Here is a 219,355-nt window from a genome sequence, read left to right as displayed (position 1 = left end):
TAATTTAGAGAAAGAACGACGATGAATGTACGAGAAGAGTTGATAGGATGGCCACGAATGGAAAAAGGGGGGAAAAGAAGTGCGCGGAATTACCTCTATGCGACGACCATCTCTGAGATACAGGCGACATCTGACCCTGCAGAAATTTTTATAGCTGGCAAGAAAAAGAGCAAAAAGGAACCAACCTCGTATCTTCGGTTTAGTGCCGCCATCGCTACCGATCTTTTAAAAATAAACAAGCTGATACACGTCGCCTCGTATCTCATGGTCCGAATTGCGCTTTTACCTCGATTAACACTTGTGTTCGCTTAATTAAAAATCGAAGGTCGTTATGTTTAGGCCGTCATCGGATTAAATTTTCTTTTAGCAAATAGCTCGATCGGATCATTGGTAAAGATTTTTATAAATCGTGCTTCGTCACAAATGTATGTCTAACGATAAGGTGTCACAAGTGAAGAATAGGAGAAACCGCAAATCTCGTCTTCTGACGTAAGATCACGAAGGAGAAAAAATTGTGATCGTGGGCGTCGATATAGGTATACAAATTAACTGTAGAAAACATACCAAGAGTCTAAGTGTACTCTCGTCTTTCATGCAATGATTTTGTGTTAACGGTATCGATTATGTTTCGACTAATTTTGTTAATTTTGTACGTTGCTTCAATTCCTTCGACCCGTGAATCTTCTGTTTGTCTGTTGCCTTGCGTCGTCTATACTCTGCACGAGTTCTAGTTATTTCCACGTGCTTTTCGCTATTAATAGTTCATTTTGTTATACTTAAGTTCTGTTGAATTTCTTTAGTAACGTTAACATTATAAAATGTATAAATACACGCTCAATGTTGTCTCGATACAGTTCGGTATATTTCCACATAGGGGAAAGACCGAATTAAACTGACACAGCGATTATGTTACGAAAATAACCAGCTGTGGAAGCCAAACTCATAAACGTCGACCATCTATGAAAATTTTAGATTATTACTCAACGACCTGTTGTTTAATACCGAATCGATGCATTCGATATTTAAGCGAGCTTTTAGGGGTTCGCTCGTAAGCCAAGTATGTATTTCGTGTGAGCGTGCAAAATGAAAGAAATGTTGTATCGACGCACGAGATGGACGTTAAGGATATATATTTGTATACATATACATGTATATGTATGTGGGGAAACCGAAGAGGAACTCGATCGAAGTATACCGCATCCGTTCGGCTTTCTCGAAATTGAAGCAAATAAAAAGAAGCAAGCGACCCTCTATTTATCAGTTTGCAATACGATACGAACGTACAAAAGTATTTCTGGAAATAGTGACAACAAGGATGTACATATATAGTCTAATAAAATAAACGCAATATGCGCGATAAGACCCTGATTTTATATTTTCTTTTTGTACGATTAAATATTCGTATATAGGAGCAACAAATTGTTATGAAAATCTCTCACTGTTACTCATCAAAAAATAATTATAATCATTACGTATATGACTTCGTAAAGAATGCTTGTTTTTCAAATAAGTGATTGATAAACACTCTGTACATATTACCCAGTATAATACTTTACAAGCTTGAAAGAGTCGTACCTTTAATTGCAAATAAAGAAATTTAAAAAGAATATAAATTAGGAAACATTAACGTTCATCTTCACATTTAATTATTCGTACCATGAATTCCCGTACGTGTTAGGTAAAACCAGTCAGTTCCAATTCAACGTTTATTACAATCAAGTAGCTTAAATATATCTGTCGTTAATTCATTTGTCGTATAACTTCTTTAAGTGTAATATTATAATCGCATTCGTAATGATTATGTGAAGGCAATTAATAGTCTTACCGACCAATTCTTCTTGATTTTTTCGGAAGTGAATAAATCAAACTTTACTACAGGCTCGCTGTATGGGCGGCGCATTAGGAAACACAGCGGAACTCTCAAGCGACCTATCATCCTTTCATTTCTGCAATCAACCAAAACTAATGACATTACGTCTAATAAATACGATAAGAAACTGGTAATAGATTGCTTTAAGTATCGTTAATAACCTGCTTTGAAAGTTTCAATAAAAGGGGAGATCGTGACAGTTTTGACGTTATGCGAATGTGTGTCGTTAAGGCTTGTTTGTTTTTTATTTGTTATCGTACCTTTTGAACGATTTTCTGTTGTGATCTTGTTCGGAACATGAATTATTGCTGTATAGGACAAACCAATCAATATGTTTGTTAAGCAAGCATTTTGCATTTTGAAAAGCATGATTAAACATTTGCGAAGGTTCGATCTTTCGATGAGAAAACATAATAATAATAAAAAAAAGCTATTCCAGTAGGTATAAAAACTAAAGAAAAAAAAAGAACGGGAGGATCGAAGGAGATGAACATTGAATATTTAATATCAGAGCGTACGTGATCTTTAGAACCGTAATTCAAGTCTCAAGAAACGAAGGAAGTCAGAGGCAAACTGGAAAAATAATATAGCGTTAAATGTTTTCTTCTCTTAATCCTGCTTAACGTTTTATGCGAAGTAATATTCGCAGTAGTGTTCTTAACGATGTTATTTCACTGAAATTGTTCTATATTTCTAATAATAGCACTTATGTGAGAAACAGTGGCAGAAAGAGTGCGATGAAGTTCGATATTCTTATATAATAATACAAATAAATGAAGTGATATTTAAATTTCTACGAATAAATAACTGTTTTTGAAAGTTATCATTGAGAATCACTGACGTTGAAGAATCCGCGAGTTGTGCATTGCATGTCAGTCGCTATTAAAAGTGAAGAAAGGAGAACGCTACCTGAAGGCGAAGCAGATTAATGAAGAAAGAAAAATTAACGAAAAGATCAAGGCAAACTATGTTTGTTTAATTATGTTTACCATTACTTTCTGTTAAGGTAAAACGAGCACTGACTTGTCGAAAAAAAGGCAACAAAGAGAGAAGATCCATTATCTTCCCCGTGTTTATGATATATAGTGTATATGACTTCACGTGTCGTTTTTCCGTGTCAATGAGTGTCTACTTCTGACAACTGCCAATAGATAGGATTGTCACGCTAGTTGCGAATTAGTTATAGGTGACTGAGAATATTTGGCACCCGTATTTACTAAAAACAGATCGAAACTTGTGCTGACGATTTCGCAAAATTAATGTCGTGGGGCTTGTCGAGAGAAGGGGGAGGGAGAGGCCGTGTTTGGGGAGTAGGTGAAAGTGAGAACCATCCACGGACATAACCTAAGAATAAGCTGCATCCGCGGTTGTCGCAGATTTTCTGGTATATAGGACGATGCGGTACCGTTTTTGAAAAATTCTTTGATATGATCTTTTCAAAGTACTGTCTTCTTGATGAATGACATCAGAAACGGAGGTAAGAACGGAGAAAATATGGAGACTTGCAACGAAGGGGGCGACCGGATTCTAACTGACATTGCTGTAACGCAAAGAAGTTGGTCGGAATTGAGAAGTGTCGTCAGTGATTTACGTAGGAAATTGTCCGGTGTATCGGTAGGCTCTGTGCCTGGATCTATAACGTTTCGCTCTTTACCAGATGGGCGGTAAGAGATGCTTCTAAAATAGTAACATAACCCTTACATTATTACAGTTCTTTATTTTTGTAGTGTATGTTTTCTAAATTGTGTGCATCTTCTTTTTAGAACAAGGATATATTTTCTTAGTAGTCCAAGCAATGGATGGGAAACTACGTTACTATTTGTGGACATTGCACATTCAGATCATGCAAATGGTTATCGCCTTCATTGGCAACCTATTATAGAAGCAAATTTTCAAACGTAATGCAATCTCTTTTACTAAAACGAAACAAGGTATTTCTTTTCTAAATCTAATTATATGACTATATGAAAATTTATTTGCAGTGTTTCAAGTACCAAAAGGCTATCGAGAGAAGAACAGTTACTATGGGAAAGGAAAAGATTAGCTACATGGGGTATTACTAGTTATGAGATTCATCTAGACAGTGGAAAATTAGTTTTTCCAGCAGCAAGTAGCCTTTATCAATGTATAGACACAGGATTCATGGTATTTTTCTCTAGCGCTTTCCATTTTTATGTATAATTAGGATAATAAGACAGTAAACGTATTTATACATTAGGCCGGACCTCTTTTTCCATCTGAAATTCGTATGTCAACATCAGGTGCAAAACTATGTCCACAAATTTGTCCATGGAATAATGCGTTAATTGCTCATACGTGCTCAGGCGACCTGTACCTGTCCCATAGTATCACAGGTTCTTCTGTAAGATTAACTCATGCAAGAAAAGGTAGCAGAAGTTTAGCAAATGATCCTCTCACTGCAGGAACTCCTTCTTATGTAATGCAAGAGGAATTTACTAGGTTGGTGGCATAATACAGGTTATGGTATAATGTTTGCTTTATGCAGATATTTTTTATAATGTGATACTTTTATTTAGATATATCGGCTATTGGTGGCAGCCAAAATCCAACGATGGTACCTATAGAATAGTATATGAAGAAATCGATGAAAGCGATGTAAAAATATTTTGTTTTCCATCAACATCAAATTCCGAAGATATAGATGAATTCAGGTTTCCCAGGGCTGGTACACCTAATGCCAGGAGTAATCTTAAAATGGTGCAATTTCGATTAACAGAAACATTACAAATTGTTGATATTGAAATATTAGAACTCCAGTATCCATTGCATATTATGTTTCCATGGATGGAATACATGGTAAGAGTAGGATGGACTCCTGATGCACAATAGTAAGTCGGAAACGTTCTGAATTTGTATTTCATTATTCGCTTCTATGAATATAACTTCTTAAATATTGTACAAATATAGTGTTTGGGTGCAGCTGTTGGATAGAAAGCAGCAAAGGCTGGAATTAGTTTTGTTATCGATAGATAATTTTTGCGAACCACCACCTAATGTGTACAATTCGGAAAACCATTTTACACCATCATCGGCGAGTGTTCAAGTAATATATTCCGAGCAAAGTTCAATTTGGATTAATGTTAATGATCTCCTTTATTTTCTACCATCCGACGACCCAACGGAAGTAAAACTTATTTGGGGCAGCGAAGAATCTGACTTTAGACACCTATATCTCATTACATCTAGCATAGCAGGTAAAGTAGCAAATGGTCTTAGTGACGGTTAATTACCTACTAAGATTGAAATAATACATTTTTCTCTTCTTATAGGTTTAAATAACGAAGTGGAAGAACCATTGGATAAGATGGATAGTATTTTTCTGCAACCTCGAGTTACTTCCAAAGTCGCTTTGACCCAAGGAGATTGGGAGGTTCTGGGTAAAAAATTGTGGGTAGACGAAATCAATTCTATCGTTTACTTTTGCGGTTTACGCGAGGGTCCACTAGAACAGCACGTTTATGCTGTATCTCTCCGTCGTCCGCTGGAAGTGAGACTGCTTACCAGGCCGGGCTATAGTCATAATAGTATATATTTTAATAAGGAGTGCACAATGCTAGTGACTGTCTACAGTTCCATCAAGACGTTACCAACTTGTCAAGTACGATTCTTTTGTGACAGTAGATATTAAGCGAATCTTTGTGACAATCAATGTTTTTTAGGTATTTAAAATATCACAATCAGATTGGACAGTAGAAAGTATTTCTCTAACACCTGTGGGTTATTTATTAGAACCATCCACCTTGGAATCCGAATTATTTTCCCCGGAAATTTATACCTATAAAATATCATCTAATGACACTATTTATTCAATGATCTTTAAACCACACAATTTTCAAATTGGTGTAAAATATCCCACGATACTGAACGTGTATGGTGGTCCTGAAGTACAACTGGTATCGAATACATTCAAAGTAAGCATTTTAAAAATATAAGTATAAAGTGATAAATTAAATTTTATTCGTTTAATAATTTCGCACATTTCAGGGAATGAGGCACTTAAGAATGCATATGTTGGCTGCTCAAGGCTATTGTGTAGTATTAATCGACTCACGTGGTTCACATCACAGAGGTTTAGTATTTGAAAGCCATTTGCAGCACAGAATGGGATCCGTTGAATTAAACGATCAAGTCGAGGTATTAAAATGGTTAGCGGAAACTACTGGTTATATTGATTTAAATCGCGTAGCAATTCATGGTTGGTCTTATGGAGGATATTTAAGTCTTATGGGCCTAATACAATATCCAGAAATATTTAAGGTATCTTCTTTGATTAAAAAATTTTGAATATACACATACACATACGCATACATATACACATAGTTGTACATACATATATATTCAGAGAAGCAAATTCGACAATCGAAACGTACAATTTTCAGTTAGCTATCGCCGGTGCACCAGTTACTTCTTGGAATTTTTATGATACTGGATATACTGAACGTTACATGGATTTACCACAAGATAATCCTCATGGATACACGTCTGGTTCTGTTTTAACGTATGTGGATAAGTTCCCTGATGAAGAAAATAGATTATTGATCATTCATGGACTTATAGACGAAAATGTACACTTTTTCCATACAAGTCAATTGATCAATGCTCTTATAAAATCTGGGAAACCATATCAACTGCAAGTTTACCCCAATGAAAGACATAGCCTCAGAAGTTTGGATGCTAGTAAACATTATGAAACTACATTGCTATCATTCTTACAGAATCATTTATAAATTTATTACTCTTATTCAAGTATATAGCTACAGCGATAAATGCTGGTTAAAATATTTCAACAATTTAAGTAACTGCCATTACGTTTATGTACATAGATCAGACAAATTAAAAATTACTTTTCGCATCATTGTGTTCGCGATGGTTTTGCCTAATACAAATCTTACGTTTTGTATGAAGTCTCCGAAACCACTACTTAAACAGTATTATAATTTTAATACAAAAAAGGTTATAATAAAAAACAATTAAAAGTTTTATCCATATAAGAAGAATAATGTTTCTTTTTCCGTTCATAAAAACAAAAAAAAGAACGTATATAAATATTGATATCGATAACACATTCGGGCATACAGCCATCGCGAAACTTATATTAAATACTATATGCAACCTTTTTAATGAATGATCATCGATTTTTGGAATTGTAAGACTTATTGTTACTTTTTTAAGAAAATGGACAATACTCGCAGTTTCTCTGTACATATATAAATAAGAGTTATGAGATCTGTATTAATTTTTTTTAGAATTTTCTTCTAACTGTACTTACAAGTGTCGATAGTTATCGTCAGAAATACGTCTGTTTCGTGGCTGTCACCATTTTATGCTTAATTTTGTATATATAAACGAGTAATCTCTCCCTATTTCACCCACATTTCTAAAATACCTTAGATGTATATGATAGCAAAGAATTTAAGCGGAAGAGTGTTTACATTATTCCGTAATTAAAAATAAATCATATATCCGACTAACTATTGTTTGTCAATAAATAAATACGTTGTTTTATATTTTGTTACAACGTGTACCATTATTATATCCGAGGATTTTAATGTTATGAAAATAAAAAATGTAGAATGTATTAGTCTTGCTGCAGTATATAATTATATTTTCTGACTTTGATATACATTACTGTGGTGAGCTGTAAGTTTTAGTCTTTCTGTTTAAATATCTGAATAAATATTTTAGTCTTTTTTTTAATTCTTTCCATTTAGTTGGTCTTGCTATTGGAAATACACCATGCTTCAACATTTTCTGTTTTCTCAGTAGTACCTGATATTCATTTCCACTTACGCCTCTTAGCCAAGATGGTACATTATATAAGATTCTAGTAGGATGAATTTTGTCTGAACCCAAAATATCTATATAATCATTTTGACCAAACAATGCTCTCTTTTCAGCCCAAGCATCCTTTGGTCTATATATTGGCATGGGTAATTTCTTATCACTATTGCGAGGTAGTAGTCCTCTCATATCTATAGGATCTTCGTAGCCATAACGCCTCACAAGTGGACCTCTAGCTATCTTGTCTGCATGATAGCGAAATCTAACAGGCATTACTTGTGGTACCCAAATGTTGATAGTTGTACGTATTGTATTCGTAAACCACGACATGCTAGCGAATAATTGATTTAGTTAATACTATAATTATATCTCTCCCTTTCTTAAAGCATTTGTAATATTAGATTTTTGCATTGAACATATATCGTTCAAAGTTATAAAAATAATTGTAGTTGAATTTTTGCGATAGATATTTTTTTTCGAACAGAATTAATCATTTAAATGAATTACATGTAATGCTAAGTAACTGACATAACCTTACTTTCTATATAATACATGTAGTGTTCTAAAGGTTAATAGTATTCCTTATGAAGCAAAATTTACCTTTTAAGAATATATCAATGAGCACATTTAATATTATTTATTTAAGTTCTTTACTTAGAACTGTTATCGTACAATAAACTGCAAATTATACTTTGTTTTCCATAACCTCAATGATATTTATATATCACATACAGCACACCTCAGGCGTTTGATGCTAGTACTACTCTAAATGTGAATGCATATCAGAGTGTCAAGTTCGTAGTATATCTTAATTTGAAATTGATATAAAATAGATCTAGCATTCTACATTATATAAATTATCATTTTTAAAAGCTATCTACTAATACTATGTTTGCCAAAATTCAAAACAAAGAATTAGACAATATATTAATGTTAACGTTATTTGACTAATCAACTAGTAGGTAAGTATAACTATGTATTTTGATATGAAAATATATTATATGAGTTTGGTTTTGATAAAAATGAAAATTCAAAAATAGAAATCAGTGTAGTTTCATAATCGAAATAGAATGTATTAGTAATATTATTACTATTTTGGTATTTGATAAAATGGTAGAAGGAGAATTAAAATATATATTAATAGTGCGTTGAAATAACCAAATTTGCAAATACAAATATGCTCGTATGTCGGAAGATAAATGGAGAGATAATATATCGAATTATAAATTATGTCGCATGAACCGCAAACAGATTTGAATTGTACGTCGTATTATTATGACACATAAGTATAGCTGATCGTATTTGCCACGATCGATCGCGTGAATGCGTTATAAATCCTAACGTGCGTACGAACTATACGAACTACGAACTATACTATATCTAACACTTTACTCTCATGTTTTGAAGTCTCACAAATAACTGCTAATATTTGTAAGGAAGAACATATAATTAAATAATGTATTAATTTGGAGAATCACAGTTGGAAATAATAATATGATTTGTTTAGAAAGATGACGTCTATTTGTTAAATCAGTCAATATATAAAAGGTAAAAGCACCACAAAAATTCCAATAGAAGTGAGCGTAGCACCTGAAAAAAAGAGATTCGTCAGAAAGATGGATTCACCAAATTATATTGCGGCATGCAATTAATTTTGGTTAACCTCTGCTGCATGTTTCTTCTCCATTTTTGCAAACACATTGACCGTCCCTGCATTCAAGGACATTTTTGTTATCGAAGTCTACACATTCGTAATCTTCTGTACATAAATTGTATAAAACTGAAAAAAACGCGTATTAATTCATTAACCTGTCTTTAGTTACAAATCATTTCTACCTAAGTTATGTAATCAAATGAAGCACAATATCGATTCTTACATCGTGTCTGAATACATTTCCCCGTTGCATTGACGAAATGATAAGACGTGATACACTGGCAGCGTCCATTGATGCACATGGCACGATCAAACGTGTCCTGACACTCATCGGTCCTTTGACAAAGATCACCCACTACTAATGGCCCTGAAACGTGCGATCCATTTACATATAGATTGGTCCATGCGGATCACGAAGATGCTCGTAGAAATTTTGCTAATCGTATCTGTTACTTACTAACGATACAATTTGAAGAATTATTTATATCTAAGATATACGAATCTTTGCATGCGCATATTCCTTGCCTACACGCAGCGTTCGTCATCGATGCACATACCGAATCATCCGTGCATGTCAATCCGGCACCTATTATTTACCCCAAATCGACGAATAAATCTTTGAACATATACAGAATTGTCAGTACACGAGATTTTACAAAGCAATACTCACTAGCGATGCACATCGATTTATCAGGAGTAGGCGAGTAATATTGATCGCACTGACAAGTCATGTGTGTAAGACAAAATGCATGTTGAATGCAATTGCGATCTCTTTCGCATCTCTCGCCGACTTTTGCGTTTCCATATTCCTGTGTGCCCACTAAATAACGTGACGATAGAAATACAGTGAAAAGAACAAGTAGACGCACAATTATGTTTCTTATCGAGCGACATTTACTAGCGATACTCACATTGAGAACACGACAGCGATTGGAAAGTCGCGAAGAATAGAATTAACTTGAAAAGTTGGACGTTCATTTTGATATTCATGGCAACTAAGTAAGAAACGGTATGGTCTCGTTAGAAAGGTAAGCAACCCACGCCCTTCTGTGATAATCGTTATCTTTCCGCTTATCTACGATATATCGGACTGAGTGAATCAGTGAATCAGTGAACAATGAATGTACCGCTTCCTCGAATGTTTGACCGTCTTCATCGTAAAATGGAAGATGGTAAAAGATCGCTACAAATGATTAGCGACTCAGCCGGTAAAACTAGAGAATACACACGAACACAAAACGGTGTCCGAGCCGGTAGCTGAGAAGACAATCAGGATGGTGGGAGAATATGGTTAATTGTAGTTGTACACGGCCTCGCGTTCGTCAGTCGTGTGCTATCGATGCTCGCTCGATCGCGAACCGATACTTGTCAGTTTGCAGCTAAGCCTGTACCATTTCATACTAAGATTCGAACGTCAAGAATGCTTGCTTCCGCATGCAAGAAATATTTGTTCACCCTGCTGATCGCCGTTATGATACACAGTGCAATTACCGAGAATATTGGTAAGCTTTGAAATTTCCTTAGATTAACCGATGTCGAGTTTCAGTTAAATTAAATTAATAAGTTAAGTAAGTTAATTTGCATGAAATTGATAAGCGTATGTTAATTCATATCTCAATCTAGTTTATAATTTAGATATTGCATCGATCGAATAATTATTTCGACAAATTGCTATTGATAGCAACCCTCGTAGTTAATTTGAAATTAATTCGCTGCAATAATGGTATTATTAGCACTGTTCATTGCAATTAGAGCGCGTTATATACGTTTCTAATCACTTATATCTTATGCATGTCGTAATGCTCCCTTTTACCATAATTAGACCTTAGAATCTCCGGCGAGTACGATATAAACTTGTGTCAAAGAAATTAAAGTGAATGATTTATGAAAAAATATTACGAACGAGGAATCGAGTCTTCATTCATATATTTTATAAAAATCATTAAAATTTTTAAAAACATACTGTGGTTAATCTATAATATTTCTATGAAAAATTACGAATTGCATCATTCTAATCACTCCGCTGGTTTTAGTCTTAAGTTAATCACGGGATGTATACTCGAAACGCGATGCTCTTGAGAAGTAATTAAACAAGATTCAACTGGATGAAAGCTGCTAAACGCGATTCGTACCATGATATTTCAACATGACTCGTATTTGCGTTTTATTTAGATTTTTGTCCTTTGAAAGAATTTTATTTCGATCGATATAATACTTTTCGGGAAAATAAAAGCCTGGTAATGTTCAGTAACTGATTTAACGTTGGTTCGTTTGGAACAACCGACGTGTCGACACAATGCTATTGGTTCAGAACAAATACGTGTATTATCTCCGTTCTCGTTACTTGTATACAAACATTGGCAGGTTCTGTTTCAAAATAAAAACGACCTCTTCATGGTACTGAGAAGTTGTACAAGTGAATAACACTTCACCATCGATGATTTCAGTTCTTTGACATTTAATTCGTCTAGAAGAGTATTTTTGATTCATTCTTCGAGAATAGAAAATTAAGGAGGACAAGAGGAAAGATAATTAAACGTTGTTCAAATAAAATATCATTTGAATTCCTACAAACATCTATAATTCTCTAATCTGGTTGTCCTACCTCTTACATACACATACAGCGTATTTTAAAACGAATGCCTCAATTTTGCTCATCTAATCGATATAAGAAGCATAGGTGAAACATTTTTTCCAGCGGATTACAAAAATTGTCAAAAATGCAGAACTGACTTTTTACAGATCCGCCCATCCCTTGTGTAAGTGTTCAAACTTGCGTCGACGATTTGAACGTGACGAAAGGCGTAACGTGTACAGATGGATATTGCGTGTGCGAGAACGATGGGCAAATGAAGAACTGTTCCAGTAGTAATATACAGCATAACAAAACTGCAGGTAGAGTAATATTTTTTGTTGTTTCTCCTTCTTCTGTGTAATAATTTGATCAGTAAATGAAAGACATTGCGTTCTCTTTAGGATTCACAATATTCCAGACTTGCAAGATCGATCAGAATTGTGGGGTTAATAACACTATTTGCAACACAACGAAGAGTCAATGCGAATGTCGGAAGGGCTACGTTTTATCAAGCAGCAAAAGAGAATGCCTTAAAAGTAAGAACGATTGGTATACTGGCATGCGAGTTAAACTCGTTCGACATCAATTCAGCGATTAATTTGTTTTTGTTTCAATAATTTAGAAGCTGATGCATTGGATTTTCCGTGCACGGACAACATACAATGCCTGGCATACTTACCGAATACGACGTGCCAAAATAACCAATGTGCCTGCATCCCCGGATATCATTTTGTGACAAACGCTTGTTACAAAACGATCGGTAAGACAAAAATTTCCTTCCTTCTTCTGATAATTCAAGGAAGCGTCGCTGCAAAAATCACGCAAGATGTACCTACAATCGCTTAATATTCACAGATGTGGGAAAATCATGTACAAGATCGGAGGAATGCGCTCACGTGAGCGGTGCTATATGTACGGATAGAAATGTTTGCGATTGTGCAGAAGCGACTATGATCAACATGGATCGAAAAAAATGTTTGCGAGTCGCGGAAGACATCTTGGAAGAATGCGAGGAAGACGTACAGTGCACTAAAAGCTTCCCAAATACGTTATGCGTTAATCGAAAGTGTCAGTGTCAAAGCGGATATCACTTCGAACACACAGAGAAGCAATGTTACAATAACAAGAGTAGGTTTTTCTCAAGAGTATGGTTACGTTTCTTAAAGTCTTCCTTTCCTTGTACTAATAGAGCAATTGCGACGTTTTACAGAACTTGGCGAGCCTTGTGGAAATACGTACGATTGTTACCAGGAGGAAAATGGAAGTGTGATGGAAAAGGCAGTGATATGTGAGAAGAACGTGTGCGTGTGTGCGGAGAATTACGAGAGAAAAGACGATAGATGTGTGAGCAAAGGTAAGAAAAAAGAGAAGATGAAACAGACCTTTACATAGATCGCGTTCGTTTAATTCGATATATAACATAAAAACAAATAGCATAAAACTCGAGAAATCGAGAAAAGTGCTCTTGACATGTTTTCTCGTGTACGCTTCATTTGTTACTAATCTTTATTTTTATTACAACTATTTTCTAGGCTCGCATCTTCTACCTGTTCTACCCATTTTCCTCGTGACAATTATTTGTTACATCTCCTTCATACTTGACTAAACATTTTCGAGCGATCTAGAAATCGTTGCCAGGAAATGTACATGTTCATCAGGTAACGACGTACACGGGAGCAGTTTTGGTATGCAGGCTTCTCGATGACACAGCTGAAACACGACGCGAAATTCAGCACGGAAAGTGAGAAAAAGGTAGCAGAACACAGCATGGCATTGGATGTCTCCGCGACTGCACAGAGTTACGCGTCGAGTGCATCGAGAGAATAGGCTGGGTGCACCGAGCCGTTTAAAGACTTCCTGCGGCATGCATGCAATTAACGCACTCAAAGTGCGCTACTGCGACTCGTTTTCGTAGCCTCGTCTACCTTATAGGTCATTTCAATACCAAAGAAGTGGATACGTTTGCCAACAAGTGGAAATTAAATAATCGTCTAACCCAACATCTTGTTTCGTTCAAATTTTACCTCGGCGATTATGGCAATATTTATGAGAAACTGATATTCGATCATGCGACATGAAGCATATTATGACTTGTTTAGACGTCAATCGTTCACCTTTGCAATCCCGAAACAATTATAAACCAGGGGCATAGTAGTGTTTTACTCTTTTTATAACAGCCTTACAGTATTTATAGATTTATAAGTGATTAATTAAGCTCTTAATTTTATCTAAATTAGAATGAACGAACGTTTTAAGAACTCCTTATGAGTTTTTCCAAAAGTTGTTTCTCCTTTTTAGTCTCAGTCTTTTAGCTATTTTAATCTAGGGAAACAACACATCATTTTTTTACATCTAAGTGAATATGTAAGTAGACGTCGATAAGTTTCCCTCTAATTTCATATCTATCGTTTTCGATATCGTTATACTCAGAATAAGATATTATTTTTTTCAAGTTGTTATACTACCCTTTTTAATTTATATACATCTATAAAGAATTACCTCTTCTATCTTGTATCTTGTATCTTGTATTTGTATTTTTCATTACATCATCTCAGTAACGTTCACATCCCGATAACCTTCACAATGAAGAATTGTGTATTCTTAAGCTAGTACACCTTCTTGATGCCCCAATTACTATTACAAATATGAATTTCGACATTTCGCTTATCTAATATATTCCCAAAGATAACGGCGGTTGAATCGCGCCATCGTTCGTATCAACTGCGTATTTGAAATATCGATGACGATCACGTGGATCGGCGTTTTCATTCCTCACCTATTTGATCATAAAATTTCTGATGACACGCGCTTGATGTAACACATCGTGTTGCGATTTCAATGGCGATGCACGATTAAACAGACGAATGATTCCTTTTCGTTCGTTGCATTTACCACAAACTTATCAGCGCGCACAGATTAGATAAAGCCAATCGGAATTTAAGAGCGATCTTTGTTAGACTGGGAGAAAGAACGATATCGGGAGAATCGTCTTTGCGAGCTTCGTGACTGCAGATTGGAAACGAACGAAAAGAAAAGGAAGAGGAACGTGCGAAAAAGCGGCGAGCTCGTGCTGAACGAGGAAGATGGCGGGCTTGGTAAATCGTCTCACAATGGGAGGTCTTGCGCTGTCGATCGGCCTCTGTTTCGTCGTACCGAGTGCAGTCGTCGCCGCGCACGGACAGCATGAACATCTACTTCTCAGACGTGAGTGTGCTTCGTTGCATCGTTCAAAGTCGTGATACGTATTCTTTAAATTCTATTATTTTATGCGTAAAATATGTGACCGATTCGCGTTTCCGACACGTGTCCTTAATTTCTACGCTGTTCCCAAGAATCTCAAGTTTTTCATAAAAATTTTGTACACCGCGCATGGCAATTTGAAAGGGAACCTTTAATTTGAATTTGAATTTAAATACAAGTTTGAATTTGAATTCGAGTTAAATTTGCAAGTGACGGTTATCGCATATAAAGTATAAAAAAAAGAAAAAAAAAAGAAAAGAGTGCGATATACTATTTATCTACCCCATTAACGCGTACGTTTCAAACCGAAGCAAAACGAACATTTGAAATATTGTATGTCGATTTATGTCACTACAGTTTTCAGCTATAATTCGATTCTACGTATCTTGAATTTTAATCGAATTAAATTGGCGTCGATGAGTTCTTTAAAGCGCGCTGTATCGCAGCTAATGAACTCGTCGAATGTAACGAAAGCCGAAAGAAAAATCCGCTAGTGTACGGTCTCGACGAGGTTTCTTTAGCGATAAGATCTCGAGATCTTGGGGCGAGTGAATTTATAAGGAAAGTCTCGCGTGGTTTCGTTCCTTCATGACCGAGTGATCCTTTCTTCGGTTTCGTGGGGAAACACGAAGAGGCCGGATCTACGCTGCTGGTTCTCACAGTTAGGCGAATGTCGGCTTGGAACCGCACATAATTAAAGAACAAGGGAGGTCGTTCCCTCTTGTCGTCTGATATTTCGGTATAACGCACTGTTCTTTGAGTTGGACTGCGGCGTACGACTTAAACAAAGCTTGCTATTGCGTGAAACCCTATTACGAAGTCACACGTGACTTGGGAACAATGGCAGTATTTAACCCTCCAAAACGTATGACAAAATCTCAAATCCGTCTCCACGCGATACTCAGCTATTTCTATATAGGGATGACTAATGCATCGTGACTGGTTTTGCTATATTACGATAGAAATCTCATTTCATACATCTGCCTATAATATCAACGTTTAAGCTCGAATTATTATTCTATGTTATCTTCTAATACAAAGTAATCGAAAGTTATATTTACAACTATTAAATACAGCTACAGGTCTGATACTGACGCAATACCGATAAAAATAGTAGCGAACAAATCTACTAATGCACATACAAGTTGCGCAATGACTCAATCGTCAGGTTCTGGTAAATCATTACCGTAAGAATCGAATAAAGTTTCTGAGAATCATTGCACGAATGCTACGTGACAACGATGAAAGGAACGAGGTTCGATATACCTAATAGTGGCTTCTGTGTTTAAACGTACGACTATCGTTGTGTAATAGGCCGAAACTATGGAAGCGGAGCACGTTAAACTCGACCATCGATCGGCAACCTTCTAGTCGAAAGCGAATAAAAGACTTCGCGGTAGTTATTACGAAATATTCGCCACAGGTTCAGCATCGCGTGTTCAGATTGTAAAAGAGAATCAGCAAAAATTTCTGATAACGGTTCAACATTATCGAACTAAAGAGAACGATAGATGTACGATCTTTATAATATTCTTATTTCCGCGCTGTTGCGCAAACATTGTCTAAAGTTAACCGTGATCACATACTTTCGCAGTTGAATCATCGATTTAACGCATACTTATTATCGTTGGCATAGTGCAACCTGTTACGTGGTTACGGCGAAATACCGTATAATGGAGAGAGAGCCTCTCGGATTAGATCGATTGTCCAGCGACCGTGGACGAGTGCACCGATGCGACGCGACGCGCGGTCATCGGCGGCCGAATTGAAAACAAACTTAACGTCTTGTTAACTCGTTACGATCGATTAATCGAGTTTAAAGTATGATCGATACCAACCGACCGCGTTTAACCTAATTTCACTCGCGATCGGTAAAACGCGCCTCGCTTGCTTCCTGTAACAATGGCAACAAATCGTTTTCGCGAATCAAATCCATGCCGCGTATCGATTTACCAACTTGAGTTAATCGCCTTTCCGAAACAGTCTAGAGAAGAGGTCATCAAATACCAAATGTGAATCCCTCTAAATTCATATCTAAAAACAGGGACCATAACTGTTGTAACTCCGGTTAAAAAAAGTTATGGTATAAGAATATATATCTTAGTTTAAACGAATTTGGTTACCGTTAACCATCGTGGAATCAATTTCAACCATCTTCGATTCTTATTAATAGCGATTGATATCCGGTGTGAATAATAAAATTGTAAATTTAAATTATCTTCAGTCATGATGGTTACCGGTAATTAAAAAAAGATCGAACAACGCTCGTAAATTAAATTAAACGAAATAACATTATTGGACGCTGTTCGAAAACTTTGACTGCCCAGAAGATCGTCACGGTCGACAAATACACTGCGAAGAACGATCGTCCTCGATTAGTCCGGGTTTGGCGATAATCACGGTACACGAAACGAGTCGATGAACAAGTATATACAACTGAAGCGATGCCGTCATCGAATTTAACGTGAAGCAAAATAGAGCGGAGCTTCGTGGCTGAGTTGCGTAACGCGAATACGGTGAGAACGCACACAGAAGACCGTGAAGAGACGAGCCTAGCGGGCTGGCTAGAACGAGTCCGAGGAAGAAACGGGAGATCCTTCGCGGGACCATCGGGAATGACGATCATTCAGTTTGGGCTGATGAAACGACGCCGAGAGGAAGACGTTCCAACGGTGGTACGAGAATGACACCGATCGGGACGGTGGTCGGGATCTCGAGGCTCCTCGTCCTCGTGCCTGTCACCGTCTGTGCAACCATTTCTTACGTCAACCAACAACTGCCGCGATGCAGCGACCGAACACCACCTCCCCGTATGTATATGCGATTCTAGTCCCTTTGCGCTCGATCCCTGACCCTTATTTCGTCAGAAATTCGAAGAATCCTTACGAACAGCTAGAAAATTGGCCCGTGTAAGCTGAACGAAGTGTATGAAACGAAAGTGCGTTGTACGCGACAATTATGAATGTGAAAATGTTGAAAATTAGAGATTAAATTTGGCTGTTTGAAGGAGGACGTGTAACGCTCATATGAATTTTTCAGAAACGTTGGCAAAGTGTCGATACGACGAAGACTGTATGAAGAATGCTTATTGTTGGAACCAGGAAGCCTGTCTGTGCAAAGACGGTTTTATCGCCCATAAAAATCGCACGCACCTGGAATGTCTCAAAGGTATACTTTTCAAGTATTTCTCATTACGTTATAATAAAACATATCTTACTAAATTCTAAAAGTCGAGGTATTCAATTTATATATGAAAAAGGAAATTCTCCATATTAAAGCGATGTATAGAACGACTTATAAAAACGTAAAAATACTTGTTGAAAAACAGAAGTCACGAAAATTGATACGACGAAAATAATATCAATATCTATAACGTTAATTTTATTACATAATTAGAATTTATTGCGCTCTTTCACTTCTAACATTATGTAACGTGTTCCTCCATGTCTTTGAAATTTTTTAATTAATTCCCTAATCATCGATCAAATCGGATAAAAATAACCTCGGTAAATTTCCGCGTCAATTTCAACTAATCGAGTCGAGCACAGATAGTTAAATATTTTTTTTTGGAACGAACAACAGGAACCGATCAACCTGAATAAAAATTCTGATTAATCATCGTCCTCGTCGCTAAGTCGGAATCGGTGTCGCCGACCCCGGAAAACGTGATTCCACGGACATCTTTCTTCGCTCGTATTCTAAGCCGTTCCGTTCTCACGGTCTCATCGTCTTCTAGAGCGTGTCGTTCATCGTGCTCGTCGGTCCGACAAAACTGAGCTATATTTTCCTCGACTTCCCACGCGAAGGATAGCTTCTAACGAAATCACGGAATCCATCAACGTCGAAATTGATTCGAGGAGAATTTGTTCACAGAGGCGAATGCTATCGGGGACCCCTGTGAAGTGGACATTCAATGTCAAGTGACCTTCGCCCCTTACTCGGAGTGCCGACAAAGGATCTGCCAGTGCTCCGACGGTTCTCACTACGTGGAAGGAAGGTGTTACAAGTCTGTAGGTGAGTGTACTCCACTTCCTGCGAAACGCTTCAGCTTCCTCTATCATTATCCATAAGCAGGTGCTATAATTATTTTTTCACCTTCGCACGCTCGATTCGAAGGTTAATTAAAATATTTCTGCGACGTAATTTACACTGGCTACAAATTATATCGACGTATGCCACTGTTTTTCAATGAAGCCTCTTTTTTTCATCGGGCTTCACACTTCGTTTTAGTAGTATCAGCTTTTTGATCAATCGTACGAAAGCACTACTAAATCATACGAATTTTGTATTATCAAATTACTGTTACATTAAATTATTATTACCAAATTAAATTCGTGGACATAATTTTCTTCTTCTCTTTCGTTGTCTCGGAAGAAGAACGCCGGTTATATCTACTTTGTTTATCAGACTGTTAAAGATTCCCTCAATACCAGCGATATTTCTCCTCCTCGTAAAGATGCTTTAATGTCTTTGAAAAAATTCAAAGCTGTAGTATAGAAATGCTGATCGACACCGATTCTTATTCAGGATTAGGACTTCCTTGTCAATCGCATCGGAATTGCTACATCAAAGACAGTTTCTGCGTGACAGGATTCTGTGCGTGTACTTTGAACTATCATGCGAATCCACGCAACGACGTTTGCATTCCAAATATTGGTAAGCGTGCCACTTGTTACATTGTATGCATGTATTTACGTAATAATTGTACTTGAACGGAGAAGAAAATCAAAGTGATCTGTGCGTGGCTTGACAGAATTAGGTGGCAAATGCTCCAAAGATTACGATTGCATCGCGGAGAACTCGAGGTGCCTCGACTTCTGTACGTGTAAAGTGGATCATGTGCTATCGAGCGACGGCAAACGGTGTTTGAAAGTTAGCGAATCCATCGGAGAACCGTGTCAAGAGAATTCTCAATGCCAGTTATTTCAGAGGGAGTCCGAGTGCGGACCTAATGGCAGATGCAAGTGTATCGAGTACTTCCATCAACGCGGTTCTATTTGTCTCGAAGATACGTGTGAGTACCGTTAGCGTCGCTTCACGGCGAATCAAAACTAATTCGACCGATGAATCGTCATTTTAGTGTTGAATAACAGATGCCAAAGTCATAGAGAGTGTATTACCGAAACGTACAGGGACTCTAACTCCACCGAGGTGATGAACGTTGATTGTATAGATGGTAAGAATTCATTTTAACGTTCGTCGACGAAGCAAAAGTTCGTAGGTATACCGCTTCTCAAAGTACCGATCTATTTTCCAGGCTTTTGCAAATGCGCCAAGGATTACATTATGGCAGAGGAATTGCACGATTGCATCCGATATAGCGACAATGGTAACAGTTCTCTCGTTCTTCATTGCAATTTGTGAAACGAAGATTTTCATTTTTCGTTTTGGATCGCACAACAAATGCATTTCATTCGTTTTCAGGCGCTGCGACAATTACAGAGTCCTGGCAACAACTTCCTCTAGTTCTAAATTTTGTATTTTTTGCGAGTTTTTCATTGACTTTGTGAATAAGAGCGACACAGTCGCTTATAGCAACGATGGAAAGATATCATAGTCTTTCGCAGTTTTATCGAGTTATAATGACGTTATTATTGTACAACTATATTTATTCAAATGTTTTCTTTCATTGTAAATACGCTGCATTTGTGTAGATAGAGATGAACATATCGCTACCAAAGACAAACCCATTTTCTCCAACCGGTTCGTATTTATTTATATCACAGTCGGTTAATCGCTGTTCAACGTGTATCGACACTCGTCCTGCGGAGACTGTATCATTCTATCGAGCGTCGAATATTTTATTTTATGGCGATAAACCATCTATGTGACGACTAAAGTTACTTAAAAAATGAATTCGTTCATATACGTAGTTTGATAGAATAACAATACGTAAATTCCGAATTAAGCCAACTTCGTCGTCCAAGGGTTAACACAAATAATCGCGCAAAGATCAGGCAGTTGCTTCTGTAGCAGCACTATACTCGGACGAATAGCAACGAAAGCAAATTTATACGAAAACACATGCGTTGATGTACGATCTTTAGCTTCTAATTTGTTCCCTACATTTTCCAATATTTAATTAAACGACATTCTGCGTGCGGAATTCGACATTTCCCAGTCTTCTTTTATCATATCCGCAGCCTTTTCAGCGATCATATAAGCAGGCGCATTCGTATGACCTGCTATTATAGTAGGTATCACACTGGCATCCACAACTCTGAGACCATTGATCCCGTGCACTCGTAACCTATGATCCACCACACCCGAGTTCCTCCTTGGGCCCATCTTGCACGTTCCTACGAAATGACCTAGGGTCGTACTCACGTGCCTCGAGACGCAAGCCCAGTACAGATCAGAACCAAACGAGACGTGTTTGCATCCTGGGAACGCGACTGGTAATAGCGTCGCGTTGAAACGTTTGAAGGCTTCAGTCGATGCAACATTTATAGCCTGAAACAGCAATGAAAAGTTAACTTTAGATCCTATTACCATATTAATAGCGGTAGCGATAGCAGAAAAAAAGGAAGATGGGAAGAAACAGTAGGAGCAACCGCGACAGAGATGTACAATAAAAATGAATAGCTGCAAGGAAACTCTATGGTGGATGCGTTGAAAAAGCGGTGATTGTGAAACGCAAGATAAATAACCGTGGCGATATCAAGATAAACATTACATTGAAAGTAACAACCTTTTTAATGCCTCGAACCATAGTTCTGAGATCATCTTCGTGATCGTAGTAATTTATGTCGAAAATAGGTCGGTCATGTGGATCACACGATTTCAAGGTAATTCTTCCCCTACTTTTTGGCTGTAAGAGTACCGGGACAACGGAGAAGGCGTCAAAACCTTCGTAACCGGCGAACACTTCTTTATAAAATTCGTCCGTTAAACCGAGAAGTCCCCTGAAACTGCCCGATATATCACCGGTTAGAGCGCTTATACCTAAAACCAGTTCAATGTCGGGAACATCTGTCCCTTTGTTTTCCCGCGAAGTCGGGCGTGGATAATCTTTCAAGTAATCCGAATTTACATTGATGGAAGTTATATTCGGAGGTAAAGAGACTGAAAAACGAAAGTAGTAACGTTAACGTTGTGCGATATCGTTTAAATTGTTAATCGCCATTTAACGTGCATAGCTCGAGGAATTTCTTTACCGTTACCTCTCTTGTCGTTGTATCTCTTCGAGCGCGTTTTACTGTGAAAATTGCTAGTATTAATTTGCAACTTCTTGACTAGATTCTTTGGATAATCCTGTTTCGTATCGATAAAGGCGAGACACTCGGCTCCTCCGGGCAACGTCAATGGCCCGGTCCCTTTAACAAAATAGTCAACGGTGTTGGCTAGATTCGAAGCTAGCCGAGGTTCGACTATAGTCACGCTCTCGTTTACGAGAAAAGTCAGTGCCGACATGCTGACGTGATCTTGAAGATTATATCCAACCGGTAGATCCTCGATTACATGGATACCTAAAGACTCGAGATGACTTTTCGGCCCTATTCCCGAGAGCATCAACAACTGTGGCGAGTTCAGGGTACCTAAATAATAGATACACGAGTAAGAGACGTTAACAAAGAGTTTTCGCAACAGTTTGGCGACCATAAGGAATATTAAGAAATATTAGCAGCTCTTCCAAGATACCTGCTGAAAGTATTATTTCCTTCTTGGCAGAGACAAACAGTGCTTTGCCATTCTTAACGAATTCTACACCCATGGCTGTTTTCGTCTTTGGATCGACGATGATCTTTGTTACTTTTGATAATTTGGAAAGATGCAAATTCTTCCTGAGTCGAATAGGTCTTAAGAACGCTTTGTTAGCACTGACCCTGTGTCCGTTTCGTAGATGAACCTGAACCGTAGAGAAGCCAATAAGGCTGTCGCTGTTGTAATCAATTACATCATATCCTAGTTCTTCGCCAGCTTGGAGAAAACATTCTCTTAGAGGAGACACGTACGACGGAGACGTCACGTCAAGATATCCTCCGTGGCCATGGTATCTGACGAGATAAACCGTGTCAGAAGAAGAATTTAATCGGTAAACAAGGAATTTAATTTAAGTAACATTATCACGCTGTTTCTCAAGTTCTCTTAAAACGTTTGTTAAGCAAACATTGAACTAGCATATATTCCATAGTCACTTTCTAGTATTCGCGAGTTCATTTGCATGTATCTTCAATTAGTACATTTTACCGTGGATATGCTTATTATTAACACTTTACCGACCGCTAGCAATTCAACAACATACGCACGTCCGACCGGCATCTCAGGCGCAGATTCTCCCTGGCGCTGGCTCTGTTTCGGTTTAGGCTCTCCAATAGCATTCTCTTCGTTCATCGCGAACGGTAAGTTTTTCAAATTGGTATAAAACTGTGGGAGCTTACAGAGTAACGCAACTGACGCAACTGATACCTTAGTACTTAGTAACGAATTACTGCTCAAATAATGAGAAAGATTTTCGGCGACAAAAAGCCGATTAATAGGTTATCGGTCGGTAAAGTGTTAACTAATATATTGCTGTCGTTTTATTCGTAGATTCGACTGTTGCGTTATTAGTACGAAAATGTAGATGAAAGATTTTCAAGACAGTTCGCGAAGACTCTTTTTATATTTTCCTATTCATAGCGTAGCACGAGAGACTCGAAGTCAAATATAATAAGCTATAAATTTTACATTTTAACTCTAATATGTTTTTTGAATCATTTTCGAGCCAATCATATTTTTCTACGATCTGTCAACAAATTTATTTAGCTTAAGCTTCATGGAAAATGAAAGAATTTGCAAGAAATTTATAAGAAATCTTGGGGCCAGGGACGTAATTATTTTGCAAATCGTTCATTATGAATTCTTCGTTCTTTCATTTTATTATACGGTCAAAGAGTAAACTTGATACGGTACCTAATATCTTGATCCAGAAGCTTGCAGTTCTCCGATTTGATAAAATACGGTAGCACATCCTGATAACTCCATCCTGGATTACCTTGTGCAGCCCAAGCGTCATAATCCGCGGGCGATCCTCTCGAATATATCATAAAATTCACCACCGAGCTACCACCAACAGCTCTTCCTCCTGGCAAATTGCAACGACCCTCGTTCATCGATAAACAGTAACCGCCAGATCCATCGGCGTTTCGGGGTCTTGGTTCGCTTTTATGCAATCGGACATAGTCCGTGATATGCAAAACTGAGGCTAGCAATGGTATATCTGTAACAAAGATTTCGTCCTTGCCCTCCTCTAGCAACAGTACATTCCAATTAGAATTTTCTGTCAGACGATTTGTCACTACTGATCCGGCAGAACCAGCTCCAATTACGATGAAATCGTATTCCTTGGACATAGATATTTCATCGGTGACAAAGTCATTGTCCACGGTTGGGATTTCGGTGAAAAATTGGTATACAGTCTCTAGTATGGCGGGAGGAAGAATACATTGCACGAAGGACAGGAACAAAACAGATGTCAACAACCTTAACATCGTTTATCAGGGATTCAGTGAATTCGAGCGATGACGAAACCGACTTCTTTGTGTACCCAGTGCGCGTATGGTTGAGAAAATACAAAACTTGTAGAAACAATCACTTATATCACTTTGACACTTGTCGCAGAAAATTTGAAACGCGCGAATTGAAACTTTAATCGCGACTTAAAAACTCGTGTGCTTCTAATGTAAATATAGCAAAATTGTGAGGGAACACCTCGTAGCTTCCCATCGTCATCGACTCGCGCGATCTTTGTGCCTCGTTACCTCGAAACGAATTTGCTCGACACGATCGACGTCTGGCACGAGAGACACCTGGAATTCTTGATAGCGTTTGTATAGTCAAGGTATAATGACGCGAGTAAGAGTACGAGATGAATATCAAACGCCCACCTCCAAAGAGATCGATCATCCAAATTAAAGGAACGATTCGTTACGAGAAACGCCGCACCTGTCGTCGCTAATTTATTAATAGGCTTAATATTTATGAAGAAACATATTTCATTGGAATATTCAGATTTAGTTTCATAACGAGCGTTTCTTTATAGAAATATTAAATACCGTTTGAGAATACAAATTATACGAAGTTGATATCACAAAAAACCATGTAAAAGTAGGACATCTTGAAGATGACGTCAGTCATTCATCGAGTTTTTCCTAAAGTGCATTTATCATATTTGAATAAATCAATCAAGTAAAAAGTAAAGACAACTCAATTAAAAACAATGAAAGATAGCGTAAAGATAATTGTGAAGAATAAGGACTGTACTAGTCCGCAAGATTTATAACATGCGTACAGGAAATCTTTCCGAAGATGTGCAACATTTGCAATTTAACTTGTAAGAAGACAGATGGTTTTGCGCAGAATATAATTCTTTCCTTCATATAGTCGTATCGATTATAAAAGTATTTTCTTTCTTATACTCAAATGTTATTTATACAAATTTTGATATTCGGTTTTGGTTCAGTGCTTACATATGACATTTTATACTGTAAACTTTTAGTTTCTAAGTTTGATGACTGTTTGTCATCTTATTTGCAAGTAAGATAAGAAAAGGAATCCGCAGGAGGATAGTTTCTTCATTTTCGTATTATGATATAGTAGAAATCCTTTGATTCGACGTTAGTCAATGATGATCGATGTAACCACCGACGGTCACGTCTATCCTGTTTCTTAATTAATTAATTATTTAATTATTAATCATTGATTTAATTTTAATTCTAATCGCTAATGTCGTAATTTTATCTTATACTGTATCGATAACATTGCATGTGACGCGAAAATGATAAGAGTGTCACATGAAATTTATTCTTACGTTTCATTCGCGTTTTTAAAAATCTATGTCAAGTTTGATGATCGAATTAAATATAATTTCTAAACTTACAGCTCCTAAACTTTCTAATATATACATCTAATACTATAGCGAAAGCGCGCCAAATCTCTAGTAGCTCTACCTAGCGTGTTTAAAAGAAAGTGCAGTTGAATGTATCTTAAAAGCGCGGTAAGAAACGAAATATTGCGTGGTATTTATATACGAAATTAAATATCTACTAACATTACTCTTATACCTAAGAATAAAGTTCCAAATTATTTCAGTGTTTCGTGTTTAATCGTATGTGCTCACGAATATGGAGTTTTTGCGTGAAGTTGCGAATAATTAATGATTTCATTAATAATATGATCATCATAACCTCGTTAGTCAGACATGGACGCTGTTATCACAACCGTGTGTTTGTGCCGAAAGGATATTTCGCGTTAATTTTAAATACCGAGTATCGACATAAGTAATTTTAAATGCTGAGTATCAATTTAGACGAAATAAAAGAGTATGACGCACGATAGACAGGCATGCTTCGTATCGTGTTTCGAGCTTCGAGAAATTGGCGAAGAAAATTGGGCCAATGAAGAAGTAAGTAATTTGGTTGTTGGATCGTTAGTTTCGGAGTTTCAAGTTTCGAGCTATGTTGTTTGAATTCGGCTCACCAGACGTTTGGCAATTTTCAAAGTGTTCCAGAAAGCAAAGTCTTTTCCCGAAGGATGACCGAGTCAGCGAAGAAGAATCGGGAGTGAAGTAAAGTGGAAAGCCTTTTAACAGGGAATGCTGGCATGTGGGGTCACGGGGTAGATACGATCGAGCTTCCTTCCAATGGCTGGCTGGTGGGGTGTTTTTCACGGGGCGTGGAAATAAGGGACGAGAATCGGTTCCTACGGTAGCGATGACTTCGAGACGCCGCAGAACATTTTCGAACTCTCGTTACATACTCTCTATGCAACTTGGTTAATCTACTTTAGGTAATCTAGATAATGTAGGTGCTTTAGATAATCAAATTTAGTCGCACTTATTACGTTATCATCGAATAACAAAGGTTCGCGAAGGGAAACTAAACTTTGTATATCGTATTAATGAGGCTGGCGGCTATGCGAGGTTAAATACAAGGGAAATTGGCGAGACTCGCGGGTTCTCGTAGGAGCAACTTGCTCGAAAACTTGCGACGGGGAGAATATCGAAGGGCCATCGCTAGTCGGTGGTGGGAGAAGTAGAGCACATCGGCACCAGGGTAAGGGACAGCGGGTTCAGGAAAACGCGCAGCCGCAAAAGAGCAGGGTGGGAAGGCTGACAGTTTGGAGGTCTTTCAGGGGTGGTCTGTCAGTTTACCGGATGACCGCGTGAGCGCGCTGCCGCGCAAGACCAACCCTCTATTCGCGCTACATCCGGCGAACGTGACTGATCCTGTTCGATTCGCTACCGTTGGAAAACAGTCGGGTTTTGTCGCTCGGCCAATGGTACGCGATCTCCGTACGTATTCTTTACCTCGTCGCGTTTTTCTTATCACGGATCTTTTTCGATCACTCGTTCCTATACTTATCCGTTAACGTGCTACAATCGACGGCTTGGAAAGTCACCATCTATCGACCGCCGTCACTGACCGGTCCGTCTTTTCGCTCTTTTCTTCGTTCTTCACGCCGTACCGACCGTATTCCTATCGTTGCACTTTGGATCCTCTTCCCTCTCGATCCGATCGAGCCGTTCTCATCTTGCGCGACCCTGTGACTCTGCGCAGTTTTCGTGACCGTAAACCCCTCGCAGCAAGAAGAGCATCATGCTACATCGTTCTCCTGAGGCCACCGAATAACAAATTAATTCGAAAAAAGGAGACATAGAAGAGGGTCAAAGAAGAAAAATAAAAGCGAGTAAGAGGAACGGAGCGGGGAGAAAGAGGGGGAGGGAGGGGGAAAGATTCCTTTCCTCGAATAGTGTGTAGTGTATTCTTGGTGGATGGTATCGCAAGGATCGGTAGCTAGTTCGTGATGGGGGTGGCAACCAGTTTATCAGACATAGTCAGTACAAGAAATCCACCAGGAAGATAATGCAGATAAATGCCTTCGGAGGGAAGAGCGGACAAGTAACAGAGGATTATATGTTGTCAGGTACGTGTATATATTCTTTTTTTCCTGTTTTTTTTTCCTTTTGCGTTGTCACTGCGCGCATACGAGCATGTCTCTGTATGCGAAAGTGTATTTGTTCGAATATCTACGCTCGTGTACGTTTTTACATGCATCGTTTGAACAAGTAATAAATGTGTACGGACGTATACGTACACACGCGACATACGTACCCGCGTGTATGTGCATTGGCACACCTATATATACGTACAGTTTGAGGCAGGACATGAAACTTTTACGAAATCTATCTGAAATCTTTATTGTATATCGAGGCAACTTGCAGCACGCCAACCTGCTGAAACATCTATTGTATTTTTACGTGCAAACTTGAATTTGGATTGTCTGATACTTGTACAATATAATATAGACATCGTCGCGTGCTTGACTTTCTTTGACTATCGTTCGTCTGCGAGAGCAGCATAGTTTCGTTTATTTTCTATTAGGTTTACCCCGCGTAGATTCGTAGGACACGAGCTAGCAGAGCGTGGTGTTTATTATCGCCGTAGTTCACCTTATCTTTGTTGTACCGTGAAACGGACGCTCGGTTCGTTTCGTGACGAAATCGAACGCGACAAAGAACGATAGACGGTAACGTGACCGATGACATTAGCTTCGGCAACTAAGTAACTGAAAAATCGCAAACATACGTTGCAGCGGGAGTATCATTAATCGACCGATCTCGACCTCGACTGTAACCTCGATTCAAGGTTTTACATACATTCAGGAGTGCTCGGTGTTGTATTTACCTTCGCAATGCCTCTTCACAAAGGAAAAGTACGTAATATTGCTTCTATAGTACGGTGTAAAGCACGAATTGTATTATTCACAACGCGGGACGTGGATGCGGTTGTTAACTATAGGTATCTACCTTCGCATCGCGGAATAGTTTTTATCGAAGCGCTCCGTAAATGAATCGAATCGGCCTCAATAACGAATTAACATAGCAACGAGAGCCAAGTTGTTTCGGAATGTTTGTTCAACGATACGAAACCTTTCTCGGTATGTATGTATATATGTACGCTGGAAAGCGGAGGATCTTCCAGTCAAGGAAACGATCGATTAGATATTGTATTAACCTTTTCGTCATCGAACAGATGGTCCCTTCTATTTACGATTAGCTTTTTTCCAAGATTTCATTCGGCAACGTTCGCGCTATATTAAAAGGTCTCGATGCGCGTACCTATTTACGTACGTTGTATATTTTTGTAAACGTATTCGCGACTATCCTCGATGTAAAATATTTGCGCATTGAAATTTTTATTTAGTTCGATTTGGCTGTCAAATCATGCTCGGATATCAAATGCGATGTGTCAATCAAAAGCGTCGTGTACATTGTACACTGAAGGTTACGTAGCGAACGCGCGCGCGGGCTTAATACAAAAGATAGCGGAAGGATGAAATTACAAAGCACAGCTTGCAGACTGAAGGTGTGGTATGTGCGGATATGTGGAACATGAGATTCCGAGATCCCAGGATTCTGAATTCCTTGCGGCATATGTAAGATATCCTACGTGGAAGAATTAATACCGGATGTCTCGTAGCTGAAAATTCAAACGTATATACAGCCGGCGTTTCCATTCTACGAACTGTATTTTATATTTCTTCTCGATTCCCTTTTTAATGAGAACCTTTCTGAATATACTGTCTTCCCTCTTCGTTATTATTTCTGATGTATTCGGAAGATAAAAGAGTTTTTTTTTATGAGAAATTCTGCTGAAACAGAATTAACATTACGCTGTTTCAGGTTTGATGTAATTGATATAGGAAGTTTAAAGAATAAATTTATTATAGATAAAGAAATTCGTTCTTCAGTTTCTTTCAATCAACGATAATTAGCATAAATTGCGAATCAATCATCTTGTTCCCGTGTTCTCTACCGCGAGGTTTTTATCGAAACCGTTCGTTCTAGCAGAAAATAGAAAAAGTTGGATCGTTTCTAAATAATAGACGGTGCTCGCAGTTCCGTTCGGCTCGGAACTTCGCCTAACTTTACATAGCATCCTGACTGACGGGGAGAAAGAATCGGAAAAGAAATCAGATCAATGGGGAAAAAAAACTTTGGTTAATTCGTGATATGTTCTCGCGTTGGATGGCGTTCGCGCGTCGGCGTTTTACCGAGAGAGAATCGAGACCATGGGCCAGCCACCAGAAGAAAAAAACAGAGTATTCGAAAATGGAGGAAAGCCCGGTGTAGAACAACGTAATAGAAAATTTATTCAGAGCTTAATCACATCGCGACAAAGACAGCATTGTTCGGGCGTGAACAATAGGGCGGTTCTGTGGGTTCACGTAGCGGCGACTGCGAGCATTCGCTTCTCTGATTTGCAACGACTCTTTGCTTTTTTGATTTCCCTTTTCTCCTGGGAATTCAGGTCGCCATATCGACGCCACTTGGCCTTTTCTCTTCTCTTCTCTTTCTCTCTTCTTTCTTTTTCTTCTCGCTTCGTCATTTCGCGCCCTTGTTCCTCCGAGTTCAGAAATTTACGCAAACACGTGTAACAATTCGCCTCGAAACGTGCCACAAAGATTTTATACGCGGTCCGTCTCGTCGACGCTCATTACAAAAGAGAACAGATTCTTTCTCGCGCGAGAAAATTCACGCGCTCGAAAATCTCATTCGTTTAAATTAGCTTCGACTCGATTCGATTCGATCCGATTTGATTGGATTCTATTCGGCAATCTTTTAGAAAAGGAAAGATTCGCTATATGTGAGACGAGATCCGAAATGTAACGTCATCTGTCATAATAGCCGAATAGAAACCGCGGACAAACAGTTTGCCCAGAGGTTTTTATTTGTAAATCATCGCCTCGATGTCAAGTTGACAGCGCGTACCGTTCAATTTTATACCTCGGATGCCGTCGCCTACGCGTTTCTCGCATTTCACGAATCACCCATCCCTGTCACGATCTTGTAAATTTGGCTAGCTATGACACGCGTTACCCGCGCTCGTATTTTTAAGCGAAACGTCGTTTCGACTATCATCGGACATGTTTTCGTAACTGATTCGAGTCTGTTCGTTCTGTTAATGATTTCGATTTGTCCATCGTATAGCTATCGAGTGTATCTTTCATTCGTTCATTTCGCCATCTAAATAAATTATCTATCTTCATTTCGCTCAGATTGTTTTCAGTTTTGCACGGTACGTGTACACCTATCGATTTCCTCGTTTCCGGCTAAAAATTATTTCCACCAGTTACTCATTCCGTTAACGAAGCCGAATATAATCCACAGCTGTACACCGTTTAGAACCCGTCCGAAAATTTTCAAAATAATAAATAACTCGTTGTTTTAACGAGTCGTCTAAACAAAAGATAGAAATCGAAACAGTCGATCGAGCATGAGTTTCGTAATGGAAATACGGAGCGACGGAAATAAAATTTCCCGCGATCTCGTCACGAAACACGAAATAGATTCCGCTGACAAAATATTACTCGAATCGTTCGTCTCGCTGGACGTGCATATTTTTTCGGTCAAATAAAAAGTAACCGATGCAATTACTATCTATAGGACTGTTCTAGCATCGGGTCATTGGAATTTCTATAAATTCTATCGGGCCTTTTTACTCTCTGTGAGAACGAGGAAGGAGGACACGGGGTGAATGGCATAGTGATCCTGACAAAGGGCGTTAATGGCGAAGTTGGTGTTGGGGCTTTCGACCGTTTTCTCCTCGCAGCATTTTCTTCTCGTAGGTAGAAACGCGTGACCGCGTGTCGATACCATCGTTGTCCAATGCAATACAAGGGTCACCTATCGTTTATTCTCGCCTCTTTAAACGTCCTCGTTGTTTAAAGCCGATTTCCTCCCAAAACACGTTTCCTCCGCCGTCTTTCTTTTCAATTCTTTCCATTTGCACATACCCTATCGTAAATCCTTCTATTCGTAAACGGAACATTTAACGATTAACGAATTTTTCTCTTCCTCTTGTTTCTGCTGTAATATTTACGTGAATAAAATTCGCACTTACATTACATCGTTTTGAATGGATGCTGTCAGCTCTCTTTCAAGCATCGACTGATCGAAATTCATTTTATTTACGGCGAGTTTTCGTGATCGATTTCACAAACGTTTGCCGGTCCGCGACGCAATATTTACATATTCCACCACAATTTCTATCTAGTTAACTTATTCGCGTGAAGTCACCACAGAGAGAATGAAGCTTATTAGTATGGATAACTGCGCCCAGTAATCCGTACGATCGTTTGAAATTTTAGTTGCGCGAAGTAATCGTCCGTTCCAAATGGATTACTCTACGTGGAAGAACCTATTTACACGGACGGACGATGCGAAGGGTCGCATCGTCGACGATCAGAATCTACGGATAGTCACGATCGAGTAACGTAATCGCACCGTAATAGGAAAAATAAGCAGAATATCGTGCGGCTTACGTGAAATCACGTACGAACCTCAGCTAACGGATGTTCGTACCTGCGTCAAAATCATACGCCGTGAGATTCGTACCGTACCGTGTACATCCAATTGTAATCGATTTAGGAGGAAATAAATAAAAATAATGCGCCAAACGCTGGTGATTCGATTTTTCAATACCAGGAAGCGTTGCAGCGACGCATTCCTTTACGCCGGTGGAAATGAAATATTTTTGAAATTCGTCGCGTGAAATATATGTATAATCGTAGCTGTGACGGAATTTTCGGAATTTAACCAATTTTTGAGCGGTCCGTTATCGAGTGCCACATCGAAAAGGCTGGTGTTCGAGAGTTACGGATAGGTGGTGCGCGCGTGGCTGGCCCTGTAGAACGCTGTTAGCGAGAACCGCAAGAAGGGTTAGTATTTGACCTGGCAACTTTTATTATGTCGATACAGAATGAGTGATAGCTCCGCTGTAAAATCAGTGTTCGTCGCTAAATCAACGAATCGCTGATTCATCGTAGGCAACGAATAGGCATTTTCCGAATAAAACTGCCGCTCCTGGTTGCCAGCGACGGTTCAACGCAGGGCCGAAGCCCGTGGCGAAAAATTTGGCGGAGCGTGCTGAATTAAAGCTCGATACGAGAACGAAAATGAATTTGCTTGAACTCGCAACTTTTACCTTTTGCCTCTTTTTTGGTCTTTCGAGGACTCCGTGGTTGACGCCTTGAATCGTTTCGCCATTGATTAACCCGACTTCTAAACGTACGTCTCGTGCTAACGCCGCAGTTTATTAATTCAGTTTATATAAGTGTGAGTTAATTAAGCCTCGGTTCGGCCATTCGTAGGAAAATTTGTAGCCAGGAGCGTGGTTTGTCGGTGATTAAGCGGTAGTTAAGCAGAGAATAGATGCCAAAGAGGGACGTATCACGATATTAGCATATGGCATTGTAACGCGGTTGGAGGTTAGGTAGGCGTTCATCGAATTGTGGACGCGCGAAGTCCAGCGTAATGTGTTACTTGGCAAAGTGGATAGAGCGGTTTGCACGGGCTGTTGCTCTCCTTCCCTGTAATTTTCTTTCACGCTCGCCACGGTTTATTTTCTCCATGTTTTACGTTTTCAAAGCTCCCGTGTCATGTGAAATTTTCCGCACGTAAAATATATTACTCCGGACATATTACCTACGACTGTTTGCTTATAGTTAGATGAATGTTTATCTTGACTTGCACTTCTGTGACTGCTATAAATCAAAATGAAATATCGCTTCTGCAATGAGTGTGTTTACCATGTAAAGATGCTTCTTCGTCGTAGCTGCTTGTTAGACGGCAACCTGAGAGTAGTTTCGAACCTTTGGAATATTCGATTTGGAAGATTCATCGTGGCGAGGTTTCGACAGCGCGTGCGCCAGTTCAAAGGGGGATCGAAGAATAAGGAAAATCAGTGTAGGTATTTTCGATTAGGCGAGAATTCACGATGCAAAAGTGCAGTCGTGTATATCGCATTCGCATGTTTGTCATTCCGAGTGTGTCGAACACGTCGATCAACTTGCATCAGTCTGTGTCGCGTGTTATCCTATTTTGCGCGTACGTAGCAACATCGATCACGAACATGAAGTATCCGACAAAGGCAGGACTTTTCTTTGCTTCGAACGCTTGAATTCGTGTATTGCCAATGACAAAGGAAAGATCGCGACAAATCTCGAAGCGGTCGAACTAGGGTTAAACTTGTAACGCGTATACTTTCCTTGTCGCTAAGCTATCGAGGAAAAGAAAGAAAAGGAAAGGAAAGGAAAAATATTTCATAGTAGTCTTTTCTCGAATTTGAGAACGACATATCTTCGAGAAGGAATACCGACCAACGGAAAAATCCTCCTCGTCTGTCCAGTTTCAAACAAAACATCGAAACTTGTTACAGTGTATCGAGGAAGCGTGTATCGTTTTTTACCTACAGTTCGCCTACTACAGAACACTAGAATTACGTTTGAAGATCGAGAGAGTCGCCTGTAGTCCAGCGCAAGCGTTTAATTCGAAGTTCAATTATGGCAGGAAACTCTATAACAGAGTAAAGTTATACTCATCACCGCAAAACAGGGGTGCATCGTAACTCGAGCACTTCGATACGAAAGTGGGTTTTCGAAAAAGCAAAGGTAACTTATGAGGGTTTCGCTAAAGGAGCTTTAGAAACGCGAAGGAAGCGGAAAGCCACTTCAAAAGCAGCACAAGTAGCGAAAACACTTAAGCGAAAAGAACTTGAGCGTTCCTGGCCAACAAAATAGAATGCGTACGAAATAGTGGAAACTGTGCAAAGGAGTATAATGCGAATGCATAACAAACAGGGCTTGCGCTTCGCCTGTCTTCCATCGAGTAGTTTATTACAAATTCTCATGAACGCGAATCTCTGAAAATCCCTGAAAAATTGTTCCAACCCATTTTATCATCCCGATCTCCTATTCTTTTCGTCTTTTTATTTTAATCGATATACGAAACATTATTCTACGCCACGAACTTTCGTTTCGTAATATATGTACATGTATAATCTTGTTTCAAATGTAATCAAATTCAATTAGCGTTCTCTCATTGTGGACCACGAACATGTTCGTGTACGAGTTGCCTGGCTATCTGTTAGACTCTCGAGAAAAGTCCGGGACACATAGCTAACTTTACACACGAGTTAACTGGATACTCACTCTCTCTCTCTCCCCCCCCTCTCTCTCTCTTTCTCATTCTCTCGCTTGTAGAGTTTCATTTTTACGATAAATTCGTTGGTAGAGTACTCGAAAGAATCGCGGTATTAGCAAAGAAAAACAAGAATCATATTGCCGTTGGTCGATGGAAACAAGAATTTATTAAGCCATTTGAAATCGTAATACACAAAACGAAGAACTGTTTGAACTATTTGCCAGTGCTTCGAGTTTCGTCCGATCCTTCCGGTTTGTATGAACATTCAGATTCATAAAACATAGCAATTGAATTTGAGTGCCTATTGTTGTAGCTAGACCGAAACTGGAAAATACAAACTGCTCGCTGACCAGTGACCGCATATATGCTGAAATCCCTATCAACCCCAGCTGCGTTTGACGTCTCTCTGGAATTTCTTCGTTCCTCAATGATCGGTTTAATGAATTGTCCGCACAAAATCCATATCACGTAGCTGCCGCTAGATTATTTCGTTGCTTACCGTATACCTCTGGGTAATCCCATTGTACACACGTACGTTTATTTGCATTTGAGAAATTTCTTTGTTCGTCGCATAAACTCTGCTATTTAATGAAACAACGGAATGGATAATCTTTTTTGCAAGCAAAATCATTTTATATTCATACTTTCATTAGCATAGTTGAAAATATGGAATCTCAGCAGATGTCTGACTCTCTTACCAACAATAAATACTATTATAACAGAAATTATATAACAGATACGGTCTTGGATATTTCGAACATTATGTGCGTCATATGCACCTTTGCACCCTTCAACTTCCCATAAATGCATGATGAAAATTCGCAGTCATGTAATTTATTTTAGTCACATCGTAAAAAAGGGAAAAAGGGAAAAAATAAAATTAAGTCGAAACATTATCCACGGAACTAGTCACACATTACTCTTAATAAATACTGATACGTAACTAAGAGAAAGGGCGATCTATCGATCATTTATCACGATTTTTACCACGATTTATGCATAGGATAAAATTATCCGAAAAACATACGGCATCGCGACCTCAAATAAACGCGAGTATCTTTTCATTGGCGAAATACACGGTACGATATTTTCGATGTGCTTTGGAAAAAAACTTTCGGCTGAAATATTAGGCCGGTAGGTACGTGCCAGTTTTCGACAACGCGCGGCTCTCCTGGTTGAACGAGTGATGAAAGAGGCGAAGCTTCTTTGCACGATTTCTATTGAACCAACTCGGCCCACACACGAGGTGTTTATAGGGACAAGTATTACGAGTTGACTCGAAAACAGGATTTTCTTCTATGCTCGTTTCGATCTCTGTCATTTTTCTAGTTGCAGAGGAGTAGGATTTCGTGTAGAGCTTAACTTTCATTGTTCCCTTGTTCGACCTCCTATTTGACAATATTATATCGAGACTTAAATCCACCGACGTCTATATATAAATCTGCTTTTAACCCAGAACTCGATTATACGTTTCCTCGTCTCAGCCTCTAGTCGTTCGTCATAGTTCCAGCAAACCCTAGATAATCGAATCTCCGCTTCCGTCTTTGAGATTGCAAAGCCCTTCGGACAGTACGGTACTTTCTTGAAATCTCGCTCAATTCTGTCATTCCTTCTTACTTCGTCGATAATTAAATTTAGCACACGTATGGATCGATTGGTAGAAATTAACCGTGCCATTGTGGTAATATATGCAAGGACTACAGAGGGGGAATAATTATGGAATGATTAAGGAGGAAAAATATACGAAGGTACAATTTTATTCATGCTTACGCAAACATAAATCTAACGAGATGAGAATTTTTTTTATCACACGTATCTATCTCATTGAATCATTTAATGCGTCATATTAACATCAAATTGTTTCGTGTAATATGCTGTAACAATATGATATAATAATTATTTATTCATCTTTCGAAATGGAACTCGCAAATTTTGATATCGCGTGACAAAATATTAATAAGAAGTAAAATATGAAGCATCGCGTCGAACAACAGCTTACTTTAAATTCGACGAGGGGATGATCTAAAATTTAAAAATTCTTCTTTGTACGATATTTTTTGAAACATGGATAATACGACTCTCGATTAGTAAGAAATACTCTCATACGGATACATTTCACGATACGACTACCGATATTAAAATTTAACTAATGGATAAATTTATAGCGACTGCGCATTGGCATTTTCGAATTATACGCTGTAATGTTGTACGTTCCGCGATTTGAAAAAATGGTGCCAACAATTGGCAAAAAATACGCGTTTAGCTTAGTAGACATAGAGTACGAATAACTGTCAGTTTACTGTACGAATAACTCTGAAGTTTATTTTTCGTTCTACATCGCTCTCGAATGCAATGTATGACCTGTCATGTGCCCGGCCATATTGCAAAAAAAAAGTTGAGAAGAGATACAAGTAAAAGTAGCGCTGCGACTATAGCTCGAGCGAAGAGACCTTCCGTTCTTGTAATTATCTTATAGAAGTTTTAAGACTTCTGCTAACTTTGGAACGACATAACATTTTTAAAAGGATACCACTCGCATAAACTTCGTCGCTTTAAATTCAATAAAATTTCTCGTGGTTCAGTTGATAGTTGCATTAGGACGATTGAATGCATTTTATTACGTTTGTTATACACACATATGTATGTATGTGCATCATGTTTGCTCGATGTTCTTGGCATCGCCGCGAATCAACTTACTTTTACTCTATAAAATTTCCTGTTGACAAACGACCGATCTTTTGTTTGCTGCGAACGGTATTTACTCAATGCTCGTAGAGGACAGTTTTGTTTGCCAGCGAAAAGGATTAGTGGAGTAAATGAAAGAGCGATCTAACTAACGGTTTTCGAACCATCTGCACATTTCTGAGCTATGAAAGCTTGGATACTATACATATACATGAAACACGAGCTATGATAGATTACGTACGAAGATTTGTGAAACGTTAGCAGATGTCGCGATAAACCATTCGTTTGAGGAAATTTCGTGTAGCATTCGCGTTCTCATCTAGATCGACTAATTTTAATTGCTCGCGATACGCTTTACGGAACATCATTTATATTGAAGATTACGCTGTTTTCTTTATGAAACCGCACGATGGTGTTATCATTATTCCTGTCCGGCTTGTCTCGAAATTACTTTCCATTACAATTTTCTTTATATATTTTTCAGCCAAATGCCCGTGAACACTCGAGATCGCCGAAGAAACAGCCAAGGCCCGATAAATACGGAAATGGAGCCTGCACGAGGCACGTCTGCTCGATAGGTTCGTACATCGAGTAATCTTATTCTCAATTTTTAACTCGAAATGAACTTTCAATACGTACAAGCATCAATTACGTGAAGCGTATGTTCGGGCAAAATATAAATTGTGAATTATCGGCGCTTCCTCTTCCACAGTCTGTTCGCCAATTGCGAGAAGTGCAACATCAAATATTTGCATCTCAAAACTTGACACGAGGTATTTAACTTCCTTTGTAAAAATGATTGAAACAAATGAATAATTTAACGACCGTGAAATTTTAGTTAATTTGTTTCGCAGAAAAAGGGAAGGAGAGAGAGAGAGAGAGAGAGAGAGATAGGAAAGAAAATGTAAAATTTGACAAAACAAATTAAAAATTGGACAGCCGCAGCTCTCGCGTACTAATATTTTCGAGGTCCGCACGAACACATTACATTACTCTATGTCATCCTTGAATTAAATTAGAATGAAATGAAAGCCGGATTTAATTAAGTCCATGGAGTTTCACTCGACGAGTTAATTAATTCACGTCCAATGAAATTCAGATCGACCCTCCAGTACTGTTTACGCGATATCGCTATCAAAAAATTTCAACAGTGATGGGATGCCCATTGAAATAATCACTGATATGATCGTTTGTATATCGGAAAAGCTGTTGGATTTTATCTTGTAGAACTACGTTTACGTGCGTTTGATTTTTACTCGCAATTTCAGCTTCTCTAAACATTTACGAATCTATAACATGTATCTATATATCCTATTTATAACTATTCGTAATTAAGGTAATACGAGGAAAACAAGTAGTCAAACAAATATATAATTATGTTTTTGCTTTTATCAAAGGCATATTTTTAGTGTACATGTAAATTAAGAAATCCAAAACCCGTCATTTTGTTGGCGTTTGGTAGTTCTAACGTTGAGAAGACTAATTATTATAATGGGGAGTACTGACATTTTTGGACATTAGCATCAACTATTTAATGGGGCGCGCTTGATTGGATTTCTTCTACCCTATTAAATTGGGATCATTTGGTGGTTACCCGATGTCTTTTATTATTTGTATCGTGTTATATGTTATTACTTTCATGATATACGGGACGCGATCAGCTCGTTTTTCCCACGTGGCTTACTCAAATAAGCCAACCTCCCGTGCTGCAAGATTCAATGCTTTTGCGGATTTCCAATACGTTCGATGCTCGTCCGACAAGCTCGTCCTTTCGGATTTTTCAATCTGCCGTTTCAAATTTTGAAACAACATAGAGACAGTTGTAATTTCCTTTGTTAAATTATCAAACTACGATCGAGTAATTTCGCAAAGAGGGATAGGTTATCGATTATAATAGATTGCGCAGAGGTAAATTGGAGGTAAACTATAAAGTTTGCTTCCACTTAGATGCAATTAACAAATGGTCGAACAGAGAAGCAGAAGTGATTACAGATACAATAGCAATGGTTGACCCCATAGTAATTTAGTGTAATTTAAAGTTATCATTTTGCACCACTCTAATGAAAGAGAGGAAAGAGGAAGGAAGGGACGAAGTTATCTCGACTGGGTCTGGTCTTAGTAGACTCGTTGCTAAAGCTTTCATAGTTGGCCAGTGCTTTGAACCAAATCATCGGTATAGCGGAGGTTAGGCCATAGAACTTATTTCTATGAAAGAGATGATTGAGACGAAGACTTTTCAAACTCATGTTTGATGTACCATTTCTTTGGCAAGTTCAGGAAGGTCAGCAGAATTGATGAAACTTAGCAATTTTACATTTTATATCTCAACCTAACCTCGCGTTAGACAGCGTTTTATATCAAAATATTCTTGTCATTATGTGAAAGTAAAAGGAAAGATTATATCGCTAATAACATAAAAAGGATCGTGTATGCCAGTCTCAGTTATTAGAATAAAAGCATACAAATGTATCGTAATTAGGTGTGACTAAAAACTAGTTTCCTCCATCATAGTTGCTTTCTGTTTTTCCACTTGAATCGGTAAACACTTTGTTTTCTGCTAAACGTGACCTTCTCGGTAAATATCGTCGCAGACGATATGCATTATGTATATTCGTCTAGAACGTATTCGTGCACTTGATTATCGATCATCCACTTTTCGCGTGTGTCTGCACAATACGTTACCACGCTCTGTCAACATTTACGTAGCAGGACGTTCGAATTTAGCACGCGAACAACGGCTACCGACTAACTGCCACTGCTTTCAGCTACTTTAATTTTGCCTGTTAATCGACTCGTCAGGCAAACCTCCATTTCTCGAAGTGAAAAATCACAATTCTGGATATATTTGATCCGTAAATCGGCGGTAAAATCCAAATTTATTGTCAACCAACGGTAAACAATCGCTTTCGAAGCAAACTAATTCCGTTCGGAATGTCGGCGTGTATTCATGATTTCGAAGATTCGATCGTTTCGAATCTCCCGTTACGTATCGGACTGTACTCGATTGGAAATTACATTTAAATAATTTGTTTCGTGTTGCTTCGCGTTGTTGCTTCAAAGCGTAATGATACTCATGACCGTAAAAGGAAAAAGTACATCCGTAAACAGCTTTTCAACGTTGTTTAAACAGAACTAGTTCGATTATGTTAATCAAATTCGGAGGTATACAGAATTCGAGAAAGTGCTTTTCCCATTTTCCTTCTTTCTCGTCGATTCGATCGCTCCTCAATCACGAAATTGATTTCAGTTTGAGTATTAAAAAATGAATCATTTATTTGCACTCGACCGTCTATAAATAAAGATATCAAATAGCCATTGTTTGATATTGGACTATAGTATAGTCCACCACAGCACGTTGAGCTCGTGAAAGACTTCTTTAACCTCTTAATGACTAAAATATTAATGAACGGGCAATCTCCCTTGTTCCCTGAAGATATAACCTGAAAAGAAAGCTAGCGAGCTTACTGAACAGTTATACTTACACCGTACTATAATTCGAGAAACACAAATATTAAATAACAAAAAACTTTCCTAAATGGCACGGAGCTAGGCATAAAAAATTCTTGCCTACCGTCGTGCGAAACATACGATGATCGATCCAATGATCGATGCGTTTTACTGGAAATGGAGGCACGATTAAATTTCTGCGTTATAAACGCACAACTATCGAGTTTGCACTGCCTATAGTGATCAAGAAAGTTTTTCAACGATGATGGAAACTAAAAGTTGGTTGTTGGTATCAAAAGATTGTATCTACGAATTATTCTAGTGAGATGAGAGTGGTCGAGTTGGCTTGGCAATACTCGATAAAACTTTGAATGTAATGTGCCATCATAATGTTCTCGAGTTATTCGAATCGTAAAAATGCGAGATAAGCCAAGGAACGTTAATTTCTGTCACACTTAACGGCACGTTGTAATACGCTCTGAATGTGGTTTTCTAATTCTCTAAATCATTTCTATGATTTTCTTTTCAACGTTATAATCGTTCATAATCGATGAACATAAATGACAAACACTGGAAAAGACGTTGCTAAATCACACATGTGGTGTGAAACAAAAGTGCGAGATATAAAACGAAGAAAAAAAAAATGTGGAAGCTCTCTATTAAAAAGTGCTTTCTATACTCCATTACGACTGCTCTACTACGCGCCACATATCTTGCCCGAAAAAACGAAAAGGGGAAAGAGAAAAAAAATGGGAAGCCGTGCGAACGGAAAACACGAACTTTCCATTAAAGAATGCTTTTTAAATACGTGGTTCGTGTGGCGCTAATGCGACTAAATCTGTACATCTGTTCGCATCTCAGCCGTTAAAATCGACGAATCACTGACTACACGTAACTTTGCGGTTCTCGCGAAACCATCGTTTAAGATAAAGAAACAAGAACGAGAAGAAAATGAGGAAAGATTGTTGGGGAACGTAGGGGAAAGGTTAGCTGTGGAAAGGTTGGTGAGGAAAAGCTAAGTAAGCATGCTAATTAAGCTGACTGGTGGAGCAGGAATTTCCTGAAAAGCGAAAACCGGTTTTCTAGCAGCTTGAATCGCGTTAACGGTAAACGTTTAAATGTTTTCGATGTTTCGCTTGAATGTCGCAATTCAGCTTCTCCGCAGGGCAGAGACAATGCGAGCGAGTGGTCGCATTTTTAACGGAGAACAACTGCTTTCCCCCGGTTCTTGCATCGTCGTTGCCGCACTCGAAAAGTAGAACGCCCTAACCCCCGAGAGCAGGCTGATCTAGTTTCTCACGGCTCATCCGTACCGTCGATCAACCCAAACCGACGCGACGCGATGCGACGTACGTTTTCACCTAAGAGATTACCAAAGACCGTGCAAAACACGAACAGTTCGCTTACCGTAAACCATCGTCGGCTACCGGCAGAAAAATTTGAATAATTATACCTGGCAGCTACTATTACTTCCTCGGCTGAATCAGATTGGCGATATCTCAATTTCCAGTGGTTCGTCGAAATACGTCGAAAACCAAGATTTATATATTTTCAATCTATGACTATGGGACTATTTTAATAGAATTTTGGAGATTGTTCAATAAGAATGATAACAAGCACGATCATATTCGAATAAATTCGGTAAAAATAATTTACAACGCTACGATTAGCAGCTTGAATCTTTCTCTGTATTTTACTCATTTCATTCCGCTACATTTAAGAAACGAATGAACCGAAGAGAGATATAGCGGTCGGAGGATTTCTAGAATGGTATCTCCCTCGATAATAGAGACACGTAGCGGATTCGAACGTGCGTCTACTAAACAATAAGCGAGAGATATTACTTGGAATCATCGATAATCGAACGATTCGATCAGCGTAGCTGCCTCTGTTATTGTCAGGCGATCGATATTAACCGTTGGAATTAATTACCGGTAATTTTTCATTAGCGTGCGTCGAGATAGGTGGACGATTTGGTCGCGTTGGCGTCGAAGGCGATGGGAACTGCATTTTCGGCACGCGAGCCTTTCGACTGCAGTCTAGCACTTTCGATGTTTCTTCGTGTTCCGCGGCAGTTTGAGCAGTAAGGTGAAAGCGAACGACCTTCTTGGCTCGAAAGTAAAGTCCATCGATCAAGCGATGAACCGAAGGAAACACGCTACCGTACTCACTATCAACCGAGGCCCACGTCACCGACGCGATAGTACCTACCGAGGACGACGACGACGACTACGACTACGGCGTCAGAACCACCGATTATTCCAGTCCAGACTCACGGTCATCGCTGGCTAGCGTGTTACTAGCTAGTAGCGCGGTACAAGCGTTGAGAATTATGTCACTATGCCAAGGCTCAACCTTGCCGCGACATGGTCACCGATGAATACTGTATGAGACTTTATTACCGTCGACTGTTAGACTATCGGCAAGGTTTAGCTTGCTTCGTTTTCCCGAAACCACCTTCGATGTCGATCGAGTTGATTATCGTCTGTGTTATTTTCGCTCGAGGTTTGCCTGGTTCGTCGAAAGTAAGAGTACCGAGGTTCGACTTTGTTCTTTTTTCTTTTCTTTTCCTCTAGCGTGACTCCTTACTGCTGTTTATAACTCGAGATATTAACTACGATAATTTACGCTCATTGAGACTCATGCAGGCGATTCGAGTATTTCTCGTGTTTGCCTAATATCCTTTTTCTTCTTTATCTCGAGTATAAACGAGTAATGTCGTGTTATTTCATAGCAAAATTATTTGTTAAGTCGAGGTAACGAGATAGGAAATATCGTACCGTTCTAGTAATATTTACACGAGATCCCAACAGAAAGGAGTTACATTAAAATTCGTATTATGCGTAATCCAATTTTCCAGTCTATCGGCTATCCGCTCGTAAATTTTCGATAGATTGGATTACCCGTTCGGTCAACGGATTGCCTGCTATCCGTATAAATATTCGAGATTACAGGTAAATTAGCGGTTACTCGATTACGATACAGGCACTGATAGCAACGCCTATTTCGCTCTTTTCTTTACCTTGCATTCATATTATTTATTTTAGTCCTGATTTATATTTCCTCCGTTGAACACGACCTGTAAAACGTAATTGCCTTTTATTCGAAAAAGTTTATTAATCAAAGCGTCGCTAGAAGCTACGAGCTTTCAAGAGCAGATCTTACCGATATTACGAAACCATCGTGCTTTTGGATTTCATAAAATTTTTATTCCTTTATTTCCAAGCCTGTTATTGCCAGAAGAAAATGTCGAGTACTATTTTCGTTAATAGTATTATTTTCAAGAATAATATTAGTGTAATATTTCAATTTAGCCGGAAACTAACGGAGATCGTTACCGATCATATCGAGATAGCGTTGTATCCAGCGCTATTGCAAACGAAAGATACAGGGAACGTAAAAGAAACATATATCGACATTCAGTTTTACGTAAACTATGCTGCTGGCTAACGATATACTTCGTGATAAAATCGACGTAGAAAATCGGAAATCTCCGTCCAAAGGCAGATTTATAGAAGTCGTTCGTTTTGAAAGAACACAACCGTTCTCAAATTAAAATAATTTCTACAGCTTCTGTTCGATGCATATATTGATACGCTCGGAAGCCGCATCGATCCAAATCCAATAATGACGTTAAAATATTAATAGTTTAAATTTACTCCGGAACTTACTATTATTTATAACACCTTATAAAATATCTCTTTTATGGAAGTAAGATGTTTATTGATAATTAAGTTACACGAAGCAAAGTTAAAAAGCTCGGCTTCCGTGAAATTCGCAAGAATATTCGACATTCTCTTAAATCGTAGTAGACAAAGTGGAAACCAGTTGGAGATATAAATTAGGGAATTACTGGCTAGCTAATTGGGGAATAAATTAGGCGTTACAATTAGGTACGATAAAAACCAGGGAAATTTTCACGATGACCAACCTAGCGCAGTCAGTTAATGTACGATCGAGAAGCGCTTGCGTTAGATCGCCACTTAACGCGTCGATTGCTCAGCGAGTCTGCTAACATCCTCGAAAATTACAGCTGGTTAACCCGGTGAACTCGCTAGCGTTGAACGCTAACAAACGCTGTTTCTAAAATTGACAGACTGATACGGTCCGTCAAGCCGATTCTTGAAGCGTTAGATATAAACCGGTGGTCTTCCTGGAGCCAGTCGACCGACGCCGGATTATTGATCGGGAGTCGTGACCGGCTACTCGCCAATCGACCGTTGCCCCCTTCACAGCCTACCGATTTTCATCCTCGAATTCTGATCAGCGATCATCCCTCTTCGTGCCAAACGAGCAAACCTTCACGTCAATCAGTGGCATCGCGTAAAACCGCGCCGCCTATTGGCCTAACCGACAATTTCTACGCGAATTTTCCGCACGCCAACACATTATAAGATGCTTCTCGATAAACTCGACGAAACTACGTCCGACAGACAAATACACAACCCTTACCTTACCTCTAGGTACTTCCTGCTGATTCGTGGAATTTGCCTTTACGTATCAGACGATCAAAATGATAATTTCATAGAAACTTTGCATCAGTCAGGATGAATTTCTCAAACGAATTTCTCGACGATCCCGAAACTTTGTTCAGAAAGCGTTCAATCCTGATGAATTGATTAGGAAGCAAGAAGTAGCATGAAGATTTCGAACCAACTGGGAACGAATATCCGCCTAGAAAGGAGACTTTCAAAGAAAGAAATTCGCATGTTGTAATTCTGGGATGTAGAATTAAACGGCAAAGGGTTGTAGAACGTGAAATGTGATTCGGGATAAAAGAAATAGCAACAAATTTCGAACTAGGAATCAATTTGGAAGGAAGATGGATAATGAAGATGAACTTTAGGGGTTCTATATGTTTGAATAATGATTTTATTTAACCAGAATTATTACAGTGACCACAATGATCGATTCTTAATTTTTCATAGAATGTTTTTCAGATACTTCAGATACCACCATTTTTTTAACACTTTATTCATAAAAAGATAATAAAATCATATTGAATATTGTAGGATCTTTACTACAATTTGTTTATTTACAACAAATGGATTAAACAGATATTGGTTAAACAGGAAACGATGGTTGTTTAACGTGAACTAAATACAATAACGTACTGTAATTAAGACAACTAAATAGTTTATTTCTAACTCTCGTCATCACGGTTCCAAAGCTCTCTCTTTCTCTCTCTCACGTGGATCACACTCTCTCGACAGCGCAATTCGCACTCTCTGACTTCTCGATTCACACTCTCTGACTTCTCAACTAACACTGACTATTAATTCGTCTTCCTCCCTTAGCATCCCTTTGTCTTTTGTCTTAGACCCACGACGCACGTGTTCCGTAACCGCTCGTGGTCAGGGTCACGCAGGCCTTTTCCGCGAAACTATTCGATTGAAGGACCGACGATACATTGTTGGGCCTGTCGGCACTTAGGCTTTCTCTTAGGCTTTTATTCCACGATACTACAATATTTATATTAAAACCAAATACCTAAAAATATCTGTAAGATCCATTTCGGGTAAGGCTCACCATCCGGGTAACACGCTTCATCGAAGAGAGATCTGCAAAGTTAAAGAAGTTAATTATAAGAAATCCTCGGAGGAAAGAACTCACCGAGGAATTAAGGAATTTCGTAGCTAAACTATAATACTAAGCTATAGCTACATACAAAGTTGGATCGATTAAAGTATCGCCGACGAGGTGACGAAGAATAAATTATTTATTCTACAACTTGCTGTATTTCTTTAAATCGCGACTTCGCCTCGTTTCATGCAAATCCTCTGGTTAAGACAATCCGATTCACGGTATGCTCAGAAGATGGCGAAACCCGAAAGAGCGTTCATGCGTCATAAATGTGAAAGGAGAAACAAACAAAGAAATAAAGAAAAAAGACGAAAGCAATTCTTGAGCGGTGAAAAACGATGAAAAGATGGAGGTTGAACTCAACCCGAACGGTCAATTCTGCGAGAAAGACAAGAGACTCGAGTGTACCAGTGCGAGTGTTACGCTACCGAGGAATCAAGGGGAAGCTTTTAAAGAAAGTAATAGAGGGATATAAGGCTGTAAGACGAGCTACGATGGTACGAGATGAGAAAAAGCCACGAAGAAGCCAACCAAATAATTAAAGAAACTATTAAAAAAATATGGTTGCCGAGCATCGAAGAATGCAGAATGTTAACGGAGCGAGAAGGAAGAAGCGGTTAATTGGAAAATGAGAAATGAGAAACAGATTTGGTATTGGATAATGGTGAAATAGGATTTTCTTTCCCGTACTTTCGCTTCGTCTTTTCTCATCTCAACCCTATTCCTTTTTTTCTCTTTCTTTTTTGCTTTTCTTTGCTTCCTCTCTCCTTCGTTTGCATCTCTTTGCCTCTTTACTCTCTTCTTTTTCCAACCCTGATCGTATAATGATTGACTGTCAGATTCGCAATGTGTTTGTCGAGAAAGATTCTACTTAAAAAGATTTCCCATGTGCACTATCGCTCGTAAGTATCTGGACAGTTCTAAGTTACTGCAAATACGAGTTATCGCATCGAGTGTCCAAATGCTTATAGATGGCAATGTACGTATGTGATAAATCACGACCTCAAGAGGGTTGAAAAAGTTGAGCTCAGTCGACATCATAATTACGTGCAAGCAATTAATGTAACATATATATGTAGAATAATAGCAAGGCCGCGTTTAACGTCGTGATCCCGGAGCAAGTGTCTCTTGAAACAGATGATGTCGTCCGATGTAAAAGAACGTTATCGACAGCTGCTGCTATTGTAATTGGGTGCTTAAGGTTTAGAGGTTCCGGACACTTAACTTTACGATCATCCGAAGTTCATCGACTCGAGTGTTCCGGTCAAGTAGGAGCTCCGAGCAACCTGATATCAAACTTCCATCCATTCTCATTCTTCTTTCTGTTTAGCTCGTGAATTCTTCTTACGTAGTCCAAAGAATATATAGGTTTCCTCCACTAACCTTAATAACCTCGCGAGACAATTAATCGATCGCCTGAAATTTTATTTCTTTTCTTTTAGACGTAGAAATTAGGTGATTCAGAAAGTTGGTAGCGTTTTGATACTAAAAAGACTCGTACAAACTATCTTAATTTGTTGTTAAGAAAGATAAGTTTTTAAAAAGAAAGTGTTCCTTTTGCTAGAAACTTTCCAAATAATCCAATACCAATACATCGTATACGTGTATACTCCCGGTGTAATTATTTCCCACGGAAATTGGAAAATTCCTCGGGAAGAAAAAGTAAAATTGAACGAGTTTGCGTTAAACAACGATAGACAGTGAACAGGGCATATCCTGCTATCTCATCGTGGTAAGTAGTATTACTCTATAACTGGCCAGGCGCTGGAGTTCACCGCACCAAATATCACTTAGCTTTAATGAAAGAAGTTCATTAGAGAATACATTTTTTAATATCGTCGATGCGCAATGTGTCCGGAAACCTATAGAAATTACGGTGCAACGTGACGTGGCAAATGTTGATATTATTCTTTACGTTGTCGACTTTGCTATCTCAGTACTTTCTTTTTATCTCTGGTCCACCTAACAGAAATTCGCGGCGTTAGTAGCGCGTGGTTCATTTAACCGTCCTCTGCTTTACAACAGCAAGATAAAACACGTCCCGCATAGAGTGCAGCAATTAAGTAAATCCGCTATGTAATTTTGACTCACAATATTAAGGTAACAACTTCTATGAGACCTTTGTAAAGGAGGGAAATATTTTTGTTCGCGTGACTGGCGTGAAGTCAAACGTGAAATCGATAGCACTCCAAAATTATCGAATGGTAGCATGATTTTCCTTTTGTAATTTTTGCTTTTAAAATAAATCTCTTACTAATGGTGGTTCTGCTAGTGATATTTGCTATTTTATCTTGCAATTTGTTTTGAAGGTCTCAGTATTGCAAACGGTACCTGTCACGCATGTTACGAATTCCAAATTATTTCAAATTATTCGAATAGAAAAAAGAAATTAAGAAAATCTGATTCGAATACTTTTGAAAATCACAAGATCATTTTCCTTTTTTTCTAAATATACTTGTCTGATCTTTCAATTGCAAACAGAAATGTAGTATAAAACAACAAACGAGAGGCAGAATGGTCTTTATTTAGCTTGTATAAACAGCTATCTACGACAAATTTATATCTGAATGACAGCCGTAAGTTGTTTAGTTTGCAGTCTCAATGTTAACTCTGCTACTGTTCCGTTTGGCACGATTGCCGCCTTAGAACCAATTGCTTCATATCAGAATTAGTATGGCAACTTCCAACAAGTAGAAGCATTCTCTCAGGAGACGAAGTACGAGTAGATCTAGAAATACAGGGAACACGTTAAACGTACAACCAGATAGACATGTTTTGTTCGCACAATATCTATCTTTAATTAGTGATTAACGATCCCTGTACACTTATTAACGAACAATCATCGAACCGCTACTGGTATCGTGAGCAAATAAGGAACTTTAGGTTATCTATCTTCGTTATCCGACTAAATGCAACGTTGCAGTTCGTATATTAGAATTTATGAATCGCTCTAATTTGAGAAATATAAATTTTTGTTACAGATTCGACGCGGATGCGATGGCTGGCCCAATTATGGAAACAAGTAACGTGCGACGACGGTGTAAAACTAAACAATCGAAAACATGAAATTCGTAGATCGCAAAAGTAATTAAAAAATGAAATAGCGCCACGTTCGTTACACGCTCTCTGAAAAATTTCGAGTCGAGGCAGCTTTATGCTGTTGTGCAATTTCGATACGTGTCTCTTGCGTACAAGAAAATATCCTAACCGAGCGAAATTTTTGCTATTTGCAACGCGTACTGTTTGTCCGCGCTCTCTTCCTTCGGAAGATTGTCCGTTTTACGAGATTAAGTCTGTAGGCGATTCGTGTAGACACCTTTTTTTTTGCCTCGGTAACGCGAAAAGATTTCGTAGGCAAAAAGATGGAAGGTAATCTGGAAGCGTGTAAGCAACGGCGACGGCAGCAGCAACAGCGGCACCAGCAGCGATGGCGGCACCATCAACGGCAACTCCAGCAACAACAGCTAACCAAGAAACGGAAACATGTGGAACATTTGAACGTTAAAAGAACATCCCTCGGTGAATGGTAACCGCGGCGGCGGCGGTCCAGTCCAGTCGACAGTATCGGTAAAAACAGTAGCGAGTGAAACGCGTCGAACGAGTACAAGTATCATCGATCGCATATCAGGTGATCGCGAGAATGAAATCGCACGTTTACGCGTTGCCCGCGCGAGCACGATCGACACCGAAGTCAACCATAATAGACGCAACGTTAACAAAGATCGAGAGCAACGACGCGTTCCAGAGGGAATAACAGGGAGAGAGAGAGAGAGGGGGGGAGAGAAAGAGTGAGAGAAAGAGAGAAAAGTAAAATGAAAGAGTGGCCGTTTGATACAGTCAATTAAGTTGCCTCGTCGCCATTAAATTTAAGCAGCGGTAAAAGCGATCGCTTCCAATGCACACGCGCACAATGAGATAGTACGAACCGGTGGCAAGATTACTGCTTGAGTAATCGGAAGCCGGCTAATAAAGCCAATTAAAAGTGTCAATCGGTAATCGATAGATCGTGTCTCGCTTTTCTAACAGACACTCGGAAAGTATTCGAGCGAAGTAGAAGAGAAGGATGGCTACGGTTTCAAGACGAACCAGTTCTAGCCGATGCTGGCCTGGTCTCTTAACGGCCGCTTACCTTTGCGCCTTCGTCCTGTGGATCGACGGAATGCTCGGCTGCGCCGGGCAGAGGCCGAAGAATATAGGCACGAAAAAACGAGACGTTTACATCGCCGGATTCTTTCCGTACGGTAGTCACGTGCCCGAGAGTCACATCGGTCGTGGTGTCATGCCTTCGGTCAAGCTCGCTGTTGATCATATCAACGAGAATCGCCGTGTCCTTAAAAACTACCGACTGCACATGTGGTGGAACGACACAGAGGTAAGCGCCCGTCATTTCATTTATTCTACGTTTACGTGTGTAATTTTGCATCCATGCTGCTGCTCGTGAGCAGTTTGCGAACAATCTGCAAACTATGTTCACCAGCAGCGTGAACTTTTACGTGCAGCGAGTGAAGTCGTTAGCGAACACTGTTCGTCCGGAAGACGCATCAAAGGTACATTAAAGGGCTTCTTCGCGACAGTCCTGCATACTGCACGAACAGTTTTGGCCAGGGTGAATCCAACATAAACGTGAAATTTCCTATAAACGCCGTGACAATACGCGGCTACGACAGTTGAAAATTGCTTTTCGAATTGCATGTTTCTCTAATCTAATTTTTATCTCACACTAGTAGGAAATCTCTACGTCTAATTTTGATGTGTTGGAAACATGTTCATTTGTTGACAGGATATATTAATCTCGCGGCAGCTTGATACATGAATTTTTATACGAAGAAAAATCGTCAAGTCACACTCGATTCTCGTCGAGCTATTTCGAATTAATAATTTCAAGCTGCTCGTTCGATTCAGCGCTGCTGGAATTAACCTCGGGACACAATCTTACTCGTTTAATTTATTTATCCTATGCATATTCATTAGATTCGTACGGTGCGCCGAACTTTACCGAAAAATCTATTACGCATATATATATTCCGTAAAATCAATTTATTCGTTATCGTGCACGGCGCAACTGGTTTACGTGTTGCATGCAAAAATATCAACTCGAATAACCGGGACTAATTTATCCTTGCACTTGTATTCTCAACGTTCTCATAAACTATGATATCGTCATTTTCAGCTGCGAATACTGACAATGAAACGTGTCTGGGGCGTTTCACGAGGGAAAGAGAGGATGTTAAAATTACATTGCCGTTCAAATCGCGTCATCCTCGCGTTTAAGCACACCTCGGCTTGGAGATCGATTCGCTATAAAACAAAGAAATGGCGCATACGCGTTTTAAGAACTTTCAAATATCTGACATTCCTATTCCACACGGGATTCGATTGCGAAAATATCGGAAATATTTCCGACGCGGTTTAATAGAAGAGCCATTCGGGATATCATCGATGTTGAGATATTTGCAGAAATTGACTCTAAAAGTGAACTGTTTCTCAGAACCCAAGGACTGTTGCCTAAGTCGCAGAAAAATAGCTCGAATCCTTTCATCCATAAATGGTCGTGTTATTAATCGCTGTCCTGAAAACTTCGCTTCTTTCAGTTGTGTCACTTTTCTAATAAACTGACGATGCACAGCTACACACTTTAACTTCGCTTCATATTTATCGCAGATGCTACTCGGAACTTTCGAGTCGCTCTATCCTAACTCGATTCGTACTTTCAAAGCGCAAACCGATAGGTGACAACGTAATGAATACACGCGCAGTTCTATATGGCGAAAAATAATATACGACTGTTGGAATGTTCTTCTTTACTTTTATTATTACTATCATTATTAAAAATACTTTATTATATACTGATAGAAAAAAGTGACATTTCACGATTTTTAATACGATTTGCCCTTTCGTCGACAATCGATATTCGCTCGGGAGAAACGTGTCGACATGTGAGTTATTTTTGAGGGTAAAGAAATATATAGGGGACGTTTGATACGTCGATCGATCGAGAGGTCGGTTCCGGTCTCGATACTGTGCAGATATCCGGTCCTGATCTCTTACCAATCAACTTTATAAATCTCGCCGTGCTCGTCCAATACATGGAAAATTTTCATACGTGTTAAACGTCACACTTGCCTTTTTAAGGATATGGGTCAGTAGGTTCCCAAGAATTTTGTGCTTCATAAAATAGTAGCGAAAACGAAGCTTTTTCGACGTTTTTATTCCATTGCTCGCCAGCGGCTAGATTCACTTAAGTGCCTCCGTAGGCAGACATATTTCTTAAGCCAAATCAATTCGTTTATGTCCGAACGTAACTTCTTATTGTTGTACAGTTTTGAAAAATCTAAGAATACTATTTGTTAGATATTTCCATCTCTACCATTTCAGGATAATTGTATCTATATAATTAAAAAATAAAACTGCGAAGAGTTATGTTCTAATTTAACAATTCGTGTCTTCCGTTGTATTAAATTTTGGATGTCGAAAATGTAGCTGTCTGAATTTTATAGTCGTGAATGTAAAGAGGTTTACATTATTAATAACTCTGATGGGTGTTTACGTTTCAATCTTCTGGCTAGGTAGCTTAGTAATTTGTTGCCAAGGCATTTATACGAGCTGCAATTCCGGCCTCGTGCACGAGAACAAATATCGTTTGTAAAAAGTAGAAATGCATTAAGCACGTTGCTTTGAGCGCCAAATAAGATGCCGGCGTGTTTGAGTATAAGAAACAGTTTGTTTCAAGTGTCTCTCTGGCTCTGAATCTTTCAAGTGTAAACGGCTTCACGTTAACGAAACTTCCTTGACTCTCGTCGCGAAGCCTTTTAATTGTAATCTCCTGAATATCGAAATCTCCGGTATTCTTTGTTACGACGGAACTACAAACGGGAACCGATTACGAAGCTAATAAATATAAGACGCTTGGAACGACGAAGAGCAGGAAATCAGCGATCGGAATAGATCGTGTTCGGCAAAGTTTTTTCGAAATGTCGCGTCAGGTCAGCCGTGAAAAGTACCAGTGGACGATCACCGTTTTCCGTCTTTGTTGAAAATAACCGACGCTTACCACTAACGATGTTAATCGATATAAAAAGAGAGCACTTAGCGCTCTTAGCGTTCGCTCGTCGTTGAAAGTTTACCGTGTCGCTTAAGGCTGTCGACACCGTTTCCCGGCGAGACGACAATAATTCATTAATTGCATGACTCTCAAAATGTTTCCGCTCGAAAAAGACTCGCGCTTATCGCAGTTCGATGCTCGTCCATTTATATCTTTCATGTGGAAACGTTCGCAGCGAGCAAATCCGGATTTTAATTTACATTCCATTCGTATCTGCATCGTGTTATATCGTCTGGCAATAAGCAAGCAATAAGTAACTTAGAGTAATTGGAGGAAACGAACGATTTTTCAACCCAGAGAAACGATGAATCTTTTCCGATGACCATATTTCATAGAAACGTAATAAATCTGGTTGGCGATAGTTTACAAATCGCCGAGTGAAAAGCGTAGAACAGAGAGCGATCTATTTCGAAAATTCCACCAGCCCCATTCCGCTTTCCCATGATTTTTCTCCTTGCTGCTGGACGAAGAAAAAGTCGGATTGCTGACGTCATAGTTTCGCCCGTAGTTTCATTTACTTCTCATTCTCTTCATACCTGTTCCTCGATTTCCGGCTAACTAGTTGACAGCAGAGAAATCGCGATCGCTCCGAAAAGGGAGCTCCGAATTGAAGTTTTATAAAATTGTAGCACGCTACGTCACGTCGGAAAGATTTCTCGAACGATCGATTCTTTCTTCTCGTAAATGGAAAGATAGAAAAACAGAAGGGGAAAACTGGATTCGAGATGAGTGTTTATTGAATTCCTTCGACGTGACCCCAAGAACGATCAGACACACGTAATATTTCGTATTATTTCGATCGTTTGTCCACACGCAGGCACCCATATCCGGTAATACGTGTTTGACAGCCGCGTAATCACATAACGGTCAAATTCTCTTGATTACCTGCTCTGACGTAGTAATGGCCGCCGAAAAGATATCTATTCGTGGAATCTCTGTCATCGATTTCGAAAATTTGTTTAAATTTCTTCGTTGTTTGTGACCCTAGTCATATTCAACTTTTATTTCAACGTAATTAGTTTATATTTAATAGATTAAATTAAAAGGTTGTTCGTAATTTGATTATACCAATATTCGTGACTTTTATGCATTTATGAGAAATAGTGATTCGAATTCAAGTTGCTTTGATAGGAACTGTCGCGATATAAATTATTGAAACGCACCATCTACCTTATCTGGTAATACACGTTAGATGCACATGGGTTACTAACGTTCTAGGAACGGTTCAGAAAAAGTGGTATGCAAGCTATAAATAACTGGTCTCTCGTATCTGAAATCAATGACTTTATTCGATGAATGTTCATCTAGTTTATTATCACTGGAATCGCATTTGTTACTAGCAATAATTTGGTAAATATTATATAAAGGCCAACTATTTTAATAAATGTAAATACCATTATCAAAATAAGAATAGAATATATATTTACCGGATTGAATATCGGAATAAATCGATGTTCGTCATGTGCATTCGCTATCCATTATTCGAATAAAATCATCTACCTATCTTCGTTCTAAAGGAACGTTTGCGGATTGAATCGTTGAACGAGATAAATTATTACGCGAGGTGAATCAGCGGATTTTGAAAAAATCGCGTTTCCTGTCAGATCGTAGATAAGAAACTAGAAGAACGATGAAATCGCATAAAGGCGAGCAACGGCTCTTTCGCAAGATGCAAGATAAGAAAGAAAAATCCTACTTTCTATTCGCCGATCTCTCTGGAAATTGCTCAAAAGGTGGAAAGGAAATTTCGACAAGCAATCAATTTTCAAAGTTTTCGCAAATTACGTGGATCGCAAATATCGTGGACTCGAATCATAAATACGTAATGCAGCAGGAGGATCGTTTGCGAGCAATGAACAAATTTATTACCTATCTCCATTCGATATTTCGATACACGCTTCAGAACATTAAATCTAATATTTTAAAGTGGTATCGATGGCTCGAAACGACGCGACGTTTGAGTGACAAGTGGAATTTTCGTTGTTGCAATAACAACGCAATCGAGCTCTTAAAAAATGCATTTCCATTATCAAGCACGAATTGCGATTGTTTTAGGGAAACGTTTAAATATCTATCTCGGTGATCTGCCTTAAAATCGCTTCGACCAAATTTCGATAAATATCAAAAATTCCAGTTCTATCTATATTGAATCAATACTAATTTTGAAACTAATTTTAAAACTATTTCTAAATTTTAATCACTATTAATTTTGATATTAATGTTACAGATATCGATACCAATTTCCTTTACTGTTTGATAACTTTTTCATTTATGATATTGATTTTCTATAAATATAAATTTATTACTTTTTTCATGACAATAGAAATCTAAATTAATTTCATTGTTTAAATTCTCCGATACTATAAAACACGTAACAATACTGAATTTTCGGTCATACTTCTTTCCATCACGTGTAGGGGCACGACTAAATGAAATCTCAGCCATTATTCTACTAGGGAACTTACCAAGTAGAATAGGTAAACGAATTGCGTCTCGTTCAATAGGCTTGGGCATGTTCGCGGTGTATCGTAAATAACAGTGAACGATTGTTTCCAATTCTTTCAGTCCATCCTTCCACCAGGCAAAATTGAATCTTTCTCGCATAATATTTCAGTTTTTCGATTCCTCCGTGCCTTGGTTAGATCGAAACAACGAGCAGAATTTTGTTTAATATCGCAAGGCAATTTATTCAAGCAAAAGAAAGGCAAACACCGTGGCAGCGTGAACTTCGAAATCGATTTACCCCGAGCGTAATACTATTTTAATGCACGTGACACATTGAAAAATACTTTCCCGTATTTGGCTATTTCAAATTCTATTACGTTTGCGCTTCATTGTATCGAAAAAGTTCAAAAGGTAGAGATTTATCAACGCAAAATAAAAGCTGAAATTGTTTCGTGTATTTGATCCGTGGTACGTCATTTGCAGAAAGAAGAAGAATTCGAAGAAAAGGCATTGCAAACCTGTAAAGCGGACGTTTAAAAATTCAGTTTTACCGCTGAAAAGGACGAACTCGAGTGACGTGGCGGGGCGCGACTAAGCAAAAATGACGCGACCAAGTTTCACAACCAGGTAAATGTTAATCAGCCGGAGGTAGGCATGGAGGATTTAACGCTTAAACTTTGGTTTATTCATCGGTAAGCTCGTTTAGCAAGTTTTCGGTCGAGTACCGTGATAAATTTTAGGTTGATCCGTCGCCAAGTTAATCTGCATTTATCTCGCAAAGATATGTAAATCATAATTACTGTTGCCACATTACCATCAGGTTATTCGAAACGTTGCTCCATATTTCCCAAAGATTTGCAATGAACATTTCCAAAAAGTCTCTGCAGTTCGTGAAATTCGAGTTTCATAGATTTCATTTTCAAACGTATCGTTTGTAATCGTCATTTTGTATTCGATGTATTTCTATATTTCGATTTATGGAATTGACCAGCGTGACATCCGAACAATTCGATTATAAGGGATAAAATCGTTGCAATTTTATTTATTCAGAATTCTGCCACTGAAACACATCTCGCCAAAAATAACCAATCTGCAAAAGCAATATAGATACTTCGATTTCGCCACGCAGAAGCGTAGCTGATTCCCTTTCGCCAACATAACTACCAATGGCTAGACCCGTGTAAGTAAGTTGGTCGTCGTGTCGGGAAGTTGGAAGACGTATCGCTAGGGAGGGGCTCCAGAAATCGTGTCACATCGCATCGGGTACACGAAGAGAAGGATAAAAGCAGCGGTGGCTGTGGCGGCGTGGTTGTCGTCGTCGTGCTGGAGAAGGCAGCGTATGCGCGATCCGAAAATGTTGGGAGGCTCGAACGCAATGCCTAGGGAGATACACGATGTGGAAGAAAAGGGGATTTGGTAGGTGCGCGAGGTGTGATCGATCCGCAGATAATCGCGACCTACAGTTTCACTGATCAATAATAACGGTCCAGCTATTGCAGAGCCACGAACATTCTCGCCGATAAATTATACTCTGTGACCATCCGGAACCCGCCATTTACCATTCCCCATTTTCTACTCGCCATTTCAACTTCCGTTTGCTCTTTTCCACGGGTCAATGATTCCTTCGTCCATTCGTTTTCTTATCAGTTGCTTAGCGTGATTCGCAGTTAACGAAATAAAAAGCGAGATAGGAGCGTTAGAAGAGGTTAATAAAAACGGGGGAGAAAGAAGAAGAACGACAGGTCGTACGCGGTCAGAGGGGGTAGAAACGCAAAGGATAAAAGGAGCGTTCGAACGGGGGAAATAGAAAGAGACAGAGAGAGAGAGAGAGAAGGAGAGTGGAGAAAGCTCACCTTGACTCAGTGACTGTGCAGTATCGATCCACTGGGTAAACTCGCTAATATAATTGTCTCTCCGCCGCAAAAACTAACAGGCAGCTATGTTGCTGGCTCGGTAACGCAGCTGCTGCTAATTCGCGAGCATTGATATTTTTTAGCCAAGTTTTCGCGCCCACGGCTACGCGACGCGAATAAATTGGCTGACTTTTAACCGCTCCGCGAATAATTCGTTGAGTTCGTTTCGCGGAAGGAAATCCGAGCTCGTTGCGTGCTCGAGCAAATTGAATGTTCACGCGACTTTCCTTGTCGTCGGGCGCGAATGATTTTTCCATCGGTTGGTCATGAATGTTTAAAGAGTAACGAAGAAGGTGGAAAGAGCAGGGAGCAAAGCAGAAAAAGAAACGTTTCAGCACGTAACTTCATGTATATACACGACGCGGACAAAAGAAAATTCTAGTTAGCGTGTCATAGACGAAAGCTTATGAAGCGACTGGATTAAGTGAGAATGAAAGAAACGTAAACTGGTTGCACCCGATGCGACGTGACACGGTGCGTGCAAAACACCGCGATGTAGCCCTGAGTGATAAAGGCGAGCACGTGCATCGGCCTCGTCGTACTAGGTCGATTCGGACGAAAAAGCCAGAATAAATTGCGATGCTTTATCAACGAAGGAAAAACGACGTCCTCGTGCCGCAATTCTGTATCGTTCGGTGTTGTAAAATTAAATAGTTGATACATACGCGAGCTGTTTAATTCACCGGAAATGGAAAACGTGGAAATAACAATGACGATAATACATTTGAAACTGGGTGTAAAACTTAATCCGGACGAGCTTCATATGCATACATATTTATCGTGCGTTAAAAGCTTGAGAACGAATGCTTTTACTGTTCCTATTTGCTTAATTTCCGCAAGAACATAAATTTAAATCTATCCACGAATTAATTGTTCTGACTTTTATAATATATCTGTTTCTTAATTACCTCGTATTTTTAATTATCTCTCTCTTTGATGTCTTTCGTCCCTTTCTCGTCGGCAAAAAAGATACGTTATCATATTAAACGAACGAACGCGAGGAAACTTGGAATTCTACGTGGACGAAAGTCAATTTGCAGCCGCTACGAAGTTAACCGATATCGAGACGTCTCGTGACGGAGCTGATATCTCGAGTAGACATTCAGACAATAAGTTTTCGCAGGAAAGTCATACACGGTCCCGAAAGCCAAGACAGTTTGATCGAACGATCGAAACGGGTTTTCTTGTCCCGGAAGGGCAACGCGGAAGTCATTCTTTTCACTCCAGATACAGCGTACGGGACAAGACAACGATCGCGAGTCACCTTTCTTGTAGGGGAGCTCGGAGCCGCGCCCTCTTGGCTAAATTAGGCCTTGCAGAATTAGCAGCAGACGTTGCAAGAATAGACTCGCAATATAAGTACCTTGCAGCGACAGTTAGGTGTATATGATTCTGGTTTTTAAGCGGAATTATCTGGATTAATCAAAATATCTGATCTTCGTAAAAACCAAATTCTACTGTTTCCAACATTTTTCGCAATTTCATTTTAAATCTTGCAGCCACTCTGAACACCATATATACTAACGCAGTTTGTTATTTAACTATTTTAGTTACTACATTATGCTATATCTAGGAGCTATGAACGAACTGCACAACGCGTCTGACCCATAAGAGGATGATTCTACTCGGGAAAGTGAGTAGGGTAATTAGAGTGATTAAGGGCTTGGCGATGTTTATTTGTACAATATCTGATCATTTTTTCACGGTCAAAGAATTGTAAAATATTGTGTATCAAAAATTACGAGTTCTTTGCTGATCGACGATAATGACGATAGATTTTCATTGGGACTTTTGATGTTGTATATTGAAAACGTCATATTTTCAAAGAATAAAATATTCTGATGGAAATCCTGTTCCCCTCTATGCTCGAATATCTATGAAAATTTGGTCGTAATATGATTCTCATTAGCGATTGCAGTTCGAATACAATTAATTGTGGATTATTCAATTATTCTTTGACCGAACGTACTCGAGTATTTATTCGCACGAATTCACGTAGCTCATATGTATCGGGTCCTTCAATAATGATTATTTGCTATTTTCAGCTAAACAAATATGCACCATTTGTTGTAATTTCGTTGCCCCGTCAATTGATTTATCACCATTAATTAATTAGTGCCAGCGGTTTTTCTATCATCTCCCAAAGTTGATATATAGTTTGTATTCGACCAAAAATTCGCACGATTGATTGTCAATTCTATCATTTCAACATTTCTCGACACATTTCCATGTTTTATAGCTTCCGTTCGCACTTTATTTCCCTCAATTTTTCCAATAATTTTTCTTTAACCCCGTTTACCAGGAGGTTCGTTTCTTTTCTTTGTTCCCTCCATTTAATCTGAACGCAATGGAAAGTCGACGCGATGGTAGAAAAATCGATCTATGGTAATCTCGGTCGACTGAATTTCCTTCGTTTATTTCTTCCCGCGAATTTAAACCGTCGATCGGTCTCTTTGACAAATTTCTGATCGACGGCTACTACGGAAGTCTTATTAACTGTATCAATCACGTTTCGCAAAGTAAAACGTACGATAGATAACTGTATCTTCGAAATGCCTCGAAACGCTGAAAAGTCTGTTTGAAAAATTTTGCGCTTGATTCACTCCTGGTTAATAAAAAACTCGATATATCCGATAAGTTTCGATCCGAGTACGCATCGACACTTTTCCTTGACTGATATCGCGGATTTTATCATCCTAAACGTTTTATCAATCTCGATCGTATTGAATTTTAAAATAGTTCTCCCGTAGAACATGAAAAATGTGATTTCTTTCTCCTGTGATCTTGAATTATATCCTCGATTAGAATCGAGTCTCTCGAGTCGAACGTAATAAATCTAAGATAATGTATTCTACGGATGATTGCTTTCCTTTGTAATTGTCACGCCATTGTAATCGCTACACAACAAATGACATTCTTTCGGGAGAAAAAGGATGATCGAAATTGCGTTACATTCAATCATATCATTTAGTTGTTACGTTATCGGATCGCGTTGAATACCAAAAAACTTGGTTCCCGTGAGGTTGAAAGGGTAAAGGTAAAGACAGAGAAGGAAGAGGGGAAAAAGAGGGAAAAACGATTTGCCGAAAACGAAAGCTAAAGACTTCTTGGAAGTGGTTAAAAGATAAAAATCTTCGTTTCAAAGAAATTACGCTAGCTCGACGTAATGAGCACGATCTCGAGCAATCGAATGGTTTCCTCTCTCTTTCTATAGTCTGCGGCAAGTGTTGTCTCGAAGTACGATAAATTGTTTTGGCGTCCCAATACATTTCCATCAATTCTAGACTTAATTAATAGTAAACAACATCGGATAGCAGATAACACCGGAACGAAACGGCAGCAACGAAACAGCATTGAGAGACTCATACGATCGAATCGAGAGGTTGATCAGCGGTGGAGAAGCACTGAAGTCCCTCAAATAGACTATCCTTGCTAAAGTTGGTAGAATTAGTCATTCAATTTATACAGTTAAAATATCCAATCCAATTGGAATTGCTTTTCGCAGGCAATCCTCGTCAATAAAAGTGTCTGGTTGAAATCGATTCAATAGACGATTACACGTAATAAACATCTCTTTCCTATTCAATTATTTCAGAATCTCGTAGTCATTAACGATCGCTTCAACATCGTTTATGCTCGATCTTTTGGCTAAAAATCTGGAATTTCTAAATCTCTGTTAGTCGTCGTCACGACTCCAGCAAATAACACTGGCGGACAAGGGAAAAGAATAGAGAAAGAGGAGGGAGAATTCGATTCGTCCTAGTAGGAGTAGCTAGCGATGGCCTGAAGACAATTCGGCACGCTTCGAATGTTATTCGTTACTCGGGAGTCCTTAGACGCTCGTACAATCTCGACTCGAAGTGTTTCAAAAATCTTGAAAGTTTCGAGAGTACTCCGGGGAAAAAATTTTTCGAGTAGCTACACAGCGAATCCCTAAGGTCTAAGGGAGGAGTTAGAGGTTAGAAGAGCGCGAATGCCACCGTCAGAAACGGAAAAATCTCGAACAATTTGACAACGTCCATCCTTATCGCACGTTAAGAAACACGCGTTACAGATCAACGTGTGTGTGTGTGCCTTTAAAACGTCGAAACTGACAGACTTAATACTTGGAGTTACAACGAAACGAGCGTTGCCCCAAGAAAATTGTTTGGAAAGTTTCAAAACGAAGTGGCGAATGCCCATCGCTAACCCGAACTGTGTCTCCTATTCGAGTATATAACGATCGTCCCAGGCCATTCCCGCGGCTGGTCCCGTTCACCGGGAGTGAGATGTTTGCGATGGAATTTCAAAGTTCAACCCCGTCGAGAGGTTCGGTCCTTTTGGAGCTCTCATCCACTTCACCCTTCGCTGTTATGTGCCGCTTTACCTCCACTCGTCCGTCTAGTCTTCTGGCCCTCTCCCCGCCAACCGGTGGCTGGATTTAAAGGGACACTCGAAAGAAATCCGCTCTTTCGTTTCTCTGTTATTCACTCCCCCTCCTTCGCTTCGCTCTTTGCGGCAGATCACCATATTGCGGTCGCGTCGTCGCTTCGCGCCACATTCCGCTCGTCGAGATAACTAAACTCGTTTCGAACGACTAACTCTTTCGTTTTAAAGAGAACGTAGAGGTGCATTTGCGATACGAGAAAGTTTCGTTCGTATCTCACCACGATATCGGTTAGTAGAACGATAACGATGGGACAAGATAGCGTCGATCTGGACAAGAAATCACAGGGCAGAGCCTTATTTCAGTAGACTTTCGCGCAATTGAAGATATTACCGAAATAAGGAGATAACTTCATTTTCCGGTAATTTAAGTAAACCAATTAAATATCGACAAAAATCAGATCACTTTTTAAAACGTACTATAAATTTATACTGCCGTAAAATGTATATAGGACTAATATTGGTAGTAATAAACTTTTGCTCTTTTGAATCTGAATTCTGTAGCTTTTTCCTTCTTCCAGTAAACACAATTTAAACATAGAGCTGTCCCTTATAAAATTCAAGCAACTTAAAACTCTGTTAGTTAATGAATCCGTTACATATTTACAGACTCAGCTCGAAACACCCTTTTCAAGTTTCTACGTTCGTTCTCATTAACCAAGTCGCTTGATTGCGAGTCATTTGAATACAAATACCTCGAGTAATCTGAGTCTTAAGGAATCTTCGCGGAGGATGTTAGTTCTTGCGAAATTACAGCATACTGTATCGATGATCATCGATTTGAAGTATAAGGTATCACGATGCTCAACTATTATCGTTCTCCTAATTCGCGGTTTATTCGGTTCTATCGTTGAACAGTGTCGTAACTGTAGCTAACGTAATCGAATTTCCTCGTTAATTAAAATGTCCACAATTACGTAGTATGGTTTGAAGCCCGGTTCCCGACGAGAACCCCAGATTTGTATTATCTAACGAGCTACGGAATAATTAGAACGCCATAAATCCAGTTGCGTTTAATACCGTGGATACCGCGAAAATGGGTCGAAAAGTAGGTCACGTTTTGTATTTTCGCAGAACCAAAATTTCGAGAGGATAGGACAAGAGAAAGCGCGCAACCGAGTGTAGAAGATCGGTAAAACTTTCTATGGATACGCGCTGCTTCTCGCGAATCACATCCGTACAATCGAGATATGTAAGTTCGATCGAAGTATCACGATAATTAAAATTTTAATCGAATTTAAGGTGGACAAAATTTATGGCGCAAAAAAAATTATGAAAGTTCAGATTTCTTCGATATTTCGGAATGGTAGATAGGGCGTTTTAAACGAGAAGGACAGAGCTGCATTTTATAGACTTTTGTTCTGCGATTTTAGAATTTTTCACCAGGATAATGAAAATTGAATTTTTTTTTATCGGAGAATGTAACAACGTGTAAAATTTCCTCGCGGAAATCTCACTTTTTCCACACGATTAATAGAGATAGAAGTTTCGTTTGCGATTACTCGCGTAATCGATGCGCGTTATATTCACGGACGAACACCTGGTAGAGAAGTGCAGCTGCTGGCTAGACGCGAAATCCATTTCGAGAGAGTAGCAAATATTATCTCACCGTATCGCACAGCGACATACAGCTCGTTTATCGTCATTTTCAACCTATCGCTTCCTTGTCTCGATCTAGTCACAATCTACTTCGCGTTGCTTTTTTCACGCTGCCATTTTTGTTTCCTTTGAACCGTCCGTGTGTGAATTGTCGCTTCTGACAAATTTCGACGTATGTGTTACATATATACTCCGATTGCCCTATTTGACACATAGTATTCCGGATTCTGGTAATGCTACGTATTCGAAAAGAGATAGAGTAACGTTCATACGGACGTCAATTGGTCATAAGTTAGGAAGATGGAACGTTAATCCTCATCATGCAAATTATCGGACAGAGAGGGTGGAAGCAAACTTCAACTCGAATGTAACGTAAACGGTTGCTAGTTAGATTTTCGTTTGGTAGGTCGGAAAGGTAGGAAAATAGAGAGAAAGGGAGGAGAGCGTGACGGAAGAGGAAAAAGTACCGCGACTCGGTAGACGGAGTTGGCAAGTTTTGGAAGCCGGATACGCGGTTGGCTTAGTAGTTGTAATTACAGAGCCTCCCTCCGGTACAAAGATAGGATTTACGTTGACAATGAAGGCCGTTTCGAGATGATACGCTACATTCAAAATGGGCCAAAACGTAGCACTACTGATTGTAGCTTGGCACTTTACTATCTTCTTTAACGAGTTGTCTCAGAGTTATATCATTTGTTTAACGTTCAATGGGTCAATATCATGCTCAAGATCATGACATAAATTATACTTGAACGCATTTTAGCACCTTCTACATGGGAAAAGCATATGCTTGCCAAAACATAAAGATTTAGAAGAAGCTCGAAGAAGGAACTATAAAACAAATTCTTTTCACGGATTTGTCAGGATAATTATTTTCACTACTTATCGTCACGACCTAGATTTAACCTGAGCAATTTAGATCATAGTTTAAAAATTGTCTAATATTACTAAAAATAAACGAGATTCATGCCTAGATGTTCTGTTCTGTGATACCTGTGTATATCATTTCGAAATAAGCGCTGTGTGCAAGACACAAAAATTCGTCCAGTGGTAAATGTATTACATCGTGAAACTTTGCGAACTACAAGATATCCTTTGCAGAAACTGGCGATCCTCTTTCCAGGAAATATATACGTACACATAGTATCGAATAAATAGCGATTCTCCCTAGTTTAGAGAAAATTCTTGAAAAACTTTCTACAGAAGAATCGTCTCTAACAATGGACTTTTTGCTTTTCGATTGATCGACCTACCGCGCTCCACTCATAACTGCGATTCACCACCCACTCGATATTTCCTCGTTTTCGAGCGTGTTTCGCTCCTTCCTCGACTTTTCATCCTTCAAATTTGCATCGCGCCATGTAATTTCCCGATTACTAAACCAAACAACTTGTTTTCGCGTGAAAAGCGTAAACACTAGAAGGAAACTATAATACACATACGTAGAACTCGTTGAAAATCATAAAATAGTTGTTTCCGGAATCGATACGAGCACAGAACCGAACCGCGAATCGAAAATTCCCGATGGTATTTGTGTAATAGACGACAGCTTGAAAGTTTCTAGCTTGTTTTGTTGGCAAGCCTCACCTCTCAAAACTTATACACGGACACGTATTTCTTGCATCTTCCTGTTTTTCCTTCCGATCGATAAAGTTATATAGCTTTCAGGCTAATTTTTGCCTGGCTGTTTGCGACTTTAAGTGGATACTCGACGCGGCTTCGAAACTCTCGATCTTGCGATTTCGCGTGCTTTCTAAACGAACCTCGTCCGGTTTAAACTCGATCAAAGTGTTTGCGCTGGTCAATCTCCAAGAATCTCCTAGAAGGAAGAACACCCGTTCCTGGACAAAATCCAGGAGTCGAGCGAACAACTGATACCGAATGAAGGAATGTAAAGTTTCGCGTGTCGATGAGCCAAACTAGCCTACGTCTGTTGCAAACAATTGTAGAGAATATTTACGCGATTATTTTTACTAACGCATTCGCGTTTTTAATAGCATTTTCGAAAAAATAATTTTCGATATAATTCGTTTTTATAACTTTTAATTTCTGCCCTTCGTAATCAAATTGATATACATGACGTAAAAGTACTGGAATCCGTATCATACCCAATGAATATGTTAACGAACTGAGGCTAAACTACATCTGCCGTAGAAAATTTATCCGATTAACATGTTCATTGTGAATCCAATCTCCATTTCGAACAATGATATATGCTCGCGAATAATTTCCATACAATAGGTACGTGTACGCCATAAAACTTGGGTATGTATTTGGCACGAATTGTTCTGAATTTTTTTTTGGCTATTTTATAGCTTTTATTTCTCGTCACCCACAATCAAGTCGCTACCATAGGAGATATAAAACATAAAAATACGTATTCACTCATAAACGCATCGTATTCGGTAAATGTTGAAAATATTAAGCAACCGCGTGGCGGGATATCAAAGCATATTGTAAATCACGGACTTAACGATCTTTTAATTAAAATATCTTGTCAAAAGATAATTTCAATATTAGGTATTAAAAAGTTTGGTTGACGTTCTTTGTTGGACGATCTCGGATGAGGCTTTTCTCGATCGGAATGATTTTAGGCGAAAACCGGTATCGATAGGTTTGGCATTTACGTATCAGGGGGAATAAAACACCGACAAAGGGTAAAGTGCATTCGATGAATACGAAAGTAACGATCTAGCTAGTGGATCTTCCTTTGTCCTCGAATAATTCTCTCTCAAAGGGGCGAACTAATGGCGAGCTTTGTCCATGCAAGGGAAGCATTTAACGGATGCCGACGTTCACTGTGACACACCTACAACAGTGTTTCTATCTTTGCGTACCTTTGTTTCTCCAATTAGGAATGCGAAAGAAAGAAAGAGAGGGAGAGAGAGAGAGAGAGGACGTGATCTTCGATTATTCTCGTTGGTTACATTGGAAGCGAAACGGAACCAACGAACTCAGTGGAAAGTAAGGAAACTTGGAAAGATGAAACGCAATCTTACGAGCGGATGAATCTATCGAACAATCGTGTTTATTCTTCAGTCATTGTAAACTGTAATTTATTTGTGAAATTTGTCAACGCGCTTTGTGTGCAAGTTTAGCAAAGACTGTTGGCCTAGCGTTGTTGGAGTGAGCGTCAAAGGCTTCCTTGTTTCGCGCGTTCACAAGAAGCGACGAATTTCGAAACTGTTGCAAGACAAACGGAATTATGTATCGTGTCCTTCATAAGTTCGTTGCAGACTTTGAGAGACTTACATTGTAAGAGAGACTTGCATCGTATCTTGGAAAGTAGAATTATTTCTAATCGGTACAATTACTTTTCCGTTCGTTCTTCAATCAATGTCTTCGGTTCTTGACCTTTAAGGTTGAAATCATGAGCTAAATATCTAGAAAACCACTCGCGAACAACCCCTTCACGTATAGCACTTTTTCGTTAGCGGTAGATACTTTGTTTTGTGCTGTTTGCATTGCATTTTTGTCTTTCTAATCTAAATAAAAGTGAAACATGGAATGACACGAATGCATAAAATGTTTTTATACGCAGAGATACTAGTAAGTATAATTAAAGTATCACGATTCAGAGAATGTGCAATAGTTAGCTTAACTTTCACACCATAAACAAGCACAAAAATTCCTATGAAAGAATTACCTATGAAAATCGACACGAACTTATCGATTGATCCGATAGCCTAATTTCTATTTTAAAACCAGCTTATCAAAATCAGCTAACAATTCATCGATACACTGAAAGCTATGCTTCTGTCGATGTTCCTTTTACTTTTCGGCTCGTACGTTTCCGATGCGATCGAACAGTAGGTAAATGTACACGTGGACTACATCGAGCCAAGTATCGGTGCAGCTAGGAGGCAACTGGATCGAACGCGTATTTCCTGATATTCCACATTTTTCCTACTGCTTTTCGACAAGCCATGGAATTCGTAATACGACGCTTCCGCATTCTGATCCATTCCGCAAACAACGGTTTTCCTATCTAGTAGACGCGTTCGACGAATCTTGCTGGCCGACATTGAAAGAAAGGAAGCTGGTTGCCGCCACTGCCTTTTGCAAGGAAAATTCGATAACGCGAACCTCGTCCATCGCTGCATATTTCTCGTGCATCAGACAACGGCCAGCTATTGTTCAAGTATTGCTTCTCACTCGATAACCTCTTAAATTCAGATTCCAGCTTATTATTTAAATACCGCTCGTTTTTGTTTCCAACTGCATCGCATATACCTTGCATACGGTATTCGAGAAGGTAAAAAGAAATAAAAGAAAATAGGAAGGAGACGCGTGTTATACACATTTTTTTCAGAACGATATTCTTTTTACGATATCGTTGGAAGGAATATCGCAATTCTCGGGCGTCGCTCGTGTCTCGTCTTCCCATAGTTTTTGCGATATGTAAACGTTATTCGAGTGATTCCAAACGGGCCAGGAATAGAGAGAAAATGAGAAGGTAGACGCATTCGATTAATGTGCGAGTAGGTTGCAGCGTAACATCTCCGTTTTCTTGCCCCCATGTCTCCACTGGGAAATATAACAGTCTATGGACGCACATTAACACCATGGTTACAACGCGTTGTTGCTTCATGTTTCATTCGAGAAATCGCTACTGTGCGCTATTATCGCCTTTCTTTCCTACGATGTAAAAATAACCTCGGTTAACGTTGGTTAAGTTACAATCCAGTTACGCGCACGCTCATCTACGACGTTCTTTCTACAACGTTATGTGATCTCGCACTTGATTAATAAGGGATATATTTCTCATGCTTTCGTTTGAAATAACAGTGACGCAGTTATCAATATTTTCTTTATATAGGTATTTTCTATATTTTCTCACCTGTGGAAATTTATTTTACTCGATCTTGGGAGCGCGGGAAATAGCGGACGACTATGAAATATAAAATAAATTGGCAGTGAAAACAATGTAGGAAGAAAATTCCTTTATGCATGTACAAAATATACGTTTCCATAGGAATACTGGAATTTTTTGGATAAACACGTAGAATGCCATCGATTGAAAACGGCGAAATTTTATTAAATAATATGGTCACGTGTTCGTGACACGTTGCCTCTGCTGATAATACGCAATGTATCACGATGTATCGATCATGATTACATGTAAACATATAGGCACGTTACACGTGTACAAACGTGCAACCGATGAGCTGCATATATTACTCCGGAACGTTAACCGATAATTCGGCGAAATATACCAAACATTTGCCTAGCGTTCGCAGAGTTCAACGCCTTATCCGAGAATGTTTCTTCGAGAATTCGTAATCGATCACGAACGAAATACTCGCACGATAGAGAAACGATGATATTAATCCTTTTTCCATATTTCGTTACAATCGAAATACAATTCGTTACATTCCACGAATCACTTTCGTCCTGAATTTTATAAAATTCAGATCCTTTTCATTACATATTACTCATTAAGGTTGTCATCGCAAAGGAGAATGTTAAAAACCAACGAAGAACAACCCATTAATCGATTATTAGCACCCATTGTTCAAAGATTATATTGATGTTATGACTCGAATTTAAATGTATGTACTTACATTTTCATTTACATATTTACATTACATGTTCATTGTGTCATTACAAAGAATATTCTGTAAAATTTTCAATAAATTTAAAAAATTTATTTCAAACAAGTTACACGATGCACGAAATAAAAGAACGCTGACGCTCTGTTTCATGTGAACTATCCTATAGACAAATGATACACGTAGGTAGTTTTCGATAAAATCCGCGCATGTAAAGAATCTAAAGCGTTCAAACAGACTTTTCATACTTTATGTACATCATAACGTGTAGTTCTTTCGGCGTCCACGCGAAACATCGTTGGCATTTCGTCGGAAAATATTCGCTTATTGCCATAAAACTGTTCGTCAAGGTTCGTGGTCAAAGGACGGAGAAATGTCGGAAAAATTAGAAAATTTATGTTCCTCGTTCCGAATAATGTTTTACTCACGGTTACACTTGCCGCCGCTACGAAAGTCGAAGAATCAAAGAGAGATACGAGTACGAAAGCAGAAACAAAGAAACGCGAAAAATAAAACAGCTGTCGCAAGCTAATGGGACGAGTTACGAGTAAACTAATGGTGCATTTGCGATGCAAATTCTTCTTTGCGGAATGCCTATTCGCGTCCGATTCTACAACACGCCAGACCTTTTACAAGCATTCTCCGTGTGAATCTATTGTTCTCAACATCCGTTGTATTTCGTGCTTTGCGTCTTTCTAACGAATTCCGCCCCGTAATCGCTGAATTCTTTCCATCGTTTCTTTAATCTCCGACGTTGGTCTACCCTTACACCAGCACTGTAAATCGCAGGCTAAGATTTCAATCGATATACCAAATCATGGGTGAAATATATTGTGGCAATCACGAGATCGTAAAATGAAATCATAGGGGATATCTAACGTCAGGATTTATATGTTTGCCGTTTGCCGAATCAGGATTAATTTAGAGTTAATTTGGAGCTGTGAAATATTAATGAATATATAACTAACGAGCTTGGTTATCCCCTTGACGCGGGTTAACCCCTTGACTTTGAGGTAGAAATTACTCTGAGATAACAATTTTCACGAGCAGTAAAATGAACATTTTTTTCTCGATTAAACGAATCAATTTTAAATCGCAACCAAATGAATTAGGTATGTCTTTCGCGTATGTTAGGTATATCTTTTGTAACGAACGCATCGTAACCGAATATTTCTCCAAGAAAGAATATTGGTCGCAAATTCTTAATATGTGCAACTTATTGCGCGATCTAGGAGACCTATAACTCTCCCAAAGAGGTTTGTTAGTACTTGGAAGACGCGGAGGCGGCAAGTGTCTTGGTCGTGCTTAAAGTTGATGTCCACTTAACCTCGATTCTTTGTCAGTCTTCAGCCAACGTATCTTCTCTTTCCCTTTAGAGTTTATTCTTCTCCCATGACAATTAAACAAGATCTTCCTCGGTGTGAATATTTATTCTGTAACGATGAACCGAGAGAAAAGTTGACAGTTCGAAAGGTAACGAACATGGCGAAAAGCATCATGATCGTTCGAATTCCCTTTAGGCAAAACGTTTGACTCTCTTCGCTTTGTTTCCGGTGAAATATTTGTTCGATCCGGTAATAAGCGATGCACAGCCGTGTTAGAAACTTTTTCGACGCTGCGCGTTTGCTCTTCGCTTTTGTATTCGGCTCTTTGTGTTTGTCCTCTAAATAGATATTAATTCGAGCCAGGGGAAAAGAAGAAAAAAGATTATTTGACACTTTCGTCAGCAGCGTTTCAGCCGGGCTTACACAGGCTGATCTTTGCGTGTACGAAGGCACATCGTGGCAAAATGTGTGCATGCACACTTTGCATATTTCATCGCTTTTCTTACAGTCTCTTAAGGAATAAATGATCAATCGAACGAAAGTCGAGTTCACACTCGAGTAGCCAAGTAAAATTGATGGTGACTCTTCTTTTCGCTGGAGCCGATCCGATCGATCTTTTTTCACTTGCGCGATACGTCGGTGGTACAAGTAGTATGGGCAAACTATAAATAGTGTAGGAATGTTAGGTTGCAAATAGATTTCCACTCGGTAAATATAAAATGGAATAACAGGGCGATATTTGACGATAACAGGTAGAAATAGTAGGATAACAATTGCTTTCATTCGACACGACTTAATTCTCTCAAATTTCTCCGCCTCTCTGACTCCCACTCGACTCTCTCAGCTCTTCAACGATTTTTATAGCGCTCTCAAAAATTCCACGCGCACAATACACATTCTTCCACGGGCAACCAAATTTTCATGTGGCGCTATGCCGCGCAACTCTCGTCGTGCATTCTCTTCAATCCCTAATCCGCTACCGATACTCGAGCATGAACATTCGCTCGATTCTCTATCACCCGTCATTCACACGAATTCTCACCCCCATACAGCATAAAGCAAAGCTTGCAGAGACACTCTGTCACTCGCGTCGCCCTCCCCGTTAAACCAATTAATCCTGTTAATGCTATTAATCGCGCTAATTCCGCATGTGTCGACAAAGACGGGCCAGGGCAGGTTCGACGCGGTTTCAACGCTCGATAACTTTTCCTAGATACTAAATAGGTTAGCCAAGTTGTCTGGAGCGCGCCGGCTCGAATAGGGCCGGGCTAGCCCAATTATAATACTCCCTTTAAACGGCGACACGGCGCGGTGTCGTGGCGTCGTAACGTCGGGGCGAGTCGATGTCGAGGAATGGAACGACGCGGCTCCCGCATCTATCTTCCAGCCATGACCTTGTTTTTTCCTGGACACGGAAACTGGGCTGCGTTTTTCGCAGGTCCGTGCGCGCAAACGGAGCAGAAGCGCATCGGGGAAACGAGGGAAACAATCTCGTTAGACGGGGCGTGGATGTTGTTGCATTCCCGACGAGGTCACGTTCTCCCGTTATGGCCGTACACTACTCTCTCTCTCTCTCTCTTTCTCTCTCTCTCTCTCTGTCTCTTCAACTTTGCCAATGACTTTCGATCGACCGCGTTCAGCCGGTTATCGCTATCGAGGACTCTCTCGAAGCAAAACCCTGAGCCATCCAAACCCAGAGGTCGATCTCGCGAGTAATTTTCACGCGTTTCAAATCGAATCCATTTCACGCGGAGTGTTTCGGTAGCGTATCGAATTAGAAGAGACGAACCATTCGCGGCGAGTAGCTCGAAATTCTCCCACATCGTGCATCCGTGGAAAAGGTCTTTCTGCGAGTACAAGTTTGGTATCGAGGGGTTATGAGGCCGCTGCATACGATGCCGTGTTACGAGATACATTATTGAGTAAACGTAAACGTCACGTGCAGGCAACGTAAGTGAGATACGAGATTCGATTTGAGTTCATTTTCGTTAATTTTCATCTCGCGATAAAGTGCTATGAACGCAGTGAAATCAGCGGAAAATCGCGTTAATTTCTTAAATATTAACCAATTGTCGCGTAATCTTTATAATGGATTGCCGTTGTCAAAAATATTGATTTGCGGATGCTAAAATCATACGAAATCTATATTCTTGTAAAGAAAAATAGAATTACGACTTTGTCGATGGATTTTTAAATTTCTGGATACTAAATCCCATCGTACAGTATAAGTAAGAGTAAAAGATAAAATAATTGTACATAAAAAGCATAAAATGAATCTTTACGTACAGATCAATCTTTGTTTCATAAACGCGGATAAGCGACGGTTCTCATCTGGTCGTGCTTAGGGGGTTAACTATGTTAATTACGTGACGCGTTACACGAACGTCGAGGAGGCGAAACGTCAATCAGAATTTTTTACTACCTCTCATCCTCTTCGTTAACTTTAATCGAAACGTCTGATTATCCGTTCATGTTATTATAGCGTCCGTGTCTGTCTCTGCAGAATCCCTCGCATCTTGGCTCCGTGTTAAAGCGAGAAATTGTTAAAAGCTTTCCGTGGCGGAAGGAAAAGTTGGGAAAAATGGTTGAACTTGTATGGGTACTTTTAAATTGCTGCACCTCCGCTCTGTAGCTTCTGCTGCAGTCCAAGGTGATTCCTTGGAAATACTTCACTCTACCGATTATAATTGCGAAACGCGTGCCACGAACAAACTTGGCTACCGTGACTATCGTGCTTGTCTGAAGTTTCAACTACCCAACAATTCCGACGCGATATCATAGCATTACGTTACTTAGAGCTACAATATGACGTACGAGTCTCCTAGAAGCCAGTTACCGATCAACTATGCTTTTCATTAATTTTTTTACTTCATTGCGTAAGTACACGGTTAATGTAACGTATAATGTCGTACTTCAGCTGGGATTACTTAGTGCGTCGTTAAGCAACCAATTAAGAACGTAATACGCTTTTTCGAAGGAAGTCGAATCTACAAGAAAAAGCAGCAGAGAGGAAGAAGAAGGAAAGATAACGTATACGAGGTAAACGTTTAGGAGCCATGGGGAACGTAATCGATATGCAATTACATTATCGTGTAACCGGCAGGAAGCGGTTGCTCTCAGGATATAAGACGATTAAACGTTGAATTAATGAAGGACACGCGTAACGAAGCTCCGGCTTGAAATTAGACTGTCCAAAGAAGCACGAAATCAATTGGGTATTAAGAAGAACGACACGCTAGTCGCTTGGTATCTGATATGGTCGAATGGGAAATCGACGTCGACCTGGACTGCTGGAAGATTGTTCGCGAAACACCTTCCGAACATGATTTTCTAGCCGATTATGGAACGAACGACGGAGGAACGTGAATGGTGGTCGACTGGTCGACCAGCTGGCTGGCAGCTGGCGGGACCTCTATAGAAAAGCAATAACTCCTGCCCGTAGGAAATGAACGATAGGCAATCGACTATTGGATATCGAACTGAGAATTCGATACGTAACTGCGCTCCTTGTCTCCTAGTAGGTCGCTAGCTATGGTCGGCCACTTGTCCGGTTCTGCCTCTGCTCCTACCTCTGCTGGTAGTAACTTGCTAGATGTAGGTTGATTGCCTGCCCGATAGCGACGCACCCTTCTTTTTCCCCTTCTACTATGCTTTTTCACGATCAAGGGAAACTTGATTTTCGCCAATCAGAAATAATTCACCCCTTAGTTTTTGTCCAGTTTCTTCTAACAGCCGACCAAATTGTGTCGTTTCATCGGAACCTGAACTATCGGACGTTCGCGGGGAGACGCTATCTCGGAGAAGCGTGCCAACGGGAGTCGTAAATTCCCGTTACGATTTGACTAATCGACGCCACGAATCGTTCGACCTCTTATTTCTTGTGGGATAATAAGGGTAGTTGATTGAATATAACGCTGCTTTTAACAGGTTACTATATATTTTGAATGATCCAAAAACTTCAGTGTGATATAAGATTGAGGATTTGAAATGACATCTACGAACGAGTACGACCTGAGATTCCTTTCGTGTTGACGACGATGATGATATATCTTATGTCGATTGACTGTTTTCGACTTGTAGATTCTTGCTGTTCATTGCACTGTTCTCTGACTCGAGTTGATGTAGATTGACTGATGAACTTTAACTGTTACTTGAATGTTACTGTGCAACAAGTCTAAAGTAGAAGTTGAGTTGACCCTCCTGATGTCGTAGAAGAAGTGAAGTTCGTTCTTATGTGATTACGGAGGAAAGCTCGGTGAGGGTGTGCCCTTTGAACGAAGAACGTAGATGCGTTGTTCACACTTTTCGTCAGGAAAGTGAGAGTAACGATCCGCGATGCCGATTGGTTATGACCAACGTTAGGAATGAAGATAGGAGGAAGAATCCTCCTACCAACATGGCTCATGGCAACATGGGCGACATTGTTTATGGGAAAAACCAGCTTTTCCATTAGACAACTATTCATTTTTCCCATTAGGTAACTACCTGTTTTCTCCGTAATTTGTGTAGTATCGTGGAAAAAAGGCCTGTGGTGGCACTCGATAGCAAGTACTACCACTCGACACTAACTAGTGTCGGACGACGGCAGCGCAGTGGTTCAGAACCCGGGTTCGAATCCCGGCGATCGGAGTTCCACGGCATTTCTTTCACCATACAAAAAATGAGAAGAAAAGCGGCCGTACCCAGCAGCGACATCTACAGCGCTAAGCACTTAAAATACTATATTTGTAAAAACGTACAATAGACCTTAAGGACTGCTTTAAGTACCACCTATAAACCGAAAATACTTGCAGGATTTTAAAGGTTCCTGGAAACTAATAAGATTCGGTTTATGGTGGGGCCTTAGGTTTATTGAGGGTCTGTCTAATGGTGCTTGGGCCTTGACGGTCAGACAATGAAGGACGTCGCGCGGACCATTTCACACGACGTAACAGAACCACGGTCTATTTCAATCTAGTTCAAAATACTTTTTGGAAGCTCCGTTTTTTAATGTAGATCTTATCTTTGGAAGAATGGAAAGGTACAAAGCACTTTCGATAGCAGGATAGAACTACGATTAGATTTATTACAAGAATAAGGGTGCAATGCAATCCAATTCGATTCTTGTCAGCTTTTTCTGCTACTAGGATATTTTCAATCAGAATTTCCGAGCAGCGTAACAATGAAAGACAAATCTCCAATTTCTGGTTTCGTCAGATTTCTTATCTATGAATTAAGAGGGATTTCCAATGCCTCAAGCCATGGTAAACGCGGCCGGGCAACGCTGCCCAAAGAAGGTTACCGTTTTAAAGGAATATGATAGAAAACCGGATGCTTTAGAGACGCGAGCAACAGTCAGCGACAGAGTAAAATGAGCAAGTTGAATTGAGGCGTATGGCGAGATTCCAGCTGGAGGCGGTAGCTCGCAAACAGTCCGCTGAAAGTTCCGACTTTTTAAACCTCCACCTGAGACGGCATCTGGAATTAATCGTACGTCATTCTTGATGGGACAGCCATATCGGCCAAACGATTTACCCCAAATTTCATTTGCACGCTATTCTCGTTCCTACTCGTCTTCAAAGCATATTAAAGTGTTCTCTTTCCCCTGTTCGTAGTTAGGGAATCAGGGAAGAGTCACGTTGATCAACTTCATAAATTAAAGAGGAATATAGAAAAGTGATGATTACATTGCGAATGTAAATTCATACCTTTACGAATACGATTAAAGCGGTGAAATTAAACCAGAGATATGTTCATCGTCCACTAAATTTGATCAAAATGATCAAATTATAAGAAAAGTCTGTAATCTATAACTTGCCACTTGTCGAATCGTTAATAATATTAGTTGGAAAATTATTATGCAAGAAGCGAATATTAGTCCTGTAGCTGTACAGTGAAATCAAAAAATTTACAAAAAGCGGTGTTGTTCAATTTGGTTTCTGAGAAAATCGAACAACGTCCATTATTTTATCATTGTTAATATTAATCGACATGTACGATATCATACTCGTAACGTTAACACTAAGCAAACAAAATGCTACGCAGGACGAATTAAGTGGTCCAGATAAACTATTTAACGAACGACGGAGGAGAAAAGGGCAGTGCAAAGGATGTCTAGCAAAGGGATATATTTGGCGGTGACAGCAACTTGGTAAACGATCACTATACACATATATCGTCTACTTTACCCGTCAACCTTAGATACGTGTCCCAGTTGAGAAACAACAAATAAATGCGTTGCACGCGGGAACGCTGCACAAACTTCCTACCGTACGCGTCACATACTTCCGTTCGAAACTATTTCAACGAATTGTGTCGCGATTCGAGGAAAGGGCAGAACGATCACTGAAACAACGGATAATCCTGTCCATAAAATTGAAATCCGTAATTCCTGAAAAGTCGCCATAAAATCGATGTTATAATCCGGTCAAGACGCGTTACGAGCAATTATACTTTATAGATATGTACAACTTCGGTACAATTGTTATTCATGAAAAATATAAATTTACACAAACACCCGTCTAATGCTACATTTTTTCGAGATTTTGAACTCCGAGAAATAAAAGTGCGTAATTCGTTATCCGTTAATGAATCACTGACTTTCCATTCATCATCGAAATCTGTGCTTGCTATCCTCCTTCGTGCAAAAGTGGCGAAAACATAATTGCCAAATCGATTTCGCTAATCAGAGTAAAAAAATTAGATGGTTGGTTGCGGGTCGCTTTATCTTCGCGAAGAAGGAGTACGCTCAATTGCTTCTTTTCAAAGGAGATTTCTTCTTCCACAAACACGTGGCTAGTTCCCCCTATCTTGACTCTCGCTATTGTTCACGTCGCGCCGTCCTCTTTCACGGAATTCCTCTTTTCATCCGCGAAAGAAAGTTGCCAGTCGGTGGAGAGTTGCGGTCGCATGGAACGTTGTTCAATGAAATAACCCGAGAACTCGGAATGTCGTTATTTCGACCGTTTATCAACTTGACCATTTGTTCCAGCAATCCTGAGTAAAGTAATTAAATGGTAGCGGCATTCAATGGATATCAGAATTCGAGAATCGAGAACTCGACTTACAAAGTTACATTGTTCACTTCCAATTCAATTAATCCTGAAATTTTACTGATATTCGATGAGATTTTGACTGCTCTGATTACTTTCACATTATGTAGATCAAATTGACGTCAAAATGACTAAAGTCTGCATTGCATAAATTTTCAACTGCTAATGACGTCCATAATTCTGTTCGCTACTAAATGGACTACGGTTTTTTTTTGTATTTATTGAAAATCTTTAGATACAAAATATATGTATAAAATATACAAATCAATGTATTCTTCGTAATATTTAGAGAGTGAAACAAATCTCTGCTTACAAATCTACATAAAAACCCGTACTAATAAGGTAACGCAAATTATAAATTACTACTTATAGTTTTATAATGTTATATCTTTCTTGCCAAGGAAAAGACAATTTTTTAATTTTTGATGTAAATATATCGGGAAGGATAAATCTAAACTGCGAAAGGATTAAGTCGACATCGATGTAGTTATCCGTGGAACGACGACGAGTCAATTTGAAACGCGGCGCTTGTTTCTTGACAAATCCTCGTGGAGAAATTTCGCACGTGAGCCACGAAATCGGTAGCAAACCGCTCGTAAATATTCATAACACGAAGCAGTGTGTCAAACGTAGCAACTCCTTGATTCATGCACAATCTTATGTGTAAATCGTTGCCCGAGCTGTATACCGTACAACACTGGCCACGATTGACCATTCGCCCATTTCCAGCTTTGCTAATGCCACCATCTCGGAACTTCCATTCTCGACACGTTCTAGCGCGACTCGTTCGCGGAAATGAAATTTCTTGAACGCAGCTCCCTTACAGCTGTTATAGGAAAACTTCGTCTATTTTACACTTTATGTACTTAATTCACTCGTGCAAATATTCTTTCAATTCTCTTCGGATATCTCTAGCGTAAATCTGTAAAATTGGACGAGCTAAAATTCATACGTTTTAAATACCAAGAAATATAATTGGAGACATTGTTAAAAAGGTAAATACCTCGAATCCCCTTTCGAATTATATGATACCGAGGAATTAAATTGCCTGTTCAAAACGCGTATAATCTTAGGTGCAACTACATCAATTGATGTCTCCTCTTAAAGCTTTAATTTACGACCACATTACGTCGTTTCACCTAGTACAAGTATTTCTTAGAATTTCGGTACACTTCAGGCAGGAATATTCGCACCACAACTAGGTAAACTTTCTGCCTACACATTCAATGTTTCGACGTGTACAAATGCAATGTGTATACATGGTGTTGGCCCAATAATACGCGAAAGGTAAACTAATAAAATACGTATGGTTGGTTCCATGGAACGAAGTCGTTAACGAGCTTTCAAGCTTGTAGGTTCGAATGGACTGGAAGCAACTCGTCGCGTTGCCTGGTCGGGAAGGTAGTTGCGGCGGATTTGATCAGCTACGAAAGTCCGTCCAACTCCTTTCCGTCTCGGAGGCGCGGTTTTCTCCACTGTCGTCCCGAACTTGTCGGACATAGTAACTTCCAACGTACAACTATGCACGATTTCTATTGTCAGGAAGAACATTGCACGCTTCTATTGTAAATTCCAGGGCTCTGAACAGTCTCAAACGGTACAAGGATGCAGGGATTAACGATCGGAGAACGATATTACGTGAACCGAAACTTGGCTTGATTCGTTGCAGAATTCAAATTATCAGTTCCACTAGTTGCTATTAACACGTTCACTGCTATCGAAATTTCTTCGTCGTCGTAGAAACGATGCGCTTTCTTCGTCAAAAGTATCTTCACGCTAAACTCAGTTAGTTCACGACTGCGTATGGGACACGAGCATTCTTGCGTTTGAAAACGCACTAGCAGTCGCGATTCGCGGGATTAATGGCGCGAGAGGCAATTTAGAACGGTGGGATTGACTGGCGACAAAAACCACGGTTGTCTGTCGGTGCATTCGATAAAAGTGTCATTAAGAAGATGAAAAGAGGGCAAAAGGTAGGGAAGGGCAGGGTAGGTGAAGAGGATGTCAGAGAGGGTGGGTACGAGGAGGAGTTAATTTAGGAAGAGTCGAATAGACAACGTCACGAACATTATCTCGTGGGAACACTCGCGAAACGTACACGAACATTCAACATCGATGCAGATAGTGGCTGGCAAATATTAATTAGTCGCGGACAGATTCTATCTCCGTTTCGACTGTAGTTCGTGTAATAAACTTAACTTCGTGTACTTAGTTTCGATCGAACTGTCACGCTTCAATGGCGCGCAGCCTCTTCTCGTAATGGTGATTCTTCGAATTAAAAATTTCACGCCTTCGTTGTTACTGGCTGCAACCGTCTCGCCGATTGTAGCTATTACATTTTTATTTACAGTAACAGGGCAATGGAACGAATAGTCGCCCGTTGCACACACGAATGTAAATAAGTTAGAACATGGCGAATAATTTACATTCTTGGGAATTTGTCTACGTCTCGCGAAACAAAAGGCGGAACAGAGCTTGCTCGACGAAAAGTGCCGCGAGGTACGACTGGGAAAAGCGCAAGCGGCAGACGAAAGTCGAATTCGAATGCAGACGTGGCACAAAAGGGAAATTTCGCGGAATTAAGATTTAAATCGCATTACCTAAACAAGAGATCGGGAAGTTGTTAAGTCGGAGGCGGTGAAAGAGGGCGCGGTCGAGGGCGCGCCACAGCCAGTAACAGCGCGCTACTCTTCCGGAAATATTTACATTCCGGAAATGAACGCAGTGTTCTGAGTTACTTAATTCGACTGAGATGCACGCTTATTTCAATGAAACCGTATAAATACCCAAGAAGCGTATTTAACCAGATGGAACGTTGGTTACCATCGTCAGGGTCTCCCTTTTTCCTCTCGAGGCTAATCGAGGAACTCGAATTCTTTACGTTTGTACGCGATCGATCGGATAGACGATCGTGCAGTCGTTGCTGCCACTAGAAAGCTTAATTTCATTGTGAAACCACGTTAGAGGCCAAAGTAATTATTTCCTTGCATTTTGTGTTTTTACTATAACTTTTCCGGGCGTTAAATAACGTACATTTTTATAATATCTCTAGCTTCGTATATACCCGTTGAATACTCTGATAAAATTTGGCTGCTAAACCATAGGATTCGCAGTCTCCGTTATTCTTCGCGCGCAAGAATATTAAAGCAAAAGTAGCAAAGTACATGAAGAGCGTATTATGCAATTTTCACGACTGGTACAAAGCGATAGAAAAGAACATCGTTGAATGCCGACCAGTACTTTTCATAATTCCTCCTCTTGGTTGGATTACTCACGCAAGAAGAAATTCTCTGTGAACTGATGTCCACGCAGTGCGGACACTCTTCCAGGGAGAACAGAATGTGGCTACCATTTCCACCGCAAGAATGAACGCATCACTTTAATAAACTTAGGTAAAGACATTTTCTCCGCGTTTCTGGACCAAAGAGGATCGTTTTCTGCATCCCGATCTCCTAGAAACCATCCAAGTGCAACGACTAGCTAACTGACCGTGAAACACGAACGACTCGAAATTATCACTAAACGAAGTGGAAACTTGTCTCGCAACGAACTGGCCGCTTTACCAATTTACCAACCTCGGTTCATAGCGATCCCAGACTTTGCGCTGCGTCGCTAAGTAACCAAATGAATGACCTCCTTTTTCCTTCTCGTTCTCGAACTCCGTTTCAGATCTCATCTCATCGAAGTATAAACGATTTAAATTTAGAATTTACGTACGTTATATGAAATATTCTATACATAAGATATATTGTACTTAGGACCTGTTGCGCAAATAACATAATCTTTTCTTGAATAATAATTGGAGATAACGAAAAATGGGCGATGACACTATCTGTTTAAGCAATAACGTTCGCTCTCTTTCGAATTACCGCACGAGCGATCGGTAATTGGCGCTCAGCGAGTGGTGATAATCGCAACGCGTTGCTTTGGATCGCGTAATTGCTTGAATGAGCTGTCGATTATCGCCACTCGCGATCGATAGATGCGATGTTGAACATGTACTCGGTTGGCTCGAAGGGATACGTGCTTTGCATTCTCCCAACCATTGAACGTCTTCGACAGTCCATCGACAATCAACCAAACTTCCTTTTTCAACCAACTTTCGGATCTTGCGAATCCGAATAGCACATGAAAATCAGCATATTTATGTTTGACAAGGAAACATTTCTATATTAACATAGACGTCTTTTCCACGGATCTATGACGATTACTTGAAACATCCACTTTGGATACTATACGAAGCGTTTTTTTATCAGGATCAATATTTCATCTTCGTGCACTTGATATCAAAGGGTTTATAATAATGATAACAATTATTAATGATTATTATTTGAAGCGCAATTTAAAAATAGCCATTGTTTCGAGATAATCGAGAAGTAATCATAAATCTTCTCGCGATATAATAGTGGCACCTGATTCTACGTTTCGACTTGTTGCAACTAACGTTGGCATGTAACAATGAAACCTAATCTCCAACGAATATATCGTACGTGATTAAAGTAAAGTAGCGTAAAACAGAAGTAATCTTTCCACAGTAAACAACTCGTAAACTTAAGATAAATTTGGTCCGGTTGATTGATTATAAAAGAAGAATTAGCAATTGTCATCCTGCGGAACGATCGAATGTGGCGGGTTAAAAATTTCACGGGTTACAGAGTGGCTTTCGCAAGATCACGCGACAAATTTACAGATCTTAGGAATTACACATCTCGGTTGAAAGCTGTTCTATAGAATGACCTCGTATCAACGTTTCGTGACCCGTAAAAGGCGCTCGAACGTTATCGTAGGTCGACGCAGTTCACAAAGGAGACGCGACGATCTCGAAGAAAGGAGCGAGAAATCGTTTTAAGCGAATATGCACGGCCGAGAATCTGGCAAACAGGTGAACGTGTTGCGATTGAACGTGGAACATCGGCGAGTAAATATTTGCGCGATTTTTTCCGCGCAAAAAGGGAGACGAAGAGCTACAGAGGAAACTCGATCAACTTCGTGACGTTAAACTTAATTTCAAAGAGAGTGCAAAGAGCGGCGCGAAATAGCAGAGGAAAAAAGGTGCTATCTGCATAATGGTCCTTTCACCTGGAGCTGTATTTTAAAGTATGGACATTGAAGTCGCTCGACGAGCAATCGTTTGAGCAGTTTTTAAGTTCTTACTGAACAAATCGTAACCTCGAATAGAACGGAATTGTTTTATCGAGGCGCCTCTAAAAACGATTACGCTGGAAAAAATGAGAAACCTTGCCGGTCGATCGGAAGAGTCTCATCAAGATTAAAAAAGGAAGTACGGTTGGTGGAACGAACGAGTCGAACATACGTATAGTTCCGACGAACGCGTTCACTTCGAAACGACTCGCGAACAAAACACGCTTTAATGAAATTGAAACAGAATCGAAACGGGACATCGGGATCGGAATTCGCGCAGGCAATTTGTCCTGGGATTTTCGTCGACCGTTCAAATTACCGCCGAGATATTGGGTTTTTACAAAAGCCGCGGCCGCTTTCCGCGAGATCCGATTTCTTTGTTTCTTTTCTCTAACTAGATTTTCACTATTTTTTATACGAAATATCGTAGAAAGAGAAATCAAAGTGATCTGACGGACGGGTTGATTTCCACGACTGCTCTCTATCGAAGGTCTATATCCTCTTTTGAATTTCTATCGATCGTACGCAATTAGAATGGCGTTGCAGAGTAAGATTCAAATGGCAGCGAAGGCCCTGGCGTTCGTGGAAACGCGTTCGAGAGAAGACGAAGATCAGAGAAGTTGGCAGTGCGACGAAGTAGACTCTTGTCGAACAATGACAGGTTACGAGGATGTATAATCACGACACCGTTCCAGCGACAGACGATAGGACGGAAACAGAAGTTGGAAAGCGACTGATGTTCGAGTGCTGATCAGACAAGTACCAGAGGGAATACCGAACTGGAGAGGTGACGAGATGGAGGAAAGGGATTACAAGAAAAGTGGAAAAAAACCAGAAGACGAGAAGAGAGGAATGTTACTTTTATGCATTGTGTGGTTTTGCTAGCGAGAATCTCTGGCTTTGTGTATATGTAAATCAGGGATTGTAACGCCAATTCCTTTGACGTGAGAACGAACAATTATTGGTCGAAGGACATTGCCATAATTTTTAATAGATTTATTAGGAATCTTTTTTTATAGATAATTGCGAATTCAGAATACATCTTGTTTTTTATTTCCCAATATATTAAAAGAAAAGTATTACGAGATGAAATACGGAATTAGAATCTAAAGCATAGTAAAAATTTGCATAATTGTAACTGTTTGAAGAAAAGAATCAACTTTAGACATTATCAAACAAGAAATTCGACGTTTTTTAAATTTCCAGGATGGTGTACCCAGCTAATTGACGTAAAGTAAGAAGCAGAAAAATATAAACGTGACACGAGCAGTTCGACGTAAAAAGGTATCGGTTTATCTGGTTCGTTAGAGGCCCAACAATCGAAGCAGCGTTCTCGCTAATACGATAATCTTCGATCCGATGCGGAAATTACGGTACTCGACTGGAGAAAACAGACCCGCTAATGTATTTTTCCTGGCATTGTCTCAAACACTGGCAATGCTGCTTAACAGTTCCCCTCGACGCGAAAGAAGCCTTTGGGGCTCGTAATCAACGTTCATCGCTTCCGGATAATTCGATGGCTCGCTAACTTCAACCAATCATCGCGACACAAAATCAAAATTGGACTTGTTCCAAGGGATGAACACTTTTAGCATAAAAACACCGCGTTAGCAGAAGCAATTTCATAATTTGTTACATTTCGCGTAATACAAACACGCTATGCAACAACCGGAAATTTGAAGGATACCTTCGGATATTTTTTATTAGATCACGAGCTTGAAGCGGAAGGTTTAAAAATTGAAGGATCTGCATCGATGAGGAGACAGCTCCAATATTTAAATTGTATTTGATCAATTTACCTTCGAAGAGACTCGTTTATTAGAGCAGAAGAAAAGATGTACATTCCACATTCAAAAATTCTAGAAATGTATTACGAGGAGTACATATAATTTGGTTATGAGTTCACAGCACGTTTGAACAAATTATTTGGTGGAAAATCGAGCTGCTTTCTTAATTAAAGAGCTCTTGTAATTGTCGGGTCTATTAACTACTGTTTAACGCATAATGCAATTTTAAAAAGTGTAGATTAGCCGTAAGGAGCTACCTGAGAAAAAATAGGTCGGCTTCTTTAGAAGGAGCGTTGTAGAAAATTAATGGTCAGACGTATAGTCTCCTCATAATTTATCGCGCCCAATCCTTCAGGTAAACCTTTCGGCAATAATGAAATTCTTGGCAACGCGTTTATTCAACGAAAACGTCACAGTCTTAAATAGTCGCATCGTTCGATAAACTGTAATTCTCCGTGTTCCTCTTCTGGCTTTATGCGTCGCACTCGAAAGCGCTTCTGAACATGTTTCCATTTAACATCCGTTCTTTCCAGCAACCACGAACGACCAATTATCAGACAAGCTTACCTGATATCAACTGTCACGAGCACCGAGCGGTACGATGTTAACGAAGGAAATGAAAAGCAATACCCAAGCAACCGAGATTGGACAATAATCGGTGCATGATCTCGATAAAAGCTCGCCCCTTGATCCTAACTTCCCTAACGTATCTCGAGAAGGGAACTTTCTATTGGCTGAGAAAGCTATTTAACTTGTCCTGTGATCTCAATGAAAGACCAGAGAAATATCATCGAGCGCAAAAAAGGTTTTCCATCTTGGATTCGATTGAAAGGAGAGCGTGGAAATTTGTACGTCGGAGTGTATTGTGCGGGAGACTCGTTCGATCAGGAAGGGACAAAGCGATAACGTCGCGATTCCATTGTCGTAAAGGGTAGAAAAAAATGACAAAAAGAATAAGAAGAGAGTCAGCTCTCGTATCGATCCCGGTAAAACGTGCAATAAGCTCGTGGCAAAGTGGATGATAATACCCACAGGTGTATTCTACCGATTGTAGTTACATCTGGGAATGTTCTATCGGAGTGGCATTACATGTAGATAAAAAATTCAAAGAAAATTAAGAGAAGAGGGCGTCGAAATTAATCGATTACGGCTCTAATCGCTGTCCCATCGCCATAGGATAGAAACAAATAATCGTTAGTTTTAAAAGTACTAAACGACTGAGATGCAGTTTTTGCCTTTACGGTGTGATCAGAAGCCGCACTCAATCTACGTCGTATAGCTTCATAGTAGCGATTTAAACGAGAATTAAGGTATATTGTTTCGAGCGTGATAATACTCCGTGACGCGTCCTCGTTAGTCTGTAACGCGGGTTAGAAGAAAGAGGCTAAGAAAAGGAGAAAAAGAAGAAAAATATGGGGGGAAACTGCTATGGTCCAGTAACCAGCGCTCAAGGAGCGAAGACAGAGCGTGAAAAGAACGAAGAAAATAATAACCAGGTAGTTTAATCGCTTTGCTCGTGTACAGAGAATGTTCGCGAGATGGAAAGTTTGGTTGTATCGATTCCTCACGACAATGAGAAATCTCAAGCGAAATCTCAAGTGAATGCCAGTGAAATGGTGTAACGGCACGAGCGGGCCGCTTTCAACCCCTTTTTCAACCACCGCGCAGTTATACGCTCGCTTTGCTTCCAAAACTCGTTTTTTCTCTTTGCGTCGATTTGAATAACTTTTAAAATACACTAACCGTAATGTAGTTTTCGGCGACTGAGGCTTTGAGCACGCACGCGCTGTGGTTTACCTCTTTTACCATTGCTGATCGGACGCGCCGCAGACCAAAATCCATATACGTTCTCTTTTTTTCCTGGCGATCTCGAAAACAGTATTTTTCCTACCGAAGAGAGGGAAAGTTGACGTTATTGTGGGCGGTGGGGATTCGCATGGATGATGACTAATAGAGAATCGAGCGAATGTTTATGCTCAAACATCAGTATTGTGAGAGAAAAACGCACGAGTAAACTTGGTTGTATGGTACCACGTGAAATTCTCGCTGCGCGTGGCAAAAGTGTGTTATCTCTAACTGTGAGATCTGTAAGAGTGCGGTATGTTTGTAAAAGCTTTCCCTGACAAAATAAATTCACTCGGTAAATACCATCTAGTACCTATAGAAAACACAAATCAGCATGAATGTAGAACTCAATCCGAAATGCTACAAAATAAACAGAAGGGAAGTACTCCCAAAAAAGGCAACGCTGTTTTATAAGAATCGTTTAAGATTCAGAGAGACATGCTTGGAGAAGATCGAGTCATCTGTTAAGTGGGAATTATTATTGTTGTGTCATTCTGTTTTTTATTGCTAAATAAATATTTAACGTTCTTGTCGCTTTATTTTATATTTAATATAAGTTTGTAGAAACGTGTATTGGACCATTCCGTCCAACACTCACCGCTGGAAATCCGTCGGGCATCGTTTCTATCTTATATATCCGCATCTTTTCGGTGGTGTCTCGTAGGATCTCTTCATCTGGAAGGTTCGCTTAACATACTTATCACGTAAGACCTACTTTCCCTACGTTTTCCACGTACTACCTTCCCATATATTCTTACATTAATGAATAAAAACCTATCTTACGGTGACTTGCGAAAGTACCTATGCGGACACTTGTAGATATCTTCTATGAATATATTACGTTATACACAGCATATTAAAATTCTATTAGCACTACTATGAGACTCGACAATCGCAATTACGATCGTAAAGTTTATTTAGTTAAGTTTAAAATTGCAAGATATTTATTTAATACAGATAGATATGTACTTATATACGTAGGATATATATGTACACACACACATATATATATTCGCAGAATAATATTTAAGCAGTCCAATTATCCCTTATATTCATAAACCTCGATATTTGGTGAAACAACATTTAACAATTACTGTATATTTAAGATGGATACTCATACTAATTTTCTGTTAAATATATGTTTGAAATAAATATTTTGTAACTTTTACATACATTTTCAGATTGATTCCAAAGACCAATATAATGATGTTGCGTCTCGTTACAATTCTAATGGAATTTTAAAATGTTTTATATAATACATACGATATAGACATAAAAGTTTTCTATAGTAAGGGTTCAAGTATTTTCGTGAGCCGGTGTACGAGCAAACATCTCTACGCTGTTTTTCCAGAACGTTAACATGATCCAAAAGAACGAAGGATCGTCGTGACACATCGTATCTTGCAACTTCTTCCTGACCGGTTACGATCGGTTTACGGACAAATCGCTTTAGGAAATAAATGGTGGAACGAGCCGTAGTCAGCCGGGGGGCATCTTGTTTGTAACAGCGGAGAACATTCGCGATCGATTAGGTTATCGGTGTGTGTTAGGAGTATCAAGCCATTGAGAGAACATCGACGACCGAGTACAAAGCTGACTACGCTCGTTCGACCATGTCGTATCGCTTTGAAAGGGAGCGAGAAATTTTCAAATTGCTTCATTACCAAAGGAAGTAGGTATAACCGATGCATCGAGCGAAAGCTTTTCGACACGCCTCCTTGACAAAAGCGAAATGGTCGCGATGCATTCACCGTCTCTACGACAGACGGACCCGAGCACAACGACAATCCTTAAATAATGCATTCGCGCGTTCAACGCAAAGCGCGTTCGCTGAATTGTTCAAGACACAACTTGATAGTCTACTGTCTGTGAACTTTCCGACCGAGAAAGTAAAAAACGCCTTGAAAATTGTCACTCCTTCCCTTTTTACCTTCCTCTCGCTTGCGTCTTGCTTCTTTTGTCACGATTCAGCGATTTAATCGCAATTGTGACCGAAACCTGAGGAAGGTAATAGAAAACATTAGACTGTAGCAAATTTATTCAGCAGTAGAAGAATGGATACATAGATGAATAGTGTAATGAATATCCGGCATTGTTCACGTTGTATAGTTCTAGAACGTTTACGCGGAATATTGCGATAGCGTGCGAAATTTAAGCCAATGTATAGACGTATTCTACGTTGCGCTCACGATTGTCTCGTTTCTCTTCGGGTATTATCGTGGTTACGTTATTTGGAAAGTTGACGCACAGGGTTCGTTAATTACGACACCAATCATTACCTTTGCGCTTACACGTATGTAATTACACGACCCTGCAAATAGTTGCAAACATACAAATTGTGAATCTAGCTAACGAATATCGAAACTGATCAGCAAATTTGTCGACGATTTGCCATCGTTTGAAAATCGCGAATCAATTTATTAGAGAATGTTAAAGAAAGCTGTGAAATATTAAATGTGAATGTTAAAGAAAGCAGTGATAGACTACTCGACTTTTGGCCTGTTTCAAAGAAAGTCTAAATATAAAGATATCCGAGTCTGAAATATTCCGATGAAACATCGAAAATCTATGCAATAATAAACCATTTAAATGCAAATGCAAAGTGTATGAACGAGTTTGGAATAAATTGCTCGGCGGGTCGTTTTCCGATTACCGTTGGTAATTTACCGGAGCAACGATTTCCCCTTTGACGACAAGCACATTCTCATCTCACCAGGAAGCGGTGTGTGGTGCAACAAACAGTTAAAAATAAAACTCGGCCCGCGGTATGTATTTTTCGCATTTCCAGATCTAGCTCGACGAGAACGCGAACATTTTAAATTTAAAATTGCCTCAACTCTGTTTTTTAATCAGCTGTTTGGAGCGAAGTAGAAATTCCTTGGCGGTTCTGATCTGCCTCGTGAAATTGAACGCGTCACGCCTTTTTCTCTCTTTTTTTTTCTCCATCCCTCGAGGATCGAGATACAGTAGACCATCCTATATCCAAACTACATAATAGACCCAAAGTGCAATTTCCAGATAATAGAACAATCACTTTTCTGATATTAAATTTCATTTATTCAAATAGAGATCAAGAAAATTGTTAGTTTATTTCGATAATTGAGGATCCTCTATCTTCTTAGCTGTTGAATTATATAAATTTGTCAACATAAGTAATTATGTAGGATTACTTTCTTTTTGTGAGTCAAGATATCGAAGTCCTTTTTCAAATGCCTCGATTGCTTTGGAATAAGAAAATACTTTCTCGATGTTCATTCATTTACTGTTTCAGTTCGCGTGAAATTTATTCATATAGTCTATGTCACTCATAAACGAAGCGTTCGTCTATCACGGAATTAAATGTGGCCTTTCATTTTCTCCCTGTCTGCCTCTATTTTTCAGCAAAATCTTATATCACGTAGTTTAACAACTTCCTTTTTGCAAATATAAAAAACACGCCATGCATATAACGAAGGCATCTATCAAGAGTGGGCATTCTATTTGTATAACAACACGTACCAGCGTGTTTGAAAACGTAAAAATCCTCCACCCAAAACCTTCTCGCGCGCTTAACGAACCGCAAACAAATTCTAATTTAGCTCCCCTCTCGGTGGCATGACATATCTTTTCTCGCCTCGTAACGATTCGGGACAGAAGATAATTTGGAAATTTCATTCGGTTATTAGTAGCTCGCAGCGAGAAATACGCACGCTTCTCTCATTTGATTAATAGCAAAGTTTGAACAGTATCGCGGACGAATGCGTCGACCTACACGTGCACGCGTTTGGTTATTTACCTAAACATTGACTGTTGCCGTAATAATAATTATTTTACGATAGCGTTATTATGCATAAATCATTATTAACACCGTTGGCATAACCGCGGCTGTGGCTACGGCGAGCATGTTGCCTCATGCAGACAAATCCAAACAGCAATTCAAATCGATCATTTGTCGGATCATTGAATAATTGATACGCGGCAGATTTTGTTGAAACGCGCGCTTGCACGAATCGATCCTACACAGAGCAGAGAGGAGAAAATTAAAAGAGATTTTTCTTTAGAAATTGCCGCGATTTACGTGAAATGATCTTTAACGATAGAGCTGCGGTTTCTCGGTCGAAACCATCTCGGCGAGTTGAATAACCAAACGACCGATGCTAACGAATTGCATTACGCTCGCACCGTAATTGTGTTAAAAATGTATTCGACGGGCAACGCGACGTGCCTTCGCTCTTTGCCGCGCCGATAATTAATTTCTTCCAGATACACGATAACGATTTCAAACGGGGAATTCGCATGCATGAAACGTAATACGAGCGGCGACACGAAAGCGCGTGCTTCTGCATCGACGTTTAAACATGATACACGGATAAACGGATTGATAGGTAAATGGATAGATATATAGAAGAGATAGATGAATTTGCAGATAGATCTGGCGAGTGGATGGACAGATGGATAGATAAGTGTGCGAATAGATTTGAAACAAGGTACCACGAAACGAGAACACTGACTCAGAAAAGTATTATCATAAAAAATGTTTATGTAAAAATATATATGTCATGTGTGTTATATTGTAGAACATCTTAAAACTTTATTAATACTATGTAATAAGGCTCGTCCAGCATTCTCTACCATATACCACTACTTCATTCCTTATGTTTCTTATTTCATTTCAAATCTTACGTTGTTTACCCTATATACGTATAATATATACGCCATTTACATTCTCAAAAGGTTTCTAGCAAATATTCAAACACTTTCTACCCAATAACCATCAACTTTTTCATCGTGAATCACACCATATAATAATTATTCGTCTCGCGTACTTAGAAACTTCGTCGCGCAGGCGTTTCCTTACTTACCATTCCTTGCTTTACATCGGGAAAGATTTCAAAGATTTAACTTGTACGGCAAAGTTCGTGGAATGTAATCAAACCGAAATTCCTTGTCAAATAGCTTCGTGTACTCTCCAATCCCGATGCTCAAAGACTTTCTATAGAAACCAATGATTTTAAAGCATGTTGCACAAGGTGGATCAGTGGAATATATGGTGACTCGCAGCGAAAAAAATTGCACGCGGTCGACGAATCGTCAAGAGCTAGAGATTTCTATCGGCTGACGTAACAATGACGGTCGAACATTCGTGTCCAATGGATATGCATTCGATATGCATGCAGTAGTAAACTCTACTTGTCGGTATTCTGCGATGCACTTCATTGTCGATATAGCTGTTCTACAGAGCTTGTTATCCGCAGTGAAAATCCACCCGAATTTTCACACCGAAATTATTTACGAGAGAAGATCGAGCATTGCAATTATTTCGTGCATTGCAAGAAACTGGATGATGTATTCAGTACGATATAGTATAAGCGGTATAGATCGAAGATTATCGTATATTGGAGATGCAGTCACGAGAAGTACTTTCTCAAAAGTCTTTGAGTCGAACCTCATTTAATGACATCGAGGTTACGTAAGATGGGCGTAGAATTTCCAGATCGAAACTCGTTAAACTGTACCGCACGCGTAAAGACTCTTCTCATCGATCGAATCGTATCAGGACAAGGAGGAGCGAGGATCTTTTAAAATCGAAAGATTGCTAAGGAAACGATTCGAAAGTAATTATATGGTCGACTAGCTTTCTTGCCTCGATCACAGTGCGCGTTGTCCCAAGGGAGGAATCGACGTACGAAATTCATTTAATAATCGGCCTGATAACGCGAAAAGCACCATGAGCAATTTCCTCGATTTACTTTCCAATCGATAGTAGGTATCGCTGTTCACTTCGAGATTAAAGGTACGTACACTACCATTCATAACTGCTAGCCATTTGTGGAAAGCGGCGCGACTAGGAAATTATTGAAACTTCTAAGAATTATTATATTTCCTTGCTTTTAAAACTTTGCACAAAAGTAGATAAAAATTGTAGAACTTTAAGATGAATGCAAAATATACAGGGTGGTTGATAACTGGTGGTACAAGCGGAAAGGGGGTGATTCTACGCGAAAAAAGAAGTCGAAAATATAGAATAAAACTTTTTCGTTTGAGGCTTTGTTTTCGCGAAAATCGACTTTGAATTTTCGCTCGGTACGCGTGCACTTTATCACGTCTCGTTATAACGGATCTCACTGTAGATTTTTAAAAAAATTTAAAAAAAATTTAAAAAAATAAAAAAAATTTTTATTCGATATTTTCGACTTCTTTTTTCACGTAGAATCACCCCCTTTCCGCTTGTACCACCAGTTACCAACCACCCTGTATATAGTAATTCTACACTCATTATGTTCTTCTTACAAGCACATTTTTTACATATTTTCTTCTTTTTGTTGAGAATTACTTTGCACAAATGCAAAGACGTGATCGATTAATCTTCGCTAATTTAAATTGATTACGGCAAAGTCTTAGTTATTCAGGTCCCGTTTAATCGAAGTTCCATCTTTTCCGAGGTACTTTGAACTTTACCATAACTTCATTTTTTCCGAAGGTTTAACTTAAAAAGTACGAAAGTGTAAATAGTCAGGTACTGGTAAGACGGTTAATCAGTCAATTAGTTAATTAAACTTAGATACATCAACATTGTTAAATTATAAAAATGTTTTCTAATATTTTATTGCACTAGGTAACAGCCATCATTCTTTCCGTATTATTTGAATTTTCAATTATCTGAGATAAGCGGTCCACATCACGTCGGGTAATCGCAACTCTACTGCGTCGCTTCTTACATAAAGCCAGGAAATGTTCGAATACCTCCTTTATGACAGAGGGAGTACATGCATATGTATACCTCCATACGCAGAGCCGATATAAGAGCAAGTTTGATAGTATCTCCATAAATAAACGCGTCCTGTATAGTCCAGCCGGGCGGAGTTGAGCTTTTATTGGAAAATTGAAACCTTTCGCTGCGCAGAAATTTATTGGCTGGAATATCGTCGCGTTCTAACGCTGTTAATTTGTTCCGTGCACCATATGGAACCGTATAGAACAACGTACATCTACATACATGATATCGTATCGAGAGTGTAGCCAAAGTTATACTAAATGAAGTTTTTGCTCGGTGGTCGCGCAATGTGCAATTGTGTAACCGTCGAAGAATATTTAACATCGAAGGACGCATCCAACGTCGAACCGCAATTTTCCAAACCTAACTATGACGTTTTGAATACATTCGTATTGACTGCACGTTCTGTTCCAACTGTGTGCGGTCAGGCCTATTAAGTACTAGAACGCAAATCGGACGAATGTAATTGTAACGAACGGAATTCGTTGGCGCGCTATTAGCGCCCGTTGCATAATTGAGATTCTCCAATCTTGACAAAGTGGTCCTTGGTCGGAACTCGACCGGAATATATCTACTTACTTGTGCCATTGATTCAGCGTAATCGCTGAAACTACATCGGACGGTAATCAAATCTGTTCGGAGTAAAGTAATTTCGAAGCGATTTCATTCATCGCGCGTTAGGATCTATGGAGCGGTCGCGCGCAGCTCGTCACAAAACTATCGATTAGCGATGTATCGATTGATTTGGGAAGACCAGTAAAGCGGAAGGAAGGACGACAAAACGGAAAACTCTCGTCTCCAAGTGGTCTCGACTCGATCGAAAGACGAATGCGAAGCAGAGTTTAGAACGATGGGTGTTCGACTAACTTTGGTCGAGTACGCGAAACAAAAGTTGAAGGGTTAAAGTTTGCCATGCATTCAGGGCGATAGCATCCTAGACAGGCAAGCCATTTCTACGACCACGACAGCGAACAACTTCGCTACCACGAAAAGCCGGCGAAAGGTAAATTTGTTGGGCCGGAGAGCAATCAACGATCGAGTTTATCCAAATGAATCGATGGACATTCAGAGGGTCAGGGAAAGTATCACTATGCAGCATCGATAAATGAATGAACGTTTAAACAACGAGAAAGGAATGGAGGAGAGATAAAAGAATGAAAGGAATGAAGGAATGAAGGAATGAAGGAAGGAAGGAAGGAAGAATAGCAAGTAAAGAATCCAAAGCGGTTAATGCGATTCGAGCGGATTTTCTTTGAAGTCTTTCCAAGTAGATCCAACGCAAAGGAGATTACTCGGGTGGAATGACATTACGTGCAAACGCGTTAAAATTCTCCATTGCTCTGTGTAAACGTCTTGGCTTGATTTTTTCGATCGTTCGACCCTGCCAAGAATGTATATCGATTTCATCTAGCTCGCAAAGAAAATAGAAGCGATGGAATTTCGAATGCAACCAAAATTAAAATTAATTATTTATATCGCGGATATTTGTTTTTCCAGCATGCACGAAAACTTCACAACGATAGACACTCGTTCACTCGCTCAGGTTGCCTGTTCTCGTCGCTGCAATTGTACTCGCGCGCCTACTAATTACATTAGAATTATGATAGTCGAACACGCTTCACAGGTAATGGAGAGTGCTCGACTACCGTGAAACGCGAATTCAACGTTGATTAACCGGAAAGCAGCATTGTTTCAACAATCATATCATAGGGTTGGTAAAGGATGCTGCGGCAATCCTGGCTGTCGCTTCATCAATCGGTGGGATATGTTATTTACCGCGTCGATTTAAAGCTTCGCCATATGGTAAATATCGTCGTACCGATATGTCGCAAGAACGTGTCGCAGTAAAATATCCTTTGCCTGTCAAATGGATAAAAAACAGCGAGAAAGAAGCGAGAAAGACAGGAGACAAGCTTCGTATCTGTCTTAAAATTGTACCGCGACGGAAAGGAGCGAAACAATTTATAATGGATCGATAGCGATTCGCTTCCTTTCTTGTAGCCACCATCGAAGATTATCTTATCCGTTTGAAGTCCACGATATCATCAATCTTCTCCGTCGCGCGAGGAAGACGACGGATACCCTCCCTTCCTGCGCTTTAGCATGGATTTTCTTGGATAGCATTGGTTCCGCGGTGCACTCGGTAAAAGTAAAAATAAAGGAAGACCAGATTTCCTTCCGTTGCTCCAGTAATTCGTCGTCCTATCGTTCGAACGCGTTCTGCCGTTAGTCGACGAAATAGAAACGTCCGTCAATGTCGAGACGTTTAAATTACATTTGAATTTATCATCCTCGTTCAGAACGCGTGTTGGATGAAAGCGAACCAGCTCCCGACCGCTAAGAGAGAATCGATGATAAACGCCAAGCGTTACGATTCTCTCTTTCGATTCTTTCTTTCGAGGTGGAAAAAGACTGTTTATACAAACGGAGGTCGAAATAATAACGAAGATAATCGAATAACTCGGTAATCACGAGTGAAAGGACATTGAACTTCGGCCCAGAATTTCGAATTGCGCTCACCATTGGTAAACTTCCGAAAGCCTGCCGGTATGGCGCGTTTCAGACGACAGAGTGCATTTGACATAATTCCCGAAGTTTGACGGGCAGCAAGAAGCAAGAGGCGAGAATTTATGCGTCGCTTGCTAAATTTAATCCGGTTTCGGCCGCCTCGATCTACGCGGCAACTTATTTCAATAACAATGTACCGTGGTTAAACCAAAATCCATAATGCCGCGACGCCGTCAGGATCATCGTAGAATAATCGGGAACGTGATCGTTCAATCGCAATTTGCCAAGAAAAATTTTAAAGAATTTCAAAGTAGGATAATTTGACGAATCGTCGAACGCGCGTACGTTTCGCTTCGAAAATATTAAACGATTCGCCGACAGCCGGCTAAGCTTCGCGAAACTTGAAACAACGAGAACGTGATTTTGTTGAGCGAATAGGTTGAGCGTAAGAAATTGGTTTAAACGTACCATTGTGCGACGCATTCTGCGTGAATGCACGCAGTTGAATGCTAGACCCTGAAATTCCATTTGCCTCGTGTCGACGATTTCTTTTCGCGATATATTTTTTCAGTTATGTGTAGTGAACTCGGAAAAAGACAATATATTCTATTCATTTACCAAATGTATAGTAGTCATATATCTCGAGGAACTTCCGATTGTTATTGCATTATCTTTTTTTCGAGCACCGTGTAATTGGGTTTTATTCGTGCAAAATAGATTTTTACGTAAGGCACAATGGCTCGTTGAGATGATGAAACCGATTTCTCCATACACGCCAAGTAGGAGGCGGGCAAGCTATAAAATATGAATCGCGATCCGATATCCGTTAGATATAAAATCACGGACGAAGTTTTCCCGACGTTTGAACATTGACAATTTTTCATAAGAAAGTTCCAATTTGAACATCCACGTTAATTGACGCGAGAGATACGTCCTCGGAGTACGGAGCAACGATAGAGCAAGATAAAACGCAGAAAAGCTGGTAGACATAGAAAACGTGCTTCTATACGAGCCGCAAAGCTGGAATCCTCTTTTCTTTCGTACGCCTTTCTTCTTTGGAAAACTCGAGCCAGCTACGATGCAGGCTCGATTTTTCATCGGATCGGAGGTTGAACGGCAAAGGTCTGCTGACGGATTTTAGAAGCAAACGAGCTGCATAAAAGAGAAGACATTCGCACCTGCCGTTAACCTTAAAAAATCCATTTCATCGTGCTCGTTATGTCGATCTAGGTCGTTCATTTTCTACAGGGCACATCTCCAGTTTCCTAATCGTGATAGGCGACGCTTGCCGTTAACTTCCCCACCTTCCGTTACAAGGGTTCCGTTTCAACGAAAAATTTTAACGAACGAGTCCGAAGTTCGTGGAGATGGGTTTAATCGAATTCGAAACATCTCTTTGCTTACGTCTCGATTCGTATCGAACCCTGTGATATCGAATGGAAATTCTGCCAGGGAAAAATAATCAAATTCCATCCGAATCGATCTGAAAAACATCTTATTTATCGCTTGGCTGATAATGTATCACAGGCTTGATTAACAAGAACGGAGAAAACATGAACATCAAAGCGAGAAAACGATAAATATCGGCGTGAAATACGCTCAAGAAACGTAATCGTGATCGAAGAATTATGGGTGTGAACGAATATAACGAAAATCCAGTGGGATTTGTAAACGTACGGTATTAGGAGGAATAGAGCACTGAGCTGAACCGAAGTTGAAAAAAATGAAAGTCGAGACCTATTCAGAATTTATACGAAGAACAGAGAAGGGCTTTACGCTGGAAATAGCTCTTGGCTATTTAGCCGACTAAACTCGTATATACCTCAGGCTGATTCCCTCGCCTCTCTCATCGTTCCAGCATCGTCTATGTTTCTCTTTCTTCCGTTCTTCTTTCCGTCTCATTCGTTCTTTCTCGCCTGTTCACTTTGCACGTTTCGCGATTCGCGACGTTCCACCGTCGCGAGTTGACGTTTCGTTAAGGATCGCCCGGCACTTTGCGTTTCTTTCGCCTTCCTTTCTGCCTCGTTAATAAAAAGAAAGGAAAAAGGAAGGGAGCGAAAATGATGAACAAGAAAGGAGGATTCAGGAATTCGCATTGTCTCCTCCGGTGATAAACGATATTTCTTTTGAAGATGATCTAGATGAAACAAACTTTTTCCTCCGCTTTGTTTTTTTTTCCGTGAACATTCGCAGAAAGTTGATAAAAAACATCGGAGCGTGGGCGATACGTTTTTAATTGGAATCGTCGCATTATTATTTCAGGCGTTGCCGAAATATTGGACAGCTTTTGTCCTGCAACTGTGTTCTAGCCTCGAAAATCGCGCCAAGGAAACGAGCCTTCCACCCGATGACAATGGCGTGTCCTTCGATATTTTTACGAGCTTAATTTGAGAAACCTGGAGGTCGCGTAATTTCTTGTCCCCGAGATTTTTATACGCCGTTTAACTTTCGCGAGTCAACGAGCGTAACATATGTCCGCTGTCATGTCACTGTTACTTTAGAATATTCCATGTGAATTATTACGCGAAGCAACGAACCAATTATACATATCGAGCCTCGGATTAATTATTTATCGCATGCTGGACGAAACGTAATGAAAAACTAATTTTACGCGACACTCGACTGGCTTTTATTTTTTCGTGATAGTTGATTCGTTCCAATTGAATCTGTGTTCTACGCCTCTGTCGATTTCATATCGAACGAGGAAGATACTCGAAAAGTGGAGCGAACGATCTTTCGCGCGGTTAAACTCGTAATGTTCTTCCGATTCAGGGGAGAAATCCTTCCAATTCTTCTAATTTTCATCTCATTGTTTACCAAAGATAATAATTGGTGTTCGTGCTTTGACGAGTGAACGCACGAAAGTGGAGCAATCGCAACGATTTTATTATAGAGAATACCGAATCCTGTGTCTTTAATTATTACTTGATCGTTCGGTGTTTCGAAAATATGCTCGATCGGGCACGATCGCGTTGCGGAACTCGATAAATTACAAGCAAATTCGTTGCTCACCTGGCTGACCTTTGACTTATCGTTAGATATAAGCAGAATAACCTCGAACACCTACGTAAATACATTAATAATTCACAATTCTATTTGAAGTTTCGGTCAACGAATAACGACCACTTTGATAAAATCGGTCACTCCATGTTTCGTGAAAACATGTTTAACCGCTCGTGCGTTGAAAACTCGTGGTCATATTCTCCAATGTAATCTGTACGTATCTATGTTCGTATGCAAGAGTTTCCACATAAAATTTGGCACTGTTACAAATTCTACGCACTGGTGGAAATTGTATACAATATTTTTGTGGTACAGAAAGGTAAAGAAGTAATACCAATGCGACTATACGTTATCTTAAGTTAATGTAATACAATATGTACTGTATCGTACGGCGACACCGATATCCGGCAATGCAATCTGACAGTACAATCTGGTCATGCAATCTGGCCACGCTGCTTGACCAGTAACTCGACAGTATCAGTCGTAGATATATCGTTCGTCGAAGATAATCTATGAACGATAACGGCTGAAATCTCACTTCCGTCTTTGAATTAGAAATTGATTTCGATTTTGATTTTAATTTGCGTAACAGCCGATATTGGACAGAATTTTTTGTTTGTCATCCCTATCTGTAATCTTTTATCGTGTTTAAGGAGACATCGACAAGTAAAGCATGTTCTAACGCTGTTGGAACAAACAAACGCATATCAAGAATTACTTAGCATAAATAACGAGAGCGCTGCTTTCTCATTTTTTTCTGAATATTTAACCCATTTGAAGTTTTTCCCTCAGATAAAATAATTTTGAACATTCGTCTGTATTCTAGTTGCCAGTCATCAGAAATCTCAAGAGAAGCAAGGATAATTAATTTCGGTATCGAGGTATTAAAGCTCTCGGTTAGTTGGCAAACTCGGCTTTTTAAATTTAATTAAAAATCCATGATTATTTCTTATTATTGGTTATTTAATTTTAATTTCGTATTTATATTTCAAAAAGATCATAAAGGTAGGAGAAATCTCCCGTTTTCCATTTTCTATCGTTCTTTGAATCGTGTAAAGTAAATAGCAAAACTTTTACTGCTTCCCCATTCCTTTGTCGACTATAAGCAAATAATATCGCGCGACTGTTACGATGAAACTCGAATCAACGTAACTCAACTTCCTCTCAAAATGAAGAAAATACTTCAACGAACAGAAACTAGATCCAGACAGAAACGAACGAACAGGAGCTATTTTCATAAAAATTTTGCATCGAGGCATTGTCACGATTTTTATGTTCATAGGAAAAAGTAATTTCCAAGTACCGTCGATGTATGCAACACAAAAGAATATGAAGAAATATCTGCCGTCAGAATTGAAAACGAGATCTGCGAATATTCTCAGGTTTTCTCGCGTGACACTCAAACTGAACATTTCGTTGAAGTTGGTGACACGCATACGAGCACACGCTTCCTCAAAGTAGCGAAAAAAAGAAGGGAATGCGTTGGAAATGCCTACACCTGGGGCTTCGAATTTCATTGGGACTTTCAACTTTCCATCCCACTAATTGGCTTTCTCAGTGAATACACGTGAAATTCTCCCGTTTCCCGAGCTACCCGAGCTCTTCCCCTCGCCCACCGTACAGAAGGCACAAAGTTTTCGTTCGCTCTTATTTAGTGCGATCGGCTCTCTGGCTTTTTATCCTCCGCTCTGTCTACCCTTTTGCTCTCTGCCCTGTGCATCCTCGCTACCCAAAATACATCATAAACGCGCAACTTTTTACAGATTCCGGAAATCCGCATAATCACTTTGCAGCGACTAAATTTCTCTTTGTTTCTATTTCCAGTGGATTGCCGAACTTTTTGATTCTAAAAGCGTTACGAAACGACGAATGTTCGTTATGGATAAAACAAAGAATACGTCACCGCATTTTTACGAGCTCGCTATTTGCCATTTAGTAAGAAAATACACACGCGATTTCCATTTTACGGTGTATGCGACAACTCGATTGAGTTATAAATATATAACACCCAGATGAACGAGAGTTTGTTTGAGTTTTAAAAATACGACGGTTTACACGCATTTAATGCAAACAGAGAATAGTTGGTTCGATCAGTTGCGAGATTTTCGATAAAATGGCGAGTTCCGTGAATAACACAGCTGCGTTCATTTCCAGAGCAGCAAACTTATAATGAAATTTTGGCTTTGATAGCTTGTACAATAGATTGGCCTGCTTCGTAAACTAGTCGGTGGATTTCCATGCGATTCGAATCAATATGATATCAAAGATGTCTCTCTCTTTCCGTGGTATACCGTTCTAGATAAAGAAATCGTTTATTCTAAAAACCGAGAGGCTCTCAATTACGCTTTCGTTTTGCCTATTCATTCGATGAATCTCACTTCAGATTTCAACGACGTTAATAACCGGTCTATCGGCTACGTCAAAAGGAACCCAAAACTATCCCAATATTTATGAATGGAAAAACATTAGTGTATCTTATTCTGATTCTAGCAAATATGAGATTCGAGATAATAGAATCGATCGATTTTCTCTCCCTTTGAGCAAATTGGAATTTTTCTGCTACAAAAAGTACCAATGCCGTTCAAATAATTCGTTTCTATCTGCACGAAACGCCGCGCTTCTCTTCGTTCGATAGGAAAGAATAGAAGGAAGATGAAAATGTTTTACAATCTCTATCCTATCGACTGAAGCTGAAGATAACAATTTTGCAGGTTCGTAAGAGTTTACGGATCGATAAATCTGGTGTACTTTTCCACGTGCGTCGAGAACGCAAAGATCGCTATGCGCTTTTGTTTCTTTTTTCTCTCTCGACCACGAGAAAGCAGGCTCCCATTGTTCGTTGTCGTTCCCTGGTGATCCCGTTTTTTCGGTAATGCTGAGCTCGCGACTCGCGACGCAGCCTCAGCATGGCCTACAGCCAACGCATGAACAGCCAAGGCGTTGTGTTTCACACAGTTAAGATCGATCACCATTTGGATCCCTTTGTTCAACGACAATATACATAATGAATTCTGCTCGTTAATCTTTATCGATATTTTTCGATAGATAATAATAATAAATTTGGTGAATTTGACGAATCTTCGATTTATGTTATCATTGTGAATCGTTGATTCCGCTCTCGAAACACACACGAGATTAGGATTTCATTTTTTAATGAAACATGTCACGTTTTCCTTCGTGGATACGTATACCTGCTTCATTTGCAACGAATAAAGGATCGATCAGCGCGACGCTATCAATTAAATACACGTCCTTGCATAGAAACGAAGTTTAAGTTTCGTAGGTTTAATTAATTCGAGCAGCTCGAACGCCTTGAAACGAGTTCACTGGGCCACCAGTTAATGTATGCCGATCCACAAGGAATCGGTAATTCCCTACGTAGACCGACGCGACGGCTCCGGTATGCTGTTTGTGGTACCCAAATGCAATATACCAGAGCGTATCTGTCGCATACACGTGCTGTATCTCTCGCTTCCGTGTACCCATCAGCCGGCTACCTTGGTAAATGCGGTTAGGAAGAGATCGAAACTGCTGTCGTTCGAAACGTAATTGCCAGCAACCTGGCGTTCACGCGTCAATTATTACCCGATGCGTTCAATTTCACTGTGTGCATACGTATATCCATATCCTTTTGTCGCTAGACTATGCTTCTCTGTTCTCCTTTCTAATATCTGCCGGCTACATACCATGTTTGTTCTCGTTCGCGCTCGTCCTCGTCCTCGCTCTCAACCTCACGCGAGTAGCTTGTCTTCGAGTATCCTCGACGGAGAAACGGGAAGCTTCACTTTGACACACGGGATTTGTTACACCGAGCTGTTCCTGACGTTACTCGGGCATCGTCGTAAAATATACGCGAGCACGTTCATACTATGCAAATGAGATTGCTATATGCTATCCCGAAAATAAAAATAGAGGGCAGTGAGAGACACGAGCCGAATAGGGCTAGGTGTATAGACCAAGGTAAAAGAACACCGGGGTGGTAGTAATTCAAACCTATCTGTGTATCATATACATACGAGTTATGTATATTCCTCTCTCTGTACATAAAGGCTAGCCGAATCGCGATCAAAAGCTGTTTAACCAGCAAAAACAGAACGCTTGATGTTTGGTCGAATTTTATTCAATTTTATTCCAGTGCAACGCCGCCGTTGGCGTAAAAGCGTTCTTCGATATGATGCACAGCGGACCGCACAAGGTGATGCTATTCGGAGCAGCTTGCACGCACGTCACAGATCCCATCGCTAAAGCATCGAAGCATTGGCGTCTCACACAGGTAAGTTAAAAACTTTGATGAGCTCTAATTTTCTAGCATTACGTGACATTTGCTGAATCTTATAGCGAATTTTTGGCGAATCTGTTGATCGATCTTTCGATGAATCTTCTGATGAATGGTCAACTTGTTGGTCAATCTACTTTCTGAATGTTTGTTCGGAATTAAACAAGTTTAACTATAGTTTCGTTAGCTGTTGAAGTGAATACTTGTATTTCCTATTGAATATCTTTGAATATCGAATATCTTTTGTAAACAGCCATGTTGATATCTTCGCAAAGATGTATTTGTGGTAGTGAGGGTGAACGTGCGAGAATAGAAAGTTTAGATTACTAAGGAGTTCCCACTACCAAGGTCTGGGATGTCCAGTGTGCAATTCAAGTTACCAGACTTCACAAGGGTGTAACTTATAACACTCAACCTCGAGAATTCTGATCTTTGTTCGAGAGAAGAGTGTCTGCATCGCATCGATCGTTGTCTCTGACACCCTTTGTCAGAACTTTAACGAACCGAATTCCTGACGAGTTATTGCGAATTCCTACGCTCCTGTCTCACCTTAATTATCCTTGTTGAATCTTCTTTGTTGCAGCTTAGCTACGCAGACACGCACCCGATGTTTACGAGCAATAGCTTTCCAAATTTCTTTAGGGTGGTGCCTTCCGAGAACGCGTTCAACGCTCCCCGCGTGGCGCTTTTAATGCATTTCAATTGGACCCGGGTCGGTACCATTTATCAAAACGAACCGAGATACGCTCTGGTGAGTATTTAAAATTTTACGAAAATATAATAGAACGTAATACACGCGCTACCGGACACGGTCAACATTTCGTCAAACCCGCGCCACCGCGAAACCTCACCAACGAATCCTTCAAACTTCCGCGCTTCTTTCGTATCTCTCGTACCTTCGCATCTTCCCGATTGTTGCATCCACTGTGAACAATTACTATTTACCTATGCTTACAATTTCACCTGAATCGTTAACAATCATAACGATTGATATTCGTAACCAAAAAAAAAAAAGGTTGAGCTATCATTTTATTTGCTGAAAACGCAACAAGCCTCGCTCATCTCTTCCAACTTGAGCATCTCGATATTACGACGATATAAAATATAAAATTATAGTGTGATATTGGATATACGGTATCGTATACCAGCGAGAAACTTTTTATTTGTATTTACAGGCACACAATCGGCTGCTCACAGATCTGGATGGCTACAGTATGGAAGTAGTGGAGTCGCAAAGCTTCGCCACCGAGGTGACCACGGCGCTCGAGAAGCTGAAAGAGAAAGATGTTAGAATAATTTTAGGAAATTTTAACGAAGCGTGGGCTAGACGAATATTCTGCGAAGCGTATAGGTACGCGAACCTATATAATTACAAAATTATTTATTGAATATCACGAGTAGACTATGGATAGTTATGCAAATTAATATCTTTGTGAATACAATTCAATAAATGGAACTTTCTTGGCAAAAAAGCGTATTCGCACATCACGATATTAAATTTCGTGTCGCTTCATATGTCTACGCAAATTTGATGCTATTACAATGAAATGCAGAACCTTATAAAAAAATTTCATTGTGTACCAATACTTCTTGTAGTCACTAAAAACGAAGACTTTACATTAGATATTTTATTCAATTTTGCGTGTAATGTAAATATGCATTTTTGCACCTTAAAGTTTCATAAACTGTCTCAGATTGATCCCTGAATTCACCGAAGCATATTGCGTTTGCAGATTTGGCATGTTTGGGAGAAAATATCAATGGGTGATCATGGGAACGTATGCTAATGACTGGTGGATGCATTCTGGAGGCGGATGCAATTATACTAATCTTGTGGAAGCTCTGCAGGGTGCTATATTAACTGACCTGCTGCCGATCAAAACGGAGGAGCAAGAGACCGTAGCTGGAATCGTAAGTACCAGTAATACCAGTAGAAATTCAATCGCGTGCTGTCAACGTTCTTCTTGATTTTCTTTAGACAACCGAGCAGTATCAGTTCGAGTATGACTCGAGACGAGGCGGGGAGTATTCCAGATTCCACGGATATACGTACGATGGTATATGGGCGGTTGCTCTAGCTATAGAACGCGTGGCAGGCAAGATAACACATCACCGTCGCAATCAGACCATGTCGGATTTCAGATACAGGGACGAATTTTGGGAAGAACTTTTTCTCGAAGCTCTGAAAAACACCAGCTTCGAAGGTGTCACGGTCAGTATGAAGCCACGATTATTCAAATTAGGTCCTCTGTAAGTCTATCTAATCTCTATTTAAAGTATCGTGTGTGCATAATTTTCCAGGGACTCGTGCGTTTCTATGATAACGAAAGGAGAGCGTATATTCTGTTGAAACAGTTTCAAAGTGAGTATGAGACGCGACGATGTCGCTAACTTGAGAGATTCGTGTGCGTTTTCTTCTATCACAGGAGACAGAGAGGTAAAGGTCGGCGAATTCAATGGCATGACAGGGGTTCTGAATCTGTCCAAGGGCGAACCCTTGGTCTGGGGAGGAAAATCACCACCAAAAGATCGAACGCTTCACATCATCGAGCAATCGACCGTAAATATTACGATCTACGCCCTGCTCGCTTCCGCGGCTAGCGTGGGTATCACCATGGCGGCCATTTTTCTCGCCATCAATATCAAATATAGAAATCAAAGGTGATTATGCGATAAAGGGATAGTTCCTTCGTTTCTCTTCTTTCTCGCGAACTTCATCGTGGGCTCGTTCTGCTCGTCTTTTTGACATGAATCGAATCGAAGAGCACGGAATTAAGATGCACGGGTAAAAGGACGATCGTGTTCTTTCAAACGAGAAAAATCGTACCGTTGGTTGTTTTTTTTTTAACTCTTCTTTTTACCCGTACAGTCGCGATATTCTGTTTCCCTTCTCATGTCCGACGTTCGATCATCTTCGACGTTTCAGATACATAAAAATGTCATCGCCGCATTTAAACAACCTCATTATCGTCGGATGCATGCTGACCTACAGCAGTGTAATTTTCCTTGGGTTAGATTCGCAGCTGTCCAGCGTAACGGCATTTCCCTACATTTGCACCGCCAGAGCATGGCTATTGATGGCTGGCTTTTCCTTGGCCTTTGGTTCCATGTTCTCGAAAACATGGCGAGTACACTCGATATTCACCGACGTTAAATTGAATAAGAAGGTGAGTCGATCGGTTCGTAGTCTGCGTTTTTCATCTTCACGCTACGCGTGTGATCGCAATGTCCCTTACGTTTTTCCTTTAGGTGATAAAGGATTACCAGCTGTTCATGGTGGTTGGTGTATTATTGGTTATCGATTTGGGGATTATGACGACCTGGCAGGTTGCAGATCCATTTTACCGAGAAACGAAACAAATGGAGCCTTATGTAAGCGCAACAATATCTATCCAATATACAGAGGTGAAAATATGGTGCATAAAAAAGTACGAATAGCGTGAATTACTTCTTCCGTTTCAGCCTCATCCTTCAAGCGAAGACATCATCATAATACCAGAAAATGAATACTGTCAAAGTAATCGAATGACCATTTACTTAGGATGTATCTATGCATACAAAGGTGTCTTGATGGTAGGTAAATGCTTACCGAACGATCCATTCGAGAGACAGCGCCGGCATGATTACAAATTTTTCTCAAGTAATAGAAAGAAAAATTAATAGCGAAACGAAGGATGTTACACAACACAATTTTTTATCTTGTAGATATTTGGCGCTTTTTTGGCATGGGAAACCAGGCATGTTAGTATTCCGGCGTTAAACGACAGCAAATATGTCGGAATGAGTGTATACAATGTTGTGATCATGTGTGTTACCGGAGCAGCTATAAGCTTCGTGTTGGCTGACAAACAAGACGCCATGTTCATTATGTTGGCGATATTCATAATATTCTGCAGCACCGCTACTCTATGCTTGGTTTTCGTACCAAAGGTATTTTTTAAAACGCAAATTCTTATGTATTTATATCTTTTACTTCATACTATTATGTTATTATTATTTTGTCGCTTTGTTGGTAAAAACAAAGCTAACGATTCGTTTTCCACGTTAGCTGATAGAATTGCGAAGGAATCCTCAAGGTGCGATAGATAAACGAATCAGAGCCACGCTCAGACCAATGTCAAAGACGCGAAGGGATTCGAGCATCAGCGAATTGGAAGAACGTCTGAAAGAAGCCACGCTGGCGAATCAAAAGTTTCGTAAGCAACTGCTGGAAAAGGATTCAGAACTTCAGGTAAACGAGTGAGACAATTCAAGCAAAATAGCCATTGAATGAACAATTGTATTGATTGCAGATGTTTCTAAGGAGGATCGATGATCAAACTGCATCGAATACGCAAGAAGCGATGGACAGACTGACGGTTCCGAGACAAGAAGGCACAACGGTGAAAAAAGAGGGTAAGCAGGGCACGATTGTATTGCTTCTTTTCGATATTCTAGCACGTTATACCCTATCCTATTGATGCCCTTTTATCTTATCCTAGGTCTATCTGTTACGACAGAGACAACGGACATTTCGATGTCGATGTGTAGCCTAAACTCGACTACCACATCTCAACCGGAAGGCGGCGACTACACGAATTCAACCGCGACCGAGCATCAAATTGGCAAGTGCGTATACGATCTACTCGTCTAATATCGCTATATTAATATATTGCGATTAAAACAATGCTACCAATAAATTTATATTCACGTTTTTTCTTTCCCAGGAAAAAGACGTCTTTCTCGAAGGTACCGGCAATTGCGATCGATAGCGAACGAGTTCCTTTGGTTCCCGAAATGCAAGAGATCAAAAAGGGGACCGTAGATAGCTCGACCTCGGCTCCACCCTCGGCATTGAAACATGTGGACGACTTCGGCCGTAGAAGAAGTCGTTCGTCCGGACCTGGGAAAGAGAGCGAGCCTCTTCTTACCGAAAGGAGTCCGGACTCACGACCTGATGCTGGTAAAACGAATGTCGAATTCGTCCCGGAAATTGTCGAAGAAGGAGACGCTATTATCCTCGAAGAGACTGAGATACCCAGACATGGAAAGTCGATCAGATCTAAAGACGATCGTAGGTCCAGACTCCCTACACCGCCGCCGACGAAAAATGTCTCGTTTGGTGAACTTCATGAGCAGAACTACCTCGAGCAGGCGATTCTGCCTCCACCGTTGCAATTCGTGCCCAAACATCGACATTCTGGTGAGAGGTCGACTTCTATATATTGCGCAAAACTGGAAAGAAGTCCCTTGAGTCTTCTCGACCAATCTTCTGATTACTCCCTTCACTCGTATCGTTTGATACAATGTTACATGATCTTATTTGTAAATGTGAAACTTTCAACCAATATGTGCGTCTGATTTTATAATCGTATTGGATTTATTGGAGATAACCAATCAGCACTTCCTTCCAGCTCTCCTCAGTACTTATTGATCCTACGATTCTCGCGATGAGTTCGTGCAAGTTCTCACTTCCAATCACTTTCGTTTCATTCTAGTTGCGGCGACAAACGCATCCGCTCATCATTCTCTGAAAAGGAGATCGTCCGTAAAAAGTAACGGAATGGCTCATTCCCATCACGAATTGTTCCAAACCCGGAGGACTAGCGTACCGGCCAACTGCATCAGCTATATTTCGACTGAAAACGTATCCAAATCCGAAGCAACGGAAATCTCGTTGAATTCTGGCCTCGATAAATCTTACGTTATCGGCGAGTGCGGTCATCGTCGGGCGTTACTTTCTGGTACTGGGTACCGCTGCGAGAAACACGGTGGTCGAAGACACTCTCGGACGATGTTGAACGGCTCGGCAGAAACTCCGCCTCCACCGCGAAGGCAGAAAAAGCACTACGATTCTCAAAACGCAAGTTCTCCGAGTGTGCCCGCTATGGTCAACGCGAGTTACTCCGATACAGGTGAGTAACGCCACTCTTTTTGCTACTCTGTCATATTGTCATATTTCGATTTTGATAAAATCCTATACTACTTTTTAATAATGGTAAATTGTAATAATTGTAAAACTATTTCATAATGATTAAAAATGGAAGAAAACCGTAACTCAGCATTTTAATGGATGTGGAATAAACATTTCCGTGCTCCATGTACTTGCAGAGAAATATGAAGGATCCATGTCAACGATCATCCAGCGGTCAGTGTCCGAGAGATCGCGAGAAAAGTGTCCTAGGCTGCGAGGCGAGGGTCACGCGATGATCGAGTGCCCGCATCGCGCCACCCGCCGAATACGAGAGTGCAGACACACCGAGTCGAAGCTACGGCAGCAGGCTCGCCTGGAATACGTGCAAAGTACGCCAAACGTCGCTACCATTCACAATAACAAATTCGCAAGCGCGAATCCGCGTGGAGGTGGCAGTGGCGGTGGTGGAGGCAGTGGTGTGGCTGGAAGTGCGAACGGACCGGGAACGGCCAGCTCCGTGACCGGTAGCAGTTCAGACGTTGTTGGTGGTTCCGCTGCGAACGTTTCGAAAATGTATAGTGCCGTGTCGGACGGCGAATTGCTCGATCTGGCGATCTTACCGATTTTTCAGAAGCTGCTCACCGAGAGGCACAAAAGTTCCTCGAGGGCCGGCTACGGCGCTAGTGTAGCCAGCTGTCCGAATATATCTATCAAATGCGACATCGTTGAATACCTTTAACGATCTTCCAACGATTAGTTTCGAATTTCATCTGGTGATCTCGTTCTCTATCTCTTTCCCTTTCTTCGAGCCCTCTTTCTCTCTTCACGGCCTTAAGACGCGTCATAAACTCGCGAAACGCGTTCCTTGACGGCCGAGACTATGACATCTTTTTTCGCGAGCAATCATCGTTCCTTTCTCGAGCCTGCCTACCTTTGCGATACTCTCGCGGACGTTTGAGCGAGCAGCAGCGCTGCTATTTCGAATATACGTAAATGTACGCAAATAAGACGCTATGTTATTCATAAGTCATCGGATGCTTCGTATGTTTCTTACATAGAGATATATATGAACGTTGTAATTGCAAAAAGAAGTTGACATTTATTAATCGTTTTTATGATAAGAAAATTATACTATGTTTTAAAGATTTTATTATAAAATATTTTAATAAACGTTATGTTTCAAATTGACGAGGGACTGATGACTTATGGATAGGAGTCCTATCATAGGACTTAAGTAAGTATAAGCGAACGTTACATTCCTATGTGGACGGAACGGAAACGATATCGAAGGACTAACGAGAGGATGCCGGCCTCTGTTCGACGCTCGAGAATCTTTTAGCCTTTCGGTTAATGAAACGAATCGAACGAATCGCTCGCGATATTCTACGGACAAGTTTTACGGAAATCTACAGCGTCTGCACTGTAACGGTTACTCTTCTGAACTTTTGCCATTTTCGTTTCCTCATCTCGATTCTCGTTCCGACGACGAAACGTTGTACAAAACGATACAGACACATGACGCCTTTGCGTCCACGAGAAAACGGATGTCACAGCGACCTATCGTTCCAAAATGCGGAGCCCCGTTTTTTATAACAAATTACATGAAAGCAGTTTGTCATACGAAAATAAAAAAATAACGTTGCATCGATTCGGTCGATAAGAAAGAATAGCCAGTATTGAAATGAACGTAGAAAAAAAGGGTGTTAGCGTATGCGTCTAATCTAACTCTATCATTGTAAGCGTGCGTAATCGTTTTAAATAATTTTATAGCGTACGAAATTCGTACAATCGCTGTTTAGCAAATTCGAAGAATAGACGTACGAGTCGAAAAATTTCGAACCGTTTTATAGGATTTTTCCCTCGCGTTTCGAGGGAGATAACTTTTTTTTACGTTATACCAAGAGTCTCTTCTCAAAAAAGAAACAGAAAAAAATGAAAAAGTAAAAAAAAAGGAACAAAAGGATTAAAGGGAAAAGAAAATGAAAAAAATATATCACGTATGTTGATTTTTGTCGCAAATACGCGTTCGCGTCATATTAAATCATATTTAATGAACTTCTTATTACTGTACTGACGCAAATTAATTCTAAACTGATTGTTATCAACTCCTGAGACAGCTCAAAACACACTAACACATTGACATGAAAAATAAATAAACAAGTGAAGCATGCAATAAGCGTTCACAATAAGAGGCTTTTAAAAATATTACCCTTGTCATGATCTAAAACTGTATTCGCTTTTTCACGATAAACGGCCGGCGTCTTTTTGTTGACGAAATATATCACAATGTAAACAATTTGCGGGCAAGTTCTAAATGTGATCTAAATGCCTAGTAAAAGGAATCGATGAAATACTGTATTATCTTTTCGTTCCGCGTATTTTATCCTGATCCATTTTCCTCTTCTTCTCTACCCCGCGCTTTCTCTGTTTCTCTTTCACCTTCCTTCCTCGTTCCATATTATTTCATTCGTATCTTTTCTCCTTCTGTTCTTCTATACGTATTTTTTTTTGACTAAAATCTGAAACAGCCTACGATAAACGAAAAGTCGAAAAAGCGTCCGGATATTTGGAAAAGCGTATTCTCTGAGAGCCTAATGCTCGTCACAGAACTTTCATTGTGTGGTTACGCGAGTCTTGTATATAACTATCGAAATAAATGTCATGTTTACAGGTAAAAATAGGCATTTGTTATGTAATACGAATTATACCCGCTTCATACTTTTTAAGACAGTTTACAAGCAGGCGTAATTCCCCTTTTTAATTATAAATACACTTGTTATCTTTGTATGTTGTGCCACATTAATTTTCAGTCGTTTGCGAAACTCGCGATGCACGAAACATCGAAATTTGAAAACTTTGGAAAAACTTCGATAATTTAAAGTAATTAAGTGCGAGTCGATACTAACAGGTCAATTATATTAAATTTTATCAATAAAGTTGATTCATTTGTTTTCCACTATCTTACGTTCCTTAAATGTAAATCTGCTCATTACGATCGATATCTATAATTCTATACTAAACAAGAAACAGTCAATGAAGTTGTACACACGTACCTCTTCTTATTTACGAAATTTTCTTAGAAATATGAAATGGGCTGCTTTCCTTTGATATTATAAAGAAATGTGGATTCTACAAATAATCCCAAAGCTAATTGGCATTGTCTAGGATAGATTTAACGTATTTTATAATAGAGCAATCTACTAATATAAAGAAAATACAATTTAATAAAACGGTGATTTGATACTGAATTGATCGATCAACGAGACGATCCAATTACATACTTACATTCGCTTTGTTTCTGGACACAGCGATATACATATATAGATAGTATCGCACAAAAGAATCGTTATTCGAAAGCTAAAAAGCTACACAATATAAATTAGATTAAACATAATTGATAAAGTGTTTAATTCTAATAGAATGATAAGATTATGTCGAATGGAATCTAATCAAATAATAAATAACAATAATTGGAAGGAATCTAAACAACAATTGGTATTCTTAGCACATAATAGGTATGATTGGATTAATAACATATACAGACATATATGCGTGTATGTGTGCTTTATCACATATTTAACCTCTTATATACCAGATCATTGCGTACACGTCTTGTGAAAAATATTTATTTATAAACTCGATGAAACGATAACGACATATATAATGTGTAACGATAATTTGCTTTGAACAACATACAAATACACTATATACACATTATTTCTTATGATACAAGAAACCAACGCGCATGTGCACTTTTCTCTTACAGCTACGCAACGCAACTAACCTCGGCACTGTGCCGACAGCAACAAAGAGCAGTAGTGTTCCAACTAACGTACGTGTTGGACCAGTTGCGATAGTTAGAAAAGTAATCATGTTGCGGTTGCTAAAAAACGTTCAATTACCACGATACTTATCCACTGCTGCTAGACCGGCACCAGAGAGGAATCCTGCGATTCTTTATACAGGAGTAAGTATTGTTTCTTATTGTACGTGTGTGTATATTGAGTCTCTTCTATTTACAGAATTTTTATACCTAACATCTACAGAAATGTATCTTACGATTTCTTGAAAAATCTTTCTCCTCGTGTGGATCTTCGTTAAAGTAACAGATTTTCCTAAAAGCAGAAGATTTATATTTTTTCTACATATAACAATCAAAGATTTTTGTCTATTAATTCGTTGTACGTAATAGATATAGCAAAATAAATGCTTCTCACTTTTACTTCATACTTATATATAATATTCTATAGTTCAAATGTTATTATAGTTCAAATGTCTATTGTTACGTATTGTTACGGAAATCAAAGACAAAAGATTTATTTTAAAATTTGTTTTAGAAGCGAATAAAAGTAGATTAGATAAAGGCTTAATAGCAATTGAAGATTAATAAAGAAAAACATGACGGGTCACATTTTTCATTTTATCAATACTATTCTTTATTAATTTTTCGAATTAAATATTTTTGCGACCAAGAAGCAAGAAAAGCCAACATGTCATGTTTGTTTCATGTTCGATGATTTATCTATAATTGTTGCATTTAAATAAATACCATAGCTTTAACGAAGTTTTTAAGACATTGCGAAATTTATTCAGATAAATATAATCGATAATCAAGAAGCTTATGTTGCAAACGTATTTTCATAATTCGCAATTTTCGCTTTCTAGTATTTATCTTTTCAACGCGGTTTTTTCTATGGTCTTTTTCATACGCCTAAATATCCTTGATTACCTACAATTCGTATATTTAAGATAAAAATAAGTGATATTGTTAAATAACAGTAACGATAATTATAAACAAAACATGTCTCATCTATGAAAATTCATATTAGTCTGAATATTCATTCATAGATTTATTTGGCCTTTTAATGGGGAAATTTATTTTACCTTAGATATTTATTGATAACGAATGGCACCGGTCAAAGTCTAACAAAACATTTCCCGCAATAAATCCTGCAACTGGTGAAATTATCGCGGAGATACAGGAAGGTGATGCTGCTGATATCGATGTAGCTGTAAATGCAGCCAGTAAAGCGTTTAAATTGGGTTCGCCATGGAGAACTATGGACGCTTCGGAACGCGGCGTATTATTGAACAATTTGGCGGATTTAATGCAACGTAATCACGCTTATCTCGCGGTAAAAATACTTCTGCACTGCATGAAGTACTGTTTGAGGGAGCAATTACTGATAAAATTAAAATCTCTATATGCATCAGTCTTTAGAAACGCTAGATAACGGGAAACCATACTCGACAGCATATGAGTTCGACATTCCTGGAGCTATAGCGACATTGCGATATTACGCAGGATGGGCTGATAAAAATCATGGCAAAACAATTCCCGTCGATGGAAAATATTTAGCTTATACTCGTCATGAACCGGTTGGTGTTTGCGGTCAGATTATTCCATGGAATTTCCCCATCCTTATGATGGCCTGGAAGCTAGGACCTGCTTTGGCTACTGGTATATAATTGAATAATACCTCTTCATATAATATAATATTTCTTCTTCATACAATAATTCCTTGATAATAGATATGAGTTGACTGATCAAAAACGTTTAAGTTGTGTTCACACGTAAAAGTACTGTTACAGTATTGTGCGTATTATATAATAATGATGGACCTCTGCAATTGCAAGTAATTACATTTTTTGGTTTGTAGGAAATGTTGTCGTATTGAAACCAGCTGAGCAAACGTCTCTAACGGCTCTGTTTATAGCTCAATTAACCAAAGATGCTGGATTCCCTAACGGAGTAGTCAACGTCGTTCCTGGTTACGGTAAAGCCGGTGCTGCGCTAGTTGCTCATAAATTAGTTGATAAAATAGCATTCACTGGTTCCACTGAAGTTGGAAAACTGGTACAGCAGGGTGCTGCGATGAGCAATTTGAAGAGAACCACATTAGAACTTGGTGGAAAATCGCCAAATATAGTCTTGAGAGATGCCGATCTTGACCATGCTGTAGAAACATCTCACTTTGCACTATTTTATAACATGGTAGTGCTATAATTTTTTAATTTTAGAATAAAATCTATTTCTATAAATTTACTACTGGGTTATATTTTTCCAATAGGGTCAGTGTTGTTGCGCTGGCTCGAGAACTTTTGTAGAAGATGATATTTACGACGAGTTCGTGGAACGAAGTGCAGCACGCGCTAAATCTAGGGTTGTTGGCGATCCGTTTGACGAAAACGTGGAACAGGGTCCACAGGTACCTAATCAACTTCAAGACGAAGTCAAAATGAAGACATTAATTTCATTGCGTTCATAAATTAAATTCAATTTTTTCTATATTTTACCTCTTGTTTTATCAACAGATCGACGAGGAACAAGTAAATAAAATCATGTCCATGATTGAATCAGGTAAACAGCAGGGAGCAAAGCTGGTTTCCGGTGGTACGAGGGTTGGTGATAAAGGCTACTTTGTCGCACCTACAGTATTTGCCAACGTTGTGGATCACATGACCATTGCTAAAGAGGAGGTGCATATGAATTAATAGAGAAATTTCTTACATACTTCTAAATCGTAACAAGCGTAGTATCTACAAATAACGTAATGGTATTTGCTTCAGATCTTCGGGCCAGTTCAACAAATTCTCAGATTCAGCAGTTTGAACGAAGCTATTACACGCGCTAATGCTTCCGAATACGGACTAGCAGCAGCAGTATTTACAAAAGACATCGATAAAGCAAATTATATCGTTCAAGGACTCCGTGCTGGCACTGTATGGTATGTTAGACAATATTTTAAACAACTTTTTTTCTATTTCTTTGTTTTTTATATTATTCACTATATGCTCCAGGGTTAACACATACAACGTTCTAAAACCCCAAGTACCATTTGGCGGTTTCAAAATGTCGGGGCATGGAAGAGAACTCGGAGAATACGGTCTCCATGCGTATACCGAAGTAAAGAGTGTCATAATGAAAGTTAATCAGAAAAATAGTTAAAACAGTTCATTTTAAGTTTGTTTTCACTTATTTTTTGTCAAAATTATGGCATTTTATAATTTTTGTACCATTATACTATTTTTTAACAAACATTATTAAATAGTTGAAATATAAAATGAGAACTTCACATATTTACCTGCTAAAAAACAGAAATGTTCAAGAATAAAACTGCTGGAAGCAAGAACTAAGTATTTCAAATATGAATGTATTTTTGTACAATTTGTATCATTGAAAAAATGTAATGTTATCTTAGAGATAAAAAAACAGAACATACAAGTCTCGCGGGCGTGTGTTTCAAACACCATTGTACAATTTACAAAAATATAATTAATAAATAATTTAATCTTTTTATATACATTTGGTATTTCGTAGAGTTCCTATGCTTTTAATCCTGACGGAAAATGTGGAACACTGTAGTCGTTATTGTCACGATATTTTTAAGTATATTCGCATATGTGACCGCAACCAGTAGGGCATTGTCGATTGCAACTGAACCATTCGTTCATATGAACAACATGACCACCATGTGTACAGCCCTGGCACCATGCGTAAATTCCTCGAACAACCTATATATATGCGAATACAGTTATAATGATATAAGAGCGATCGTAATTCAATAGCTTACCTGATGACAAACCGAGCAGAGTGCGTGATGAGACGTATGACATCGATCGCAAAACCATGCTGCACGTTGTAATGGCTTTGAACAAGCTAAGCAACACGTGTGTATTACGGTTGATTGTTGATTTAATTGCGACACGGATGGAATCCAGACCGACTGAATAATCTACCGATGCATACCAACTTAATTGTGATTTCCATATGAATATTATTAAGATGTTTTAATAAGAATTTGTCGCTAACCTGTGTAGCCACGTTCCAAAGTTTAAATCTTGCAAGCATATCTAAGTATTCTAATATCCAATGTTCTTGAACAGCAGTTTCGATGTTCAAGTTTTTTCGTTTTTCTCCTAACGCGATAAGAATCGACGCAGAAGTTTGTATGTCTCTAAGAGCGGCATGGTGCTTCAAAGCTTCTTCGATCAAGTTTGTAGGATCCCAAAATTGTGGTTTAGGTATATTCGAGACTATTAACTGACTTGGTTGATCTTCGATCATTAACGAAGCACAGTCTTCGTTAATATCTGGTGGATGATTTGGAAATTGTTCCGGTGGTGGAGATCTGTCCTTTATTTCGTGTCGCAAAGGAAACGCCTCTTTGGACAGCGTCCAATCGTTATCGTTATTTATCATATTATGCATGTAACTGGAAGTATATTCCATAGTCGTAGGTTCGAATTCGCTTTCTCCAAATAAGAAATCTCCTTTGGATGGACCTTTATGATCAATAAAAGCTCGTCTGTAGCTAGATATCACATAAAAGAACAATGTCAATATACCAGCTACAGTAAACATCGCATGTAATATTTTCCATTAATATAGTTAATATTACCTAGGTAACATAGACCCTATAGAATGTTGGTTTTCTGGCGTTTCGTCCGTCTCTGTCTCATCGTCACCTCCGCTAGTTGCACCTGTTACTTCTCCTTGTAATGACTTTACATCATTTTCATGTACTTGAAAAAAATATTGTAAACATCGTTAAAAGTCTGTGAAACTTTAATTACTAGTGAAAATTATAGTTAAAGACCGATTGTATTACTTAAGCATACTGATATCTTTACCTGTATTTGATTGATCTATACCAGATCCGATTGTAATTTGAGCTAAATTTAGTGTATTCACTATATCTTCTTTGGAAGCAGTTGGAGGTGTTTTTAAAATAGCTCCCAGAGGATTCGCGTATAAAGTTTTTATAATATTCCACACCGTACTAATCTAATTGAAGTTGATTTTGTGCATTAATAATATAATACGAGCGTGAGGTACAATGATTTTAAGTTGAACGACTGCATACATCATTTCTACCGGCATTTCTGGCAACGATGGCATTATGATCGCAAATGTCATTTAATCTCCCAGAAAGCAAATAACCTTCTGCACAAGCTCTAAACCATTTTGGTTCCCGTGGCATATTTATAGCAAATCTATGCATAACGCTAGATGCCATACAAAACGTATCATTTGTAGCTGGTGTCTTCCTATAAATAATTGTAGAATTATATTCATTGACTTATTTTTCAAGATTATTTTTAAATAGTAACTTTATTAACCTCATTATATTAGTTAATTGTTTCATTGTAGTTGTAACATGAACATTTACTTTACAAGCATATACAATGTCTCCTTTCGGATTCAACGCAATCCCTTGCGGATTCGCCTTACTCGCAGGTCTGGTTGCATCTTTGAACACATGATGATATAGTGTGCAGTCCTACAGAAGAATATTCTGCTAATACTTTTCAATAATGCAGGCAATACTTTACTATAAATATTATAATGTTATTACCCTGCTTGTTGACAAGAAAGACTGTGGATTGCCTCTCCATGCAACACCAGTTGGAACGTCTTTATGTTCATTGAAACTTGCGAAAGGTATATAAGGCCTACGAATATCCCATACATTTATACTACAGTCTACTACAAGAGCACAACTGGATATATGATATTTTCTTTGAGGTCTCCATTTTATACGACCTACTGATGCAATTGTGTGTATAATATAATCACAACTAGGTTTACCTAATAAGTCCCAAACCTGCAATTTTCCATGCATTAGTTTTGATTCAGATGAGAAATAACATATAGTTACAAACTACCTTAATGGTCTTATCTCTAGAAGCAGTTGCAAGCCAAGCAGTTTCAGGATGCCAATCACAGGCAAATATGGGACCACTATGGGCAGTGAAATGTTGAAAGTAACGGTCTGGTTTGCGTAAGTCCCATTGTTGCACGTGGCCATTTTCAGAAACAGCGGCAAAAGTATGAGGTGAATGAGGGCAAAACTGTACATCTCTTACTGATTCTGTATTACTGAAATTAACAATATTATCTAATACTTTTCAATATGCATATGTTGAAATATTTCTTAATTTACCTATAAAAAGTTCTAGTAGCTTCTTTTATTCTCAAATCAAAACATTTCATAGTACCATCTTGAGAACCTGATATCAACCACATAGGTTCGGTCATATGGAAACTGACTTTATTTACAGTCCTTTTATGGTCGATAAAAACATGTTCCTGCTTGGATCTGGATGACTTATTTAAGTTCCATACTACCACTGCACCATTTGTAGCTGCAGTAGCTAATATATGATCTGAGAAAAGAAATCGCCCATTATCTCTTGACATTTTAGACAAAATAAAGGAGAAAGATTAAAATTTACCATCGATAAGATTCCAAGCAACATCATTGCAAGAAAAATTTAAATTTAAATTTTTCCCAACACGTAGATTACAAGCTTCTTCAAATCTATCTTCTAATAAAGTAAATATTTTGAAAACTGTAATTGAAAATAATTAATCAGTTATCATTTCTTCAGTAATTAACACTTTGACTGCCATGTTGGTCATATATGACCGGCCACAGTTTTTCCTGTGACGCCACGGTGGTCATTGATGCAGGAGCACTTGAACTTCTTACAATTGTAAAAATTGAATGAAAATTGACAGTTAGGACATTTTGAATATAACCGATAAATAGAAGATACTTTGAAATAAAAAGTGCCCCATTCAACAATTAAACATTTTTATTAGAACATCAATAAAAAAAAATGAGAACAAATCTTGCATCTAATGGTGCACTGTGTTAAAACACTGTGGCGTCCTGCGCGAAACATGTGATTTCAGTGTGGCAGTCAAAGTATTAAATAACTTAGTATTTTATGATTGAATAATTTACCATTGCGACCTGCTATAACAACTTGACTGTTATCTTTATTAAGAGCTAATGCATTTGCTGGGCCTTCTTGAGTGATACATACAGTTTTGGAAATCATGATGAAATTCTTTTAAATATATCTTTTTAGTTTGTCAACCACAATGTGCCATATACATAAATAAATATATTTAATTTGCACAAATTTTAAAAATATTCGTGTACAAATTATCTCACTATTCCATACTTTAGTAAATAAAACAAATACGCATAGATGAATTTATTAGTGATAACAACATCGATACAATATTAAGTCACCTTTTTTAATTCTTACATTTTATTAAATTCCAATTATGTCATACATATTCTTTTCACAACAACCTCTTATATATATTTGAAATATACACAATGTATAAAAAGTTTTTGTATATACTGCATACTAGGCATGAGTAGTAAGGAATAGGAAGATCGCCGATGGAACGTGAAAAAATCAGTAAAAACTAAGAATAAGGGTCTCTAGTGATCAATGGCTGAACTATACGCACGTTTCTTCTACGCTACTCTTGATGAAAAGAACGAGTGTACACGACGTGGCCGTATTAATATAGTGTTATTTCCAAAAATCGGCCAGATTGTGCCACCTCCTATGTTGTCATATTCTCCTGAAGCAAAATAGCAAAATCGACTGAAAACATTCTTGGGCAGTCGAAGATTTTGGTTTCTATAAATTCTCGGTATATGACATCATTTCTAAGAATCGACAAAATTGTGCTATATCTTATGTTATCATATTCTCCTAACAATCGCTATTTAGCCTGTTAAATTTCTCGTTTGAACGGCAAATTTTTTGCTCTCTGATTTTGCCAAAAAATGATGTCATTTTTTTAACTTATTCCCAAGATCAATGGAAATTGGAAAGGATTTAAGGATTATAGATTGAAATGATTTTAAATGCGTTGTACATTTGTAAAATAAGATTGTTTTATCCAATGGAATTTGAAAATTTACAATAATTGTACAATTTTACAATTTGTTCGTAGTATGAATGATCATTAAGCGTCTGATTTTGGACAACTTAATAATAAGGAAATAAGAGTGCTCATGCTTATGGTTCCGGTTGTTCACGTACTAGGACTGCTCTCCAACGGCGAAGGGTTGATGTTCTACGTTAGTATATACAAGGACTTCTTTAGTCTCACCACAAACAAAATATATTCGCTATGATTTCACGTTACAAGAGCATATTTTATTGGAAGATTCTACGGGAAAGTTCATACTTTTTTATCCTTCTAAAAATCGTGTATCACAAAAATTAGTCATGATGTTAAATCTCGTCTGTAGTAATTTGTACTTCTGTTTTTATCATTTTTGTAAACCTGTAAAATCATTTTGAATATGCATGCAAAATAGATACATCACGTCGGAAATATTATTCACAGTATTATTCACAATATTAAATTTAGACTTTATTATAACAAAAATATTATTGTGAGGAATGTAAATTCCAAACAAGGAACCAAATGGAACCAAACAAGACAAATCTCTAACTTTATAGGTTCTTGCATATGCTAGCGTAGAACAGCTTCAGCACTGTGCCGCATGGTGCAGCACCTGTGGAACAGCTAGAAAATGGGCGCGAGCACTCCCATTTCTTTTCTGATGGTACACACCGTGGTGTAGACTTTACCGCCTTTGTATTGTATGCGTATTGTGCCGCTACAAAAACGCATGACTAAAGTATAAGCAACTGTAATGATATTTAAAATTTATAAATCTAGTAACTACGAAAGAAGTATAGTAACGTAATAATATACAGTGTTATACAAGAATTGTAATTATATTCACTGACTGGGTGTATAGTAAATTACATTTTATATATTATAGATGATATATTTCAATGTATATTCATATCTCTAACGCCCATATCTCATTAAACAACGCTCATATCAATATTTGAACTTCTTTGTAATAAAACAATTTATTAAGGTAACTTTAATTAATTCTCACTTTCTTATAAAATGTATGTAACAAACACAAATTAATAGATTTTATGAGCATAACCTATTTGTCATAATTATTTATTTATAATTTGTATTATATTTTTTCTACAGATGGATGGTAAGGATCCAACAAGTGTCATTAAAATGATAAAGGATCTTAAGGCAGGTTCTGAAGCATATCGTAAAAGTAATAACAGTGTGTCTTTAAGATTATCTGGTACTGCATATACACCACTGACATTTGGTGAATCTGATGAATGTGTTATATCACCTAAAAGGCCAAGATTAAGTGATTCTAATGATTCTAGTTTAAATATGAGTGAGGCTGAGACTGTTCCAAGTAGTCCATGGGAATGGCGAAGATTAAAAGGGCAGGTAATGTACTCAATTAACATTATATAAATATCCATAAATCAAGCATATCAAAGAACTGTACTTATTTCACTAGGTTGTGTCCTTGAAGACAAGATTGTCTCATCAGGAAGCTGCTGTACAGCAGCTTCACAAAATACGCAGACAAATGGAAGAAGTTTTCGAAAAGGAGAAAGGTATTTTAGAGATGCAAGTGGAACAAGATAAACAGACAATTAAACAACTGGAAGTGCGCCTTGATATTTCACGTAGAACAATTCAGGATGCATCTGAAGCACGAGCTTCTGTAGAGAAAGAGCTATTTCAGGTATAGTGCTTTTATTTAACCCTTTTGCGATTGGTACCGATTATATCAGTCATCCACTAAGCGCTTTGTATTGGTTAGCCACAGCTAGCAGCTACATATGTTCCTTGTCCACAACGATGATATATATATATATATATAAAACATTATTTTATATACATTACTAAATTATATCTATCATTGTTACATAATTTCCAATAAGTAACTTAAAGTGAAGATTTATTATTGGATTTATTTTTAAAATATAGAACAAGGACTCAACAACGTTTTCTTTTCCAATATATCCTTAAGTCCTCTGCTGTTGCAACGAAATCCTCTAAGATTTTATATGGGCACATTGGTAGCTCAAAAGATGGCTAGTATCTGCCGTTGCAAAAGGGTTAATTAAATAATTTGAATATTGTTTCAGTTTGATGTTTAATATAAATATATATTGTTTATAGGTAAAAACGAATTTGGAACAGAAAATTATGTCGCTAATGAACGAAAATGCAAAGCTGTTAGAAGATCATAAACATGCACCTGTACAAGAGGGTAAAATAGTAACAAAGGATTCTACTGATGTATCTGAAACACAACTAAAACTGGATGCAGCTCAAAGAAGAATAACACAGCTGGAAGGGAAATTGAAGGAATATCAGACTAAGCAACAGGAGTTGGAATTGCAAAATGTGGAACTCCAAAGTATGAAAATAAAGGTTGAAAGGTTGGAGTCGGAAAGAGCGCTATGGGAGGAAGGAAAGACGTTTGTTGCAAGAGCCGCGAGAGCGAATGAACTTGAGAAAGAGCTTAGCACTGCAAAAGAAACCATTGTTTCATTAAGAGAGTCAGTGCGGGGAAAATTACTTTTAGAAGAACAAATGGCCAATGTAATGAAAAGGTACACTTTCTTTCAACAAGCCCTTTTTTAATAAACTTCTATCATTGTTATACTTATAATCATTTATAAGTGTGGTTTTAATTTTATAGATTAGATCATATGGAAAAAGTAGAGCAGCAGGTTGCTACACTTGAGGCCAAAAAGACGGAACTTTCATTGCGCTTGGCCGAATATGAATCTACTGGAATTACTGGTGGACCAACTGCTTTAAAACGCGAATTGAATCGACTGCAACAAGCTGAATTAGTCTTAAAATCAGAGGAAGGGCAGCTGAGATCTAGACTTGATGCTGCATTGAGGGAGTCGTATACTTTGTCGAAGAATTACGAAGATGCCAAAAAAGTGGCTATGGATGTTACAGCCTCCAAGGAACAGTTGAACAAATTAGTGAACAGATTACAGAAGAAGATGATCCTTATTACGAGAGAGAGGGACAGTTATCGACAGCAATTAGACTTATACGAAAAAGAGATAACGATAGACACTAATAACGCGATAACCGAAAGGATTCCTGTGCTGGAACGTACGATAGATGTTTATAGGTAATTTAAAATTCTATTTCAATTTTTCCATTTTGGATAATAATACGATAACTGAGTTACGGTCATTGATTTATAATTGTAGAGAATTAGTCGCCAAATTAGAAAGTGATCTTCAAGCGGCTGAGAGTCATAACCAAGCGGATGAGTGCAATAAGTTGAGGGAGGAAGTCGAACGATTGAAAGGTGAATTGGAACATAGAGCATTGAAGGGCGATTTTAATTGCAACGCAAGGATACTGCACTTCACTATGAATCCTGCTGCCATTGCAGAACAACAAGCGGAGGAGAAGCAGAAGGCTTTGCTACATGAAGTGGAAGAGTTGAGGGCGAAAGTCGCGCAAGGTGGAGTCAACATGACGACATCCTCCCTTCAAACACAAGGTAATTTTTCAAAAACATTAATATGATTTTTGTTAAGAGAAAAAAGGCAATCAATCAATTAAAAGTACTTTTATATAATGAAATAGATACTAATATTAAGTACTGGTTATATTAAAGGTGTTATAATTAATATTTACTATATTATACTATAGTTCATACTTTTATACTATATTATACTATGATACTATACTATATTATAATATGGTTTATAAGCTTGAATGATAATAAGTGGCAGTAAGATATAGAAAGTAATATATGACATGAAAGATAATTGATGATTATAGTGAAACATAATTGTAGCTAATGATATATTCTGAAAATAATGTGAATCGCATTTAAGATAACAGGAATAGTATGGATAAATTTTTATAAAATAGTACTATGCTAAATAGTAGAGGACGAGTGCTTCAAGAAACTTCTAAGATAAACGATATTTATATAATACTGTTGACTTGTGTACTGATAAACTTCTTTAGCCTTTTAATTGAATTTATATGTACACTGATTTTCATATTTTATCTCATCTATAATGTTTTAATACTAATTTATACTTTCAGAGAAGAAAAACTACCATAAAATTATTTTATCATATCTTTTCTGTTATCGTATAAATATTCAGCGTCAACAACGAAATAAATCTTCACTCTTTCTGAATTCACAACTACAATTCGACTATTTTGCATCACATTTGGTACATTTTCGTTTTATATTTACCAGCATTTTCATGTTATATCTAGAAATAGCGGAACTCAAACAGACACACGAGATTAAAATAGCTCGCCTCAAGGAAGCCTTCAAAGCATCATCGCAAGAATACCGACAAGCTTGTTACCAATTGTTTGGTTGGAGAGTGGATAGAACGAAGGAGGCTCGATACAAGTTATCTAGTCAATACGCCGAATCGCCGGATGATTTCTTATTCTTTAAAATTGGAGAGGAGGGAGTGGACCTTTTGGAAACTGCGTTCTCTGCGACACTCGGCACGTTAGTGGAGCGACACCTGCAACAACAACACAGCGTGCCTATGTTTCTGAATGCAGTGCAAACAGATTTATTTAATCAGCAAACAATGACGAACGTTATGAGTTGATTTTCTTAATTGTTATTGAATCTACGAGAAATCTTTGCATACTGAGAGCTGTAAAAAGAAGACGGAGATCATGAAAATATTTTATTATTGACAAATTATACAACCGAGAACTTGCATTCTTCGTGTCAATTCTTATTTATTTGTATCGTTTACTTATGTACCTGTTTTGAAACGTTTCTTTTCAATAACTTTTTGGGCACACTTGTTTCTCGATGATTTACTTTATTTCTGAATGTATGCTGGTTTTCTTTCTTAATCATCATTTTTTAATATTTCTATAAATTACAAAATTAACAATGTTTAAATGTTTTGGATTTTGTTAGGAAGATTTGATTTATTATATTGCTTATACTAAACTCTTCGTCATTGTATACGTTTTTATTGCTAAGTAGGACAAATGTTATTCAAAGACGAAGACAATTATTGCATCTCGTAAATGTAATAGTTGTTCGTCTTTGAATTATGATTGTTCTACCTGCATCTATGATCTACATCTATGGGATGTAATGATCGTTCGTTCTTGAATAATGCTTGTTCCACGAGAACAAAAAGAGCTTATATGTATATGCAAGAGATGTAATGACTGTTCATATAATCCTCGTTCGTTATATAACCATATTTTTAAGCAAGTAGTATATAGAAGTGGAAGTAATCAATGAATTGTTGTATAGTATTTTATTCTAGCCATATTGTTCTTCCATTTAACTTTGTATCTTGGATAATCTTGTACAATACGTGCACCCCCTCGAACTATATTTCACATAGTTACTCATGCATCATTGAATAGTTAGGTATTTCGTTTGCTAGATATTGGTGTTTGAAACAGAGCACCAATTATGCTCATTGATGCCAGACCAATTCAGCAACTACACTATCATTATACGCTTTACTTGTCGCAAAAGACAGTTGATTCGCGGAACGATAATTGACCGAATCATTTGTAACAGCATTACACTAAGCTAATAATATAGCATTCTAAAATAACAACTTTATCATCTCATTTGCAATGTAAAGTGATTAACATTCCCTTTAGTAAATAAGCTCTTTTTATTCCAAATTAATTTCCGTTGCGTATTTAGAAAATAATTTTTAGTTCTTGTCTTAGTGTAAGGTTTATCTCTATATAGAACGCCCTGGAAAATTTCGTTTTTCTAATCCTGAATATTTATCCTTTATACGATATTCAGTTATAAAATGTAAGACGTGTACCTTTGGTTTCGAAGTACTTACGTTTTAATCAAATATTTAAAAAAAGAAAATAATCATGAATATGAAAAAAATGAAATAAATATTAAAATAAAAAAACGGAACGTGTTAATGATCAAAAGTTATACTTTTTCGCATCAGTATACTAACGAAATTTTTCCAAATGTATTATAAAATATTTATTAGGATCAATTACTATTAGACATTTTTCTTTATTCTTTTAATTTTCGATCGTTTTAATCTTGGTCTTTCATATAAAACGTCACCGGTTACTGTTCTACTATTAAATCGAAATTAGTTTGACCATTGCGGCGATGTAGCTCTTGACGTGAGAATCACAGTGGTGTTCCTCTCTATAACTTAGGGATTTCTTGGTGAAACTTCAGTTTCTGTTTGCGTTCGAATAAGTTGACTCAAGGTGGACAATGTTAATCTCTCGTCCAATTTCGTTTGTACACGGAATCAGAAACTTCATCGAAAGAAACGCTTCGTTAACATACACGGAGTCGATCGTACGTCTGCTTGCTTTTACTCCTGTTCCTTGTAAATTTCGTTCATTAATCAACAACGAACCATCCTACGAACGAACCAAGTCTTCGTCACAAGGCTTTCCTCCTCTCAATTCGATGAAATCAGGTATTTTTAAATCTCAACGAAAGATTAAATTTTATTCTTTAAATTTTATTCTTTAGATTCGTCTAGAATTTTATTGGATATTAGTTTGCATTTTCTCCAAGGATCTTTTTGACGTGTAAATGTTCTGTAAGTGTTGGAAAGATATAATTTCAACTTGACAGTGTGTTATACTTTAATGAAAGTAGGTAACACGAAGAAAAGCGTAATTTTGATCAAAATGATGTTCATTCTTCTTTCCGAGCATTTAATAACACTATTCGTGAAAAATAGGGAAGAATACCATACATTCTAAAAGAGCAGGGAACACTTTCAATATTCCCTTCGAACTTGTTCGTTCCTTTCGAAACGAAAAACCGCAGTTCGTAGAAGAAGATAAATGGTAAAAGAAGAATACGAATAGAAAAGAAATTATTCCGACAATTTCTTCGAAGGTTCTATCCAAGATATTATATTTTAACGATGAGTTCCTAAAATTCCTACAATTATCTTGAAACTCCCGAAAGAACTATAGTTAAAAAAAGAATAGAATTCCAAAAAGAGAAGCAATTATTCCAGTAATTTCCTTGAAACTCTTATCCAAGAAACCATAGCTCACACCTCCATAATCCATATTTAACTGTACCAGGAGATGAACATACTCAAATACTTATACGACGTTAGCGCATGAAAATCTACACAAAAAAGGATACGAGAGGAATTCCTTCTCGAGGGACGTGTAAATCGTTCATCTCAATTATGTCGCGGTTTTACCAGCTTCAGGAGGCAACTTTTCAAATTCTCCATGAGTATGGAGCGTCATGGCTACGGATTGCATGGGCCATTCCCTAAGGATCCGTTAAGAGACTACTTTCGTGTCCCTATATGTTCGGGAAAGGGATGCGAATGGGGTGGTCCCGGAGGGACGATTCCAATTGCATTGTCCGCGAAGAAAGAAATGTCCGAGGGTGATGATCTTTATTAGCGAACCAAGTTACATCCGTGTAACTTACGAGAGACGGAATTGAATGTGTAGATACACGTGTTTCTTCGTATTTATTATTGTACAGGATAAATAATCGGGAGTGATAGGAGACGACGTGACGCGCAAAAGAGAATAGTATCGGGTAAAGTCTCTTGGTGTTTGCAAAAGGATCGTTATTTGCTGCGACGTTTCTTTGGATTAAAATTAACTCGCGAAACTTCGTCTCTTTAGTAAGATTTACGAGTATACTTTATTATTGCTTTAATTAAATTTTATTGTTACGAATATTTTTATTTCATTTCTTATTGTGTTCTAATTTATACGTTGTAAATAATTACAGATCTAATTGCTCGAACATAATGGGCGTATGAGATGGGTGAGTGATATTGAATGAATTTTACTATTTTTATTATTAAAAGTTTTTTTCAAATAAAACATTTACTCTGTTGCGAGCAAGAAAATGTTCAATTTAACTTAAACAAGCAATTTGAATACCTGGTTTAAAATGGGTTAAAGAATCCATGATTTTTGAGGATTAAGATTTATGTCAATGGTCCGTTCATTGTAATCGTTAATGTATTATTAACGCTATTATTCGCAAGCTGTGTACGTCAGAGGTCAAGATCCCAAGGTCCCAAACGAGCTTTTTTCCATTAGTTTCTCAATTCCGTTTTTGATTGCGTGGGAAATTACAGAGATATTTACGAATATTCTCGTTTATTAAATGCGTTTCGTATACTTATATTTGCTATTACTTTATCATTGGCGGTTGTTAATTAGCGCGTTTATCGCAATACTTGATCGTTAGTTATCATATCCCAAAGGGACCAAATATCGAGTTAATTAGTTCAGATGCAGAGTCTGTATCTTCTTAGTTTCGAGAGAGTTTGCTTTATATTCTAGGGATATATATAAATAACAATATAATAATATAGTTAGTAATTCTGAATTTAATAGTTTATTAAGGTTTAAAGTAATAGAAGTTTAAAAAAACTCTTTTCTTCTACTATCCGCGATAATATAGTTATTAATATTAATTTCTTTTATTATCAGTATTTTATTCTTACTTATTTTTCCTTCATTATTATTATACAATAAATTATTTTAATATGAAGGCTACAGGAGGAGAACATGTCACATTCGTCATGTCTTTTGTACGTAGAGAAACAATTTTAAATTTCAATAACATGTATATTAGCAATCAACTTTTCAATTATTTCTTATCGAAATATTCCTTTTAGTCACCGAGTGACAAGGTCAGAAAATCGATAAACATTACTTTTATCATTATGGTACAGTTACTACAATGTAAATTATAATTAACATCGTAACTAATAATGGATCCACAAGGAACAGTTTTCATATGAAATGTTTAAATTTTCGTACAATTCAGCTTACCTTCGTTAAGATAATTAGAAGAATATTTTTACTAAAAATTACACCGTCTGTGTCTAAAATTGAGCATATAATTTAGTTTGCTTTTTTCCTCTACGCCTTGTTTATTATCGACAAGGTTGCATTTTAACTACAACATTAAGCTAAAATGAACTAGAATAATTTTAGTTTGTATACTGATTGTAGGTATCTGTGATAGAACATTGTGTTGTGGTTGGTTTTTGAAAAGTGATATATAATAACAAAGTAGTGATCGCAATCGCCAAACATATAGATCCTTACTTGACAAATTTTTTATCTCTAGACTCTTCTATCTCTGTATCAGTAGTCAGATTAATAAAGAGTTTTTTTTTAAACTGATAGAAAGATTTCGTTTGTTAATACAAGCAGTGACATTTCAATACTAAATACATGTATGTATATGTATGTAATAGATAGTAATATTATAAATAGTAATAAGTATTTATTAGGTACTTTAAATTCATATACTGGTGACTCATAGTAAACGTAATAAGTGCTTTTCTCAATAATAAATTTACCATTACTTTCTGCTCTTCGGCAAACACATACCGTTCATATACCGTTAATACAGATCGATTAATGTGTCCGAATTTCGGGTAATTATATGCGCTAGTTAAATACTTTCGTGATCCACTATTGTACATTTTCAGGTCGATCTCAAATTTTATCAACACAATTGCAATTATCATGCTTCATTATAGTACTAATCAAATTGCATTTTGATTGAAGCACGTACATAAAAATTTTCGATGGTAAGCGTTTAGATACTTTTGCGGATCATCCTACGTTCAATTTTCTCAGCTTAATAAAAGATCACGTTCTGTGAAAATAAAATCAATATTCGGTTATTTCTCTATTCCTTCGGCATCCCATCGCTGAAACAAGTCGTTTGGAAATATCCAAATACCCCTTTGCACCCTCTGGACGAGCAGGAAGCTCGTCGCTTCCCGGTCGAATTCGAACACGAAAAACACGTAGGTGCACGTGGCGCGTTGAGAATAGCGCTGGGAAGGGAGCACGTTTTGTACGTGCACGTATACACGGAGGAACTACTAGATGACCAAAAGCATTTCGACCGTGTACACTCGCTGTCGACAGGAACTCGATATAACGGCGCCAGCTGCGAGGGGACCCGGTAACTCCCGCTCGCCGAAACTCCATTATCCTTAATTATAATCGCGTTTAATCGCAAACTCATCCAGCTCCCTTCCATATGTGCGCAAGCTACGCGTCGGGTTACCTTAAACTCCTCCGTCGAACTCGCCCTTGCTTATCAATACGGAATCAATTCTGTGCGCACCCTTTTCGTCGCCGAGCCAAGCGGATAACCTGTCGGGAAAAGTTTCTTCGTACTTACCGAAACGATTGTTGTCACGTTACGCTAATGTAGATGTTGAGGGCGAGGCTTGACAGGTGGTGATTTTAGAAGGGGTGTCGTGGTATTTATGAGTCAGAAGGGAGGTTTTTGTTTTATGGAGATCGGTCTGATTGGAATTTTTTATTTTCTGAGGCGATTGGATGAGGGCAGACTCCTGTAAAGTGGAATAATTTTTAGTTTTATATTAATATCAGATCGGAATTCATTTTAGGGACTGTTTCGAATTTATTTTATTCTTCAATCTTTCGCTATCTTTCTACCTTTGTTTAATGGGTAGTTCTTCTTGATTTTTTATCAATTCTCACATGTCATCGTACTTAATCACTGGTAATTTGGAAAGTACGGTTTCAAATATGCCACCATTTCCTTTTTAGTTCATGCTATAAATTCTTTGATTTATTGCTTTAATCCGAACTATTCTTAAATTTAATTTTTTACTAGAAGTTAATAACGACGCTAATTTGATATAGATATAATTTAAGATAGGAAAATGTAGAGTGTATGTCAGAAAACTGACGCCGAAACTAATTTTCAAAATGGTCTTCCATTTATATGTATAAGTCGAATAGCTCTTTGAAACAATCTTTGTTCAAATTAGGTTGTACATCATGCGATACAGTTCTTTCCCTTCAATTTCGGTGCAATCTTTCCAAAGATCAATTGAATAATTCAACAATTCTTAACCTTTTTGCGATTCTCGAATTTTTATCTCTTGATTTCCTATTTGAACAAGCAAGAAGACTTTTTAAAATATTTACAAAATATTAGAAATTCTAACATAAGATTGAGAAGTATTCTCTTCGAAGTTAAGAAATTTCTTGAATTGAATAAAACTCGATTGTGTTGAAAATAACCCAAAGACTATACTAGGGTAAAATTTCAAAAAATTCTAATCACATTAGTAAGAAAATATAATCAATTATTAGATCACCAAAAATATCACGAAAATCTGTAATTTTACGCGATATTTTCTATTTTTTCTAGCTTTTCCTTTTCATTTCAAGTATGTAAGATCACTACATAATCCAGATATCTTTGTAGAAAATTTTCCCGTATCTTAATGCGGAATAATTTATTCCTCCATCGTCAGATATCGATCAGGATCCACTCGAACGCCGAATACGCGGGCGTAACTACCGCCTAGTGGTTCGGTAAAAGTTCACCACTAGTAACCGCGTTTCGAACCTGCATAATTAATGTATAACAATTTCCCTGAGCTACCTGCTAGCACGAATTAAATACCATCGCAAATTTCTTGTTTTATCAGCGAGGGACTGCAACTTGGGGAATTAGCCGTACGTACGCTTTATTGTATCTTTTTCTACGATATTAGAACTCTGCGTCACTTAGTAAAGACAGTGATTATACCAACAAGATTCTATAATATTTAACTTTCTTTTTATTTCCTTCGTAGAATTATTTTATTATCGTTCATGGTTAAATTATAACTGAAGTGATTTTACGAAACATAATATTTATTTTAGAACGAGATTCTAGAATATTAAACTTTTTTTACCTCTTTTGTAGGATCATATTCTACTATAGTTCGTGATTAAGTTATCGATGGTGTGATCTTGAATGAAATGATTTAAATTTTACAACAGGATTTTAGAATATTTAAGCTCCTTTTTACTTTGTTTGTGAGACTTTATTCCATTATCGTTCAGGATCAAATTATATATGGACCGATTTTTGAAGAAAATAATTTTAATGTCAGGCTAGAAAAAATGACGAAAACTAACTCCCGATTTTCAATCTCGATTGTTCCAATATTACTAAAATAATCTTCATATTTATTATAATTATAGTACAGATGTTTGTGCATTTGTGAAGGATTTAAATATGCAGAGATATGAAGAATAAAATATTCAAGAATATGTACAAAGAACATCAAAAGCAGAATATTTAAAGGATAATACAAATTTATATATTTAATTTTCATTCTTTTATTTGCATTCATAAAAATATGAACTCTAACATAGACATTCATAATTTAACTATAAAGATACCATCAACAATGAAATTATTGGATTAAAAAAAAATACCATTTTTGTAACTAGAAAGTTCAAAGAAAGGAGAATTTCTCAAGCACATTGATATAATTTTTAACTATTTCTTATATTTCAGCTAGAAACTTGAAAAAGTCGATCGCAGTGAGGTCGATAAGAGAAAATTACAGGGCGTGGAAAAGGTCAGGGGCGAGGGAATACGCGAGACTGCGCGAACTATCCGAAAGGAATGAAACTTAAGTCATTGTCACGGAGCAAGTGGAATTCAAAGAAACTTGAGTAGGAAGGGAAGAGAAGATTGAGAGCGGGTAAAAGCAAATGAAGCTACCCTATTTCGAAAGTTCGATCCGACTCAGTTTATTCGCCGCGAAAGACTCGCAGAGATAAGCTTAAGGAACCTTTATCGTTTCGATCGTAAACTTTTTTTTAATCGTACCTCGTACACGAGAATCGAAGGGCTCATCACAGAAACAACACTTGTCCATGTTCGAAAAGATCCTCTTTTGAATCTTTTTCTTTCAATGCCAGAGATTTGTTCAATACTTTCCCCCTTTCCGTTTCCTCGTACTTCCACCTAGGTTTTATAATTTTACGAAGTTTGATAAAATTAAATTATTCATAGTATTATCATTATGATAAGCTATTATTTTTAAAATGAAATTGTGTTTCTTATTTTGTAATGAGCTTCCGTAAAGTATCTGTTATTTGAATAATTTTGTTGTGCCTTGACAAAGTAGTAAGTTATTTTATTTGTAGCATGTTTCTCAAACGCAATGAGTTATTTCACTGCTTAGTCCTTAATTGTGTTAATAAATAAATAGAAGCTACGCTTCTTACTTTCCACAAAAAACAATGAAAACTATTTTTATGATTTAAAGGAAAAATAGTGTATCATATTTCTTCAAATATTCTACGTTCCTAAAACTGTATAAAATTCTGAGATATAGGTAGAAGGGTAAAAATTGATAAAAAATATTTAGCGAATTCTTTTTTCATTGATTTGATTAATTACGAATGAAATATCGTATTAACGCAATCTTGTTCTTAGTATCTTAATCAAAAGCTTCCAAACTCCAAATGTTCCTAGAAGCACAATTTTGGTACAAAAACTCATTGTTTCCTTACAGTGGCATCTCAAATAAAATCCCAGACAACGACATTGTCCATTGGGTCAACATCCAACCTTCCCGTTTCCTTAATATTCGTTTCTGTCTTCCTGCCTTTCCTTACCACGGTTGGAGACTTCCGAGGCTAATACCCTGCGGGATTAATCCATGATTTCCAGACGGGCGTAAACGATACCCCAGTGAGATGAAAAGCACCTAGAACACGTTGAAAGGAGGATGATCTTCGTCTTAATTATATCAGACTGTAACGTCACGTCTATCAACTGACCCACGTTTTCTGCTGTATGAGATTGATTTCCATAGAGGAACATTTATTTCCACGACTTTTAACAAGCAAATTGGTGGAATCGAGGTGCTCGCAACACAAAAGATTCTCGTCAAATATTTCGATTTGTTATGTAACAACGCATTATAGTAGTCAGAAGCGAGCCCACAGTGTAATGAAATTGATATAAAAAATGGTCTGTATGTTGCTTTATTGTCGAATGAAAATTAATTGACACTATAAAATTATTACGAGATACACAATTACTTAATTACTTAATTAGAGTTCTTCCGTGATATAATATACGGGCTAAGAAATATGACATTATCATACTAATTTATGAAACTCTATAAGTAAATCATAAGCTACAAGTTAGCGAACGATTCTATTCGTCTTAAAATCATTGAATTATAAAAAAGAACTCTACAATGTATAATATGTCAATTCATTAATATTATTAGTTGATAAAGTGGAACACGTACGTTCCAAGCTTCAGAAACCTTACAGAATCCACGGAACCATCTATAGTAGGATAACAATATACATATCCAGGTTGCCGTGGCGCATTTTAAAAAGTTGAACTTCGATGTAATTTGCACGCGTGGTAGAACGATGTCAAGTTGCCGCGTAAACGATGCTTTCGTGACGCCAAAAATTCCGATAATGAGGAGCCTCTAAACGCGTGCTCGTAGCACGCGAACAAGAAGCCTTTTTCTGGAGACCTTCGGTTCGTTAAATTTATTCGATAAGTTGGAAACGTTTTTTTCCCTTTACACCCCACCGGTCTATCGTTGGTACCCGCTTGCTTTTCCTTGCGTAGAGAGCTACACGGTCCTCGACCCCTGTTTTACGGGGCTAACGAGTACGATTTTTCAAACGCGCCACGCTTTTAATCACGAGCGACGCCGGGAACGGTGGCTTGGCAAGTTTGGCCAGACGACGTTGTTCGTCCCCATAATTTTCTCCAAGTTTCCTATTAACTCTGTTTTCATGTTAATCCGTTTGCCGTCGCGAAAAGTTACAACCGGTGTTGCTTCGCACAGGCGCAGAATTTGCGCGAGCGAACGAGCGTTAATCGCATTTCCACGATGCCCGCTTTTTAATTGAATTTTCTTCCATCAACGAAACAATGCCGGGGGTACTTTGCTTCGAACGAAAGTCGAATGGATCTGGAGGATGAATTCTTTTTGATTCGAGGAAAGCATTGGAGGGAGGGGGAGGGGAGTAGCCAGCTATCTATACAAGGTATATCATCTATTTGTAATATATACAATGGTTGTTTTACATTTTGTTGTTGAAGATTGGAATCAACTTCGAGAAGTAAGACAGAGTTGGCGTTCATTATAACAGAGATTATTATTATATTATATGCTTACATATAATATTGTTAATAGTTGAACTACAGATCAAATGTTCCGAATGTTTTGTATGAGGATACAAATGCTTTCTGATGGTGTTGATTTGATTTCCAATCGGTGATAATTTATTTTTGTAACAAAGTATTGATAGTGATAATTCCTTAGATTTTTATTGAAAGTTAAAATAAAAGTTGGATTTAAAGGCTTAGATATCTTCTGTCGAGTTATGGAGATTTAAGAATTTTGTAAAGAAACAAAAGCCGTTCTATTTGCCTAATGAAATATCGATGTCAGCCTGAAACTAGAATAATTGCTCAGTTCGATCTTTTTCTTTTTTATTGTAGTTTCTATTTCTAGCGTATCGCTCTTCCATGTTGTAGCCTTTTTGTCACGAACAAAGTGCTTGACGTATCATTGCGCAATCGATTAAACTTTGCTTAGAACTTTGTGTTCCGTTTTTAATCTATTCTAATCTGCTTTTAATAGCTTAGATTTTTCAATATAAAGGTTGCGAAAAAAACATTTATAACGATTTTATAAAAGCACAAGCAATTATGGAATCAATCTCTAGTAGAAAAACGACTGTTGATTAGTATCAAGCAGTCTCAATACTCAAGTAAGTGTATTACGTTAAGTATACAAGCTATTAAGTTATGCTGAATTAAATTAATTTACATAATATTTCAAAGAGAATGTATAAAGCGTGAATGAATACGTCTCTATATAATCAGACAATCATCACTTTCAAATAAATCCTCCAAAATTATAAATCAAACGACTAAACACGACTTAATATCAGTCGTAGTTTAACTATTGTAATACAATATCAACCATTACACCGAAAACGTTGACGGCTATCGACTAATTTACATCAAAGAATGGACAACATGAACGTAAACATCGCGTCGAGTCCTGTAAGATTAACAGAAGCCTCCTCAATGATTATCACCGCTAAAGGCGTGGTCCGAGCAGAGCCTTCGTTTGCTTGAAATACGAGGACCCGTCTCCATTTACGTGTATCTTGGATGCAGAACTGTGAGCGTTGAAACATTGATCCTTTCTTTACGATTACTGCCATCTGCCTTTATTATTCGCTGTGTACAGTCTGCGTTACTTTTAAAACGGATATCTTAACTTTGTTCGAAGGAGGAACTTGTCTCTGAATATATGAGTATCAGCCAAAATATTACATTTTTACATTACGCTTAAAGCAAATGAATGCTTCTTTTTGTAATTACGTGATAAAATTAAATTTTAGGTTTGAAGTTTAATTTAATCTAATTATAGCTTAGTTAAAGATTGAAAAATTACTGATCCATGTTCGATCGTTCAAAGAATTTTCTTTTACAGTTAAGAATTATTAAAGAATTAAATGTTTGATATAATTACAGTTTAATGGAGAATTGAACAATTGTTGATGCACATTTGACAATTTAAAAAGTTCTCTATAGTAGACTATATAAAACCTTTGTGAATTTATCGTTTCTTTCAAGAAAGGATAATAGTTAAATTATTATAAAAATACGGTTAAATGACAGCAAAATTCTGGTTTCATAAAGATGTAGATCATGTTTCGTCATAATCAGTTTTCCGAATACAAGCGTAATTTAAACGTAACTGATTATAAATGAGATATGAAATTTAATTACACGGTTCTATATTAAATTCTATTCAATCTCCTGGATTAAGCCTGTCACTGTGACAAATTAGTATTATAAGCGACTATTATAATCCAGGAGGCTCCGATTTGTGAGATTGTATATTTGATATAATAGGAGAAGTTATGCGAAGCACTGACAATCGAGTGACACTCAGTTTTCGACTTCCATTTAGAAGCAACCGTAGCTTCTCAGACTGTCTCTTCTTTGCTACCTTCGAATTCATTTTTAAAGTTCTGCGAGTGAGTACCATTATCCTATACTTCATAAAAAATGACAAATTTTAAATTAGAAGTTAGAGAAATTTGTTTTTAAATTAATAAAAATAAACAGCATTAGAACTACGAAGAAAGATATTATTGTACCGCTCAGAAAAGTTGTGCATTTTCGAATAGTTAGCTCGAAGACAGTTGTACGTACAGGTTAATTTTTTTATTTTCCACATTAATTTTCAAGCTCTTCAACCAATACCCACCAGTGGGAATCCTCTTTGAAGATGATTGTTCGCGGATGTAAAAAAGACGCTGGTGATGGTTTTACGGCGGCGGTAGCGTCTCGGAAGATAATCAATCGAGGGAATGGGGATGACGGAGTTGTGGCGGAGGGTAAACGGATATCTTATCAAAGTTGGCCCATCTTCGGTGAAACTTGGTCTCAACGTTGGTGTACGGACTCGTGTTCTTCGCATTGCATGGAATCAAGGGTGAAGGGAGCGTGGTTAGAATCGAGGCGACACAGACGAGGAGACGGGTCGCAGGGCTGGGTTCCCCTAACTTTCGCGTCTGTGTGTGCTCGCGGCGCTGCCACGAGGAAGTTGCTCGATCAGAGTTACGAAGGAGGCCGGTTATATCGACGTTGCCTGTCTCCGGATACCTCTGGAGGAATCTTACTCTTTCACTGGCCTTTTCTTCTTCTTGCAACATCCCTTGAACCAGTTTCTACCGCGTCGCGATGCGAAAAGGAGAGGAAAAAACTGCGTGGACGAAGAAAGTCCGATACTACGGGCTATCAGAGTCCCCTTGCCTCTAGTGGGATCATCCCCGATGACTTTAGAGCACTTCTGATGCCGCCTGACAATTTTTCAGCCGGAAAGATAAACCAACCAAGGGGAAGTGACGATGAAAGAAAATGGGTTTCTGCGTTCGTTCGAGCTGAAGGGATCTTGGTGTTCCTGGATTTAATCGGTGGGGAGGATGGCTGTAAAACGAGGATGATGGTTGTTTTTGAAAATTGGTTGCGGGATTGTTTTCTGGTAATTGGGATTGGTTGAGTTTGTTCGATAAAGTTTATGTTATATGACAAATAATAATTTTTAAGTTCTTTAGTTGCTTATTGTTCTGCAGATTCTATGATAAGACATGTAGCAAAAGTAGGTTTATAAAGTCAAAGAATATAGCAACAACTATCTGCTAGTCAATAATCTAATTGATGTCGAAACGCTTCCCAATTCTCTAGGAAACATGAGATACAGATTTATCGATTTTGTGGTTTTATCGCTTAGGTCGGTCAGTATTTGAATTTATGTGGTATCATTTTCAGTAGGCACGGTTTATGCAGTATGTAGTAAATAACAACAGATATGTTATTGTAGTATGTTGCAAATAATAATAGACAGACTATTGCAGTATGCTGTAAATAACAACATTTAGATTATTGCAATATACTGCAAATAGTAATAGATTTAATAGAATATTACACATACTACAAATGAAAATTGTTACCAATAACTGACAGATGCTATTTAATTTCTTAAAAGGATTAAGCTAAATTTATGGAATTGAAATTGCGATTAAAAAATCGTACTGAATTGTTGATTATAATTACGTGTTGTTTTTGTACGAAGTTCCTTGTTGATAATCAGTTGCTGAATCGATCAAATTGTGTTTGTGGACACTAGCTATGTAATTTAAAAGAGCAGTTGATATGTAGAGCGTGTTACATCCCCCTAGGGGATGAGAAAGTAGAGAGGAAAGGAAGAAGGGAGAATCAGGGGGCTTCGTTTCATCCGGGGCTACTAGTGGATTACCTAGCAGGCTACTGGCTAGATCCGTGCTTTAAACGCGGGGACATTGGTTTTAGGACAAAAGATCTATATGAATATGCGATCTATATGCGAGAATAGGGATTTCTGGGAAACTCTCTGCTGGCTGGGACACCGGATGCAGATTTATATTTTCCAGAATTTCCGAAAACGTTCATCAATTTGCGGCATGAGATTCTACTTTTTTTTAAAAAAAGATCATCTTATCTTTCAAATTAAGTTACAAATTTGGACTTATATAAGGACCTTCTCTCTTTATTAGGTTGTTCGAAAAGTGTCTTTTTTTTACAGACGCGTTTTTTACAACGATGCATCTTTATACAAACATGAAACCTAATCTGTCGAACGTTGTGATTCTTATTTTGATAGAACAAAATGGATCATACGTAATTCGATAAAATAATATAAAACGGAAAATATTGTGCATCCATTATTTCCTTATAAAAGGAAAGAAACTTTTCGGACGACTTAATATATGACCGATATGGTACACAAAAAAATATACGAGCTGCAAACATTTCTATTCCATAATAAAACACGAGAGATGCAAATATTTTTACAAAGCAGAATATTTGCAAGTAAGATATAAAATACTAAAACATCATGGGTAAAATTTACCCAGAATATCAACGTTATAATAAAATAATAAAACTGAAAGAAAAATTAATTTAACAAAGTACTCTATATAATTTCATGTAAGTAATGACAAAAATCCACGAATATTATAAATTTTTTATAAAAAGAAAATATTTTTTCTTTTCTACTCTCGTACATTTTAATCCAGAAAATTATCATAATGTATACAACAAGAAATCTGGCGTTTCACAACGATATTCGTGGCAGGTTTGTTTTCCCAAACACTTTCCCGTATTATCCTTTCCTTCTGTAAACTCTCTGCCGGAATTCACGTCAGTTTCACCAGAGGATCTCATTGATTTTCAATCGCGCCGCACGATAAACTTCCGTCAAACTTTTCGTGGATTTGAACACGCGCGCGCGCTGCCAATAGAACAAACCAGTGCCAAGTCAGCCGCGAGCCACGAAAGGGGAGCGATCAGCGATTCGGGATGAAATGCGATAGACGTTATGTAAAACCGGAAACGCGGTGTTGATTATTGTTGTTTCGTCAATGCTCTTAATTAATAAGCATTCATTATGTACATTTTATTCCACGTGAACGCAACATTGCATCGCGATTTCATTTGCTTTGTTGCATTGACAATGGAATATCTATTTACTTGTTATAATAATACTCGCAAGATCGATGTGGTTTACCGTATCATATACAACAAATATTTTTGTTTTATTATTTTAAATTAGTTTCTTGACGCGTGAGTAAATTTGAAGAAGGGTTTTGTAGCGTCAGTAAAGGTGTATGTACATTAGAAGTTGTGATATAGTCCTCTTGTGTCGTTGGAGTAGAAAGTTTTTAAAGGTAAAGACATAAGTATACAGCGGCTATTAAAAGGTTAGATTAATTCTTCTTGTAAACAATTTAACATACAGGGTATTCTAATAATGATGCGTATAATCGAGGAGGGGACGATTCTACAAAAAAAAGTGAGTCGAAAAGATAGAATATATCTCTTTCATTTGAGGCTTTATTACACTGTAGAATATTAACAACAAACGAAGATCAAAATTAATTACAGCAAACTCTATATCTTCCAAAAATTTATATGTTGATTTTTCTATGCTATCGATATAACGAATTATCTGCAGTGATTGAACAAAATGAGAACAGCAAAATCCTAACAATTCCAAAGAATCGTCACAAAGAACCCAATGAGCAAACTTTTGTCAGAAACGATCCTCTGAACCGTAGCTGAGGCGCGATTTTTCGATAAAGCGACACTTCCAATCCTTTTAGAAAGCTGGATTCCACTGGAGGACAGCCTGAACACGTTTAGGTAAGTAATCGGTCAGTCATTTCACGATTTCTCCAGTGTTGCGCACTTTCGAGTGGAAACTTTCGTTGAATCACGTGGAAAGTGGAATCTCGTGGAAGCCGCAGGCTTTGCGCTGGAGAGAAAAAAGAAAAGGGTGGAAGGGCGGAGGAGAAAAAGAGAATGAACAGGGAAAAGTCGACGGATGTGCAAAAGAAACTGGTAGGAGTTAATTATCCGCTCGTCTCGATTCAGTTACCCGCTGAGAGTAACGACTTCGACTAGTCACGTCGCGCACGAGACACCACATTTAATCAGGAAGTTTATTAATTTTCCAGAATCCGCGAATTCCGATGCTAGCAAGCATAAACTTTGCCTGGAGCAGATGTTTATTCGACCGCGAGTAGCGTGAAACTGTTTAAACAACAAACGTGTTTACCTGTTAATTTAGGCTGGAATCTTTGATGATATGGCTTGATATATTTCTCGGCCTGTTTCGACGTTTCGTTGAATCGTGTTATGCTAATTGTTTGTACTGTTAATGTAAAATTTGGAATCACTTTATACTTATGTACTTATATTATCATGTTGGAATTTATTATATACGTATATTATCATATTTGATTATTAATTCAACATTAATGATGTAAATATCAATAATAATATTCCTTGCTTCGATAACACTTTTTTACCGTAGAATTTTTTACGAATTTTAAGCTGGTCGTTGGTTCTAAGTTTGTGCGTTCTACGCAATGTAATTATTCGACACTGTCTGATTTTTGGCTATTAGACATAACGATTTCAAGTCCCAAATTGCTTAACTTTTAGAAAGTTAGAATTTTCATTTTATATAAATTATAGTACATAAAAATGCATATTTTTGTTAAAGAAAAATAGAAATCAAAATCTTGAAATCCTTGAAATTTTTTACTTCCAAACTAGATACAGGTACCACGTAATGCACCATTTGAAATCATTTCATTTTGCCTAATGAAAATTTTTCTGCCTCTTCTACCAACCCCTTTCAAAGGTCTATGTCTTGGCTCAGCTGCGTGAAACACCCTGTATATTTATAATTTAATTTTTTAGGTAATTTTACTATTACACGAGGGAAGAAATTTTATTTAAAGTTTAATTCCTAAATTTTATAATTTAGAATAATTACCATCAAAGAAATAAGCATGAATAGATGTAGAAAAATGAGGATTTCAGTATGCAGTAGCACACTTCTGTATATAGTCAGACAAATGCTTCATCTATTTTGTAACTGTTTTGTGAAAATTATAACGAGCATAGAAATAATAAAACATCCGCGCTTTTGTTATTTTATCATAAAGAAAGACACTTGCAAAGGAAACACAATTATTCTGTGTCAAATATTAATAACATATTCGTTAATTATAATTTTGTGACTGCGATTGCATTTGAACTGGTAAATTTTTAAACATTGTTCTGGTAACATCTCAGAATTTTTCTTGTTATAATAATGAACTGAAAGGGTACAAAAGGGATTGAGGGGCAAGTTTAAACGAAGGTGCTGGTAAAAGGTATTAAGGTAAACTGTTTTTATTAATTAGGACGCCTCACGGTGAGGTTTTGCCTCTTTCGTCTCTTTTCTGCCAGTTTATTTATATTTGTAACAGTCTCATTGTAATTACATTCCTAAAAATAAACAGTCAAAATAAGATATATTCAAATTGGTCGATTTTTTCCCTACTTAGTAAGTAGCCTGCCTTGGAAACAGCTCGAATTAAATATTTTTTCCAAAGATTATTATAAATAATTAAATATTTTATTATGGGACTTGTCTTTACGAATATTTAATCAAAAGCTTTTTTAACGTTAACCCACGTTAAGCAAAATGTTCGTGTACCCAAAGTCCATCAAAGAGATAGTATAATGAGTGTTGTTAAAAAAAATCTGGAGAATTATTCTATGAAATAAAAGTCAAATTACGGTTTTTAATAAAATTAATAATGTTTTTAGTTCCTCCAATTATTTTTATATTGTGTTTGAGATTTTTAATAAACTTAATATTCTAATAGGAACCAAAAATGAATGTTTTTAATAAGACCAATAATTTTCTAAATTCATCTATTTCTTTGTAGAATCAATCAAGTTCTTAATAAAATTAATAATTTAATCGAAAGGAATATCAATAAAGAGAAGTTTCTGTATATTTTTATACATGGGAAATGCAACAGGCTAACAAATAAGTTGTTTAAAACTTGCGTCTTCCTCGTTATTTTCGTAATCATTCTGGAGGTCGATGTTCCCAATAATGGAGAAGATCCTTCAGTGTCGGGCTTATAAGCCGCCATGACGTTCATCGAGGTCTGAGAGGGTAGTTTCTCGAGGCCATCGCGGCATAATTACCTGTTTCTTGGCTTCATCAACTCAGGATGCGAGCTTTTCTGGGCGAGACCAGGACAGAGATCCTGAATCCGATACAATATCGAAATTAAGCCGGTAGACGACGTCAATCAGGCAACACTCGGAAACGAAACAATGCAAGTCTTTCATCGCTTTTCACTGTTTTTAATCATCTCTCTTTTAGTTGCTCTTCTGGTCCAAATGTATCGTGGGGTGATTTATAGTAGAGGATAAGGAATTTGAATATTTGGTCAAAGATCAATTAATATTTTGGATTAATTTAACTAAATTATACTCGCAATTTTATTTTTGTTATATGACAATGATCACTCATATCGTGATAATAATGCGAGAAAGATAAATCATCAAATATACTGCTGTAAATTTTACATTTTAAGCATCGTCATATGCACTGCAATTATTATTCATTTTCTGTAAAGAGTTTAAAGTATGTATTTTTCACGTTTGATGCTAAATCCCATGTAATCTTCACGTCTATGAAATAATTTAAAAAAAAAAAAGAAACAAGTACGCGGACAGTACTCTAAACAACCTCCGCTGCCTCCCAAAATCTTTAACAAATTCAACTTCCAAATGAGTAAAGAGGTTCATGAATCTTGTCCTCTCAAAATCGACCGATAAATGAGCGCTAAGAAACAACCTCCTCTTGCGAAAAAGCAAGTGAAAAGGTAGTTAGCATGGCCAGTTTTTCGCTTTCGTTTGTTTTCGTTCGTCTTTTCATTGTCTTCGGTTTTCATTCGCAATTCTTCTAACATCTAATTACTTTTCTCTAGCTGTCCATCCATTTTATCCCCTACTTCCCTTTCCCTCTTCTTTTCTTCGTTGAGTCTTCATGCTCCTTTCTTTCTTCTTCAGCACTCACACATTCATGGCTGTCTTCTCTATCATTCCACCGTTCCTCTCTTCTTTCTTTTACGCATTATTGCTTGAATCATTCCGCGCCGGTGATTATCTCCCAAGGCTACACTCTCTCAGATTTTATTAAACCGTCGACGCAATTGCATTTGCATATTTCTTACCATCGCCCCCCTTTTGCTTGCACTCGCATAATACCCGCCGTTTTCAGCTTCCTCCGCCCCCATCCTCTCCGGTGTTATTTACTTCTCGTTACTTCGTCGTTCGTGCAACTTCCCCCCGTGAAACTTTTCTTTCCGGAAGATTTTCTGAATTCGACCGGATCCCAATGGTTCTCCGCTGTTTCTATTTGATATTGTGGAAACGATTTACGGTTTTCCGAAGATTGCTCGCGGTTTATCGGACGTTTCTCCAGTTGCACGCTCGGTAATATATTTCCTTTTGTGATGCGTCGTTTTGTTTCTTCTTTGCCGGCTCTGATGTATGTGGTTCATCTGTTTTAGTTGATTTCGTTGAGTGAATCTTCAGATGTTTGTAGTTATAATATGGTTGATTGGCACTTTGCCTGGCATGAAGTGACCGATAGAAGAAAGCTTAAAATTGATAAATTATAAATTTTCGTTTTAATTTTATATCAATTAAAATTTTATGTTTAAAAAGTAACATAAATTTGGCCGTTAGAAACATTTACTGTTTTCTTGCTTAATAGTAAATCTTCTCACGACTGTGTTATATATTTCTATTGTTTCATTTACAAATCACAAGATATTCAAATCGCTAAATTCACATCACAGAGACCATTAAAAAGCTTTCAGAATAATGAAAAGATCTATTATTCAGTCTTTAATAATTTGTCTGCTAATCCTCCATTGATAGAATGAAAAATCACAATTATGATATCAAATACCAAAATTTTACAAATTGAATATCAATTCCATCTCTTACTCTAATTTATAACACTTTTTCAATCATCTTGACAAATCCATAATTCAAATTTTCCACCGTTTCTTCTCCTAAATCCACGTAAGAACGGATTTCAGCGAGAAACTGTGAAAAAAGCGCGACTTGGTTCCCGGCGGATATATTCCCTAACCAGTTTACGCGGCATTGATAACGCGGTTTGCATAAAAGAACCGTTCTATCGGCGCCGCGGCGATCCTCATCGGATATCGGCTGCTCCTTTCTCTTCCGTCGCTCGCATATTTGTAATGTGCCCAATAAAAATGAAGCAATAGCTGTTCGTGGCGGTGATCGTCGTGAAATATGGGCCAATAATGCGATCGTCTATCATGCGTCTGCCAGCGTTGCATTGATACGACGTATCTGCCACGATAGAGCGGCGTACAACCAACCGAATTTCCCGGTAATCGTCCGACAAATTTTCCCGCTTAACACCCAGAACACGCTGTAATTTATTTGAATTTCAACACTTCCCCAAACCATTTTGCCACGATTCTGTCGTGAAAATCGTCGTTCGACGCTTCGTCGCATTTTCTGCCAAACGTGACGCGTTTTGGATGGAAATTGCGAATTAATGCCTGGTGAAGGTTGGCACGAAAGTGTCGGAAGGAGTAGGTTGACATTTGGATGGGGCGCACTTGTGAGGAAATTTTTGGGGCGAGGGTGGGATCGTGTTAGGGATGGGTTTTGTTTTCTTTTTATGAAGTTAAGGGGAATAGGGGTGTTTCTGTTTCAATATTCTTTTTTATTCGGTTACAGCCGATTGGATTAATATTTAGATAAAGGAATGGCCTTTGAAATGAAATGTTTTCTATATTGTGGGAAATATGAATTTTTTAATATAATGTAAGATTATTTTGTCTTACACTTAAAATAATACAACGACCAACATATTGATTCTTTTAACGGTGATAATGAATTAAATTCATAATAACAATCGGTAGAAGAATTGTTCTTATGTTTCCTACTACCAATGCAATTTCACCATTCCAAATTTAACCTACGACACGTTTTTTAAGAAATTTGATACTCGAAAATTCAAAGAATCGGGTAAAGACCAACATATGTTGGCAGACCAGATCTGTTCACGAATTAAAATTCCAGTTAGGAACATAAATAAAAATTTCCAAAGGACCAAACATCGTAGCATAACAAATAATAATTATAGTATCAAATCTATTAACCTCGAATCCATTTACCAATGTCACAATGTTCGCGAACGAGTCTCGCGATTCTCCTCGAAATTCAAGGCCATGAGTTGGTTCGAAGTTGAATGCGACATGAGAATGTCCAACTTAGCACGAAATCGCGGAAATTCCACATTTATCGAGAGTGTCGAGAGTGACGAACAAAAGAACCAAGAAACAAACCATCGAAAGTTCATTTTTACGTTTTAATTGAAACCGATTTTGACCGGTCGCTCTAATTGCTACGATATTTTAGACTCTAAAATTTCGAGAGTTCTACGGAAGTAGCGTGGCATAGAGAATGCTTTTCGCCACCTCGTGTAAATTAAAATTTTATAGAAACAACTTGTGCAATTGTTCGACTTTTGTTTTTGTTTTGTCGTTTCTTTTTTTACTCTTTCAATATTTCCAATTTTTCGAGGATTTTTTCGTTTGCTTCGATATCAATTTCGAGAGTTGTAAATAGCAGAGGATGGAGAAAGATTGGTCGAATAGGTTGAGAGCTTTTTAACGTCGATACGGGCTTTTAGCAAATTGTGGAACCACCTTCGGGCGACGATTGCACCAAATATTCCACGAATAATGTTTCCGAGGTTAACGTTTTAAAATTTACAATTTCCGCGTTACTCGAGAGGAAACTGATCATGTTTGAAATTTCTTCCTTTCTCATTGCTTGATTTTTATGTTATTTTATTGAAGTGGAGAATTCTATTATGGCATAATTGAAAAGAGAAATAATTTGTTACATTCAAAAGTTCAATTTGAATTTTTCTAAGTAGCTTTGAAGGCAGAAAAGATTAATTGATTTATTTATTCAAAAATCACAACAATTTAATAAACATGCAAATTTTCTGAAAAAACACACTTCATAATCCTATAATAAATAACTCATGAAAACGAAAGACTGAAGTCAAAAGCAAACAAGATTTATTTCATCCGTCATTGTATTACAGTGACCCAATAACGAAAATTATCACGAAAACGTCATCGAATTCTAAACTATCAAATAAATTATGCAAAATATCCGGCTGCTACGTTGGTCGCGAATAAATAGAGTTTGGTGAAATGTTTGGAAATACAAATGGCAGCGCACTGATAGGTTCATCAATCTTCCCAAATGGAACTGACATAAATGTTTTGTACTCACTGCTGCACCAGTTTAAGGAGACACGGAATTGTTAAAAAGATTTTTATTTTATTAATTTCTCTCAAAGTATATACAACATTTATATTTCAAAATATATCACAAATACAAATACGATTATGAATAATGAAAAAAGGAACATTTTGGGTTGAAAATATCATTTGCCATTAAATATTCAGCTGAAGTCAGGCGATTTGAATCTAAATTACTCTAAACCTCTAATCTCGATTCTGATCTAAACGGGGCTTTTTTTATTTCAACGAATAAAAATCCTTTTTGGTTTAGAATTCGACTAATTCTCAACACAATGAGATTCCTCCTCAATTGTATACCCAGCACGGTTGTAAATTGAACGTCTCAATTTTTCATAATATACATTCTGTGCTTGGTCGTCAGCTTTTAATGAAACTCTGAGTGCGCAATATTCGAGCTCCGAAAAGCTGTTAATTCCTTTTTCATCAGTTTTTTGTTTTCTGCTTCGCAAAAGGCGAAACTTCTTTTTTCCTTCTTTTTTCATTTAAACGTGCCAGCACGCGCTTACTGGCTTTTTCGCATCTCCCTATCAACGCGCTTCGCCGAATCGTTCTTAACGTCCTGTTTTCTGTTTGAACAAAAAAGAAAAAGAGTAATGAAAGGAGCGACAAAAGTAAGGATCAATGTTGAACGCGATAAAGGAGCTCGAGGAATTAATCTGCTGATGACGTTTCGTCGGATCAACGAGGATTTCGAGGATCAACATTTCTCATTTGCAGAGACACGACAGCCTGGCAAACTCGTTATCTTATTTATATGAGAGCAACCTAGCAGGTTCCAATTATGAGGGTATATAAATCACTAATAATTAATTGGAATTAATTTTCTTTAAGGACGTGGAAGAGATTTAATCAATGCAGTTGAGTTGTTAAATAAAGTAGATTGGGTTCGAAATTGGGTTAGATCTTGTTTAAGATAGATTAGGCTAGATTTGAATTTGGGAAGAATATGGTTTTAAATATTAAGGTAATAACTAAAACAAACATATTAAGGGTCCTATTAATTATGATTGAAATTAGAATTTAAGTATGTAAAATTTATATACAATTATCTATTGTACAATTATATTTGAATTTAGTTGTTAGGTTTTAGTCGAATTGGATTAAGATTTTGAATCGATAGATCTTTAAATATTAAGATAATAATTAAAATAATGCCATGTTATTGTTTATATTGATTGCGATTAAAGTGAGAATTTAAATTAATCGAAATTATAGATATATTATAGAATTGAGTTTGGTTAAATTTCGATTAAAGTAGGTTCTATGCTTGGTTAAGTTTGACTTAAAATCTGAAGAAAATATATGTTGGAGTATTAAAGTAATTGTTCAAATAAAACTGCAAAAATATAATAGTCATAAAGTTCCTTTTTTTAAAATGATACATCGCATCATGTCATTCCTTGATCAGAACCTTGCATCATCATACCCTCGCAAATCAAGCAGGAATTCAACCACATTTTAATCATTTTTATTTATTTTGCAACGAAATGTTTATATGTAGCCCTACGTTACTTCTTTTTATAAATTAATTCCCTGTAATCGATATTCTACTCGTTTATGACAAAGGCAGTGATAATTAATCGTTTGATCTGAAATCTCATTTGACTTCGCTTGAAATGTACAAACCAATAATTGTCACAAATAAATTGCTTAATATCAATTTAACGCAATAGAATGTAATAATAATGTTACAGCAGAGTATATAACGTAATAATAATAAAATGCAACAGTACAACGACAAATAAATGTAATAAAATTTATGAAACGTAGCTATATGAACGTATATAATAATAATCTCTAAATCACATGGTTTTATAGAAGATTGACGTAAATCAAGTAAATTGGTAAACGAGAAAAAAGCAGAGAGTAAGGTATGTTTATTCTTGCATTGGGTTTACTGGAACGAGAGATATTCATTGGAATCAATGATTGCATTGCTGAGATTTTGCTTTGCGAATGCACAGAGAGCAATTGGTCTATTTGTAATTGTTCAATCACTGTTGTATCATGTTTAACGCTCACACAGCGATTCATTTGCAGCGGACGATGAAAGGCAACTTTTTATAACGAAATAAGCTAAAAACATGCAACTTTTTTCACTCGAATTGGTGCAGGAGCTTCATTCATGTTTCATATGTGCGTGCTTTTCATATATTGAATAATTAAAAATTGCGTTTCATGCAGCATTCGATTGCGACGTCCGAATATTTATATATTTCGGTATCGTGAAAAAATTTGTGATATTTCTTGTTTTAATATAAGAAATATATTTTACTTTCCTGTTTTGCAATATGAAAAACAATTTTTATTCTGTATTCGCGTATTCTGCTTTTCATGTTCTTCGAATTATGTATCGTTTAGGTCTTTTTTGTTTCAACTGATTATACATATATATTAGGTCGCCCTAAAAGTTTCTTTCGATTTATAAGGAAGTAAAGGATGCACAACATTTTCCGTTTTATATTATTTTACCGAATTACATATGTACGCGTGTGTATTACGTGTTCTATCAAAATAAAGATCACAACGTTCGACAGATTAGGTTTCATGTTTGTATAAAGATGCATCGTTGTAAAAGACGGGTCTGTAAAAGGAAGACACTTTCCGGACAACCTAATATATATATATTTTCAATAATAACTGTGTTATAATGAAACATATTAATATTAATTTTAATATTAATTTTAATTTTAATTTTTGGAATTCTTTATGTTTAGGATATAAGATTATCCCAAGTTTACGATATGCACAGCACATTTGCTATTTTTGAGAAGTGACAATTTTTTCACATTGCACATTATAAAGTTCACAACTCAGACCACATCGATAACTTAATTAACATTTTAAGCGCTTGACGGGCCCACTCAATAGCAAACGATGTATCATAAACTTTGACACCAGTTGAAAATTCAACAATAGACCACAGGACGATGTCACTAACGGAACGATACGCTACGCACTCTTGATCAGGTACGCACATCATGTGGAACTTGCGAGACGTCAATGGCATTTCGATATTTATATGATTGGACAGACATAGATTTCCACCTCACAGAAAACGTAGACAAAAACACACTCTTTAGACTAACACCTAGAATATAAGCACCAGTCTTTCCGAGAATAACACACTTCAAAAGATACTTCAGAAGACACTTCAAAAGCGACTTCAAAATCACAATCATACTAGAGCACTTCAAAATAAACATTCAACAAAATCACAATCATGTTAGAACTCTTAATCGAGCCTCCACTTTGAACGTTAATATCGTCCAAGGTTCGTGACCCCATCGAACAGTTATAATTTAAATGCTAACAAGTGGAGAGGTTGCAATACTTTAATCTTATAACATTTTTTCACGAAGTTTCTGGACACAATTTCTGGATCTATTTTCAATGTAACAAAAATAGATGCAATGTAATAAATGAGTTGAATATCAGAGATTTTTATTTTAACTAAATGAATAGATAGTTTATAATAATTCAGAATACAAGATATTTATTTCGTTGATTCGTCTGATGTTCGATGTAATAACTATTTTTGAATATAAAAATATGAAATAAATATAAAATAGATTGTATCTATGGATTTCAATCAAAGGTGATCTTAAAGAATGAGATTTCTTGGAATTGTACGATTGGTCGGTTAGAAAATTTAATTATTTATACATATTAGAATTTGGTATTGAAAAGAAAATTGGAATGTACCTGTATCTCTGTACCCTCACTAGTATGGTATAGAGAAGGTATAGGATTAATTTGGATTAATTTGGATTGGTTTGTGGATTAATTTAGATGGCGCATATGTAATAAAGCAATAAATCCTGTAGATCTGCAAAGGGAATTAATGCAATTTAGATATCGTTTAAAGTTATTTGTAAATGCTGTTACATATGCTGTTGGCCTTATTATCACAGAATTTTACCCACAAAATTTTTCTAAATTAACTTCATTAACCATTTTTCGTATTAAATACATTATGTCTTACTTATATATAACAATTTTCATCATATATATGTCGGGTTGACGTCAAGAATAGGGTTAGGGGCGTTTAACGAACTTTCGCTAGCATTAGCCATGGTTGTCATACAATAGCGGTAATGTTTATTATCACAATCGTAAGTATTACAATGTTATCGAGTAATCGCGGTGATTAGACACGAATCACGGTGGCCTCGGGTTCGATAACGAATCCACGGCCAACGGGACAACGAATGCGATGTGATACACGATCCTGATGTCACTGAAAGTGCAAGTAGTACTGCTCGGAATAGACTCTATCTATGTCCAAGTGGAACTGCCCTTATATAGTCCTCTCCCCACCTCTCGGGTCAATCTTTGTTTTTAGGGAAAGCTATATAATTATTCCATACCTCTGTTAGGTACACGTCCCTTCCGTGATCGTGGCTGCGTTCAGTGACCTGTTATGTCACTTCGAGCACAAGCCAATCGTCATAAACCTTGAGCACAACTATTTCTTAGTTTTATTACTTAAGTGTAACTATAATAAAAGTCTGGATTAGGGTATTGGGGTTTTCCCCAATATTCCAAAAGGGAGACCCCGATATCCTTTCATCTCCGATATATATAACAATTTTTTTATAACATAATATATAATATTTCTCTTTCATTGCAAGTACTTTTAGATTAATGTTGTTCCACTTGAAAACAGTAGAAACAGATAGATTGATAATACTTGATTAGATAGTATTATAGATACAAATTATAAATATAGTGATCAGATTTTATATTGCAGAATACATGAACAGTTCAAATACCATTTTTATCAATTCGGTAAAAAGTTAAGATGCTGATATATAAGAAAAAATATTCTGAGATTGTATAGTATACAAAAGATATGTTACATCAAACTCAATTCATTTTTAACAAATCATCCCATTCAAATCAAATTACTCTGGGCTTAACACAAAATTGTTCTCCGTTCTAATCCAAAACAATTAACCCTCCGCCTGCAAGCTTATTTTTACTGACATCATTTGCATACTGGGTCGTCCTTTAAGTTCATGCAGGTCATTTCCAGGCTTTTGCGCTTTAAAAAATCTTAAAAAATTCTTGAATATTGTTTTACGTTTCTAAAATATCTATATGTTACTTTGATCTCCTGAAGCGAAGGAAAATTTATAGAAAAATGTGGGAAAAATGAAAAATTACTTAAAATTAACTTTCGAGAATTATTAATTTGAACCACGTTGCAGCTTCTGAAGCGTAGGATGATTGCCATAGAACAACTCGAAATGATTTTGTTGATGGTGAGTTCGCTGTTTTTAACCGTGCGGTCGATATCGGAGACGGAAAAACGACTGGTTGGATGCGCGAGGCGAGTCGAGTGCCGATTCTTTCGGGGTAAAGGGAGCCAAGGGGATAATTATCTGTTTCTCGGCTGCATTACACCTGAAAGACCAACGTGGGCCGGTGAGAAAAGCGACGCGGTGGACGAACGTGACGGGAAATAAGAGCGGGTCGAGTGGCAGCCGGAAATTACAGTCTACAAGTAGCGAGTGCCGAGGCTGAAACTGACAATATGTACCTCGCGGGACAGCGTGGTTTACCCTTTCTAACTCACCGACCTTACACAATACCATCTCGACTGTACCGAATGTTGTGTAAATTTTGGTGAAAACTGGTTCGGCCAGGGACACTTGAAGATACGTTTAGGTGGATTTTGTAATGCATATGTTGGAGGAAGTTTGGTACATGAATTTGGTGTTGTAGGCTATAATAATGGTAACGAGTATCAATAATAATATAATTACAAAAGTGAGGTTCGTATGATATAAACTTACCTATGCTTTTGATCATTAATTTGTGTTCTCTTACATGCTTTATACCTTTTCAATTAATCTTCAATTTGTCCAACCACCATAGTGAAGTCTGAGAAATACTTAAAGACTAGAAAGAAGAAATACTTATTTTTGTTTCAGTGATATTTATCGTGGATCGTGCAATTTAGAGATTTAAAAAGAATCAATTACTCAGGCAGTGAAACGTACATTATTTACACGTCACATTTAGGTGTTGAATTGACGTTCAATCTGACGAACAGAACATTGATATTCAATATCAATCACGGGGAACGTATTCAAGCGTATCGTACAATAACGTAGATATTAACGAAAAAGAGGTACTTAATCGGACGTCGATCAAAATATAGTTGGTTATCATGAAACACGGGTTATGGAAATGATGCAAGATGTGAATACTTTGGACATTTAACAGATGTCACGTACGATACAATCATCCATCATCAATAGTACAAAGGATATTGTTAGAGCACATACGTGCTCGAGATGAACAGGGCTCTGCATTGCGATTGGTGCTTAAGTATGTCTTCTAACTATCGTAAAGACGGAACATGATCGATGACAAAAATTGTGATAAAATGTTTAATCGTATGAAAATTGCAATAAATTCTTATATTATATAATCCATTCTTCATGATGGATTATTTCGTGATTTAGAAGTCTTTTCCTAAGACAAGAATCTTTTGTGAGATTATGTATTTGAATTATCAAACTCAAATTGTCATCAAATCAAATTTAGTAATAACATTGCTATTTTATTATGAAAGTTAACGATGTATTTAGATAGTAATAGTACAATTTCATTATACAAATTTTCATAAACTCCAAGATTTTTCTAACTCTGTCTTTGTCCAACTATCTTAATAAATTATGCTAAATCGCAATAAAGATACCATAATAAATTTCCTAAACGAAACTCCTAATCTTATAGCACACCTTCTTTCCATAACTTTCGTGAACCATGTTCCACGAAACCGATTTTCAGTATGTTTGCATATAATGGAACGCACAGCGCATGCAAAATATACATATCTTTGCATATATATTCAAAAAGCTACAGAAATATGGGATTATCATTTTGTACCAGACTCTATTATCTCTATTCAATTGCAGCTGGCACATCCCCATTACTAAGAGCGATTCGCGTCAGCGAACTGGCTTCTCGAGTATCCACGTCGTATAGCCACCAACAAGAGACTTCTCTCTTCTGTAATCACTTCCAAGTGTTTCCAAGCGGCACGAAGGATTTGCTTTTCTCGGCATTCTGGCCTGGTTGTAGGGCATCGTTCACATTCTCCTACCGCGGTACCACACCCGTGGGAGTTTATGTATGCTGGACATAGTTCTGCGTCGATTCATCAAATGGTCCTTTTCTTCTTATCGTTCAACTCGCCATTTAAGAAAACAGTCCTGGTAACCCTGGCGGGAAGAAGAAAAAGAGAAAAAGATACGGCGTGCGGTGAGAAAAAGAGGGCGTGGCAGCTACGGTAGCAGCGACAGTGGTGTGTTTTTCGAGAGAACAGCCGGAGATTGGGGTCTGTCACTAAGCCAAATATCAGCTCGCGTCTCACGTGTTTCGTGTCTTTGCAGTCCAATCCTCTCATACAATACTGGTCAAAAATATCGAATTGGTTTTACTATTTTTACTATTTTTATTTGCTATTTATTTTACTATTTTATTTACTATTATTCATAAGTGTGCTGTTGATTCTGACGGATTTCTATGAAATTCAAAGATACAAAGCTATCGTTCACTTTATCATTCGTTTCGTTTCCGTAATTTTTTTTTCTTAAATAGATTTTCAACTAAAAAGCATTCAAGCAAATTAAGTGAATTTCAAACTAATATCGTTTCGAATTCTTGCACTCTAACCCCGTTATTTAGTCGAAGTTAATGTTACAAACATCGATAATAATTTTCTACGTACCTAAAGTAAGATTTTAAAGTAACTTCTAAACTAACGTCTTTCGAAATTCGGAAATCTTACAAAACATATACACGTATGTATGCAGTGATTCGAAACTTTAGTCGATAGTATATACGGTTATATAGAAAATTGTCGGCGAGACGCGTTCGAAATATGACGGAAAGAGAGCTGGAGATAGAAAAAAGAACTTATTGGCTAACGGACAATCGATTGCGGTCTTCTTAGTTTGGAAGACCGGTTGTGTCTATGTTGCGATCGAGTTTCAAGAATTTCTGGAAGATTCTTGGGGGAAAGTGGAGGAGGGAGGAGGTTTAGGATAAGTCTGAAGGGCAAAATGGAAGCGTATGATAGGGGCTATTAAGTGGTGATCATTGATACGAGGTTTGAGAGTGCAATGTGTCGAGTTTATTACTGAATTTGCGGAAAGAGATATTCTTCTGGTAGTTTGGATGAAAGAAAAAAGAAGATGTGAGTTTGTTTTATGGTGAAAAATTGATCTCGGGGGAAATGTATCGAGGTGGTCAAGAGAAAGAATAAATATTTGTGGAAATACTTTTATATCAGACGTGGATATAATATAAATAAAATATATGCAAATTTTTATAATACATCAAGCAATATATTATTTCATTTAGCTAGATGTTGTCTTGAAATAATTATGCGTTAGTTTAATTTAATTATATTTTTTTTTATATTATTATCTAGCTATTAAATGAAATAATTTCGTACTTTATATTTGAATAATTGAAATTAAGACAATTTTGTTATAACTTGTGTATGATGAATATTAGTAATCGCTTTTTCTTTTCACTTTACTGTATATTATACCTGTCCATTGCTCTTCTCAATTATTATATCATTTCGTATCAACTATTTCTCAAATATTCTTTTGTTCATTATTGAATTTGCAAATCTTTCTGGTGGCAAACATTTATTTCGAGAAACAAAAGGAACGTAAGTAAATAAGATTGTGGAAAGCGTTCCTGCGGTCGACAGTAATCTTTATCTTGGTCGAAAAGAAGATTAGTCGTTGGTGATGAGATTTTATGGCGAACAGGGTGAGTGAACCATTGTTTCTCTTTTGAAATAGCAGCTTGAATGTATTGGGCATATCAAATAGAGAGTTAACTGTCGAGATAATGTACCTCGAAGGATGTGGCGATTGTTGATCAGCTGATTCTGTCTGAAATTATTACAGCTCGGAGAAAAAAAGGGACTGTGATTGTTGGAAGTTGAAACTATAATATATAATATATATGTTATATATGTTTGTTTAAAAATTGAAAAATATAAAAACTATAAAATTATACTATATCATGGAACAGAGATTTTTTTAAATACCATATTTGTGATTTCATAAACTGAATTTTATAAGGAAAATTGCTTAATTCACTCAGGTCCAATGTTGTGTTGATATATTATTTTCTTACGAAAGAGCAAGTGTTTTAACTTTTTTTTATAGCACTTTTACTTTTCCTATTATCCACTAACATATTTAAATCTCCGATCAAAAAGTCTTCAAGGATATTGAAGGATTAAAAATATTTTCGCATTAAAAATACTGGTTCATTGATTTGGAAGAATCTATAGAAGTCTCCAAAAATTCAAAGATTAAAAATGTTTTTGCACTTCAAATGCTAATTCATTGTTCGAAAAAAATCCATTTTCATCTCGTTTATTCTTTTTTATTTCATAATTCTACAAATTTCGCAAGCCGTATAGTCTGCAACCCCTGTAATAAAATTCCCCTGAGAGGCCCTTGAAAGTATATTTTCTTTTATATAGCCGTAAAGGATAGCAAAAGGGTAGAAATGTTCGTTCTACACACAATATACGTCCGTCGAGGCAAATCCATCGATTTATTCGCGGGCGGTTTATCGTTCGAACAAAGAGCTTAAACGATGTTCGAGACCGAGCGCACAACGAAACAAGCCAGGGGATTCGTTGTTCTCGCCCGTGGGCTACAAAACCTACGACTTGCAACAGGATGCCGTTTCCCACGATTGTAAATGGAAGTTGCAAAAATATATCGTGGACAGGTCACTCGTGCACATTCGTCAGCTGTCATATCGAAAGGCGAGTTCTCGCCTCAATTTTCTTCTCGCTCGCTGCAGTATGCAGCAATTTTGCAATGGCGTTCATTACTCGAACCTTGTGCGAGGTCACGCTACAAATCTTACTTGTTTTTTTACATCGTAAAAAGTTGAAATAATACGATACCTTTTACAAGAAAATATCGTTCAATGTTCAATCGATTACGCTCTTATACTACTTGTTGATCTACATGTCGGCCTCGAAATGTTAATTAAAATTTCCCTTAATTAAAATGTGTGAATTTTTCGTTTATGTTGGAGAGATTGGACGAGCGTGAATTGTTATTAGAAAGTATTAACTTTTGTTGGACTAAACAAGAAAGATATATAAACTATTTTTTTAAATATGTACTGTCCGTTTTATTAAAGTATACACAATCTTCTTTCTGTTATATTTGTACAAGTATGAATTATAATTATTAAAGAATATTAATTTTTTATTTTCTATTTTCTTGTTTGCATAATTTTAACCTGCATGATCTACATATGGATCTATAATAATTTTTATGCTGTTCGTTTTATTAAAATATCATTTACATCATATTATTTATATCAATATTTTATTACTTTGTTTGAACATTTAATTTGCATATTGCACATATTGCTTTAATTTTGATCTACATATTGCATTATAGTATTTTTCTGAATTTCTTACCAATTGTATTATGAAATTATTAAAAAATATCATTTTTAAAAAATATAAGAATAATACAAAAATACAAAATATAAGAATATGTAAGAACATAATAAAATTCCTGAACTTAGTTCTATTGTTTATGGGATCAAACACTTTCCTATACTACTTGTTACTCGGTATAGGCTATGTTGTGTATTATATATACGTTTTTTATTTTTTATTTCTGAAAGTAGCGTATTTGATCTTTTGTTGCTTATATTACATCGTTTACCTCAGCATGCTTCACATTTATTATACTTAATGCATTACACGCTTTTATTAGTTTTAATTTTTCGCGCCTCTGCTCTACCCTTGCGTCATTTAACTACTCTGGTTATATACTTACCTATTCTACTTATTGTGCCGTATAATATTTTGCTTATCTTAGAAATTTTATAACGCAGCTATTTTTATCTTTTAATTCCTCGTGCCTCTAAACGTATTCTAATAAATATTCTTCAATTTTCTGTTAGTCAACAAAAAGTAAAAATAATATTATTTAGTTTATATGGAATCTTTTAAGTATAAAAATGTTCTTCTTCTAAGAAACGGAAAACAGTTGAATGCATCGAAGTTTCGAGAAATTCTACTATCCAATAAGTGATTTAACTTTACGAAGGGTTTCAAAGAGCCTCGATAATTTGATAAGATCCCGTTCACGTTATCACTTTTCTATGTATTACCGGAATATAGCCTTTTATCGACGAAGACAGATAACGGAAATCCATTTACGTGATTGAAAAGACGTAATGCGAGTCGACATGAAACACCTTCACGTTTCCGTGATACTCGCATGATCGGTGCCTTTAAAGACGTTCCTGAAAGGGAGACAATCGCGTGACAAGCTACCCTTACGCTTCCAATTCATCCTTCGACTCCAACCAGTCTTTCTTTCGGGGTGTTTGCCGCGGCCTTTTCGTCGAGACGGCAATTTTGCGACGATTGCTCACGCTTACGTTGATAGACCTTTTTACTGACACCCTCTGGTAAGAATTTTGACTATAAATCTAAATCTGTACTATAAGTCCTGTGTTTTCCACATTATTATATTACTTCTTTACATTTCCATATAATTCTTGTCGATTATATATAGAAAAAGAAGCTAATTATAGAAATATATATATATTTTATTTTTATAAATAAACACGATAACTTTGATCTTATTAAAGCAGAGACACAATTTATCTAAAAAGCACGATATTCTACTTTTTCAAAAATAAACAAAATAGTTTCCTCACCTTCTTACGAGGTAAAATAGTTTGTTATTCCTTAATTATTTTATTTAATTTAAAAAAGAATGTAGCGACACTCAGCAACAAACCTTCCAACGGTTTCTGTCCCGTGGCTTGCTACACAAAGCAGACTCTATCCCTCGGACAAGATGATTGCCAAATGTATAAACATCTTCATGGCATACCTTTAACTAGCTTAAGGACCTTCAGTTAAGGTCCTTCAAACCGAGCAAATATCTTTTAGTTCGAACATTCCATAATTTATTATCTACTCCGCAAAAATACGGGAAATCTGGTTTTTCTCACATATGATGCTTCCCGCTAGCAACTTTCTCTCGAGGGTGGTTAGCATCCTCCCTTACCCACCAACCTAGTAGATTAACCAGTTAACAGCGACGTCCATTTCCCTTACTTTCCTAACGAAAACGTTCTTTAACGAATCCAATTATCTCATACCCTTAGACACACCCATCACAGTTTTCCTCTGCAGCATCATCATGGCGGAAAGACAGTTCATCGACGTACCTTGAGCAGTCATCATCTTAACTTATACCGCGAATTCTGCTCAATCGCTATCTTAATTCATCGTCTATCAGTCGAGTTGTAATCGTTAAGTGCGAATCGTCAATTGTAATCGCGAGTTCTATGTAAAGTGTCAATAGCGAGAATTGCTAATAAATATATTGTTTAAACATCTCCGAGTGTTTCTTTGGCAACTAGCGCGTCCTACACACCTCAAGGATAAAATAAGAATTATGTTACCATATCTTGTATAACTTCTATTATATCTTGTCCAATAAAATCGTCATTCTTCGATATGAAATCGTATAATTACGAGATACCTTTGTCTCTGTGTCTGAAGTTAGGAAAATTACTAGCGAACGATTGTAAACGAGCTTCAAGTCGGCTATAGATAGGTCGATATTTGTGTCGAGCGAATGCAATACATTGATAGGAGATCTTAATGAAAATGTCGAAACGACGACGGGGAAAGAGCAATTATTAAGCTGGAACAAAAGTTCAGTTCCTTTGTTCGACGGAGCATAACAGAGACAAGGTTGCATAAACGGAAAGCAATTAATCGCTGATGTAATTCGAGCTTCTTCAACCTTTCTCACTAGTTTTTCAATTTCGCGTTTATAAGGATCCGACGAGCTACGGTTAAAAAGATGTGAAATTAAATAGTACTCGTTCTCTGCCGATAGAAGAACGATTGTAATTATTCCTCTCTTTTCTGTTTTTATAAAAATGGTAATTACTATTAATTGCTAGAATTGCTATATATATAAATGGCATAAAGACGTAAAGGTGTAAAAATAAATGACGTGAAGTATATAATATATAGACACATTACCATTAATTGCTATACAAATTTTATTGAAATAAAAAATATTGATATTGATACTTGTAACATTATATTTAAGTTAATATCAAATTTGGTAGGTAATTAGACATAGATACTAATTGGAAAACTAATTTCAAACTTCTGGCCGGCACTACATATTAAAATTTCGAACTATGGAGTGTAGCGGAACTTATAGGGTCGAACGAAGGGGAGAAACAGCCTGTGTCAAATTAGAGAGAAGCTTTAAATTGCATTGAAATTGATTGGAAACAATTCTCGGCGATATCGCGTGTTAACCGTGATGCATCGCTCTAAACTGGAGAATGGATGTATAGCCATTTGAAGACGGTCTTTAAGATAGCCACAGATATATCTGTTTTGTTGCAAACATTAAACCAAAAATAGCAGAAATTAATTCTGTCTAATCCACTAATAATTATATTTGATTCGAAATTATAGACAAAAATTATATCATCATTACCGAAACATTATTGTCACAGTTATCGAATACTTTATTCTGTAGCGATGAATCGAAAGACCGTTTGAGAATAATTTTACCTCTACGTAACAATTAAATTTTCTAAAAGGATAAGATCTTTTATAGAATATAATTTAACAGAATGATACATGTAAATATATTTTAATAAATACGTGTAAATGTATTAAGAAGTGAAAACAAGAAATATTTGCATAAGTAAAAATTGACTCAGCCTACACCGCTTGAGGATTATGATGAGAAACTGGAGGATTTTTACCTGAAATTTTAGCTAATTAATGTCTGCCTATCTAGGACCGAAGAGAGTTCGAATATTCGATTAACTATTCCTCTGTGTAAGCAGATGCAGCACACTGTATTCGTAAGTTTTCAATAAACTCTTCATCGACCAGGAAACTCTCTATTCTACTCCTAATGTTCCAAGTTTGGCTAGCCTTTATATGTTCCCCCTGCTCGGGATTATCTAAAGTCAACTCCGCTGATCTCAGGGTTAACCATATCGATTTTCCATATAATGAATGAAGCTCTACAATGTGAATGTATAATAGAAATTTTCATAACAACTTCCTATTAAATTATCAAACTGTTTGGCCGACAATTTCGGTTTAAAATGGTTTTGTTCATTGTAAAGGTTTGGGATGGGCAGAGAATATAATTGTAGAAGATGATATTATGTGTATCTGGTATGTAATAGATGATAGAAAATATTTAAAAGTAAACATTTGTTGCGTATTGATTTAAAATTATATTGATATATTTTGGAGCATTAATTTCAAATTAATAATAAATTTGCCAGGTGATTCGATGTCAATACAATTTGTGATACAAAAGTGATGTCAAATTTTTGGTCGGTACAGTACTGAAATGAATTGCTTACATTCAGGCGTTTTTACAGCGAACTCAAATTACTTGTAGCTTGAGAAGTAAGATACTTCCGAGTCTTGTGTTCATAATCTTACTTCATCTTCCTGGTATCCATTGAAAACGTTCCACATATTTATAAACACCCTGCATATATCATTGGAACAAAGATTGCGAGACAATTGATTGTTAATGAACGTGTTGCGATGATTCAATTATCTAAATAACATTAATAACAGAAGTATTGCATCTTTATTATGTACATTATGTTAAAAAGGCTTACGAAAATAAACAAATCAGTCAATAATGTATTAAAATAAATATTATTATTTAATCTACGGACACTTTTGATAAAAACGATATGCAGCCCCTAAAGAGAAATATGTGGTTATATTTGATCAATGAATTCATTAATTTCCATTATACGCGTCGGAACACTCGCGGTTGTAAGCGGGTTGACGGAGGAAATGAGTTGCAAGCCAGACAGTTGTTCACAAAGTGGATTGTATAATTTTATTGGATGCGTGACTATCAAGGGACTGTCCTTTCTAGATATGATACAAAATATCGACTTTTATGTCGTGTCCGACGGTCATACCACGACTCTTCAGCTTTGTAAGACGGAGATGAACCGTTCTCTACGACTATGTGCAACTCTGTTGTGTCCAGCGGTTGAACCACGACCCTTGAACTTCGCGAAACGGAAGACTATCGTGCTCGACGAATAACTGTTCGTATGTGACTTCATCGTGCCCAGCAGTTGGACCACGGCCCCTGAACTTCGTGAGACGGAGACGAACCGTGCTCGACGAATGACTATGTGTAACTGACTGTTGTGTCCGGTGGTTGGACCACGACCATTGATCTTCGTAAGAAGGAGGAGAACCGTACTCTACGACTGATTGTTGGTATCTGCTTGGATGAATCTGCCTCGTCGTGTCAGGTGGTTATAGCATCACCTGGAGGTATCGTAAGGCAGAAGAACAACCCTATTCTTGCTGACTATTCCTTGACATCTCTACCCTTCGTATGTGGCGGCCAGGCCACGACCTTTGGTTTACATCAGATGGAAAACAACAGCTCTTGAGAATTGATTCTTCGCATCTGCCTGTCGTATTCAGCGGCCAGACCCTAACCCTTGGTTTTCATAAGACGGAAAACAACATTTACTGACGACTAAATCTTCGCATCTACCCCGCAGTTGTGCGCTCAAGATGGGAGTGAAGGTTAAAAGTAAAAAGTTTGCTTCTCTTACCGAATGGTTTATGACACTGTTGGCCCTTCAAGAGTTTTTCGAGTTTAGACCTGCCTGAGGGCCCACTCAGCAGTGTCATAAATCCTTACCCGTTTCAATGATCTCGAACATCCATGTTTAACAAAAAAGAAAAACTATTTAAAATATGAAACATCCATAAATAAATGAGCAGAGAGAACATGGAATTTGTCAAAATATATGGGGATTAAAACTGTCTAAAAGGATGCAACTGTGAAGAAACTAAATAAACTGTAACGAACGGATTAATTTTTTGCAAAAAAGCGTATTAAAAGAATTAAGCATCTATAAATCAACAAACAGGTAGAACCTGGAGTTTGCCATAATATATGGAGAATCTAACTGTCCTAAGGGACGAAACTGTAATTCATATTCACGATGTCGGTAAACGGGGGTTTCGCATGTCCCGACGCCATAAGGTGCTAATAGTCGTAGCCATAACTTTCCTCTCCGCTTTTGATTAGTTGAATGGTCCCCGTTTATCTGTCGATGTTACCCAACCCGTACGATCGATGGTCCTGTTATTCGAACACTTTGTTTCGAACGGGAGAAATAAGGTACAGCCGGGGCAATGATAACAGAGCTGGATCATGGAAGAGATAGGCGAATGGGTCACAAGAAATTATGGTTTTTCGTAAAACCTGCCCGGAGAAAGCACTTAAGGCGTTACTTTAAACGATTTCCTCGGAGATTCGCCTGAAATCCTTGCATTAAGTGGCTTTTGCTGTTATTGCTCTGTACGCCCGTGCTGATTTTCGGTCGAGTTCGTTTCGTGACAAACGTCTCACTGTTGCTGCCCTCGTGATTTGTTTTTTTGTTGAGGGCAAAAGCTACGAATTTTTCAAAGATTGTGCCAATTTTAAGTTTCAAAGGAAATTAGCTATTTTTTCCAATTTAGAATAATCATTCTGTTACGATATTATAGATACAGAAATTGAATCTTAAAGTTCTTTTGGGCCTGGAGAAGGTCTAAATATTATTTAATTTGAAATCATTCGTAGTACACGATGTTTACATAACTTTTTAAATAATGTTCCTTTAGTATTGATCTCAAATCGATCAATTCTTTTTATAAATCAATGGCAAACCCCACGTTCCTGCTGCATTTTATTATTTTAATGTACCTTGAAAATGTGCTTTGCAATTCCCACACCTTTATATACCGGGGAACAATTGTCTCTAAACATTTTGACACGCGTATGAAACAGTGAGGAAGAAAATCTCGATTTCTCCACTCCCTTTCCTTTTACTGGTTCTCCCTGAGTTTGTTCCGGAAGTGTGGTCTTTCACTAGGGAAGGGAAAAGTCGGTGTCGCGTGACGCTTAATAGAACCGATAATATTTCCAGGTTGAAAGAGTCCACGTTGAATAGAATGAAATAGGACTATTGGATCGATAGTCGTGGTATAGCAGTTTCAAGATTAATATACGGGTGAACATGTACAAGCGTCGAGTTCTGGACGAAACGATAGTTCGATACAGTTAACGGGACAATTTGTTACGCTCTATTAAATCGACCTTGATTCCTCCGTCAAACGTGACGCTCCGATATAAAGACTTCCATCAGCTTTTTGCTTTCCTAGACTTTTTTATTTCGCAGAGGGAAGGAGGAAAAAGTTGAATGTTATCGTTTCAAACGATTGAAACGTCACTTTGCTGGTCGCCTCGGGTAAGATCCACGTTCCAGGCGAATTTTTCGCGAAATTCCGAACCTGCGACTTCTTCATGTCACAGTTCCTCGTTTCTTTAGACTTTGAGATTTTTCTTTTTGGCGATGTTATGCCACTTTTTGGGGAAATATTTGGTTATTAGATTTTTAATAGGTTAATGTGACGATGTTGTTTGCTTTTATGGTTCAATCGATATACATATTGTTGTTAATAGAAGAATAGTATAAATGCACTTTTTCTAAAAATGAGGTAAATATGGGGGACGATCTATTCATTCATTGTGATATTCATTTATGTATTCATCTAGAGAATTTTATTATGAATTTCTAAGCCTTTGTGAGTAATAAGATTAATTCTCTTTCTGTTATATTTGTTAAAATAACACATGGGAAAATATTGCACCCGTTCTTACGATAATATATCAATTATGATAATTAATCAACGTATACGAGTATATTAATGTAATATTAATATTTTCAGAATTTCGTATTAAATTGTAGATAATTATATGTAAAACTGTATAGTGACGATGAAACATCTGTTCGTAAATTATTTTAATTTTACAATCTTTGTATGTTATTGTTTATTTTCGTTATTGTACGAATTTGAAACTACGCAGTTGGGAAAATTCATATTCAATCCTTATAACTAGAATGTTAATGTGAGAGAAACAACTGTAATTAATGCCAGGTTTTTTAATTTAATATGGATATGGATTATAAAAACCGTAAAATTAGGAAAATCGGAAAGTTGTAGTTTAAAAAATATATTAACACCGTTTAATTAGAATTTTCTTCCCCGTATGGGAGGAAAATTGTAATTGTATTGTTATCTGGAGTTTAAAAATGAATAATAATTACGAAGAAGTCCTTTGTCGTGGATGTAAATGATTTTCTAACAGGATAAAATAGCATAGTAGTAGGATAATGAAAAATTATGTACAATTACAGTGGAGGATAAAACAAAGTTTAAAATTATGAATTTCCGTAACTATGAACTATAAATTTTAGTAACTTTTATATTAAAAATTCTTTATCATATTGACAACAGTCTTTTATTCTATAGTTTGCTATAATTGCTGAGTTTTATGCATTTACAAGGAGTTTGAAAGCGCAATTTTGCACAAGATACGTATAATATAAAAACATATATAATATAATCAAAGCATAGTGGTTTTTATATTACTTGGTAGGTAGAACAATTCTCCACCGAGTTATTAGGTATTTTAATTAAATTGCCGAAAATATGAATTTACATAAAAAATTGCAGTCTAATTATATTTATTCATTGCTATATTTAAATGGAAATCCAGTTTGTTAAATTATTCTGTCTTTTTGTACATCCTATTTTATAAACTTCCTTTTGTTCGCTACTGTATATAAATTATCAGTGAACGATGTACGACCCAATATTAATTCTGTACTTTGAGGAAGCCATAATAACTAACGTCGGAATATAATTCGTAGCCGGGTCATTTCAGAAAGTTTCGATGTAAGTAATTCTAAGTACGATGTTGAAGTGATTTGCGCCCTGGCTGAGTGATTCTTGGTCCAACGCCGTAAGTTTGGAGAGAGCTCGACTAATTCGCGTAACTTTGCCGAAGCTCGACTATCCAATGCCGAGACTGTTTCCAACACTGATCTTATTGTTAACTGTACATCCTAATTTACTTGCTTCGAAACCCTTTAAACGATATCGTACATAGTATGCTCGCAACAGGATAAATCTTGATAGAATTTGGTTTCTCCGAATGATGGTTCATCGCTCGAGACCTGCTTAGCAATCGCGTTGGGAAGGTTAACTGGTTGTTGCGATGGAAGCTTGAGAGATGAATAGAAGAGTTGACAGGACATTGAGTAATTGACGTTGACTCGCTAAGCGTCGTCTGATTTATGCTCGTAGATTTTACCCTCTTGTGTATTCCAACGAATTTCAAACGAGTTTCCAACGCGCTTGTGCGAAATACGTTTGGGAATTCTAATACTCTTGTATTTCATTCTGTAATTGTACGAAGCATCAATGTCCAGGCATTGACATATGAGACAGAAACTCAGATTTATTAAATTTTACGTTTAATCAATTATCGACCGGTTAAATGGAACCGATGAACAACAAACTTTATGAAAGTCTTAACGCTAGAACTGTCAATGTCTAAACATTTGAAGACTCATAATATTTGGCTCCAATTTATATTTTTTTAATTCTACTACCTGTTTGCCTGAAAGCAAATTTTCTAGGAATAAATAACAGAATTTCTCTTCGTAAGTAAGGAAGAGTAACATTGAAACAACGTTCCACGACACATCCTCTCCAAACAAGCTCATAAAACCAACGAATTAACGTTTCACCGATGAGAACACGGCTGGGAGGGTCTCCCTTTAATTAAGAAGCTGATGGCCCGCGAGTGTTCACAGTGTAACTTCCCTATAAGTCTGGAGAAGTATGTTTCTCTGTAAAGCATAAAATTAATGTTGCCGGCTTAAGCACCGGTGTTTCTCCTTATATATGTCGTTACTCTTCATTATTTCTTGGTTCAGAATCATCTAGTGCGGTCGTTGAATTTTTCTGCCTTGTATACTTTGAATTTTTCCTTTCTTTAAATTCTGCGTTCCGTTTATTCTTTCACATATTTTCATATTTATATAAAAATAAAAGAAACAATTTACATACAAACACAACTAGCTTATAAGAATCAAATATTAGGTAACTACTCCTATAATTCTAAGTTACATGTTCGATATGAGTATGAGAATTATGAGTTCGATATGAGTATGATATGAGAATTTTCATCGCCAAAGAAACTCAAAAGGTTACACACATTGCAAGATAAAATGCAATCTCCTTTCTTTCCTTCTTTCCCTATTTGCTTTAAAAAGAAGACTTCTCAACCGAACGCACGCGAGCATTTAAAATATTGTTAGGTTGGCTCGGCAGGAATTTCTTATTTGCCGGTAACGCTACTCGTAAGGAGCGCATCGTGCTCTTTGCGGGTTACCAGAGAAACGACTCGTCGGAACCACCGTTTCGTCGAAAGTGGCGTTAAAAAAATCATGTAAACGTTATAAGAAGCGTCGTAAGACACAGGTTGATAGCCACGCTTAAATGATCCACTGCAGGTTCGGCTGAATATCTTATTTCACCCTGGAGAAGCATGTAAATTGAAAGCGTGAACGAAGATTAATAGAAATTGATTTGGAATTTTAATTTTGCATTGTTTAAGAGTTGTTTAAGATTTAATTGTTTCTGAAGGTACAGATATTTGCTGACAATAATAGCTAGATTACTCTAAACTATCGTTCTACTTGATCAAGCACTTTCCTATACAAACTCTTACTCTCACTTTGAGCTCTGAACTCTCAATTTCTTGCGCCCAACTCTCCGTCCTCAACTGCTTGCACACGCATTTTCCATAACCATCTGTCTTTAGGTATTTCTCTTTCTCTTTTTTGCTTGATACACTCATTCCTACATCTTCAAAAATATCAATTTAAAATATTAGTCATGTACACTCAGCTCATATCACAGTCCTGTTTTTTCAAACGTTTAAGTTTCTAGACTAGTAATAGTATTCTTTATTTACGCATCTATCATTTTGTTCCACGAATACCATCAAAAATCGTTTCTTGAGTTATGTAACAGTCGAACCACGTGCCAAAGTCAGTTGTAGCTTAATAAGAAGGTTCGGGGGACTCGAGCTGGGAGGACGATCAATTGAAGATCGCTTGATTGTTCAAAGAAAGCAGCTCGATGGTACACTTACGGAATTCTCTAGGGGTAAGAAAAGTGGCGTTTCAGAAGCGTGGGTACGGGGTAAAGTGGTGGGGTCACATGTGTATGGCGGCTTCGCGCAGGTATTCTTACGTGTCTACGTATTTTATGTCCTTAAAAGCAGCCTCTTATCCTGCCTCCTTTACGCAGGGGACACCGAGACGCTCTAAGAGCACCGAAACTTATCCCGTCTTTCTATTATTTATACGTTTTCCTCTAATGGCTACAACGTGCCACTTTGCACTATGCAACCTGACCTGCCTTGTTAATTCGATTAATTTTGCTTAGTGGATTCGTTAATCTGTCCCTAATAAAGTAAAATAAACTTTTATTAATAAGTTATATAAATATTTTTCTTTATTTTTTTCTTCTCTGCTTTTTTATCCTACTTTTTACATTCTTTTCTTATTTTATCTGGTAATCTTCAATGATACAATATATATATTTGTTATATTTGATGAAGAGATTTTGATGAAATGATAATAAATAAAATTCAATGTGATGTAAATGACAAGATTGAAATAAATAATGGTATTTATGATTATAATATTTTCATTCATAATTACATTTCTTTCATAGGTTTTTTTTGTATTTTTGTTGCATTAATCATGTCGTTTTAAGAAACTCGAATGGAAGCCAGTAACATCTATTATAGTTTTGTTGGTTTAAGATCGAGTCCGCTTCGGTCGTTTAATTTTCGTCGTCAATTCAGTCGTCGTCGTGCTATAAAATTAACTTCTTTTCCTACTTTTTTAAAGTCGTTTGCAAACGACAGTCTCATTCCTTTTTAACTTAATTCATAGAGAAACGAGATTACGCGACCATACGAACACTCTCTTTACATTTAACTGATTACATCGAGAACCGGTTTTACTTTTGTGCACAGCTAAATAAATTTTATTTTGTTCGAATAAGATAGATGAGGAAAGATGAAATCAATTGGAAATCCTTAGAATTCTTCGTACATATTTTTTAAAATATACTATATTATTACAGATAGTAGTCATGATCCAAAAAAGAAAATAAGGGATTGATTAACATTACTCTAAAGCCAAAAAGTCAAGGTTGCCAACATTATGTCAAGAATTTGAAAAAATTTCTTCATTAGTATATCGCTTCTCAAGATAATTAATTAATTTGCAAAGGATCACTGTGACTTTTATTAACGTACAAAAATATCTACAAAGATGATCTCGATACTTCCGGATCTACGGAAAGACTACGTATAAAAGCCTCGGAAAGGTCCCAAAAATTCGCTTTTACGTGTGAGGGTCTCATTACTCAGAGAATCGGTGGTACCAGATCTCAAAGGTTACGACCTGAACTGCACGTGTAGCCAGAGATCACTTACGTTCATGGAAAGGAAGTAGTGGGTAGCAAAGAGGGTAGAAAAAAGGAAAAAAGAATATCGGCGTGGGTGTGCGGTTTCTAGCCACGTCATTTAGCGAGTCGCGTTAACGTTGTCTCGTTAGTGCCTTTCGTACCAACAAAACTAGCCTGGTAATTACTTCGCCAATTACATACTTTGAAATATTCTACTTCCATATTTTCTAAAGTACTTTCTTCCCCCTTATAATCAGTCTTTTTTTGAACGCTTGGTTTCCTTCAAACTTATTTCCCCTTTCTCCTTACGTTCCTATATCCATTTACATTTTTGCAATTATTTGATTTCTATTTCTTAATTTCTAGTTCTTCTCGTACTGCTTTCCTTACAAAATTTCTCTCGTTCTTTTTTTTCGTCACCTTGTCTCACTGCGATTATTGGATTTTAATTTTTAATATTTCATTCTCTCTTGTATTCTTATAAAAAACTTTTTTCTTCTTTTCTGCACTTCTCCACTTTTCCTTGCCAACTTATTCCACAATAAGATTATTCGATTTCTTACACTTCGATTGTTTCGTTCCTTTTGGTCTCATTTGAGATTTTTTCTCGTGCTCTTTTCATTATTAATTTCTCATTTCTTTTCCATTCTGTTCTCCTTTGAGATTCGTCTCCTCTCTTTAATTGCTCTCACATTCTGATTCCCCCTCCAAACTTTTTTGTTTTGTCCTTCCTTTTTTCTTTTGCCAGTTTACTTCTTTACTTAGTATAATAACTTTAAACATCTTTATGGTTCTAGTTCCTCTAAAAATTCGTTCTATTTTCTCCCCTTCTCTATTAACCTGCTCTCTTGAAATTATTGGACTGCTATTTTCTAATTTTTAATTTTTTCTTCGTTTTGTTTCCTTTAAAAAATGTTTCCCTCCTTCTTTTCCTTTTTTCCCGCCAACTTACACCCGCATTACGACTACTGGATTTTTACTTTTTAACTTGTAATTCATCCTCGTCTCACTTCGCTGTTTATTCGTTGGGGAATTTAAAGAAACAGGAAGTCAGAGAGCAACACAGGCGACGAAGGACGGAGTTAGTCGTTGACTGAGTGAAACGCGAGGTGAACGCTTGACACGTGGCAACGTGTGTAATAGCTGCGGTTAATTAATTGAATTACAGCGACATTAACGTGCCAGTTTTCACGGGGCCCAGGTAAACCGATGCAGTTAGGGGATCGATAATGCAACGACATGCGTCGACGATATTTTTAACTGAATTTCCAACCTCTCCACTCTCATTCAGCGTGAAGTTTGTTCGATCGATTCCTTTTTGTCGAAAATGTTCCAGTGCCATTGTTGTTTAATTGTATTGTCGCACCTTAGTTTGTAGCCATGCTAGTAGTAAGTAGCAATTGTTGATAATAACATAGTACTGTATAATGTATACTTGTAGCAGTATTTGTTAGTATTGTTGCCGTGTCAAAGCTAAATTTCTGCCCATTAGTTCTGTCAATTTCACGCAATTTCCAGTGTTAGAGCATTGATATTCGCGTTGTATTAATTTAGTGCAGCAGTCGTTAGTATGAAGAATTTTGACAATGTTTGTTGACCCAATTACTGTTTAAGTAACTAATTAATTTATATATTAATTTATTGCAAATTGCTGTAATTGTTTCTATCTTTGCAAAATCTGTTATATTACCTATTGAATAATCTAAAATTAAAATTGCTTGCTAAAATAGCTTCAAAGATTTCTAAGAACTAATCTCCATTTTTTACTATTATATTAACGCTTTGAATATTAAAAGAATTTATTCATAATTATTTTGTAAAGAAGAGTGTTATATATTTTGGAGTCACAATGATTGAAATATCCTACACCAGAAGATTTCATTTTTGCAAAATATTATATTTTGTTCGTGCATTAGTTTCTGACAATGTTATCTAAGTTCCACATAAATTCAAATTCTTGGAAATTTGTTAATCCATGAAATTTATCTTATTTTAACCACCCTAGACAATTTAGCAAATCACTGATAACCAATGATTATTGTTATAGTGAACGCGTTAATGAGAATAATTTTCAGAGATCAATCTTCATTTCCAAAATATCATTAGCAGTTTCAGCACTAGCAGAAAACATACACACGCGCGCGCATTATATTACACTCGTAAAAAACAGTCAGAAACCCTCAAAGTCTAACCGTTTACGTTTCCAGTCGTAAACCAGCAGAATTTTTGCCGTGTTGAGCGAACACGTGAAAAAGTAAACGTTTAGGAAAATTTTGATGACACACACACGTAGGCGTTTGCCAAGTAGTGGGGTGTACGGCAATTAAATTTTCAGCACCCGTTCCTCCGCGTGCTCAAAAGGAGTTACAAACCGGAAAAGGTAGAAAGAACAAGGAGGAAGGTTTCTCTTCGCTGCGATCGCAAGAAATTGTTATTAGCGCGTTTGTAGTCGACGAATTTTTGGAATAACCGTGAAACGTCGAACCATAAGCTCGACAAACAGGAGGCGCAAGGAACGTGTCAGCATGAAAATTCCGTGGTGCGAAAATTGCAAAGAAAATCAGAAAAGTTGAACAGTCGACGCAGAGGAACGCGCTTCGGGAGAATTACTCGTGCAAAAGACAATGAACCACTTTCCACTTCTCATTTCTGTACGAAAGAGTGACGCTCGTCGACTGTTAGGATTATCACTTGTTGAATTTTCGAAGCGATGGTAAGGTGGAGAAAAGATTGAGAGTCAGGAAAAGATGGCGAAGCTGAGAAGTGGAAATGGAGATGAAATTGTCACTCGATAATATTGAGAATGTTTATCTTAAGTTTTGAAGATTGGAGATTTGGAGTAGAGGATTTCAACCCGTTGACGGCGTAATAATGGAGAATTCAGAATGAGCGATTCAAAACGTAATTACTTTCTTCTCAAGATTTCTTGCACATTTGTAGCATTGATCTATATATCTATTTTGTTTTTTGAATTTACAGAAAGTAAATATTAATGATTGTGATGTGTGTGGTATTACTTTGTGGGGTTGCTTGAATTGAATGAACAAGGGAGTTAAAATTATTCAAAGATGGTGAAGCTAAAGAGTTGACGAATTCAATGGATATTAAGAATTTTTAGTACCACTCGATGTCATTTAAAAATTTTTAAAAAGTATTTAAAGTATAAAGAGACCAGGTTCAAAGTCTAACATTGATTAACATTTATCTACAATCTTCTCCTAAATTTAATTTAAGTAACATAAAGTAGACTCCCACATAAACTCTGGAATTCTTTTTATACGAATCCCAAAATAAGATAAAACGTTTCTCTCTAATCTCTTTGACATAGATACGTTCTAGTTCTATGTACGTTATGTCCGTAAAACAATTCCAAGTTTGACAGGAAACGAGAAAGTATTGGTTTCCCTTCGTTTGTACTAGATCTGGCATTCTTTTTCAAGCTGGGAAAAACCGCGATAAAATTCAACGAACCGAAGAAACGCGTGGAAAACAACCGAAAGAGGGAAATCGTTTACAGACAATTTCACGAAACGCAAATCAGCGTTCGTTCGAACGTTCATTACGATCGTGACTGGTTACTTTGTTTGAGGAGGGGTGAGAGTTGATTTACGGCAAATTAAGTATAATACGTTGCCGTGAGGGTACAAATTAATCCGACGAAGATCAAATCAGTCGATATGTTTTTTACGGGTCAGATCGTCGAAAAAAGGGATGAAGATCTAGAGAGTGAGAACCAAGGTGTGGATAAGCATTAAACATCTTCCTAAACCATTGCAAACTTTCTTTGATTACTAAAATGAGAGCAGGATTGAAATATACAAATTCGGGATTCGTGTCTTTCCATCATCCTCTTCTGTTAATGTTACGGTAATCGCTATAACAAATTGCTATTGTTACGAGAATTTTATGGTAACAGTTGTGTAGTGTGCACCATTCGATTTTATCGTGGGACGTATGAGAAGATATCAACAACGTTACAATAAACACGATATTTATTTAGAATAGGACAATTTTGATAGCCCTGAAATATGTTGTCAAGCTCAATATTCAGAATAACTATAGTTACTTAATTAACTTTTAAGTCTAAACGTTTCTGTCCAGCAATCTGTTGTTTCATCTTTATTCCATGTTTTCTTTCGTTCACGTGGCTTTCAATTGTCATGCTCTTAAAAGAGATATTCAAAGTTCTATATTTAAAAAAAGCTACATCCCGTGTTATTTAAAGTAAAATATTCAATTCTGTTTATTTTTATTGTACATCTTTTTGGATTGTTGTATTTTTAAAAAGAGTATTACGAGTTCCACAATCTAAATAAATAAATTTAATTATTTATACCCTGAAACGGTGTTTTATTTTAACATTATTTTCTTTTATTTATGAAAATATGCTTCGACGTAGTATATTTTAATAGCATGTTATTCTATTTTTATTTTATGTTGCTTCTATTTTACGTTGCTTTGATATATTGTATTATTAAAGTAGATAGTATGAAGGGGAATTTTGACGTTCATAAGGGTGTTTTAAGCGATCCTCTTTAATCTCCTCAGAGGCAGCCATTTTCTCTGTGAGTTGTAAACAAGGGTGGGGGACATCGTACTCTACGAGGGTGAAAAAAATCAGGAATTTGCGAACTGAAGAGCAGAGCGGAAGTCGCGAAGTTACGTATGGAAATTAAAGGGTTGAAACGGCAATTCTAATGCTCTGGTTCAGTGTGCAAATTGGGGGTAGGTTATTTGTATTTCGCTATACATATAACACTACAAATTGTAGAATGACTGTACTGTGTTGTATATTTCCTGGTTTAGAGTTTCTCGTAGAAATATTTCCAAATATTCGTTGCGCAAATTTTTGAAAATTTTCCGTAATACTATGTAACAAGCAAGTGCTTGTTATACTTGTTACTGTTTTAAAAAGAAGTGGATTAGACATTCGTTACAAACCTCCTCGTATTTGGTATCAGGGAAATTTTGTCTTTTTTTTTTGTTTGTATATAGTTGGTTTTCTTTGTTATATAAAATTTAAACAAATATTTATAATTGAAACAGATATAAATTGATTAACAGAATCGATACAATTTTATACTATCCCAATTTATTTTATTATTCTTTCTCTATTAAAATATCATTTAAAAAATATCAATAATTTAAATGCACATATCCGATTAGATTAATTCATTTAACACAATCCTGTATTTTATCAAACGAAAATAGAAAAATGTTTAGCAGTCGTGCTCTTTATATTTTCCATAATCTTAGGTTTAAATAAGTATTTTCGATTAAAATGTGCGGAGGTTGATTAAATAATCCAACGGAATTTTATTTGAAACGAAAATGCGGGAAGAAAGCAATATTGTCGGTATGGAGCGACATTTTGATCGATTGCTATGGCTATAGGTTGATCTACACCGGATTTGGAAATATTTCAACAGCTTCGGTAATCTGATCAATCCCAATGATCAAACTCGAACATGTTCTCCATAATGGCGAGTTCAGATTAGATTTTCCGATTATCGTGCTTGCCGCTTGTATTGTTATTCGCAGTTACGATTCAAAACCAGTATATACCTACTCCACAGATTGGCTTGCTCACTTCTAAATATGAAAAATATCTCAACAGTCAATTTTATGATTTTCTCTTATCGGATATTCGAAAAGTTTCTCTTAAAATAATAATAAAATAATAAAAAATATTAATGTATTTGCATATTTTAAAGAATATTCTTGTTTAAAAATATTCAGCAGTATCTCGTATATTTTTAAGAATGTTTCAGATCTTTATCATGTCCCAAAATATTTTACAATAATTACTTTTAGAAGTATTTAAAATCCTTGACCGAAATGTTTTAAAGCACGATATCGTTTCGCACTTTCAAGAAAATATTCATCAAGTAAAAAATATCGGCGAAGTTGAGAAATGAAAGGATCGAGGTTCACGACTTTTATTCGCGGACGTCCCGTTCAATTATGGAGCAATTTTCAATAAATACTTGCGGGATGTAAATGCACCTCGAATTTTATTATCGACATTCACTACTTGTTTGCCTTTCCTCGAGTTCAATTCCCCCGTCTCTTTCTTGTTTCGACTACTAACACGGCTGTTGAGCAACACGTCCGCCACTTTTCCACAAAAAACACGCCGAAGTTTCTATTATGTTCCGGCAACTGTGCATTGTTACCGCTCGTAATTTACACGAACTCCTCGTGCCGAAACTTCCAAAAGCTTTCCGCCCTCCATTTCTGCCTCAAACATTCGTGTGTAGATTATGTGTATTATAATCACAAAATATTCAACACGCTGATTTAACGATTTCTTGTAAACCGCTGGTGTTTGAGATGATCTGTGGAATTTTATATTGCTTTGAAAAAAATAGTTTTCTTTAAAGTTACAAGTAAATTTATATCTATTATTTGTAGTGAAAATGTTCAAAGTTTCCCACGCTGGATTTCAAATTCGATTTGAATAAATGAGTTTTTGATTAAGTTTGAATCGGGCAGATGGAACATTTAAATTCTCAAGTTCGAACTTGTGTCTTCGTGAGATTTCTGTAACAGATATCAAATTTCTGAATCTCTTACAATTTATTGTTCGAATCTTCACAGAATTTCTATCATTTCGAATCTCCGAAAATTTCTCTTTTCATTTTAAAATATTAAATTTTACGCTTTTCAAGAATATTGCGAATTCCTGAAAGATTTGAGTTCTTCCATTTGAGTTCTTGGAGGTTTTGTACGTTTATCCCTTCTTATTCGGAGCTTTTAAACTTTTAAATCATCCGCGTGAATCTTTTGTTTAAATCAATTTCAATTGTCTCTTAAACCTGACATAAATGTAACTTTCTGTTTTTAATTGCAATTTCTTACTTGGCCGTAACATAAAGCGAGATTTTAAAGGAAACAAGGAAAATTGCTCCTTCAATTTGCTCCTACATTTTACACGCAACTAAACATAGCAAGAAGTACTAGCTGACCTCGTAAAAATGTCTGTTGAAATGTTTGGGAACGTGTGAATATTTCAATCGAAGAAGCCTCGAGGCACTGTTTCGTCGTTTCCCGAGTCGAAGTCAATTTAGTGAAATTTTTAGCAAATCCTCGGCCACGCAACGCCCCAATTGTTTTTCTATTGTTCCCTCCTCGACGAGATTATTTCACTGCTTGCACGCGAAAATGAGCGCGTGAAGCGGATTAGGAGCGGATAATTTCCACTTTTCAATCTTGCGGACTATATTTACTGCTCGGAGGCAGCTTCTCTGGGAATTTCAGCTGAGACCCGCGTTTCTTTCATTTCTCATACATTAGTATTCAAGATAAGCGAATTTCGTTGAGAAATTTATAAATTTCTTTTCTAAACGCGAATGTTTCTCGTTGTTTATTTGTATATATTATTATATTTGTGATTTATGTGTACACAGCATGAGTCATATTATTTGATCGTTTTTAATTATTTGTAAAAATTATTCCTAAGAAATTGTTTAGAATATCGTGAGAAACAAGATTTATATATCATGGTAATTTTTTGCGTATCTTGTCTTTTTAACGTGAGATACTTTAAGGTTTTCACGTCGAAATTATTTAAATTACTGTTTAATGTTTAATGGAAGAGAAATTGTTATAAACAAAATTCGTATAGAATCCAACGTGGTGTCAGATTAATATAGTTATTATTTAATTCATTATTCAATCATGTCCTTATAATTATTCAAGTAACATTAAATTTCTTAAAAGACACGAAGGTTACTTTGAAATTTTTCAAGCGAAATTTAGAATATTTCATTTTGTTCGAGGCAATATCGAATACTTACAACCGGCAGGTGATAGATACGAGTTTAAAAACGACTAGATATTGTAATATTCTCTAAATAATTTTTAACGCTCTTCCAATGATTGAATAAATGCATGAACATCCACGATCTAACCATCACGCTCACAAACGAATTCTTCCAAAACCTCACTACCTTCAAGCCTCCACAAACTCATTCCAACCTTCAAACACAAACATCGGCAAAACCCATCTACGAACCGCTATCTACGAAAGAACAGAAGAAGGAGACCCGCATTTACTCATCTGAAACCTCCCTTAAAGACGATATTCCTCTTGAAAAGCATGCTAAAGTGAAACTTCGGGTCCGCCTAGAACAGAATCGACACTCGACGATCATCATCCTCTGTTCTCTTTTCTAATTCGAAGCCATCTCTCTTTTTAACGTTACACCGTTTGGCTTCTTCGGTCGACGTTCCAGAATTTACCGAGCTCAGGAGTAGAATGAAGTCAGCACGGTGCAGCTCCTTCACGGCCGGCCGTTTTCCGCCATTTAACCTTTCGCTGCGAGCGTTTGCCCTAGGCCACGGGCATTTCGGAACGCTTTCGGGGGGGGGGGGGGGAAAAAGTCGTGCGTGAAATACGGCAAATGGAACGGGGGTAAGAATGCCCCATGGTCCTGATTTCTTCGCTTATTGCTACACCGGGCGAAAGTTTCCAACGTGTGTATTTTTAGGCAAATAAAATTTGTACGTGTATGTATTTGTATTTGTATGACTGCCGTTATTTTTAGGTGTCATATAAAGAACCAGAACGACTCACATTCATTTTAAATAATCCATAAACTGTTTTGTTATAACAATTGTTGGAACAAAAATTCATATGATATGGTAATCATTTGTTTGCTACTTATTTGCTCTTTGATGAAGCAGGAAAGATAGATTACTTCGAGTTTATGCTGATTTGTTTATATTGTCGTCACATAGCATTTAATTGCTGCACGCTATTACTATTGTTACATAGCGTTAAGTCATTGCACAATATCTGCCACTAATATCTATTTATGTCACTATATGGATAAAAATAAGAATTTACAACTCGCTCACACTATCGTCATTTACGAAAACATCGTTTTCCACGGATATAACCCATACAGTACAATTGCACAGTGCTACCTGCAAACCACTTTTATCTCCAATGCAATGTTAGCTGCAAAAAGAGAATTAGAGCCGAGACCATCCCGTGGAGCTTCCTTAACCGCCAAGAAACCGAGCACTCAGCCAAGTATACCCAAAACGAGAAATCAGAGGAGAAAGGCGGAAAAGAAAATCTCGCCTTCCTTTGAACTGAAACGATGGCATCAACGACCCGACATCGAATAATCCCGCCTTTCTAGGCAGCGAAAGAATAAGGAGATCAAAATCTCTTTTTCAAAATCTGAATTGTTTTACCTATCGTATATATTTATTTACATATTATTATATATTATATTGTATATTACTTATATATGTATAGTATTGTTTCACTGATGGCAAAATAATGACATTGGAGAAAAACATAAAAAATGAAATGTAGTTAATAACTGATTACTTAATAATTGGTGTTGCTTCGTACGTGCACTATGAAGACACGTATTTGACGCAAACTCCACATTTCTTGGATAAACGTCGATGACGCATACATATGCGTCGCTACTCCTTTCGTAGCAAGTGATATAAAAATCAGAAAATCAAGAAAAAACTGAATTGTCAATATCTTACGAAAGATCGATATAAACAAAATATACAAATTTAAGATAAATCTGTTAAAAATCTTCTATCCTCTAAATATCAATTATATTATATTAAACGTCAAACAATACATTGAGATATAAAACAATCTATTCTGATAAAAATACAAGAAAAATTACAACAGTAAAAAAACCTATTGTAAATTAATATTTTTTATTATAGAATATATTACGAAAAAAGAAGAAACCATCCGCGCGCAAGACACTTAGAGAAGAAGGTTGAATGCCAGAGAATTTGCATCGAAATTGTGTCGCGAAATCAAGCCCCGCGGACTAGAAATTCGGAATATTCAGCGATGACGTTTGCGCCGACGGTAATATATTTCCATGTCGTCGAAACGACGCGTTGGCTGCCGTTAAACGGGACGTGCTATTAATTTCCCTTCGAGAAACGTTTCCTTCGTGCGTCCAGCGACGAGTTGTGGCGCGTGCAAAAAAATTTGCATCGATATTGGGAAACGGAACGGCTTGCATCGTGATGTAACGCGACGATGCGTCCGATCATGTCTGACGATGTTCACACTCACATTTTGCTCAATTCACGTTTTCATCGTTTTCATCCAAAACATTAATAGTAAAGCAAACATTTGTTGTAGATCTTTGCAATATCGAACTGAAAGAGTAGATGGAGTCTCGAATCTCGATCATATTCATGATGTCATTACTTCATTTATTACTCAATCGAGTTATTATTCCTATTCAAACGATTTGAATTCATATAATTTTAAATTTTACATTGTCACGGATATCGAATGATCACTCCTTGTTACCAAGCATTCTACCTAGGGCAATGGAATTTTTCATTTACAGGCTGCACACGATCAATTAACAGAAACCGTTCATCCATGTGTGTTCTCCACGGAGCGATAAAAACGAGCGTCATTCCATGCATACCTCGATATACCAAACTCCCTAATTTCTACATTCGTTAGTTTATTACAAATTCCATGCCTCGCTTTCTACGTGGAATGTCCTGACCGAACACCTCAGTTTCCACCATTATTCACCATTCTCTTCGTTGATTTTAGAACCTTCCTACAACCAGTGACAGAACCGAACATCTTCGCAATTCCAGTATCTACAGTCATTGTAAGTTTCCTGAAAGCCAGTTTTGTGCAGCGTGTTTAGTAACAAGTTTGGTACAAGACAGAATAACGAAATGCAAAGTAAAAAGACTAAGGAAAATGAAAAATAATAAAAATTGCATTTGAGGCAATGTAATAAATGGTAAAAGAATGTTCTATTAAGCAAAAGAAGATGGAGATGAAGAATAAAGAATTTGCATTTGAGACAACGTAACAGATGGTGGAAAATTAAAGGAATGCCCTTATGAGATAAAATAAGATAACTGGCATAGAGATTTCTCTATTACAGTTTAACTTTATCTACAATTTTCTCAAATTAAAAACTTTCTCGTATTAAACGCTTTCCCCTGAGCTCTTTATATTCGAATATTCGATTTTCTGCTTAAAATTTTGAAGTTGACAACATCAAACAAAGCAATATAAACAATATGTTGCATCAAGATCTTTTTTGAAATCTTTGCGCTTCGTTAAAAATATATTTATTAGGACAACGAGGGCGTAAGGCAACCGAGTAAATATTTGCCATCGCTTGGTGAATTGGTTTTTATTTTCTTTGGCTAAAAGATGTTCTTCTTAAAGCTTCTTCGCGTTAATCGAGAAAGTAAGATGCGGTAGAAAAGTCTGATTGCAGTTTCGTTTGCTGGGAATTTCTGTATTATTTTATGAACTATATTGAAGCTGAGTTACCATAAACGAAAGTTATGTTTATGATTGTATAAAAAATGTGCAAAAGCTATTTATTACACAATAATTATACAGGGTGGTTGGTAACTGGTGGTACAAGCGGAAAGGGGGTGATTCTACGTGAAAAAAGAAGTCGAAAATATAGAATAAAAATTTTTCGTTTGAGGCTTTGTTTTCGAGAAAATCGAAATTAAAAAAAAAATAAAAAATAAAAAAAGAATTTTTATTCTATATTTTCGACTTCTTTTTTCGCGTAGAATCACCTCCTTTCCGCTTGTACCACCAGTTACCAACCACCCTGTATATTTATATAATAATGATAATTGTAGATGATAAAAATAAAACGAGTGGTAAATCCTTTCTGGCGATATTTTTAACACGTTTGAGTCTATTTTTTAAATACTTTATTTAATTAGCTACGACATTTAACACATTTGATTTATTTTCCTGAACATTTTTTAAATATTATTTAATGAGTTACGTTATCGTTTATCAGTTAGTTATTGTTTAATCAGTTTAAGTCTATAATTAATTCTTGCAATCAACTATATCAATACTAGAGAACCGTATATTTATAAAAATAAGTAAAAACAAAGTTTAAACGATTGAAACAAATATGTTAACACACCTTATAAACGATTCTATTAATAACACACTGAATACGTATACATTTACACATCAACCTTTCATTCAATCAATATTACATTAAAAAATCTCTATTTAAAAGTAAAAGTTCGAAGGGAAAAGTTTCACAACTGAAATTTAAAAAATCATCGATCCAGTTTGTCTATGGAGGATTAAATAGTATCCTTATTCGAACATTCGTATCTTTAAAGAATGAGTAAGAAGAGGGAAGAACTTAACAATTTAATAAACTTAACTACCATGAGTTTCAATTGCCTTTTTTCCTATGTCTCAAAAAGCGGTAATTTTCAGAAATGGCAGAAAAATATTTTCTCCCAAGATATTTCGTCATCCCTAAATCCAAACCAATAAATCTCGCGACCCCTCTCTAAAACTCCCAATATCACACCGAATTAAACAGGACCCTGACACGTAACCCTATAACAAGCTTAGAATCCCATAGAGAAGAAGAAACGGGAAGGAAAAGCAATAAAGAGGAATCATATTTCCAGCTACCTGAAAGGTAATATTCGACTGGATCAAAGAGACTTCGATGTCAACATATCTCCGCGAAATCAAAACTCAGAACATGGCGTGACTTAATCTGGTCCCCTTTGGAGGTTCCCCATCGAAACGAAAAGGAAATATCATTTTACGGCGTGCTTATAGCAATACGAGGGGTGAATCGTGTCGAATGTTTGTCCAGGAAACGAAAGAACCTTCTAGTTAAAAAACGAACAGTCTGCTGACTGTCCATTGCAGACGTTTCATGCACAGAGTGACGAAAGCTACAGTATTTCCAACGAGAGATAAAACTATTCTTGCTAAACTAAAATTTATTCGTATCTACAGTTGAAATGCAGAAATAAAAAGAGGCAATGTTTTTTACATATGGACGTCACAGGTGAAGGAATGTCAAGAATGCGCGAAGAAGTCATATCTTCTACTGTTTTATAGAACAGCAACTTTTAAATTCAATATCAATAATTATAGAAAGCAATCCTTACACATTTCGCTGTGCACATCCAGAATCACCCAAAGCGAAAATTCGCCTTAACTCGATGAAAAGGAGTTAAAGGACGAAGAGTAGGGGCGAATACGCTTCTTTGACTAGCGAATATAGCGACAGGATCGTAAACATCGGAAAAGGGCGAGCTATAAAGGATTCGCTGGCGTATCATTCGACAGTTGGTTCGAGGGTTCTTGTGAGAAGGGCCACGATGCGGGCGTAAAAGCGACGACGACGACGACACGGTCGCTTGATTGGAGTGCGAAGGAGCAAGCAGAATAAGAAGAAGAAGGAAAAGGGTTGTTTGAATATTTAAAGCAGGGAGAGACGGAAGATCTTTCCAAAACGCTTATTTTATGAGTGATTGAACGAGCCTGCGCGAGTTTTCTCGTGTGTCGAGGCAAGCGACGGAAGATGGTCAAAGAGACCTATGTATAGTTGAGTTTACTGCGTTCACGAGATCGCTGGATTTTTTGAACGATCGATTTCAATGGATTTTGATGGGAGGAGCTGTGGAGAACGGATGACAAATTTGGATGGTGGATAGGACGCAGCGAAGGTTCCTAAATTGTTCGTGGAGCAGAGCATTAAACAATGCTGTTCAGAACCTATTTCTAAGCACAGAGTACAGAGGGATTCGTTGATACTAGGTTACAAAATTTCCTAGTTACTATTGTCTCCATTCGTAGTTATCATTTTTTGTAGCGCCGACATAACGCAAAAATTTGCGCTAGGACAAATTAGTTGGTTTGAAGCGAGGAAAATTATGATTTCCCTCTTTCAAGATCATTTTCTTATCTTCTTTATATTAAAGTCATATACTTTATAAAGATCATTTTTAAACTAAAGTTTTCTATGGCAACAGTTAGGATACTATCCAGATTATATGGTAAAACGTTATAACGTATTACGTAATATGGTATAACGTTATAACGTATTACGTTATATAACGAGTTACGTATTATAAAACGTTATAAACGTTATATGGTATAACGTTGAGGTGATATGTCGTGATAGGGTCGGAAGGAAAACTCAGATTTATTGAACGATAAATGTTTATTCACTGTAATGTCAATGAGTACACTTGACGCAGGTATATAGTATAACGTTATATGATATAACGTTGTAACGGATTACGATATATGATATAACGTTATAACGTATTACGTTATATGGCATAACGTTATAACGTATTACGTTATAAAACATAACGTTACATGGAATAACGCGGTAACGTATTACGTTATATAACATAACGTGCTATGGTGAAACGTTATATAACATAACGTTATATGGTGTTACGTTATAACATATTACGTCATATGGTATAACGTTATAACGTATTACGTTGTGTAGTATAACATTATATGGGATAACGTTATAACGTATTACGTTATAAAACATAACGATATACGGTATAACGATATATCGTAATACATTATATGGTATAACGTTAAAACGTATTACGTTATATAGTATAACGTTATAACGTATTACGTTGTATGGTATAGCGTTATAACGTATTACGTTATATGGTATAATGTTATATGGTATAACGTTATATCGTTTTACGTCATATGGTATAACGTTATAACGTATTACGTTATATAATATAACGTTATGACGTATTACGTTGTATCGTATAACGTTATATAGGATAACGTTATAACGTATTATGTTATATAGTATAATGCTATAACGTATTACGTTATATAGTGTAACGTTATAACGTATTACGTTATATAGTGTAACGTTATAACGTATTACGTTATATAATATAACGTTATAACGTATTACGTTGTATGGTATAACGTTATAACGTATTACGTTATATCGTATAACGTTATATGGAATCACGTTATAATGTAACACGTTATATGGTATAACGTTATGACGTATTACGTTACATGGCATAACGTTATAACGTATTACGTTACATGGTATAACGTTGCAACCTATTACGTTATAGGGTATAACGTTATAACGTATTATGTTGTATGGAATAACGTTATAAAGTATTACGTTGTATGGTATAACGTTATAACGTATTACATTATATAACGTTATAACGTATTACGTTGTATCGCATAACGTTATATGGGATAGCGTTATAACGTATTACGTTATATCGTATAGCGTTATATGGAATCATGTTATAATGTAACACCTTATATGGAATAACGTTATAACGTATTACGTTACATGGTATAACGTTATAGCGTATTACGTTATATAGTATAACGTTGTAACGTGTTACGTTGTATGGTACAACGTTATATGGGATAACGTTATAACGCATTACGTTACATGGTATAACGTTATAACGTATTACGTTATATAGTATAACGTTATAACGTATTACGTTATACAGTATAACGTTATGTAATATCGTAGAATAAATTTGAATTAGAGATCGGTTGAAAATAGAAAAAACCGTGTACGTCGTTCTTCTGTGGTTCGTTTACATTTAAGAGCGCCTATGTGACTAAAGTCAATTAGTTCTTACAGAGATATGAGAAAAACAAGAAACAACGTTAGAGCAGAAGGACGGTTTCGTGTTTCAAGGGCGGACGACCGAGAGGTCAGAGTATGCGAGTCGAAAAGCGAGTGTGTTGCGAGAGTCAGAGCTAATTGAGTTGTCGAAGAGTAGAGTCGTTAGAGGTTTCGAGTCGTCGAAGAGTAGAGTCGTTAGAGGTTTCGAGTCGTCGAAGAGTAGAGTCGTGAGAATTGGTAGAGTTGTTAGAGAGAGAGTGTATGTGTGTTAGATTCGTTGTGACGAGAGTGATCAAATAACTGTAAAGTTATTTGATATAGATATTGCATTTAGTTTCCGTTAAATATCGTTCTCTGTCCAATTTATAGTTGTATATTCAATTTAATACTAATAAATTGTAAGTAATCGAAAAAAAATTTCTATCCTTATTTTTCGATATTACAAGTGGGGGCTCAGCTGGGATCGAATAGGACAGAAAACGACACCTTTTAGCGGAGCTATTTGTGCTGGGGTAGAAAAAGAATAGAATAAAATGGCGATCGTTGAAGACCTCGAGAAGCTGAGGATGAAAGAGCTGAGAGCGCGTCTCGGTAGCTTGGGGTTGAAGGTAACGGGAAGAAAACCCGAACTACGCGCGCGGCTACAGGCGGCCCTAGAAGGAGACGATGTATCGTCGGAAGAAGAGAGCTCCGACGAAAGTAAAGGCGAGGACGACAAACAAGCCGCACGAGAATACAGGAGAGGCACGCGAGCGGTGTATCAGGACCGCGATGAGTATCACCAGAAGGTATGCGTCGGTTCGATGTTGAGTCTTAAAGATGTAGAAGACTCATTAGAGAAATTCAGCGGGGATGATCTGCTGAGTGTAAATCAGTGGATGGAAGACTTCGAGGAAATGGCAGAAGTGTGGGGTTGGTCAGACGCCCACATGGTGGCCTATGCTAAGAAATTACTCGCAGGCTCCTCTCAGGCCTTCGTACGACAAGAACGATGCGCGAAGTCCTGGGCAAAGCTAAAAAAGGCGTTGAGGGATGAGTTCGAAAATGTAGTAAGCGACCAACAGATACATGGTGAGTTATCCCATAGAAAGAAGAAAGCAGATGAGAGTCTGCAACAATATATGTATCACATGTGCGGGATTGCAAATCAAGGAAGGGTTGATACGCAATCCTTGATAGACTACATTATTCAAGGCATTCCCGACGAGGTCGCGAACAAGACTGTGCTATACGGAGCCAGGAATATCGAGCAATTAAAAGAGCGTTTCAGGCGCTACGAAGCGATAAAAAGGGATATGGAGATGAGGACGAAATTTGAGGAGCCGAAGAGTAGCAGGCTAAAGCCGATGGCGAAGTTGTCCGAAACCGAGAGGAACAAGGAACCCGGTCGATCTGGAGGTGCGAGGAAGGCGCGATGCTACTGTCGTGTAAAATTAAGGTAAAAATAAGGAACTTGTTAATTTCCGAAAAGGAGATTAAGTTCTTTTTATTTTTTACTCAATTTATACAATTTTTTCGGTTCGCGATGATACACTTTCGATACTTGGATTAGTTAAGAATTTTTTTATTAGACTGACTGGATGATTTTGAAGGGAGCATTTATATTCTTCCATTCGTTGGAGTGGGAGAAGGTTTTGTTTATACTTAGTGTAAAATTCGGAGAACGGCTGGAGTGATCGAATGCCACTCAGGCGGCTGAGAACGGGTGCTGACCGGACGGTCACACGCGATAAGGCGTTCGGAATTTCGGTTTGTTATATACAGTTGCTCGAATTTCTTCTGTGATACTACAATTGCGGTGATGCGGAGCACATGTGTGTGGAGTGTCCGAGCAAGTCGAGAGGACCTAAATGCTTCAAATGTAGGGAGTACGGACACATCGCATCAAAATGCGACAATTTGGGTGAGTCCTCAAAAAAAATTTATAGCGTGTTTCGGTCGTTACAAACAAGGCGTGGTAAGGATGTTAAGATCGAAAATTTCGAATTGAGCGCGTTGATAGACACCGGTAGTGAGCTGACTCTAATGCGAGCAGATCAGCATGTGAAAATCGGAGCGCCCAGATTAAGTCGGGAAATCGTTGGATTTCGCGGTGTCGGTTCCGGAAGGAATTTTACGCTCGGGAAATTTTCGACGAACATTATTATAGACAATGAGTCGTACTGTATAACCATACACGTAGTTCCCGACACAGTGATCCAACATTCGCTTATTATTGGCGCAGACTTTTTGGACACTGTTGAAATAAGTATAAAAGGGGGAGAATCTTTTATTTGTAGAATAAAGGACGAAAATCCCGATGAGTGTCCGGAAGTCCTCAAGATAGATGTAGAGACACAGGCGAATGAGATAGATTTGTTACACGTTAAGGACATGCAACATAGGCAGGCAGTGGAAAATCTGATCCGAGATTATAGGTCACTGAAAACACGCGAAGTAGGAATCGAAATGAATGTGATATTACAGGATGATATTCCAGTTTACGAAAGGCCGCGAAGACTATCTCCACAAGACAAGGTCGAAGTCGATAAACAGATCGAAATGTGGCTGGAAGACGGTATAATACGCCAGTCACATTCCGATTATGTCAGCCCGATCGTCCTAGTTAAAAAAAAAGATGGCTCGACTAGAATCTGTGTCGATTACAGACGATTAAATCAAAAGGTAGTGAAGGACAGATACCCGCTGCCCTTGATCGAAGACCAATTAGATTCGTTGCAGGGCTCGAGGGTATTTAGTACTCTGGATCTCAAGAACGGATTCTTTCATGTTCCTGTTGGGGAAAGTAGTAGAAAGTATACGGCATTCGTAGTCCCCACGGGCCAGTACGAATTCCTTAAGATGCCGTTTGGATTATGTAACTCGCCGACCGTCTTTCAAAAATTTATAAATGCAGTTTTTAAAGAGTTGATCGCGACGGGGGTTGTTCTAACGTACATGGACGATCTGATTGTTCCGTCGACTAACTTTTCGAGTGGAATCGAAAAGTTAAGGTCGGTATTGCATGTCGCTAGCGAACACGGACTACTCATAAACTGGAATAAGTGTCGATTCCTACAAACGAGAATAGAGTATCTGGGCCATATTGTCGAAGGCGGTAACGTTCAGACATCGGAATGAAAAACCAGGGCCGTCGCTAATTTTCCGGAGCCTCGGTCCGCTAGAGATGTTCAGAGTTTCCTTGGTTTAACGGGATATTTTAGAAAGTTTGTGCCCCGATATTCTATCATTGCGAGACCATTGTCAGATCTGTTGAAAAAAGATGTCCCATTTAGGTTCGAGTTGCGCGAGCGAGAAGCGTTTGTAAGACTGAAAGCAGCGCTGAGCGAGAAACCGGTGTTGAAGCTATACTGCGTGGGGGCGGAAATTCAGCTGCATACAGATGCGTGTAGCATGGGATACGGTGCAATTTTGTTGCAACGCGACAGTGAGGACAACGCTTTTCACCTTGTGTATTATTCGAGTGGAAAGACTTCGCCGGCTGAGGAGAAATACACCAGCTACGAGCTTGAAGTTCTGGCCATCGTGAAAGCGCTAAAGAAGTTCCGCGTTTACCTGCTCGGTATCCCATTCAAAATCGTTACAGATTGTCAGGCATTCGCATTAACGATGCAGAAAAGGGACCTGTGCGTACGTGTTGCGAGGTGGGTGATCCTTTTGGAAGAATTCGACTACAAGGTAGAACATAGACCCGGGAGCAGTATGATGCATGTTGATGCGTTGAGTCGAAATCCACTACCTGAAGTCATGCTGATAGACGAGGACGAGCGAGGGATTGTTGCACGAATAAGGAACGCGCAGCTGAAAGAAGACGACCTGCGGCAGATCCGAGAAAACATGGAACAACATGAGGCCGACGGGTACATCGTAAAGAACGGCATTTTATACCGAGAAATAAGGGATACACCGTTATTGGTCGTGCCAAAGTCAATGCAAATTCAGGTGATTCGACGAGCTCACGAACGCGATCACTTTGGCATCACCAAAACAGAAGCGTTGTTAAGGAGGGATTATTGGTTCAGAGGGGTTACTAAATACCATCGACAAGGGGGAATTACCGCTCGACACCTACCACGTCGATCACCTTGGGCCATTACCCTCTACAAAAAAAAGTTACCGACATATCTTTGTGGTGGTGGACGCGTTCACAAAGTTTGTATGGTTGTATCCCACCAAGTCGACGGGTTCTGCCGAGGTCATTAGTCGCTTGAGGAAGCAGTCTGTGGATTTGGGAACCCGAGGAGAATCATCTCCGATCGCGGAACAGCATTTACGGCCGGCGCCTTCGAAGACTACTGCAGAGAGGAAGGCATACAGCACGTTCGGACTACAACTGGGATCCCGCGGGCGAACGGACAAGTGGAAAGAGTGAACCGGACGCTTATCCCACTGCTGACGAAGCTATCTGCGCCAACGCCGGACAAGTGGTTCAAACACCTGGAGACAGCGCAGAGGTATTTAAATGCAGCTCCCAATGTAAGTATGAACGCTGCCCCGTTCCAGTTGTTGTTCGGAACACGAATGAGGCTGCGGGACGATCCACAGATCAGTCAGCTAATCGAGGACGAACAGGCCGCGGTGTTCCAAGAGGAACGAGATCAGCTGCGTGCAGACGCAAGGAGATCCAAATCCGAAACAAGCGGGCGTATAACAGGAGACGCAAGAAGGCGACAGCGTACAGGACGGGAGATCTAGAGGCAGTCGAGAGGATGCAGAAGTGTCCCGGGCTAAAGCTGCATCCGAAGTTTCTTGGACCGTATCGAGTGATAAAAGTCCTGCGAAATGACCGATACATAGTGCAGCGAGAGGGGGAGCACGAAGGGCCACGTACAACTTCCACGGCAGCCGATCACATGAAATGGTGGAATGCTGACGATAGTGATATAAGTGCGAGCGGCGATGATGAGCACATCTGAGGGCAGATGTGATTGTCAGGAAAGGCCGATTGTAATATCGTAGAATAGCTTTGATTGGAGATCGGCTGAAATTAGAAAGCACCGTGTACGTCGTCTTTCGTGGTTTGTTTACATTCAAGAGCGCCTAGTAACAGCGACGCGAGAAAGGATAAGCAGCGTCAAAACAGAGGTACGGTTTCATATTTCAGGGAGTGGCAATCGGGAGGCCAGAGTATGTGAGCCGAAAAGTGTGTGTGTGTGTGAGAGGACGAGAGCAAGAGCGAGCACGACCGGGCAGGAGTGTATTGGCGAAGATCAGAGCTAATTGAGTTGTCGAAGAGTAGAGTCGTTAGAGGTTTCGAATCGTCGAAGAGTAGAGTCGTTAGAGGTTTCGAGTCGTCGAAGAGTAGAGTCGTGAGAATTGGTAGAGTTGTTAGAGAGAGAGTGTGTGTGTGTTAGATTCGTTGTGACGAGAGTGATCAAATAACTGTAAAGTTATTTGATATAGATACGAGTATTGCATTTAGTTTCCGTTAAATATCGTTCTCTGTCCAATTTATAGTTGTATATTCAATTTAACACTAATAAATTGTAAGTAATCGAAAAAAAAATTTCTATCCTTATTTTTCGATATTACAGTTATATAACATAACGATATATTGTGTAACGTTATAACGTATTACGTTATATAACACAACGTTATATGGTGTAACGTTATAACGTATTACGTTGTATCGTATAATGTTGTAACGTGTTACGGTATGTACAATAACGTTGCAACGTATTACGTAATATAGTATGACGTTGTAATGTGTTACGGTATATAGTATAACGTTATATGGTATAACGTTATAACGTATTACGTTATATGGTATCACCTTATTGCGTAATACGTTATATACTATAACGTTATAACGTATTACGTTTTATGGTATACCGTTATAACGTATTACGTTATATCATACAACGTTATATGGTATAACGTCACAACGTTTTACGCTATATAGTATAACGTTATATCGTATTACGCTATATGGTATAACGGCATAACGTTATAGCGTATTATGTTATATGGAATAACGCTATAACGAATTACGTTAAATGGTATAACATTATAACGTATTACGTTATATGGTACAACGTAATAACGTTTTACGTTATATAGTATAACGTTATAGCGTACTACGTTATATAACATGACGTTATATGGTATAATGTTATATGGTATAACGTTATATAACATAACGTTATATGGTATAACGTTATAATCTATTACGTTATATAGTAAAACGTTATAACGTATTGCGATATAGTAGAACGTTGTGACGTGTTACGGTATATAGTGTAACGTTATATGGTATAACGCTATAACGTATTACGTTATATGGTATAACGTTATAACGCGTTACGTTATAGGGTATAACGTTACAACATTTTACGTTCTTTGCTATAACCTTATTGCGTAATACGATATATAGTATAACGTCATAACGTATTATGTTATGTAGTATAACGTTATAACGTATTACGTGATATGGTATAACGTTGTAACATATTATGGTATGTACTATAACGTTAGGTATAACGCTATAACGTAATACGTTACATAACGTAGCGATATATGGTATAACGTTATAACGTATAACGTTATGTAACATAACATTCTATGGTATAAGGTTACAGCGTATTACGTTACATGGTATAAAGTTATAACGTATTACGTTATATCGTATAGCGTTGTATAGTATATCGTTATAACGTGTTACGTTATTTGGTACAACGTTGTAACATATTACGGTATATAGTGTATCGTTAGGTATAACGTTATAACGTATTACGTTATATCGTATAACGTTATAACGTATTACGTTAAATAACATAGCGTTATATGGTTTAGCGTTATAACGTAACACGTTACATGGTATAACGTTATAAGATATTACGTTATATCGTATAACGTTATACGGTATATCGTTATAACGTAACCTGTTTCATGTTATAACTTTATAACATATTAAGTTATATGGTATAACGTTATAACGTGTTACTTTACATAACATAACGTTGTATGGTATAACGTTATATTTATAACGTTATATATGGTATAACTTTAAGTCATTGACATTTCTGAGGAAGTAGATATCTTTTTATATGCCAATCAAACTGTATTGTTTTATTCTTTATGAAGAAAGCGTCGGTATTTTAAGGCAATTCGTTTCCAATTAATTGTAAATGAAAGAATATATCTCGAATATATAAACAGATATCTCGAAAATATAAACAGATAGTCCGGGAATATATCATAAAAATATAATCCACATGCTAAATATGTAAACAAGTGCGACATAAATGTAAACAATACAGGAACAGTAAACAAGCAGCCAGACAATGCCGATACATATACCGAAAAATAGAAATGAACATTCTGTATGTATATATTGCATGGCAAATGTATTTTTGTTTGCATCAACCTAACAGGGATTGCACCATTATGGCTATGTGGATAGATGCGCCTGTGCGAAAGATCGAAAAATACGGGGACAGGACGAAACTAATATAATAACCGCAACTTTTTAACAATTTTCTACTTCAGAAAAGATTTCCATCTACTTTCCATTAAGCCTAACTTAAACCATCCATCTTCAACTTACGAAAGAGCACATTGAAATCAACAGAGAATCTTTCTGACAACTATCTTGCTCTCGAATGAATACGTAGAAGAAAAACGGCGTAGATATACTTTCGTGTAATTATACATTATATTATATATACCATATATCTTATTACTACATATCATGGGTTATTGTTATTGCATATTTAATTTATCTGTTAATTTATTACAAACTGTATTAACTCGAGTCTCATATCGTTTACTCTTTCCTACTTTGTACAAATCTGAACAAGACTCTAGAATACTTATCAATAATTCCCCAACGTTTTACAATTGTTCATTAACTCAATCACGCTAAATTCTTTCAATAAAAGTAAAAGTTCGAAAGAGAAATATTCAACTTGCTAAAGAATACATTCGAATTAAGAGAGAATCGTTTCGGCGACTACTCTATTCTCGAATATACGCGTAGAATAATAAAAGATGAAGGGAAGAGTGTGGCAAAGTCTAACGAGGAAGAAAATGAAAGGAAAGGATAGAGGAAAAAATCCAAGCGATACAATTAGCTGAATGGGCGATTGTTTCGGGGTGCAATCTGTAAAGGAGACAGGACTAGATTCTCTGTTAGAGGGGACGAAAGCCTCTCTAAATCTTCGGATTGATCATCGCGGAGGTATGAGGCAGTTAAAGGACGCACCGAGGGCTCGAGCATGGCCCTGCAGGAGCCACAGGAAATTGCTATGCGGCTAGCGGCTTCCGGATGATTGGCAGTGGTCACCAGTCGCATTTCTAATCACTTATCGTGGTACAACGTCACGTCGCTATGACTTGTTTTTCTTCTCCTAATTCTATGGCGTATTTGTATTTTTTCGTTATTTTCTTTAATTGTTATTTATGCTGTTTTATGACAATTGAGGAATACTTATTAATTGCACCACTTACATTAATATGCAATTATTTGAGAATAGAACTATTAACTGAAGCATTCACTAAAGCTGTCTGAGAGAAGTGGCAATGTAAAGTTTACGAGGAATTCGTTCAAAAGGGATGTTCATGAAACGTCGAAACCAAGCGCTTTCGTATTGATACAAATATGATTGAAACCCGAAAGACCACAAACATGTCATCTAGCTATCGTGAAAGCTTAAAATCTAAAAATGAAAAGTGTGTAAAAAAGATATATGTGCAAGAAAAAATATAAAATTTTGTAACAAACCATATAAATTCGCAAAATCGAACCACTGTAAATCTACATAAATTTCTAAGAAAAATCGCAAATACAACTCTGTGTAGTATTAAAAATATACTTTTAGCCTTGAAGGTGGAAAAATGGATCTATAGCAGAGTACTCGTTATAATATTAAATAAGTGAAACAAATCACTAACCAAGTTCTATTTCTTTGCTTGTATTAATAAGAATATAAATTTGCATAGACATTTATAAATGTAGGAAATGTACTTTGCTATCTTTTGCTTTTCCTTAATTTAAAAAACTGACCGATAATTAATTTTTGTAGCTGTAGTTGTCATCTTTAAAAGATAAAAGTATTAGAAATGAAAATATACTGCAACATTATCCAATTCTTAGCATTTGTTTCTTTCCAAATTTCAAAACTGACTGACCCAATTTGAGAACAGGCTTTACGTATGAGTTTCTTATACATTTTTAATATTTAGGGATTCTTATCACAAGATTGTAAAAACGTTATAATAGTTTTTAAGGTTACCACTTTTCTAACGCAGTATATGTCGATAAAAGAAAACAGTGCAAAATTCAAAACCAGTAGTTATCGTGTTTAATGTTAATTAATCGATATGATCGCTTTAGTAAGTCGAACATTACTAGGATTTGTGAGTCGTGTTCAAGGTGTACGAAGATATTGATTTCGGCCCGATTCTCCAAGTACGGTTTGCTTTAACGCTTCCACTAAGTCCTTTCAAGCTAGCCGATATGTCTTCCGGCGTTATCCCTGAATCTTGTTCCGAGAATGTTTCATTTAAATCGATCGTTCTCGTGGCTAATTGCTGAAACCCTACAATTCTGGATTGGACATACGAATAGATTAGTTAGACCCATTTAAAATCGTTTGCAGTAAATATCTTGTAACTTCTATATATACTCTCGAGTTTGTTCCAAACAATATTATTGTGGTCATGATAATCGTGTGATATCGTATACCACGAAAGATCTTTTGTATAACATATATAAATAGTATATTCAGAATGGTATTATATATTCAAAGATATATTCTTGAATATAGTACCATATATAATAAAAAAACTATCATATATCATATAATACATAATTAATAGTAGAAGTAGTATTTTTTTCTTCGTAGAAGCTTTACAATTTATCCAAATAAGGATACTCGGTAGATCGCCTTATTGGCGTAGGTTCATTTAACACGTAGACGTTTATCCCTTTATAAAAACGTCAGTATCAATTCCGTTAGCGTAATTGCGTTAATTAAGCATCGTGGAATTTGTGGAGATTTAATGCTTAATCAGAGAAGAAATCTCTAATCTCGTCAACCGAGTGTTTTCTCCGTAATCTCCTGGGTCCATCAGATGTATAAAGTTCTGCAGCTGTTGTATCGGGATAATTCTCCTGTCTGTTCTGGTAGCGATTACGTGGTCGTTTTATTTCTTCGGAAGCCGATTTTACGTACAGGTAGTGACGGATTTTGTTGCGGATATACCATAGGGCATTGATTACTGTTCTAAGAAATATGTCTCGATTGTACGGGTTCAAATTTTGTAACGTGGCTAGAAGTATCACAATTTACAATTTGCTCCCAAATTTTAATCCATCGTAACTATTCACCCCTACAAATGCTCGTTAAACATCCCCGCTTCTCTTTATCCAGCCTCATAATCTCTTTTAACCCTCCCGAAAGCCACGAAAAGAGCAGAGAATTGCTCTTTCTTAGCCAACGCTGTTTGATCCAAGGCGTGTCGTATAAATTGCACGTTTTCTGTTCCGTTAAAAAAAAACCCCTTAAAACGCATTGGCTAGGAATGGAAGACGAAATGGGATCGCTTTCCGGGCACTCTACAAGGCGATCATCCTTGGTGGTGGCTTGGAAACACGTAAGCAACCCTCGTCAAGGGGCACGTGGCAGAAACACACGTATGACTTACGTGTTCCTCGCCTCTGCTAACGAGCTATCGCAGATTATCGCATGTCTGTTTGCATTATTGCCACGCCAGCGCCACCTCCGCTCAGTCTTGCAGGGTTACTTGCCCGAGGAACCCACCTCCTATCACGCCCCTGTCATTAATTTTCATGCTGGCCGGACGATGCGTCGCGTTCGCCGAGAATTTACGGGCTAACTCGTCCTCCAGGACTTGGCTACGACAAGGGATGGGGGTGGCAGCCGCAGTTTCTCCCCGGAGAGTCCTGAAACGATTAATTTTTCAGGGTAACACGTGGCACGATATTTTCCCTCGCCGGCTGGCTCAACTTTTTCCTATTTGTCGGCCTTATCCTCCATGCGAATATATTCGACTATTTTATTTTGGATTTTTTCCTACTATTCGTTTTTTATTCACGTTTTGTTTTCAAGAGCGTTTCAGGGAGGGGGGGTGGTTATATGGTAGAAAACATTGGAAATATTGCGATGACTGTGAATGATTGTGCATTTATTGGAAATTTAAAAGTGTACAGATATATGAAACGTAATATAATGAGAAGAAATATGTAAAATATCGAAAATAAAGTGATGGTGTAATATTTGGTATACGAAACTAATATCTATTTTGATTTCATTTCTTTAGCTGGGTTCAGAAAAATTTCAATTTATTTAAACATTTTCTAATATATTTTAATGATAATCGTTAAGTTTGTTGGTAGAGTTTTTCAAGATTTTGTAGTTTTCGAAATATTGTGACTATGGACTGAAATATTGTGAATATTGGACTGTGAAGATTAGCACAAGCTTTTACAGCTTACTAGACAATAGGTATATTACTGTAGCCTCTTTAGCATCTTAGTAGCTTTGTACATTGAAATAACAAAATATTCACAATTATTCAAATATATGAAGAAACTTATTTTATACTTTTGTACTACATTTTTCCAGAGTTGGGAAGTTTACTGTAGCGTGCGGTACAACATAATTGTTTTTTGATGTAAAATGCTATGTAATATAATTGGATAAAAATTGAACGAGGGAAATAGTTTACTCGAAAGTTGTATTTTCGAGGTTGGATTGTGAAGCGAGTCAGTCGAAGTTTTAAAATGAAGGTTTTACGGGTATTTTTAGTACTTGATTCGACAGGGGAGCTTGATATTATATAGCGTGTTATAGCAGAGATAAATAAGGAGGCACTCGCGTCGATGTCTCGTAAAACGTTTACATTTAGATTAAGGGTGGCTGCAATTCTTCGTAGATGTCGTTTACCTCAGCCGATAAGAGAGGGTTGAATTACATTTTCGAGACGATTAAGGAACACGCAATTTTCCGGTTCTTTCGTTTTAGTATGGTTTCCACGATATTGGGATATAAAGTCGAATATTCGTGAAATATATTTTCGAAGATAAAAAAGAAAAAAGTAAACAATATCATTAATATAATCATACAATAAACAGTTTTAAGATATTTATCTGTTTCGATTTTTTGGAACGCAGTTTCTTCCTTGTAAAAATACGAGTAATATTTTCCATTCGTTTCATGTAGTAATTTCTCTACTTAGAAAGCTATACATGCGTATGGCATACGAAGATGTGGATGACAAATGTTGCACAGGTGATTATATATGCTTCCCATGCGTTGAATGCAAATGGACTCTGCTCACATTTCAACTATTATAATTAATTGTTTAACGCGCTCTGACGTATGAAATTTCTCTATAATGTATGCATAAAATATTCTTCTGTATGACAATAAAATCCCAAATTTTATCCATAATAGAAAATCGTATCTTGTAACGAAATATTATATAAAAAGAAACGACTATTCTTATAAAAGTTCATACCCTTGTTAAATCCGAAATATAAGATCTCAAATAAAAAGTTGCAATCAATAATACATTTTTCCTGCGGTATATGAATAAAATACTGACTATGGAGGGTATAACAGAGAAACATCAACAGAATTCCAGATACCATAACATGAAATGTAAATAAATATGTAAATGAAGAAGATAATACTAACTTTCATGATCATTCGAAACCAATCTTGAAGATAAATTACTTTTTAACAGAAAGATTATGCGCTATAATCGGCCACATATATTGACTCGTTCATATATTTGCAACTTTTTAAAAAGTGGTAGTTTAAAAGTTTGAAAATGTTTTTTGAAACACTACCGACGAAATTTATGCGCTCCTTGTCTATATACATAGATATTGTACTTATAACTTCGTACCTAAAAGATCTTTTAATTGAAAATTGAAAGTTCCAAGAAATCATACATATTTGATAGAAGCCCTTGATTGTCAACAGCTTATTATAACAAATTAAATTTGTCATAATAAGAAAAATTTGAATTTTGTTTATTATTATAATTAGAATGTACGTAGGAGGAATATTTATGCTACACGACTCGCATCGAATTTAATTTCACAGAATAAAGAAAAAGACCAAGAAAATTCACAAGACACATAAGCGAATGAACGTGAAATGTAAATGTGCATATTGGCGACAGTTAAACGAATTTTCCTCGAGATATTTCGCCCGAGTTGAAAGCGAATCATTTTATAAGCGAATTTCCGTGGAATGGTGATGATCGATGAAAATTTCAAGGAACAACGGCCGACAAAAATGGGGGTACGTCGAGCAGCTCGAATAGATTAGCGGAGAAATATGTTACTGTTCCAGAGATATGGTAACATATAGACCTTTGGACGTTAGAGAGGATTCTTAGTCCCGTTTCCTTCTTTTTCCGAGGACCATTACTTCTATCAGCGATAGCTACTTCCACGCGCTTAACACTTTTTCCGCTTTTTGCCGGGCTTCCTGGCAACTCCGCTGCCAGAAGACGCCACGAAAGAACTACAGAATACTCCACTCGCGGCCGTCATTAATTTGCGCTCCCCATTTTAAGTCTTTTCCTCGCGAGACAAAAGCCATCCGCTTTAAGCAGCCACAATTGCTTCTGATCACGACCCGAATCTGACTCGATATCGAATAATGCTGTATTAATCGCGAACGTCTTTCGCTTTTCGTTCGATACAGCGTGGTTCGAGATTTAGATTAAAAAAATATGATATTTTACATGTTTCCTGTATCAAATTTTTCACTCTTTCTGATAGTAAAAATTTTTCGTTCTAAGTTCTTTTTAATATAATGGCGCAAAAATGATATTAAATCCGTTTTTCGTTACAAGGTTTTTGCAACTTTGATCTGTTCTCTAAAGTTTAAAAAGTATAACTTAATACGCTCTGGCTCTGGGATTTTGATATTAAAACTTGCATTTGTTATTTTTTGTCTTTTTTCTTGGAAACTAAAAAGACATTGCAGCATGTTTATATTTTTCGTATAATAAATTTCATAATATTTCAACAAAATATTCATCGTATTATACAACTGTTATGAGTGTTATTTATAAACGACAAAGTTAATATATGGTGGCTACAAAAAATATTTGTACACCACTGTATTCATTATCGCACTAATATACCAATTAATCAAGTCCGAATCATATCATTTAGTAATACTTTCGTATGATCATGAAAATGTAATACCGTGAAAATCAAACGTGGAACCTAATAAACAAATGCTCCGTTGGAAAGTAAATATATACTTTTCATAATCACTGTACTTCAATTTCCAGAAAAAAATCTCTAAACAAGTCGTTCAATCTTTAAATCATGTACCAAAAGCGTCGTACATTTGTAAACTGACTTGGAACACGTCGGCACGTTCATTCTTGCTCCGTACAGCCCTTATCGTATAAAATCCCCTCTCTCTCTCTCTCTCTCTTTCTCTACTATGGCTGGTAATTGTTTCAGCCGGAAAGTTCCAGCGGCGAGAGTCATCCGCGTTCAAGAATCACGCACGTATCGTGAGTTTCGTCCTTTTTCATCGTTCCTCCGTTCCTCCCCTATCATTGGTCCATCTACCCACGAGCTGTATCTCCTGGGAAATTTTATACTCCCTACCCTTGGCTCAGGGTGAAGCCACATGGGAGGTAAGAGAGAGCGATGCTAAGTCTTCCGTTCCTTCCTCGGCATACTGATCAGCAGACGCTGCTAACGCCCTCATAAAAGTGTTATGACACTGTTGAAGAAGTTCTGATAACTAGACTACGGATATTTATATTTTTATATTTTACATTTTATGTATTTACATTTTTACGAGTTGAATTAAGGAAATGCGATCTAACAAGTAATTTGTTTCACCTAGTAAATATTCTAACAACTGTTTTGTATCCTGAAAATGGCTGTTCATGCTGTACACTAATTTTGTGTTTAGTATATGTTTGCAAAATGTTGCGTAAATATTTTCCATTTTCCCAATTTGCAAATTCTACTAATCTAATCAACATAGCCGTATCCCATCACGATGTTAACGAAATTTTAAAATATTTTACTGTGAAACGTACAATATGGACATGTTAGTAATGCTTTTCATGACAAGTGTATTCAAATACTTTCGTGCAACTAATTATTTTCTTCGTTAAACTGTTCTTGCTACTACAAAACGCAAATGTCGGGGCGCTAATATCGGCCCCTTCGTTCCATTGTTGAACTTCTTCAATTCGTTCAGACTATTCAGACAGATGGTATTCACTCAAATCGCGAGACGAGGGTGAGAAAAAAATTCGTGGAGTCACGCTACTGGAAAAGAGAGTTGTGCAACTAGACGACGAATTCGATTACAGTTTTTGTCCCGTTACGAACTGAATCACGTTTCGGTTTCGTCCTGCCTATTTGTGATATTCGGAATGTTCCTCGTGAAAACCGCGGCTGAAAAGAAGCCGGCGAAAGAAATCGGTATGCGAAAGCTAGACATGGAAATTCGTCGGTTAATTTTCTAGAGGACTCTCGCAACCTCCTTAACAGTGCCTTGGTCAGTGACAGACCATGTCTGTGTTTTTTATACTATTACTACCACTAAGTGCATGCATTTACACAAAAAATGTAGGTCACACTGGTGCAGGCTGCCATTCAAAGGTTTTATAGGATTTAGATACCTACATCTATTATGCTTCGTAGTACTGTATCTTCATAATCAATTAAAAGTACTTTCTATACTTAATTTCATTTTGTTTTTAGCATATATTTCTTTTAATTATAGAATTATACTTTCTGATCTCACATTGAAATTTTTAAATTTTTAAATTTTTTAATTTACATTGAGATTATATATTGCTTCATACATTTTTATTCATTACGATACTATATTATATCATTTATTATTTATTTTTATTAAATACTATATCGTATATTTATTTTTATTATATGTTATATGACCACTTTTTAATCTGTCGTTAAAAGTTTCCTATTGAAACAAATTCAAACGAGAAATCTGCCGTCAGGCTACGTGACACTTTCCGCAGTTTACACTCGATGCTATCACCGGGCAGGTATATTGTATCTTAGCGAGACGTGACGAGAGAGAGCTAGGCGAATTTTGTAGTTGGCCATTTGGTATCGAATTGTTGAGGGGAAAGAGAAACGGGATGGGAAAATGCGCGGAGGGGGGGGGGGTTGATATCGCGGCAAATCTCGAGCGCCTTTGAAAGTATTCGGCCTTCGAATTACTCGTCGTGTCGATCCACGGAAAAAGGGAAACGTGGGATATCCGGCTGAATTGTAAGCGAACGGAAACGTGGAAAATTGAAACGACGTAAACGTGCGCCGTGAATTGGTGAGCAATTCAGAATGAGGACGACGAAAGGGAAAATTTTAAATTGAAGATAATTTGATTGGAATTAAGTGTGGCCGATCATGTAACCAAATGCAAAAGTGGATTGAGGTTTCTTTTTCTTTCTATTAATCTAATGAGAAGTAAATTTTTAATTACAAAACGTAATTTTCCAATGCCGCTAAAATCTCAAAATTCCAATTCCACAATCAATTCTCTACTATTCGAATATTATTTGAACTAAATATGGCTATTACTCATCACGTATCCCACTGTCACAATTAATAAATTTGCTTGACATTCAATCTTATTCGCCCCCAAAAAGAGCTCTGACTACCAACTCTGTCTTTTGAGAATCACCGACTCCGCTAATAAAGTAATCGATTAACACGAAACTGGGAACAAGCGATAACAAAAAATAAGAAAGAGAAAACAACGAAACGTAAAAAGAATAAACGCAAAGAAAACAGAGGACATGGGGTGGGCGAATAGGTGGATGTCGGAATGGAATGAATATTCGTCTATTTATTTTATGGTCCGTATCGCGTAATTCGATTCTCTGGGCTTCGCGACCTTCGTTCCTCCAGGCTCGATTTTTCTCGTTCGGTTTCGCTCGGCTATAGTTTTCTATTTCTCATCGTCGTCGATGCGCCGACATTTGCTTTCGTTCTTCTCTTCAGCCGGCGACCATGTACACGCTGTCATCGTTTTTCTACTTGACCACCACTTCTGTGACAGGGCTCGCCTTTATTTCCGGACTAGCCACAGAGAAATTGGAAAGAACGTTGAAATAATAGCGAACATGGGTGATCACGTGCACGCACTGATGGATCGGATCAAAATTTTCCTGCACGGCGAAAGAATAATGCTTGTGAGTCGTGCGCTCATTCATCAATGTCCACCATTTTGCTGTTTCTTATTGTGTATTGCACTGGATGCTGCAGATGCAGAAGAAATGAGAATTTCGACATAAGCGTGCACCGTGAATTAGCGAATAATTCAAAACTTTATAGTCGATGATTTAATAAATGAAGCAAGTATCTATGCTAAGAATATTGAGAGTATTAATAAAAATGTGAATTTGCATAAATATTCATGTTCTACCGATACATACACAAAAAAAGAGGATTTAATATGTTTAGGACTAGGGTTTGTTTGGTTGTACTGTGTTTAGTAGTGATTTCTGATTCTTGTTTTTTCAAGAATTTAGACGCGATAGCAGCAAGTTTATCGATTGCTTCGATGCAGAAAGTTTTTGTAAAAGAAAAGATAAGATTTCAGAGAATAAACATAATATCCCCGGTGTTCTAATAATCTTTTTTTTGGCTCATGAGGGGATCGAACCCACGACCTTCGCGTTATTAGCACGACGCTCTAACCAACTGAGCTAATGAGCCAGTTGAAAAAACAGGTTGTAATTTTACTAGTGAACAAAATACTCACGTATCATAATTATAAATCATAAAAAAAATTCAACAAATTAATCATTATGATAGTGGAGAATCAATTTTCGATAACAATTAGCGCAATGTTCCCAAGTTCTCATTCAGAAGGATAAAGATAACTGGAAAACTTTGCGTTTGAAATTAGTAAGTCCATAAATAAGCAATAATCGTGAAGTGAGAACAACATTAAAAGCAAGAAGAAACGCCAGACAAGGATCAGAAAGCTCGAGAAGCACAAATTTCCCAACGATACGATCAACCGCCTTATTTATTACCGCTGGCAACAGGTTGCTTTTGGGGTTATACTTCATATTAATTGCGTTCTTCACTCGTTCGTTATCAATGTCTTGTTATCTATCAAACAAGCAAACAATTTAATTGCATGTAACAATATTCGCGTTAGCATGTTACGAATTAAGTAACTAAATATAACAAAATTATGATAAACCGAAACTAAAAATGAAATAGGTGATGTTACAATATATATTTACAATATTTTTATTATAAAAATAATACCGAGAGAAAATGAATGAAAAAATATCTGGGAACTTGCAAACAACTGAGAAAGTTAAATTAAATAAAAATTAAACAAGTAAATATAGAAATTATAATACTTATATTGTCACAGTTTGTATTTATTCCTCTCTTTGAAGATAAAAATAAAGTGGAAGGAATAGACGTCTTGAAGAGGCCTTAAATCTAGAGTGCAGGAGACCACGATGGCGAAGTTGTGACATATATGTAGTTATGATATTTCTCCATTTTTGGTTTCGCTTTTTTTTTTTTTTGCAACGTACGAGTGCCTCTAGCTTATCGTATCGTGTTGGTACTTCCCGCCGTTCTCCCCTAACTTACACCACGTTTGTCGCACATCTAACTTTTATCTAACGGGTGCCCGGAAGAAACGCGGCACGATGATTAAAAGCTATCCCGATAAAGCGTCACGAAGCTCAGAAATGTTGTAGAAAAAAATTGCACAGCCGCGTAAATGCCCGTAGAAGTATTTTATGAGTTTCATTCGAGTCTCTACTTTGACTGTTTCTGTATGGAAATTACATTACGTCCGATTTCGCGTTACGCGCCTTTCGAATATGTGTGTGACTACATTACGTGCACCAGCAAACTGATATCGAATTTGCATTTTAGATAAATTGAATAATAGTCGATGAAACGAAACAATACACTTTAACTGGCCCTTTTTATTGTTTGCGATAGTAATTATTCAAAACAAGGCAATTTACATACATGAAATGAATTTTGCATTCTTGGAACATTTGATAGAAATTTCTTTTTTATCAGACATTTTCAACCAGGCTCTTTGATTAAATTTTGAAGATCGAAAGACAAATTGACTTATTAAATATTGAAAAGTAATTTCATTATGATATAAATTTATTTATTCATTGTATTTATTTATTGTACCCGTAAAAATTCATTTATAAAACGCAATAGACATTTAATTTGTAAGTAAACTATAATTCATATTAATATATTTTCTTTACTATAATCTGTCCGAAGTCAAAACGTCGATTAAGATATCAAACTAATTTCTCCATTTATAGAACGCAATACGTGGATTAAAATTTTATACGTAATTAAGTTATAATTTAACGTAATTTGTATTCTACGGTATCTTTTTGGCTATAGGCTATCTAACATCATCAACTCTCACTTAGCAGTCAACCCCACCGTCTTATTCAAACGTTTCGCGCTCTATTACCTCTCTATTACCTTATAATTAACCAAAATTTGTATCTCTGTGAAGAAATAGTTGTGTCGACAAAAGCTATATAACTAAACTTATAATAACAAACCTGGAATAAAATATTCCACAATTGTTACATCAGTGGAGTAATTTTTTAATGGCATTACGATACAATTTTATGGTTATCGTGATTTACATGTGATTAAAATTAATTCAATGACGAAACTAGTAAAAAAAAAAAAATAAAGAAAAAAGAAACAAACGAGATAAAGAAAGAAATGATGGAAGCAGAAATCACAACTTGTCGATGACAGTGACCGTCATTCTGTCTCGCAGTTTTAACATCACAATTATAACGAAAAATAAATTCGAACGTTTCCGCTTTTGCGTCTGGCTTTATAAATATTTGCGCAAGCTAACTGGTGTTTTGCGAACGAGCAGATAGATATAACGTTTATCTCGAAGTCAAATATCAGTCCGTTGAAAAATCAACGATTTTTGTAACAAATTTTATAAATACCGTTGCCAACAACCAAAATATTTTCCTTTTCGAATTAAACACGTTGAAATCGAGGTTCCCGGGAAATCGGTAATGAAAATCAGCGGTCAGACTTCTGGATTGCATAGTTATATCTACTTGCAAATAATAGCAATATTTATTATCCATCGTCGTTACAAAATGAAGTAGCGTTTAATTATAATAGAAGTATTTCGATGCATAATAAATTTGCAGAATGTTTATAACCAAAATGGAACTTTATTTTCCATTATGAAATTAAGATGTTTTCAAAATCTTACTACGTAATTTTTATCTTTGCTCCTTTTTTATAACTATATTTGTTCCATTGATGCATAAAGACGATAATCACACAGATGAGAATAGAAATTAACTCTGTTACAGTCTTCGAATTTTTATGTCTCAATCTCATCTTTGTCTTGGCTCACTTTATACCTATAATACTTTAAGAACAACTTTAAGATGAAAGTGAAACGAGAAATTATCTACGTATATCCCTAATGAATTTTTCATATTTTTCTCAAACCTAAAGAAGATTTCTTAACGATAGAAAAATTTCTTGAAGAGGGTAAGCGACTGGGCTAACTATGTATAATAATCGATATTTAGCACGTATAAATTAATAATATTATATATCAATTTATTTTAATTATTATTAAAGTTCAATCAATAATGATAACTAATAAATTGACAAGAAATAATAATATGTTACATATTTGATTATATACAGGGTGGTTAGTAACTGGTGGTACAAGCGGAAAGGGGGTGATTCAACGCGAAAAAAGAAGTCGAAAATATAGAATAAAATTTTTTTTTTTAATTTTTTTTTATATTTTTCCATCGAGACAACGATCTATAGTGAGATCCGTTATAACGAGACGTGATAAAGTGCACGCGTACCGAGCGAAAATTCAAAGTCGATTTTCTCGAAAACAAAGCCTCAAACGAAAAATTTTTATTGTATATTTTCGACTTCTTTTTTTACGTAGGATCATCCCTTTTCCGCTTGTACCATCAGTTACCAACCATCCTGTATATATTTAAAGATCAAAGAATAATCAAATTTCGAGTACGCTAATTAAACTGATGACGTTTAGTTACAAGGTAAAATTTCGATCGATATACAGCTTATGAAATTCAATTGCTTTGGAATCATCCTGCATCTAATCCATCAAATTGCGTATTATCGTTAATACCCTTCAATCTGGCATATTGTTATCTTCCATCAAATTTGCTCAAACCTGCATCATTAAACTCCTATTAATTACCACTCGATCAGTAACAAATATCGTACAAACCGTCGATTTCATCCCTCTTCTATTACTATCAGTACGTAACCAGCTCTGCTAATTTCCCCAGCCAGTAATTAATTATAAAAAGAGGAGATGACAATCAAATAAATTTTCTCAACCGAAAATTAGCCTGCTGAAAAGTTAGGAATACAAGATGACAGTGAAATCAAGTTTTCTCCCATAAAGTTAGATCCTTAAAAATTAGGAAAACAGATAACAACAGAATCAAATTTAAAAATAATTTAAAGCTAACTTTCTCAAAACTAATTCTTTAAGAAAATTAGAAAACAAACGATAGTCAAATCAATATCTAAAGCCCTTACGAATATAAATTTAAAGTCGTATTGACAACCAACTCAAGGTATTGAATTTTCCCAGTCACAAATTAGTAAAAAAAATTAGGAAAGAAAGATGACAGTGAAACCAATGTCTTTACTGAGAAATTAACTGCCTGAAAACATAAAAGAGGAAAATGATAACCAAATTGATTTTCCCAATCAAAAATTTGCTTTTAGAAAGGTATCTAAAATAAAAGAGGATAAGAACTAAACGAATTATCCCAGCTGAAAATTAGTTTCTTACAAAAATACGATAGAAAAGATGACGCCAGAACAGAAATTAAGAATTATACGCAACGCTTGCCGAAGAAGAGAATCTCGTCGTTGCTACACTTTATGACGCGGTGAGACGATTAATAATTTGCCGCGAAGACGTCCGGAGAGAAAGGGAAACTCATGTTCCGAGAAAACATTAATTTTCCTAGACGAATGAAGATGTACAGGTGCGGAATGAATCTAAAAAAATGGAGGATCTGCCACTATCTTCGAAAAAGGTATAATAGCCGACGGTAGCAGACGAAGAAAAAAGATCAAAAAGAGGCAAAATGAGAAATACAAGGTTATAGAAGAAGGAAAGAGAATAAAGAAGAAGAGAAAGTCAGCTTTGCCTGCTGTCTAATATCGAAGATATATGAAAGCAGAAGTGTAAGAGGATTGGAAATGGCGGTTGAGGGTGACGATCGCGTAAAACGAGTGGTTGGAAGTTGGCATTCCAGGGCTTGGCCAACTGCCTGGGTCTGTGGCCTATCGTTTATTAATTAACTGACTTAATTAATAATTCAATAACCGCCAACGCCATCCCACGCGCTGCTACGACCCCAACTCCACCGTTTCTATCCATTCTACCGTTTGGTCGCGGTTGTATAGGGAAACGACGCGTAAACTGGTCGCTGGCAAAGCTTGGCGATACTCGTCAACGAGCCTATATTATGGCGACCGGTAGTTCGACTCGTACAGCAGCGTGTTCCGCGTGAGGGGTGTGAGGCAGAGCGTGAGCCTGGCTGATTGCTGACCTACTTTCCAGTTTATAGAGTGTTCTTTTTTTAAGGTAAAGTGGTGGGGAGGGGTACATTGTTGGCGTCAGAATCAGCAAGTCAAAAAATTACTCGTACCGATATAGAGGTGTAGAATTGAGAAAGAAAGATTCAATTGACGGGTCGGGGACGTGATGACGCGGATCAGTTTTAATTATTGCGGAATAAAACATCTACATGTCATTAATCAAAATGTAAAGATTAAAATGTACCTGTATTTTTTCCTTCAAGATGGAAGATAGTCTCGCGATTTCTTAAGGCTTAAGCAATCTGTTACGAGACTCATTAATCAATCCCTAGGAATCCTCAAGTTTCATGAAGCAAGTTACAATGTGTGTAGATTGATATCGACATTGGCAATAGGTTGCATTAATGAAGGAATCAGTACAGACCATCCTGGCTGTTGAGATCCTATTCCGATTTGGTGAAATCTAGGAAGCAATGCGTGTATTTCAATACACTTCGACATATGTGGGCTGTCTCAAGACATAATGCTAATATAATGATCTAGTTATCTTTCAATACTGGAATCACTTATAAGTAGGTAAATAAATAGATAGATAGATAGATAAAGAATTACATAATTAATGAATGTTTCGACCAATAGCTAGCCTTACATTGCGAAGGCATCAATTGGAAAATAGTTTTATAATACTAGCGAAGACCTTTGGCATAATAATTACTCGAAGATTGAGAAAAGGTTCCGATTCATTTGAATATTTTGAAGACATCCTGATCCTAGAAGATCTTTTATAAATAGAGTGTCTTTACTTTCTAGATTATATAATTATTGTAAGATTAGAGGAGCTTCTGGTTGAGGAATGACTCAATTAGCAGATTAACAGTGAAGCAATCCTATCTTGTCCTGATCTTCGATAGACATCCTGCAGGATACACTCAATACAAGCTACAATCTTTCACAGAACCTCATCTGATCGACTCGTCTAATGAACCCGTATGTCTGTTCGTGACGTACGAACTGCATCGTTGACACTCGGTCTGCTATGACACATGGCAGCTGTGAACTAACCACGGAGGTCATGTGTAAAACGTACAGTAGTGCGCAAAAGTCTCAAACCAGCGTATGAGACTTGTCTGATATAATTGAATGCATAACTCTTATATAATTGAATCAACCAGCATGCATAATAAAATCAGCAATCATAGATTATTAATAAATCATTTTTTATTCCCATTATATAGGATATGTCCAGTTTTTTTTTAAACTTTGTCTATATATTCTAGGAGTACATATATTCTATATACAATTATTGATATAACATTTTTTCCTTGATTTATACTGATTATAGAATATATCAATAAAGTTTGGCTGGAGAAGTCTATAACACTCAGTATAAAAGTTGAAAAAGTAAAATCATATACAAAAGGGAAAATGCTCAGTTTTATAAATATAAAAATTTACCAGAAGATAGAAATATTTATTGAAAAAGAGAAAGATTCAGAAATCGAAGTATCAAATCGATATAGCGAAATCATTACGTATATGTATGCGTTATTATCTACTAAATTTTAGGCTAATAAATTGAATAAATCGTTCGTTTAATCTATTCGAATAAATTACCAATGTTTGGATGACGTATAACCTTCTATTGTCCATGTTTCAAGCACTGGACGTTGGTAAGATTCATAATGAGACACGACTATGGGCGGGTCTGGTTTCGTAATTAGAAAACAGGACTCGTTTGTAGCTTTTATCGTTCTCCGCTTGGCGATTTATGCTAATGGAACGTCGCTCGTGCGCAGTGTATTGTGCTTCAGCTTTCGTTCTAGTTTTCTGTTAATGGGTATAAATATCGTTGGTGTTGGTTTCGGTTGGTAGCTTGTATCGCCGGTATTTTACAAGTGTTTGTCGTTTGAAATTCGATTTGACTGCGAGAATATGTATTGTAAGATAGGCAATATTTTACGTTCGATTTAAAATATATTTTGTAACAAAATTATTCTGACTTTACTTTTTTATCGAATAATAAACAAATAGTATATATTACTTGTGCTACTAAAAAAATACTAAGCACCTCGAAACTATTTCTAGCAAAGTTTAATTAACGAAAACACAACAAAAGAATTGACAAACACATTACAATGTACAAAATGAATAAAATATACAATATCTTCGAGTTTCAGTTTCACAAACTAAAAATTAATGGTTACAAATTGATAAAAACCGCGAAGTATATCTTTGTACGATCCAACAGTTAATTCGTCGAAAAATATTTTCCGAAGAAAAAGCAACTATTACATCAAGTTTGTGAAGGTAATATTTGAATTCTGATAAAGAAGAAACTATACATATCTTCTCACATAACATTATATAGCATCAGGAACTCGCATGTTTCAATTTTCTCCACATACTATATAAAACAATTTAATGTTCCGCAATTTTAATAATTGTCTAATCAAATCAATAAGTATAATAAAAAGATCTTTGACAACAAAACTCACAGATATATTACTGCCCAGTACATTTCCAAAACCTACTTACCATTGAAAGGATTAAAATGTTCTTAATAGAGTCGAATCTTTTTGCTTGATCAAAGTTCCATTATGCTTAAAAATACATTTCTCAAAGCATTTATAAACAGCTCGAACGAACTGAATAAATGTCTCTCTATATTCAAAGCTCTCCTCAGAAATATTCAAACGAAATGAAACACGGCATGTTTCTAGATCGTTATGAAACGCTTCCTTCATTGATAATCTTTTCCTTCTCATTTCCCTCTTTCTTTTAGCCTCTGTTATTTGTTGTTTAAATTCGTTCGTGACTGGTTAACGCAAGGTAACGGCCGATCAACGTGATTATTTCGCTGTTACATTTTAATGAAAGCACTCTTGGTCGAAGTGCTATCGACCAGTCGTTGGCTGTTCGTCGGCGTCGGTTGGTGGCAACGCAAACCGGAAGCGATTATTCACCGATTCCTCAGCGAAAATCCATGCGTGCGGTCATTACTAGTAAAATACGGCTAATAAAAATCACTGGGACATGGATTCCGGCAGTTTGGAAGTTCCAAATGGGAAAAGTCTGCATTAAACCTGGTCTGAAACGGGCGATCGGACCAAGCTGTCCTATGTACAATCGGGAAAATATAAAGAGACAGAAAGAGAGAGAATAAAATACTTGAAAACATTGGAAATCTCCCGAATCGATGAGTATACGTTGTTTCTGCGGCAGATGGTCCGTTTTTACGAGGTTTTGCAAATGACTTAATGCGATTTAAATGCCAAAAGAGGAGTACAGACAGCTTGTTCCTTTCCATTCTCGGAGGGAATAGGCTCTTTTAGGAATCGTCGGTAATTGATTCAGACAATACTTCCAATGTTATTTTTACAGCTTCTTCATTCGGCGACAGTTTGTTCAAAATTATTAAAGAAATGTTAGAAAATTAGTAATTAATAATAATTGTTTGAAAACGTGCAAATGTGTAGATACAAAATTTAAAGAAATACGAACGACGTTATAAAATTTCATATTGTAGTTTTATTTGACATTTTTATCTGACTACTTTCGACGCAGTAAGTCTTACCGTCATCCAACCATCCTGCAACAGCGTTAGTTTTTACTTGTCTTCTTAATTTTACAAACCAACCTTGAACAAATATAACATGTGCATAACTTTCTTCAGATCCTAAATTGATATTCTTCAACAACTGTTGTGACATTTTTCTTTTGTTTTATAAATTTAAATTCAGACAAAGGGATAAATATTTGCGATAATTGATAATGAGATTACAATATCTCTATTGTAAACCTCGTTGGCGTTTGATGTACTTGTATTGCAGCAAATTTCTTTTCCGCTAATGTTGTTAATAACAATTGCAAAATTTAATGGCTGGTCGTAGCCAGTTTAATTCAAAACGCCACAGGAATGACATTTCATATATACCAACCTAATATAATGACGACATTTACTATTGCTCATGAGTATCCGATCAATTTGAACGATTTGTAGTAACAGTATGTGAATTTTACTAAAATGTACGAATTAACGGGTTCATCATCACGCGATGTATAGAAAATCGATCGCTGCATGTTTCGTTATGATAGTTTTATGCAACGTGCTGCAGAATTCTATTCACGTAGATGTACAAAATTTGCTAAATAAACAAATTGGACGTGTCATGTAGTATGTCGCATGTATGATATACTATTGCGCAATTAATGATTTCACAGTAGATTTCGGTTATTTGTATGAATAGATGACGTAAAAAGATCCAGAAGATATTTATAGGAAAGTAATTGAGACGATTTTCGATAAAAATAAATTAGAACAAATAAAATGTATGTCACGTCTGTATAATTGTACAAAATGAGTAGTATTCTTTCGTTTATATTCTCTTGTTTCTTTATGTATCTACTCCTTTCACATAGTATTTGCTACAAAACATCAATCATGTTTTGCATCCGACCATTTCGTTGTATTCAGATTTTTACTTCATTTTATTCCATCATGTACATGTCAATAAATGTTTATTTGTATCTTTGTCATTTATGAAGCGTATGTAACAATATCTTCAGAACTTGGTACGTGGGCAGTTTGGAGAAATATATGTGACTATCAAAAAGTTTAGAATAGAAATTATATAACAAAATTTTTATCCAAATATTCGTTGAAGTAAGAGGGATTTCTGTTTATATTTGTAGCATTGACATTAAATAAGTAAATCATAATAAATAATAATATAACCAACATTATATGATCCCAGTTATAAATATAATTAATAAATCTGTAACATGATTCACAACTAATGCAAATATTAATCAGATATTTTATTCTAGCAACAACTAGAAAAATAACAATAAATTTTTAGCAATTAGTGTACGTACTCCTCCTTTTCATAAGCAAATGTTGCCTCGAACAGTTTATTTTACGCTACTAATACCTTAAAAATAGTTTAAAATGTTCAATTCAATCATTCCAATAAAAGTTGTCCTTCTAGCGAGCTCCTTCATTTTCAGAAATGAATTTAATTATTTTAACGTGGCAAAGCTGAAATCTAGGCAGCAGGTTTGAGTACACGGCAGAAATTAAAAATACAAGTGTTAGCGTAGCTCGCCGTTAAAGCGACTAAAGCGAAATTTCCACTGTAGATCAATTTGTCGATGAACGAGTCGGTCGAATGGAGCAATCGACGTGGCACGCTGAAAATACAAGCATTATACGGGGTATGTGGCGTAATTCAGGACATCATCGCGGTAAAGGAAGCCGATTCTTCGTGACAAAACACGTCGAAAATGTAGAATGAAATTTTTTTGCGCAAGCCTTCTTTTTCGAGGAAAATGGCTCTGAAAAATCGGTCGAGTGCGCGCTCAGTTCGTGCTCGAGCGTCAGTGGTTCTCAACCGTGTTTTCTGTGAGTCAACGAGAATACCACAGAACAATTGATCAATTAGGCGCGCAAAAGAGATCGTGAATGCACAGAAGTCTGTTAAATTGCACTCACAATCGTGCTCCCCGATGATGATTTTTTGTAACAAAAGATTCGGCTGCGCGGAGAATCATCTGTGTAGCCATTTTCCGGTAACCGCGTAGCCAACGGACCTTTGAAGTCGATTCTTTGTGAAACGAAGCTTCGGTTTAGTGCGTTTCATGATTTTGATGTAGTTTTTTGCGTCCATATGAAATGAGTCTGGTAACGAGTTCGTGTTTATGTAACGGGTGCTAGATTTTAGGCATAATTGAACGCCAGATTAATGAAACTGTAGTATGTAGTTAAATATGCTGTATATGAATAGTTATAATTAAAACTATGTGATAAAGCTGATCTTCGTTAAAGACAACATTAATTTTATCAAAAGCATCTATGTTCTTAGTAATTGCAATTTAACATTGGAATAACCAGCTTCTGAAATATGTACTTAAACATGTTTTATTTGAGTTATAATTTAAATTGTATGATGAATGGAATGTTAATAGTCGACATTAATTTTGCAAAGAAATATTACATATTCTTAGAAATTTTTATCAAAGATATTGTATAATAAAAGAGAGTTGTTGAATTTTCTTATGAGAATATAAATTCGAATGCCATCATTCAATACTTAGAATGTCATTCAATACTCACAGAGAATTAAAAATTTCAAGGTAAATTCAAAATATCGTAAAAAACAGTAACACTCCTGTTTGTGAAAACATAAATTACAGTATCATTATTGGATACGAATATGCATCCAATAAATTAGCAATTGTCAAACCAGAAATCCATGCAAAACATTTATAAATAACACTCCTTCTTACGAAAACATAAATTGCAATACTATTACTGAATACAAGTATGCACTCAGCAAATTTAAAATTTGTAAACCAACCTCCTCCAAACCAACATACTATACAAAACAGTGACACTTTACACTTTTAACATATTTCTTCAGGAACAATCATCTTTCTTGCGCGAGCGCGATTTATAACACCATTATTGAGCATAAAACTCTACCAACAAACTTCCATCATTCAAGTCAAACTTTCTGCAACCACAAAGTTTCGTTGAATCAATTGTTTCACGATAATTATTTGATTCTACACAGGTACAGTGGATCGCAAAAGTATTCGTACACCTACCATAGAAAATTTTTATGTGTAATATTGTGCATGTTGTTTAATAATTTTGAAATTTCATTAACACTATAATGACACTCAACTATTATGATTACAGTGGCTACAAAAAGTATTGACACACGCCCTTATTTTCCAATGAAATGTTTTTTTTTTTATCGGATTCTACCCTCCCTTTTCATAGTATCAAATGTTTTCTATCATATGAAAGCACTAGCAAATTGTATAAAATACTTGGACCTAATTAATTACTATGCACACCCTATAATAAATGTAATGGCGCACCAATACTTTTTATTGCTATCGTGCATATGTATATTTCTAAAATTTCTATTTCTAAATGATTGTGAAAATGTATACAAAAATTACAAGATATTTAGTACAAGCATATATTTTGCGGAGATCGCAAAAGTATTTAAAAAGGCAATCATCCCTAACATCAATAAATCTCATCATTCAGTCTGATTATCCTCAATACTTATCATATGCTTAAAGTGGCTATTCATGCTGTATACTAATTTCTTACTAAATATAAGTTCGCAGTATATATATATATCTTGCAACTTCTCTATTTTCAGATTGGTTTCAAATATCACCAATATGATCATCGATCAGTCGCGCCTCGTTATAATGCCAATGAAATTTCAAACTGTTTTATATAAACATGCACAATATATACGTAAAAGTTTTCTATAGTAATTATGCGAATACTTTCGCGAGCCACCGTAGTTTGATCAGGATGCCTTTCATACTATTGTAGAATAGTACGTCAAGTTACAGTTGGACAGTTCGACAAACGAGGAAAAAGGATACGGTGTGGCGTAGCGTGGCAGGTGCAGTGCGAGCTCTAGGTAAACTTTGCCACTCGATAAATAACAATTTGCGCGAAAGTGACGCGGAAGGATTTACGTAACGCGGCTTTGCGGCTGTGGAAGACACGTTTCGCGCTTGGATTTTCAAATTTTCGACGTCCATGTTGAAAACGTCGGGTGAAACATCGACCGTTGAATCGGTGGCCCCTCGATTACAGGAATTAACGCAAAATGTACTGACAAACGGCATCGACTAAAAATAATCGATGGCGTCGCGTTTGCTCTTGGATGATTCGTTTTGAAATTCCCGCCATTACTCCTCGTTTTATTGTCATTCACTGTACGTTAGCGAAGAACGTGTTGTAAGTTTTGATTATTGGTGAGGTTTGTATCGTGATTGGTTATAAAAAATGTTTAATGAAAAAAAAAATGATAAAGAATTGAAATGCAGAAATCGATTCATGGTTGATTAGTGTGATTGTTCAGTGAGTTACATTATTATTGTTGTACGAAAATATTATTACATGGGAATCTTAAAAGCAAAAAAGTGGGTTGTACGAAATATAAAATCGTTGTAGTTAAATTACAGATGTTTATGTAAATCCATTCTTAATAACATGAATTTATATAAACAGTCCAATTATTATATTGTAAGGTAGAATTAAAGTAGAATTAGGGTAAATTAAAGTACGAAAAAGAAGGTATACTAAGAAAATTTAAAAAGAAAATGTAAATATGATATGAAAATTTAGGCAGGATGTATAATGTGTATAGTACAAACATAAATGAAAAGGAATTCAAATGAATATAAGGGAAAGAAAGCTTTCCCCTAAAAGAGAAAAGTGGAGAATAAATCACGCAATAAAGATACATGTATAATACGTGTAATAGATACGTGTAACAAAGATGGTATTGAAACATTCACTTATTATATTGAGTTCATTTTTTCACATATTTCCATTTTTGCTAATACATATAAATTAGTAATTTGTCTGTGCTACAAAGAATGTTGAATTGCAACAATATGAAGAGAAAAGTACTTCGAAATAACTGATTTTTTGGTTTTAAAGTTAAAACTTAATTCCGAGGGTTTTTCTTGATCTTCTTTGTTCAATTTTTCGACATATTTTTATACGGATTAACATTGGGTCATCTTCTTTTGCTGTTTTAAAATTTGTTTTAAAATGAATACAATATTTTCTTTATGATAAAATGGACGTTAATATATAGGTATATAAATTCAGCTACTTATTGCGCAAGAATACAGAGCAGAGCAGAGCAGAGAAAGAGAGAGAGAGAGAGATGTTACAGCTTCGCTGATATTTACAAAGGTACAATAAATGTTTTCCCTCGAAAAGCATCTTGCATAAGTATTCGTGAAAATTAGCGAAACTTTATTAACTTTTTTGCAATGTCGCTCTTGTCAGAGCGTCTCGTGTTTTACATTTACAAAATTCTACTCCCATCTGCGATAATAAATCAGCGTATATCTCATGGTATCGAAGTCAAACACTCCTAACATAAATATGAAAATGTTCGTAAATCCATGCCGAATGCGTAGCGTAAAACTAAACATTTTAATTATGGATGATTTATATTAATATGTATATTAGTAATTTCGTTGGTGTAATTAGTATTCTGCAATTTAACCAAATTTAACTAAGAATTTTTATCAAAATTGCACTTTTCTGTTAAAAATATATAATAGAGGTGGTGTGGCATTCTAATGTTGATACCAAAAATTTCCCATCTTTCTCTAACATGTGATTTAACTGGACCGGACTGTTTCTTATGGGGTTTTCTTAAAAATAAAATATACACCAATAGACCAAACACAATTGAGCCAAAAGGTGATATTCGAGAAGCGATAGCCAACATGTCTTCCAAAACGTGTGTGAAAATATAATGAAAAATGCAATTGAGAGCGGTCGACTTTGTACAGCGTTTGGTGTTGAACATATTTTCTCACATTATCTTCCATACGTAACTTCCACGTATCAATAAACGACTTGTATTAATCATCCATACAATTACAGTAAATATAAAAATTAAAGAATCACAAAATTTTCACAAAAGACCATCGATATTAGAAATATTATAAACCCCTGCAATGATAAGTAATCCCACATCATTCATCCAAGTATGGTTTTGGAAAGAAAAACCTCTGGTTACGTTTCTCTAAATAAATCCATCCTCCTCGAAGCTGCTTTTACAATACACTAAAAATCTACTATGTACATTGAAAAAAAATTTCCTCGAATCGACGTTCAATTTTTCCCTTTCCGATTTCGCCAACCAATCTCCTCTAATCATCATCCAACATTCTGCAGACGCCTCACCCTCATCCTTTTTCCCTCGACCTCGAAACAACGAAATAGTTCGCTCGATGGGGGAAAAATAATTCGCACGAAGGTAACACAGATTGATCTGTCCCGCGTGGTCCATTAGCCGTGGTTATGATGCTCTTCCGAATTAGACAAGGTCATCTCCATGTTCTGTGGTGAGGGATGGCCTATGCAGGATAGTCACAGATCATAGGGATCATCTTGAACGTGGAACAGGAGGTAGGTGATTGAGCTTGGAGACGATTCCATCCGTTTGGAGGTCGATGGACCAAGTCGATGTGTAAAATGATAGTGACTTCGAATCACCCTCTTTTGAACGTCGTTACATCTTCGTCTGTTCTGACCGCGATAACTATTGACCGAGGGTGAAAAGCCGGTGGTTCGAGGAGAAATCGTTTTGTTAAGAACATTCTCGTTGCTCGATGAACAGAGAAAATTGTGGGTTGAGAAGATTGCGACGTTTTTGGAATCGTTCTTGACGTTATCGTTGTTGGATAGTTCTTGAACATATTTTCTTGTGTTTAGTATGCATATTGTTTCGTAGCTTGAGTCGCTCTATTCATAGTTATTTTTTTAAGTGGTTATTAAAGTAAAATTTATCTGTGTTTATAATTAGAATATCTATGGAACAGAGACTATATCTGGGAAATCACGAAAATGTTAGTTATTTAGCAATTCATAAATGATTGAAATCTTAGATTTTAAAGATCTCCGCGTTCTACAATTTGAATTTTCACATTTGATCTCGTTTCTAAGTTTTAAAATATGCTGCATTTCCTGCGAATACTGACATCTCGCTAGTAAGATTTAAAACTTGTAT

The 219,355-nt window shown here is 37.2% G+C and overlaps 10 protein-coding genes and 1 non-coding gene across 22 annotated transcripts; 6 read left to right on the top strand and 5 right to left on the bottom strand.

The window, feature by feature from the left end:
- The first annotated feature begins 2,991 nt into the window (after window positions 1-2,991).
- On the top strand, window positions 2,992-7,398 carry LOC117240078 (dipeptidyl peptidase 9). 2 transcript variants are annotated; one of them, XM_033505936.1, is made up of 11 exons: window positions 2,992-3,254; window positions 3,340-3,534; window positions 3,634-3,768; window positions 3,853-4,015; window positions 4,089-4,330; window positions 4,408-4,719; window positions 4,799-5,085; window positions 5,161-5,489; window positions 5,551-5,802; window positions 5,876-6,148; window positions 6,271-7,398. In XM_033505936.1, exons 2-11 carry the CDS (start codon window positions 3,365-3,367, stop codon window positions 6,616-6,618), a joined length of 2,511 nt encoding a protein of 836 aa, XP_033361827.1. In that variant the 5' UTR covers window positions 2,992-3,254; window positions 3,340-3,364; the 3' UTR covers window positions 6,619-7,398. The 2 variants fall into 2 exon arrangements, with proteins under 2 accessions (XP_033361827.1, XP_033361826.1); XM_033505935.1 differs by having other exon boundaries at window positions 2,992-3,534.
- A 71-nt stretch (window positions 7,399-7,469) lies between these two features.
- Window positions 7,470-8,445, bottom strand: LOC117240092 (39S ribosomal protein L51, mitochondrial). The gene is made up of 2 exons (XM_033505972.1): window positions 8,273-8,445; window positions 7,470-8,003 (listed from the first exon to the last, which is right to left on the bottom strand). The coding sequence occupies exon 2, from the start codon at window positions 8,000-8,002 to the stop codon at window positions 7,517-7,519; it is 486 nt and encodes a 161-aa protein (XP_033361863.1). The 5' UTR covers window position 8,003; window positions 8,273-8,445; the 3' UTR covers window positions 7,470-7,516.
- A 725-nt stretch (window positions 8,446-9,170) lies between these two features.
- On the bottom strand, window positions 9,171-10,490 carry LOC117240091 (tenascin-like). Its single transcript, XM_033505971.1, has 6 exons — window positions 10,238-10,490; window positions 9,997-10,146; window positions 9,784-9,912; window positions 9,550-9,693; window positions 9,336-9,452; window positions 9,171-9,262 (listed from the first exon to the last, which is right to left on the bottom strand). Exons 1-6 carry the CDS (start codon window positions 10,314-10,316, stop codon window positions 9,207-9,209), a joined length of 675 nt encoding a protein of 224 aa, XP_033361862.1. The 5' UTR covers window positions 10,317-10,490; the 3' UTR covers window positions 9,171-9,206.
- Window positions 10,491-10,593: 103 nt separating this feature from the next.
- LOC117240088 (prion-like-(Q/N-rich) domain-bearing protein 25) lies at window positions 10,594-14,408 on the top strand. Its single transcript, XM_033505963.1, has 7 exons — window positions 10,594-10,828; window positions 12,069-12,221; window positions 12,303-12,437; window positions 12,524-12,661; window positions 12,757-13,029; window positions 13,112-13,255; window positions 13,434-14,408. The coding sequence occupies exons 1-7, from the start codon at window positions 10,666-10,668 to the stop codon at window positions 13,505-13,507; spliced, it is 1,080 nt and encodes a 359-aa protein (XP_033361854.1). The 5' UTR covers window positions 10,594-10,665; the 3' UTR covers window positions 13,508-14,408.
- A 100-nt stretch (window positions 14,409-14,508) lies between these two features.
- Window positions 14,509-21,181, top strand: LOC117240089 (rh5-interacting protein-like). 5 transcript variants are annotated; one of them, XM_033505964.1, is made up of 9 exons: window positions 14,702-15,105; window positions 17,469-17,951; window positions 18,181-18,309; window positions 19,015-19,155; window positions 19,669-19,797; window positions 19,895-20,155; window positions 20,222-20,317; window positions 20,399-20,470; window positions 20,566-21,181. In XM_033505964.1, exons 2-9 carry the CDS (start codon window positions 17,825-17,827, stop codon window positions 20,649-20,651), a joined length of 1,041 nt encoding a protein of 346 aa, XP_033361855.1. In that variant the 5' UTR covers window positions 14,702-15,105; window positions 17,469-17,824; the 3' UTR covers window positions 20,652-21,181. The 5 variants fall into 5 exon arrangements, with proteins under 5 accessions (XP_033361858.1, XP_033361860.1, XP_033361855.1 ...); XM_033505965.1 differs by having other exon boundaries at window positions 14,703-15,105; window positions 17,490-17,951; XM_033505967.1 differs by lacking the exon at window positions 17,469-17,951 and having other exon boundaries at window positions 14,509-15,105.
- A 10-nt stretch (window positions 21,182-21,191) lies between these two features.
- LOC117240082 (glucose dehydrogenase [FAD, quinone]-like) lies at window positions 21,192-25,818 on the bottom strand. Of its 2 annotated transcripts, none has more exons than XM_033505944.1 (5): window positions 24,037-25,818; window positions 22,783-23,138; window positions 22,299-22,679; window positions 21,833-22,206; window positions 21,192-21,594 (listed from the first exon to the last, which is right to left on the bottom strand). In XM_033505944.1, exons 1-5 carry the CDS (start codon window positions 24,612-24,614, stop codon window positions 21,220-21,222), a joined length of 2,064 nt encoding a protein of 687 aa, XP_033361835.1. In that variant the 5' UTR covers window positions 24,615-25,818; the 3' UTR covers window positions 21,192-21,219. The 2 variants fall into 2 exon arrangements, with proteins under 2 accessions (XP_033361835.1, XP_033361836.1); XM_033505945.1 differs by having other exon boundaries at window positions 22,305-22,679; window positions 24,037-25,816.
- Window positions 25,819-27,243: 1,425 nt separating this feature from the next.
- LOC117240077 (gamma-aminobutyric acid type B receptor subunit 2) lies at window positions 27,244-112,381 on the top strand. 2 transcript variants are annotated; one of them, XM_033505933.1, is made up of 20 exons: window positions 27,244-28,047; window positions 38,277-38,370; window positions 49,804-51,194; window positions 103,389-103,526; window positions 104,113-104,280; window positions 104,705-104,880; window positions 105,263-105,440; window positions 105,508-105,741; window positions 105,831-105,891; window positions 105,956-106,190; window positions 106,456-106,696; window positions 106,779-106,901; window positions 106,992-107,102; window positions 107,235-107,459; window positions 107,578-107,760; window positions 107,822-107,924; window positions 108,011-108,137; window positions 108,236-108,711; window positions 109,007-109,423; window positions 109,620-112,381. In XM_033505933.1, exons 3-20 carry the CDS (start codon window positions 50,886-50,888, stop codon window positions 110,159-110,161), a joined length of 4,047 nt encoding a protein of 1,348 aa, XP_033361824.1. In that variant the 5' UTR covers window positions 27,244-28,047; window positions 38,277-38,370; window positions 49,804-50,885; the 3' UTR covers window positions 110,162-112,381. The 2 variants fall into 2 exon arrangements, with proteins under 2 accessions (XP_033361824.1, XP_033361825.1); XM_033505934.1 differs by lacking the exons at window positions 27,244-28,047; window positions 38,277-38,370 and adding an exon at window positions 56,853-56,996 and having other exon boundaries at window positions 51,070-51,194.
- Window positions 112,382-113,224: 843 nt separating this feature from the next.
- On the top strand, window positions 113,225-116,647 carry LOC117240084 (aldehyde dehydrogenase, mitochondrial). Its single transcript, XM_033505946.1, has 8 exons — window positions 113,225-113,389; window positions 114,312-114,557; window positions 114,637-114,883; window positions 115,083-115,417; window positions 115,494-115,631; window positions 115,738-115,902; window positions 115,993-116,150; window positions 116,224-116,647. Exons 1-8 carry the CDS (start codon window positions 113,294-113,296, stop codon window positions 116,369-116,371), a joined length of 1,533 nt encoding a protein of 510 aa, XP_033361837.1. The 5' UTR covers window positions 113,225-113,293; the 3' UTR covers window positions 116,372-116,647.
- On the bottom strand, window positions 116,557-120,682 carry LOC117240079 (GATOR complex protein WDR24). The gene is made up of 12 exons (XM_033505937.1): window positions 120,177-120,682; window positions 119,662-119,778; window positions 119,370-119,592; window positions 119,092-119,305; window positions 118,782-119,030; window positions 118,546-118,706; window positions 118,290-118,473; window positions 118,057-118,210; window positions 117,825-117,948; window positions 117,236-117,737; window positions 116,997-117,158; window positions 116,557-116,937 (listed from the first exon to the last, which is right to left on the bottom strand). The coding sequence occupies exons 1-12, from the start codon at window positions 120,271-120,273 to the stop codon at window positions 116,809-116,811; spliced, it is 2,316 nt and encodes a 771-aa protein (XP_033361828.1). The 5' UTR covers window positions 120,274-120,682; the 3' UTR covers window positions 116,557-116,808.
- A 1,065-nt stretch (window positions 120,683-121,747) lies between these two features.
- On the top strand, window positions 121,748-125,837 carry LOC117240081 (mitotic spindle assembly checkpoint protein MAD1). Of its 5 annotated transcripts, XM_033505943.1 has the most exons (8): window positions 121,873-121,889; window positions 122,264-122,348; window positions 122,461-122,527; window positions 122,601-122,831; window positions 123,272-123,708; window positions 123,798-124,250; window positions 124,333-124,631; window positions 125,369-125,837. In XM_033505943.1, the coding sequence occupies exons 3-8, from the start codon at window positions 122,468-122,470 to the stop codon at window positions 125,719-125,721; spliced, it is 1,833 nt and encodes a 610-aa protein (XP_033361834.1). In that variant the 5' UTR covers window positions 121,873-121,889; window positions 122,264-122,348; window positions 122,461-122,467; the 3' UTR covers window positions 125,722-125,837. The 5 variants fall into 5 exon arrangements, with proteins under 5 accessions (XP_033361832.1, XP_033361829.1, XP_033361831.1 ...); XM_033505941.1 differs by lacking the exon at window positions 121,873-121,889 and adding an exon at window positions 121,748-121,853 and having other exon boundaries at window positions 122,264-122,527; XM_033505938.1 differs by having other exon boundaries at window positions 121,850-121,889; window positions 122,264-122,527.
- A 77,965-nt stretch (window positions 125,838-203,802) lies between these two features.
- On the bottom strand, window positions 203,803-203,876 carry Trnai-aau. The gene has a single exon. It is a non-coding gene; the product is annotated as a tRNA-Ile (tRNA).
- Window positions 203,877-219,355: the final 15,479 nt, after the last annotated feature.

The sequence above is a fragment of the Bombus vosnesenskii genome, unplaced genomic scaffold, assembly GCF_011952255.1.
Source record: "Bombus vosnesenskii isolate JDL3184/JDL3185 unplaced genomic scaffold, Bvos_JDL3184-5_v1.1 scf7180000014540, whole genome shotgun sequence".
Classification (NCBI taxonomy): domain Eukaryota; kingdom Metazoa; phylum Arthropoda; class Insecta; order Hymenoptera; family Apidae; genus Bombus; species Bombus vosnesenskii.
Note: the sequence above shows the minus strand (reverse complement) of the source record. Positions and strands in the feature narration are given on the sequence as shown.

Coding starts and splice junctions, on each gene's coding strand:
- LOC117240078 (XM_033505935.1), top strand. CDS start 3,326: ATGAATGACATCAGAAACGGAGGTAAGAACGGAGAAAATATGGAGACT. Junction 3,535..3,633: donor CGCTCTTTACCAGATGGGCG/GTAAGAGATGCT, acceptor TCTTCTTTTTAG/AACAAGGATATATTTTCTTA. Junction 5,803..5,875: donor TGGTATCGAATACATTCAAA/GTAAGCATTTTA, acceptor CGCACATTTCAG/GGAATGAGGCACTTAAGAAT.
- LOC117240092 (XM_033505972.1), bottom strand. CDS start 8,002: ATGTCGTGGTTTACGAATACAATACGTACAACTATCAACATTTGGGTA.
- LOC117240091 (XM_033505971.1), bottom strand. CDS start 10,316: ATGAATATCAAAATGAACGTCCAACTTTTCAAGTTAATTCTATTCTTC. Junction 10,147..10,237: donor ATCGCTGTCGTGTTCTCAAT/GTGAGTATCGCT, acceptor CACGTTATTTAG/TGGGCACACAGGAATATGGA. Junction 9,694..9,783: donor TTCTTCAAATTGTATCGTTA/GTAAGTAACAGA, acceptor CGCACGTTTCAG/GGCCATTAGTAGTGGGTGAT.
- LOC117240088 (XM_033505963.1), top strand. CDS start 10,666: ATGCTCGCTCGATCGCGAACCGATACTTGTCAGTTTGCAGCTAAGCCT. Junction 12,222..12,302: donor ACAGCATAACAAAACTGCAG/GTAGAGTAATAT, acceptor CGTTCTCTTTAG/GATTCACAATATTCCAGACT. Junction 12,662..12,756: donor CGCTTGTTACAAAACGATCG/GTAAGACAAAAA, acceptor TAATATTCACAG/ATGTGGGAAAATCATGTACA.
- LOC117240089 (XM_033505964.1), top strand. CDS start 17,825: ATGACACCGATCGGGACGGTGGTCGGGATCTCGAGGCTCCTCGTCCTC. Junction 18,310..19,014: donor GCACCTGGAATGTCTCAAAG/GTATACTTTTCA, acceptor ATTTGTTCACAG/AGGCGAATGCTATCGGGGAC. Junction 20,471..20,565: donor CATCCGATATAGCGACAATG/GTAACAGTTCTC, acceptor ATTCGTTTTCAG/GCGCTGCGACAATTACAGAG.
- LOC117240082 (XM_033505944.1), bottom strand. CDS start 24,614: ATGTTAAGGTTGTTGACATCTGTTTTGTTCCTGTCCTTCGTGCAATGT. Junction 23,139..24,036: donor CTTCTGGATCAAGATATTAG/GTACCGTATCAA, acceptor TTATCTCGTCAG/ATACCATGGCCACGGAGGAT. Junction 22,680..22,782: donor GGAAATAATACTTTCAGCAG/GTATCTTGGAAG, acceptor TCTATTATTTAG/GTACCCTGAACTCGCCACAG.
- LOC117240077 (XM_033505933.1), top strand. CDS start 50,886: ATGGCTACGGTTTCAAGACGAACCAGTTCTAGCCGATGCTGGCCTGGT. Junction 106,191..106,455: donor ATCAAATATAGAAATCAAAG/GTGATTATGCGA, acceptor TCGACGTTTCAG/ATACATAAAAATGTCATCGC. Junction 107,103..107,234: donor CATACAAAGGTGTCTTGATG/GTAGGTAAATGC, acceptor TTTATCTTGTAG/ATATTTGGCGCTTTTTTGGC.
- LOC117240084 (XM_033505946.1), top strand. CDS start 113,294: ATGTTGCGGTTGCTAAAAAACGTTCAATTACCACGATACTTATCCACT. Junction 115,418..115,493: donor TTGCACTATTTTATAACATG/GTAGTGCTATAA, acceptor TTTTTCCAATAG/GGTCAGTGTTGTTGCGCTGG. Junction 115,903..115,992: donor TGACCATTGCTAAAGAGGAG/GTGCATATGAAT, acceptor TATTTGCTTCAG/ATCTTCGGGCCAGTTCAACA.
- LOC117240079 (XM_033505937.1), bottom strand. CDS start 120,273: ATGATTTCCAAAACTGTATGTATCACTCAAGAAGGCCCAGCAAATGCA. Junction 119,031..119,091: donor CTAGAGATAAGACCATTAAG/GTAGTTTGTAAC, acceptor GGAAAATTGCAG/GTTTGGGACTTATTAGGTAA. Junction 118,474..118,545: donor CAATTAACTAATATAATGAG/GTTAATAAAGTT, acceptor AATTATTTATAG/GAAGACACCAGCTACAAATG.
- LOC117240081 (XM_033505938.1), top strand. CDS start 121,854: ATGCGTATTGTGCCGCTACAAAAACGCATGACTAAA. Junction 122,832..123,271: donor TAGAGAAAGAGCTATTTCAG/GTATAGTGCTTT, acceptor TATTGTTTATAG/GTAAAAACGAATTTGGAACA. Junction 123,709..123,797: donor ATGGCCAATGTAATGAAAAG/GTACACTTTCTT, acceptor TTAATTTTATAG/ATTAGATCATATGGAAAAAG.